This window comes from Prunus mume, linkage group LG7 (genome assembly GCF_029339155.1).
Source record: "Prunus mume cultivar Tortuosa linkage group LG7, ASM2933915v1, whole genome shotgun sequence".
Lineage (NCBI taxonomy): Eukaryota > Viridiplantae > Streptophyta > Magnoliopsida > Rosales > Rosaceae > Prunus > Prunus mume.
The window spans coordinates 16,020,745-16,304,300 of NC_142704.1; the positions used below are offsets into that span (position 1 = coordinate 16,020,745).

The 283,556-nt window shown below is 36.3% G+C and overlaps 27 protein-coding genes, 1 long non-coding RNA gene, 1 other non-coding gene and 7 pseudogenes across 53 annotated transcripts; 15 read left to right on the forward strand and 21 right to left on the reverse strand.

Moving 5' to 3' along the window:
- The first annotated feature begins 7,329 nt into the window (after positions 1–7,329).
- On the forward strand, positions 7,330–9,947 carry LOC103328896 (2-deoxyglucose-6-phosphatase-like). Its single transcript, XM_008231304.3, has 5 exons — positions 7,330–7,503; positions 8,499–8,613; positions 8,987–9,138; positions 9,217–9,478; positions 9,575–9,947. Exons 1-5 carry the CDS (start codon positions 7,469–7,471, stop codon positions 9,770–9,772), a joined length of 762 nt encoding a protein of 253 aa, XP_008229526.3. The 5' UTR covers positions 7,330–7,468; the 3' UTR covers positions 9,773–9,947.
- Positions 9,948–10,795: 848 nt separating this feature from the next.
- Positions 10,796–14,068, forward strand: LOC103328895 (2-deoxyglucose-6-phosphatase-like). 2 transcript variants are annotated; one of them, XM_008231303.3, is made up of 6 exons: positions 10,796–10,864; positions 10,988–11,073; positions 12,663–12,777; positions 13,097–13,248; positions 13,324–13,585; positions 13,676–14,068. In XM_008231303.3, exons 2-6 carry the CDS (start codon positions 11,039–11,041, stop codon positions 13,871–13,873), a joined length of 762 nt encoding a protein of 253 aa, XP_008229525.1. In that variant the 5' UTR covers positions 10,796–10,864; positions 10,988–11,038; the 3' UTR covers positions 13,874–14,068. The 2 variants fall into 2 exon arrangements, with proteins under 2 accessions (XP_008229525.1, XP_008229524.1); XM_008231302.2 differs by lacking the exon at positions 10,796–10,864 and having other exon boundaries at positions 10,890–11,073.
- A 3,277-nt stretch (positions 14,069–17,345) lies between these two features.
- LOC103329038 (adenylate isopentenyltransferase 5, chloroplastic pseudogene) lies at positions 17,346–18,336 on the reverse strand (annotated as a pseudogene).
- Positions 18,337–22,429: 4,093 nt separating this feature from the next.
- LOC103328894 (phragmoplastin DRP1E-like) lies at positions 22,430–28,160 on the reverse strand. The gene is made up of 15 exons (XM_008231301.2): positions 27,765–28,160; positions 27,604–27,667; positions 26,943–27,050; positions 26,362–26,463; positions 25,997–26,047; positions 25,828–25,889; positions 25,116–25,206; positions 24,928–24,992; positions 24,553–24,747; positions 24,320–24,439; positions 24,162–24,232; positions 23,604–23,829; positions 23,353–23,403; positions 22,891–23,262; positions 22,430–22,738 (listed from the first exon to the last, which is right to left on the reverse strand). The coding sequence occupies exons 1-15, from the start codon at positions 27,900–27,902 to the stop codon at positions 22,613–22,615; spliced, it is 1,842 nt and encodes a 613-aa protein (XP_008229523.2). The 5' UTR covers positions 27,903–28,160; the 3' UTR covers positions 22,430–22,612.
- A 2,207-nt stretch (positions 28,161–30,367) lies between these two features.
- LOC103329036 (uncharacterized) lies at positions 30,368–33,098 on the forward strand. Of its 4 annotated transcripts, none has more exons than XM_089041214.1 (6): positions 30,368–30,554; positions 30,914–31,058; positions 31,191–31,274; positions 31,470–31,556; positions 31,667–31,746; positions 32,537–33,098. In XM_089041214.1, the coding sequence occupies exons 2-6, from the start codon at positions 30,925–30,927 to the stop codon at positions 32,662–32,664; spliced, it is 513 nt and encodes a 170-aa protein (XP_088897340.1). In that variant the 5' UTR covers positions 30,368–30,554; positions 30,914–30,924; the 3' UTR covers positions 32,665–33,098. The 4 variants fall into 4 exon arrangements, 3 of the variants coding, with proteins under 3 accessions (XP_088897340.1, XP_088897339.1, XP_008229694.1); XM_089041213.1 differs by having other exon boundaries at positions 30,376–30,554; positions 30,911–31,058; XM_008231472.3 differs by having other exon boundaries at positions 30,392–30,554; positions 30,911–31,058; positions 31,667–31,783.
- Positions 33,099–33,276: 178 nt separating this feature from the next.
- Positions 33,277–35,297, reverse strand: LOC103328893 (putative purine permease 11). The gene is made up of 2 exons (XM_008231300.3): positions 34,848–35,297; positions 33,277–34,675 (listed from the first exon to the last, which is right to left on the reverse strand). The coding sequence occupies exons 1-2, from the start codon at positions 34,879–34,881 to the stop codon at positions 33,573–33,575; spliced, it is 1,137 nt and encodes a 378-aa protein (XP_008229522.2). The 5' UTR covers positions 34,882–35,297; the 3' UTR covers positions 33,277–33,572.
- A 6,333-nt stretch (positions 35,298–41,630) lies between these two features.
- On the reverse strand, positions 41,631–45,320 carry LOC103328892 (uncharacterized). Of its 5 annotated transcripts, XR_016122382.1 has the most exons (4): positions 44,926–45,308; positions 42,736–44,508; positions 42,522–42,617; positions 42,319–42,374 (listed from the first exon to the last, which is right to left on the reverse strand). XR_016122382.1 is itself a non-coding variant. In XM_089042104.1 (3 exons), exons 2-3 carry the CDS (start codon positions 44,330–44,332, stop codon positions 42,919–42,921), a joined length of 1,275 nt encoding a protein of 424 aa, XP_088898230.1. In that variant the 5' UTR covers positions 44,333–44,508; positions 44,926–45,320; the 3' UTR covers positions 42,319–42,918. The 5 variants fall into 5 exon arrangements, 2 of the variants coding, with proteins under 2 accessions (XP_088898230.1, XP_088898229.1); XR_016122380.1 differs by adding an exon at positions 41,631–41,893 and having other exon boundaries at positions 42,102–44,508; positions 44,926–45,305; XR_016122381.1 differs by having other exon boundaries at positions 42,522–44,508; positions 44,926–45,305.
- Positions 45,321–46,472: 1,152 nt separating this feature from the next.
- On the reverse strand, positions 46,473–48,334 carry LOC103329035 (deoxypodophyllotoxin synthase-like). Its single transcript, XM_008231471.2, has 3 exons — positions 47,961–48,334; positions 47,521–47,842; positions 46,473–46,792 (listed from the first exon to the last, which is right to left on the reverse strand). Exons 1-3 carry the CDS (start codon positions 48,332–48,334, stop codon positions 46,547–46,549), a joined length of 942 nt encoding a protein of 313 aa, XP_008229693.2. The 3' UTR covers positions 46,473–46,546.
- A 1,173-nt stretch (positions 48,335–49,507) lies between these two features.
- On the reverse strand, positions 49,508–49,579 carry TRNAE-UUC (transfer RNA glutamic acid (anticodon UUC)). The gene has a single exon. It is a non-coding gene; the product is annotated as a tRNA-Glu (tRNA).
- Positions 49,580–51,627: 2,048 nt separating this feature from the next.
- Positions 51,628–56,637, reverse strand: LOC103328891 (Presenilin-1). Of its 2 annotated transcripts, none has more exons than XR_016121917.1 (3): positions 53,578–53,719; positions 52,110–52,245; positions 51,628–51,949 (listed from the first exon to the last, which is right to left on the reverse strand). XR_016121917.1 is itself a non-coding variant. In XM_089041215.1 (3 exons), the coding sequence occupies exon 1, from the start codon at positions 56,470–56,472 to the stop codon at positions 55,090–55,092; it is 1,383 nt and encodes a 460-aa protein (XP_088897341.1). In that variant the 5' UTR covers positions 56,473–56,637; the 3' UTR covers positions 51,628–51,949; positions 52,110–52,245; positions 55,001–55,089. The 2 variants fall into 2 exon arrangements, 1 of the variants encoding a protein (XP_088897341.1); XM_089041215.1 differs by lacking the exon at positions 53,578–53,719 and adding an exon at positions 55,001–56,637.
- A 2,289-nt stretch (positions 56,638–58,926) lies between these two features.
- Positions 58,927–63,783, reverse strand: LOC103328890 (ras-related protein RABH1b-like). Its single transcript, XM_008231296.3, has 6 exons — positions 63,451–63,783; positions 61,846–61,916; positions 61,015–61,103; positions 60,593–60,704; positions 59,786–59,876; positions 58,927–59,332 (listed from the first exon to the last, which is right to left on the reverse strand). The coding sequence occupies exons 1-6, from the start codon at positions 63,565–63,567 to the stop codon at positions 59,189–59,191; spliced, it is 624 nt and encodes a 207-aa protein (XP_008229518.1). The 5' UTR covers positions 63,568–63,783; the 3' UTR covers positions 58,927–59,188.
- Positions 63,784–66,018: 2,235 nt separating this feature from the next.
- LOC103328889 (Intron maturase, type II family protein) lies at positions 66,019–68,534 on the forward strand. The gene has a single exon (XM_089041390.1). The coding sequence runs from the start codon at positions 66,259–66,261 to the stop codon at positions 68,461–68,463; it is 2,205 nt and encodes a 734-aa protein (XP_088897516.1). The 5' UTR covers positions 66,019–66,258; the 3' UTR covers positions 68,464–68,534.
- Positions 68,535–71,105: 2,571 nt separating this feature from the next.
- Positions 71,106–72,603, reverse strand: LOC103328888 (putative invertase inhibitor pseudogene; annotated as a pseudogene).
- Positions 72,604–72,872: 269 nt separating this feature from the next.
- LOC103329034 (septin and tuftelin-interacting protein 1 homolog 1-like) lies at positions 72,873–80,637 on the reverse strand (annotated as a pseudogene). Its single transcript, XR_016121986.1, has 4 exons — positions 80,418–80,637; positions 79,217–79,491; positions 78,054–78,963; positions 72,873–74,715 (listed from the first exon to the last, which is right to left on the reverse strand). The product of XR_016121986.1 is annotated as a septin and tuftelin-interacting protein 1 homolog 1-like (transcript).
- LOC107880718 (uncharacterized) lies at positions 74,969–77,167 on the reverse strand (annotated as a pseudogene). Its single transcript, XR_016121907.1, has 2 exons — positions 75,654–77,167; positions 74,969–75,561 (listed from the first exon to the last, which is right to left on the reverse strand). The product of XR_016121907.1 is annotated as an uncharacterized LOC107880718 (transcript).
- A 58-nt stretch (positions 80,638–80,695) lies between the features above and the next one.
- Positions 80,696–83,253, forward strand: LOC103328887 (uncharacterized). Of its 3 annotated transcripts, none has more exons than XM_089041393.1 (4): positions 80,696–80,999; positions 81,744–81,879; positions 82,424–82,825; positions 82,906–83,253. In XM_089041393.1, the coding sequence occupies exons 2-4, from the start codon at positions 81,773–81,775 to the stop codon at positions 83,042–83,044; spliced, it is 648 nt and encodes a 215-aa protein (XP_088897519.1). In that variant the 5' UTR covers positions 80,696–80,999; positions 81,744–81,772; the 3' UTR covers positions 83,045–83,253. The 3 variants fall into 3 exon arrangements, with proteins under 3 accessions (XP_088897519.1, XP_088897520.1, XP_088897518.1); XM_089041394.1 differs by lacking the exon at positions 80,696–80,999 and adding an exon at positions 81,020–81,660 and having other exon boundaries at positions 82,523–82,825; XM_089041392.1 differs by lacking the exon at positions 80,696–80,999 and adding an exon at positions 81,026–81,660.
- A 1,487-nt stretch (positions 83,254–84,740) lies between these two features.
- Positions 84,741–85,492, reverse strand: LOC103328886 (putative invertase inhibitor). The gene has a single exon (XM_008231291.2). The coding sequence runs from the start codon at positions 85,412–85,414 to the stop codon at positions 84,863–84,865; it is 552 nt and encodes a 183-aa protein (XP_008229513.1). The 5' UTR covers positions 85,415–85,492; the 3' UTR covers positions 84,741–84,862.
- Positions 85,493–89,149: 3,657 nt separating this feature from the next.
- LOC148915595 (uncharacterized) lies at positions 89,150–89,653 on the forward strand. The gene is made up of 2 exons (XR_016122238.1): positions 89,150–89,244; positions 89,424–89,653. It is a non-coding gene; the product is annotated as an uncharacterized LOC148915595 (long non-coding RNA).
- Positions 89,654–91,177: 1,524 nt separating this feature from the next.
- On the forward strand, positions 91,178–92,972 carry LOC103328885 (cytochrome c oxidase subunit 6b-2-like). The gene is made up of 4 exons (XM_008231290.2): positions 91,178–91,415; positions 91,737–91,792; positions 92,603–92,672; positions 92,788–92,972. The coding sequence occupies exons 1-4, from the start codon at positions 91,251–91,253 to the stop codon at positions 92,839–92,841; spliced, it is 345 nt and encodes a 114-aa protein (XP_008229512.2). The 5' UTR covers positions 91,178–91,250; the 3' UTR covers positions 92,842–92,972.
- Positions 92,973–93,623: 651 nt separating this feature from the next.
- On the reverse strand, positions 93,624–99,508 carry LOC103329033 (protein RAE1-like). Its single transcript, XM_089041956.1, has 13 exons — positions 99,333–99,508; positions 99,111–99,235; positions 98,944–99,030; positions 98,524–98,601; positions 97,847–98,034; positions 97,347–97,488; positions 96,932–97,012; positions 96,280–96,408; positions 95,516–95,593; positions 95,176–95,246; positions 94,847–94,853; positions 94,028–94,186; positions 93,624–93,938 (listed from the first exon to the last, which is right to left on the reverse strand). The coding sequence occupies exons 2-13, from the start codon at positions 99,183–99,185 to the stop codon at positions 93,888–93,890; spliced, it is 1,146 nt and encodes a 381-aa protein (XP_088898082.1). The 5' UTR covers positions 99,186–99,235; positions 99,333–99,508; the 3' UTR covers positions 93,624–93,887.
- Positions 99,509–101,365: 1,857 nt separating this feature from the next.
- LOC103328884 (SNF2 domain-containing protein CLASSY 3-like) lies at positions 101,366–106,810 on the reverse strand. Its single transcript, XM_008231289.2, is given in 5 exon segments — positions 101,366–103,447; positions 104,389–104,550; positions 104,634–105,973; positions 105,976–106,187; positions 106,499–106,810. Coding segments are annotated over 4 exon segments (3,600 nt in total). The 5' UTR covers positions 106,169–106,187; positions 106,499–106,810; the 3' UTR covers positions 101,366–101,542.
- Positions 106,811–111,491: 4,681 nt separating this feature from the next.
- LOC148915596 (regulator of nonsense transcripts 1 homolog pseudogene) lies at positions 111,492–113,623 on the forward strand (annotated as a pseudogene). The gene is made up of 2 exons (XR_016128573.1): positions 111,492–112,231; positions 113,482–113,623. The product of XR_016128573.1 is annotated as a regulator of nonsense transcripts 1 homolog pseudogene (transcript).
- On the forward strand, positions 113,600–124,512 carry LBA1 (RNA helicase). Its single transcript, XM_089055886.1, has 28 exons — positions 113,600–113,733; positions 113,834–114,004; positions 114,174–114,224; positions 114,339–114,431; positions 114,619–114,714; positions 114,798–114,848; positions 115,120–115,238; positions 115,762–115,870; positions 116,497–116,619; positions 116,732–116,803; positions 117,286–117,357; positions 117,465–117,531; positions 117,901–118,043; positions 118,127–118,198; positions 118,310–118,438; positions 119,127–119,282; positions 119,416–119,513; positions 119,603–119,711; positions 119,796–119,873; positions 120,224–120,358; positions 120,888–120,962; positions 121,116–121,233; positions 121,749–122,122; positions 122,224–122,283; positions 122,374–122,445; positions 123,082–123,213; positions 123,290–123,409; positions 123,741–124,512. The coding sequence occupies exons 1-28, from the start codon at positions 113,665–113,667 to the stop codon at positions 123,885–123,887; spliced, it is 3,111 nt and encodes a 1,036-aa protein (XP_088912012.1). The 5' UTR covers positions 113,600–113,664; the 3' UTR covers positions 123,888–124,512.
- Positions 124,513–127,954: 3,442 nt separating this feature from the next.
- On the forward strand, positions 127,955–159,368 carry LOC103328882 (MraZ). 7 transcript variants are annotated; one of them, XM_089041054.1, is made up of 23 exons: positions 127,957–128,124; positions 129,596–130,621; positions 131,361–131,476; positions 131,849–132,057; positions 134,106–134,225; positions 134,942–135,070; positions 135,181–135,306; positions 147,936–147,991; positions 148,103–148,202; positions 148,841–148,958; positions 149,034–149,243; positions 149,886–150,213; positions 151,586–151,679; positions 153,054–153,162; positions 153,312–153,574; positions 153,687–153,811; positions 154,244–154,478; positions 156,363–156,551; positions 156,640–156,917; positions 157,327–157,534; positions 157,621–157,860; positions 158,313–158,398; positions 159,079–159,368. In XM_089041054.1, exons 2-23 carry the CDS (start codon positions 129,780–129,782, stop codon positions 159,098–159,100), a joined length of 4,203 nt encoding a protein of 1,400 aa, XP_088897180.1. In that variant the 5' UTR covers positions 127,957–128,124; positions 129,596–129,779; the 3' UTR covers positions 159,101–159,368. The 7 variants fall into 7 exon arrangements, 6 of the variants coding, with proteins under 6 accessions (XP_088897180.1, XP_088897179.1, XP_088897176.1 ...); XM_089041053.1 differs by having other exon boundaries at positions 149,970–150,213; positions 158,857–159,368; XM_089041050.1 differs by having other exon boundaries at positions 127,958–128,124; positions 129,590–130,621; positions 158,857–159,368.
- LOC148915597 (uncharacterized) lies at positions 135,833–138,910 on the reverse strand. The gene is given in 5 exon segments (XM_089041170.1): positions 135,833–136,708; positions 136,711–137,101; positions 137,520–137,806; positions 137,923–138,335; positions 138,774–138,910. Coding segments are annotated over 5 exon segments (1,836 nt in total). The 3' UTR covers positions 135,833–136,100.
- LOC148915598 (uncharacterized) lies at positions 137,049–142,280 on the forward strand (annotated as a pseudogene).
- Positions 159,369–159,583: 215 nt separating the features above from the next.
- LOC148915599 (putative protein phosphatase 2C 55) lies at positions 159,584–160,869 on the reverse strand. The gene has a single exon (XM_089041957.1). The coding sequence runs from the start codon at positions 160,867–160,869 to the stop codon at positions 159,757–159,759; it is 1,113 nt and encodes a 370-aa protein (XP_088898083.1). The 3' UTR covers positions 159,584–159,756.
- A 1,598-nt stretch (positions 160,870–162,467) lies between these two features.
- Positions 162,468–163,423, reverse strand: LOC103329031 (uncharacterized). Its single transcript, XM_089041958.1, has 2 exons — positions 163,385–163,423; positions 162,468–162,887 (listed from the first exon to the last, which is right to left on the reverse strand). The coding sequence occupies exons 1-2, from the start codon at positions 163,421–163,423 to the stop codon at positions 162,468–162,470; spliced, it is 459 nt and encodes a 152-aa protein (XP_088898084.1).
- Positions 163,424–173,887: 10,464 nt separating this feature from the next.
- LOC103328881 (ATPase, F1 complex, delta/epsilon subunit) lies at positions 173,888–175,834 on the forward strand. The gene is made up of 2 exons (XM_008231284.3): positions 173,888–174,254; positions 175,336–175,834. Exons 1-2 carry the CDS (start codon positions 173,988–173,990, stop codon positions 175,678–175,680), a joined length of 612 nt encoding a protein of 203 aa, XP_008229506.2. The 5' UTR covers positions 173,888–173,987; the 3' UTR covers positions 175,681–175,834.
- A 12,614-nt stretch (positions 175,835–188,448) lies between these two features.
- On the forward strand, positions 188,449–194,222 carry LOC103328880 (uncharacterized). The gene is made up of 22 exons (XM_089055943.1): positions 188,449–188,718; positions 188,833–188,912; positions 189,071–189,157; positions 189,266–189,316; positions 189,427–189,544; positions 189,637–189,693; positions 190,102–190,166; positions 190,338–190,421; positions 190,662–190,712; positions 190,808–190,870; positions 190,972–191,018; positions 191,313–191,382; positions 191,478–191,540; positions 191,771–191,860; positions 191,944–191,982; positions 192,068–192,217; positions 192,299–192,376; positions 192,474–192,559; positions 192,958–193,006; positions 193,093–193,173; positions 193,331–193,424; positions 193,689–194,222. Exons 1-22 carry the CDS (start codon positions 188,601–188,603, stop codon positions 193,751–193,753), a joined length of 1,686 nt encoding a protein of 561 aa, XP_088912069.1. The 5' UTR covers positions 188,449–188,600; the 3' UTR covers positions 193,754–194,222.
- Positions 194,223–194,648: 426 nt separating this feature from the next.
- On the reverse strand, positions 194,649–195,909 carry LOC148915600 (uncharacterized). The gene is made up of 3 exons (XM_089041959.1): positions 195,864–195,909; positions 194,921–195,380; positions 194,649–194,874 (listed from the first exon to the last, which is right to left on the reverse strand). Exons 1-3 carry the CDS (start codon positions 195,907–195,909, stop codon positions 194,697–194,699), a joined length of 684 nt encoding a protein of 227 aa, XP_088898085.1. The 3' UTR covers positions 194,649–194,696.
- LOC103328878 (H/ACA ribonucleoprotein complex subunit 4 pseudogene) lies at positions 195,747–198,500 on the reverse strand (annotated as a pseudogene). The gene is made up of 2 exons (XR_016128607.1): positions 198,343–198,500; positions 195,747–197,760 (listed from the first exon to the last, which is right to left on the reverse strand). The product of XR_016128607.1 is annotated as an H/ACA ribonucleoprotein complex subunit 4 pseudogene (transcript).
- Positions 198,501–200,001: 1,501 nt separating this feature from the next.
- On the reverse strand, positions 200,002–211,837 carry LON2 (lon protease 2). Of its 2 annotated transcripts, XM_089041138.1 has the most exons (18): positions 211,599–211,837; positions 210,991–211,103; positions 210,784–210,892; positions 210,306–210,475; positions 209,457–209,548; positions 208,701–208,880; positions 208,519–208,602; positions 207,620–207,646; positions 207,373–207,500; positions 206,272–206,473; positions 205,977–206,183; positions 205,444–205,574; positions 204,950–205,163; positions 204,444–204,746; positions 203,960–204,154; positions 202,305–202,550; positions 200,761–200,862; positions 200,002–200,531 (listed from the first exon to the last, which is right to left on the reverse strand). In XM_089041138.1, the coding sequence occupies exons 1-18, from the start codon at positions 211,703–211,705 to the stop codon at positions 200,448–200,450; spliced, it is 2,694 nt and encodes an 897-aa protein (XP_088897264.1). In that variant the 5' UTR covers positions 211,706–211,837; the 3' UTR covers positions 200,002–200,447. The 2 variants fall into 2 exon arrangements, with proteins under 2 accessions (XP_088897264.1, XP_088897263.1); XM_089041137.1 differs by lacking the exon at positions 207,620–207,646 and having other exon boundaries at positions 211,599–211,822.
- Positions 211,838–228,198: 16,361 nt separating this feature from the next.
- On the reverse strand, positions 228,199–230,774 carry LOC148915601 (serine/threonine-protein kinase ATM-like). Its single transcript, XM_089041960.1, has 8 exons — positions 230,703–230,774; positions 230,463–230,602; positions 230,252–230,339; positions 229,665–229,768; positions 229,383–229,481; positions 228,656–228,712; positions 228,301–228,379; positions 228,199–228,204 (listed from the first exon to the last, which is right to left on the reverse strand). The coding sequence occupies exons 1-8, from the start codon at positions 230,772–230,774 to the stop codon at positions 228,199–228,201; spliced, it is 645 nt and encodes a 214-aa protein (XP_088898086.1).
- Positions 230,775–239,141: 8,367 nt separating this feature from the next.
- On the forward strand, positions 239,142–246,286 carry LOC103329028 (uncharacterized). Its single transcript, XM_089041680.1, is given in 6 exon segments — positions 239,142–239,559; positions 242,888–242,949; positions 244,582–244,672; positions 245,183–245,285; positions 245,369–246,011; positions 246,014–246,286. Coding segments are annotated over 6 exon segments (1,167 nt in total). The 5' UTR covers positions 239,142–239,353; the 3' UTR covers positions 246,076–246,286.
- A 19,137-nt stretch (positions 246,287–265,423) lies between these two features.
- LOC103328876 (BOI-related E3 ubiquitin-protein ligase 1) lies at positions 265,424–267,969 on the forward strand. Of its 3 annotated transcripts, XM_089041094.1 has the most exons (5): positions 265,440–265,564; positions 265,697–266,303; positions 266,421–266,512; positions 266,632–266,999; positions 267,100–267,969. In XM_089041094.1, exons 2-5 carry the CDS (start codon positions 266,257–266,259, stop codon positions 267,637–267,639), a joined length of 1,047 nt encoding a protein of 348 aa, XP_088897220.1. In that variant the 5' UTR covers positions 265,440–265,564; positions 265,697–266,256; the 3' UTR covers positions 267,640–267,969. The 3 variants fall into 3 exon arrangements, with proteins under 3 accessions (XP_008229502.2, XP_008229503.2, XP_088897220.1); XM_008231280.3 differs by having other exon boundaries at positions 265,424–266,303; XM_008231281.3 differs by having other exon boundaries at positions 265,435–266,303; positions 266,635–266,999.
- The last annotated feature ends 15,587 nt before the right edge of the window (positions 267,970–283,556 follow it).

Genomic DNA, 283,556 nt, shown 5'->3' on the forward strand with positions numbered 1-283,556 from the left:
AAACACCCTTCCTTCATATGTATTGAACAAAGATGGCCCAAGCTACAAAAGTTGTTTGCAATTACAGTTTAGTGTATAATAAGCACAGTGGATCACTATTTAATTGATGGTAATTATTAGATAGCAGTAATATATTTGCCAAAGTATAGTTTCTTAATTAAAGGTGTCTTTTTATCTTGAAGTTCACTTCAAGCATGCCGCTCCTTCCAAGTTGATCCTGAATATAATTTTCTATCAAGTTATTTTATGGCATGACAGTACGGAAGACGACATAGTTTAGAAGCGTACTCGGGAATTTTTTAACTGAGATGCAATTTTGGCAAGGATTTATAAAATAAAACAAAAAACAAAAAAACAAGCGCAACAACAAACTAACTTCGTCTAGGCTTTTCGTCGAACACTTAGAGTGCACCTTCCAGGCTGAGCAGAGGTGCAATATGCAGCACCTACAATGGTTTTTCCAATGAGGGTAGGTGCATATGCACCTCCTTGCTCCTTAATAGGTCCACCACTGGTTCAGATGTATATCTCCAAAGAGAATTGCGAGACAATCTAATATGTAAATCATTTGATATGTTGTGTTTTAAACTCTTGATCGAAATCTTATAATTTCTAATTTCTAATTTTAATATATAGTTCAAAGGCCAAAAGACATTTTTTTGTCCCTGTAGTTTGTCTATTTTTCACTTTTAGTCCCTACAGTTTCAATTTGGTCAATTATGCCCTTGTAGTTTCATAATTATAGCAATTTAAGGACAAGTGATGAATTTCTATCAATTTCTTTCATGCCGTCAGGTATATTTTCGTCCATTTCTGCCATTTAAATGTTATAACCAAGATGAAACTCTCCATTTCATCTATATATATAAAGCAAAAGGCAGAGAATTGTAAACATTCAAAATACCAGAAAATGCCCTTGGTTAATTCAAACATTAAGAATTGAAATTATTAATTAAATAAGGATAATATGATAAATTCTTTTTTTTATATTAAAAAAATTAAAATTAAAAACAAAATAAGATAATAGGTTCTACTTTTATGAAACATAACTACCCATATTATATTTTATTAATTCTAAAAATAAAATAAAAAGAAAAAAGAAAACCAATTGACACATGCGTGAGCATGTGCCAAGGGGCTAGTGTTCTTAATGTTTCTTTTTGTTAAGCTGCCAACAGTCAATTATACCAAGCATAATTCACGCATGTGCCAAGGGGCTAGTGTTCTTAATGTTTCTTTTTGTTAAGCTGCCAACAGTCAATTATACCAAGCATAATTCAGTTGTTTATCCAACAATGATATTGCAACAATGCTTATAACCATGCAAATTATATGGAAATAATGTAAATGAACGTTTGATCCAACAATTGTGTTTCCTAAGGCCATCTCCAACAATGAGGCCAAATTCCAAATATCTCAAATTTTAGTTCAAATTACCTCGCAACTCAAGAAAATTAAGAGGCTAAAATTTGCAAAAATCCAAATTTGGGGAAATACCAGTCCAGTTATTGCCTGGACTAGAATTTTTTTCAATGGAGCCCACTCAAGGCTGATGTAGCCCATGTGCAAGGAGGTGTGATTAGGCCCGTGCTGCTGCTACTGTAGATCTTGTCATGCCACGTGTCGCTCGCTGGTGAGGTTGCTATTGGAATCCAACGGCACAATTCAAATGGCAAAAATGGACAGAAATACCCCTAACAGCGTGAAAGAAATTAATTAATGGAACTGATGGCGGGGAGAGAGACTTGTAATTGTGAATATGCTCTACTTTACAGTATGCCGACGTAGACCGCCATTTAAATCAAGGAAAGAAACCCATCGAGCCCTATCAGCCATGACATGGAAACCATTTTGGGGGTTGGGCCCACCACGGGCATAAGTCTCACAATTTGATGAGCCAAGGATGGGAATAAAACGTTGCATCATGAGGAATTTTTCTGCAGCAATCCTAGGAATTCAAATGATAATTCTGGGTTTAACGAGTTTACATGAATGTAGAAAGGTGAGTGGTCCTTACAGATCTTTTTGTAAAATAGTAAACCTGTCGACAGACGTGACTTTAGAACACGTCGATGTGACGAGCATCACTGTGATCAAAATTGTTGATCAGGTTTTGTATGAAACGTTGGGACTTAATCATATCATCCAACAGAAACAGAGGTTTTGTATGAAACACTGGGAATGAGAATTCTTACTGAGTCGTGAATCTCGTGGTCTATATATATAACAGCTGGTGCTTTATATGTGACGAGTAAAGCATAAAGACAAGTTTATGGAGGGGTCTAGCTGTGCTTTGTTTATGTGTATGTGAGAAGAGTAAAGAAGATCGAATCCCCTTGTGGTTGCCTCCTTCCCTTAGAATAGACTATCCATCGAATCAAGAAAAAAAGAAAGAGTAAAGAAAAGAGGTAAAGTACTTTTTCTATATTATATATATACAGTGTTTGAGGAGTGCATGCAGCAGAACAAGAAGAAAAAACAAAACAAAAGATGAGTCACTCAGGAGGAGCAATGAAGCTGATGATGGTGATGATGGCCATGGCCCTGCTCACCACAAGCCATGCCATCGGCATCCACATCAACACCAGCGTCGTCACCGGTGGCCACTCTGCCTCCCGGTGCAACGGCCTTACCGACACGGCATGCCGGATTGCTCACTCGGAGTTGGACTTTGACTTGGAGTTCATATTGGACTCGGAATTCAGCATAAGGCTTCTCCAGACAAATGACCCTCATCTTTCTCAGGAGGCGTTAGTTTCAACGAATGCTGTGTCCTGTAACCAACCAGAGAATCCAAATGGCTGCCATGGCACGGCAAACAACACACCCATTCCAGACCACTGCAAGACGGAACCCACCAATAGGAGTTGCCACAAAATTCCCCCCCATTAATCGGCCGCTACTACTACTACTACTACTGGTGTCTATTGTTTTTTTCTGCTTCTTAATATTTAGTGCCCTACTCAATCAGCGTCAGTTTAATTTCTGTGTACGTTTGTGTGCTTTTGATTCTCCCTCTTCTTTTTTTCTTTTTTTTGTTTTATTAAGGAAGTGGATTCCAACTTGGGATGTTTTGTATCATTTAGAAGAACTAGTTGGTTGGTTCTTCAAATATTTGTGTGCTGTAATCGTGTTAACCAATTTCAATTTCAAGTCTATATGAATTACTCTTTCTTTTAAATGTCGGAAAAATAAAAACATTACAATTTTTTGTGTATCTGGTACAACCGTACAAACCGGGTTGGGAAGAAACTACATGCGAGAAGAGAGCATTTCGGTCACCAACTTAATTTTTTTTTTTTTTTCGAGGGAGGATTACCACCTTAATTAATAGTGAGCATTTGTTACATGAATTTGAAAAATTAAGTGAAATTTGATATTGATTAGTCTTTTTTTCATATATGATTTCTGGATTCGTTAGTTAAGTTGCTTTAGGATTCTACATTACTTTAGCATATTTCTCTTTTTCCTGTTTTTCACTTTGTCAGACAACAGCAACAAAAGAAAAAGCAAAAGCTATCATATTGAGAGTGACTCCTGTACAACAATGTAGAAATAAACCGCGTACTATAAAAAAAGGAAAAAATGTCTACCTACCATACTATTTACACTAGGGGTGTGCATCTTAAATCGAAATATCGAAATCGTACCCTAACCGCACCGTACCATACCAATTTTATACCGTTTCATTCGGCATCGATAGATATTCGACCGCATCGCATCGTATCAATCGAGTATGGTATGGTAACGATATCAAGATTTTAATACCGGTCAATACCGTCTGTACCGAATAGTACTCTATTGAAATATAATTTTTTTTTTCATTCTCTCGCTCTCTGTCTCTCGCTTGCCTTTCAATTTCTCAAACGCTTTTGTCATTTGTGTTTGGATTGTGTTTGTATTTTTGTAAGCCATAAAGCATAAGTTTAACTCTTTTGGTTTGTAAGCCATAATGCATGAGTTTTAACCATTTGGATTTGATGAATATGTTGATGGATAAATATTGATTTGGTTGATTTAGATATTAAATATGTTGATGGATATTGAATATGTTAATTAGGATTTGGATATTGAATATGTTGATGGATATTGAATAAGTTGATGCATATTGAATAAGTTGATGGATATTGAATATGTTGAATCTTTGAATTTGTAACTTAGGCATCACTTATTTTTGTGCTGAATATTGAATTAGTTCATTTTTTAGTTGTATCATTTTGGTACCAAAATGGTATTGATACCGTACCGATACCGATTTGGCACGGTACGGTACGGTACCAATTTTGGCAAACCATAATACCGTACCGTACCATACCGATTCAAATTTCCGGTATTGGTAGTAGTACGGGCTCAATACCGTACCGTTCTCACCCCTAATTTACACCACGTACTTCAAATATTTGAGTACTGTAGTTGTGTTAACCAATTTCAAGCCTATATGAATCACTTTTCTTTTCAATGTCGGAACTAAATCCTAAACAAGCAAGCAAAGCAACTAAAGATTAATAAGTTTACAACCCGGGAAAAAGGAAAGTAGAGAAAGTTAAAAAAGGAATTCCTACGGTGCGGTCTGTGGCAATGCATTGATATAGTGGTCTCGACTTTGGATATCTAGAACTTGGGGAGTGCAAAACAGAAAATGTGAGTAGATGAAAACAAAGCCTTAAACATAATTTATATTCAACATAAATAATCCCCTCCGTTTTAAAAATAATAATGCCCTAAACACCATGCAATAAATTTCTTCGGTAAACTTACGGAAATATCATCCAATATTAGAAAATATTTTAATTCAGTAAAATTTCATATCATGACATACGATAAGGAAAACCATTTAATTAATACTTCTCAAATTCTTGGAAAACGATGAAAACTTATTAATTTAATCATTATTGTAAAACAATGACCAAAGTAAACCCGTTAATATGAAATATAATCATCAAAACCCAAAATCCTTTTTCCCGCAACCATACTCTTGCAAAAATACAATATGCCAAGAAATTTCCAAATATCCAACCTCAATTTTGAACTTCATTTCAAATGTTCATACATGTGCAGAGTACTCTCATTGCGCATGCTCAAGAAACCTCAACCTATAAATAAATCCACACACACACACACACATACACACATATTCACCACACCATCGTCATGTACCGGGGAAAAACAATCCAACACGAGGACTATTTTTAACTAGACCACATGGCAGAATCTTCCATACTCATGTGACTAAGGACGAGCAGTCCAACCCGAGGACTATTGCTTCCCAAATAGACATGGCAAAATCTTCAATATACATGCGACTGAAAGTCTTACACGCGCAGACAGTCTCGTCAAGGGCTCTACGGTACACCCCATCAAGGGTGCCTGGGTCCTGACACACCTCCGAAGAATTACCACGTGTCGAATATCACCACAGTCCAAAAATCCAAAATCATATACTTTAATAATAATAATAATAATAATAATAATAAGTATTAGCCCAAAAAAAAAAAATAATTCTTATGTAGCCTTGTAAAAGCCAAGATAAACCAATATGAAATTTCATAACTTCAATAATCCAAGATATACTAGTTTCCAACCCAAACATAATTATGCAAGTAATTCCATATTTGAATAACAATGCACATTCAAAAATAAATGTTCACTCACAACAAGTCCAACGATGCTCAACTATGAAAGGGCTCTTCCTGTGAAATATGTGAAAAATGAATACCTATATCAAAGATTTTGGTCTTCGGAAAAGTTTGAAGCCTTTGGTGCTTTCAGAGCTCATCGCCGCTCAAGAAGGGGTTGGGCTCATCAGAGATTGGCCCAGATGAGATCGCTGGCTCCTCATGGTCATTTCCCGACCGGTTGCAAGGAGATCACCGAGGCAGGCCTGGTTTTCACGAAGGGAGAGAGATGCAAGAGTTGGGGAGAGGAGAGAGAGAAAGTGACGAGCGTTCCTTAAAAAAAAAAAAATCCGAGTTTGCAATAATTATGTCTTCGTTTCTACTCTGATTTAGGCCCACCATGTGTCTATGAAATCCTGAGCTCGAGCATTATGCAATGAAACCAAGAAAATTTTCAAAACTAGCCAAAAAAAGTCAACTCTAAACCACAAAGGAACCCTAAGGTCAAAGTCATCCTTTCAGTTTTCATACCTTTACGCATTCGTTACAACTCAGAATTGAGCGTGCCGTTCAATTCTTCAAAATCCTTTTTGAACAAAAAGTGACTAAAGTGTCCCTGCCCCCAAGGCAAGAATGTAATTGCACAATTAAATAATTATATAAAAAAAATTTGTTGGGTTGGGGTGCTACAGAAAAGGATCTTGACTTGCAGACAAGTGGTCCATGCTTCAATCTCCATAAGCATCTTGGTAGTGTGTGTATGTGAAACTCCTCCCTCTCCTTGTAGTTTTAGGCTATCGTTTGTGTTTTTTTTTTTTTTTATAAAGAAAAAAAAACTTGAAATAGTTAGTGTTGTGTGGTTCATGTATAAGATTGGGCAAGTCATGATGGTTCCATACAGGCCCATACAACTCTAGTCATAATTGAACTTTAGCAACTTAGCCCAATTGGGTACGTGATATACCCAATTTTAAGAATTCACACCAACTGGAGCAGGTGCAATTCGACCTAATCTGCATTCTCGCTGTCTTTCGCATTGACTCAATTTATGTTTACGAATAAAAGAAAAAGCAAATCAATCTCTTTGTTGTGGGTAGGTGGGCACCCTACACGTTACAGCAGCATAACTACAACATGAGATGACAATGATGTGGTAAAGTATGAGCCCCTTCAATATTTTAATACTGAGAGATCAAGAGGACGTGACCGACTTGGTTTGCTCTCATACTTTTATGAACACGTGACTACATACCTTTAGATTAGCCTAGAAACGTGTATGAACTGACTGCCAGCTGCTAAACTGAGCAGCTTCCTCCCGGCTTCCCCAAAATTTTGGAGAAGAAAAAAAGTGGAGAAGCCACTCAATCTGCCCGAGACTAAATATAGTAAATATGCCTTTCGAATAATAACCCATTGAGGGCCTCCACTCTTTGATTATTTGTTATATGCCCTTGACCTTTATGATTTGTATTCTATTCCATGGATAACAAATAATTAGAAACTTCGTAGCTGGAAACATAGTAACCAATCCTCATGGAAGAGTTTCTGAATCATTCTAATAAAGTTGGAAACATAGTAAAAGCATACGAAAACAGGGGAGTTTAGTAATATTGTCAAAACTGTGGCGCAATTTTCTAATTTAGTCATAGTAGGAATACTAAATAGTAAATACATAAAAAAAATTAAAACAACCGAAGAAGGAGAATAACAAGCCAATTCTCTCGTTTGCTCGTTTGATCACTTCTCTGTCTTCCTCTAATCAGTCTGCTCTCATATTCCCATTGCCTTCATCAAAACAAAACCCAAATTCCGCAGAGAAAGCCCTTGCAATATCGTCCACAGACGATCAAACTATGGCAGCTTCTTCTGGTGAAAATTCAGTGGAGAGGTACCCTGTGTACACGCTTTGTGCTCTCTTTGATTTTTCTTGCAAACATTGCCTGAAATTTTGATATGGGTAGTTCTTATATTTCACAATTTGTTTCCTGTTGAATGGCATTCTCACAAATTGGAGAAGATGATTTATAGGAGTTTACGTTGCAATGACAGTGTCAAACTTTTGTTATATCATGTTGGGTTGTGTTTTCATTTTTGTTGAGGTTTGTTGTTGTGAAATGTGAATTGTAATGGATTTATTTTTTTTGTGTCAAGTTTCCTTTTCATTGTTTAAATTTGAAGTGGCATGTTGAACCAATTTCTATTCTCTCATGTATGAGGAATTAACTATGTGGTCTGATTGCCATGTGCATCCATGTTTATGTGTATATATATATATATATATATGTCTGTATATTCAGCTTAGTTTGACTTGCATGTCATTGTTCTCTCCTCTAATATTTTAGTTTGCACAGATTGTGTATGTTGATTGTTCTTACTTTTTAGATTGCTAATTCCCCTGTATCTTCTACCAGTGCTTTTGCTTCTCTGCCATCATTTAGCTTTCACCATTTGGGGTTCTTTCTTCCCCATTTGATTTATAATCAACTTTGCAGTCAATACTGAATCAATAAGTCAGATAGCCCAGTTAATTTTGTTGCAAAAGAAAATAAAATGTTAAAGGACTATACCTTACCTGATCCAAACATAATGTTGTCATTAAATATTTTAAATCTATGTACTTTACACTAGTAGGCAGAGAGAGTAGAAACTTTTATATTCACAGAAAGATGGCAATGTGGACTAATTTAATTTTACAAGGCACTGGCACGTGGAAGAAATGATTCTGCGTGATCTTTTATTTTGTACAAGTATAAGATTTTTGGTGTGTAACTTCGTGTTCATTCGTTCTTTACTGCATGAAACAAAAACCTTTGTCTTTGACTTGTATTCTTTTGGTTCTGACGCCTTGTTAACTTTTCTTTTGTGGTGTGTGTGTGGAACCAGCAAAAGTTCACTCTCTGGAATTGCTCCACTTGAAGCAGTACTATTTGATATTGATGGAACTCTGTGTGATTCAGATCCCATTCATTGCCATGCCTTCCGTGAAATGCTTCAAGAGGTAGTGTTTCTTTTTCGTTTTCTCCAATACTCTGTTACAAAGATAAGATTTAGGATTTCTCTAGTCAAAATTTTACATTGTTTTTAACTGCATTCATATCACACCATGAAAACTGCAAAGGATGCTTCTACTATTTCATGGAAGTTGCTCATACTTTTTAGAAATTTTATAAATGTGAACCGTAATCATATATACCATGAGAAGGTGAACAGTAGGCATATTTATAATGAAGGGGTGAACTGTAATCATATTTACATGAAAAGTTACATAAGGAACACTAATTATTTACCCAAGGAAGCTTGTAATTCAGTAGAATTTTGAGAACCTTTGAACTGTATAGGTTGGTGATTAACTGAAGTGGTGAAATTAACAGATAGGTTTCAATGGAGGGGTTCCAATTACTGAAGAATACTACATTGATAATATTGGAGGCAGGCATAATGATGATATTGCCAGGATACTCTTTCCTGATGATTTCCAAAGAGGCTTAAAGTTCACAGATGACAAGGAAGTCATGTTTCGAAAGTAAAAGCTTCACCTTCTCCATACTTGAATTTTCATTCAGGTTCCCAGCAGCTTATATGATTTCTCTGATGGAAACAGATTGGCCCCAGGACAATTGAAGCCTGTGAAGGGCCTCCATAAATTGAGGAAATGGATTGAAGATCGCGGGTTGAAACGGGCTGCAGTTAGCAATGCTCCAAGACCAAACGCTGAACTAATGATCTCAATTCTTGGCCTATCAGATTTCTTTCATGCTGTTATTCTCGGGAGTGACTGTGAACATGTGAAGCCACATCCAGAGCCCTACTTAAAGGCACTTGAAACACTCAACGCATCAAAGGATCACACTTTTGTGTTTGAGGTCTGCCCCTTCTGCGGCCTCCTTTTAAGGTTTTTTTTTTTTTTTTTCCCAGGAACTTCTGAGATTTTAATATCTTTTCTGTTTTTGCTTTGGCAGGATTCTACTTCAGGGATTAAAGCTGGAGTGGCAGCTGGTATGCCGGTTGTCGGCTTAACCACCGGAAATCCAGCACATCTACTAATGGAAGCAAAACCTACCTTTCTTATAAAGGATTATGAGGATCCGAAGTTGTGGGCGGCATTAGAAGAGCTTGATAAGATGGGTGGTACTGCTATTTCTACGAGTGGAGCTTAAAACATCTATCATCTCAATCAAATGATTAGAAAAAAATCTGTGGTAAAATAAAGGAGTGATTTGAAAGGCTATTTATGCCATATATCTTGGTCCACTTATAGCTGTTAATTCTGGAAACAGTATAATTTTACTGATCATATAATCATAAAGTGTTAGTAGCTACAGAAATTGGAAATCCAGTCTTCTGTTTCACTCTAAGGAAGTGAGGGGCAGAAGCATGGATCTGATTGAAAAGGATGGATATGATTCATCATGGAAAATCATATTTTGAAGATTTCAAACTGTTAGATAATCGTAAATGAAACTTTCTCTTGTGATCATGTGGTAATGTGCATCTATAATTCTACTCTGAAAATGTCATTCTTGGTTGAAACAAGAAGCTATGTCCATGCTGTGGGTCAGGGGCATGAATTGGTTAGAATCTTGGAATTTATTCTAATTTCCACTTGCATTAGTGTTAGTAAATATTGACTTTACCTCAAGTTACTTCATAAGGGAAAAAGATGGCGTGCTGGTGGATTTTTCAGGTTCATACATGATTTTTCGATGTTTTACAAACCGGTATACAAGATCGAATAAACCTTACATATACACCCTTCTATTAGGCCGACATGCTATTGAAATCCGAACCTCTGCTAATAAGTGAAATACACTTAACCAAAACTATTTAGTACTTAAAAAAAAATCTTATTGTGCAATATGAAATGTTTGTAGGCATGATCCTTACAGAGATGCTAGTTTCAACAAAATTACAAAATTGAAAACTAATGGTGAAAATAAGATTTTATGGGACTTTGTAGCTAAAGTGATTAAAAGTATTTATGGTGTTTTGTGTTTGAGTCCCTGCTCCACCAATATGGCATGTATCAATAAAAAAGAAAAGTAGGGAAAAGTAGACGAAAATGGGGGAGTTTAGTAATATCATATAAGCTATGAGGGGGGATTTTGCAATTTGGTCATAGTACGAATACTAAATTATATATATAATAGTATAAAATATTAAAAAAAGAGATGAAAACGGCCAAAAGAGTTGAAATTTGTTGGAGAAAGAAAGCAACTCGCATATTTTCATTTGCTGAATTGATTCCGACGGTAGATTCCTCTCTCTCTCTCTCTCTCTCTCTCTCTCTCTCATTCCCCTTCATATTTATTAACTTCACCGTCTTCCTCTCATCACTCTGTTTTCGAATACCCTTCTCGTTAATTGAAAGCCAGACTTCGCAGAGAAGGCTCTTGAAATATCCTCCACAACCTATCCATCACACTATGACAGCTTCTTCTGGTGAAAACTCTGTGGACAGGTACCTTCCTGTCGCGTTTTGTGCTTTCTTTGATCTTTCTTGCTTACATTGACTGAAAACTTGATCTGGGTAGCTCTGAGATTTACAAATCTGTTTTCCTTTCAATGGCATTCACGTACATACTGGTATCGGGAACTGAAAACACTTGTTCTATCATATTGCATTCTATATTTTAAAATTTTGCAATTTTTTCTAGATGGGCCAATATTTGTTAATTGGTAATGTCTTTGTTTATTTATTTATTTTTGGTATCAATGTTTTGCTACTGTTGATTGGTGATTATCTCTCTAATGAGTTATTTGAAATTTCCATTGATCTGGGTGTTTAGTGTTGATATTTTGATTTTCAATGCAAGTTCATATTTTACTGCTTCTGCCTGTGAGTAAGTCATTTTACGGATATTCTTGGTAACATAATTCTTCTTCAAATCTTAACGTTTTCTGACATATTTGGTTTTTGTTAGTTAATAGTTTCGGATCGAATTTGATCTGATACTGTCAAGCTCATGTGTAAACCACTAGTGGTGGCCAAATTTACAGGCAGCAAACATGATTTGCCTTCTTTTAATTCATGTTTTGGGTTGATCTATAATGGCAGAGTACATGGAAAAAATTGTTATTTTTGGAAAATAATATAAAATATCAAAATAGTAGGGTAAAATGTAGGAGGCTGCAGAACATATTGACACATACAACCAAGTCATTCTGTTGTATTTTCTCTTGAGTACAAAAAAATAAATAAATAAATAAATAATTCGTAAATGAATGTGAGTAAACCCTCGTCATCACCCTTGCCTTTTTCTCAATCACAGAGTACATTCATGAGCTATTCAGAGCCAAATTGTTAAGGGTATTGAATAGATAATTTTAATGTTAAGTGGAATGTTGAGCTATTTTCTATTGTCCTATTCAGTAGTTTTAGCTGTAACAGGTCTATTTCTGTAATCATACAGACACACACACAGACATATATTCTGCATATTTTCACTTCCATGTCATTGTTCTCTCCACTAATTGTTAATTTTGCACAGATTGTACCCGCTTTTTATGCGTATTACCCTTTCTTATTATGCCTTTGTTTCTCTGGCATGATTTGGCTTGCGCAGCCAATTTTGGTTCTTTCTCTCCAAACCACTGAAGTTGCCATTGTCTTTTAGGTCCATTTTGATCTACTGTCAACTTTAGCGTTAATACTGAATCATTAAGTCTGATAGCCTGCTGATGTTTTTGCCAAAAGAAAACATGTTAAAAGACTATAGCTTACCGGATCAAAACAATAAATATTATGAAAATAAGAATTCTATTATCTCTTTACTCCATATATGGAGACAGTAGAGACTTTTATTTTCACAGAAAGTAGGTAATATCGACTAACCTAACTCAACCAGGCATTGTTACACTGAAGAAATTGCTGTGCACAACATTTTTGTATTGGTGTGAGAATTTTCGTGTGTAAATTAGTGTTTTGCTCATTATATACTACAGAAAACAGAAGGGATTGTCTAACATTTGTATTTTTTGGTTTCATTTTTTTATTGTATAAATGCCTTATTACCTTCTTTTTTTTCTGTGATGTGTCTGTGGAACCAGCAAAAGTTCACTCTCTGGACTTGCCCCACTTGAAGCAGTACTATTTGATATTGATGGAACTCTGTGTGATTCAGATCCCATTCATTTCTATGCCTTCCGTGAAATGCTTCCAGAGGTAAAGTGATTGTTTTGTTTCCTACTATTCTATCATAAGGAAAATATGTAGGATTTATCTGGTCATAATTTGACCTATTTTTAGCTATCCTCATATCACACCATAAAAATTGCAGAGGACTTCAACCACTTAATGAAAGTGCTCATTCTTTTTATAAAATTTATAACTCTGAACTGTAATTATACATACAATGAAAAGGTGAACTGTAATCATATTTACAATGAAAAGGTGCATGAAGGAAGTTTGTAATTTAGTACGAATTTAAAGAATCTCTGACCTGTGAAGGTTGATGATTAACTGAATTGCATAAAATTAACAGATAGGTTTCAATGGAGGGGTTCCAATCACTGAGGAGTACTATATTGAGAATTTTGCTGGGAAGCATAATGATGATGTTGCTAGGATACTCTTTCCTGATGACTTCGAAAGAGGCTTAAAGTTCACTGAGGACAAGGAAGCCATGTTTCGTAGGTAAAAACTTCACCTTCTCTAGACTTGGAATTCCTTTCTGGTTCCCACCTTATATCATTTCTCCGATGGAAACAGATTGGCCACAGAACAACTGAAGCCTGTGAATGGCATTTATAAAGTGAAGAAATGGGTTGAAGATCGTGGGCTGAAACGGGCTGCTGTTACTAATGCTCCAAGACCAAATGCTGAGCTAATGCTCTCAATACTTGGCCTCACAGATTTTTTTCAAGCTCTTATTATTGGGAACGAGTGCGAGCATGCCAAGCCACACCCAGAGCCCTACTTGAAGGCCCTTGAAATACTCAACGTATCAAAAGATCACACTTTTGTGTTTGAGGTCTGCCTCTTCTCATGTCACGTTTTGAGAAAAAATCATTTACTGGAACTTTGGGAACTTATTTTCTGTTCTTGTTTTTTGCTTTACTAGGATTCTGTCTCTGGGATTAAAGCTGGAGTTGCAGCCGGTATGCCAGTTATTGGTTTAACCACCGGAAATCCAGAACACATACTAATTGAAGCAAAACCGACCTTTCTCATAAAGGATTACAATGATTCAAAATTGTGGGCAGCATTAGAAGAGCTTGATAAGAAGAGTGGTATCAGTAGCGCTACAAGTGGAGCTTAAAACATCTATTATCTCAATCAAATTATTAGAAAATTAAGCTTATACTAAAGCAAATGATTTGCAAATGCAGTTGTAAACTCAAAGGGTTACTTTAAATAATTCTGTTGCTGGGGTATATTTTGGTCCAGCTATAGCTGCTAATTCTGGGATGTATAATTTCACTGCTCAATCAATGAATAAATTTGATTATGAAAATGAAGTGTTCTGTTTCACAGTAAGAAATTGAACGGCAAAGACATTGATCTGGTTAGAGGCTGGAGCATTCGAGATTTTATGGGACCTAACATTAGAATGATTTCTTTCTGATAATAAGCTTTGCGCCCTTGGGAATTATATCATGTCCAGTACTTTTGGCTTTGTTTACAATTCCAATGAAGTTTTGAAAGGGAGATTAACCAAACATTTCTTAGTTAGGCCCTTAAGTTTTGTTCTTTTTAGGAAATTATTTTATCATCTCTCAGTATTTTCATTGGATTGAAAAAAGAAGAACAAAGAATTCATGGTCCCGCCCTAGCTATGGACTGTGGCTTCATGGCAAATGGCCATAACATCTCCGTTCCACGAAGTTTATATGCAAAATGCATAAATGACATGATAGTAAACTTAATATCACTAAATATTTAGGTCGTCCATTATTTGGTTGACGTCTCCAAGATTGAAAACATTATAACCTTTCAGTCTTTTGGATGTTTTGTGAAGGATAAAAGTTAAGCAGATCATGGCCGACAAAATCATAACAGAGAATTCGGATCCTAGAATGTAATGACACATCATTAACGATATCATTATCATGATATACATGATTTACATACATTATAAAATTATACAAATTTATAAATAAACCCAATCCTAGACATGTATTTATAAAAAAACCCAAGCACTATTTAAACATAGAAACACACCCAAAATCAACCCCAAAGTCAACTTTTTGGGTGTGTTTATAAATGGGTTTTGAGTGTGTATAATGATGGGTTTTGGGTGTGTTTATAAAGTGTTTTGGGTGTAGGATTTTTTTATAATTTCAACCTCCATTTTGGGTGTTTTAGTGAAACTCCCAATTAATTATTGTTATTTAGTTTAGGTATATAAAAAAACAAAAACAAAAACAAAACTTGCGCAAAACAAACAATTTTAGTAATTGAAACTGTGTGCTTAAGCCTTAAACTTACAGTAGTCTTCCCTTGTGTAGGACAATTAACCTTGAAACCCACTTCAAAATTGGTGAAGGCCAACTTAAAAGTTCGTAGTTTGGGCCAAACTGGTGACAACAAAGCGCATTTATTTTTTTGATGGAAGCCCAGACAAATAATTGGGCTGAAATTTATTTGAATGATCACCTAGTACGTGGACAAATTGCCGAATCTCGTTACTGCTTGGTGCTTCTTTATTTTACAGTTTGGTTTATTATTTTATTGAGGTATTTATATAAACACCCCTTTAAGTTTTTGGTGTTTTCACAAAATCCATTGAGATTTTAAAACTTACATGAACACTCCATAAGGTTTCAATTTGCTTTTACAAAATCCCTTTTCATCGATTCTTCATCCAAAATCTGATGATTCCATACATAAAAACTTTTGCAAATAACAAAATTAACCTCAACAAATGTATGTGCAATTTAATCTCAAATACTAACTTTGTCATTTGAAGAATATTTTTATGTAAAATCATCAATCTTTGGACGAAAAATCAATGGAAATGGGTTTTGTGAAAACACTTAAAAACCTAAGGGGGTGTTTGTGTAATTTTCAAAACCTCAGAGAATTTTGTGAAAACACTGAAAACCTCAAGGAGTGTTAATATAAATAACTCTATTTGACACATATGGAAGCTTATTAATGGTGAATCCAATATCAAGTATCAATGCAATGCATGCACCCATGGCTATTTTTATCATGGATAATTTTATATTGCATAAAAGCAAAATATATGAGCATTAAACAAGAATCTGATTGCCAACATTAATATATTGCATAAAAAAAACTTTTTTTTGGTTCTTAATTTTTGAAGTTCAATGATCTTGCCATTATTTATGAGAAATTAAAACACTGAACACAGCAAAACTTCCTTATAAACCTCATGGTATAGAATATGTGTAAACATTTTTTTATCATCGTCAGGGGCAGAACCAAGTTAAAGGTTAACTTGGGCTGTAGCTCAGGGATGTTTTTGGATGGAAAAAAAATCAGACCCATATATTTGACTTGTTTAAAATATAGCCCAATATGTATTAATCTATTAAAATACAAAAAACACAAATTCTCTAAGAATTTAATTGCATGGAAATAATAAAAATACATAATAAAATAGGTATATTTTCAATTTTGTTGTTAACCACATTTACATTTTGATAATATCAGTTTTCTTGTTGAATTTAATATGTATTTGTTTTATGTTAAAATTTAATGGAAATCAGTCAATGGAGCTATGAATTAGTGTGTTTTATATGAAAAAATATATATTTTTATTTCTAAAAGGGTATAGAAAATGTAAGTACAAAAAATATATATATTAAATTTTACCGTAAAGACTTTAGCTAGCCCACCTATTAAAAAATTGGGAGTTTCACTAAAAAACCCAAAATGGGGGCTGAAATTATAAAAAAACTCAACACCCAAAACACTTTATAAACACACTCAAAACCTATCATTACACACACTCAAAACCCATTTATAAACACACCCAAAAAATATACAATTGTTGATTTTGGGGTTGATTTTGGGTGTGTTTCTATGTTTAAATAGTATTTATAAATACATGTCTAGGATTGGGTTTATTTATAAATTTGTATAAAAAATTCCTAGTTCGGCCCTTGATCATCGTATTCGACACTATTTTTTTCAACTTAATTAAGATAGCATCTATATATAAAGCAAAAAGCAGAGAATTTTGAAACATTCAAAATATCAGAAAATGTCATTAGTTAATCCAAACATTAAGAATTAAAATTATTAATTAAATGAGGATAATATGGTAAATTCACACTTTTTCCTATTAAAAAATTAAAATTAAAAGAAAAATCAGATAATGAATCTTATTTTTATGGAACACAACTACCCATTATATTTTTTAATTCTAAAATAAAATAAATTTTTTTAAAAAAAAAAAAAAAAAAACCTCTCTCAAGCGCGGAAAGGATAGTTTTTAGAATGTAATGGGGTTCTTTCGAGTAAACTGACATTTCAACAAAAAGGTAAAAACAAATTGTGGCATATAGAATGATTTTTTTTAATTTTTTTTTTTGTTGTCCAATGGCATATAGAATGATTAGGTGGATGAGATGAGCAATTACTAAAATATGGACTGAGCTGCTACTTAAATATATAGAGTGGAGGTGCTCTCAATCTCTACCCAATACTCATAGTTTTGATTAAACTAAAATAAAAGATCACTTGTATAAATTAAAACAAACAAAACAAAACAAAAGAAGAAAAAGCACTGCTAAAGCCGAAATAAATATTACCATATATGAAGTACTGGCTTAACCAATACGTTCCTCAAAATGATTAAAAAGAATTACACATAAAAAAATATATTTTCTATGTAGTAATTCGGTACGAGCAGGTCCTTGAATGCAAGCCAGAGAATCGGAAACCCTAATTTTCTGCTCCAACAATTTAGCCATCCATTTCCAAAAATTCACTCACAATGGAGAAGCTTGGCTTTAAAACCAAGTTTTCCCATGCAACCACAGCCTTCTTTCCACAGCTCTCATGCACGGCAGTCACATCAATCCGATGGATATCCCATTTGGTCCTGAGACGTTCAATTTTCTGCACCTGGCTCTCAGCAAGTTTCAAAGTATTGTCCTTAGTTTTTTGAATCCCATCTTTGAACAGAAATTCCTTTCTGGCCTCATCTGCTGAATGATCCATTTCAGCCATGAAATATGCATGCATCTCAGGAGCTCCAATAGCCCGACGAATGCCACGCTCATAATCCGCCCCGGGAACAAACATTTCCCGGAGCTCATCCACAAGCCCAGCATCCACCATTTCATCCACTCTTTCAGAGACACGATTATAGAGCACAGGCAAAGACACATCAAGCCATATGAAGCAGCAGTCATATTTATCTTGGAACCTGAGCGTTGGATCTTCGACAAGCGCCTCGATGTAAGTGTTGGATCCACCAGCAATGATTGGGACGCGGTTGCGCTTCGTGATATCATCCAGGGCTTTGGGCACTTGAAGACAAAAGTCCTGCACCGTGAAATCAGCTTCCGGGTCTTGGATGGACCCTAGCAGGTGATGGAGGATGCCTCTTTGCTCGGGCTTTGTAGCTTTGTTGGTCACAATGTCAAGGCCTTCGTAGACTTGGATTTTGTCGGAGTTGATTATTTCACCGTTGTAACGAGTGGCTAAGTCTATGGAGAGTTTTGTTTTTCCACACCCTGTCGAGCCCAATACAAAAATAACCTTGGTCTTGTTGTGGAAAGGACCATTGGCATGCACAAATTCCATAGCTGCTGCTGACACCAAATGCTTTTCCTAAAACGATAAAACAAAACAAACAAACAAAATTAGTATTTTTTACCGTGAAATGAACGCAATGGAATTTTATTTGGGTCTGATCAAACATTGCCGAGCCGCTTAATGGATCGTGTGAGGAGCTATGATGCTGAATTTACAGCAGCTGCAAGTTTACATTGTAGGAGTCCCTCCTTGTAAACTGATAGTATTCGATGGCAGCGACCTCCTGATGGATTCTACAAACTAAATGTTGACGGAGCTGTTAATGTGAAGGAAGGTTAGCGTGGTCTCAATCCTTGTCACATAACTATATGCACTGAAAAATGGTTTATTGTTTGCACTGGATGCGTCTTTTCTGCCTTGGATTATAGAATCCGATTGTCTGAACGCAGTCCTCATGATTAATGGTGGAGGAAATTTGAATGCTTTTGCAACAAAGGCCGCCAATTGTTATTGTTTGCTATATACCCCGCCAAGCTAATACAGTGGCTCATAGAATTGCAAACTATGGTCTTCGTGAACGGGATCTTCCATACTGGATAGAGTTGGATCTGCCATGGCTTTTAGATTGTGCACAGTGATTGTATTTATCTTTAGTTTTGTTGTCGCATTCTAATTGACATGTGTGGTACTCTTTCCTATCATAAAATTTTATCCCACGTATTTTTCTTCAGGAAGGTTTTAACAAGGCAACTCTGCTGTTATTCGTTTTATTGAGTTAATGAAATGACAATTTTTCTGGGAAAAAAAAAAAGGAATGCTAGAAACCCTATAAAAAAAACAAAAACAAAAACAAAAAAAGGTGCCAATGAGCTAAAAAAAACTTTGATTGTTCACAAGGCCCAAAGAAATTTCAAAATTTTCGCTCTCTGCATCCGCATATAATACATTCCAAAATACCCTAATTCTGTGGTGGATGAGATCTGACATGACAAGCTTCAAAATTTTGATGAGTGCAAGCAAAGAAGGATACTTATAGCTCGAGTGGTAAGAAGAAGAAATATGCTTCGTATAAGTAAAATACATTCTCTCTCTTTTTCGTAGCCTAAAGATTGAATAAATCGAAACAGAATAATCAAGGAACAAAAACAAAATAATAGTACACAAGTAGAAAATTGGAGTGTAAAAAACACTATACGTACCCAAAAATAATGGTGGCTGGCTCTGTCAAAGTAGAGCTCTACGTTATCAACCGTTCAAGGAGCTCACCTTGTTTGTCCTTCAAACAGCGACAAAATTTTGTTTTGTGTTCTGTGTTGGTTTGCTCTAGAGCTCAGGGATAGTTCAGTAATGAGCACAAGACAACCCAATAAAATGTTCATATAAATCTCTATATTTATATGTGTATATGTGGCAATATAATATGTTAACTTTTTCACAATTAAAAATAAATGGAAGCTTTGCTATAATAGGAGAAATCCAAAATTTAATATCAATACATTGTATTGTATACAGAAAAACATATCAAGGGGATTGAGCATGAACTTGATTACAGAAACGCATGATGTATCCTTTATTTGTTCTTAGGACGTTGATATCTTGCATTGAATGGGTACAAACAGAAGAACCAAACCCAACAAATGCTTACAAATATATTTGGACGTGTGTGGGTGTGTTTGTGATACGATTTTTGTCACCTTATTTGCCAAAAACATATGGACCGTATTCAAGTTCTATCATATAGATGATTATTCTTACCAAATATATCGACGAGCATACAAATTAATCTTATCAACCCAAGGAGAGGAAGAGCAACCATTTTTACCTACTAAGCGTTATTTCCTTGTACAATTTTGTGGTAGGTATGTGGGAAGAGTATATGGATAAGGTAATTCAGTTAGCAGTAGGGTTTCTTGCTCATTTCGCTCGTTTCGCAACCGCGTCACCCACATATATAATTTGTACATAAAAATATATTCTTATGTTAGATGTTTTCAATTGTGGAGATTAGAACCTAATCTCACTTAAGTGAACTCTCCTTTGATATAGTACTATTTCTTTGAAAGAAAATTAGACTAACAGCTAGTTGGTGATGTACCTCAATCCATGTTGTTAAAGAAAAACAAGTAAATAACTTTGAAATATCATAAGAAACGCCAAGGATAACATGGATGGGTAAAAATTGGATTTGTAATAAAAACTAAATGAATAATTTACCTTTACAAATACGTACATTCTTTGTTTTCCCTACAACAATGTGAAGACCCGTATTTTAAAACGAATAAAAGAATATATATTAATATTACCTTTCGGATTAACTTAAATGATCCTATCTTCTTGAAGATATTTTACCCATTGGACAAACTTGCATAATCTTACAAAATGACTCAACTATCATCAGGACAGTGTCCCAACGATAAGCAAACAAGAAGAGGTTATGGAACGCAACTCTTTGCTTATCTCCTTCCATGGAGATGCTCTCTCTGTCTCTAGCTAGCTCTCTACTTTGTTGTATTTATACTTTGGATAAATGGATGATCTTGTCTTCTTAAAATATTTATCCTTTACATAAATTTGAACGATCTTATCTTCTTATGAGCTATATATATATATATATATATATATATATTAATAAACTTGGATGTTCTTATCCTATCACTATAGCAACTATTAATAAGAGCATAACCTTCATGTTTCTGACATGAGGAATAAGAAAGAAAGTTAGAGACAGGAGGAGAAGAAAGAAAGCACTTGAGAGTCTTGGTGTTTGATGGTGGTGTTGAGATTGGTAGATGGGTTGTCTTATCAATTATTTCCAGGTTCTCGTTATCGAGGTGAGTGATTTATGTAATATGTTATAAAAGTTATTATTACAATAAATATGAAAACTATGAATTATCATGGATATGTTCTATTTATAAATATGTCTCTCTATTTCAAGTCAAGCATGTCTATTTTGGCACAGTGTTTCACACTATATATATTATTAGGACTATTTGTGAAGTATGCACCTGACAAGAACATAGGGTAGTGAGACCAACAGAGGTCACATTGTAGGTTACATGCTATAAAGGATAACCGAGGTATGAAGTAATGATGTAATATAATCTGGTTTGGTGTAGCTTTTCATGATATTTTTTGAAGTGTATAAAATAACATTGCTTGATTGGCACATGACATAATCTACTCACCGAGCGGTGGTTTACTCATCCCTCACTTTTTTTACTATGCAAAGGAATTAGTTGGCAAGACAAGGACTAAACTAAATGAGGTTGAACTAGATGATTGTGATAGATTTTTATCTATTTATGGTACACTTGTAAGCTTTTAAAGCTATTTTTATAAGAGAAGTTTATTTTAACCTCAGGTTGCAGTCTTTATTTTCACACATTGGGTTTAGGACTTTTACCATATCCCGTGTCCGAATCGTGACAAACAAGCTCTTACTAGAGTAGGATTGCTCAAGCACTAATTAATTAATACGTTCAATACAACACTAACTACTCATTTGGGGCCATTTTACCATGTCATCTCATGCTCTGAACTATTCATTACATAGGCCATCATACTGGTGTATATCAGTATGTTCAGCTAACCGGTTATATTGTGTTCAATTACTGTGCCCATGAGTTTGAAGGCTATCATCCTTGTTTCAGTTAATAGATGAAGCACCTACTTTCTTTCAAAAACAAATATTCTATGTGGAGTGTAGACCGAGCAACTTCAAGGCCCTATACTTTAATAAGAATAATTCTTATGATATCTATCGTTACATATATTATATATCCTACCTGTTTTCTTTTGTTAGCCTCCTAAGTTTACTTTTTAGGGTGAGTTAAGTACACCAAAGTACACTAAGTTTACCTTTTAGGGTGAGTGAAGTTCAAGAATCCTTGTACCCTACGAGCATCTACTGTAGGAGTGGTAATTCCCAATACGACCTTGTTACACGACTTGAAACCCGCACGGAAAAAAACATGACCCAAACCCAAACCCGCACGATTAATAAGTGGAGTCCACCATGGTGATAATGCCAAGGCCCTAGAGTGCCATTATTTTAAAAGGATCAAAATATAATTACTTTATTTTTAATCTCGGTAGAGGGACTTGAACAGGGCATTTCTGCTAAGAAAGTGGAGAGAAGTACCAGTAAGTAACCATTTTGTTCACCAGATCCCAAAACCTTGAGAATTACCTTCAAATTGCTTCTGTTTAATTGAATATATATATATATATATATATTGTACCAGAAACAACTATACTTGATTGTATTCATGATTACTTATCCTAAAAAAGAATACGAAAAATTCATTCGTGTTTAATTTCATCAGGACCATGAGACTGAGTCAATCTCATCCCTTGCAGACTTGTACAATTCAAGCCTCTTGGCACATTCTTGCCTCCTTTCCATCACTTCAGGATTCTCACCCAGCAATTGTGCAAGCTGCCTTCCCTACAGGAAATAACAAAACTCAATCAGCCAAACATCATCAATTTTTTTGTTCTGATTCATATACACATGTATGTCTATGCATCTGTGTGTATATGTAAATGTATTTGAGAGAGAGAGAGAGAGAGAGAGAGAGAGAGAGATTGTCAGATTACCTCCATTTTGCCCAATTGGATATAGAAGTTATCGAGCAAAGACCGCTTAGCCTCCCTCACTTGACAATGAACAACAGCCTTCGGGATAGAATTCTTAAGCGTCTCTGACACCATCCCTACATAGGAGGAAACATTGGATCCTATCCTGCGGAAGTGGCCCTCTGCATATCGATCATCGGAAGCAGCAGATGGATTTCCTCCCACCTTCTCCACTTCTTGAGGGAGTTTCCGAAAGAAATCCACAGTCAGATAAGAGGATTCCATGTCAACCAAACGCAAAGTCGTCTTCTTGCTGTCTTCACGAAACCTCTCCAACGCTTCATTGGCAGCTGCTGCCAATTCCGCTTGAAGAGTTGGAAAGCGTTTCAACTCCTGTTTCATTCCAAAATATAACCTATAACTTTCCCCATTATTAAGACCATTAATACTGTGAAATGAAGTGTATGGATAACAACTTTGAACCTGAGTTTCTGCAATTGACCTTCTTACAATTTCCTTCAAAATAAAGTGAACCTGCAGTATTGGATTACTGATTAAGAAAACAAAATTCTGCAGTTCAATAACTGGTTAATTATCCAAGTGCACAAAATTGAAATCAATTCTGTTTGTAATGGCTGCAGAAACAAAACCTACGCTATATAGCTAGTTAGGCACTAATAAACCCTAGGAAACTACCCCACCGAGGACAAGAAAACCGAATGGTGAACACTTACGGCATCTACAGAAGCTTCAGATGGGCCTCTGAAATAATTAAGTGAACTGTCAATGAGGCGCCGATAACCTTGCTCCGGTGCAATTAGATGAGGTTGGTATCCATCCGCCTCTGAAACCACCTTCCTTACATTTTGAAGTGAAAGATGACGGTCAAAAGGCAGCCTCTTCAGAGCAACAGGGAGCTGGTGGTCAAATACTGCAAATATCCGATCGCCACCAGGTCGTCTGCAGAAACAGTACAATTTTGTTATCTACTTTTTTCATGCAACATAATATTGCGAAACCAGGGTTATCATATTGAAATTTGCTGCTTCAATTTGACAGGCTTTCTAAGAGCCACCCAGCCATAAAGAACTCGTGAATTCAGAACTTTCAGTCTAATGAAAACATAACACAAAACCAAAAGAGCATTAGAATCAAAGAAAGAAATCCTTTGAACAGGTCCACATGTGTTCAATCACAAAGGGATTGTGAAGATTATATCATATTTGGCCACAAATAAAACATTAAACACGTCCTATTTATATTTGTTAAGTAAAGAAAAAAGGATGTCTTACCCTCCATCCAAATGCTCCTTGAATATCCGGTCAAACGCCCGGCACAACTCTAAGATAGTATATAACTGTGCCTGATACATATGTACAAATTAACTTCAGAGGATAAACCTAAACCAAATAACATCCCAATATGAATGAATAGATCATAAGTTCCTCACCCCTGCATCAATAGCAACAGGTCTACCAAGATAATCCAACTCGGCTTCAAGTTCACCAATGCTTTTGTTGACCAAAGATGCAATTCCTGGAATGCGAGCTTTAATTACAGACTCTAAATGCTGAAATCATATGAAAAACTATATATTAACCCACAATTTCTATTTAAAAACTAAGAAAATTAGATGTAGAAATTGAGCTATCATAACATTAATACATAGGTGAGAGGAAAAACCTTTGAGAGAAGTTTTGCAAGATATTCTGACCCCATTTTGCTTGCCAAATGTCCATAATCAGGACTGGAGGAAAAAAACTCGCGCTCCCTCCGCCTGGCAGCAATCATATCGACGTTTTTATTAATATCAACTTGTGAACGGTTCACAATTCCAACCCAAGGGTGTTGAAGCCGATAAGACCTTCCTTCAAGAACCTAACTCAAGGTATGTAAAGAAAACGTTACGGTGAAAGAGTAGTTTATCAGACTACTCTATGTACAAAATATGTTCTAACATACCCCTCTCCCAACACATTAATGACCACTATCTAGTGCTAAACACTCAGATATTCAATAATTCAAGCTGCTTAGCATAATAAAATCAAGAAGTCTTACATCCAAAGCATTTGTTCCCTTATCCATTAAATCAAGCTTTGTCAACACACCAAATGTCCTTTCACCTATGAAAGAAACGTAGAAGCTCAGTGCATAAATAGAAGCAGAAAATGGTATGTATAACACATGGACCATACAAGGTTATAGAGTTGAATGATAAAAATAGAAAAATTGTTCAGGAAGGATACCAGCAGGATCAACTTGTCTAGCGATCCTTATAGCATCAGATGTTGCTATGTCTTGATTGGCCGGAGTTATTGCCAGGATGATGCAGTTGGGCTGCAACCAAGAGCATATATTCATAAAAAATACAGAATAAAACAAAACTTAGCTTGTAAAGAACTTCAAGGTAAAAGTCTATCCAGAATTGTGATAAATGGTAAAAAATAACCTATGAAATTTATGAAATAAAATAATTGCTACAGCATAGACATGCAAGAAAAATCTAACCTATTGGTACAAATCACTACAGAATACATCTTGTTTTAATAAATGCAAAATAAAGGATTGGAGAGAAGAAAATTTTGGAAAATACAAATGCTCCATCACATCAAAATAAGGGACTCAATCGACAAGTTTGAGAAACGTTAACTTTGACAATGATCTGTTGTAAATTTGAGAATCTTAGAGGGAATATTCAAGTTTACTATAGGATAAATATATTTGCCACTCAAACCTGGACTTAACGAAGCTAAAAGATGGCACTGATTACATGCTTACTGTGCTAAGCAGGAATTATTATTAAATTACTCGACAGAAAAGACATGACAGCGGCTGACCCCGTTTCTGACTCTGAACTTTCCATTGTTCTAAGATAGTATTCTAATTGCATAAATAGCGAAATGTACAATGGAAAACTTCTAATCTATGAATTGAGGGGGAAAAGAAACTCTGCATTACCTTCTCAATAAAAGAACGAACCATGTTTTCAATGTCTTGAACAATACTCTCTGGCTGCCCCTCTGTCAATAACAAACATTTACAATTAGATATTCAATAAATGAAAAATATATAACATCAAAACCACCATTTTAATTTGGAATCAATGGCAATAAGTACAAAAGTATACCTACAGCAACCTTGGTTAAACCAGGCAAATCTATCAATGTTAGATTGACAACTGCCAAAAAGATAAGCTGTGATTGTCAGATAGCAGAATGAATTACAGAGCAATAATGAAACACTTTCATTTATCAAGGAAAATAAAAAAATTCTTCTTGGCCTTGCACAATTTAGGATATCAAAGTCACACTTTTCACCTAGTATAAGTCATACTCATCAAATAGAACGAAAATTCTGTTAATATATATAAAAAAAATACACTCTATATCTGTAATCTCAAATGATGCTGCCAATAGATAACATGCACCAAAACAGAACAAAGAATATAATAGTGCTTCATAATCACATATAATCAAATATATAACACGTTACCATTAGGGGAGTAGATACTGAGATGAATAGGAACATGAGAAATCTGTTTCGACCTCCCAGTGATTCTGTCAGTTTCATCCTGAATTTCCTTCCGAATCACAGCTGTTTAAGAAAATAAGAAATAAACAACTGAATATAATATCAACTTTTATTTCAAACCGTACGAAAAGGGCAAACAATTGCACAGTTTTTCTAAATTTGATAGCTCCATTAATTTTAGAATACGTGTTCAAGCATTAAGCGATTCAAATGCAAAATTAACCAAATAGAAAAGATAAAACATGATAAGAGGCTATTCAAAAGTACAAGTAATGTAACAAAATTGGTGATTGGCATGATGTTAGTATCTTCCTGTAGATAATCAAGTTCTTGTTTTATCACTCATACTGAGTTAACAAACACCCTTCTTCTTTTTCGATGACAATCTACTATTTGAATTACACGTAGGAAATGGTCCCAAAACGCTACTCAAACTAGGAGCCCAAATGTATGGTCATAACAGGAGCTCCATCCATAGCAAACAGAAATATAACATTAACAGGAGCTCCATCCATAGCATATCTGGACAACAAATAACATACAGAAATCAGTGAATCTTTTCTTTTCCAGGTGGAGGAACTCAGCATACTCCTGCATCCCCTGTTCTGTCTTATGCAGCTGCAAGACCAATGGTCTTCTCGTCACAATCCCTGCAAACCAAAGAACATAACAGCTTCATGTACTTGACAACGAAGAGGGAGCAAAGTAAAGCATAAATTAGTTTTGAAGCCTTTAGTGTGTCCTTGTGTATATTCTAACGAAAAAACAAATTCAAATATCAAACAAGTAATTTTAAATTCCTTAGTTTCACTTCGTTGACTTTTATTTTTTCTTATGTTGAGAAATACCTGACTTTTCTTTTAACATTTTATTTTTTGTTTCATTTTCTTGCCTCTGCTTTCTCAAGACCCAAAAAGCGCAAAATTGAAAATTAACAATCAGCAGAGCAAACCTTCAGAGTGGCCGTGTGATATTCTAATCAAAAGCTAAATTTAAACCATAATTTAAGCAATTTTAAATTGCTTACTTTGACTCAGTTGACTATTACTCCCCTAACTTGAAGAAAAGTAGTTGACTTGTTTTAATATTATTTTGTTTTCCTTTTCGTTTTCTTTCCTCCGCTTTCTCAAGAGCCAAACAGAGAAAAATTGAAAATCAATAATCAGAAAGCAAATATACGATTCACCAAGGCATAAACCTAACCTGATCCTCTCGGAAGAAAATCACGCCCAACAATGCTCTCTAACACCGACGATTTTCCAGAGCTCTGCATCCACAACCAAACACACCACTCCAACTTCACATAGCCAAACAACAACAAAAAAAAACGACTGAGCGAGTGCGTAGAGAGACGAGAGAGAGACCTGGCCTCCGACGACGGCAACGGAAGGAAGAGACTCCCAGAGAGTAGGCAAAGCAGAGTCCCCGCCATAGTCACCGAGGACCGTGCAGGCCCTCTGAATTCGATTGACGAGGCCTATCAAGCCCTCCATGGTTGCCATTTGAGGAAGCGCCGAAGCAGCGGCGGTTGGGGGAGCGAGAGAGACGACGAAAAAGCACGCAGCAAGAGTGAGAGAGAGGACGAGGTAGAAGAAGAAGGCGGTGGTGATGAAGAGGAAAGCTATTTTTGCTAATTTTGTTGGAAATAAATGAATTTATGCAAATTGGGAAATTTATTGATGGATTGATGATCTTCCGTTTTTGGAAGAGACAGTGAGTGAGTTGGTGGTGAGTGGTTTGTTCGTGTGTGGCAAGTTCTCTTTCCCTTGACTTATTTTGAATTCAGTCAATGCATTTTCTTTTTCTTTTCCCCGGTTCGCTGAGGTGTTTTATGCTTATTTTAGATTCGTTTTATCTTTTTGGTCTTTTTCCTAAAATTTGTCGTTTCCTTTTACGTCTATATCGTTGTAGAGGAATTCTATCGCTATCCTATCCAAGCGCGGTTTTTTAACACAAACCAAAAAAACTTAAGGTTTTTTAGGTTTTAGACATAAAAAAAATTTCACTTTTAGAAAAAGCAAAGTTTTTTCAAAAAGACAAAAAAACCACTCAACTTTCAAATCAAAGACATGCAAATGTATTGGATTCCTTAGAAATCTAAAAATAAATAAGGCATTTTTGTCCATTTTTGCTTCTTTTAAAATTTTTCTCTCTCCTTTTGCTTTTTCCAAAATGTCCCAAAAACTTACATGTAACAGGAATAGTATTGTTTGTTATTCCCAATCAACAACACAATGATACGTACAATCCCAATCTGCAATCTGCAAGCTATTATTCCCAATATTAGTTGACTAGCTTTTATCAGGTTCTAATTATTTACACAAATGGTGGTGTCATTATGTCGTGTCAAATATTGGTACTCTTTGCTTCAATCACTAGACGAGAGAGAGAGAGATAGAAAGAGGGGCAGTGACACCTGAGCAGTGAATCCTCCTTCAACCCAATTTGCGCGGGCAACCAAATCCAACCTCAGCCCTAAATCTGAACCATATTTTTATCTCCAACTTAATTATTCTCTATGTAAATTTCAAAGACCTAACCATTTTACAATCATTTCAGAATACTAAATTTTACAATCAATCTCTCTTCTCATAATACCCTTCTTCCTCAACCACAATATTAGAATCAACCACTAGATAATTAATGGATTTAATGTGTGTAATGTTTGGGCCATTACTTACGTAACGATAGTCATGGCATGTGATTAAGCCTGATTAGTTAGGTGTCTTTAACCCATGTGCAGACTATTGTGGAACTTTCTATTTGTGACATGATTGCTCTATTAGAGCACCTCCAGCGCTCTCAAATTGCCCGGGCAGGAGGGGGCATAGGGCCAGGGCTTGGTCTCGAGAGCGCAATGAAGACTAGGCAGCTTATGGGCTCCACAAGCCCGGGCAGACTCGAAGGAAAATCTTGACTGGGTTGTTGCTGAGTTTGCTGACGTCCAATGACGTCAGCAACAAAAAAAAAAAAAAAATCTTTTAAAATACCAAAAATTTCAGATTTGAAAAATAAATAAATATCTAGTCATATTCTTCACTTCCCACATCAAAATTAATGGTTTAAGTATTAAAAAAAATAGAAAATAAATTAAAGTGAATAGTAATTGCCCTTGCCTTTTGGCGTGGAAACAAAAAAGGCAAGGGCTGCCACTATTCACGTAAATAGTGACAAACATTGCCTTGCCTTTTAGGGTGGAGATGCTCTTATAATGGCAAATGCACCAAACATTGTTGTCCTTTCATAATCTATGCGTGTTTATGTTCAGATCCCTATCTCGCACATGTTTATGTTATTGTCCACATGTAATTATATCATTGTATGCGAAATCTTGCTTCCACACTGAACATACTAAAACTCAAGTTTGGCTTGTTTTATTAAACCGAGGACAACTTGACTTGTTTCTAATACGAGCCGAGAGCCAAATCCAAACCAAGTTCGAGCCCGATATTTGATCAAAACTCAAACTGAAAGAGATTCCAAAATCGAATGAAAGCTACTATAATAACATGGGAGTGGGTAGTTGCAAAGTTAATCTTAAATCAGGCCGACATTTTCTCCAGCCTGACCAGACCCAAAATTAAAATGGGGCTCCTTTTTTTTTATAGTCGAAATTGCAATTCATTGCAAACCCAAGGGGTAGAGAACAGTACAATCAAAGCCAAGCAAAAGCACCGGCCAGAAAACTAGAAAACAAACAGGAACAAATCTAACTAAAACCAATATAGTATATAGCATAAAGATCATGTTCCTGAGCCGAACCTAAAACGTCAAAAGCCGACAAAAAGGCATTTACACATTGAGTTATTTGCGGTTGCTCCAATTTACACATGCCTGAACCTGATACGACTAATTATCCACCTACATCCCAACAAATTGATCTTTATCCGTTTACAATTTGTTTGTCACACCAAACAGTACGAAACATGTGCAGCTACAAGAGCAAAAGCCAAAAAGGCATCGCCAGACACAAGTACGAAACATGTGATATGTGACTCTCGGTAATATCGCCTGTAGTCCTATAAATACCCATCTCATAGTAGCCCATCGACTCACCCTACAATACAAGCTGCCCGCCGCATCGGAGAAGTGGAGGCGTTGCGTTTGAGAGTCTCGACCTGTCGTCCCCTAGCACATCTTCTTCTGCGTGACAGGTAGTATCTTTGGCTCTCTGTGCTACCATCATTTCCCACCAAACCCTAGCTAGCTTCATATATCTCTCTCCCTTCCATCAAACCTTAGCTTCACATATCTCTCCCTGCTAGCAAACCCTAGCTAGCTTCATATATCTCTCCCTGGAATTAAGATGATTCATGTTTGTGTGTGTGTGTGTGTGTGTGTCAAAAAGTGTATGGCCAACAAAAATCTGACCTCATGATATATATCTTGAGCAGATCTGGTTGGATACTCTCATTTTCATCATAGTCTTCTCTCTTCTCTCTCATATATATATATATATATATATATATATTTATACCTTAATTAATTTGTAAATCCTTCTTCCTGAAAGGAGACTTTGCGAGCATGGAGGGGACTCCGAAAGACACCGTCAGTAGGTACAAGATCATGAACGGAAGAAAGTCCAAACAGAAATTGTTAGTTCAAGAGGCTGTATTAAGCATCAATGTTATCGAATTAGTGATTCACCAGATAATTAGGTATTACATAAACTGTTGATTAAGAAACTAGTGTCTATATACATGATCCTCTTAATCTTTTTCTCTCTAATCTATAACGTTGAATTCTTTTTCGATATACTTATGACCAATTGCTTATTTTTTTTCTTTTAGCTTTATCAGAACTAAGGTTTGGATAGAGACCAATATTGACAGAAACATTGGAATAAATGTGTGCTGTGTATTATACAACCTTGGGTGAGCAAAAAAATTCTTAGTTATTTTCTCTTTGTTCCTTTTTTTTTTTCCTAAAGTTACTGTGTTTCTTCTGTCTCCCGCCTGACACAGTTTGACACGCAGTGATACCTGATTGGCTCCAAATCTATAGTTGTAGAAATACCACCAAATTCAAGAGATTATGTGTTGAATGATTGTAAAATCTTTCGTTTTCAGGTCATGCTTCTCTCGGATAGATTTCAAAGGTAAAAATACTGCTATCCTAGAGAAGGACGATGAAATAATCTCTGCAGCATCTATAAGGTATTATTCGTCACGTGTTTGTCACAAACATGCATATATATTGGTATATATTTCATTATAAATAAGAAATGCTTCTTTTCCTGCTAACTACCTCTATTTTCAATGTACAGAATACATGAACAAGAATGGCGGAGATGCCATTTGTGGCAACCCAGCAGAAGTTTGGGAGAAAAGAATTGCTTCAAAAGTGGTAACTAGTTGCCATTGAATCTATTAACAATTTACATGTAAGTGTTTCTAAGCATGGACATTGGACTATAAAATAAAATTGAAAAGCATACTAATCTTTTCTGAAAAAATCTTATTATTTGTTTTATGAAACTTGCAATATTCTATATATGTTGGTATGTACTTAGCATTGCGAAAATAACATCTTCAGGTCTCCATATTTAATTATCTTCCTAATCTAAACCATATATACCAAACCATAAATTGCTGACCGCAAGCCCTAAAATAATGTCGGTTTAGCCTAAGCGTAGTCTAACCTCGAAAATTATGCATATGATCTTATTTCTCATTTTCACCTCTCATAATTATGTGTGTATACTTCATTGGCGTTCTAGTGAGAGGACCTAATTGAATGTTTTATCAGAACTTGCATCTCAACTCTTAGATTAAATATTTTCTTATTTATGTATCTTATTGGTTTCAAATATGTCCTTATCCATTGTATATCAGTAAGAGGTGGAAAGATGTCACATATACTATGGCGATATGTATCGAGATATTGATGCATTTAACCGTTAGTGTGTCGATATATAACATATATTATGGCGATATGTATCGCGATATACTATTTTTGCAATTTACATGTTTATCAATGCATTCTTATTAGTTAATTTTGTATTTCATAAAGTTTCAAATTAAGTTTTTATACTTATACTCATTGTTTTTGTTTCTATAAATTTTCTCGAAGTTCTTTGTTAAAAAATTTGCCAAAGTTTCTATCATATTGATATTTAATTTATTTATTTCGACAGAAGACAAGCTGATTTGTGAGTGTGACTCTAAAACTGAAAGCAAGGAAGAAATAGTTTTAATCAGAGTATACAAGCAGGCCCCCTGGAAGACAAGCGTATGCAATATTCATAAACGGGAACTTGGTTGAACCGAGCAAATGGCATAAGTGTTGGCAGCTGCAAGCTCAAGTAGGAAGCTCTCCTAAGAATGTGGCTAATGAAGACAGGCACATAACATCAGTATTTGTCTCAAGTAATCTATTCAATATTCCTGATTTACGTTGAGCAAATGACTCTACTTGGTGCGGCTGCAAACTCAAATGGATATTGATACGTTCGTCCCCTAAAAAGACAAGCGAACAAGAACAATGTTACCTTGATCGAATGGCTGAATGAAGTGGGGGCAGCAAGCTCAACTGGGAATTTGCAATTGGTAAGGCAAAAGGGGGTTATCCTCCTAAAAATATTTATGTAATTGTATAACAATTCCTTGCATGTAAATATTTCTAGGCGCGGACATGTTATTATAAAGTTAAAAAAAAATATTGGCCCCCGACATCTAAACTTTTATTTCTTTGAATTCTATGTTGGCGTTGTGGTTAACATGGTGAAAGTAGCGCCATTTCCAGTCTTCGTTAAATTTATCTTGCTAATCTAACCATAGGCACTAATCTAAACCCTAGATTATGAGGATCCCTAGATTATGAGGATCCATCAGTTATTCTGCATCTTCACACACGATCAATCGTCATGGTTCACTCTTATTTTTCTTTTCTTTCTGCAATTAGCAAATATTCTTTATCTTCTCAAATAAAAAAATACTTGTCCAAATCCAGTATAAAGCAGATGATTTTATAATGACAGAGAAACAGCATGCTTCAGAAGCTAACATCACATCAAACCCTTGGAGGGATGATGCATCAGGGCATCAATAAGTTCATGCACCTGAAATAGTCTGATGAATTCTCATTGAAAATCGGCTTCTAACTAAGTGTAGTTGACTATGAATTCTCATTGAAATCTCAAATCAATAAACCTCTAGGGCAGTCCCTGAAATTTAATTGTCATTACTTTCTTTTGCCTTCGATTCTGAGACATCTCGATAATTCTGATAGATATAGGAAAGAAAGCCCCAGATTGCCAACAACATCGCCATCACCTTCACCCCGTCCATCTTATCGTGGAAAAATATTACAGCAAGAATGGGAACAAGAGGCAGAGCCAAAGTACTGATGACATTGGAGAACAGAGAAGACACTTCAAAAATCAACCCCAACAAACCCACAGAGGAAATTTGCCATGTCACAGCAGTCCAAAACAGAGTCATTATATAAGAGACCCTTCCTTGCTTGTATTCCTTCATCTCACTTTCCAAACCCTTCCATTCCCCACTTGCAAAAAGTCCAACTACACAACCACATGTTGCAAAAAATGATGGGTATATTTGCATGTTCAAAACAGTCGAAAATGTCTCCGATTTCATAACCTTCTGGAACGAAAGTTGTACCAGGGAAAGGTACAATGAGTAAGTAGCAGAGGCACCAAGTGTGCATAGGAAACCAGTCACATACTTTCCTTTGGGGATATTATTTGTATTATTTTCGGAGTCTGCATTGATTGCGAGAAGCGATGCAGACATGGTAACGAGAACTAAAGAGTTGAGTATAAAAGGAGTGAACTTTTGGGAATTAAGAAAGAAGGAGAAAAATGCATTGAAGGCCAATTGAGTTGCACATAGTAAAGAGTAAGTGGAGACTGGGAGATACAGAAGGCCATATGAATACATCATGTTGTCTCCGGTCAAGAGTAGACCGAACGCGAGGTAGAGCAAGGCAAGAGTAGAGAGCTTTGGTATTTTGGTTGCAGAGGAAGTAGTGCTGTGAACTGGGTTTGTGGTTAACTTGGTTGATGATGGGAAAAAACAGAGGAGAGGAAGAAGAATTGGGAAGCCTGCTGATTGAACAAACGTTGCCATCCATTTGCTATGGCCACCTTTGTCATAGTATAGTCTTCCCAAGAGGGTGGCGGCAGATTGGCCCGTGAGAAGAAAGAGGATGTAGATGATCACCCGAAGCCACCACCTGTAATTGGGAAGCTTCTGCCCGTTGGGAGAAGAATGTAGGCTGGTTTCTCTAGGTGAATCTGGTCTCTGGTTCTCAACTGGTTAAAAGAACACATGTACATTATACATAGAAGTAGGTATTGGAAAACTATTTGAACACAATTTATCAAACACTTGATGAACATAGACAATATCATAATTACTGCAGAAAGCTCAATCAGCCTAGGCATGCGGACGAAAATCGAAAATCGTCTTTTTAAGCAAACTAACCTCTGGATTGCAGTTCCAGCTCTTGGGTGTTCATCTTCAAGATTCAAAGAATGAAAAACAATAATTTAGCTGATGAAGGTTGTTACACCGTGTAGGCATGGATTGGCTTGGCCAAGATTTTATCTCACGTTTGTTTCACCCGGTTCTAATTTTAAGTGACCAACCCCACCCATGCTCCCCACAACCACCGACCCCCAAAGCGGCAGCCACAACCAGCAGCCACAACCACCAGACACGACCACCAGACACGACCACCAGACACAACCACCCAAGAAGGAGAAGACAAAATAGAAGAGGAAGAGAAGAGAGAAGATAAAATTTTCGAAAAAAAAAAAAGAGGAGAAGGAGAAGACAGAATAGAAGAGGAAGTAGAGAAAATTTCTGAAAATAAATAAATAAAGAGAAAAGTAGACAGAAGAAGAGGAAAGAAGATGGAGAAGAAGAAGAAGAGAAGCAGAGATAAATAATAGGAAGAAGAGGAGGAAGAGGAAAGAGAGAGAAGAAAAGTCAAAAAATTTAGTTTTAGTCCAATCAAACATATAAACTAACGCAGCCAAACCAATTTAAGACAGTCGCAATATTTAGTCGGTACCAAACCACCCCATAAAGTCTTAGACCGTCATATGACATATCCATATATAACACTACTGTTAAAATGGTCAAAACTGGCTAGCTTTAAGTCTAAATTAGAAACTAAAGTCCAAATGGTGTAAGATTCGTGTAAGTAACAAAGTCTTACAGATCAAGAACAATGTGAATGGAGTTGTATTATACATTCTCTCATGTTTATGGTGTCAAGCGGGGACTTCCATGTCACGTGCATATATATCGACATCATTCATATGTAACACATGACATATTTTAACTCGACTCCAAATTATACAGAATTTCCGTTGTTTTATACAAATTAAATATCTATAATGTTTAAAGAAGCATGTGGATATACAAAAAGGTTTTAAGTTGCAATACTGGCTTGAATGTTATGTTTTAATTGACTTGCTGCTTATGTTGATGTTTTGGCTTTCGGATTTTACTGGTTTTTGCTTTTATTTTCTCATATTCATTGAAAGAATTTTTCTGATTGCTACCGAAGCTTCATGTAGATTTATTTCATCCTCTTTAATAAAAATGACAACAAAAAACAGTAATCTTCATAGAGGTTATCCTTGTCGGCATTTATTTTGTCCATTGAAAATAATTTCAGTGCCGGTAATCATAGTAATTAATTTTTGTATTAGAAATATAAATAAAATTGGCAGATAATATAGTGATTAATTTTGTAGCTAATCAAAGGAAAAATATATATATATAAGAGACAAATGAGCCAAAGTGTAGAAATTAGTAGAATAATCTAAAAAGATAATTCCGGTGCCAGGAGTTGAACCTGGGATCTCAACCTTAGATAATTTAATGAGCTACACCGGATGCTGTTGTTAATTTGGGTATACTAATCTATTTATATCCTAATCTTAGAAGCAAAAAAAAAATCAAAACTAGCGAACTACATAAATTAGTAAATTAATCTATTTATACATAGACTTTAGAGTGATGCATATTTCTTTGGCTGGCCACCTTCCCCAAAATTTGGTTCCAATTTTACTTGTGCATGCATATCCTTACACTCATGGACCAAACATCTTTTGCCTTCAAAATGTTTTCTTTCACAAACCTACTCCAACCCCTTGTGTACACAAAAGCTTTACTCACTCCTCCAACGGTAATGTCTATTTCACACCTTCATAAAGGGACACTTAGTCTTCAATGGTAACACCTTCATAAAGGGACACTTAGTCTTCAACGGTAATCTCGCTTTTAAACGATAATTTTTTTTTTTTTTCGATTTAGTGGCGGTTTATAGTATGGCTATGCTAAGGTTGGATTAAGCATTAGGTAATTTATTATCTTTGCATGATATAATATGGTTCCTTCCCTTGATCCAGGAAGTAGGTCAGATCCTTGGTAAGGAGTGATCAACAAAGTACTATAATCGATCATAATTGAGTGGTATAATGCACTAGGTGGGGAAGACGAGATAAATATTGACCTAGTACGTATATGATCTTCTTTTTAGCCTATAAGGTAAATGAGTATATAAAAATAAATAAAAGTAAAAAGACAAAGACATGTTGAAAATGGAAATAAGGTAATCCCTAACGTAATCCTTTAATAGCCGCCTCTGTGGGGAACGAGATAAATATTGACCTAGTACATAAATGATCTTCTCCTATAAGGTATGATATTATGGAAACCCTAACGTAATCCTTTAGCATACAAAATTTGAAGACATGGGCAAGGGCTTATAGCTCAAGTGATTAAGAACATTTACCCCTACATTCAAAGTCATAAGTTTGATTCATTTTTCCCAATATATCTCTTTTAAAAAAATTCATTTAAAAATAAAAAATGAAAAACCTTGAAGACATGGGGTATGTCCCAAACTTATACATATATTCTGACTGAAGGAATAATATAGTTTGAGATTTGGATAAATCACTCCACACAAAAATAGTAGTTAGAAAGCTCAAGTTCCAAGTTTAATTAACTACTTTCATTTTACAAAGTCTATGCACTTGTTATTGAAGAATAATTATGCTAAGCATTCAACCGATGAAAATCTCCATCTAGTTGAAGGTTCTTTTAATTCTACCAATAGCCTAGGTGTGCTCTAAAAAGGTCTTGAGTTCAAATCCCCATGATATCCGTGTGTGTAAGTTTCCTCTCTCTTTTTTCTAATTTTGGCAACAAAAAAATATTTAATTCTTAAAATTACTATATTTCATAAAAGAGTGATTAATGTAATTAAGCTTATTACGGCCAATGGCGACCATGTCATGTGTTGAACTCCTCACCTTTTACATTATTTCTTAACCTTATCACAGAAGATATTGTCAGCCAAAAATTCCTTGCATGTATGTAGCAAACTTCTTTTTCTCACCAATGCCCCAAATGACTGTTTGCTGGCACTGTTCAGTTCTTGGCAGCAAGTGAACTCTCAATTAATCCAGTTGAAAAGTTGGATCAAGCTTGAATGGGAGAAACAGCCCCATCTTGATGTTTTGCGTACGGATGCCACTATTGGAACTGAACTGTCTACAACCCAATAGAAATAATGGGTATTTGTGTTGTGTGATGAATTTGCACTGCTCTTTACTCATAATCAAGTCATTGAGCTCTGAAGGGTACTGGCTCATATAAGTTCTTTTCTTTGCCTCAACTAAGAGGATTTCAACATTCTTTTATTCACGTGTAAATGGTGTGGTAGATACATGAGTGCGTATATAGCCCAACATAAAAACAAAATTCGTGATCAATGAATCTTAGATTTGAGCTCAAAAACCTATTATCTCGAATTGAATTTGGGCCCGAAAATAAGTAGGAAAGAAAAACCATTGATTAGGCTTGAGAAAATCCTGTTTTTGGGTGAGACACCCTAATTCGACAATGCTCTTTATGATGAATATTATTGCTCTTAATTTATAATTCAAACCAAATATCAAAGTAAAGTGCTGATAATCGTAAATGACTTTAAATATAAAGAACATTAAATTTAAACACTCAAAACTAAAGATTTCTCAATTAAATTTTGGTACAATATAAAAGAAAGCAAGCTAAAGATTTCTCAATTCAGCCTGGAATAAACATGTTGAAATGAAATGAAGATTGGAGATTTCTCAATCCAGTCTAATACAAGTGTTTAGCTATTTGAAAGGTGCTGGCCTTTTTACTGTTAATTCATACCAAGAATTTTGCAGAGCAATAAAGAAGATGATTGCATGAGTTATCAACTAGATTATCTTCAGAGTGAGGGTAATTAAATTGACAGTTCAATTTGAGATCAATGGTTTCATTGAGTTTGAAGTCTGTTGTTGGAAAGAGAATCCCTTTCCTTGAACAATTCTGCCTCTATTTATAGACTTAGTGCACGGAGATGATGATGAATAGGTGGTGAGACTCTGGGCTCACGAACCTTCATTAAGAAGTTTGTCTTCTTACTAATTAATCTTAAGTGGGAAGAGAAAAGCACTGGTAGAGGATAGAGCACCACTGAATCTATTTAAACATTGTTTAAGCTCTTGATTGGCCTCAATTGTCTTGATTTTTAATTTGGCTCAAAGAGTTAGTTTGACATTGATGTGCTGTGAAAATAATCATTGTCAGATTTGATGTGAAGAAAGCAATTTGGTGTTTGGTAAACTTTTTATTAAAAGTGTTGCTCGTACTGATTCCCGTATAATCAAAAAATAATTGCCGCATAATCATTAAACCCAACGCCTCTTTGAAACTAATTCCTACATAATCGAAAATGAAAGCACCTCATTATGCTTTCCTTTATAGCTTTTTTTCATAACATTTTTTAACAATAAGTGATTTTCTCATAGTTTACCAAACGGACTGGACTTGCCAAATTTTTTTTAAAAATCACTTATCACCCCAAATAAACAATATCAAACGGGCACTAAACAAATAGCTTATTTTAGTCTTTCGCCCAATCAGCATGTGCCACCTGTAAGAAAGAGCGTTATCTTTTGACCTTGCAGTGGGTCAAAATCATATATTAATATGAAAAATGGGCTTAATAATTGGTCCAAGTTGTTACCCAATTATAGAATAAAAAGCCATGAAAATATAATAGGCCCAACTTATTATAGCCTATTATATTTTCATCAAATAGGGCTTTTTATTGATTAGGCCTTCCAGACCAAAAAATAATAATTGGTTGGGCCTAAGACCCTTGAGATAACAAAGCAAATCCTATTGTGGAAGTCAGCTTCCTTCTCAACATATTTGCAGTCTCCACCAAAATACAATCCAAAATTGTTGCAATCTTTTTAGGCCACCTCCAACAATATTGGGGCTAAGCTCAGATTTTTACTTTCTAAAATATAACTATTTATGTATTTTCAAGACTCAATTTTTTTTTTCCTCCAACCTTGTAAACTCATAATTTGAGTCCGCAACTTTATTAAATTATTTAAGAATAATTAACCCCTAAATTTTTTTTTTGTCGTTAATTTTTCTTGACATTATTTTTGTTTCAATATTCGTAATTTAATTTTCTAAACATTTTTATCTAAAAAAATTGAAATTCCATAACCATAACATTTTTTTCACTTAAAATGAAAATGAGAATGCCATTTGTAGAGTTTGAGAGTGGGATCTCATTTATAAATTAAAAATATTATTTTAACCATTTGATTTTAATTTCGACCATTGGATTTTCTTTTTCTCGTTAAAATCAAATAGAAAAAAATATGGGTCGTTTATATCTATTTGACAGAGCTTGAAAAATCACAAAAATTTGGTTCCCATTGCTTTTAAAGGCTCCAAAAGATTAGATAAAGAATTTAAAAAAAAACAAGAAGATGCATCATTGGTTTTCAAAGGGAGCCGTTGGATTCCAATGTCCCTTTGATGTGAGCCTTCCACGCGTCCAGCAAGTTGCCTTTGACTTGGGGCCTACAGAAATTTCATCCAAACTGGAAAGTTGGGCCAAATTCCGCCCAAGATTTCAGTCTGACCTAAATCACCACTCCTTTTTATACATGGTTGGAGAAAGTTTTTGAGGCTATAATCCTAAAATTTGGGTTTTGCCCTCATAATTGGAGATGGCCTTATGAGCTGCTTCTCCTCAGTTGGAATCACTAAAAATATTCCTAAATGTGAAAGCTTGGTCAACATTGAAGTTGAACCCAAATTTAGAATCAGTAAAAATTCTTTTCCTTTGTCATATTACTTTCCCTTGCGGGGACACTAGAGGCATGAAAACATCCGATTTGTTCTACCGATGAAGAATGAACCAGCTTCTCCCTACCTAGTACCAGGGTTGCCTGACGATGATGACTAGGAATTTGGAACCTTTTAGTTGTGGTCATGGACTCATGGGTTGTGCTTGTCTTGGTGAAGATGATGAGATTGAGAATATTAGGTTTTTATATGAGAGGTGGGTTCAGCCATCCCCAATTTGCAAAGCACCTTCAGTTTCTCCGTTGATGAGAAAGTGGAGAATTGAATTTGTGCTAGAAGTCGTTTTTTACCCTTAGCAGAACACCATGCTTAGAATTAACAAAAAAACACTTTAAGAACCGATGGCAGGACTAACATTGTAAACGGAAGTGGAGTTGGAGGATCACCATAATCATTTTGCGAATTGAGGGATGAAAATACAAATCGAGTGTAAATTTAGGGATCATTAGTCCTAAAAAGCCTTATTTGTAAATCTATCATGGGGATAGAGAGATTGATTTTTAAAGTTGTCAAGAATGACATGCAAGGTATGAAATATTCATATATTTAGTAGAAGCATGCCATTTGTAATATCTACAACTTTTATAATTATTTGCATTTGCTACATGAGGATACTGTGATTAGTAGAATAGTCCATTTGCCATATTCACATTCTTCCCCCGATTACGGATATATACATTTTCTTTTACACTTCGAGCAATACATTTCCCAAAATCTATAACTTCTAAATATAGGTAGCATTTATAAAGTTAGCTAGCTTAACTAGTAGATTACTTCAGACCTTTATACAGTACAGGTACAGCGTTATTATGCAAAGAACACTGGTTGTCTTTGAATTAGTATAGATGGAGGTGAACTCTAGCCTGTTGATGATTTACTAAAAACTAGTTAGAGATTTAGTATTGCAAGTTAGCATCTCAAGTTAGTTTTCTGGTAGATCATCGATTCGATTAGAGCTTGATATTCCTTTGAAAAGTTGATTTGTATGTAGAAAAATTGTTTAGTTTCCCAAGCATCCCATGCCATTACAAGAGAAGGTTTGCACTACATACTTCATCCTATTCCCCTCCTATTTTCTACTTTCATTGACTTTTATTTTTATTGGGCAACGTAACATTTGTTCTCATCAGTGTGTATCACCTTATCAAGGGGCAGCGCTTATAAGGTCATTTTCATATGGCTTTGAATGCTTTGGATTTCCTACCATGAAAAGATCCATCTTCATCTGCCTTGACCCGGCCAGATCTTCCCACATCAGGTAGCCAGAGCCAAGATCCATGTTATTCGATCTAGCCAAGATCCTATTTCATTAAAACAGGAGGCAAAATCCAGTTACACAAAGCAAGAACTCAAGAAAAGAGGCTCAACCAAATACAACAAGATAAGACAAAACAGTCATGAACCTTCAAAGAGTCAAAGAGCACCCCTACAGACAAAAGACACAAAACAACGTAAAAAGCAACATAAACTTAAACAGACTTAGGAAATCCGAAGGTAAGGGAAATAGACCTGCTGCATCACTCAAAACCAACCAGCTACGCCACCAGAACAGGACCATGACCACCGAAGAGAAACTGATAACCAAAGGGGCATACAGAAAATGGTGGTGGACAAGCCACCCAAACTACAAAGAGTGCTACCATAATCCAAGTAAGGAGTGCAAAAAAGCACTTTAAAAGCATCCACAACTCCGGAAGTGCCACCGAGAAAACCGACGGAAGAGGTAGAAAACAAAAAATCATAATATATGTTTCAAGCTCGAATTATGTCGTTTCTCCAAACCTAGGCCAAGTAATAAAACCACACAAATATGCCGGCTAAGATTTAATATGCACACAAACAATACAAAACAATATTGATAATTGAGATTAAAAAAGTATTAGTTCAGTTCAAATATCCTCTTCTCACTTAGAAAAATTAGCACTATACTTGTTTTGAATTTGTCGAAATGACAAATATTAGCCTCATTGGCAGGCGGACTATACTTTTCTTTGAGATGTTGATCTTTCTTGGAGTTCTTGAACGCTGTGAGGAAAATCAGCATGCGAAATATTGAAATCATAAGGTTACTGGTAAGCTTGGCTTAGGCCGGCTCGATTGTATTGTTAAGATTGACCATAAGGCGGACGAGTAGGATTCTGACCTCGATATGGCTGAGCTTAACCTTGAGGTTGATGATTTTGTTGATCGTATGGTTGAGTTGGCCCCTGTTGAACATTCTGGTTGTCGCTCCATCTGAAATTGGGATGGTTGTGCCACGCAGGGTTATATTCTGATATGGTCCTTTGATTGTTTTGATATGGTCCAACAACGTAGCCTTGCTCCATCATGAAATCATTAAAAGACTGTTGTTCTGCACCTTGAGGACAAGCTTCATTTACATGACTTGGTGTAGTGCAAATGGCACACACATTGGATGATACTTGCATCATTTGTTTCACCAAATTAGTCAAATTAGTAATTTGAGCCTCAAAATGTGAAGATGTACTTACCTCATAAACTTCAGATTTCTTAGGTGGAGACCTTCTATTGTTGAACTGTAGAGAATTATCAGAAACATTCTCAAACGTTTCTCTAGCTTGCTCAACAGTCTTGTCCATGAGACTGCCTCCTGAAGTTGCGTCAACAATCATACGGTCTAAATAGAGAAGGCCTCCATAAAAGGTGTGCATTAAGTGAAATTCTGGGATGTTATGATCTGGATAAGAATTTAGAAGTTTTTTGTATCTCTCCCAATACTCGTGGAAGGGTTCTCCATCTAATTGTTGAATCTCCAAAATCTCTTTCTTGATTTTTCTTTTTGAATCCCCACAATACTTGTGTAGAGAATTATTAGAAACATTCTCGAATGTTTCTCTAGCTTGCTCAACAGTCTTGTTCATGAGACTGCCTCCTGAAGTTGCGTCAACAATCATACGGTCTAAATAGAGAAGGCCTCCATAAAAGGTGTGCATTAAGTGCCATTCTGGGATGTTATGATCTGGATAAGAATTTAGAAGTTTTTTGTATCTCTCCCAATACTCATGAAAGGGTTCTCCATCTAATTGTTGAATCTCCAAAATCTCTTTCTTGATTTTTCTTTTTGAATCCCCACAATACTTGTGTAGAGAATTATTAGAAACATTCTCGAACGTTTCTCTAGCTTGCTCAACAGTCTTGTTCATGAGACTACCTCCTGAAGTTGCATCAACAATCATACGGTCTAAATCAAGAAGTCCTTCATAAAAGCAGTGCATTAAGAGCCATTCTGGGATGTTATGATTTGGACAAGAATTTAGGAGTTTTTTGTATCTCTCCCAATACTCGTGGAAGGGTTCTCCATCTAATTGTCGAATCTCCACAATCTCTTCCCTGATTTTTCTTGTTCTTTGAGCTGGAAAGAATTTCTGTAGAAATCTTGAAGCAAGGGTTGCCCAAGTTGTGATAGAGTTAGGTGGCAAGGAATAAAACCACGCCTTTGCGCTATCTTTCAAACTGAAAGGGAAAAGTCTCATTCTTATTTCCTCATCATTCATTACTCCAATTTTCATGATTGAGCAGACTTCAGAGAACTCTTTGATATGCATATGAGGATCATCTTCATGATTGCCGAAGAACTTGGGCAATAAGTGAATCATGTCTGATTTCAACTCAAAGTTGGCCAATGTATTTTCTGAATGAATTATGCATGATGGTTGGACAGTTGCTTGCGGTACAATAAAGTCCCTCAAAGAAGGTTCCAAATTAGCACGCTCAGCCATTATAGTAAAGGTAGAGGCCTCTCAACCTTTGATGAATTCGGTCTTGAAGATTTTGGTGATAATGACGGAGGAAGTGGATATGCAAAGCTTCTTAGAGTTGTCGCTTTTGTTCTTCTCTTAACAAATACTCTTGGATGTCAGATAGCCTTTCATCATCAGAAAAACTTGAGTTTGGACTGTACACAGGCGAATTAATCATTCAATAAGAAAAGAAATTACCCAAATTATAATTACTCGCAAGTACATGAATCCCTTAGGTATGGATTTATAAATATGATGTTGATCACATAAGGACTTGATAATTTAAATGCAATTCTAATTTGAACAAGTAAAAAATAATAAATAAAGAAGCAACAACAAACACAAAAAGGGGGTTCTGGTTTTAGGCTTCTGTAACTAAATTCGCAAGACGAGTATGAAAGGAAATGCAAATTAAGAAGGATTAATAAGCGCAAACAACGAGATGTAAATTAAGGTAACAAATACTAGGGCACTTGGAATCAACCCCTAACCATCCTAAGCCTTAGCTAAGAGGAATAGTTGCTCATACTAAATACAAATACAACTAGAAACATAATTAAGATAAAGCTTACAGATTTTGGATGACCAAGAAGGCATAAGGGCCTGCAATGGAGGAAGAGCTTCCTCCTTGCTTGCTTCTTCCCTTTCTCCCGTTTCTCAGTCTCTCCCCCTCTTATCTGGTTTCTCTACCCCTTCTCCTTGTTTCTTTCTTTAATAAAGTTCAGCTACTCTTGCCTTTTTTATGTTTTTTTGGATCAAAATCAGCTACTCTTGCCTCACGTGAGTGACTTCCCATTCAGCTGCTGCCTTCTGTTTATTCCCATCTTGCTTCATGATTGAGAGACTAAAATAGTATTTCTTTTACTATAGCAATAGCTGGCCATAGATTTTTCTTGTCTCCTTTTTGTCATGGGCTTTGTTTTATATTCATTAAGGAGCTCCCTCTTTTGACTCAGCTGGTATCTCCCTACCTATTTGTAGATCTTTGTTGTCAAGTGGTACAATATCAAATAGAACGTGGTGAGGACAATGATGACGAGACACAAAGGGGGGTTCACAAGCAGCGTAGTCAATAATTGTTGTTTCTAGGTCAACGGATCATATCCGGGGTTTTAGAATTAGAGAGGAATTTAGAAAAAATCTTGAATGACTTGTGTAGTCATGTATTTTATAGGCTCTTTTTATATTAGAGTTTTTAGAGAATAATTCTTATTTGGTTAGGATTATTCTTATCTAAAAAGATGATAGAAATTAACTAAAGAGATTTAGTGGGAATTGGTTCCTTGATTTAGAGAGATATTCCTTTATTAAATCAAAGATAATTTCCTAATTAAATAGGAATATTCCTTCATTTAATTAGGGCAATTAGTTGATTTAAAGAATATTCATTTTTCACATGTCATCTTCTTATCTGCCAACGAAATATGTGTTCCGACAAATGTGATATCATCCATTATAGTCCAGTACCCAAATGGAGATATTTTTTTTTTTTTGGTTAAGCATTTTTTTTTTCTCAGAAAATAGTTATTCAAAGATCCTCCTTAAACTTTCAGCAATTTGTTCTTTACAATAAAAATCTCAACAATCAACACATAAGACCAAGACAATAACAATAAAGCAACTACAGATAAAATCAATAATTTAACTCATGAAGAAAGAACATTAAAATATGAATTTTGAGCATTATTTTCAGTAGAGGAGGTTGAAATAAAAGTAGGTAATGCTAATTAATAAGCAGAAAGGCTCGAGTAATCAACCATATATATGTCTGGAATTAGATCAAAGTCGGTAGAGTACTGAAATTTTGATTCTATTGAAACTTCTTCATGATCTACAATAAACTTATACACCAATTTTATTTCTTTTAATTCTGTCATTAGTGTATGTTTGGTTTATCTAGTATATGATAGCAAGTAAACCACCATTCAAACACCCTGGGGAGAGCTTTACCAAACAGTTTCCGGCTCGGAGTGAGAGAATTTTACCAAACCAGAAATTGTCCCTAGGTCTTGGTAATAAGGAATCCAAAATATAATTCTCAACATTAACACAAATGAACTTCATATCTCAAACAAGAAATTAACGAAACAAATACTAAAAAAACAAAGAAAAATACATTGCAAATTAACAAAAACCAAAAACTAAGAGAGATAGATAAGTATTGGCTCGGAGAATTTGGAGCAGAGAAATATATCAAACGCCACAATATTCCTTGATGGAATACAAAGGCCCAAGGGTGGAGTAATTCTTTTTAAAATATTGTACATATTCGAACTGATGCAATGCCTTATACTGCAGGGGGTGGTCTTTGTCCACAAGCTCCTTGGGTACGTGTGTTTCTCCTTCTCTGTAGGAAAATAGTCCGAACGAGTATCTTACATCGTTCTCCCTCAAGGTCACTCGATGCTTACAAGCTCGCACTCTGTCGTTGCTCCAAACCTAGGCCAAGTCATCCGGCTAAGATTTAATATGCGCGTTACAATACAAAATTAACAATATTGATGATTGAGATTACAAAAAAGTATGAATTCAAAGCACTACTCGTTTTGAATTTATCATCAAAATGCCAAATATTGACCTCATTTGGTGGGCAGGAAGGCAGGATTATAGGACTCGGTCTAATTCCGTCCCATTTAGAGTCTTTCCCTTGACGGGGAGACTTGTTTTCTCTAATATGTGGAACAATTGACCTCATTTGGTGGGCAGGAAGGCAGGATTATAGGACTCGGTCTAATTCCGTCCCATTTAGAGTCTTTCCCTTGACCGGGAGACTTGTTTTCTCTAATATGTGGAACAATTATCCAATTTAATAACGAAACGGGGAGACTTGTTTTCTCTAATATGTGGAACAATTATCCAATTTAATAACGAGCACCAAACATGAGAAGAATATTCCATTTGTCCGGGATATCAAAGGAAGCCTTAATGTTAAATTTTATGTTGGCTGATTTTACGAAGCTAAATATTCAAGTTTCATATAATTTATTTTGAAATATCTGTTGCAATTGGAGAATTTAGCCTTTCTCATGTTAGCTTGATCGCTTGTCGAGCTTTGTAGGTCTATATTTCTGGCTCCAACACTGGACATGCGTAACATGTGATTCCAAAAAAAAATTAACTTATTAACATACTCAAGACACATTATATGTAGTTTTTTTGTGCCATACCTGGAATCCATCACCTGCTAGGAATATGAAGGATGAAGGTAGAGGATCAACGCTTATCCACTCATTGTCCTTTGAATATATTTCCAGACCTTTGACATGATTTTGATAGAGTGTAGTGTTAAAGGTCTTGTCTGTATGGGCGGGTAGACCCTCATCAATTCCAGTTTTGTCGAATCCTTTGTATTGATTAAATCGGTACGTGTGAACGATTGATTGGATGTGATCATCATGGTACTTCTCTACACCGTAGTTTTCGAACACCATTCTTGTCACAACTTGATCTAGCTCTTCCATCACTTTTGCAAACAAATCAGCACCCTCACTGCCCAACAAACAACAAATACTCTGAATGTTCAAAATTTAAGTCACACTGCAAAAGGTTGAGCTAAACATGATCATATTTTCAAATGTTTTATGTCAAATGTAGTACTAAATTATACCGAAATGAATCGTGTCCCTCAGGCCAAAAATGATGTGTGAATCTCCGAGTGTATTCAGGGTCTGTAGCATAGCCAATCCCCAAGCCTTCATTGGCGGCATTCGCTGTTATGTAGCCACTGGGGTAGGGCTTTTCAAAAGAACTTTGCACTTTGATTTCAGTGGGGAAATCAAACAACTCGCCCAACGTACCAAAGAAGGTGTAGTGAAGCTCCGGAGAAACTTTGCCGGGCAGTATTGCGACGAAACAGCCTAGCTCTTCGAGTGCATGGCAGATGCTTTTGCTAATAGAGAGCCAAGAACTCGTCCCCGGCTTTAAGCAGTCTTCGTTGGAGAAATCCACCACAGGAATTTTGGCCACTGTTTGGGTGCCCATGCTTATGTATATCTTTTGAGGGATGCATATACCAAGTGAACCAGAATGATATTTATAGAGTAGTTAAAGGCTATGTATTTTCAGATTTTTTTTCATAAATTATACATGTCTGATTTGCGTGGCTGATATGCATCGTCAATGAAGATTTTATAAAGAATAAATTTCGAAATTTAATATATATTATAACAATATGTCACTTGGGATCTTCTAAAACATGAACAAACAAAAAAAATCATCATCAAGAGTTTGCATTCATTATTTGATTTCTTTTAACTAGATGTCCTAATAGAAGAACAAGTCAATTGAACAGATGTTTATGATTTTATAGAAATTTATTCATGAAAACAACTAGCTATCTACTTTTCTTTGTATTATATACTTAGCTTAAAAGGTAGGTTCTTGTAATTTAGGGAAACAAGTCTCCATGAATCACAATTTTTTTTGTCAGACTCCATCAATCACATTCGTTGTGCCAAAAGCTTACATTATTACAAGTTTTTTAGTGAAATCTGACAAGCTCAAACAAGTCATCATTAATTTTTATGCATGATGAATATAACTAGTTAACTGCTTTCCTTGATTTATATTAATTCTTTGGCCTGACTTTCCTAGCTCTATTTCTGCTCACCCAAAATCCTTCGGCCAAGATGGAGTGAGGACAAGGCATGTTGTCCTTTTTTAAATACGTGAATGCGAGTGTGAGACGTCACCATTTGATGATCTTACGACACAATCTTCTAATTCAAATCTCATAAACAATATAGTTGTAAAGTGAACAAACGAATTTATTATCTAAAGATTGTTTGGCCGTGCAAGGGACTTTCTTGGCCAAGGGCTCTTTACCATGCCTTATTATAGGCAAAGACTTTGTACCTTCATAAATAAGTAAATGAAACGAACTCTGGTGAGCCCTGAAAACAGGGAAACAAATAACAATGAAAACAATTTGGAACTGCAAGGTAAAACCAATCTCAAAAGTTTCAAAATACAAGTTATAGTTTGGCTATATATGATGCTAAATTCAAATCCTTACAAGCTAAAGACATTGGTCCCTTTCCTTGCATTGTGCCTTGCTCATCTTATATAAGAAGCCTTCAAACATGAAGGTTTTTTATAATACTGTGGGTTGAAAACGAAGCCTACTGCAAAATTAAGGGCAAGAAATTCAAAAAGTTCCGTTGCCGGGAATCGAACCCGGGTCTCCTGGGTGAAAGCCAGATATCCTAACCGCTGGACGACAACGGATTCTTGTTAAGTAAATCCGCATTAAAAATATAAGTAAACCTAAACCGAAAATAATCAGAAAATCATATCGAAGTTTTAATAATGTTAGCTGCTGCTTTGCACTCAATAATTCTATAATGAGGGCTTATATGTGGCTATTAGGTGAAACTCTATCTCTTAATTGTTGGATCAAATTAGTATAAGCCCTCATTATAGAATGACTTGCTTCGCTTGCGTTACATAATGTGCCAACAACAAACCCATCCAAATACATGAATCAAACTTCCACTTCTATAACCCAATTTTTACATCCGGTGGCTGTGGCTGCTTGTCACACCCCAATTTTTTTTTTTTATTGGATTTTTTTTTATTGGGAGTGTGAGGTAAAAGAAAAACTAAAACTAAAAATTTAAACATTAAGAAACATGAGAACTGAACATAAACTTCTATTTAAACCAAAGTAATTTACATTGTAATTTTACAAACAAAATAACAGGAAAGCAACAGACTTTTAACTTTTTTTTTTTTTTTATTTACAACAAAACACCCAAAACTATTCACAACTCATTCTTCTTGTTTCCACGTCACAAACTAAACTTCATATCCAAAACCTGCAATAGATTTAATACGAGGTGAGCACTACATGCTGAGTAGGGGTCCTATGTCTTATGTGATTAGTGAGATTTATAATGTACAATTTATGCAATGCATGAATGAACTTCAATTTTACTCAACCCGTTAATCTATATAATAGAGCAAATAAATATGCATGTCCCATACCATGCATTTTATCACTGTGATTTCTAATACCCCAATATATAAACTAACACTCATCTCAATTATCCCATAATTCTCCTTTTGCTAGTTATCTTGTCTAAATCATTGACCTCCAAGCCCAAATAACCCAATCGACAATTATACAACCAATTTCCTAATCTACTGTGCACACAGGCTTGCCTGAACTTGGTCCCTACAATAGTCAGACTCAACTACACAAAAGATCCTTCTTATTACCCTCTTTTCCATAATTTCTTTATCAACCCAAGAATTCAATCACCACCGATAACATATGAACATGTCAACATTAATCAAATTATAATGATAATTGACAACATGTAAACACCCAATATCAAAGACAATAATCAAATAATTGTCGATTTATGTAAACACCCAACACTAAGTATAATATAGTGTTCACAATATTTAATTAAATCAATTTATGTAAAGCCTCCCCAAAAAAAACCCCTACCTCAAATCCAAAGCTATTGTATAACTCTCGATCACAAGTCCAAACACTTTGAGCTTCTCCAAAATCTCACCACACTTTAGTTCTCACTTTTTTTTCTTTTTCTACAAATTTTAGGAAACTAAAGCAATTTAAGTGAAGAACTTATGATACAAGAAGTATTAGGGAATGCTGTTTATAGGAAGCTAAAGTCGGCAAAGTCCAAGTAATAGGTATAGATGAAAGCTAATATTGTGCCACACGACTAGTCTATAGTTTCCTGTAGTACTTTGGTGGCTTGAAAGTAATCTGCCACACCAAATATAGCCCTATGCGTTGGCTTTGTAGGGTGCTTAGTAGCACTCTCAAATTAAGGCTGTATATAAGAATACATACTATGCTTACACCTCCTGCTTAAATATTCCTCTTCATGCTCTAACAAGATTTGAGAACCATATGCTTGCAACAGGTCAATTTTGAACAGAATGCTTAGTAAGCATAAGGGCCTTTCTAAATGCTTTTGTAAAGTGTAAAATATATAATATATATTACATAGGGCTGATATGAGTTAACATAGTGAAAGCTAGGCAACAAAATTTGATAAGGTAGGCTATACTAGTTTATAGCCAGACTCATATCACGTGCCTTGAAATAAATATATATTAGTAATTATATAGTATGCAAAGATTAAATATTAATATATACATATATATTCTTTTTTCTTTTTTCTTTTTAATACAGGGTTTCACACTGCTATAAAAATTTTGAATGTTGCGCTTGTGTTACACAAAGAACAGAACGGAGTTCCAGATCATAAGTAATTTCTGTGCACGGTGAACAGATCTAATTTTCAAAACAACAAAATGAGAACCTACAATTATATGATTGATTTTCAGTATAATACACAAACATGTTCAGAAAACCAAATTCATAATTAAATCAACATTTTACATCATGCATACAAAATTGGTAAGCATATCTTCAACTTAGTGTTAGACGCCTTGCTACCACTCAAAGCAATTAAGCAGCAAACTGTCAAATCTTTTATCCCCTGTTGCAAATCGGGGAAGCCAAAATAGCTTTATGTTACTACCACAAAAAAAAAAAAAAATCAGTCATTTTTTCGAAAATTTCTTTGATGCTTCATTGCTCCTCGCATTTAGTGACTGCAGAAAGATAAGGAGAAACAAAGAAGTTAACATAGATGATAGATGTTCATACGAATTACTCCACAATAAAATTTTTAAATCAGAAGGAATTGTCATAATGAAAGGACAGAGACATGAATAGCATATGAATTTATGAAGAAAAGCAGAAGCGGCATACCAGAAATTTTGAGTGTCACTGGATCAAAACTCAAATGAAAACTTCTGGATTTTGACAACACTTCTAACAGCCCCTTCAAGTAGTTGCCCTGTGTTCACGTACTATTTACCAGGGTCTGGTCTGACCTCCATATAACCTGATAAAAACCCAAACAGATAATCAAAATAAACCAGTTATTTATAATCGCACAAGGTAACGCTGAAGCACAGAAATGGTGAAAATAAATATCATTCTGAAACTTTTTTCAGAACCCGCAGCCCCTGAAAAACACATAGGTAGTTAACGGCAGAAGCATAGAAGAAAAGTGAAAACAAATATCTTCTGTCATCCTTGGGACATCATACGCAATATGGCACATCGTACCGCCCAATCAGTTTTGTTACCCTTAGAACCCCAGATGTGATATAACCCACTCGAAACATCAAATTATGATAAGGTAAACATCATAAACTTCATGAAATACAATGTCTGGCTTCAATACCACTGAGAAGAGAACTATTATTGAAATTGAATAACCAACTCTAGAAGAATGGTAACAACATTTATCTTAACTAAGGGCGCATAGTCGTAATTAATCCAAATTAAATTTTGAATTAAGATTTATACATTAGTTTTGGTCCCTTTTATCAAAATTAAATCATCATCAGAAGTGAGCTCCTCCACAACTATGTGTATCCAAGAAGTAGCAAATCAAATGTTTCCTCCACTTCCATATCAGTGGAAGTTGAAACTGACAGATCCAACAAACCGATAAAAAGTAATAAAAAAGAAGCTGATACTGGCCACACACTTTATTAGTGCAAACATACATAGCAATCATAGAATGAATGTATCTGCTAACACTGATCTTTCAACCTTCAATTTCAAATAATTTATATGACACCATATATGCTTCAACCTTCAAGTGACAATAATAAACAGTGCTAAACAGATGAAAGTGGTTTATGCATTGTAGGACAATTTGAAACAATGCATCCATTCTTTGTTACTAGAAACAATCTAATGTTTGAAGTGTAAATAATGACAGCTTCTGAGAACATGGGCCACAGACATCACAGTTTAATCAAACAAATTAATAAATTGAAGCAATTGGAAGATTAACATTACATTTGAGATTGGTCATTACTCTCCCTAAGAAAATTATTGCTGAGTGTATAACATATTCAATTAGCAATTCGCAGTTCCGACACAAGTAATGTTCTAAATTTTACTAAATTGGCTTTTAGTTTATGAAGAGTGACACTGACATGCTACAGATATGCTCAGATTCTCATTTAAAATTATCCAAACATAACACTGTCTTCTTTTCATTCCCTAATCCAATCCGAGTATAACCAAGCACCCCAAACTTAAACATAAACCTTCGTAGGAAAATAACAAAAGCACAGTTTTTATGCATAATCTAGTGCAGGAAACATCAAGAAATTGAACATTTATAGCAGGAAATTGCACAAAAATAAGCATTTACCTCTTCTCAAGATTTCTCAAATGCACACCGCACCACTAGTTTCGATTCCCAATCACTAGCCTCAAAATGCAAACAAGTGATAAAGAGGACTGGTTTGGCTGATCGTTAGGAATCAGAATAAAATCTACCTACCTCAAACAAGTGATAAAGAGGACTGGTTTGGCTGAACCCCCTCATAACTCCTATTTCATTGCAGAGAAAATCTAGAAGCAGAACGGAAAATTGTGGTTCATGATTCCGACTAGCCTTTCTCTGCTATCCCTAATTGAAACTGAAACAAAATGATGTATGAAAATCAGAGAGAGGGGGAGAGAGAGAGGCTAGCTCTCTCTGCAATGGAGAAGCTAGATCTACCTCCCAATATCTCTTGCTCTCTCTCACTCTAACTCTATGTGTCTTGATCTGCACCTTCTAGGATTAATTGAAAACAAACTAATGCATATGTCATTTAGTGAGAAAGGAAAATAGATAAAGATATTAAATGTTTAACAATAGATCGCTTGCTACAATCTCAGCCTTTTGGTTAGGAATCTAATTAGATCAAAAGTAATTAATATACAGAAGCTAGCCAATATGGTAGTTCAATCATGCATTGACTTTATAATCAAACATTACTCCCTTTCACTAAAAGGGGCACTTTTTGAAGCTAAGTTGAGCCTGATTATCTCAACACACATCTTTATTCCCTTGAAAATAAGCAAATAAGTAAATGGGAAAACAATATCTCAATAATCAGGAAAAAAAATGTGCTAATAGCAGATAAATAAATGTGCTATGATTATCAATTTGATTGTCATCCTTTTCTTTCTATTTCTTTTTTAGAGAAGATTCCTGTCCTACAAATACTGACCAGCAAATTTGTTTTTTCTTGACTTATTGCCAGCTTCTGAAACTTGACTCTTGGGACAATGTAGTGCATGGCTCACACATAGTACTTAATACAAGCTTCCGACTTATAAAAACTTCTGAACAACCTTTTTTCCTCAAATCTTGCAAATACAATGAATTGGGTTTTCCAGATAGTTAGTAGTTACACTGAATTCATTGTGATTTCAAACAATTTTTATGATGACATTTATCCACAATGACAATTCGAATGCAAATTTTTGGCTCCTTCGCTTTCACAACCATTGGAGTTTTTCTCTATATTTCTTGCCTATCATCATAAGAATGTGAAAAATATCAAACAAAATGAAAATGCCAATATGTCTAAACTGAACATGGTCGCAGTTAAACTAACTAATAGTCTCACATCTACCAGATAAGAAAGCCAGCCAGCTGATGGACATAACTTATAAAAGGGACTAAAAAACACAACAGTTCTTTTTGGTCTCAAAGTGACTGTATTACCCAATTTACTGATTCAGGATGGACCACGAGGAATTACATGTGAAGGATAGAGAGAAATTTCAGGGAACAATACCTTTTAATTTGTACACAGATCTCATGCCTACAAAAACATCAGCTTTTCTCTTGAATGTACATCTCTCTTCTCAATAAAGTAATTGACTATCAGAACATCACTAAATTTGTAGCTGTCCCAACAACAAAAGGCTCCATTAATAACCGAGTCAAGAAGTAAAAAACGACACCCAATGTAATCGATATAGGCAGAGCAGGCAAAGCTCGATGGCACACTGACAACAAAATAAGAGTGCACCCAAGTCCGGAAATAATGGCAAGATAACAGGCATACACAGTCATAAGGTCATACATTGCAGCTCTGCCCACAAGAACACTGTAGAACACGAAATCCCCAAGACCAAGTTTAATACCTTTACTGAACATTTCGCTACCATCCCTCCTCAACTGCTCTCTCTCATTCCCCAGTCCTGTCATTTCAACAAGAGGGGACATTTCCTCATTAATAATCTCAGATGCTCCACTGCTAAATTGCGTAGCTCTATCAGACTGAACAATCACAGTTGAATATCCCGAAGAATTACTGCTTAACGACTGCCTATCCTGTGCATTCTCCTCTGACAGTAACCTCTCCCCTTCATCTCTATTACTCTCATGTCCCTCACTCCCGAAACTTCCAAACTCAACCGCACTGTACTCTGAATTACCACGACTTTCATTCTCATTTCGATTCACATTGTCCCTTGTGACTGCCTGAAGCTCAACTGACCCTGAATCCGAAACCCCAGCAACCAAAAGTTCTAATCCGGACCCACGACGCTGAGTATTTCGTGGCACAGTGGGGCGAGCCTCGTAAACCAAAGCGGGGAGCTCCTCATCCCGGCTAGAGGCCAACTCCACCAACAGCTTAAGCGGCCCACCGGGTGCCAGCACAGCCACCAAATCATACACAGCCAGAGCCACAAGCAAAACCCAAGTGGTCCATTCGGGCAACTTGGTAAACCAAGCCGCCACAATAATCCCCAAACAAACCATATAAGCTTGGCGTAGAAAAATGGGTATCCCACCAGAGAACACAGACAACACACCCACAACAGTGAAATTGAAAAGCAGCAAAAAGCAAGTGATGGAGTCAATGGGTATCGAGAAATGCTGGATTATGGACAAGAAAATCGAACCTCCCATGGTGCCGAGGACGAAGAAGGCGGAGAAGCGCATGTAGTTCTTCAAGAAGTTGGTGAAATTGTAGTAGTAGAGAAGGACGAGGAGGAAGGTGACGATGGCGATCAGGACGACGAAAACCAAGGCGTTGAGGAGAGCGCCTTCGAGCTTTTGGGAGGCGGAGTCGGAGGGGCTCTCGAGGTAGACGAGGTTGGCGGCGGTGCGGATCGGGGGAGCGGAGGCGGCGGCGGAAAAGGGGTTGGAGGGAGAGAGAGCGTAGACTAAGAGAACTACGAGGAGCATGCAGATGGAGACCGGCGACATGACGCCGATAATCTCAACGCCGATCGACTCTAGGATGCTCGACTCCATGGTTTTGTTTCGTTGGGGACTTTCGTCGAGCAATTGGTGGTGTCTGTGTGCGGGGACGGCTACCGCATTTTCGTCTGTGCGAGGATTTTTGGGCACTTGGAGGATTTTAGTATCTGAGATTGCTGAAGGGAGAGGGTCAACCACTGTAGCTTTGCTAAATTGACATATTTTGTTATTGGTCTTAGGCTACGTTTGGTTCACCGAAAGTATTTGAGGAGAAATGCAAGATTCATTTCCCATGTTTGGTAATGCTTGAAAGTAATCAAAGATAATACTTTATTTCCTTTCCCATGTTTGTTTCGAGTATAAATAAAAAACAAAATTTGTACAAAATTTTCAATTATACCAATATTAAATTAAATAAAAAAATGCATTTAATGATATATTGTAATTCTAAATTGTTAATGGGAACAAAATAGTCATGAAAAATGTATATTTAATTTTGGTTCATTTCCCCAAACTTTCGCATGATGAGGAAAACAAAACTCAAGTTGAGAGGATGAGTTCACTTTCCCTTACTTTTCCATAGGCAAGCAATGATTTCCATGCCTGACTTACCAAACATGGGAAAGTAATTGATTTCTCATCCTCAAATCTCTTTTCCCATGAACCAAACGGGGCCTTAATGAATTAAAGATGAATCCTAGAACCTTCTCTCTAACATTCTCCTTTGGACCTTCTCCATCTTTTTGACATGTGTCATTCTCTTTACACTTAAAACAATATCATTAATATATTATACAAGCTAACTTTTGCTTTTTCAAGTTTACCCATATTAAATGTATTCAATTTATCCAAAAAAATTTCACAACTTTCTTACCATCTTATTAATTTTTTTTTAACGTCAATTTTTTATTTAAGAACAATGTCTGCATTTAAAAAAAAAAAAGAAAATGTCCTTTTTAAAAGAATTTTTTATTAATTAAAAAGACATTTCCTCTTTTTTTTTAAGCAAATATTTTCTTAAAAAAATAATTGACATTAAAAAAAAGGGAGTTTCACTAAAACACCCAAAATAGAGCTTAAATTATAAAAAAAACTCAAGCACTATTTAAACATATAAACGCACCCAAAACCCATCATTACACACACTCAAAATCTATTTATAAACACACCCAAAAAGTTGACTTTGTGGTTGATTTTGGGTGTGTTTCTATGTTAAAATTGTGCTTGAGTTTTTCTATAAATACATGTCTAGGATTCGGTTTATTTATAAATTTGTATAAAAAAAATTTAATAAGATGGTAAGAAAGTTTTGAAATTTTTTTGGATAAATTGAATACATTTATTAAGGGTAAACTTGGAAAGCAAAAGTTAGGTTGTATAATATATTAATGACATTGTTTTAAGTGTAAGGAAAATGACACATGTCAAGCAAAAAAGGGAGAAGGTCCAAAAGAGAAGGTTGCTAACATTCCCCATTAAAACGACAACTAATCCAACAAAAATTAGTGATTATTTACATTGTTTATTGAAATATTATGTTTAAGAACACAGTAAATTATAGTGATTATTTACATCGTTTAAAAATAAAAGTTGGTTGTGGAGGGCTTATAATTCAAGTCCTTAAAAGCAGTTATTCATAAGTCTTGGGTTCAATTCCCTCTTTCCCTAATATCGCATGTGTATATTATAGATAAAAAAATAATTAAAGTTGGTTGATAGAAGAGACTAGTGTGAAATTGCAGCTTTTATTTTTTTTTTTTTATTTCCTGTTATCATGCTCATGCTAAATTGCTATAAACTAGTAAATTACAACGAGTTAATCGAGATTTTGTGTTCAAATTATCTTTTCAACCACAAGGTGTTATGCGATTGCCAAACTGCCACCTTCAGTTAGCGAACTACCTAGTGTCTCAATGGTAGGGGGTTCGAAACTCTTGGAAAGCCCTTTGTGGCAAGGGGCAAGCCAAACCTAGAGGGGGAATTAACCCCACCCTTCGAGTGTGAAGACACCTCGTAGTATTTACCAAAAAAAAAAAAAAATCTTTCCTCAACATCGGTTATTAAAATAATAAAAATTAAACGAACTGCTGATAAGTACATATGAATGGTTTAATTTAATGTAGTCCATTATCTTGAACTTAAACTTATTTAAAACAGATACGAATAAGAACAAAGAAAGCACCTCTGGTATACTCTGCTCTTTAGGAAATTGATTACCAATGTTGTTTCGAAAAACATTTGAAACTCTCATTAGAGTGGTCGAGGGAAAAGGTAGCACAAACCAGTGTTATAGGCTAGTAGCATAACCAAAATGACAGCAGTCCATATCTAGTGTTTTCAATTTGCATGGTAACAAGTTTATAAGGTTCCCCTTTCAATAAGCCAAATGCTATGGGCAATCGCCCACTACTCCCACCATAATCCAAGGCATTCATGAACTTCTAGGGAATATTCTAGTCATTATACTTGGTCACTAAAACTCGTTCTACTGAATGTGCATCAACGAAATTCAGGTAGCAAAATTATTATGTAACTGAAACAACAAAATCCCCAATCACGTTCTTTTTACACCCCTAAAGTCTCTTCCAGCTACATGTGTACCTATGAGGGTTTTATGATTTTTGTCAAGCAAACCAGTAATATTTATACCTATGACAAATACTTCCAAATAAATGCGAAATTATAAATGAAACCTTTACAGATCAGGCTGCAAAATCAAAGAGCAAAGTACAAAGCATGAGCACGCAAAACATTCATGGCAAAGGCTGCATTAACAAGAGCATCCAGACTGAGCTTGCGACTGTGATGCACTGCCGCCTGTAGACTTCAGATTCACATCAACCATGTCTTCTTGCTTTGTTGATGACAGTGTTTCCATTCCTGGTAAAGCTGCAGCAATTTTCCTAAACAGTGCCTGAACAAAGATTCATGAAGAAATCATGCACTTATTAAGTACTGAAAAGTTCAACAGTGAAGACAACACCATCAGATTGGAGGCACCATGGCGATTGACATACTACATACTGAAAATAATCAGAACAGGATGATTTAACACCCAATTTAAGGAGAACTATCCAACTAGATGCTAAAAGGGTCGAATCCACCGCCCAAACATATTTCTACTTTAATAGAGGATGCCCAGTACCCACAAACAAGGATCATGCCTTAGCATCTGATCCTTTTATCCTCATCCAAGAAAATGTAATAAAAATAAAAAGAAAGGTGCATCAGTCATTTCACCCTTTTTTTTTTCAACAGCTACAACTCTAATGAGAAAGGTGTATCCCAGAACCCTCAAGTGCATTCCATACCTTTTTAATTTCTATTATAGAGATAGGAAATCCGAAAAAAAAATTCAAGTTCCTACCTTTATATTAAAACCAGCTTTTGCACTAGTTTCAATGAACATGACATTGAGGTCGCGACCCTTAGCTTCTCCTTCCTCTACAGAGACTTGCCTGTGGAAATTATACATCAAAATATAGTACTGTAAACTTAGTGATCGATACTTTTTAGGGCCTTATTGGGTGGCTCAAAATTAATAATTGAATTTGATACTTTTTAGGGCCTTATTAGAGCATACTGGGCGTCTAAGCATGCAACTAGAAGTTTGGATTAACTTATAATAGTTGGTGGCAAAGTGAATGGATTTGGAGAAACAGCTGGGTAGAGTAGAATCCGTCAAGAAAAGAAGCAAGTGAACATTGATTGAGTAGTGGGTAAGAAACGTGAATATTGGGAAGCATAATATTTTTCTGTTTATTATTCTACCATCTTAAAATGAATTTGTTTTTTTTGAAAAAAATTGTTTTACCAAATAATATTTTTGGATCACCAAAACTACAACTTCTCACATTACACAATAGTACAGATGATGCCAAAATCAGTAGTTTTTGAAATTGGTTTCATTCGGAATCAGAATTTCCAATCTGCCTTGCGCGGGTAAACTTATTACTAAAATTTATTGAAATTTTAATTATTTACCCATTTTCTTTGAATGCAATACTAAACTTTTTCATGAAAATGTTATCAGCCCTCATACCAAATATAGTACTCGTAATGTTAGCTAATACTCACTGTAAACAAACCATTGGAATGAGAATAGACAGAAAAATGAACAATAAACCAAGCTAGTCCAGAAATCAAATATAAAGAACCTATTGCTAACCGTTACCTCTTGTCAACGAGGTCGGTTTTGTTTCCAACCAGAACAATAATAACATCACTTCCCCTCTCAGTGCGCACCTCATCAATCCACTTTGAAGTGTTTAGGAAAGTTTGTCTGCCTACACAACAGGTTACCAGAATGGTCAAAAGACATTCCTCATGTTTGTAGCATGACAAGAATAAGGGAGTGAAACAAGATTTAAGTCAATAAGAAAAAAATTGCCAAAAGGTCAATAAGAATAAAAGTGCACATTTTCAACCAATCTAGATCACACGAGAAGCACATATAATAATGAAATTTACAAGCTTTAGTGGACCCATGCCGATGGATGATAAGCAGCTACATAAGCCAAGAATTATTCATCCTGGACTAAATAAGTGGATTCTAGGTAGATAATCAAGTGGAAGACAAATTACAAACTTGCATACTTGCAACATCGTATACAATTACTGCAACAGAAGAATCCCTAATGTAGCTTGGAATGAGACTTCTAAATCTTTCCTGTCCAGCTGTATCCCTGCCACCATATAAAATAAGAAAGGATCAACCTTCCAAACCAAACTAATGTCTGGGAAAATACTAGAAAGCCAAAATATGAAAACCAATTACGTGTCTGATAATAGCGATCATGGTCATTAGTGTCCAAAAAGTGAAGGAGACAGGAAAACTGATATATGCATAAGCCCGCAACTAATAGTACTACATGTATATTCCCCAACAGCAGCTACGTTTACTTTAAATCTCATGTCATATAGCTAACAGCGGCTATGTAACTCCTTCAAAATTTACAATAAGGTGAGGTCTACTTGAGAGTAAACATGCAAAACCAAGTGGACTCTTCTGATAAGATATGATACTTTCAGCCCTCCATGTGTATCATTATGGCAGTGGGAACCTCAATGTTACATTAAATTGCAACCATAACCCAACTGAAGGTACTAACTAACAGTTCAGACCTTGATGGAAAGTTTAAATAGCCAGAAAAGTATTTAGTCTGGGATAATTCATAGATACCTAGACACTAATATTTGTGCATTCAGCACTTCACGTTTGTTAAAAAAACCCACCAACAGACATATCAACAAGATCTATATAAGCATGTAATATATAATTTTAAAAACATAGTCAACCTCCTAGACGAAATTATGGACATAGTTGGAGTGAGATGCAAAGAAAGAACCAGATAACTAGAGACAGCATGAACTTCACTGTCATCCATGAATGGTTCAGTACAATAAACCATTGAGGTGCAGTCTTACCATAACTGCAGTCGAATAGTTCGATCTTCAAGATACATAGTTTTTGATAAAAAGTCAATACCAATTGTAGCCTGATCATCAAAAAACAAATTAGTATACATTAGACTACAAAGAAGACATTTGGAAACTCAGATAGGTTCAGCAGGTAGCTCATTAAATAAGATATAAAACCGGGAGAGTGGGTACAACAGGAACAAAAGAAATTCAAGATTTACCCCAAAAGAAAAAACTGATCTCTCTCTCCAGCTTCTGGAGTGGATTAAGAGAATGGGGTGCACTATATTACAAAAATTCTACTAGATCATGTTTAACAGCATTGTACAGGCTAATAGCCAAAACATATCTTGCTTAGGTCTCAACTAATGAAACAGCAGCTACATCATCAAATGGTGCAGGTTAATTTGAAAATTAGAAAAATTGGTTGGAAAACGATTTTGTGCTGGTGCCTATTCAAGAACCTTCACAAATGTTTCCCAAGAAGGAAAGTGGGCGACAAAGAATTAGGGCTCTAATGGTCTGTACAAGCAATTTAAACGACCAATTCCATTAAAGTAGTTATCCTCATCATCATCAACTTAACATCAACAAATTTAATCAATAATGGATTCTGTCACTGAAATCAATGTCATGCAACCATCCATAGCCCAAATCTCAAAACAAAAGCAGCAAGAAAAGGACAAAAAACCAGTATATCTTGTGACTGAGGTTATGCCCCTGGACTTGTGGATAATTTACTAATTAGCCATGGATCAGGAGTTATATTTTAGTTTGCGCCTAGCATGGGTCGATAGCTGCTTTCCTTTTTGTACATACATGGGTCATGATATTTATTGGCATATAGCAGATCTAATTAATATAAGTTATACATAAGGATTACAACAGATTTGAGAGCAAATAAAAAAGATTACTTTAATCGTGCTCTCAAAAATTCATTCCCTAGTTATTAAGCCATATTGAATTTCATTTCCTCATAGTGATCCATACAAACATCCTGAGTTCATTCGTTTTACAAGCACAATGCTTTTAACAATATCTTTTTTCTATGGATAACTGGATGAATTTCAAAAGCAAAAGGAAGGGAGTGCCTTAGTACAATGTACAAGAAGGTCCAAGGACCAAACCAAAGAGATCAAGAGCAATAGAGAATCATAACAAATAAAGCAAGCAACCATACAGAAACAAGACTCCCTAGACCGCTAGCCTAGTGGGATGTTCCAATCAGCAGCAATGGTGGAATTTGGTTTGAAACCAACGGAGCAAATCCTACTCCTAACAGTATTCAAAGCCAATTTAAGTGTGACAATAGGTGGGCAGGCAAGAGGTGCAACAACAAATGCAGTTTCTTTAACAATATCACCAAAAACAAGGGATGGGTAGTAGTGCAAAATCGCGTCAACAACCTAGCAAAACTTACTCTATTGCCTTTTAAATATTTCTTTTGTTTTTCTGAAAACAAAACCCAAAAAATAAATTAAAAATACCCAAAAATCAAAACAAGTAGATCAGCATTCAGCACTGAAGAAAAAGTCATTGGAATTGATCTGAGCTGCAAATTACAAAATTCACATTCAAATGAGCTGGGATTTGATAATATTGTGAAAGTACCTGATAGGTGTTGTCGAATTTGTCGTACATGAAGCGGGTGATGATGCTCGTTTTGCCCACTGACTGGTCCCCTAAGAAAACCAGCTTGTATTTTGCCAAAGCTGACACTGGTGCCATTTTTTCCCAGATCAGATACACAGAGATGGAGAGGGAAAAAAACTGAATGAATTGAAGGGTAACTCAGCTTAAGAGGGTTTCTGGTATTAAAATTTGGTATCGGAGAATTGGAGTGTGGCTTCGCCTGGGTTGTAACTTGTATGCTTGTAATTCTGTGCTTTCCGCATCAAATGTTCAAGGACGAAGAAACAACTAAAACCATGTAAACGGGTCGGGTTATGTGAAGCCTTTGTATAGTTTTTTTTAATTTTCGGTTATTCATCGAAATGTTCTCTCAACTATTACTCCAGTATGATTTTGGTCCATCAACTAAAATTTTCATTAAAATGATCCTTCAACTATTCATTTGGTATCAAAACGGTCTTACCATTCAAGTCTATCAATTTTATTGTTAAATTGAGGGGTAAAAATGTCTTTATAAAATAAAATAGTAATATATAATTAAAAATTAAAGAAAACCATTATAAAACTTAGAAAATTTTAAAAAATTGAATCTCACCAGCCACATGACTTTTTCTTTTCTTTTCTTTTTTTGTGAAATTGACCTAACAATTAAAAAAAAATTTCTTTATTGTTTAAATTAACTAAAAAAAATTAAAATCACATAAATATAAAAATAAAATAACAAATTGTTTAAAAGAGTAAACAATAATTAAAAATTAAAAGAAACTATTATAGGAATTTGTACTTAATTTTAAAATTGAAAATTTGAATCTCACCACCAACATGGCATTTTTTTGTTGACATGGACTTAAAAAGTAATAATTTTTTTCTCTATTGTTTAAATTAATTAAAAAAATTAAATCAGATAAATACAAAAATAAATAACAAAAAATTTTAAAAAAGTAACCCCAAAACAAACAAACAACCCAGCATTACCCAACTCCACCTCTCTAACCCCGCAATCTTCCCTCACCCCCATCTCCAACCTCGCAACATACCCCTCTTAGCCTCTACCCACCATCACCTCACCACTGCCTAGCCGCTCTCATCATGACCCGCACCCTCTCTCTCTCTCTCTCTGTACACCAACTCAAATCTGATATGGGGTTGTTTTTGTTGGGTATGGCTTATATTTGAATCGGGTTGGTCTGATTTGCGATGCTTCTTTGGGCACGAGAGATCAAAGGGGTTGGGGAAGGGGGGTTGGGTTAAGGATGGAGGAGGCTGAGATGCAGGTTAGAGTCGTAAGAGAGGTTGAGATATGGGTTGAAGTCGTGAGATGGGGAATGAGTTTGGTAATTGTATATAGACGGTTTTACCCCTCAATTTAACAATCAAATTGACAGACTTTGACGGTAGAACCATCTTGATACAAAACAAATAGTTGAAGGACGGTTCAAATAGTTGGGTGCAATAGAGGAGAGATGGGCTAGGAGAGTTAGATTCATATTCATACAATTAATTTAGATGCTCTTTGAATTGCTTGGTTAGATTCTCTGTGTTTCCTTTCGTTGTGTGCAATAGAGGAGAGAAGAGCTGGGATAGTTTCAGATAATGAAATTTTCAAGGGGAAAAATTGTGAATATTGAAGTATTTATATGGAGGGTACAATTTGGTATTTTTATGTTAGAAAGTGAGTATTTATGATTAAAAGTTTTATGGAGTGACTATTATTGATTAAGGTTTATGTTTAGTGAGTATTTAGGTCAATTTCCCTTTTTTTTTTTTTAAATCTGTTTAGAAACCCATTTAGACTCGTCTATACTCTCTCTATATGTATATATATTTCATATAATCATTATAGAAACTCATTCAAACTTGATCCTTCCCTGTATAGGCAAAAGATGAAAAAGTTAAGCATTCAACCTATAAAATGCCATGGTTAACAAAATTTCTAATAGATAAAAATTTAATATAAGAAACTAATATTTTAATTTAAAATTTTAAAAATAAACATATGGATTTGAAAATTAGACCTAAAAATATCGAGTTATTTACACTAACACTTCTTGAGATTTTTAGTGCTCTCATAATACTCCTAAGGTTTCAAAAATTACAAGAACACCTTTGAGGTTTCAAATTGTTTCTACAAAATCCCTTTCCGTTGATTATTTATCCAAAAATTGATAATTTTATAATATATAAAAATTATACAAATGAGAAAATTAATCCCAATAAATGTATGTGCAATCTAATCTCAAAGGTAGCTTTGTTATTTTGGATCATATAAAATCATCTTTCTTTGGATGAGAAATCAATAAAAATGAGTTTTGGGAAAACAATTTAAACCTCAAGCCATGTTTGTGAACCTCAAAGGGTTTTGTGAAAAAACTGAAAACCTAACGAGGATTTAACTCTAAAATATCCGACTTCCGCATGTTTGATAAGTTCGTAGGACAAATTATAAATACCAGAACTTAAAGGGTCACAATTCTGACCAAAAGAAAAAAAAGGGTCACAACTACAGTCGAAATAAAAGAAGAAACTGCAGGTCTGCACTGCACATAGACGGAGGGTTTAAGCCAAGGTTTTGGCTCCTAGTTGTCTTCAACCTCTGTTGCACTGCTCCTTGCCCCGAAACGACGACGTTAAGCTGTTGAAGTTCAGAATAAACTATTCAAGTGAGCTCTCAAATTTCTCTCTCTCTCTATCAGTATGTTTTATTCAATCACTGCTATTGCTCTGTAGTTAGTTGATGAAAATCAAACCCAGAAAATGACCTAAACCCTTTGAGCTCCCAATCCCAAAATGCATCGCCGCCTTTCCATTTTCACCCACAAACTTCTCAAAAATTCCAATTCTATCCTCAACACCACCACCACCTTCTTCCACTGCTCCCATTTCAACCCCTCAAATCCTAGGGCCGGTGGGTTCGCCTTTTTTCGCTTTCTTTCATACTCTCCGGTGAGCCGGCGGCCACCTGATCCTGAAGACCCCTCCAACTTGATTAAAGAAGATGGGGTTTCGGTTATATCCCAAATGTGGATTGAGAATTTTCGAGAACCTGATAGGATTGCGACCAATTTGTCCTCTTATCTTCGGCGGTTGGAGTTGTGGGTATTGGCGTACCAGAAGGTTTGTGCTGATGAGATGGGTGCGTATATGCCCCGCAGTGCAATACAGAGGGCAGCTCTTGAGGACTTGTTAGCACTTCGTAATGCTGTTCTTGACAATAGGTTTAGGTGGGGGGCCAGACTAGAATTCTATATAAAATCACCCAAGGATAAGACTGATTACCAGTCGTTGTCAAAGAGGAAAATTAAGGCCATCTTGACGACCACACAGCCAACCCCATTTCAAGATAGGTTAGTTCAGGAAGTGCTGCTTATGATTTTGGAGCCGATATATGAGTCTCGGTTCTCGCAAAAGTCATTTGCGTTTAGGCCTGGAAGAACCGCACATACTGTGTTGAGGGTGATTAGGAGGAGTTTTGCAGGGTACTTGTGGTATATAAAGGGCGATTTGAGTACCATCTTGGATGGGACGAAGGTGGGGTTGGTGATAAATGCTTTGATCAGGGATGTGAGGGATAAGAAGGTGATTGATTTGTTGAAGGCGGCCTTGGTTACACCGGTGATCACGACTAAGGATGATGGGGTGGAGAAGAAGAAAAAGAAGAGGAAATATCAGAAGAAGAGGGTGTTGGCAGAGGATGAACCCAAGCCAGACCCATATTGGTTGGAGACCTTTTTTGGGTTTGCACCTGAGGAGGCAGAGAAGCTTCCTTTTTGGGGTCATTGTGGGATACTTAGTCCCCTTTTGGCTAATGTTTGTCTAGATGAGTTGGACCGCTGGATGGAGGGGAAGATCAAGGAATTTTATCATCCGTCAAAGAGTGATGTCATATGGAATAGCCCGGAAGGTGAAGCAGAACAGGGAAATACGTCTTGGCCTGAATTTGTGCCAACAAGCGGCCCAGATAAGACCAGAAAGATGGATTACATACGATATGGTGGTCATATTTTGATTGGTGTCCGAGGACCTCGAGCAGATGCCGCTACATTGAGAAAACAGTTGATTGAGTTTTGTGATCAGAAGTACATGCTCAAGCTTGATAATGAGAGCCTCCCTATAGAACACATAACAAAGGGTATAATGTTTCTAGATCATGTGTTGTGTCGCAGAGTTGTGTACCCAACGCTTCGTTACACTGCTACTGGTGGGAAAATCATTAGTGAGAAGGGTGTTGGCACTCTTTTGTCAGTTACAGCAAGCTTGAAACAGTGCATCAAGCAATTTAGGAAGTTGAGCTTTCTGAAGGGGGATAGGGATCCAGACCCACAGCCTTGTTTCAGAATGTTTCATGCCACCCAAGCTCATACTAATGCACAAATGAACAAGTTTCTGTCCACAATGGTTGAGTGGTATAAGTATGCAGATAATCGGAAAAAGATTGTGAACTTTTGCTCTTACATATTAAGGGGTTCACTTGCAAAGCTCTATGCAGCAAAATACAAGCTCCGTTCGCGTGCAAAGGTGTACAAGATAGGTTCTAGGAATTTGAGTCGTCCTTTGAAGGAGAAGAAGGGGCAGTCATCTGAGTACCATAATTTGTTGAGGATGGGTCTTGTTGAGTCAATTGATGGGCTTCAGTATACCAGGATGTCTCTTGTACCTGAGACTGATTACAGCCCTTTCCCAAATAACTGGAGACCTGATCATGAGAAGGCATTGCTCGAATATATAAGGCTTGATGATCCAAAAACTATAGAGGAGCAGCGTAGTTGCATCATGGATCAAGGTCTTGTTTCACCTCAGGATTACATTTCAATGCTTGTTTGGAACTATAAAAGGAATGCTGTCATGATGGATCAACTTTCCTTGGTCAATAGTGGTAGCATTAATACTGAAAGAGATCAACTATTGCTGCTGGGGTCGAACCAGGATAAACTTGAACACAAGACTAAAGAAGAAGAGGAAAATGGTGAACGGTTTAGTGTATCACAAATGTAAAAATTTTACTGGCACAGTATTTTGCTGAAGTTATTCATTTGGCACGTCATTATGATGGCTTTTTACTGGCACACATGCGGGCAAGTTATAGAAATGTTAGCTGTATGTTGTCAACAAGGCAATGATATTTGGTTAGTTATATTCTTTCTGATCAATTTTTCTTTTGTGGACAGCAAATTTTTTTTAATTATCAAAAAAATTTCAATTTTCAATAATCTGTTGGACAAGCATGTTTCATATCTTCCAGTATTTTCCAATGTTGGAGTTGTAGTTATTTGCATAATGGACCAACAATCCACCGACCCAAAAAAAAAAGGACCTACAATCCTCACCTTGTTGTTAAGAAACGAAAGAGATAAAGTACAGATACGAACACCTTTTGAAACTGGAAGTACCCTGCTTGAATTTTTTTTAAAATATAATTACAAATCACCATTAATTGTAAAAATCTAGATTCCCATTTTCTTTTGTTAGTGTTTTCGTTTATAATCCTTTTGAGAACCAAATGAAATTGTCTTTTAAAGTTGTATTGCCTATAAAAAATTGCAAATATGTTTTATAGTTGTATATGCATATCATTGATGTTGTCGAGGAGCAAACTAGTTTAGGGTAGTTCCAAAATCTGGCAAAATCATGTTATTTTGTCCAGGAAGTTATGAGATATTTTTTAAATGACCTTTTGATTTCATGTAACAGCGCACGCAATCTTGTTTATACATCTCCTCTCACATGCTGAGTCACAGGCAGCGCCTTGGTAAGTGAAAGCACAGACGAGCCACATGCAGTTATTAGGAGTTTCATACTTTATAGACATTTAATCTGACTGGCGTCCACAGCAAAGGATGTTCTGCTTTGGGGGCTCATCTATTGTTTCGTGAATACCTAAATAAAGAAAAGGTTTTGAGATTTCTGTGCTTTGTTCCATTTTATCTTATCTTAAGAGACCTCTGGCTGAGGTTTTTTTTTTTTGGGTTCAATTTCTGGTTTGTTAGGTGACATCTGAATTTGTATAAAAACACTTAGCACGTTGCAGGATTGTATGTTCAGCAATCTTTTGGGGGTGAATATGTAGAAAGGTAGCATTTATATAATTTTTGTGAGTGAGTTAGAGGGGCTGTTGTTAGTCCAAAGCTGTAAGTTGTTGCTCAGATAATGCTGGTGTCATTGTATCTCCATGTACAGCTTAATCATGAAAAATAACGCTATCATTACTGTTTTTGAAATCTGTTTTCTGATTGAGCTATGCCCGAAATTGGCTTAACAATTCCAGGCCCCTTTTCAGCTTATCCAAGTAATGTTATTTTACTGATGTTTTGTTGGCCAAAGGTTATATGTTTCTCTGATCATCATAGTTTATCTTATCTTTGTTTGCACAAGAATTGTTCTCTTTGTCTTCACGATTCTTGGATTTCATTTCATCACTTGTCATTACTGAATTAATGATCTCTGCTCTGGTTACTGGAGTAGCTTTTGTTACCGGACCAATTGGTAAAGAGATGTGCTTACTTGTGGCCCATGACTTTGGGTGCTGCCAAAGCTATAGACTAAGTGTCGATGTCAGGGGCCTCTCTGTCTCTGTGTACTTGGTCATTTTAGGAATTGCAGGGTTTGCTCAAATAATATTACTTGCTGGATTGTTTCCTTGTTTAGGGCACACAAGTATTTGAGCTAGATTATCCTTTCATTATTTAGTTAAATACTCATTTATGTTGAATTTTGATTCCTCTCTGTCCTAGTCCAGATAGATAATGCCCTCTTTCTGCAATTGCTTTGGAGTTCACTGACTGTGATTAGGAATTGCAGTCTTTCCGATCCCACCATGCCTGCAATGGTTTGAGATAAAGACTGAAGCTCTGCTCACCCATTGCAGGCATGGTGGGATTGGAAAGACTGCCCTTAAATTTTATAAAATGATCTTAGAGTAAACTAGCATTTTGATGTATTTCTGAAGAACATCATAATTATACAAAAAAATTATGATTTCATCACTTCGCAAACTTGTGGTGTTGGGGAACTAGATTCACTTCTCGGAGGTATTTGGTTTGCGTGAAAATGATCCATCAAGGGAAATATTTATCACCCTTTTTTTTTCTTTCTGTGCACAAGTATGTATCAATGTGGAATTGGAACAGTGGATGGTGTTGTCTTGTGATGCCCTGTACTTGGGTACTTGGGAAGTCGCATGGATGCCATGCCACTGATCAAGCCATCTACTACTTTACAGGACAATTACAACATGGGAGCTTGACATTTGAACGGAAACTGCATTGAAGCTTCGCAGCACATAGGCCCTACTGGTATATATCTCTAGTAGAAAATTCGATTTGTCCCCATATAAATTAAATTACTCATATGATGAAGCGTAGGCCCTACTGGTCATGACCTTTCAGACAACCCTTTTTCATGTCAAAAAATTTGTCATGTGGCCATGTTAGTTTGCTGAATGATGAATGGTTAGATTCACAAATCTTGAAGGGAAAAGAAAAGTTACAGTTGATTTTGCAGAGAAATGTTGCTGTTAATTGGATCTCTAGGGTCATATCACAGAGTTACAAATTCTGTTCTTTTGGCACATTCTCCTTGTCCCTGTTATATTGACAGGGAAATTGGATCATATTTTTCTTCAGCTGCAAACAATCATATATGCAAAGAAAATTCAAATAGTTGCAGAGCAGCAGCTCTTATTCAACAAGGGACATTGATAATCAACACAAAGACTAATTAAGTTGCAGAGCATCTTGTCAAGAATGTAGACCCTGAGTACTTAAGCAAGTGGCTTACGCATAGTGCAATATCACATAATTGAAAAAGATTGTAATTCTCATTTTTCAATGGAGACACTTCACCTTCCTTCTCCTTAAACCCTTCTTCACATGTAGTTGGTGCTTCCATAACTGCACTCACCCAGATATTCGCCGTGTCGTAATCCCCCCTCAGAAATGCTCCAACAGCATCTCTCAGTGTTGTGATTGCATCCGAATATAGCTGCAAGCAGTCCTTCAAGCAAACCAGAGCAAAAGGATCGAAACTTTTGTTACTCGACAACTTCTCTATGGTGGACAGTGTGTTGGTTGCATTTTCTAGTGCTAGCTCCATTGCTATCAATGCTAGTCCTTGAAGATTAGTCACATGGCTGACAGGCACAGCTTGGAGAGAGGTTGCGCAAACCTTGTAGCTAATGACGTTGAATTCATCTGCGCATTTTTTGCAGGTTTGGTCGATTATATCAACAGATGTTGCAGCAATGGTGGACAATTTTGAATGAGGAATTACAAGGAAAAACAAGCAGCAGCAGATTAAAAAGAAAGAAATGTGATGCATTTTTCTTCCCTTTGGTTTTCTTGCTGGTAGATAGCAAGTGAGATAGGTCATGGTTCTAAATATGAATTTTGCTATGCAAGGGAATTTTAGAGGAAGCTTCCTAGAATGTAACATATATTGCCTTTTTTTAAAAAAAAAAAAATTCTTCTTGAGCTAAATTTTTCTGTACTATGGTTTGAGAAAAAAGACATGTTACGCAAGCATAAATCCGGGATGAGCCCAAATAAGATGGTTTCTTTTTATCTTTTATTTTTTATTTTTTCTAATTGGGCTGGCAAATTTGGTCATCGCTACTTTGAATAAAAACTCAAACACCACCCCACCCCCCAAATTACGTTGTAATAAAAAAATAAAAAAAATTTGGAGAACAAATTGACTCACTATCGCTTATAGGAATGGTATGCAATAATTTTACATGAAAAATTGAATCCCTCTTCTTCAATATCGCTTATATATATATGAACAAATTTCACGAATACAACATTAAAAATTCTGCCTATAAATAGACATCAGAAAATGCATTGAATGTGATATTGTGAAGAGTCCGAGAAATTAAAAGTGTACAAAAACATGAAAGACAATACATATCTTCACTACAAAGACACATCAACATACGACTCCTTAATTTTCTTCATTTGATCCCTTATTTCTAAAGGCAATCATTTGATATCACCCAGTAATTTCATTATACCCTTTTCTAACTATAATCAGATAACTGCAAGCCAACAAACACCTATATCTCTGGACCAATACGATTAGAATCTGAAATGAAGAAATATTCATACAATTCTAGGAACATCTAAAGTGTGCAACAGAGTTCATGCGCAGGTTTAACCTTAAATTTGAGTAGCCCTTCAACTATATACATCTGCTTAAAGCTCAGAAAGGCGATTCCGAGTTGTCACAGATGACACCCACCATGCAAGTAAACAAAGAAGAAAGTACAAACCACTTAGTATGCTGGACGTTACAAGTTCATCAATTAGCTTTTGGAAAGCAATATGAAGTCTTCATAAAATGTTTCTCAAGCTTCATCCAAAACCCAGTTACATTTTTTCTCATCAACAGCCAAGACGGAGCACTGCAAATGTCAAAATCCTAATTTGTACTGTAAAATAAATTTAGGAATCAAAGAGCAATACTTTTACAAGAAGCCCAAAATAATTGAAAGATGTATTTATACAATCTGGATACTGGAGTAAATTCAAATGCAAAACTAAGCTAATGAATGAAAAAGTTGGAGTTTGCAGTATCAATCCTTACAAAAGACATTCTGGCTGGCAAAGACAGGCTGAAAAATAATGACCAAGCTAATCTTTTAAGTCCTCGATCCATGACCAACGCCTACTGCACATACAACCTAATCCACCAGCTCCATTCTCAGCACAGAGGTCACCACACATCCCTTCAACTCTTAAATGCCTTTCTAAAACTCAGCGTCTTCTTGTAAGAGAACTATTGTGCATGTCAAGCAACCTTTCAAGGGATACAAGAGACCAGCTTTCCTCTGTTTGGGCATATACCTTTTGATTTAGAGAGTCAACTATTATGCTTACATTGCCAAAGCCATATATCTGGTGACCATTATGCATCCGCCCAGGTTTAGGCCTAAATAGCAGACCATGCTGCTGCGCATGGGCTTCGATAACATCTTTCAAGCTCATCTCATTACCAATGCCATCCATGTGAGCAGGACCACCCAAGTTTGCTTGTGCTGCTGCTGCTTTCTGTTGTACCTCAAATTGCCTTTGCTCAAGCACCCTAAGGTAGCTAATATTCTCCTTCAAACCAGGTTGGATCACCTCCATACCCTCAACAGCCCAATTCATCATATCAAGACCACAATTAAGCTGATACCGGATACTTTCATTTGCATGAAGCTCCTCAGGAATGAGTTCCTTCCAACCTTTATACCAATTCAAAACCTCTTCAAAATTAGGGTTCGAATATAACCAGTGATACAAAACCTGTAGCCACTTGGTGAAGAAAAACTTCGCCATTATATCTACCATTAGATGAATTGGAATAATAGAAGCCCAACTCATCACCCAATTAAATTGATCAAGTCTCTGATTTGCAGGGTTCACTTGGAAGTCTTGTAGGACAAGCTGCAACTTGGGTACTATAAATCTATGCATGAGCTATTCCCAACGGGCTGAATCAAACACCTTCTTCCACGGCGAGAGTATAGCATAGGCAGAGGTATCACTGGGGTCCCATGCACTGAGAACATTACTCAACTTGAAGTGTATTGTGCGATACAACTCCTCCAACTTGTGTCCCAAGAGTGGTAGCCATGGATGCACCCACACATGGATGGGAACAATGTCACGGTGAGGTTCCCACAAGTCAACTGCGTCCTTCAATTTGGGAAAGACTACCATATCCAATATGGCATGAAGGACGGAAGAGGGTATCAATTTCTCCTAATACTCCAAAAAGCGAAGCATGGGTTCAGGGTCCTTGGCTTGCCATGTATTGACGCCAGCAATCCTCACTATGGGTACCACAACCTCGGAAACCAACTGGGTATAAGGCGACATTGTATTATCAAAGATATCAAGGTACTGTTCTCTCTCCCCCTCTCCATGAAGCAAATGCTTCCATGAGGATACCACATTCAATCTACGCGTAAGGTTCCTAAGAGGATCCCAACCTTGAAACATCCTGATAAACAGAGGCAGAGCAAAAGAACATGCAATGCACGACAAGTTACATATTTTATAGTCGTCAGCGTATCTCTTTTGCAGGTCACCAAAGCCCTTTGCCTATGACTCCAGTGTCAATGTTCCCATGACATTCTCTTCTCCCAGTCGGTCTAACACACTCATAATATCCTCCAAGCTATCCAAGTGTTGCTTATGTCTGGACACCTCCGTTGCCAGCCTCTCTTTCCCCTGGTTCAAGCTGATCGTTGTGTCCCTCTCATTCCTCCTAAGAAGCACGGACACGGATACGGATACGGCGATACGATACGACACGACACGGGGATACGGCAAATCTCCAAAAACTAAGATACGATACGTCATGGATACGGCAATTAAAAATTTATATTAAAATATAATAATAACAATATATATAATTGAAAACATATTTTAATTAACATAAAAATTCAAATTCATCAACCAAATTCAAATTTAAACTCTAGAAAAATAAAAATAAACAAAACAAAAGTTTCAATCAACTACAATATTTGTAATGTCTTCTCCGGTAAATAAAGCAACCTCCAATGATGGTTCATCTAGAGAAAGGTTAGCAATTTCAAGCATCCCAACACCTTCTTCACCCAAGTTATCAAATCCATCTCCTCCAATATCCCACATTTGAGTAACACCTTCTTTGTAGCTTGGGCTCTTCCTTGATAAAAGACGAAGATTATTATGCACAAATACCAAGTCTTCAGCTCTTTGGGGTGTTAACTTATTTCTTCTTAAAGAGTGAATGAAACTATATGTACTCCAATTTCTTTCACAACAGGAGGAGGAACAAGGTTGTCCAAGTAGCTTCAAAGCTATGGATTGGAGATTTGGTGTTGAAGATCCATGAACAATCCACCACACCATTGGTTCCATGTGAAACCTATCATTCATAGCATCAATAGCTCCAAAGTCATCTAAGCACATTGAAAAAGAGGCATACTCCACATTGATATCTCTTCTAGCTCGGTCATCGGAAAAGTATTTCTCAAGACATTTTTTTCTTTCCCTTGTAATCTCAGCATCTTGGTGTGGAGCAACACGACTAGGATCCTCTTGCAGCCATTCTGGACTATAAAACCTAAAAGTAAAGTGTGGTATTATTTTATAAAATTATCACAGTATAAAAAGTAGATTAAATACTTTAAAAGGAAATAAGCACATAATATGTACTTAGGATTTAAAGAATGTGCCAAACAATGGAGTGGTGTGCTACTCTTAGTCCATCGCTCCAGTATAATTTGATACACCACATCAAAAAAGTCACTTTGTTCATGCAGTTGCTTGTGCTCTTTCCTATAGATAGCTGCCTTCACCTTTTCTATCATGGTATCCCACCACTCATAAACCAAATGAAGAGAAGGTTTATCTGTGTCAGCCATCCTAATCATCTCATATATAGAAGCTGTAAAGGAAAGTATATAATCAATCTCATCCCAAAAGTATTCATCCAATATCTTTTCCTTCACTGCTCTTGCTTTGCCAACATCATCCTCTTTATATAAAGACCAGTTTGGACTAATCACCATTTGTTCTAGACCTTCCTTTACTTCCTTAAATCTTCTAATCATCACAAGTGTAGACGCAAACCTTGTTTCAGCAATGGAGAGCAGCTTCAATTTGCAGTGGTCCTTATACATAGTCAATCTCATATTATGGTTCACAATAAAATTTTTATGAACCCAACATCAGCAGCAATCTCTGAAATCCAACTACATTTATCATACCAATCGTCATTTTGTTTTGGTGAACATATGCTCTTCAAAGCAAGATTAAGAGTGTGAACCACACATGGTGTCCAAAAGATATTGGGATATCTAGCCTCAACAAGTAATCCAGCAGCTCTACAAACTGGCGCATTGTCAGTGATTACTTGAACCACATTTTGATAACCAATTTCCTTAATGGCATCGATAAGAAAGTTGGCAATACAATGTTTATCCTTGTACTCTCCATCACAATTAATTCCCTTCAAGAACATAGGCCCGCTCTCACAAGTTGCCATAATGTTAATAAGTGGTCTTCTTTGTGAATCTGTCCACCCATCACTACACACACTTACACCTTTAGTGCTCCATGTACTCTTGATTGGTTGTAAACATCGCTCAACGTGCCTCTTCTCTTGTTGCAAAAGAGTAGTTCTTAGTGCATTGTAACTTGGTGGAACATATCCTGTAAGCGTAGAAGCACGAAAATATGAGTTTCGATAATGTGGATTCCTTGCCAGGTGGAAGGACAATCCACCTGTATAAAACATCCTTGCAACTTCAGCATCACATTGTTCTCTAGCCTCATTTTGAAAAGCTCTATCAAGGGGTCCATTCATTCCCTTTCTCTTCTTTTGCTCAACATTAGACATAGAAGAATAAAGTAAAGAATTAGTATTAGGCAAAGACACTTGTCTTGGAGCTGCACTTTTCAACCGGTGTTCACATTCTCTCATAAGTTTTTTCATTTCTGCAAAAACTTCATCAGTAATCTTTTTGCAAGGTGCAATCCCGTTGCCCGACATTTTCAACAAATGAAACTTGACTCTAGAGTAAGAGCCTTTGTGAGTATTATGACAATAATTGCATTCAAACATAGTATTTCCTCCTCCTTTTCTAACTTGTCAAGCCTTTTAACATACTTCCATAATGGCGCATGATCATCTATCTCGATTTCATTAGCACTTGCATTATTATCCGAATGACTCATGTTCCTGAATATAAAAAAAATTCAACATATTAAATATAATATTATTAAATTAACTAACCACAATTTTTCTTTTTTTATAACAATCAAATTGGTACAAAAGGAAATATAATAATATGAAATATAATAATGTGAACTTGCAAGTATATATATATATATATAATAAATGAATTTGTACAAAAGCAGTGGGTCGGCTGTGTTGAGAAGTGGTGGGTCACTTTAATAATAATAAATTAATTTGTACAAAACGACATGTTGGGTTGGGTTTCAATCAAAACGACTGTCACTTTATTCTTTGAACAACTCAAAATCAAAATCAAAGAACGAAACACTATCTATCAGAGAAGAACACTATCAGATAGAGAGAGAGAGAGAGAGAGAGAGAGAGAGGTGAACATACCAACAGCCTCCAAAAAACAGAGAGCAACTTGAGGAACTGACAGATGAATTGAAGAACCAAGCTTCTTTTATTTGGGTGGTGAAGAAGATGAAGAAGATTTAATGAAGAAGAAGAGGAAGAAGATGAATTGCTGGTATGGGTATGGTTTTCCTTCTTCTTTATTTATATAAAGAAGATGAAGATCTGTCTGTAGGAATTCAATTAGGAAAAGATCTTCAAAGTTCCTAAACAAAACAGGTATCCATGTTGTTCAAGACTTCCTAGTTCTCAAAATTCTAATTTTCATTTTTTCTGAAATTTTTCCTAAATCGTATCCTCAAATTGGGATACCCAGATCTGTCATGTCGATACGCGTATCCTTTGTGATTGACCAGATCTGTTGACTCGGATCGTATCCCGTGCGTATCTCGACGTATCCGCTGCGTATCGTATCTCCGCGTATCGACACGGGATACGCCGGTCTCCATGCGTATCCGTGCTTCATAGCATTCCTCATATCCCTATCAATCTTCTGGATATCGAGATCAACTAAGTCCAGAATCAACCTCAAGTTATGCTATAGCTCAGGCATGGGAACATCCTCTTCCCTTGCTTTCTCTTCGGCATTCAAATTCTCCAAATTGGTCAAGACTCGAACCTGGGGTCCACGCATATCAACTACCTTGTGCACAAAGACCTCAGTACTCTCTTCCTGCTTCTTGGCTAACAACTCCTTGGCAGAGACATACTGATCCTTGTTAGCCCTATTGGCCACGGCCTTTTTCCAGGAAAGCCTCTTTTGGTGGTGTTGGTGGCACCGGCAGTGGGCAAAGGCTTGTTTGGCTTTTCAGCTTCCAATTATTGCAAGCTAGACCGCTTGATTTTAGTCTCTTTGTAATCATTAAAACCCATACCCGTATTTTTTGGCCTCAACTTAGCTTCAATAGGAGCGAGAATCCCTTGCTCGTTCTTGCCAAGTCCACCTCCTTGGTAGCCCATGTTCTTAAGCATCTTCATCCCAATGCCCTTGGTGTGTTTCTCGAAGGCCCCCAGGTCCCCATCCTCGTATCCTCCCCTTGCTCCTCATAGTCCAAACTGAGATTCCTCAGAATCTCTAAGACTTCGAGATTGACTAGTAGTCTGCTTGAGCAATTTGAGCTTTTCCCTCTCCTTCTGTCTCCTCTCTGCTCCCTCCTTTATTTTCTTCCCAAATGCCGTTGGCAGAAAATTGGTGTCGTTTTCCTCATCCTCCTCCTCTCCACCAGTGGGATCTAAATTCGAATTATTCAAACCCAAACCGGAATTCAATTATTAAAACCCAAACCTGAACCCATAGCAGCACCAAAGCCAAGGCCACTAGTGCCAACGCCGCAAGCACCAAGGTCATCATTTTGCTGCTTTAAATTTTTACAAATTTATAAATAAACCCAATCCTAAACATGTATTTATAAAAAAATCCAAACACTATTTAAACATAGAAACACACCCAAAATCAACTCCAAAATCAACAATTGTATATTTTTTGGGTGTGTTTATAAATGGGTTTTGAGTGTGTGTAATGATGGATTTTGGGTGTGTTTATAAAGTGTTTTGGATATTGGATTTTTTTTTATAATTTCAGTCCCCATTTTGGGTGTTTTAGTGAAACTCCCTTAAATTTTTGTCCATCTCCTGGTTGGGCAAGACGATGCCGGTGGAGACAAAATTGACGGGGCTTGGTGAGGTCGACCTTTTGGTCTTTCCTGCGTTGGAGCCCTCATTGTCTTCATCATCGTCGGAATCAACAGAGAATATGCCATAGAGTACATCGTCTTTGGTCTGGATGCGCTTATCCTTGCGCTTGCGATAATAGAACTCGCCGCCAAGCCATTGATTGTCCTCATAATCCTTCTCCATGCCAAACCTTTCCATTTCCTGATAATCATCCATCAGGCTACCCTAAACAAACAAAACAAACAAAGGGAAAAACAAGATATTGTAAAAGAGCAACAATTACCCGCCCAATACACGCACACATTAACAAAAAAAATCATGAAACTCTGAATATTTGCCATATCATAGCGCTTAGAATTCCTGCACAAATTGATATGTGAAGGATTTCAGAAACACTTCAAGCACACTAATGCAAATATGTCTAATATGATAGGAGAGCAGTAAGATGCAACTCAGCCCCATGAGACAGAAAACATATGCAGATATACAAACTATATAAACTACTAACCATATGCAAATATGTCTCTATTGAATCCATTCCACTTTCTAGAAAAAACGAAAGATGAAAACTGTAAGATGCAATTCAAATTGTCCTTATGTACAAAGCTACATAATAAATCACTAATAAATGCATGTCTCTAATATATTTAGTTTATAGTATGATTGACAGTCAGAGTACTAAAACAATGCCAAATAACAATGGAGCTGATGCACATATGATTGAAATTCATATGTGCAGATGTGCCATCATTTACTGAACCTTCACATGCAGATAATGCAAGTACAGAGGAGATCAAGAGCCAAAAGACCAAACATTGAGCAAACAACCTTTTAGAATAATATTCTGTCTCAATACCAGACAAAGGTCCCCAATAGACGAGCAAACACAACCAGAAACTTCTAACAAAACCCTTGAAGAAGTTAAGGTTCTATAAATTTCTAAGTAACCAAAGCTACCAAAGATGTAAATCCCCTAAATTAACAGACCAGAATAAAAATAAATCTTATCATGGGCCATTCAGTGACTATGGAAACTACCCAATATAGAAAACCAACAGCAAAAACAATTGATAGTTAAAACCCTAGAAATTAAAGAGAACGAGGGAAGAACGAAATTGAAATGAAAAAAAAAACATAATATGCCCTCTTACCTGAGTCTTGTGGCTTCTCAGGAATCCGCTTCAATTGATCCAACAAGAAAAAAAAATTAAAGGAAGAATGGAAGACGAGGAGAAGAGCGAGCTCTGTGAAGAGATGGCGCGGGAAGTGGAATGGAGAGCGTGAAAGAAAACATATTGGGGTATTTTCGGAAGTTTGTAAATTTCATTGAAACCCCCAGAGCCCAGCGCCTCCTCAACGGCTATTGCCTATTTGCTCTCTCTCTCTCATAGCACTTATTCACAATAAATTTTTTTTTCTCTTACCAAACAGGCACTAAATAGTCTATCTCTGAAACGACGTCGCAGCCAAACATGGGCACCGACGACGACGCCTTCACCTTCCTCAAATTCAACACTCAAGGCGCCGAGGACGACCGTAGTGGAGGAGTCGGGTCGGGTCACCAGTCAGATGCGCCACACGTTTGGGCTGACCCAGGAAGCGGCCCGAATCCCCAGGCAGCTGGGGCGTGCGGCAGCCGCGGCGGTAATAATAATCAGGTGGTTGAGGCCCTAGCGGCTAGGATTAGTGTGCTTAACTCTGAGGATTTGAGGGAACAGGCGTGCAATTTTCTGGTAATTTTTCTGTGGTTTTTTTATATCTCCTTGTAGTTTTTGTAAGTGCGGGTTTAATGGTGAGTTGAAAATCATGGATGCCAATGCCATAGTAGGGAAATATATGTGTGTAATGCAGAATTTCGTATTGAGTCTCATTAGACTTTATTCATGAATTCATATATGGTTGGCAACTTGGCAACTTGTCCTTGTTCATGAAACAAATCATAATCTTTTCTGTTTGCTGAAAATCAAATCCTTCACTTCGGGCTTGTTTGGGAGTAATCACTTACGCATATAATCCCTTTAAAACCACTTAAATAGGAGAAGTGATCATCTATAAAAGTGATTTTGGCCTATCCAGAATCACTCCCAAACGAATACAACCAAATTCACTCAAGTTTAAAAATATATTAAAGGGAACATCTAATTGCGTCCAAATATGGGTTCCGTAAGTTTCAATCAAATAGGTTGAAACATGAAAACTGTTTCTGTGTAAAAAAAGGTTTTGTTTTGTTTTCTGGGTTTTTGGTTTTAACATCTTGTTTTCTCCGATATTCGTTTGGAACTCATACGGCTGTGTTTTAGATGGGGCAGGGGAGATATGTGCTTGTGGATCCTGTCTGACTCGGAATAGATTTGAGGCTGCTAATGATGAAAAGATTGTTGGTGATACTGATGAGTCTGCATCCAAGCTGCAAGTAAATAATGTTTCAGGATGTTTTCTATATAGGTCTTGAGTTGAACTTTTGGGCTCTTTTTTAGGTCTTGCATATCCAAAGCACATTGGAATCATGAAGATGGGCATGGCTGAGGTCATTGTTCTTGAGGGTACAAATTGGAAGAACACAGGAGTTATCCAGAGCGGCAACAAGCTCTATTGCTCTATTTATGAAGTTTTGTAAGTGAAACATATACTCAATTGTGATTCTTGCACTCGTAGTGTTTGTGATTTTAGATTGCAAAATTTTAAAATCTCAAACTTCTTGTAAGATATGGATAGACTTAACAGTAAAGAATTCGAATTAATAAATTTTGATTCACTTCATTTCACTATCTTACCATCCACACATCCAAGCTTTTTCCCCTCAATTAGCCTTAAGGTTTTGAATCTTCTGTTTGTAGCTGAAGGTTTGCTTTTCAAAGAATGCATGGCCTATTAGTTGTTCTATTTGTTGTTCATTACTTCATTATCAATAATTTAAATATAAAAATGTCTGGTACTTGCATGAACAAGTTTGTGTGGAGCTCCACAAAAACTCTATTATGAAGTCAATTTTAATGTGAGCTAAAATTGATGTGCACTATAAACAAAACTTGAATTGTAAAATAATTGATGTTTTGTATAAAAGCAAAGTCTGATAGTATTCATCATCATGAAATTTTCCTCCTTCTTATCAAGTGGAGATGAAATTGTTCATTAACCATTAACAATTGTATTGAAGGTTTTTAGTTGAAAAGGGACATTTGTGTCTCTTGGATGATAGTGGTACTAGCACTTCCTTGGAGGATATATTTATGAAGATTTCAGATGAAAATAATAGGTGGTATTGGGAGGAATTTCAAGCGTATAGGAAACTCAAATCCCTTGGGTACATTGTTGGGCAGTATGGTATCCCCTGGTCTACAATTGGCGTGAAGAGTAAGTGTGAATTTGTTTCTTCTCAAGGTTCTCCTAAAATTGATGAGGCGGTGGACTTCGAAACCAATGACACTAGTTCTTCCAATGGATTGTTCAATGAGATGCAGAGTAATGAAGCAAGACCGGTTTTTGATGTTTATGCCCCAAACAAAAACTTCAAGAAGTCTTCTCCTGGAGATCCATGTTTTGTGCTTTGTTTAACTAGGTATTTATATTTTGTGTTTTATTTGTAATTAGTTGTGATTGCTCTTTCCTTAATTATCAACTCTAAATTTTCTTGATTAGGTCTCGTCCGCCATCCAAACTAGACCTTGAAGCTCTTGAGAGACAATGTAGGAGCATTCCTTTAAAGTTTTGTCATGTGGATTATGGATCAGCAAGTTTCTTCTCCTTTGACAAGGTGGAAATTCCTACCCTACCTTGACATGTAGAGTTGATCTTTTGTATTTAGGTTTAGTTGCAACAAGAAGATATGAACGAGGCATGCTTTTGTAATTTCAAATTACTTGAAGCTAGATTTTTCACATTGCTGTCATGTGAAATTTGTTCAAAACAGAATCGCCATTTGGCGACACGAGCTATTTGTCTTCAATTTACATTGAGCCCGTTATGAACGGACAAGTTTCTCAACAATGGGTTACATGTCTCTTTCAACTTGTTCATCTGTCTAGGGTTGGAGTGATAATTCGATGGAGATGTGCATAAATTAGCCAAAAATGTTTGTTCAAACTGTTTATTTGAATCATTTCTGATATGAGGTGGTGGGAATATTTTGGCTAATTTAACATAAATGGACCGTATTGAACATCAATCTAAGCGTAGGAGTTACAAACAACGTTGGTTGGAAATTGGCAAATCTTTTGTTATGAGGAGGAGGATAAGGTACGGTGGATAGGGGAAGACTTTTGTGGCTTATTTCTTTTCTCCATAAGCTCATGATCTCATGTTCAGAATATTTTATCTTTTTCGATGAAAGAAAATCTACATATTCATCTATCGCCATACAGAGTTGTACTTTCCAGCGGATTGTGACATATTGCTTTAGCATGGCCATGGTGTGACTTGGCAGCCGATCCGCATGCATAATGCATTGGTTGGAATGTAAAAACAAAAAAGAAATTAGAACTCTTGTAGCCAACCGCATGAGATAATGAACAATAACATGTTCGACCTATTACATAACTTAATTAATTGAAAGATGGAATGTTAGAAGAGGTTCTAAGTTTGAATATCCCTTCACTAACGATTAAAAAAAGGGAGTTTTACTAAAACACCCAAAATGGGGGTTGAAATTATAAAAAAACCCAAACACTATTTAAACATATAAACACACCCAAAACTCATCATTACATACACTCAAAACCCATTTATAAACACACCCAAAAAGTTGACTTTGGGGTTGATTTTGGGTGTGTTTCTATGTTTAAATAGTGCTTGGGTTTTTTTATAAATACATGTCTAGAATTGGGTTTATTTATAAATTTGTATTAAAAAAAAGTAATCGGAACATGAAGAGCTTATTTAAGATCGGAAGAAAATCTGATGACACACTTTATCTTAAGCCACAAGCTCTTCTTGATCGTCAATTCGGAAGCGAAGGGAAGAAAGTTTTGGTCCATTGGAAATGGTTGTCTCCTGCTGAACCTGTGCTTTGGCAATTATTTAGGCTGTTAAGTTAATATTATTGTTGGGTTGTTGAGATATTTTAGCTTCATCTTGTTTATCTTCTTTGCAACTTGGACCAGCCATGATGATAAGGTTGTTCCTGTTTCAGTTTCAGTGAATTAAGCATTGAATTGTGAAGGTGAGAGTCTTCTCAATTAGCCTTGCTTAGTAATTATTTTCCTTAATTGAACAGATTTTATCAAACCTTCCGCTACTCACCATAGGTTCTAACAAACTAAAAGCCAAAGCTCCCCAGAACGTACCAAAATCACTAGATCAAGATTTGGTTGGTCTCTGAACTTTTGTTACCTAATCTAACCGGCGTTGCGTTTGATTTGCACACTACATCATTACGTTGAAAAATCCCGCTGATTCGATGATGTGCATACAATATCATGTTAGTTGGGAAAACAAATTGTCATTATCAAAAGCACTTACAATTTACAAACACAGCGTAAAAAATCAGATTATATATTAGCATACATATATATATACAAAGAACAATTACTGGCTGCCGAGCTTATTGGCTTATTTGTTGTGGAAATATATATACTGCTAAGTTAAGGCTAAAGAACGTTTATATTGAAGCCAAAGTGTTGATAAAAGCAAGAGAAATGGCGTTCAGTTGAAAGAAAACATCATTCTCCTTTCTCAATGGAGACACTTCACCTTTCTTCTCCTTGAAGCCATCTTCACATGTAGAAGAAGCATCCATTGCAGAACTCACTTCTATATTGGCCTTTGCAAAATCCTTGGACTGAAAAGCACAAAGAGCTTCTTGCAAGGTAGGAATGGCATCAGCGTAGAGCTCGGAGCAGCCTCGCAAGCATTCCTTTGCAAATTTGTCAAATGCTTTGTCCTTCAAAAGCTTTGAAATGGTGGAGTTGATGTTTGTGGCATTGGCTACGGTGAGGTTGAGTGAGATGACGACTAGTTCTTGAAGGTCTAAGCTATGTCCTTTGGCGTTGGCCTCAAGGCTTGAAACACAAAACTTGTAGCTCAAATTTGGATCTCCTTGTGAAGCCTTCTTGCAAGAGAGTTGGATGAGATCGTTAGAACCCATAATTGTGCTATGAAACAGAACCAGAAAAGTGATGATAATCTTGGAAAATGAAGAGAAACGCCTCATTTTTTCCTTCCTTCCTTTTCACAAAAAGGGCCTTTTGAGAAACTAGTGAATACGAGAGTAACTTTATAGAGGGAGCCTTGTTTATATATACATACATGCGAGCGCGCTACACCACAATTTATTTGAGCGTTCGGTTCAAATTTATAATTTGACAACATTACATGTTAAACAAAATCACATAATTCTTAATACTCAAGATTTGATAACATGTGAAGTAACATTTTCTTGCCAAATCAATGGTAAAGAAAATATATTCAATTTAAATTTCATAATTAACAGTTTAACAACGTAGCCGATAGAGTAGGAGATTTGTAACAGATTATTATTCTAGATATTAATTTGAATGGAATTTGTCGAGGAATCTTTATATGATGATGGGTCTTTATAGAAAGTGAAATGAGACTTGCTGTTCTTTTGTTTTCTGTTTTGATATGGTTTTTGGTTGTGAAGATACGTGACTTGACTGCTATATTATAATTAGCAAGTGAGCGTCGACACGCAAAGGATCGAGGATGGATGCATGTGAATTTATTTAGTGGGAAAAGCAAAGAAAAAGAAAAGAAGATGATCATAATGTGACTTTTGAAGATGATAAAGAGAGGTAGCGGTGTTTGTGATAATAATTCCAGGGGATTTTAATATTCAATAACAGGCTGGCTTCATCAAACTCGCTTTACCTGGTGGCACTAAATTATTATCTTTCCACTTAGAGAAAATTAATTATATATATGAAGTGATTACGGAACAAATTTTGGATTCTCCAATAAATATCGTATCAATCACATTCATAATTGATAAGGTCTTTATTATTGGTTAGAAGAAGGCCGTGCGTGACTAATGAATTATACTATTGACGACCTTATTGTAACCAATGCTTCATGTTAATTTTTAGATCAAAAAAAGTGAGCGGGGAGCCAAAAAGGCTAAGAAGTTCAAATTCTTTAATTGAGGTACCATTACATGAATGTTGGTTTCAAAATTGTCCAAAATATTACAAATACATTAGAAAAATATAGTTTGAGGGGCCAAGGCGATCATGCCTATATGTGGCTCCGTCCCTACTTGAAGTTTTCTCACGTGGTGTGTTTAGCCCTCCCTATCTATTACACTTTTGGCCATATGTAAAAAAATAAAATAAAAATTGCTCAATTTGTTTGAACTTTGGAATTTCTACACATATAAATAGAGACAAAACTTGAATTGCGACACCACTTAAGCACAAAAAATGCCAAACTTAAACTGAATTGAGTCATGCAGCACCACTTAAGCACAAAAGTGGTATTTTGTGTTGAACTTGAAGGGGAATGAAGAGTCTCACAAAGAAAAGTTTGAGCCAAACCAACCCAATATTGCAAAATGAGTGAAATTGATGGCCTTTTTTCCCTTCACTATTTGTCCAACTCTCCGACATTTAGGCTGGCCTGGTTTTGATCTGTCTTTGGAGTTTGGGCTGATGTTAAAAAGGTTGTGCACCCAAGACCCACCACCATGAGTTGGCTATGCTAATATATATTTTTTTTTTTACATTAATATTTTTGTTTATAACGTTTCACTATAAATAAGTATGGCTTGTTATGTTATAGTTATAGTTAATCAATAATTGTTATTTTTTTATAGAGAAAAGTTAAACATTATCAATTGTGTGGTTATGTTTATTACAAAATAAAAATCATAATTAATATTTAATAAAATTTTAATCATCTTTGGTAATAGTGATTAAAAAAATGTATTTTTGTTTTAGTTAGAATCAAATTTTGGCAAAATTATTGTCTTGAGAAAATCCTTTTGTCAAAGTTTGATTTCAATAATATCTCTTCATGATCGTGAACCAGCTAATGAACTGTGAATTTGGTTTTTATAAATATGCATTTAGGGCCCATTTGGTTTAAACCTGAGACCATTGATTTATAAATTAAGGTCATTTTTCATTAAACTAGACCCCGTTGACGCCTCATAATCTTCTAATTCTATTAAGTTACAATCCATCCCGAAATTTAGAAATGAATATCTTTGACATGTTTCTTGAGTGTTGGTGCTCAATTTCGCTCAATTAATATGGTCAAAAAGTCAACGCAAGTCCAAGTGTGTAGGTGTATTTGAGATCATTTCAGCCTTCCTTTTTTTTTCTTCCACCAAATCAAAGTGGCGGAGTTCGGCTTCTACTTAGGCCCAGTTTGGGATTGCTGTCACTTTAAAAAAAAAAGTTATTTTTGTTGTACTTTGAAAATAATTAGTTATAAAGTAAAGTAGCTTCATGTTTGGTAAACAATATTTTTAAAGTGTTGTTAGTACAAAAAGCAGTGTCAAAACCGTTTAGTAAATTTTAACATAAAACTATTGTAACTATAAATAATGACTAAAATAGACATGATGTTGAAGTGTTATGTGCTAATCATGTGGTGGTGAAAGAGGTGAAGGTGAAGGTGGTGATGGTGATGAAGGTGGAGTTGGTGGTGGTGGGGATGGCGGTTGTGGAGGTGGAGGTGGTGGTGGCAATGGTAGCATGGTGGTGGTAGTGGTGTTGGTTGTGGAGGTGGTGGTAGTGGTGGTAGTGGTAGTGGTGGTAGTGGTAGTGGTGGTAGTGGTGGTAGTGGTGGTGGTGGAGTTGGATGTGGAAGTGGAGGTGATGTCAAATTTTTTAAAGTGAATGATGGTATTTTGGGAATTAAAAAAAATTCATTAAAGACTCATCTATGCTTTTTTTGAAAGCAGCTTTGAAAAACAACCCATAGTCTACTACTTTAAAAGTCAAAAGGTCACTGCTTTTAAAATAATTAGAATATTTTATTTTTACCAAACACCTTAAACTATTTAACTTTAAAGTGAAGCAAGTTTTTGGCAAAAAAAAAAATCACAAACGGGGCCTTAGTGGGTACCCCACATAATAGAAATAAAAGGTCATCTGAAAATGGCATAGGTGTGATACCGGCCTACCACTCTCCGATATCTGATTCAAATTATTAGTTAAGAACTGAATAGTACAAGGGCTTTAAGTAGGTGAAGTTAGGGTTTCCCCAATTAAGGTCTCTAAAAAGGACTCAACCACCATGGGGCCTATATATAATCCCAATGCAAAAAAGGCAACACTAATGGGAAGCATTTGGGTCTTTAAATTCTAGAGCCCAACTGGAGCTTGCCCTATATATAAAGATCCTGATAGAGTCATAGAGACAAAGTGGGCCCCAATTGCTGCCAAATGTTGACCAATGTGATCCCCTTTTTTCTCTCCTCAATTAAATGTACGTGCGGCCCACTAATGCACAAAATGAATATATAAAAAACTTGATATCTATGCAATACAATACAATATATGCAATAAATAATACCTATAGAGCCCCTCATTTTGAGAAAGATATCTTTCGAGTCTAGAATATTCCATCGAAACTCTAAATGGGTCTCTATCCACCATTTTTAGTTTCGATTGTGGGAAATATACATTTAGTATACCTTTAAAGCACGAGTACAATAGTGCTTTTATATAGACCCAGCAATATCGGACACGATCCGTTAACACGACACAAATTCGCATGAAAATAACGATATTCGGGTTGAGCTTAATGGGTCGGGTTGAAAACGAGTGGACCCGTTAGCCACCCATTAAGCTAACGGATCGTGACAGTATCATTCACAAATCACCCGTTAACATGTTAAGAGCAAGGGCATTTTTGTAATTTTTCATTCTAAAATAACCTAGCTTTTGTTATTCCCTCTCCCTCACACCGCCACTCACTCTCTCTGTCTTTCTCTCAAGAGATTTGAACAATAGCTCTCTCTTTCTCTCTAGATCCAAACCAAACAATCCACGACCTTTCCTCTTCTCCAACCAAAAGGTATGAAAATCTCATATCATTTGGTATTTTGCTGAAGATCCATTCCATTTTGATTTTTCTCTTGATTTCTCTGTTGATTTGCTCAACTTGAAGGTCCAGATTTTCATGTGAAGATAACATTTGAACTTGTTTTTAGAAGTTTCTTAACCATGTTTGTTTGGTTTTTTTTTTCCTTATAGTGAGATTGCACAGTTGGTGAAAATTGCAATTTTGTGATTATGTTCATGGAGGATTGAAGTTTTGAGATTATGTTTATGGAGGAGGCGCTAGACTTATTCCTTTTCTCCTTAACATTTTATTTAAAACTTGTTTAAATTGAGATTAATTTGAAACTCACATTGTCTAAGAGTTTTTTTGTTTGCCAATGTGTAATGTGTAAAACTTATTTAAGGATTTCAACTTATTTTTATTATTTCTCTAATTTAAGGTGTTATTTTAATAATTTGTTAAAAAATATTGTTTATTTTTTAAGAGTAATCATTTTTAAAATGGGTGAAAGCAATAAATCATAAAAGGAAAACTTTAAATTAATTCAATTGTGAAAAACGAGTCATTAGCCATAACGGGTCGTGTCGTGTTGTTCGCAAATTTGTGCGGATCGTGTTTGAGTCTGGTATTTCTGACCCATTAACTTAACGGGTCGTGTTGGTGTCAGCCCGTTAAGAAAATGAGTTGATAGGAACACGACCCGTAACTCTCAAAAATGACCCGTTTGCTAGGTCTACTTTTATAGGGGTGATTCTTTCCTTTTTTTGGTTTCTTCGATGTAGGATTAGTGGCATATATTAGGGGTGGGTATGAGTTAGGTTGGGTCGGTTTTAGTCCCAACACATAACCCAACTCGATGTATAGCGGTTTATAATTTCTTGGACCCAAGACCTGTTCATTATTAGGCCAACCCAACCAAAACTTTTTGTGATCGAATTGGGCGATTTAGTTGGATTAACTTAAAATTAAGCATATTTTTAAGTTTTAGTTTCAACCCATAACTCAATCTATACATAGTAGGTTATGATTTTGAACCCAAGACTTGTTCATTTTTAGGCCAACCGAACCTTGAATTGGGTGGTTCTGTTGGGTTGACCTGAAATTATGCCCACCCCTAGTGTATATATGTTGACATGCTATTTCAAGGTGGGTGGCTAGTACTAGGTCACTAGGTTTATAGGGTTTGCTCTTTTCTTGGGCTATGCCCAAGTCGGTTAAGACCTTTGGTTGTTTGTTCCTTGGGCTTGTTAGCCTAGTATTTGTGCCGGTCCATCTTATGGGCTTTCTTTACTTAAATTTTATCCCTATTTTTGGGTTTTTTACTTTAAGAGGTTCTTGGACTCATTTAGTCGACCTAAAGAAAGTTAGGTATCATCATAAGGGATTTTTCATTTTAAATACTTAAAAGATGATCTCTTCTTCTTCTTTTCTGTCGAAAAAAGATAATCTCCTTAAGGTACAACAATATCAAATTTCAATGTCCAATATTTCAATGAAATGAATAAATAACAAAGAATTGAGCATTTAGGTTTTGGCTTTGGTCTTTACAATTGCACATTTTTAAGCTACAAGTGTGAAAACCTAAGCAACATAAAATGACAGAAAAAGAATTTACCTTTCATACTAAACCCTAACGTGGCTTGTAAGATCCATAGGAATTGTGCTAATGTGGCTATCACAAATTTAAAGTGATATAATTGAGTAATTATTCATTTATTTTGTACGTCATAAACACTTTAGTGTAGTCGTTTGGTCTAATTAAACAAGAAAAAGACAAATTATAAAAAATACGAGAATTGCATGGTCTACCACACAGGGACAGATCATTCCCTTGGCAATCAACAAGTGTCTTTTGTCGTTGCAACGTGGCTTTGCACAGGAAGATAGAATAAAAACACACAAACGTAGCTGCCTAGAATTAAACACATAAAAGCATATATATATATATAAATCCTTGTTCTTGGCAAATTCCAGAGCAGAGAATCATCAGAGAGAGAGAGAGAGAGAGAGAGAGAGAGATGTCGGCCGCTTCCCAAATAGATCCACATAACGAGATGAGAGCCAGAGATGTGAACAAGGTGGCAAGAGGAGAGCAAGCTCCTAGGCCTGCTCATGAATACGGCTCCATCAATTCAGCCCCTTCTAAACCCAAACCTAAGGACCCTGCTGCAGCCGAAATCAAGGTCTCTCTTTCTCCTCCTTAATTTCATCATATATTTATACATGTGCATGCATCCAGGTGATTATCTTCGATCGTCCGCGTAAGAGAATATATGAGAAAAATGATGTAATTAAGTAGCAAAACAGAAAAACTACAAGACATATATCATGAGTCATGACCGATCATGATTTTAAAAGATGCTTCCACGATTAGGTGCCTAAAATTTTTGTTATAATTTGTGCCTGAAGTTTCGTTTGGAGTGATAATTAATAGTGCTACACTATTGCGAATGTGACGACATATATTTCTTTAAAACATGTTTAAGGATGTTGATAATCTGCAGGTTGAAGATAACCCACCTGCGAGGCATTGCTATGCAAGTTACGTACAGTACTACAAGTGAGTAAAACAACCCTATCACTACATATCTTGATCATATTCACTCATGTTGTTCTTGTCCCAAGTTATTACTAGTAATTAACCTCTGCAAATGGCGCTAAATGATCGAATCTTCACTTGTCAATGGGTATAGCTCAGGTTGAGCTCTAGCTTCCCACTTATGTAGGCCGAGGTTCAATATGCCAGACACCCAATGAATATTTGTATAAACCCTCCCTAATTTCTCAAAATAAATAAATAAATCTTGACTTATGTCATCTACTAGTGGAATCTTGCAAATATGGTTACTAATAATTAAGTGATCATGTTGACCTCCAAAATCTCTTCGGGTCCATTATTTCGGTAGTCTAAACAGATCAATGAACAACTTGAAAAAGATGTGATTGGGATTGGGATCGCTTGCCCCTCGGTTCTTTGGCTGCTCATTTGGTGGCCGACTTTGCCTCTAAATCTTGTGTTTCATGTGTGATTGGGATTTACTTGCCTCCTCCTTGGCTGCTCCCAACACTTGAAGAAGATGTAAAACGTAATGAATTTCCATTACCATTCCAGGAAAAACAAATCATATAAATATATAAATATACATATATGTGTGTGTGTGTGTGAACAACTTATTTTAATTTATTTTAATTTAGTGGTTGCCAGGGCTTCTAGACTCAAGTAGTTAAGAGCATTTACTCTTACATGAGAGGTCCCAAGTTCGATTTCTCCCTCTCTCAATATCGCTTTTATTATATATAAAAAAATAAATGCAACGTGGTGGTAGCTACCCTTTCAGATCTCTAATGGTTTATAGAATGTCAAATTCAGGTGTATCAAGGAGGAGGGCAATTGCGAGAGGTTTGAAAAGAATTACAGGTTGTTATGTCCTGTTGAATGGGTAAATAATTCTAAACCTAAATTTACATATATATTGTCTTTTATTTTTCTGTGGGAATCTCTTTGCATTCTTACAATTTGATATTGCCTTGCCGTCTCGGTTGGTTGCATTGCAGATTGAGAGGTGGGATGAAGAGCAGAAGCTTGGAGTGTTTGCTGGCCCAATTTAGACTTAAGATCATAATTTTGGATATTGCATATGTACCCTACTCTTTGTAATTATATGAAAACTAACTTAAAACGCTATTAGGTCGATCAGAAAATAGTCAACTTTATTTATTTATTATTTATTATTTCTAAAGAGATTTAGACTATCTGCTACGATCTACTGAATTTTGAAGGGAAGGACCATCTATATCTCCGCAGAATGAGAAGAAAAAAACCATAATTGAACTAACTACATTTAAATATATATTGTCATCGATCTACTTCCCTTCAATATTAGCCTTATCGTCTTCAACCTATATCATTGAACTATCCAAGCCCTAATGACCCTAAACCCAAGCATAAGGCTTTTAGAGAAACGCTGCCACTATCTGAAGAGAACAAAATCTCGGACTAGCTGAACTCTCGGAAACAAGTGTAAATACTAAGAAAAACAGAGAGCTAGAGAACCAAACCAGGGGACAAATTCTGAAATTTCTTCCACAGAAAAGAATTCAAACAAATTATAAATAAATATATAAAAAAAACCGCTCACATATAGTCTTCTTCTCTCTACATAAAATCTGTAGGATATCCTCTTAAGAACATCCACAATAGGCTCCTAAAATCACCTCCTTAGACAAATTTTAGGGAGGAATTAGAAAAATACAACTCCAATCCAGCTTCTAAAATAGAGAGGCCTCTAGGAGCTCCTAAATATGAGGAGAGAGGTTAGTGAAATAGGCACAAACATCAAAGGTCAATGAAATTTAGCCAAAACTTTTTAAGGTTTTGAATTCTCAGAACAAAAGAACAAGATCCCGTCAGATCATTTTAGCTCCAGAAAAGGAATATTTGCAGCACAACCTGACCTAGTCTAAGAACAAAGTGATGGGAGCAGCTTCACAGGGAATGGAAACTCAAAAAAGGACTAGGGGAATCTTCCTCTCTGGCCCCCAAAAAAAAAACTTCCTAAATGTCTGTCAGAGGGGCTCGACTTGATCAAACGTCAGTAACTAAAAACTTCCACATACAGAAATAGCTCATAACCGCCGTGGCTGGTCGACCAGCTTCACCTTTTTCCACCAGTGTTGACTCGTGGTTTCCTTTTAACCTCGGCTTCCTGCAACCAAAGAAACATATAAACGTGCAGTCTTGAGTATTTTCAGGCCATCATGAACAAAATTGTTGAAATGTGTTGTCTGAATATACCTGTGGCACATGGAGGAAAATGTAGTTCTTTGCGGTAGCTGGATTATGTTTTTCTGCACCCTTGCCCCAATCATAGCAAACCTGCAAACACAAGTTTGGAAAAGATCTGCAATTTAAAATTATGAGAAGAAAATATGCGGAGAGAGAGTTTGTTTGAGTCTTGTGCAATCAGTTTTCAAGTCATATTGGCTTGTACAGAAAGCATAACCATCAATTTAAAGGTGCAATGCTAGGCATTTAGTTACTCTACCACTTAGTCACTTGTGTACAGAAATAAACATCATTGTACAATGGCACACAACAAGAGAAAAAAAAAACACATTAATCAAAGGCGAGAGCTAAGGTTTATTGGAGGTACAAATTGAGATTGCAGAAAGGTTGATCATCATCGCAAGAACTAATATAAAAATGCATCCACAAAAAGCATTGCCTGAAATTTTGGTACAACGGCAATCTAAATATTCAAGGATGGTTTACTATAAAGTCATAATATAGTCGTGGGGGGTTGTAGCTCCAGTGGCAGTGGACATTTACCCCCAGAATCAAGCAAAAAGTTTGAACCTCCTGGTCTCCTTTGTACCCAAATAATAAAAGCATGCCATAATAGTGTACGGTTGAATGACCTCTCCTCATAAAGGTTTAGCTGGCCGTACTCTGTTTCCCAAAATGTATTCTAACATAACTACTTTTACCACCTTAAACCAGTTGAAGAACATGAATTGTACACATGTGCACAAGAAGTCATTCCCGACCCCAGATTTGAAAGAGGAAACCCAAAAACGTTAGGATGGTATTTCCCTTTTTCTAAATTTACATTACACAATGACTGAGTCACATGAATCAATGATATTAACAGTCGAGAATGATCTTAAGTAGAGCATGATACTAATTTAGTGGAAATTTAAGCAACAAGTATATAAGAGAACCCTCAGAATATTACTATAGATCAATGAAGTCATGACACAAGGTGGTGTGTGTGAGAGTATTGTGAATTTATGCGTTAGTGTTGTGAAAACACTGCTATAGATTAGTCTGCTTTGGTATGTGTGAGTGCTGTGAATTTATGTGCGCAGGTGGTGTGTGTGAGTACACAGAGAGAGAGAGAGAGTCTTCATATTGGTTGTGCAATCATGAAGAAAGAGAATTACCCATATGCAAATATGGAACCATCATTGTTGAACGTACTGCAAGGTATAGGTTGATTGCACCTTGACATTACCTGAAAAATCAGGGGGAAAAAAAACTGTATCAGACACCCATACGCATATAAATACAGAGGATCAGTCATAGACTGAACATATAAAAAAAAGGAGAGAGTAGGAGAATTGGCAAGGACATGCCAGAAAAAGAATATGGATTCTGCAGAATTAAAGACAACAAAGTAAGCCTGCCAGATTAGCAGCAACTTTTACTTATCAGAACACAACCAACAGTTAAGAAGCGCATAATACAAAGAGAAAAGAAATAGAAAATAGATGCGGGAGAAACCTTTAGTCTCTGTTTGCTATCCTTGTCCCAAAAAGTGAAAGAACCATCAGAACCAGCAGTAGTAAATGTGTGATGCACCTGAGACAAGGGACACAAATAAGCTTTAAAATTACAAATAATAGTAACAGAACATGAAAACACAAATTTATCCATCATTTCTTTGAACAACCTAACAAGAACCATAATGAATGCTACAAAAAAGAGTTCGGACTGATCATAGAAAATATAATTAGGCATTCCCAGTCATAATTCTGAAGTAAAACAAAGTACACTGATCCAAACGCACTTAAAGTAGGGGTGGCAATTTCCGACACAACTCATTACCTCATATAATAGAACAAAATCATCTGAAATATATTTAAAGGAAACTCTAAAATTCGTGCATATGCCAATAAATCCACTGATATCAAAAATTTGAAACCTGAACGATAGATAGCATAAATCTGAAACCTGAACTAGATAGAATAATATCCAAATCGTGTAATTTTAAGGTGAGGACTGTACCAATGATACTAATACCATACTTCTACAAAAACATCACAGTCTATGGATGACAAGGTTGAAAACAATCTCAGTGATTTTTTCTTAATAAGGATACTGAAACATGAGAACACTAAATTAACGAAGAGATTTCTTAAGTTTAAGGTAAGCCACCATAAGAAATACAAACATTATTTAGCCCCTTAGTGCTTTATCCAGAAAAAGAAAAAGAAAAAATATATATATATAATATGAAAAAGGAAAAAGATACAGGAAAATCATACTGGATGGAAGTTCAGAGAGTTGACTGAGTATATCCTGGTGCCCTCTCTATGGCACTTAAAGGTAAAGTTTTTATCATTTTGTTTTTCATCCAGATGATGTACGCCAACCCTCCCTTCAATACAGCCAACCTGGTTACATCATAATGTCAGAATCATAATTAGTTAACTATTCAGAGAATATAATAATTATGAAGCAAAGACTGAGTATGCATGATCTTACATCATGATCAACAATCACATAAGTCAAGAAAAGAAAGTACAGTGGCAAATGGAAGAACTGATGACAAAGAGGCATATCAACTATCAACAAACATCTGTTTAAATTTCTCCTCTCTTTTTTTCTTCTAAATCTCATTTTGAGAAATTACAATAATCTCTATGTCAAAGTCCAAGATGTTTTAAAAACTGGTCACCACTTCGTATTCTTTATATCCCCTAGATAACTAAGATTAACTTGTGTCTCCACTCTCCAGAAATTATCACATTAATCAATTGATAGTCATAAACAAGAAAGCACACCATGAATTCATGTTTGGTGGAAATAATTATGCAGAATACCATATTATAGTTTGTCATTCTAAGCAAGCTATTTAAAAAAAGGAGAACTATATTTTCAGAACAGAAAACTACGAGCACAAGAGAAAATACTTACCAAGAATCCTTGCTGATCAGGAAATGCAGCAACACACCTTGTTTGATACTTTAGGGGCGAAAGAATTCTCTTGAATTCAGTCTGTTGGTGATTGGAAATAATTAAATTTAGAGGCAAAACAGAGAACGCTCATGGAGGTGATCAAATCACACAGATAATACATCCCAGCACCGTTGCAATTTATTGTGGAAAAGTTCACTGGAATTGAAAACTTAAAAACTAGAGAAGCTTATCATCATAGTACTGCCAAATTTTTTATTTAAAAAAAAAAACAGCCTATATAAATGTTAATTTTTGAAACTAGGAGTGAACAAAGTTACTAAATAAGTAAGCCTGATTTACTTTTTAATGTGATTTTCTTGCATGAAATTGATAAAATAAATCTAATCTGATAACTCCTAAAAATAAAATTTACCTGAGGGTTCTGCAAGTTAAAAACAATCAGATTTCTGTCTGCAGTGCCAACAACCATTAGAGGGTATCTCACTGATAGAGCATAACAGCGCTCAGGTAGTTGTTGTGTATGCACTGGATTTGGCTGCCTCACGTCCCAATACCTGAAGATAGGCAGAGAAGATCTCATATAAAAAAATCAGAAAACTTGGTATCAAGGCAAGATGACAAAGCTTTAGTAATTTATGAAATAAGTTAAGGTAGAAAAACAATACAGCACGTCAACAACTACAAGAAACTTAGTTCTCAGATGAATGAGAACATTCTGTAACAAAGAAGAAAATATATGAGCAAAAAGGGTGCCAAAATGGCAAGAGCAAAGCACAACATTCTCAGCGGCACTACCTCCCATAACCTTAAATGAATTATTAAGTTATTTTAGAAAGAATACCCCCCAAATTTCTGGTGTATAAATTTCAGATAGCTCAAAATACACAAGAACAAAGGCTATGTTTTACTTACTTCATAGTCTTGTCCAAGCTTCCTGTGACTAAGAGGCTCATCTCAGGGATCCAAGCAATCTCTTTAATGGGTGCATCATGCACGGCAACCGTTACTGGCTGGCCACCCAAAGGCCACATCTTCACTTGCTTGTCGCAACCTCCAGAGAACACAGTTGTTCCATCCTCTTTCCAAGTTGAGCACAAAACCTATATAGATGGAGTATATTACTATGTGTATACAAAGTCATGAATCATATTATAAACTTCTGACCAGCTTACAAGAAAGAAAGAAAGAAAGAAAGAAAAAGTTGCAAGTTATATCACAGAATTTCCTTGAAAAGGACATACATTGCATAAAAATACTATTAAATTTACTCGTTTTGAAATCAGCACCATATAACAATTGCACATGCAATTGTCCTTGACATCTTCATTGGAAACCTAAGATCTTGCAAACAGGTCGCACACCTACCATAATTACTATTATATTCTGTCCTTCTAACAGTAAAGGCAGGCGATCTAGAATTTAAATTCTGAACAGGGATTTCTAACTTGCACCATCGCTGTGATAGGAACTTATAATTGATTCATTTTAAGCCAGTATGTGCATATATATCCATAATTATACAAGAGGTTCAAAATCAAGTGTGAAACGAAAACAAAGCAAGTTGGCCTAAACAATGTGCAATATGTTACCGGATGGTCATGGGATATCGCTGCCTTGGGCTGACTGACAAGATTTGTTCCGCTCTGTTGTATCTCCCAGCATCGCACCTAAACAAGGGGACACCACCAGTCATTAGTAAATCCTAACAATACACTGTTTGGTTGCGAAAGAAAGAAAACGGAAAAGAAAATAAATTATAAATGCCTCATGTTTATCTTATTCCAGTTAACATAAATTACATAAGCAGATTATACCAAAAAAATTTACATTAACCTCATAGCATATTGTCTTATATTCTGGGTTGTCCATAAACCACAAGTTAAATAAGATGGTCACAGAAATTCAATCAAAATCTCTACAAATAAATTTTTTAGCAAACAAACAAAACCTAAGGTTTTATAACTGACCAAACCAAAAAAAAAAACGAAGAAAAGAAAAAGAACATGAACCTGGTTGTCCCAGGAGGTGGCGACCAGAATGTTGCTCTTGGGACTGAAACTTAGGCTTGATATGGAGTCGTTTGGAGGTTGAGTGACCTAAAAAACACGTAAAATCAAATTAAATTAACTCAGAAAATAAATACATGAAAGCAAAGAAAAATCAACAATGAATTTACCTCAAAGGAGTTGTTTGGATTTGGATTTGAAGTTGAATTTGCATTTGCATTTGGAGCAGCCATGAACTTCGACATTGAAGTTGCACTCAAGCAAGCGTGGTATAGTGACAATGGCTCGTGGTCGACTTTCAAATTTCAAAAGATAAAGAAACAGTGAGTTCATCATACAAGTAAAATCCGAAACACAGAGAGAGAGAGAGAGAGAGAGAGAGAGAGAGTTACCTGAGCAGAAGGAAGGAGAAGAAACTGAACGAAAAGTAGGAGGAGCTGATTGCTTGAAGAAACGGAGAGGAGCAAATAAATAGAGGAGGGGGATGCGTGAGGAAGGGCATGTTTTCTCTTCCCTGTCGTAGCTCTAACGCAGAGTTGCTCAGTTCCCGCTCGTAGGTCTTACGCACGAGATGAAAACAAACAATTTCTTGCAAGAAAACGCAGAGTGCTTATTATAACTATTCCGTTTTAATCTGGATAAAGCCCATGGAATAGAAATGGGCCATAAAATTATTTTCAGAAATTGGTATGTTTCAGTTTTTGGGCTTTCACTTTTGGACCAATTGGTACCTTTACCATTACATGCACGCATATTACCCAAAAAAATAATTATTAGGGTTAAATCCATTTTCCTCCATAAATATTTAAAGGCTTAATTATCGATGTGTTCTTTGTGCTTCACCAAAAATCATACTTTACCCCTATATTTCAAACTGAGTCAATATACCCTGTGTTTTATTTCTGCGCCCCCCGTTCCCCTATTCCGTCAAATTGGTCAATAAAACTATTAACTCGATGACATGACATTGGTATTTTAGTAATTTTAACTATTAAAAAATTTCAAAATCAAAATTATTTATAAAAAATATTTTAAAATATTTTAATAATAAGATAAAACTCATTTACATTTAAGACCCTTCCTAACATCACATAAAATAGCACTTACGTCCTTAAGGATAAGCAGAAGAATATCTCAATGATATCTCCATAATAATATAAGTGCTATATATAAGTCGCACAGTATGGATTGTTTCTACCATATTAAACTTTCTTCATGGAATCTCCAATCACAAAAGTTGATTTACCTCCTTAATGACTCCTTTATAGACTTGAGCACATTCCCCTCTACATTTTTTATTTAGCCTCACAAGGCATACACATATATAACTAGTCCTTTACGTTATTTAGCCTTCACAAGGCATATAGATTATAGACCATATCATTGTTCACATTTTAGAACGTTTTTAATATGCATATCATATTTAATTGCAAGCTAAAACGTTAGTCATAACAAGTTAGCATTTCTCGTTTAATACTCGAATTATACTCATACATACTTATATTTTTAAAATATTGTTGTTTTCTGTACACGTCTTAAAGACTCAATAAAATACACGTTTTAAAAATCAAACATACAATACAACGTATTATACATGTACATATGTATTCTTCACGTTTAATACAAGTATTTTTTACAAAATTTTCGATAATACATACAGAATTCACTTATTTTTCACATATTATTGAATAAAAAAATGAAAAAAAATTATTATATTAGTGGCCGAACTTTTCATTTGCATTTTGTCAAAATTTTGCTGAATCATACGTACTTATTTTGTTCGTACTTTTCCGGTTACTTATTTTACTAACTCATCACAAATTAAAGGAAAATCAAGCCTCATAAATTCCATGACCGAAAACTTTTGTTATATTAAGTTTTGTATATGATAATTTTCAGCTACACAGACATAAATATTAGCAAGAATGTTGGAAAAAAATATACATTAGCAAGAATAATTGAATACAGCCCCCACTTATGCTGTGCCATCCATCCAGATGTGTAAATTCTTTCACAAATCTCAAATCAGTATAATAAATGACAGCCCTCACATTGCAAATATGATACCAAACTCATATAATTTGTCACTTGGGTGTTTAACTCAGTGGTTGAGGTCCTCCCCTTAATTTGTGTAAAGCCCAGTAAGAGAAATGCTCAGCATAGTAATTGTCATTCGGCATTATGCTATTCATGCATGGATGATGGATCAACATCAATAAAACACTGAATGCACACATGCACATCACTCGTATTTCTTATATCAACATAAATATTAGTTAATTATAATTCAACATGCATCTCATACGCATAATTAGGCATAGTCTGTATAGAATAGATAAGATCATCGTCTCTAAGACTGATCAGGAAATGTATTCTATAACTATACTCCAAGACGGTATAAAATCGATAGATAGGAAACAAAATATTCATTCTGAAAAAATCCCTGTAAAGAAAAATTCAACCTCTCTAGAGATCCAAAACAATAATTTGGAGGCAAGGCAATGCATAAATATATTTTGGAGCTAAGAAACCATAAAGTGCGCAAAATATGTTTGAACCAAGAGTTGAAAACAGTCATTGGGTTACAATGTGTGCCTGTGTCTTAACCAAAAGTTGACAGGCCTAGCTGCTCAAAGTATATGTCTTCATGCAGTAAAGCTATGCTTTTAAATAGGTGCTTCAGTTTCCCGTGCTGAGCCATCTCTTGCAAGATTTTATCCTCAGAAACCGTGGCTCGGATTTCCTTCTCAAGAACCTTCTTCTTGTCTGAATCAGAAAACACCAACTCAGACAAACGACTCTTGTCAACTTGGCGACTGTATTTATGCTCCTCGTTAGTTCTGTCCATGAGGAGATGGTAGACAAACACAACCTTCTTCTGTCCCAGCCTGTAGGCACGGGATATTGCTTGCCTCTCCACAGATGGATTCCATGTGACATCCAGCAACACAACCCTGGAAGCTCCAACAAGGCTTATGCCTTCAGAACATGCTTTAGTTGAAGCTAGTAATACCTTGGCTTTGCTAGATGGGTCATTGAAAACCTTCATTGAGGATTGACGCTGCTTCATATCACTTTTTCCATCCATATACAGCACCTCTTCCCCTTCAGTCCACTGAAATTGAGATTTCAGAAGATCCCTTGTAAGGTTTAAGGGATCAATGTACTGACTGAAAACAAGAACCTTTTCTTTCAAAGCATCACTGAGCCTGATGAGTTCCATCACAAATTTTGCCTTCACTCCAGCATCAGGATTTAATTTAAGCTCTTGTAACCTACCCTGGTCAGCAGAAAATGCATCTTCCTTAAGCAAGAGGGAAGGATGAAAAGATATTAAAGCCTCTAGGTTTTCATATCGAAACAGTTCCTTCACCACTTGAATTCTCTTATGAAACCTCTCCTGTAGCTGGGTTGGGTGTAGAACAACAACTGAGTTCCTTAACCCGGGAAGACTGTCTTGCAGCACAGAACCTTTATAGACGTGGACAAACGGTGCAATCTGAGCTTTGACCTCTGTAGCATGTTTTTCTTTGTCATCAACAACTTTTCCACTACTGCTGGCCAGAGAAGTCCATTTCCATTTCTCTCCATTGCTTTTCCGGCCTCGTTTTCTGGGAAGATCTCTACTGAATTTAGTAGACTCAATCGAGGCTGCAAAAGCTGGCCTCACGAGGCAGATTGTATTGAAGAGCTCCTGAAAATTATTCTGAAACGGAGTTCCAGAGAGAAGAATGCGCCTTTTTGTTTTGATTTCTGACAAAGCCTTCCACATATGACTTTGATCATTCCGAGGAGTGTGTCCTTCATCAAACACTACAAGACCAGGAAACTCGAGAAGGATTTTCCCCATTTCGTCAACTGAGCCAGTTTTCTGTGCTCCAGAAAGCTGCTCAAACAGCCGGTAACTAATCCCCAGGATGCTTCTCTTCTTTCTCCAGGAATACAACTTCAGCATTCGTCCGCTTTCTATGTTGACACTTTTCCTGCCTTGAGCTTGCATCACATAATTTACAGCTGTTTGATTTTCTTTGCCAGATAACTCCCAGTTGTTAAGATTGTGAAACGGAAATTCAAGCTTCCATTTTTTAAACTCCTCTTCCCACGTAAGGAGCATGCTACGAGGAGCAATCAAAAGCGGCCTGCATTCTGGGAATAACTTCATGTATGTCTGGAGAAAGACAATGGTCAGGCGAGTTTTGCCTGTTCCAGGAGCATGTGATATGATGCATCCATTGCCACCAACAACACTGCTTGGCTTTTTCAACTTGTCAAGATGAATGCCACCCGCTATATGCTTCCAGATAAACTCAAAACCTTCACGCTGATGGGGATACATACTACTTTTAACACCAGGAATTAAGTCCCACACTGTGCCATCAACATGAGGATGAGAATTATAGCCAGAATGGCGATCAGAATCAGAAGCATGAGATTGAAGCTCATCAAAGATAGACCGGTTGTCTGTTTCAGAGCCCCTTGTGCCAAATCTTCCATAAGGGCAGTCAAGCTGGAATATGCACACACAAGGGAAAATTCACATATCTGATATAATAAAGCATGACAATTAAGTTGATAAGCGCAGAGTATCAGAAAGCAGACAAGGAAAGTAAAAGAAGGGAAAATCAGACCCTATATACTAAATCATTCAAAGCAATATATTTGACGAGACTCAAGAAATCCTTAACAAAAAATTGAGATTGGCCACAAACATAACAAGGACATTCACCATAACTAACTTGATAATTCTGATTTGAAAGACTAAAATCAACAAGTTGCAGCTTTAGAAGTAAATATGGCCCACCAATGAGATCATTAAATAACCCCGTCCGAGGATGAAGGATCCACTCAATATCAAAGAAAGAAAGCATTGTCAAGTTACATACACCAAAAAATTATTACTGTCAAGTTAAAGTCACCAGAAGCTTTGAGTAACCAAATGAACTAAACCAATGATCAAGTCCGAGCATATGCAAAAGCTGTTAAAAAATACAATAAAAATCTAATAATAACAAACAACAGTTGAAATACGTCAATTTGGTCAACAGCTTGAACAGTGAGTTTGCTCTCAGATCCAATCAAACTTGGCCAACTCAAGTTACAGGGAAAGGAAGTCAACACGTCATAGTTTCATTCCAAATAACGGACCCAAACCAGAACAATATATATATATATATATATACATATATATATAAATATATACATATATATATAATATTGGATCTCAGCTAGGTAAGCAAGCCCTTGCTCTAAGTCTCTAAATCTAAAACTTATATGGATAAAATTGCCAACAAAGGATGCATCCTAAAGCATGTTCCAAACAACACAGAATGCTCTACATTCAGTGTTATCATAATAATAACTAGAGTCTAAGCTTTAGTGCAATCGAAAAATGCTAACATAATCAATCTTAACTGAAAGGAAGATTCATAAGACAATTGCAGGACTTACGAAGTCTGGTAAAATATACTTGATCTCCTGATCTAAATAAGAGCAAAACTTGCATCTGAGTCCAATCTCTTCATCAAGTATAAGCTGATGAACCCCTCGCCTACAGAGGCTAGCTACTGTTTCAACTTCATCAGCAATAGGGAGTGAATCTTGACTTTCAACCTGCAAATCAAACATTCACTTACAATAAAAGATCTTGTGCAAGAAACAAAAATGTACTTTCCAAGATCAGGAGAACCAACTACCACATTAGAATCAGAGGAATCAATCTCAGAAGCTCTGAGAGCAAATTCAAGGTCGTCCCATAGTTCTTTTTCTTCTGGATCACACTCTGACTTCTTTGGTACAGTTGACTGCTCTCCAAAACTGAACTTAAGTGGAAGAGTAGATTCTGGTGGATTTCTTTCATCTTTACGGCCTTCATCTCCAAAGGAAATTGACCCTTTCAGTGTCCCTTCTCCCTTTTCATAAATGGAATCTACAAGAATCTTTAAAACATTGCAATCCTTCTTTGCCCACATGGACCTTCTGTTAGTAAGATTCCCGATATCCCTTTTATTCTTCTTGCACACTCCGTGGACATCGTTCCATTTACTACGCTCAGTTTCTGGACTACCACCATAGGTCTTGTCACATTCATCATTTCTTCTATCATCATCAGACCCTGTTTTCTTTTCGTGGCGCCTAGTTCTCGGACAACTGCAATTGGCGTCATCAACATCTTCATTGTCATTATCATGCCCAGAAGAAGAATCCTCATTATCATTTACAGTTCCACATTTTCTTCTCTTCTTTTCACTTCTTCTCTTCTCTTGAGCAGAATGAATAGGATCATCTTTGTTGCTATCAAAGTCATCATCTGCACCAACTGACATATCCAACCCAACCCTTCTCTCTCTCCTCACACCAATCTCAACACTTTTCCCCTTTTCTGCTTTCCCACTTCCTTTTGCAATCTCACTAGCATCAATGTCCTGCCCCTTCTTCACCTCAACATCACCCTCAACAGTTTTCCTCTTTCTTGGTTTCCCACTTCTCTTGGTAACCTCTCTTTCATCATCATGCCCCTCTTCACCGCATGAATTCAACGACTTAGAAAATACAGAACTTTCTGAGTTTTCTGGTTCAAAAGCCTCATCATCTGATTCATCTGAGGCATGAGAAATAGAATCCTCACTGGAACTACTCTTCCAAGATTCATCTGAGCCATCAGAAGCAGCATCCTCAGTGGTGCCATCAGAAGCAGCATCCTCACAGGCATCACTCCTCTCTGAACTCAAACAACCAAAACCTCCTACTTTCTCTTCACCCAAATACACCACCCCATCATCACTATCCTCCACTTCAACTGGAAAAAAATTCTCCATGTCCACAGCACCAGAGTTAGACTTCTTTCCATTTGATCCTGCACTCTCAACACTATCAAAACCCACAGAATCATTGTCTTGCTTTCCAAATGAACTTTCACTGATGATTTCAACACTGGGATCGTCACCCTCATCAGAATCATCACAACCAGACCTCTGTTTCTTAGACCCCTCAGCAGATTTTCTTTTCCCACCCTTTTTCTTGTCCTTGCCTCCCTGGATGGACTCACAGTGGCTTCCTCATAGTCATCCACAGATACACAATCCCGTACATTGGACCCCTTACGTGATTTCCCTTTCTTATCAGACCCATCACGGAGTTCTCGTTTCCCAGCCTTTTTCTCCCATAACTCTCTCCAGTATTTCTCTTCACTTAGCCGTGTCCTCTTCGCTACAGGCGCGTTATAGTCCATGAGCACCAAAAGATTGAACCTTTTCCACCAAAATCACAAAAATATCAAAAAGTCAGCTCTTTTACATCAAAATCACACACACAAATCAGCTCTAACACATGCATATGTGTGTGTGTGTGTGTATATATATATACACATACACACGCAACCGCAAGGAGAGAAGCCTATCACAATAACCCCAAAATACAATTTTTCTCACCAAAGAAAACTCATCACAAAGCCAGCTCTTTTCCCTCAAATCGCACACCCACATACACAAAAATATACAACACACGCATATACACACCATAAAACAGCAAAACAGAGTGGTAGGGAGACAGAGAGACTTACAAGCAGCAAAAAGGGCGAACTTGCAGAGAGAGAAGAGCACAATGAGAGCTTCGTGACCGTGACCAGGACTAGAGGAAGGCAAAAGGGCGCGAAAAGAGAGAGCTTCAGAGCATGCACGCCACGCCAAGCGAAGAGAGAGAGCTTCAGGCAAAAGGACGCTTTTCTTTCTTTGAGTCTTTGCGAGTGAATCAGGAGGTCAAATAATTGGGGTCTGTAAGTGAGAAACTCTTTTCGGACAAAGCTACCCTTTCTTGGCGTAGAAGTAGTAAGGACGCGAGGGGTGTAACAGTAAAATCGACAGACAGCCGAGAGGTTTGTGCTTGCTAACTAGAGCGGTGATTGGTGGAACAATCAAGGGTCTGGATGGCGTCCACGTCAGGAGAGGACGAGCAGATGAACGGTTAAGATTTCGTTATGTACTCTCTGAGTCTTTCTTTTTGTTTCAGTTCTTTCTTGTATTTGGCTTCTTTACGCTAATTTTTATTTATTTTTTAAATCAAGAGGTTTGGGTTTGTATTTATTATGTCGAATGGTAAATTTTTATCTTTTTACTATATTAAGGGCTTGATTTGAACTTGGTTTGTGAATCAATAAATTAAGAGCTGGCTTTATTGAAATTTGATGATAAAGAAAGTAACAACGCCAAACCGGATCGTGCTCACTCCTACTAAATTATAGGATAATTTCTTGTTGATTAATTTAAATTTACTAAAACAACTAAAATTGAAATTGTTGATATGTTTAAATAGTGTTTGGATTTTTTTATAAATACATATCTAGGATTTAGTTTATTTATAAATTTGTATTTAATTTATCTATTTTGGTAATCTCTTTGGGTTTTATCCTCTACATTATTTTAGTGGCTCTGATGATAATTTATGATGATAAATAAAAAAAGAACTTCATGTCAACTAATAAAAAAGAAAAAGACTAAATATTTCTCAACCAATGAGGATAAGACACGAACTTTGACCACCCAATATATTACTGTTTTTTAAATCTCCAGGGTAGAGACCTCTATACAGCTGTCTGTCAGCCTGCCGAGCATAATTTGGGAAGGCTTCAACTTTCCTCTCTTTTTCTCATTTTCCTTTTGGGTTTTTTTATTATTAATTTTTTTTTTGGAGCATGGATTTTTGTTTTTATAGAGAATAAAACGTACAAGAGGGTTTTGGGGGGGTCTTTATTCTTTTGCTTGTTTGGGTTTGGGTATTGAATTGCAAAGGTCACTTCAAAGCCAAAACATATGGCATTAAAGATAAGAATAATTAAATTTGGAGTTAATTGAAAATGTACAATAAACACCTCTTATTTATTGATTTTCTGACATGGTGAGTTGGATGGGTTACTCAAAATATTTGCATAATAATGATATTTCTTATTTTAGGATAGGTCTGAAAACCATCTAGTTTTAAAAATAAAATTTAAAAGGGTAAATTCCAAATCCATTTGTATGATAGATAGGTGATGGGGAATGGAATATATTTGAATATTTCTCTTCAAATATTGTGCGTGTAAAAAATATGCAAAATGAAAAATGGATAAGTCATCTAATTAAAATCAAATACATAGATGAACAAATTAAATTTCATAAAAACGCATGAATTGTCGGTTCATGAAAATTGGAATGCAAAATTTAAAGTTTTTTCCATGAAGAGGCAATTAACGTCTTCCCGAAATCTGGTTCTTACGATCTGTTGAAAGAAGCCTTCGTACAAACCGACATGCCTCCCTATTCATTTTTGAAAACATTGGGCTATTTAATTTATTCATTCAAACAAAAGCTAAATAGTGACATGCTCATCCAATTTCATGCCAATTTAAAGTTTATTTATTCTGTAATTGCAATCTTCAATCTCATTACTTGTGTGAATTTGTATCTTTTTGTTTACTTATTGGCCTTGTATCTTGTATATGGACTGTCATGGGTTTCTTAGTTGCACACAAAATTAAATGAACTTGGCCATATAGATGAGCTATCAAGCGGTACAATATTGTGTAGCTTTTCATCTAACCAAAGTAACTTTGTGCAGTCTGCCGACTCATGTTTGACAATGTATTGTTGAGTAACATTATAGGTATGTATATAGACACATGCTAATTAGAATTCTCATTTTGTTGCTATGCTATTATTACCTTGTAGGTGACAGGTTTACGAATGTGTTTGGGCCTAAAAATTGACACGCCCAACAAAATGAGGCCCATAATAAAGCTGCAAAAATCAAAGAAAGATGGAAGCCCAAAAATCAGAAGAGCCCAACCCAAAACTTATCAAAGCAAATAAGGCTAATCTAGGCCTCACAGGCCCGATATGATAAGACGGGGGAGCCCAGAAACAGGAACAATCCCACATGACATCTCTGGGATAAAGAAAAGTCAGCAATGACAATTGTCATAGAAGAAGTGATTGAAATGTTTATGACATCAAGTTGTTCTGAAAAACCTAAAAACCCTGAAGATCAAATCCTTCTTACATATATATATTCAGAGATTTTTTATTCTATGTTTACAGAGAAGGTAATTCTCCCAAGGAGATAAGCAAGTTACAATCTCAGAGAAGGATAAGCAAGAAAGCAGGGAGCTGTCCAAAAAAGAAGTCAAACTAACAATCACGGGTGAAATCTTACAAGGGGCAGTTGAAATTGGGAAAGAGATTAGGTTCTTTTTCAAGAAAAACATGGAAGTGATTGCCTATTTGAGAGCCTATCTGCCAAAACTGATGAAATCCTATTTTCTTTCTTTCCATTAAAGAATAAAAAAGGGGGAGATATCTTTTTGCCGCCCAATATTAAACAGAATCACCCTACTCCAGAAAAACATTTTTACTATAAATACAAGAAGGAGTGAACAGGGTAAAGGACACACAAAAAAACTCATCATCCAATCAAACAAAAATCTTACACAAGGAAACCATCAATCAAATAGACAACTCAAAATCAACCAACTAGCCCACTTGAATCTCAAGAAAAACCAGCTTCAGATCAGAATTCCCAAAGCTCAGACTTAAGAAATAAGTCATTCAAAACGAGATTTCTCTCGTTACAAATTTGGTTCAAAAAAAACCAAAACAGGTAGAGCTTGAGTTCTCTCCAAATATGGAAAACCTCAACAAAATTCACAGTGCAGTCTCTAGCCCATTATGTCCTCAAAAGCATCACTTACGCCTGCATACTGAGGAAACAGCATTCGCCACTCGAAGCTTCACAAAAGCTTAAGGAACATTGAAGCTCTACGAATCAACCTTTGGTATCGATTTCTAGTTGAAACACAGCGATCAAAGTTGTCAACGGTCCATCCAGCATTTCCGAATCAGTAACCTTCCATCCGACAGAAATGAAGTTCAATTGCATTTTCATCTCTCTAGCATGAGTATTTATTATTATAGTTTTTGTAAAAGGCGATTCGCCTAAAAGCAGTTTAAATTCCATCAACCATTTGGCCAGAACAACCTCTTTATACTGAGATAAATTGTTAAAGTCATCACCAGTCTGAGGCAAGAAAAGAACTTACTTGGGAGATATTCCTCATCCAAATTCACAATCGTTTGTTTGCAGAAATCAGTAACTTGGGGCGCAAGTTATCCATTCTAAACTAAATCTGCTAGAATTATTATTACTAGTAGTGGCACGCTCACACCAAAGAAAGCTGACTTGTTGACCAGTCTATGGTTCTCAAGGCAGTGGGGAACTTTGCCCTTCCATCATAGGAGTAAACGCAAAACGGGTGAATAGAATGGTGAGTGGTTTCTTGTGCCATATAGAGGAACAAGATATCATCTGACTAAGTGGAGGGATGGAAATAAACCTACAAATCATTAAGAATATTTTAATATGAAGCATTTGTCCTCTAGAAATGTAATAGAGCGTTGCTTTGGCTTGATAAAAGCTAGATGAGTTATATTAAGGAGCCCATCCTTTTATCCCATAAAGACACAATACCAAATAATTATGACTTGTTGTAACCTTATTCGGAGGGAGATGTGGACGAATCCGATGGAGCATGCACTACATGATAATGAAATTACTCAAAATATGGTAAAGGGCGCTATGCTTGAGACCGTTGGAGTCTCGGATTAATAAAGTACATGTAGAGATTTTATGGCCATGCAAATGTACAATGAGTGAACAAGAAACCAATGATTGTCTTAAGTTTATATTTACACTTGTATTTCATTAGGAATACCCAACTTCATTATCTTAAATTTGTTGTATGTGAATCATAAATTTCTAATTTTGTAATTTTTTTTATAATCTATATTTAAGAATAGAAAAAAATATTTAATGTTTAAAATAATTAATTTTATAATTTAGAAATATAGTCATACCTTGGAATCCTTTAGTTAAGTACTCCACCATAGGACATGACTAAGTCCAAGACAATCCAAGTCGGTCCTTAAATTTGGTCCAGTCCAATCCAATCCTACGTATCAAACGAGGCCTAAGTGACAATCACAATAGAACAAAAGAGAAGATATTCATTCATCACCAAATTTTCTATGTTGAACATGATGTACAAAAAATATAGCATTCATCACTAATTATATTTACGCAGAGTCTACAAAAATATAGTGCACCTAATTTTTCCGTTACGATAACCAAGAAAATGTAACAAAATCTACTGGTTCTGTAAAAGTGAAAAAAATAATAAGGAAAAGCAATTTTGACAATTAAAAAAGAGAGGATTTGTAGTTGAGGCATGATAGATGGGAAGCATTGTCCATCCATCTACACCAATTTCCCAAACATGACTTTTTTTTTTTTTCTCGGTCTGAATTTCCCAAACATGGCTACACGTGCCTCACAACAACACACAAGCCTTTTAAAGTTGACATCGCACACTTCTCTCACGTGCCATGCAGTCCAAAAGGCCTCCGTCACGTGCGTATTGTAAAGCACTCCTTGGACCCGCTGCTGCCCAATCACAGTGGCGCGTCTCAAATATTGCAAAAACAGTTTCGCAAAAACAAAACTTACAAAACCCCCTATCTCTCTCCTCTCTCTCCATGACGTCTACGCACACACCCCCTACACTCTCTCCTCCTCTTCCCAAACCTCTTTCTCTCTTCTCATTCATTTCGTTCACCAAACACTAACCCTAACCCTAACCCCTTTCACTCTCGTTATTTCTGTCTCTTGAATCTGAACAACCCCAACCACCTAAAACCCTTGGCCCCAAAAAATTTCAATTTCACAGGGCGACCAATGGATTCGCAGCCAAACAACCTCTTTGAAACGGCGTCGCAGCCGGATACGGGTAACGACGCCTACACCTTCCTCGAATTCAACACCCAGGGCGAGGACTTTGACTACCCGGAGTTTCGTGACCCGATTCGGTCACCTGTGGCCTGGCCCACACCGTCTGATTCTTTATCAGACCCTACAGACCGCGACCGTGGCGGTGGAGGAGTCGGGTCGGACCACCAGTCTGATGCGTCACCGGTTTCAGCTGCCCCGGGCAGCGCCACGAAGGCCAGGGCAGGTGGGTCGGGTAGTAGCGGCGGCAATAATCAGGTGGTTGACGTGCTAGCGGGTGGGATGAGTGTCCTCAACTTTGAGGACACTGGGGATGATGATAACTACGAGTACGGCAAAGGGGATTTCACAGAACATGCGTTGCCGGTACTGCGGGGTGTCGAACCCGGCGTGCGTTGTGAGGTGTAACGTGCCTTCATGTCGAAAATGGTTCTGTAATTCGAGGGGGAACACGTCCGGCTCTCATATTGTGAATCACCTGGTAAGGAACTGGGTTCAGAGTATAAATTTCTGCCAGTTTTCATTTTCATTTTGGGTTATTTTCTTTTAAATTTTCAGGTATGGGTCTAATGGGAAATTGGGTAAGAACTGGAAATTACGAGTGAGGAGTGAGTCAAAACATGGATGCAATAGTGGGAAGTTTAGTAGTTAGATAATATACGTAAATAAGTGTTTATTGTTTTCAAGGGGTGAGCTTCTTGTTCAGTATTAGTTTGGCATTTGGGGTTAAAAACATAGAAGAAAGAGGTATGACATTCACATGTTGACATAACAAAACTCAGTAAACCAGAAGATCACCATCAAAATTATACAGCCCCAAAAACAAATCCAAAACACCCCTCCATTATAAACAACTAAAAAAACTATGCTATGGCAGCTCCCCAATCTAGTATATTACAGAAAGTGAAAGATCTCTAAAATGTTATATCATACAATCTAATAAAATTTGAAAAGAAATTTCATATAGTACACGTTCTGTTAAGTTGGTCCATTGACCCTTGTGTGCTGTTGAAGATTAATTTGGCTCATGTTGATGTTATGTGAATTTGTAGAGATCGTATTTGTTGCCAATAAAATTCGAAAGTTCTAGTTCCTAACCCACATAATTTTCTATTATAAAGTTCCATTAAAGATAGGGCACTTAAAAAGCTTTTATGAGTCAAATATTGCTCTGATTTGTTTGAGTGGATGGTTTATATTGGATCACTTATGTACCAATGGAGTTACCGAGGACATATGTTTAATGCAGTTTTAAGCAACCTGCATTATGTATCATATTGTGGTGTTGTACAGTACTACATGGAGTTAGTTGTATGATAATACTTTTCTCATGACATTCATGTGGCTATTATATTGTAAGATTTGAGATGAAGTGTTAAATCATTCTTTTTCATATCCTCTTTCAATTGATCTTAGCAGAAGTTGTGGACCATAACAGTTGGGGAGTCAGTTTCACTCATATCGTTTATTTATTTTTTACCTATTTTTAAATTTATTTTGCTAAGCTTTTCGACTTGGAATTATGAGCTAAAGTTTAGGTCATCGTTTTTATTGTGGAGTTTGATTAAATTGAAGGTTTCAATCTCAAGGTGATGATTAAATATTTTGTATAATCATTATACACTGTCTTCTCTCTAATGTAAGGGATTGTAAGATACCCTTCTTTCCAATAGGTTAGGCATTGTAGTCTGATAACTATTCTTAAGTGGTCTGTCATGTTGGGTTTTGTAGGTTCGAGCAAAACACAAGGAAGTCTGTCTTCATAAAGATAGTCCATTGGGAGAAACGATCCTAGAATGCTACAATTGTGGATGTCGTAATGTATTCCTTCTTGGATTTATTTCAGCCAAGACAGAGAGTGTTGTTGTTCTTCTTTGTAGGGAACCCTGTTTAAGTGTTAATGCATTGAAGGATATGAACTGGGATCTGAGCCAGTGGTGTCCCCTGATTGATGATAGGTGTTTCTTGCAGTGGCTTGTTAAGGTTTGGTGTTTTCTTCCCCTACCAACAGCTTCATGATTATTTTCATTTCACATAATGTACCCTTTTCAGTTTAGAAGATCTAAGATGTTGTGCTTTGCAGGTCCCATCTGAACAGGAACAGTTAAGGGCGCGCCAGATTAGTGCTCAACAAATAAATAAGGTAGAAGAACTATGGAAGACCAATCCTGATGCTTCCCTAGAAGATCTTGAGAAGCCTGGTGTGGACGATGAACCCCAACCTGTGGTCTTGAAGTATGAGGATGCTTACCAGGTGATTTTATTTATTTATTTATTACTTTTTTTGCACCGACTGTATATGCTTTGAAACTTGAGAATGCTTAAATCGTGTTCATTTTATAACATGAGAAGCCTTTGTAGATTATGCATTTTTTATATAGATGTCTGCTGGTATGCTGACAGTTTTCTTGTTATTGATGCAGTATCAAAATGTGTTTGCACCACTTATTAAACTTGAAGCTGACTATGATAAGGTATGGGCGCTAACCTCCCCTCTTTTCCTTTTTCTTTTCTATTTATAGAATCTACGATCATTTGGCTAGTGATTAAACAATTGTCCAATGCTTATGATCTTCATTTTGTTGTAGATGATGAAAGAATCTCAAAGCAAAGACAATGTCACGATTCGGTGGGACATTGGTCTAAACAAGAAGCGTATTGCATATTTTGTTTTTCCAAAGGTATTTTCTTGCAAAATTCCATATAATTTCTTTGTTAGGTTGACCATTTGGTTTTTAGAAGTATTGCACACCCTTTTTTGTTCTGTCAGTATGTATCCATTTTTAACATTCTTTTTTGTGTTACCCTTTTCAGTTCTGTCAGTATTTATCTTTTTTAAACATTCTTTTTTGTGTTGGGTTGTTGCAGGAAGATAATGAGTTGAGGCTTGTACCTGGTGATGAGCTGCGGCTTCGTTATTCTGGAGATGCAGCTCATCCAGCATGGCAGTCAGTAGGACATGTGGTATGCCTCTTTTCCATAGTTTATAATTTATTTGTGTTTTAGTTTTGTAGCACTTATCATATAGTACTCATTTACTGTTTCAGATCAAGTTAACTGCACAAGAGGAGGTCGCACTTGAACTTCGTGCCAGTCAGGTAGTTTGAATAGTGGTGCAGCTAATTTTTCTTATTATTTATTTTGGTGAACTTGGCAGTTATTAATCTTTATTTTACTTTTACTTTATTTAATTTTTGGCAACTGGGCTTTTCGTTTTGTTATTTCGGGTTGGGCTTTTTGTTGCTAGAGTGCCATGGGCCTTCCATTTTGAAATCTATCTCTACCCTTGTAATTTTTTTTAAAATTCCAAGTTTATCCTAGCAGCCGTCGCTTTCCTTCCTCCTTATGTATTGTTCATGGTGTATGCAGGGAGTTCCAGTTGATGTGAACCATGGCTTCAGTGTTGACTTCGTTTGGAAGAGTACAAGTTTTGATCGGATGCAGGGAGCCATGAAGGCTTTTGCAGTGGATGAGACAAGTGTTAGTGGGTAGGTTGGCTGGTGCTTTTGCTTTTAAGAAAAGTATATGCTAACATGTTCATCATTAGTCTTATCAAAGGACATGTTCATCATGACGGGACTTGATGTTGATTCTGTGTTCATAATTCTTGTATTGCTAAACATTGTCTTGAAATGTCAAGCATCAGATGCTTTGATCAGAGGGTACGTTAGTTAGTTCAGGTTCAGTTAATGGCTTTAATATCTCCAGATGATATGCTTTGTGTCCCTAATGAACTGATTTGAATATCTTTGTAGATAGTTGTATATCATATGATACTTTGATTTTGAGTTGGGTAATGGAGTGTTATTGAATATGTTTTGATTGAACTTCCCTATGCAGACATAGAACACTTAAAATTTGAAATTAAACCAAGTTCTGTACATAGTGGTGGTTCTGCCTGCTCATATTTCCAAATCAGTATTTTGCTCTAATTAGTTTTAGGTTAGCTCTCGAGGTTACGATATTGTATGTTTGCATCTAACTTTTTGCTCTTTAATACTCTCTGTGCAGATATATTTACCATCATTTATTAGGCCATGAAGTAGAGGTCCAGATGGTCCGTAATACATTGCCTCGTCGTTTTGGTGCGCCTGGTCTTCCGGAGCTCAATGCATCTCAAGTATGATATCTTGATTATACACTAGTTCTGATTTGATTGATATGCTTGTTTAACCAAAGATTACTTTTCTTTGATTCATGGAAATATGCCACCTATTTTGATTTTTGAGATGGTCATATTTGTCGGAATCCTTGGTCGAAAGGTTTAGGTTTTGAAAATTTTCATAAGTTGCATAGTTATTTTGTTTGGTGTTCATTAGCAACATTATAGATGTATTACCTATTAGAATCACACGTCTTATGTTATATCTGAATTGCGGTGTTTCACTAAAATGGTCCTTTCTATGTCCTGGTTTTGCATTCCTCCTCTCAGTCCAATTGGTAGCAATTTGTGTGTGTAGCTTTGTGTATAGAGAAATTTTGGGTCTCATTGACTTTCACTTTTATGTTGATTATTTTTTAGTCTGAGATCCTCTAGGACTTGTCAATACTATGTTGTGTAGCATGCTTGATACATTGACAGACTTTACTGTAGGGTTCTGTACATTGCTTTTATACATTATTTTTCTCATCATAAATGTCTCCTTCCTAAATATCGCATAATATCAATTTGTAGGACCTTTTCAGGAATCTTTGTTGTACATGTACTTGGTCTTTTCCAAGTGTCTTACATATCTTTATTGATAGGTTTTTGCTGTGAAGAGTGTCCTCCAGAAGCCTATAAGTTTGATTCAGGGTCCACCTGGCACAGGAAAAACTGTTACTTCTGCAGCAATTGTGTATCACATGGCTAAACAAGGCCAGGGACAGGTAAATTTCCTAACATCCTTCATTTCCTCTCTCTTTCTCACCCACACACAAACACATACTCATCTCTCTCTCTGTTTTTTGTTTTTTTTTTCAACATAATTTCTTCTTCTAGGTTTTGGTTTGTGCTCCTAGTAATGTGGCTGTAGACCAACTAGCTGAGAAGATAAGTGCAACTGGGTTGAAGGTAGAGGACCAGTTCTTTGCCTGCTAATATACCAACTCTACCCCCTTTGTTTTTGTGGCTCTTCTTGTATTAATTATCGTTTCTGGTTGTGTACTTATGTAGACATATAGTTGGATTCTTTTCTCTGATAATTTGTTGGATTAGAGAATTTCTGTGTCTTTATTTTTCTTGTTTACCTGGGTTAGATGTTGGTTTGGTTGCTGGGTTGTACAGTTGTTTTCTTTTTAGAATCCTAGATGGCTCTTTTAGGTGCCTTTGGCACTCTATAATGGATCCCGTGTCCACTGTTTATGCCATGGTTGCTTTCATATTTTAATAAAATCTGTGTCAAAGATTACCAGTCACAGGAAATCTGAGAATGAGTGCCTAAACTCCCTTTCCTGCATCAAATATTGCACCATATGATTTATAATATTATATCTTTATGGTTGAAATGTGTTTTATGAATTTTCTAATATATTTTTCTTTCCCTTGGATTTAAGGTTGTTAGACTTTGTGCGAAATCAAGGGAAGCTGTAAGTTCTCCTGTTGAGCATTTAACCCTCCACTACCAGGTTTGTTTTGACTTGTTGGCTTCATAATAATTTGTCACATTTTGTTTTTTATTATTATTTTTTATGTTTGTTTTTTTAACAAGATGCTTACTGACTGATAATTGCAGGTTCGTCATCTTGACACTTCAGAAAAGAGTGAACTTCACAAGTTACAACAATTGAAGGATGAGCAAGGTCTCTCTCTCTCTCTCTCCCCATCCCCAATTGCTCCGGCTTTTTAAATGCCTTTTTGTGTGTTATTTGTTAGTCCAAGCATGACTTAGAAAGATGTGTATTCTGTTACACAACTACCCTTGCGTGTAGGCAAAAATGAATTTGATTTTATCGATTGACATCTTTTATTATTCTTGCTATGATTATCACATTGAATCAATTTACTGCATGAAACTATCCGTTTGTTGCCTTGAAATGCTGGTCTTGATTGTTCTGTATTTGTCCCAGTATTACTTGCAATTAGTTTTTAAGTAAATTTGTTATAGTTCTATGAACTTATATGTATGTTTATTCAACTTGATGCTAATTACTTCCTTGAAATTTTTACAGGAGAATTGTCTAGTAGTGATGAGAAGAAATATAAGGCACTGAAGCGGGCAACCGAGAGGGAGATTTCTCAGAGCGCTGATGTCATTTGTTGCACATGTGTTGGCGCTGGCGATCCTCGATTGGCAAATTTTAGGTTCCGTCAGGTTGAAATACGTCTTGCATAGACAGTTTGTTACTATCATTCACAATTAAAATAAGCTTACACAATTCTATCCTTTGCTTTTAGGTACTGATTGATGAGTCTACTCAGGCAACAGAACCTGAATGCCTTATTCCTTTGGTTCTTGGGGCAAAGCAGGTACTTTGAGATAATTTTTTTTTTCCTTCATGTAAATGAATTTTAATTGAGAGCTTGATCTTTTAACAATTTGGTGCATGGTCAGCAATCTTATGAGAATTTCCATATTAGGTTGTTCTTGTTGGTGATCACTGCCAGCTTGGTCCAGTCATTATGTGCAAGAAAGCAGCTCGTGCTGGGCTTGCCCAGTCTCTTTTTGAACGCCTCGTTTTACTTGGTGTGAAACCAATTAGATTGCAGGTTTGTCACCTTTTATTCCAGCCTCGATACCCGTGTAGCTGTGTATAGTACCAGTGATAGTCTACATGTACTTGGTCTTTTATTTTATGAGCATCTATTGGTTGGTAATGCATGAAATTTGAGTTCTTTATAACCATTCAGCAACGGAGAAGATATTGCTCATTTCTCTTAAAATCACAACTCTGAACATTCAATTTAGTATTAGGTTTAGTTGACAAAGTTGCACATATTTTCTCGGTATTGGAAAGATTATTGTGGTTCTGTAGTTGCCCTTGACTCATATTCTTCAAGGTTTTGGAAGCTTAGTTACCAGTATTTTTCTTCTTTTTTTTTTTTACACATTATTTTCATTACTTCTGTAAGCAAATCACAAACTCTCTCTCATCCGGTGCATTAGACTGGCACTCTCCTTTTAAATTTTATCATATATAAAAATGTTATTTAAAAAAAATAATTCCTATCAATCTTGCATTTGAGTCAAAAGCAAAGTTACTTAGCTCAACTATGTGTGTACCGTTAAGATGGTGTAAAATCAGTCTTCCAAAAAGAATAGTTTTTAAATTATAATAATATATTTCCCGTTGTCTGCTTTATGAAATTTCTTGTATTTCATCCCGCAGTGAAATTGTTAGTGCATGTATGACTCTGGGAGGACTGACATGTTAAGTTTTGTGATTTCAAATTTTAGGTTCAATACAGAATGCATCCAGCCTTGTCAGAGTTTCCATCTAACAGCTTCTACGAGGGCACACTTCAAAATGGAGTGACCATCAATGAAAGGCAATCATCAGGCATTGATTTTCCTTGGCCAGTTCCCAATCGTCCTATGTTCTTTTATGTACAGGTACAGTATATTGGAACATTAGAAAAATTGTGTTAGCAAAGTTAAGTTTTGTTTTCGGCTGCTTTTTTTTCAACTCTTTAAAAAATTTAGTTTCTCTGGTGACTTGTTTTGGACTCATACACGTGTGTTATAGATGGGGCAAGAGGAGATAAGTGCTAGTGGAACATCCTATCTGAACAGAACTGAGGCTGCTAACGTTGAAAAGATTGTCACAACATTCTTGAGAGTGGTGTAGTCCCTAGTCAGGTGAATCTATGATAGTCCTTTTGATTTTAGCATTTATATCTGGAGTCCATGTTGCTTTAATCTAATAATGTCAGCATTTCACAGATTGGGGTGATAACACCATATGAGGGACAACGAGCTTATATTGTGAACTATATGTCAAGAAATGGTGCTCTCAGACAGCAACTTTATAAGGAAATTGAGGTAATCTATCTGACTCATCAAATGTAGAATTCTGTTGCAGTTATCTGTGTTTTGTCGATGTTGTTTCATTGTTTATTGTCACAGGTTGCAAGTGTGGATTCATTTCAAGGAAGAGAAAAAGATTATATCATCCTTTCATGTGTTAGGAGTAATGAGCATCAGGTGAGTTCATGAAATCACTTAATGTGGAAAGTATTAATTATGAAATTAGCAGAAAGTAAAGTGTCATTATACACGTTTTCTCAACTCCGTTGCATGTAATTATTGTATAGCACAATTAAACAGAGTGCTAGAGAAGTTAATATGAAAGATGCTTCTCTGTTCAAGTTTTGTGGGACAAACAATAGTTCTTTTGAGATTATTATTATTATTATTATTAATTTTATACAAAACAAAGATTTCCAGATTTTGGTTCTGAGATAATTTGTAATAGCTGTTTCTCATTTGAAAAAGAAAAAAGCGAAAAAATTATGATAGCTTTTTGGTTCCTAGCTAATACACCCCTCTTTCAGGGTATCGGATTCCTTAATGATCCTCGCCGTCTCAATGTTGCTCTAACACGTGCTCGATATGGTATTGTCATTCTTGGAAACCCTAAAGTTTTAAGCAAGCAGCCACTGTGGAATAGCCTACTGACACACTACAAGGTATTTCCTGATCTCTGTAATTATGCTATTTGTGGTTTGTGTTATCCTGTTTCTTTGTTTTTTTTCCACTGCCAGTTAATAGAATAAGAGTAAAAGGTTATTCTTCTTTTTTGAGTAAAAGCCTTTTCTGTTCTCATCTTCTCTAGAGTCTTTTTAGGTTGATCTCTGGTTCAATGTATTTGTATTCTTTCAACTTTTCTTGATTAAGTTCTGGTTCCTGTATAAAAAATAAAATGAATAAAAAAGGGAACAAGGAAAAAGATTGAGGAACAGAATATGTTTTCCACAAACCAGAACTCGGCTTTGGAATGTTGATGGCAGGTGACTAACACTTGTGCAGCTCTGGGGAGCATATTTGTTAATGATATTTCGCAAATTTTGTTTAGGCTTTCCTCTCATTGTTGATTCACCTTTTTTTTTTCTTTTCCCTTTTTGTGGCTTTGTCATGTTGGCTCATCAAAATGATTGTGTTATATGGGTTGATGATCACAGCATTGCATAGTATTTATGACATTTTATACATCAATAGGAACACGAGTGCTTGGTTGAGGGGCCTCTAAATAACCTGAAGCAGAGTATGGTTCAATTTCCAAAGCCCAAAAAGGTATGTCATTTAGCAAGAGCAGGCACATTATTTTTACAGAATTGTTTTTTTTCTGTACATACATATGTTCAATTTGTGGTGGAGTTTGATCTTAATTTATGAAATCACTAATTGATGTGGAATCATGTTACACTTGTACTAATGTTGACACAGATCTATAATGACCGGCGGCTTTTCTTTGGTGGTGGTCCTGGAGTTATCCCAAATGATAGTTATGGGTCTATTGCTTCATCTGGCCAAAGTGCGGACAGAAGAAGTACTCGTGGTAGGGGTATGTTAATGCCAGTATCTTTCCCTTTTTCCTTCTTTCTCCCGGAATTCCAGGAATTGATACTTTTCATACTTTTGCTGTTCCACTATACATGACTGATGTAGTAGGGATGAAAGAGACAAGAAAACTGAACAAGAAATTGAAGACAATGTTCAACTTAGTTCTTATATTATGGATTTGTTTAGTATAAAAACTTGGGGTTAGTTTGATATGGTAGGAACTTCTACAGCACATCCTTGGACAATACTCAAAGGCTATAGGTTGAGTAGCAGGAGCAATTTTTAATTAATTATGAGCCCAAAAGACGGGTTCTCTAAGTTGTTGCTTGTTTCATGTGAATGAAGAATTATTAAAATAATTAAATCCCACAATGAGAATGAAATAAATAATTAGCCTTTAAATTCAAATGATAGTAAATAAGTAAATAAAATAAACCCATTTGATAAACATCTCCTATCCCTAAAATAACTTATTTTTTTCTTGCATCCTTAATTTATCATTTATGCCAAATGCAGGTTCTTACTTACCTCCTGGCCCACCCAATGGTGCACATAAGCCTGGGGTGCATCCTGCTGGATATCCAATGCCTCGGGCACCTCTTTCACCGTTTCATGGTGGTCCCCTTTCTCAACCATATGCTATTCCAACTCGTGGAGCTGTGCATGGACCAGTTGGAGCTGTTCCTCATGTCCCTCAACCTGGAAGTCGAGGTTTTGGGGCTGGGCGTGGAAATGCAGGTGCTCCAATTGGCAGTCACCTCCCTCACCAACAAGGCACACAGCAGAACGTTGGAAATCTGGGGTCTACATTCAACTTTCCTGCCCTTGAAAATCCAAATAGCCAGCCTTCTGTGGGTGGCCCATTATCTCAACCTGGATTTGTCAATAATGTTCGTATTGTTCTTTCTTTTTTCTATGTATCCATGTCTCCCCAATTCTTGTACTTTCATCTACTTGATGCATGTATTCTTATCCTTATTGTATGCAACAGATGCCACAAGGGCCAAGCCAATCATTTCGTGATGGATTTTCCATGGCGGGCATGTCTCAGGTTTTTCTCGTGCTAAACATATAAATCTTTTGATTAAGTTGTGACTTTGGTATTGACTTCTTAATTTCATCTTTCATCGTCTGTTACCAGGAATTCTTGGGTGATGACTTTAAAAGTCAGGGATCACATGTTCCTTATAATGTTGCTGACTTCTCCACTCAGGTATGAAGTTGGGGTGCTTTTTTCCTTTTTTGTGGTTTTATTGTATGCTGGGCCATATATTATTTGTATGCCAACAGGGTGTCTTGATTTTGGAAACTTCAGGATTTAGTTGTTTACTATCATGGTTTGGTTTAGATATCTTTTCGACTTATTTTAAACATCTTTCCATAAGACTGTTAGGCTGTCCGTCAAGTGGTTTGTGACTTTTTTTTTATTGAAGACTTATTTTGTTTTCATTTTCTATGAATTGTTTTTACTTGGAACAAGTTCCACCATCGTGATAAAAAACATAACAAAAAGGTTATTTCACTTGATGAGATTATGTATAGAAACGGAACTTCCCTTACCCCATTTGTATCAACACTTTTCTCTTTCCAAAATGTGCCCAGCTTCTACATTAACAGCCCTTATTATAGAGTTTCACGTTTAATAGAGTTAATGGGGGAAAACAGGACATACTGTTGCACGTTTTTAATTAAACCTCTACTTGCAATTACAGGACTAGCGTTGTCTTGAAAAAACTATAACTGAATGAATTACAGGAATAGGAAAGCAATCTTAATGTATGAGTCGCCAGAAGCTTAGTTTTCACTTGTATTGCTTTTTATATTGATGTAATGCTAGCTTGCTCTACAGGCTTCTCAAAGTGGATATGCTGTTGATTACGTTACTCAAGGCGCACAAGGTGGGTTTCCAGGGAACTTTATGAACCAGAATTCTCAAGCTGGATATTCTCGATTTGGTACTGGGAATGACTTCATGTCTCAGGTTTGCTAGTTTCCCTTATTTTGTGTCTTTTATTTTTTATCATCCTTTAGGCAATTCTGAACTGCTTTTCTAACAGGACTACATGCCTCACGGATCACAAGGTCTATTTACTCAAGTGGGCTTTAATGACCCATCTCAGGATGATGCATCACAGAACCACTATGGCGTGGCCAATGCCAATCAACTTCAGTCTCAGGTTTATTCTTCATTCTGTTTGATAGAGAATTATCACTCCAAAATAAACAAAATGGCATGTAGAAACATTTGGCTACTCTGCAGTTAGGTTTCTTCTTCATTCTGTTTGATAGAGAATTATCACTCCAAAATAAACAAAATGGCATGTAGAAACATTTGGCTACTCTGCAGTTAGCAAGCCCTTTTACTTTTTTCTTTGACTGAGTTTGGTGGGTTGGGTATATGGTCAAGTGTTTACTGCATGCTTCCTCTGTTTCATTTTCAAGTCATATCTTGGCTTAGTGGTGGTTGTCCTCGCCATATAGTTGACAAGTTGGTCAACGTATTTGCAGGGATTTATGAATTCTCTGTACTCTCAGCCTTTTGCCCATTACAACACACAGCCAATGAACTTGCAGGCCCCACAACAGCAGCAGCAGCAGCAGCCACCTCAGCAGGGTCAGAGCACCCAAAATCAGAAAATCCACTACAATGGTTAAGAGACAGTAGGGAATAATGGCTGTGATGGGTTATAGTCTTTGCATTCAGCGACTCGGTTTGTGCTCTCTTGTGTGCCCAAAGATATCTACCCTAAGTGCAGAAGATTTGCCGGTTGAGATCAGTGTGGTTATCTCCATAACCCGTAATTGATGTTCTGGATATTTGGAATAATATCATAGAGTGGGCAAATGAACATGCATGGGGTCTGAGCAAACAAGAGCGGCACATCCAGGGCTGGGAAAGAAAAGGATAACCCCGAGTACCTGATTGGAGTTTTGTATTGTTCTGAAGAAAGGTAAAAAATGTTCAGTGAAATGAGAGCATTACATGGCATGGTTTTTGCCGAAAGGGTTGGGACAACGATGAAAGAGGCGGGGCGCTATATATGTGACTGACAGGGAAAATGACCCATTATTCATACAGAAGAAGCAGTTTACCACAATTTTTGTACAGCGTGCTGGGGAAAGTCGCCTAACCCTTTCAGCTCCTGACATGTAATTATACTCTACATTATTATTGAAATAGCGATGATGAAATCTTAAGCAAGTGTTATTCAGTGCTTGTACTGCTTGCAGAAAGAACCCTGGTGGTATATAATAGTGTGACATTGGTTTTCTTGTGTAATTGGCTTTATTTAAGTTCTGTAGTGGTTTATATATTTGGCATGCTATGCTTGAGGTTTTTCTCCAATATCTTTTCCTTTATTTATTTACCCTTATTCTTTTGTAAGAGCAATTTACCATTCAAGGTTAAAATAGAATGGGAGCCTTGATCAATGAGGACGAGCAATTGTGGATTAAAATTTGATAGATGGTATGGTAGTAGTATTTAGATGTCAAATATTTGTTGTCCCAATATTCTCTCGTTGAACGTGAAAAAACGCCAAATTACAATTTTGGTCCTTGTATTTCATTTTAATTTTAGAAAATAGACGAAATTGACTATGTTTTGGGTTGATTGCGAATGTTTTGGAGAGACAAAGGTCTCTTTGCATGTTGTAATTGCATATTGCTGCATTGGATTTCATCAATTAATTTGACGAAGTTTTGGACTCGAACTTAATTTCGAGTGACCTTTTCTTCTATCCTTTTCTGACCTGTTCTTTGGTGTAGTTTTTAGAAAGTGGGATTGCGGGTGACCATCTCTAGTGGGCCGTTATTGGACTTGCCCAATCCTTGTTTGCTATCATGTAGATGAGCGAAAAGGCTATAATGAGGGCTTAAAGTGAGGAGGTTATTTGAGGAGGTCAAATTTCACCATCAATAAATGTAAAGAAATCATGGGACTTAAATATTTTAAATGTTTTGACGGTCGGATCGGTCTCCTCAAATAACCTCCTCACTTTAACTCTTCATTGTAGAAGCTCCCTGTGGATGAGGGAGTCATTCTATAGTAAGGGCCTGGGGGGAATCAAACATGTCCTTGGGTAATTGCTTTTAATTGTTTGGAGGTTGTTTGTTGACAATTGAATAAATTGTAGCAATGGTATATGGACTAAGACCAAACTTTACTTTTTGTCTCTTATATTGCTAAATTGTTATGATAGCACTTTAATTATGCCTCCATTTTCAGAAATCATCCTTTCCGTTAGCTCAGTCAACTTTTCTGTTAAAAATGATGACATGGACAAGTCCTACTTGGTATGGATAAAAATGTTTTTTTCACACAAATTTAAAAAATAAATCTCATCTCTCTCTCCCCATCCCAATTTCTTCTCCCACCCGATAACCCACATCAGACCACCAATTTCTCCTTTAAATGTGGAATCTTGGCTCCAAGTCTCTCTCCCCCACACCCATCTATTTGATGAGATAACACACATCAAACCCAAATCCTCCAACAAAACCAAACAAAGGAAAGAAAAGAAATATAAAAAAAAAAGCCTCAGTGTGATGAAATTTTTTTCTCTTTCCTGTAGTTGCTGGGGTTCTGTAGTTGTTTGGGTTCTAGGTTCATGGGGGAGGGTAGTGGTCATGGGGAATAGGGGGAGAAGAATTCAGTAGGGAGAGAATTTTTTTATTTTAACATTTTAATCAATTTAAAATTAATGTAAAGACAAATATGCCCTCATTTTTAACGGAAAAGTTGACTGAGATGACAAAAAGGACGATTTTTGAAAGTGGAGGCATAATTAAAGTACCACCATAACAATTTAGCAATATGAGGGACGAAAAGTAAATTTTGGTTTTAGTTCAGGAACCATTGCTACAATTTTGCCAATTTTGCACTTTCCAAACTTAGAAGATGCATTTAGTTCGAATCTCCCTTACCGTATTGATATGGTTAGAAATGTGTCTCTTCACCATTTAGGCTCAATAATATGGTCTCGAGTCTCTATATTTACCCACCATGCATTTACTTGCATTTCGCAAGACCTTAACCATTTTAATAATTTAACGACTCAAGATATGACATGTCAATTTTCAACTTTTGACACCTATTTATTTAATTATCTCCAACTTAATATATATATTGAGTAAATACCACAAAATGTTCCCACACCCGAAAGGTGAGATTAATCCCACTCAGTGGTTCACTTTCCCCGCCACAAAGTGCTTTCAACGGGTTTCAAACTCTTGCCATTAAGGCACCATGTAGCTCGTCAGTTCGAGGTGGCAGTTTGCCAACCGCGCCACACCTTGTGGTTGAGAAAGAAATATATTGAAAACAATGAAGGTTGTATGTGAGGAGGGAAGGGGTGAGTGGGGTGGGGTGGGGTGTGTCATTAGTGGCTGTTGATAAGTTTATGGTTTGTTCTTTATTTTTATTATTATTTTTAATTTATTTAGTGTCAAAAGTTAAAAATTGACATGTCATATCTTGAGTCGTTAGATCATTAGAATGGTTAAGATCTTGTGAAATGCGGGTAAATGCATAGTAGCTAAATGTAGAGGCTTGAGATCCTAAATAATATATATATATGTATATATATAAAGCTAAAGGCAGAGAATGGTGAAACATTCAAAATACCAGAAAATATCATTGGCTAATGCAAACATTAAGAATTAAAATTATTAATTAAATGAGGATAATATGGTAAATTCACACTTTTTCATTTAAAAAAAAATTAAAATTAAAAGAAAAATAAGATAATGAATCCTATTTTTATAGAACACAACACCCATTATCTTTTCTAATTCTAAAATAAATTTTAAATTCGCGTGTGGAGAGGCTAGTATGTAATTATACAAAAAAACAAACAAAAAATTGAAAATTAGGTTTTTCATTTTACTTTTTAGTACATGCGATTGGAGTAGGAGGTTTACACAAATATTAATTGGGTGTCTGAGGGTTTCAAACCTCTACCCACATGGGTGAAGGTGGAAGAGCTCAACCAATTGAGCTATTGACACATGAAAATTAGTTTAATTTTGGGGAAATAACATGTCTTTTCATTTACATAATATCATTCTCTAAATTTTCGTCAGTGATTTAAATCGCGTAAAAGATTGTGATGGGTTTGAAAGAAAGGAGAGGATTAGAACTTTTTAGGAGTGTTTTTCTGTTTGAAATCAATACAATTTCACCAATCTGCACCCGATCATATATAAATTGGATTATGAATTTTCCAATTAAATCCGATCACATTAAAAGTTAAAAAACAATTGAGAGGTAGTGAGAGTAATTTTCTATTTTGTGTTTTTTAATCACTTACTTTCTTGTTAAGAAACAAAAAAAGACAAACCAATGGACATCTCCCTCTACAAAACCTACCCCCATTGAACTTAAGCCCAAAGATCAAAATTGACAAACGATTGAACCAAATTAAATATTGGAAATCAGACAAAGGGATAAATTCAAAATTAGCTTGGTGGAAGAATCTTGTCTTTTCAAGAGAATTACTATTTAAGTTTTAATTAAGTTACTATCAAATCAATTGTAGCAAAAGGGATAAATTACTATTTAAGTTTTAATTAAAAATTAAAGCAGAGATAAGCATGATCTCCCTGAAAAGACGCCTAAATCTGTTACGAAGTACAGCTCATCGAAAACGACGTAGCTTCGAGAGACTTGGACTCGTCAGAGACTTTTCTCTCACTCACTCACTCACTCACTCACTCACTCTGCCACTCAAGAACGAAAAGTTAAAGCAAAGAATTTAATAGTAAAAGCGAAGCAAGGAGACAAAGCACATACCATTTTCTGATTCGCACAGATAGACAGAGAAAAAGCGGAAGCTTCCTTTTGAATTGATTCAGTGGAATTTTCCTCTGCTGCTTTCTCTCTTGCCAAACGGTACACTTTCCATGCCATTAGCTTAATGATTGTGTTGAATTTGGAATTTTAATTTTGCAGTGGCAGTTCCGTTTGATGGAATTTTTTTTTTGTGAATTTTGGCGTGCTGGTATTTGGCAATAGTGACGAAGAGTTTGTTGATTGTTTATGGATTTTCTTTTTAGAAATGCGACTTCAGAAACCGAAACGACGGATCGTCGAAAGCCTTTCTGTTTTCAGTTGCTTTGAATGCTTGTGTGTGTGTGTGCGCGCTTCTTGCATAAGTGAGTGATTGTTGAGCACCATGATAGTTTTATTTTAGTTTAAGAAATGCTTTTTTGGGCAATGAAATTGAAGTTTGTAATTGTGGTGCGGGATTAATTGGAAAGACTGGTATCTGGATATTGAATTTGGGTTGATATCTTGGAAAAGATGGGATTCGGAAAATGCTTAAAAAGAAGCATTGAATGTAGTGGCAGTATAACATTCTAGGATTCTTCTCTTATAGTATGACTATGCAAAGTGTTTATCCAGTGCGGTTGAACATAACCAACGTGGTGAAATGTGCTGTAACTGTAACTAATGCATTTGTACGTAATTAAAACTATATATGTGTTTTAGGAAAGATGTAAATTTAGTCAAGAATTACTCTCAGTCATTGCATTAAGCAGTAGTGTTTTTTATGCGAAGCACTTTGGACTTTAATCAATAGTCAAAGAGTCTTCTTAGTTTTTTTTTTAAATATTTATTTTTTAGTATCTATTATGTACCAAGTAGGGAGTTGGGATACTGAAGGATTACTTAGAAATAACAGAAAAGACAGAAATGGTTTATTTTTTGGGTAAATAAATTCAATGTTTTATAGAAACACTAAAATTAGTTTGTGATTAATGTATGTTGAGAGTCACTGATAGTGTATTGTAAAAGAGACTGGCCAACCATGATCAATATAATTTGAGATATCAATTTCTAAACTATAATCCTATAGGCTTTCTGTTGGTTTGCCCTTAAAAATCTAGACTACAATGGTGACTGGAGTATCATCAGTCCCTTACTTACTCTGCAAGAAGAGTATCCAGTTTCCTATTTACATCAGTTCTTTAGGCTTCAGGGATGGCTCTCTATGGACAAAATAACACACGTCTAGTGTTGTTAGGGGATTCTGCCGAACAGAATTGCTTGTTTCAAACAATGCAATGGCGTGGCAGGTAGATCAGACACAGTGATGCTGTGATTCTGTAGCAGTAAAATATGAAAATACAGATAACAAAGAATAATGATGAGTTACGCAGTAGGGGGGTGAGTGGAAATATAGGTTTCAACATGACAATTGCAATGTAGGTCATATGCACTTTGACCAACTCGGTTTGGACTGGATTATTATCCAATAAACGAGGGAAAAATATATATTTGAAGTTCCCCTCTTTATTTTATTCAATTTTTACATTCCTTGATTCCAAGGTCATATTTAACTTAATGGTCATAGTTGCAGGACAATAGTCAATGTTAATGCACAGTAGAAGTGGCAATGTTCCTGAAGATGATGTGATGAACCTGATGTTCCAGTCAAAAGTGTGCGACTTTACTGCCTCCTGAGGCTGGCTTGAAAAGTTAGATTTATATTCAATCCAGATGCATATGACAGAAACGTTAGTATTCTGTCACTCTGAGTGGTAATGTCTCCTTCACAAATGAAATGGTACCTTTGGTGTTGCATTCTGGCGGGGCATGTTTGGATATCTGCCCTTTCTCTTACTTCAGGGCAGTACAGAAGCACAGCCAATGGTTCAGAAGATTGGTTGCACAATGTCAGCTCAGTTATAATAGAAGGTTTTCAGAGAAGTACCTCAACTTATAAGGTCGCAAAGTTATCATCCCCGTTAAATGATTCTGTATCTTGTGAGGACCTGGAAGGTGTTGGATCATTCAATACTACATGCTTGTTAAACTCAAACTTGAATTTCAGTTCTGATCTTTACATATATGGTACTGGAAACCTGGAGATTCTCCCTCATGTATCAATTGTCTGTCCAATTGAAGGCTGCATGATTACATTTAATATGTCAGGAAATGTTAAAATTGGTCAATTTGCTGCAATAGTTGCTGGTTCTGTAGTTTTTTCTGCTGCCAATCTGACTATGGAATATAATTCTTCTATAAATACAACTTCTTTGGGTGGATTACCGCCTTCTCAAACTAGTGGAACTCCAGTGGGCTATGATGGAGGTGGTGGAGGGCATGGTGGCCGAGGTGCTTCCTGCTTGAAAAATAATCAGTCAAGTTTTTGGGGTGGTGATGTTTATACATGGTCAACATTGTCCGAGCCGTGGAGTTATGGGAGTAAGGGTAGGGGCTTATCTACTAAAATTCCATTTGGAGGGAATGGTGGAGGACGTGTCAAGCTTCAAGTGAAGGATATGCTGTATATGAATGGGTCTGTAACTGCAGAAGGGGGGGATGGTGGGACAACTGGCGGAGGAGGATCTGGTGGAAGTATTTCTGTACATGCTGTAAAGTTGTGAGTACATTCTTTTTAATTTGATATTATGCTTATACTTTCTTTAGGGAGTGGGTGATGTACAAACCAGTTCAGGCGCTTGGTGCCTTTTTTTCCTCAGTGGGAAATGAAAGTTCATATGAAAAATAACACAATGCCAAAAGGAGGACAATAGTTGACCTAGGAAAGAGAAACCAAGAAGCATAAAACAAAGCCACACTCAATAAAAAAATCCAGCCCAATCAAGGTGAATTATACTAAGGGGAACATCATAAAGTGCTTAGAAAAAGACCATAAGTATGACCACATCTCTTCCACCTCTGCCTTCAAAAGTTGTTCTGTTCCCTTACATCCAAATCACCAAATTTGAAAACTCCTCAGCCCCATAATACCTTAGCCCTCTTCCCACCTCCAAAGCCTGCATATCTTTCACTCAACAGGTTGAACACAGCTGAAAATGCTAATCGATTGGCATTCATATAGAGCTACATTAATGCTGAAGAAATTGTTTGTCATATTTATCATACACTTCACCTTCAGTTTAAAGTTATATCAGTTTCCAAATCAATGAGCAGTTCATCAGTAGCTTATGGGATTAACATTCTTTTTCTTATGGTGAATCTTGCTTTTTTTTTCCTTGAGAAAATTGGTGGATAAATAATTGAAACTTTTATGCATTTAATTACTTTGAAGATTGTATTCAAACTAAAAGAACTTCTCTGAGTTTCTTCAATTGCTTGCATTTTGTCCTGTGACATAGGAAGGGATATGGTACCATAAGTGCTGCGGGTGGAAGAGGATGGGGTGGAGGTGGCGGTGGAAGGTTATCACTTGATTGTTACAGCATACAAGAAGATGTAAAAGTCACTGTGCATGGTTTGTACTGATTACACATCTGTATCTAGTAGTTGTAGCAACACTTTTTGAATTTGATATATATTTGGTTCTTATGTTAGAGTCTTAAATATATTTATCTAATGGTTCTTATGTTACATCTGTGTTATGCTGATTATTGCTATATATCTTTTTGAGTCTAATATTATCAGTTCCCATGCACGTAGTATATACACTTATAAATGCAGGTTTACGTTTACATTTTCAACTTATCGATTAATTTTTTTTTTTGTCTGCAGTCTTGTACTATATTTCTTGGAATATGTTTCTTTCTGTTAGAAACATGCCTGTAATTTTACAAAGCTATTCTAGAAAAATGGAGCTTTGAAATTTAATATGGTTTTATTATGTCAGGTGGTTTGAGTATCGGTTGTCCTGGGAATGCTGGAGCTGCTGGCACGTACTTTAATGCAGATTTACTTAGTTTAAGGGTTGGAAATGACAATATCACAACAGAAACTGAAACCCCTTTGCTCGACTTTCCTACCAGCCCGTTATGGTCACATGTTTTTGTGGAGAATAATGCAAAAGTGTTGGTTCCACTTCTTTGGACCCGAGTTCAGGTTGGCAAATTTAGTCTTCTCAAGTAATTAATTATTTTTAATGAGTTGATTTCTATACTTCTGCAAAGAATCTTTTTGCCATGGTTGGACAAATATATTTTGCAAAAAATGTGGCTTCATAACATTTAATTGTGGGATCTCCCCTGTTGTATGGACTTGATTATGGCACCTGTTTTGTCATCTTAAATGCCAATCAGGACACTACTGCATTTCAAATGAAGTTTTCCATTTGTTTCTTTTTTCTTTCCTAGGCATCCTGTGGGAAACTATTTTCTGCATTTCATGTAGCCTTGCTGTTGATAATTTATGAATGTTGAATAGTAATATTCTCTAGGTTTTCAAGGAAGAAAGTAGAGGGAAAAAAATGGATATGTAGAAGAATTTAATGAAATATATTATTGATCAACCAAAGAAGAATCTAACCGCATTCCCGTTACATTGTACTTTTCTGGGAACTTGTTTAGGTATACAAAATGGTGCTGCAATTTTACAGCATCTTTGCAACAACTTAACTAATCGTAAGAATGGCTCCATTCCCTTAACTATGTTACTGTTGACTTCAATGGCCTTTGGGCCTAATATCACCTCTATCTGGATAACAGAGATGAATGGTGAGTTTTAAGGTTTAATATGTATGTGTTGTATGTTTCAGTTATACGAATATGAAAACAAGATATGATAGCATATGGCTGTATGAAAAATCTCTAAATGATAGTGTACAGATACAAAAAGGATACAAGAATTAATTAATGCATTGAAAAGATAACAGTAATATCTATTGATTCCATTCCATTGTTCATGCATCATGCTCACTCTATAGTGTGAGCCCTTGTACATTTATTGATAATAATGCACTTGAATGAAGTTTTTGCCCCAGCTCTTATTTATATTTATGTTTTTTTCCTTGTACCGACCCTTAATTATTGTTGTTATTATTATATTTAAATTACAGACCCTTATTTCTTTAATAATTTTCCAAAAATACTCCTACCTTGTATCCTAGGCGTATCCACATTGTATCAGTCGCATATCGTTACTGTATCCCAAAGTCAAAACTTTCCAAGAAGCCAGCGGATATGTATTTGGAATATCAGGTGTGTATCCAGCCATATCGGGGGTGTATTTGTACCTGATACTCCATATCTAACTTTTTTGGAATATCCGTCCTTCGTAGGTGAGTGTCTAGCTATTGTTGATCAAGTTTGCAAGTAGGAATGAAGTTAGGAAATATTTTCCATTGCTATTATTGACCTTCAATGGCTTTTGGGGCCTAATGTACTTCATCTCAAGATTAAGGATGAAGGGGGAGTTCCGAGGTTCAATCCTACTTAAATGGAAAGGTTGCCTATCTTTTGCACTTGTAGATATTTTACACAAGTTTTAACTTATATTGTAGGAAAATGGTACTTGATCTAAAGTTGAAAGATACTTTTAGGGAGATGGTATAATTTAGGTACCTTTGTGTTTTTCTGGGGACCTCTTTGTGGAGTTGTAGACTTATAGTATTTCCTAAAGCTGCTAGTTGGGTCCATTATCTAAGGCTAAGCTCCTAGCACAGCAGTGCTTCCATGGATGCATAGAGAACTTAAAACTATGGGGAACATTGCTTAATGTGGCCTTGGGGAACTAAAACTATAGGTGTTGATTGAAATTATGCGAAGGGGACAATGGACCTGATTCAATGAAGTCGGACACAGGGTGTGGGGTGTTTAAGACCAAGTTGCAATAGGTATTGAAGAGGTTTTGAAAACACTCGTATTTTGGTGATCTTATACATTGTCCTTTCTAAACATAAAAGTGCTTCATTTTGTAGACATTTAAAATTTGGAACTAAGAACTTGAAAAACAGTCCTTTCTTACTATGGGATATGTTTCTGTCATGTTAGAAGTACTGTGGCACTACCATAGAATTGGTCAAGAAGTAATGGATTTACAAGTATTACATGTTTTATCTTTTTTATTTCTTTAAGTGAATTCCTTCATTTTGTATGCTCTATCCAGAAGATACATGCACTTATTTTTGGTGTGCATCCCCTTTGATTGTGAAGGTGAGAGGCCAAATTAGTCTATACCGTGGGGGCAGCATCATCTTTGGATTGTCCGAGTATCCAATTTCAGAATTTGAGCTTGTTGCTGAAGAACTTCTGATGAGTGATTCCATCATAAAGGCAAGCAGCTATTGGAGCATTTCATTTTCCTTTCTATTTATCAATGTTCTTAGTACAAGCAATTGTCTAGACCCTTGATGCAATCAAGCCAAGGAAGGTGAGACAGAGTCATTGTCTAACTTGTTTGAGCTTGGTTTCATCAAATCTCAATCAAGCTTGAACTGAATAATTATGGATGCGTTTGAACCAAAGCTCAAGTGTCCTGGGAAAGATGAGGATCACACACATACATTTCAAGGCTGAACTCAAGTTCAAACTTTTTTGTGGTTCTTCAAAATTTCACCAACATAAACTTTTTTATGGTACCTAACCAAGAAAGTCAAAAGCAATAGGATTACCCTAGGGATTTCCTCGATGAAGGATCCAACTTCCTCTTGCTAGTCGTAGGTTAAACCCGTTATAGGTGGTTGTTCTACGTTGTTTCATTAGATTTTTCTGTTTGAAATCGGCATATCTTCCTGGAGCTATTGAATAATCATGTTTGCCTGTGGTATAAGCTTACTCAAGAGTGCTATTCATGAACTAATTGAGAGTTTACCATTTGTTCGTTGCTTTTCTTTTTGTTCAAGAATTTAGAACGTATGAGGTGCTACTTTGATATAAAATAACTTGGTGGGTTGGTGCTGTGGGATCTTTGTAGAATTCTAATTCCAGGCTCTGAAGTTTCTGTTGTTTTCTGTAAAGAGTCTAAAAAAGGTATCTTAATATAAATGAAGGTTTTTGGTGCATTTAGAGTTGCTGTCAAGATGTTACTCATGTGGAACTCCAAAATTCAAATAGATGGTGGTGGAAATCCCATTGTTACTGCTTCAGTCCTTGAAGTCAGGAATCTGATTGTTCTGAGGGTATGATGGTCTGAACCTCATCCTTATTTATATTTAGTACTCATTGTATTTTAAACCTTTCGCCTGTTCTTGGTAGTTGAAAAGCGGAGTTGATACATTGTGTTTTGCAGCAAAACTCTGTCATTAGTTCCAATACAAACTTGGGTGTATATGGCCAGGGACTACTGAAGTTGACTGGTCATGGTGATGCAATAAAAGCCCAGAGGCTCTCCTTGTCTCTTTTTTATAACATCACTGTAAGCCTTTGTCTCTCTTGTAGTGTTAGATGTTTTAGCTGTTTTGTTCTGTCATCTTCTTGGCCACTTCTGCTGTATCCTTTTAGTTTTCTTCAATAAAAATTCGTTTCTTTTGAAAAAGAAAATTTATTTCTAATTGCCTCAATGCTGATTTGAAAATAGCAAAAGCTCATAGATTTGAAAAATAAATCCTGTTTGCCCACGGGTTTTTGACAACTACGAAAAAATTATACTTACACATTATTTCTTTGTTGTCATCATTTCATCATCACATCTTATCTACATTATTTCTTTGTTGTCTTCATTTCATCATCACATCTTATCGTTTGTTTTCTGATAGCATTGCATGCCATTTTCAGAACATACAACTACCATAGTGACTCATTCCACTAATGCGTTTAAATTTTTATACAATTCTAAACTACCCGAGAAGTTTTTGTTTATATGTTTTTCTTTTTTTATGAATGGAAACATTTTTATTCAAATTTGTAAGGATCAAAACAAGGGCATTTAGAACACAGATAAAAAGAAAAAACACTAGCCGGTGAAACAGACACAAGACCACTCAACACAGAACTAAACAACCAAACATAAAACAACCCCTTAAGATACTACAGCCAGCAGATTGCGTATAATTGTAGGATAGGGTATATCCTTAAAAGCAAGGGAAGTTGATGCCCAAAGGGCAGCCCAAAACTTCACTCTATCCCATAACTCTACCACTCCCACTCCCTTATAATCCTCGAAGATTCTCCTGTTATGTTCCAGCCATAGGTTCCAAACCACTACCTGCATCAGACTACCCCAGAGAATTTAGCTTTCTTTCCCCTTCCCAAAGCATCAAATCTGATGGAAAAAAGTTCAAATGAGCCTTCCGGTATTACCCACACTGTGTTAACTTCCTTCAGTAGTGTCTCCCACAACTTTAGAGAGAAAGGGCAGTGAAGAAGGAGATAGTCCACGCTCTCCCCTGCCTTATTACATAGAGCACACCAGTGAGGGCTAAGGCACAAATAAGGGCAACGTCTCTGTAGTGTATCACCTGCATTTAGTTTTCCCAACACCGCTTGCCACACAAAAATCTTAACTTTCGAAGGAGTCTTGGCCCTCCAAATTTGAGTGTACGGGGAGAAGATCCCCCCCTCACCATTAATATGAGAACAGAGAGAATGACAGGAGAATAGACAGGAGGGGTCAAGCTTCCATCTTCTCTTATCCAATCTGGAAGTGATCAACCTCACACCCTCCAATAAATCCAACAATCTAGCCGCCTCCGCTATCTCCAATTCATTGAGATTCCTCCTGCAACCAAAATCCCAGCTGAGAGGGAACCCATCTGAGCCCGTAAAAGAGGAAATATTGTGGTTTTGCTTCCTGGACAAATTGAAAAGTCTTGGAAACCAAAAACACCGCCCCGGCTCCAGTCATCCTCCCAAAATCTGACCCTAACTCCACAACCTACCACGAAAACACAGCCTTGAAGAAACAAATTATAGCCACTAGAAATGTCTCTCCAAGGGCTGTGACAAGATCCCCGGGTCGCAGGTTTAGCATCCCACCCATTTGTATCCATTCCATAAATACTTCTGATCACTTTATGCCAAAGAGCACGAGGTTCGTTAGGAAACCGCCACACCCATTTGGCCTGCAAAGCCGCACTGCTAGCCCTCAACGAACCCACCCCTAACCCTCCACAGAATTTTGCCTTACCCACAACCTCCCAACTCACAACGTGGTTTTTTTTTTTTTCCCATCCAAACCTTCCTACAAGAAATCCCTCATAAGCTTCTTGATTCTATTGGCTACTCCAATGGGAATCCTGAAAAGCGACATGTAGTAAATCGAAATACTACACAACACTGCCTGAATCATTGTGAGTCTTCCCCCTTTGGATAAGCAAGCTCTCTTCCATTTTTGTAATCTATTCTCCACCTTTTCCACAACGGGATCCCAAAACTTGATTGCCATGGGGTTCTCGCCTAGGGGAAGACCCAAATACGACATAGGTCAAGCCCCCACTTTGCATCCCCAAGCCCCTGCCAGCTCATTCAACAGCCCATCGTCAAGATTAATGCCAACTAGAGAACATTTCGATTTGTTGATTTGCATACTCAACACAAAACAGAACAATTCCAGAATCTGAAGGAGATTATTCCAATACTCCTTTATCCTCTGAAAAAAATGGTATCGTCAGCGAACTGAAGGTGGGATACCTCCACCATCTCGTGCCCCGGAGAAAGTCCATGAAACTGATTAGCATCTTGAGCTTTCTCCATAATTCTGCTTAACACATCTATCACCAAAGTGAACAGGAAAGGGGAGAGCGGGTCTCCTTGTCTCAAACCCCTTGAGGCACTAAAGTTACCCCTTGGTCTTCCATTAATCATCACAGAAAAATTAGCCGTCTCGAGGCATCCACGAATCCAGCTTCTCCACCTGTCCCCAAAGCCTTTCCTAATCATAACCTCATCAACAAATCTCCATTCCACATGATCGTAGGCTTTCTCAACGTCAATTTTGAACACATTCCAGACTTGTTAAGCCTTTGACTTTCCTCCTCCACCTCATTGGCAATCAAGGCCGCATCCAAAATTTGCCTACCCTACACAAAAGCACCTTGATAACTAGATATAGTGCTGCCCAAAACTTCCCGCAATCTAGAAGCCAAAACTTTCGACACCATTTTGTACAAACTTGTCACCAGGCTGATAGGCCAGAAATCACTAACTTTAATGGATTCCTTCTTTTTGGGAATGAGGCAAATAAACGTCTCATTTGTGATTGCATTGATTATGCCACAATTGAGGAAGTCCACCACGACTTTCATAAGATCATCCTTCACAATATCCCAGCAAAACTGAAAAAGAAGCATGGAAAACCCATATGGACCTAGCGATTTATCTGCCCCACAGTCAAAAACCGCCCTTTTAACCTCCTCTTCAAAGGGTCTTTCTAGCCATTCAGCCTCCTCAACACTAATTGCATTCCAATTCAGACCTTCCAAGCACCATCCCGCCTCTGCGTTATTGCTATATAGATTTTTTGAAGAAGTTATTGATCTCCAGTTCTATTTCCCCTTCACTGACAACCACACCAGAGTCCTCTACTTCCAGCTTCTAAATAAAATTCCTTTTCCTTCTGCTGCTTGCTATACGATGAAAAACTTGGTGTTGCTATCCCCATCTCTTGCCCACTGAATTTTCTCCCTTTGTCTCCACTTCACCTCTTCTTTGTGAACTAAATCACTCACCATAAGGTATAAATCTTCCCTTTCTTTTCTCAGAATATTATCTAACCCACCCTGCCCTTCCATCAAATCAAGAGCAACAATTCTAGCCTCTGCCTCTTTCTTTGCAGAGACCAAATCCCCAAATACTTCTTTATTCTAGTCCTTCATTTTCTGTTTGAGTCCTCAGCCTTCTAGAGAACTTGTAGCCCTCCCCCTGTTAATCTAATCTTCCCCCCACCATTGTTTGAATTTCTTCTTAAATTCCGGGTGTTCTAGCCACATATTTTCAAAATGAACAGGGCCAGGACCCCATTTCAAATTAGTGGTGTCCAACTGAATGGGACAGTGCTCAGAAGTAACTCTTACCAACGCCATATGTTTAACATGGGGGAAAGAATCTTCCCAAGCTTCAGAAAAAGAGGAATCTATCAAGTCTTTTGCACACTGCGTTTTCTCTAAAATTAGACCATGTAAAGGAAGCATTCAAGAGATTTGGGTCTCGCATATTTGTATCATCGATAAAATCATTGAAATTCTTCATACTACTTGTCATCCTATGATGCAGAATGCATATTATTAGTTTTCCTTATTCTACTTGGATTAGTTTTCCTATTATTAGTTCTCCTAACTCTTAAAAGGTTCCTTCTTGGTAAAGGATTTCTTATTAGCTAATTTGCTTTCCTATTTCTTAAAGATTCCTTCTTGTTAAAGGATCTCTTATTAGTTCATTTGCTTTCCTATTTCTTAAAGATTACTTTTCCTTGTCCTAGGCTAAAAAGGGTTTTGTCTCTATAAATAGAGCTGTTTGTAATCTTTTAAGGCAGACTTGATTAATGATAAACTTCCTTACTTTAAACTCTCTGATTCCTTCCCTTTCCCTTCGTCTCTTCGATCTCTAATTCTTCTCTTCGATCCCTTATTTCTTCCCTGCTCTCTTGCTCTAGTGTTTACTCTAAACCTAAAGGCTATTTACTCTAAACCCACGGGCTGTTCTACATCAATTGGTAATCAGAGCCTTCCCTCACTTTCGTTTGCGTTTTCTCTCTACCATGGCACCCCAAACCGTGGCCAGCCTTGCAGAACAATTTCATGCGTTCCGCGACAAAGTTTCTGACGATATCGCTGGCATGGAAACCCAACTCTCCAAACTCAGCGTTGACTTCAAAGACGAGTTGGTACAGGCTCACACACATCGTGCGCAGACGGACCTTGCCATCACCAAACTCCAAGACTCCGTTCAGTTGCTTATCAATCACTTTCGGGCTGGACGTGCTGACCCTTCTACCTCCGCAGTGCTCTCAAGTTCATCTACGCCAACACCAACGAGTGGCCTTCTGCCCAATCCACCGGTGGATCAAAAACTCAAAGCTGTGCCATACGGCATGTCGCATGGCTCACCTGGGCTCGCTTGATGCGCCCAAGGCTCAATTGGAGCCCTCTTTTCTTCTCGGGTCTCGCCACCGCCCCATTATACCCAACATACAACGGGCCCTCCTCCCGTGACTACTCAGGCTCATACCATGCCGCCCGTTCCACATGATCAAGCCACTCATCGCCATTTTGACAACGATGTCATCCGCCACATCAAGCCTACCGCTCCTACTTTTGATGGTCGTGGGGATCCTACGATGTTTCTTGATTGGGTTCAAGCCATGGAAGATTACTTTGCCTGGTACGACTTGACAGATGCTCATAAACTTCGCATTGGTAAGATGACGCTACAAGGAGCCGCTAGACAATATTGGAATTCTGTGGAAGCAAAACTCTACCAATTTGGACAGCCACCTGTGACTCTTTGGGACGAGATGAAATTAAAGCTTCGCGAACAATATCTTCCCACCTTTTATCGCCATCAATTGTATGACCAATTATGGACCCTTTCACAAGGAAGTTTGACCGTTACTGAATTCCATGCTCGTTTTGTTGAACACCAGATACGTGCGGGGATTCGTGAAGAACCCGACATCACTGTGTCTCGCTTTATCCATGGTCTTCGTGATGATATCAAACGTGAAGTTCGGCGGTTCCGTCCGCATACTTTGGAAGATGCATATTGCCACGCATTGGAAGCTGAAACCTTTTTGCGTCCCACAACGTAGATATACAGGCATCTTGGGCACTCTTCCACTCCTACTCCAAACCGTAGTACTCCTAGCTCTAAATATGGCGTCTCCGCCCACTCCGCTCCTACGATACCCGCAATGTAAAAAGGACCATCCCATCCACGGCCGCTCACATCGAATGTTATCGTTGCCATGCTAAGGGCCACATCGCCTCTCGTTGTCCCCACAGAACTTTAACCCTTGGCTCCCTCAATGAGGACTCTTGTGAGGACGAATATGTGGAGCCCCTTGAACCTGTTTATGACCCGAACTTGACAATTGTTATGAGGAGGAGGCGTTTCACCAACTGAGTGTTATGCGTTGTATTTATTCAGCACCTACATCTCCACCTCCTGATTCATGGAAGCGCACAAGTATCTTTCAAACTTATGTCCCTTGCGGTAACAGTAGATGCCAACTAGTTATTGATGGGAAGTACGTTGAATGTTATTTCTAAAACTGCGATCGCCTTCAACTTTTGGTCGAGCCACACCCCATCCTTTTCATGTTGGCTGGGTAGATAAAACCAGGTTACCTGTTACCGAAAGATGTCTTGTTCCTCTCCAATTGGGTACTTGTCATGAGCAACTTTATTGTGATATCCTACCCATGAGTGTTGCACATGTGCTACTAGGCCGGCCTTGGCTTTATGACCACCATGTGAAAAGTTGCGGCAGGGAGAACACCTATACTTTTCAACATGAGGGAAAGAACATAACACTAAAGCCTTCCAATCCGGCCATCAAACCAACTAAAGATGTTCAACCAACACTGTCACCTAAAGAGAAGGCTTATAAGCATCGGTTGAGTATTTTATCACCTGTAGACTTTGCCCATGAACTGCAAGACACTGGCGTGGTCTTTGCTCTCTTGCTTAAACCGGCATCCGATTGCACCCCCACTCCACTTGTCGAAACCATACAACAACTCCTCACCAAATTCTCTGATATCATACCCGATGACTTACTGGATGACTTACCGCCAGAAGAGAGATTCAATGCCATTGACCTTGTTCCTGGTTCGCAAATTCCTAATCTTCCCCATTATCGTATGAATCCACCCGAACGAGCGAATTGAATCGACAAATTCGGGATTGCTGCTAAGGGCTTCATTCGTCATAGTTTAAGTCCTTGTGCTGTTCCAGTTCTCCTTACCCCTAAAAAGATGGCTCCTGCGAATGTGTGTGGATAGTCGTGCCGTAAATAAAATTACAGCTTAAGTATCGTTTCTCCATACCGCGACTTGAGGATATGTTGGATGACTTGGCTGGTTCCCAATGGTTTTCTAAGATAGATCTTCGCAGTGGCTACCATCAGATCCGCATTCGGGAAGGAGATGAGTGGAAAACCGCGTTTAAAACCCCTGATGGCTTATATGAGTGGCTTGTTATGCCCTTTGGCATGTCCAATGCACCCAGCACGTTCATGAGGGTGATGACTCATGTGTTACGACCTTATATTGGTAAATTTCTGGTAGTTTATTTCGATGACATACTTATATACAGCCACTCTCATGAGGAACATCTTCAACATCTTAGGACGATATTCCTTACTTTACGAAAGGAAAAACTTTATGCCAACTTAAAAAAATGTTCGTTTCTTCAACCACAAGTTTTATTCTTGGGGTTCAATATTTCGGGTTAGTACAGATCCCGCCAAGGTGGAGGCTATTACATCGGTTGGCCAACACCCACGACTACAGAGGCACGCAGCTTTTCATGGTCTTGCCTCTTTTTATCGACGCTTTATTCCGTGGTTCAGACTATTATGGCACCAATAACTCGATTGTATGAAACAAGGTGCTTTTCTTTGGACCTCTGCGGCTGCCAAGGCCTTTACAATTTTGAAGCAGAAGATGACGCAAGCACCTGTTCTTCGACATCCTGATTTGACTAAAGTCTTTGAAGTCGCATGTGACGCTTCCGGAGTTGGGATTGGTGGTGTGCTTAGCCAAGAAGGACATCCCATAGCATACTTTAGTGAGAAACTTAATGAAGCAAAGCAGCGTTATTCTACTTATGATAAGGAGTTTTATGCTGTGGTACAAGCACTTCGGTATTGGCAATATTACCTACTGCCGAACGAATTTGTGTTGTATTCAGATCATCAAGCTTTGAAATATCTGCACTCTCAACGCACCATTAGCAGTCGACATGTTAAGTGGTCCGAATATCTCCAGATCTTTACATTTGTTTTACGACACCGTCCAGGCATTGACAATAAGGCAGCCGATGCCCTTAGTCGCATGGCTAGTATTTTGCACACAATGACAGTTCAGGTAACCGGGTTTGATCGTATTAAGACTGAGTATTCGTCTTGTCCAGATTTTGGGATTATTTTTCATGAAGTTTCCAATGGTAACCGTCGCGAATATGTGGACTTTATTATGAGGGATGGGTTCCTATTTCGAGGAACACAATTATGTATTCCCCGTACATCTCTCCGTGAATTCCTTGTTTGGGAACTACATGGTGGCGGCCTCGCAGGACATTTTGGCAAAGACAAGACTATTGCCTTGGTGGAAGATCGTTTCTATTGGCCGTCGTTAAAACGTGATGTTGCTCATCTCATTTCCCAATGTCGTACATGCCAGCTAGCTAAAGCTCGCAAACGTAACACAGGTTTATATACCCCTTTGCCGATACCTCATGCCCCATGGAAGGATCTTAGTATGGATTTCGTGCTTGGCTTACCTAAGACTAGTCGTGGCTATGACTCTATTTTTGTCGTAGTTGATCGTTTCTCCAAAATGGCACATTTTCTGCCTTGTGCTAAAAATACTGATGCTTCTTATGTGGCCAAGTTATTCTTTAAGGAAGTAGTCCGTTTGCATGGGCTCCCCGTCTCCATTATTTCTGATCGCGACGTCAAATTTGTTAGTTATTTTTGGAAGACTTTGTGGAAGCTCTTCGGTACTACTTTGAAGTTTTCTTCTGCTTTCCATCCCCAAACAGATGGTCAAACTGAGGTGGTTAATCGCAGTCTTGGTGATTTACTCCGCTGTTTAGTTGGGGATAAACCTGGTAATTGGGATCTTTTATTGCCTGTGGCTGAGTTTGCTTATAACAACTCGCTTAATCAAGTACCGTAAGAGTCCTTTTGAGGTTGTTCATGGGTTTTCTCCCCGATCACCTGTTGATTTAGTTGCTCTTCCTGTGGCTGCCCGCGCATCAGATTCTGCTACGTCATTTGCTGAACATATTAGGCAACTACATGATGATGTCCGTAGGCAGATATCCATGCACACCGACACTTATAAACTAGCAGCCAATGTTCATCGTCGTCAACAAGAGTTTCAGGAAGGGGATTTTGTTATGGTGCGTATTTGTCCTGAGCGTTTTCCTAAGCAATCTTTTAAGAAGCTTCATGCTCGTTCGATGGGTCCTTATCGTATCATTAGAAAGCTTGGCTCCAACGCTTACTTGCTTGAGTTGCCTGCAGATATGCATATAAGTCCCATTTTCAATGTTTCTGATTTAACTCCTTATCGGGGAACCTTTTCTCCACCTATTTCTATGGATGCTGCTCAGGGTTCCGCTCCTTCTATGGTGCCGCGCTTCCTGCTACTAGTTCTGCCATTACAGATCAGATTGAGGACGCTTGGATCATGAAGTTGTGGCCTCGCTCTATCGGAGGTTCTACCTTATCTGGTTCGTTGGGTTGGAAGACCTGCATCGAGGATACTTGGATTACTGAAGCTGAATTTCGCCGTTGGATCCCACTCTTCTGCACAATTATCAGGATGCTCTTCATGATCTTGATTTGGCTGCATCCCGTCCTCCCATCATCCATACTTACAAACGTCGTCGTCATCCTTAGTCTTGGTTTACTCGCCGGTGTCGAGTTCTTTTTCGATGGGGGAGAATGATGCAGAATGCATATTATTAGTTTTCCTTATTCTACTTGGATTAGTTTTCCTATTATTAGTTCTCCTAACTCTTAAAAGGTTCCTTCTTGGTAAAGGATTTCTTATTAGCTAATTTGCTTTCCTATTTCTTAAAGATTCCTTCTTGTTAAAGGATCTCTTATTAGTTCATTTGCTTTCCTATTTCTTAAAGATTACTTTTCCTTGTCCTAGGCTAAAAAGGGTTTTGTCTCTATAAATAGAGCTGTTTGTAATCTTTTAAGGCAGACTTGATTAATGATAAACTTCCTTACTTTAAACTCTCTGATTCCTTCCCTTTCCCTTCGTCTCTTCGATCTCTAATTCTTCTCTTCGATCCCTTATTTCTTCCCTGCTCTCTTGCTCTAGTGTTTACTCTAAACCTAAAGGCTATTTACTCTAAACCCACGGGCTGTTCTACATCATCCTACCTCCGTTAGATTTCTCAAATACAAATCTAACCACGTTAAAATCCCCCCCCAATACACCATTTGTTATCACACAAGCTGAACAACCCAGCTAATTCCTTTCAAAATCTACTTCTATCCCTAGGATGACAAGGGCCATAAATACCTGATAGCCACCAATCCCCCCTAGAAACATCCAGAATTCTTATAGAAACAGAGAATCCCCCAATTTCATAGTCAGAAATGGAGGTAGTTTGAGAATTCCACATCACCACAATCCCACCAGACCTACCCCTTGAAGGGGCATACACCCACTCTTTGAATCTAGACCCCCAAACACAAGCTGCAAGTCTTCTATCAAAAACTTCTTTCTTAGTCTCTTGCAAAATAACAATATTTGAATTTACACGTAACAACTGCTCCTTCACCACCACCCTTTTCCTTTTGCTCCCGAGACCTCTCACATTCCAAGATATGATCTTCAGTAATTTGGCCTCCCTCTTAAGCAAAGTAGACTGCACACTATCCACTTCCGATTCGACCCTAGTCAAACTCTGTTTCCCCTTCTTGCCAAATTCACCATTTGATCGGCTAGATTTCGAGAGGCACCCAAGTGATAACTGCTTCCTAATGGGAACCATCGTGAGATTCAGCTTGGCCATAATCCGGGAATGTTTCTCCTCACCCAACCTTTTTCTTCTGCTGTAACTCACTAATTTAGTTTCTTTAGTTGTCTCTCCCACCATCCCCTCACCGTCGTCCCCCTCAATGTCTTGTGAATTCAAAGGCACAGCATCGCCGCCCCCTTCCTTACCTGGCAGCCTATCGTTGCCGTCATCGTTGCCTCCTGCACAATTTTTATTCTCCAGCCCACCATGACCTTGAAAACAATCCCATCAGTCCACCCAGTGAGAATTCTAGTGACAGACCCGTCGTCGCATTCAATTACATCAATTGTCTCCTCCACCTCAGATGGGAGGTCGTCCTCAGTCCCAACTGAAGCGATTGATCTGCCATCCACAGAAAGGCATGGTTAATCCCTCTGTCTCGCTTCAGCCACATTAGCAAACTCCCCTCCGTGTCCAGGTCGCACATCCTGAGTGAAGGAGATGCACTGTTTTCTAGATGGAGTCCTCCTTCCACATAAAGAATAGAACTTGGATCTAAATCTGGTTTCATGTTGAGCAGGTCCAGCCCAACTCCGATTACCCTGAAAGTTTGGTATTGGGTCACGATTACCTCCAGGCCCAGAGTTAGATAAGGGTTGAATTGCAGGATTGGGCTTAGAAATAGTTTCCGAAACAGGCCCAATTTTTGGGTCTGATTTAATAGCCCATGCGCAGGATTTTTTAACAACCAACTTGGTTGACCTTCTGACGAAATCTTCTGGAAATTGACGAAGCTCTGTACTTGGCTCCAGCTGTGGAGCCTGCGACCCAGATAATCTTCCGATCCCACAAATCCCACTTCCGCATTCCAATGTTTTAGCTGCCAAACTACAGAGATCCTTCTCGGTACCTTCGAAGTTCCGCTTCTCAATGTGATTGCCCCTTTCCCCCTCCACGTGGGGTGAAAAAATATCCCCAGACAGTCACTGTCACTTGGTTCCACTGGTTTCCAGCCGCCCGCTATTTTAGGTGGAGGAAGCCGAGAGTTGGTGGGCCTAATCGCAGGAGATAAAGGTCTGATCTTCACAAAATAGCTCTCTGATTCTTCATTGATAATCACAATCTCGGGAAGAAATTCGACGTGATTTTTCCTGGTTTTGATTCTTGCTTCGAACATATACTTGAAGTTTTCTGTCCTCCCCCCCACATTCATTCCCTATACGTTCGAAGAAGTATTTTCTCCGCCAGTGCATAGGGAGACCAGAGACCCCAATCCAGCCTCCATAGCTAACAATTTTAGGGATATTATTTTCCAGACCACGTTCCCAACTATATAAAAGTATGTCTGTTTGTCCCTCCATCGCCAGCTTACCAGTGCTTCTAACTCTCATAGCCTCCGCTTTACTTTAACAGACGAAGAAGGCCCTGTTAATCTGGTATGGAAATAGTTCAACATCTTTATCTAACCAGCTTGTTAGGGCCATCCTGATATCACTCCAAGATTGATGTAGAACTTGCCTCTGACAGGCCACTACCCAACTCCAGTTCGAATTCCCAACCGTAGTGTTGTTCTTAGTAACCGTCCTTTCTGGCCCATTCTCACTTTCTACCGCCTCCTTGTAAGTTTTGCCCATTCTCACTTTCTACCTCTGCCACTCGAAGCAGGACAATCAGCTTCGGCCGATGGGTTGACCCTGTTCGAGTTGATTCTCCCTGTCAATATGACCTCTAAGTTTTCTTTCATTAAAGCCCATCCAAAGTTGTTTCAACCCTGAGGAACAACCATAGACCTAACTACTCCATGTACGCACTTCGTCAGTCGCATATGAAGACCCTTTCCATTATTAAGCTTTTCCACCCACACTTGATAAGAATCTCCCTTGTACTGTCGGAAAAATCTCTGTTCTTAATTTTCCAAAAGCTTCTGCAGCTCTCTGACCAGCCAGTTCACACATCTAAGCTCAAGAGAAACATGGAACACACGTGCTCTAACCTTCTCTGTAATCAGGATTGATCCTCCATAGGAGAGGTCATCAACCTTGATTCTGAATTCCTTTGCTTCAATATTAAAAAACCTGGGCAAATGTCTCACACTCACCGCTCCCCCTCCTCTCTCTCTCTCTCTCTCTCTCTCTCATGGTTTGAACGACACCCCCTATCCTATGTTCAAGCTGTTTGTTTGTTTATATTATATTTTTTGGAATGTGACATTTCGGCTATCAGTAACTATTGTATGTTTCTTTCTGGTGGCTCAGTTTTTTTCCTTTAATTCTGGCCAAAATGGATCTATTTGTAACCTATTCTGCTGTTACTTTGCTCTGCATTTCCTTTTTATGGTAGTGAAACTGTAGAATTCCATTTGGACAAACTGCTTTACAAGTTTTCATACTTCTTACAACAGGTTGGTGCTGGTTCTTTACTTCAGGCTCCGTTGGATGATGATGCTAGCAGAAACGTGTGAGTATGAAGTTTAGGGTCTTGTTCCTCTGTGCATGTGTTTTCTTCCCTGAGAATTTTTTTTGACTTTTTTGACTTTTTTTTTTTTTTTGTGTGAATTCAATTTTGTAGGGTAACAAAATCCCTTTGTGAGAGTCAAGCATGTCCATTGGATTTGATTACTCCACCGGATGATTGCCATGTTAATTATACACTCTCCTTTTCACTTCAAGTAAGATTAAGAATTTTATTAGAGATTTATGGAGAGATGCTAAAGCATATTGGAACAGAATACCTGCTTTATTGTAATTTTAATTATTTTCTTAAGCATGATTTATTTTTAATGTGTAAGGTACGAAGTCTTTATTTTATGTATGCTGTAGACTTCTAGTAAATTTTGTTTTTGTTTTTCTCTTTTGTCAAATTAGACTTCTAGTCAATTAGATAGCAATCATAGAAAATTAGTTTCTACTTGGAATCTAACCTTCCTGTTGGCTTATTTTATTAGTATGTTAAGTTTCATGGGTTCATAATCTAAATTATAAGGTTATCTTGTGTGGCTTTTCCAAATTGTATACAGTTGGATAACCTGCAAGAGCTATTCCATTTCAATTTTTCTTTTTTCTTTTGATAATGAGAAAGCAGGAGACTGGTCCAAGTTTGCCTGGACTTCCATTTCTGGTCTGGATGCTGATCATGAGTTTTACCACTACCAAAACTTTCTTTTATGTTGGTTTCTTTCTTCAATTTGTGGCTTCAACTCTTGATTGAAATCAACTCTTTCTGACCGGTTGATTACCCATAGAAGTATCAACTTGTGGGTTCACCGTTTTTGTTGTTCAAAGTATATTTGTGTTTCACATTTTGCAGATTTGTCGTGTTGAGGACCTTCTTGTTGATGGTGTCGTGAAGGGAAGTGTAATTCACATCCACAGGGCGAGGACTATTATTGTAGATAATAATGGCCTGATCACTGCATCAGAACTAGGTAAAGGAGGTTATTCTAGAGCTAAGATGTGAAATGTTTTACGCATTTGATTAAATCAAAACCATCTATTTTCAGGTTGCAGTAAAGGTATTGGAAGTGGAAACTTTTCAAATGGAGCTGGTAGTGGTGCTGGACACGGGGGAAGAGGGGGCTCTGGATACTTTAATGGAAGGGTGTGCAATGGTGGTAATGAATATGGCAATGCTGATCTCCCATGTGAATTGGGGAGTGGAGCTGAGGGTCCCAGTCCGTCATATGGGAATGTGGTTGGAGGGGGAATGATTGGTAAGTTTTCGAACATATGAAAAATTGTTGGCACACATCTATGGCTTAAATTTTGAGAATAGTGGTAAACCAGCAAACTTTTTCATAGTGTCATGAAATCTTGACTTCAACTCACTGCTATTGCAACCTCCCAACACAGGCCGAACTTCACATGTTGGGCTCAGGTGTTGTGGAAAGATGCCTATATGTGAGGGGAGTGTTAGAATATAAAATTATTGTTGGCCCACAATGCAGCACTTAAGTTTTTGGCAATAGTAGTAAACCAGCAAACTTTGAAACTCAGCAATTTCAAAACCACCCTTTATTCTTGCACTGGAAAAAGAAAAAGGAAGACAGTTGTTTTAGAAACCAGTAACTACGGGAAATATTCAACTCCAATAATAAAAGTCTTGTACAGGTAAGCATAACCTTATTAAACTTTCTAAGTTGCTTAATATAAAAACGTCAAATTTATGCTCTTCCAGAACCCCCCTTTAGTGGGAACAATGTTTTCTAGTGACATGCAATTGGGTGTTGTACTGCTGATGAACAAAAACCAAGTGCTGATGACAAAAACCAAGTGGCTGCAACTATGAATTACTAATTTAAATATATTTGACATTATACTTGGGTCATACTTACACCCAATTTCATGCTGGTTAGTGATGGGATCCATCCAGTGGCCACTCTTAAAGCTTGATGTCTTTGGAACATTGAGTGCTGAGGGTCAAAGCTTTCATAAAGCAGCTAGAAATGGTATTGGTACTTTGATTGGCGGACTTGGTGGAGGTTCAGGTGGGACAATCCTTATTTTCCTTCAAGAGCTTGGATTACTTGCACAGAATTCATCTTTATCTGTTGCTGGGGGCAAAGGCGGTCCTCTTGGCGGAGGTGGGGGTGGGGGTGGAAGAGTTCATTTTCATTGGTCTAAGATAGATTTTGAGGATGAATATGTTCCGGTTGCTAGTATAAGTGGCTCCATTAACAGCAGGTATGATTTGGTGTCTTTATAATTTTCATAAATCTAAGATTGTGCTGCTATCAGTTCTTTGAATATCCTTTTTGGATATGGGGGAATCAACACATTAAAGATGCGTTTTCCAGCTTTTTGGTCAAATATATTTGTAAAACATTTTCTTGATACACTGTCACTTCCTTACCCAATTGTTGTGCATGATTTTGAATGCCAGATGCTCTGGGGACTTTCATAAAATGCAGAAACTCCTTATACAATTGCAATAAAGAGAATACTTTCCTCAGAGAGGCTTATTCAACCATTCAATCACGTTACTGATTTTCATAATAATTAAACGTAAAAAAGTTTGTCTGATATTGTAGTTTCTCAGTTTTTTATTTCCATCATTACCCTTGGTCATGGGAATTAAATGGCCAAGAGTATGCATTGAATTTGACATGTACCTGGTTTTCTGTTCTGAAGAATATCACTAGCACCTTAGCTATTACTATCAATTTGATTAGGTTGCTAATTACTAATGGTAACAGTCTGAGTTTACCAAAACAAATAGAGTGCCCTTTCTACCACTGCTTTGACACGAACTTGCTAGCATAAAAGAAGAGTTTACATTACCTATTTGACCAAGGAACTTTCCCTGGTGGGGGCATGATGATACAAGATAGAACACGAGTATCAAATAGAGTGACAATCTTTCTCCCAAGCAGAAAATAAAAGTAAATTACCGAATTTATTATAAATTAAAAATAAAAAATAAAAAGAAGAAAATAATTCTGATCAAACATAGTATTTTAGTTGATTAAGCATTTATAGAATGATAGTCTTTATGATGAAAGAGAAGATCATGTTGACATCTGCTTTTAGGTTTCAATCGGATATTCTGTCTACATGATTCTGATGGGGTTATTGCACATGATAGTTCATGCCTTCCATTTCTTATGAAATTGGCATATCATACCTCATCCCCATATTTGCTAACAAGTTGTTTCTAGATTTGAATTGTTTTCTTAGCAAATCCTTTACCTCGAGAGCTTGAAATTGTCACAAAAGTATGGATATTCTCATTATCCCATCTTCAGAAGAATAACTTATTATAAATAATCAAAAACTTTTTACCGAAAAACCCATCATTTGGTTGTCCTCTTAATCTATACTAAAAATATCTGCAAACTTGCTTTTATTTTTTAATTTTCAAATGTTATCTTTTAAGTTTTTGTCAGACTACATACAGACTGTTCTTTTAAGCCTACTGGGATAAGTATGGTTGAGTGTAGAATTTTCATCTTGCAACAAATGTTACTTGAATAGTTTTTTCTTTTATTTTCTTAATAAGCCATAGTATGAAAAGAACTCAATAATGGAAATTTAATTTCTTGCTGATCTCTGTTAGTGGAGGTGCTGGGGATGATGGAGGTCGTCATGGAAGCGATGGAACTATCACTGGGAAAAAATGCCCAAAGGGCCTTTATGGAACCTTCTGCAAGGTAATTTTCATTTGGTATTTCATAGTGGAATATGTCTCTTTTCTAGTATAAATGGTTGTGGTATCAAACATAGAAACCTGTGCACGTTCACGCTACCCTTTATTTCAATATATGCATCAGTTTGTGGTGTAAAATGGTTGTGTCAGCCATTTAAGTTAGGCCCAATATGCTTGTTTCATGCCATGCTTCAATTGGTCTCACTGTGCTTTGAAACCACCTCTGTGAGTTTCTGTTTTTGTTGCTTAATTCCGGTTTAGTATAAAGTTTTCTTTATGGAGGGAATTTTGCTTTCCAACCTCACTAAACTGGCCTGAGCCGAACCGGTCAGATTGGACCAGCGTGCTACCTTTGTGTGGGTTTGATGGAGTCAATATCTGTTTAACTCATCAAAGTTGGTTGGCATTGTCAATATCTGAACCAATAGGACTCACTTAAAGAATATTTGGGTTTTGCATTTCTCCTATCTTGAACCTTGGACCTCAAAAAACACCCACATCCTATGTGCCACTATGTCTGTGTGTACAAAGAAATTCAAAGAAACCACTACTGACAGACAGGACAAACAGAGGGGTCTTTTTCTTGACTTCAGGCTTGACTTCTTCTTGGACTCCTTTCCTATACTATTGGCTCTGACAGACAGGACAAACAGAGGGGTCTTTTTCTTGACTTCAGGCTTGACTTCTTCTTGGACTCCTTTCCTATACTATTGGCCCCTGCCCTTCCAGTTTGAAGTCAGTCAAGACATCATTAAGGAATTGATTGAACCCTTGGATGGAGTTGGGCCGGGCGCCCATGTTACTGAACATTTCTTATATCCAAGAATTTCATTATTGATTGAATTGGGTTCCATGCAAGTCTAAATCCTTCTTCCTATCTTTCCGTCCACCAAAGTGGTGCTGGCCAAAACACTTGAGGGGAAGCCACTTAGAGTCTTTGCAACATAAACAGCAGGGTCTTTTTCTTGACCTCAGGCTTGCCCTTCTTCTTGGACTCCTTTCCTATACTATTGGCCCCTGCCCTTCCAGTTTGAAGTCAGTCAAGACATCATTAAGGAATTGATTGAACCCTTGGACGGAGTTGGGCTGGGCGTCCATGTTGCAGAACATTTCTTATATCCAAGAATTTCATTATTGATTGAATTGGGTTCCATGCAAGTCTAAATCCTTCTTCCTATCTTTCCATCCACCAAAGTGGTGCTGGCCAAAACACTTGAGGGGAAGCCACTTAGAGTCTTTGCAACATGAACAGATTCTCATTTTAAAAGGTTATCCTGTTATTATTAATATCCTGTTTGATCATTGTGAGGTATATCTGCTATATCTGTTTTCGTTTTCTCTCTTTTTTAAGTTTTTTGAGAATTGCGTTCTGTTACAGGAATGCCCTGTTGGCACATTCAAAAATGTTGATGGTTCTGATGCGCATCTTTGTATTCCTTGTTCTGTTGATCTTCTTCCAAGTCGTGCTGAGTTCATCTATGTGCGAGGTATTTTGATGAACATATTTTAGCTTTTATGTTTGATTCTCTCTCTCTCTCTCTCTCTCTCTCTCTCTCTCTCTGTGTTCCCAAATTTAGTTTTTTGTTTTATTTTAATATTTGCTCTCATCTCACGAAAAGGTGCACACTTGCTGTAGGCGGGGTGACTCAGCCATCATGTCCCTATAAATGTGTATCTGACAATTATAGGATGCCAAAATGCTACACACCTCTCGAGGAGCTTTTGTATACTTTCGGGGGCCCCTGGCCTTTTGCAATTTTATTGTCATGCGTTTTGGTGGTTCTGGCTTTGTTACTAAGGACTTTGAGAATCAAATTGGTTGGTTCATGTTCATATCACAGGGCTGGTTCAATTGAACAGCACAGTCATCAATTCCCGTGTCTTCTTTCCCTATCTGAGGTATACAACAAGTATTCCTTTATTTCAAATTATGCTTCCACAGCTATGATTTGATTGCCTTCCAGAATTTTTGACATGTTTATTTTTTATTTTGTAAATAATAATAACATAGGTACGGGGAACCAGAGTTGAAGAAACTCAAAGCCATGTTCATCGAATGTACTTCATGGGTCCTAATACTTTCAGAGAACCATGGCATCTTCCTTACTCTCCTCCTAATGCAATCATTGAAATTGTGTAAGAAAATTACTGAACTTAGAAGTCTCTGCGATATTACAATTGGATGCTAATATGACAATGATATTTTTTTTAAGGAATATGAATGATATTTTTTTAAAGGAATATGAGTGATATTTTTTTTTAAGGAATATGACAGTGATATTTTGGATTAGTATATGTGATTAGGTATTGGCCATTGATATCAGTGCACCTGAAACCTAGAAAACTTATCTAACCCGTTGGTTCTAATAATTTGGTTTGAAAGTTTTTCTTCCAAGATACTTTTTGCCTTAAAAAAGAATGCATGTTCTCTTAGAACTAATATAATTAGTTAATTGTTAGTCCAAGATAATGGTTTAATGGAAAGCACCACTTAGGTTTGCATCTGCTTGTTCTGTCTAATATGTAACAATATTTATTTGTTTTTGCAACCCCTTTTTTGGGTTACAGATATGAAGATGCATTTAACAGATTTATTGATGAGATCAATTCTGTTGCTGCATATGATTGGTGGGAAGGGTCTGTGCATAGTATACTTTCAGTTCTCGCATACCCTTGTTCCTGGTCCTGGAAACAGTGGCGGCAAAGAAATAAAGTTCATCGCCTTCAGGAATATGTGAAGTCTGAATATGACCATTCATGTCTTCGCTCTTGCAGATCTCGAGCCTTGTACAAAGGGATGAAGGTTTTACTCTTTCTACTAAATTTCTTTCCCAGTATTTCAATTTTGTAATTACACTTATTATCGCAATCAATCATTGTCAAGCTTCATATTCATACTTGGTAGGTTTCTGAGGTTCTATTTGGAGTCGACAATTTACATATGGTGGCATCTTAAAATAGATGAATTTATAAAATGCAGTTTAATACCATCAACTAAGTGTGGACCTTTTACTATCTTGCTTTATACATCCATCTCTAATGTGGACAGTTTCAATGTATTCCTGTTTCTCTAATTGCAAGACACATGCACGTTCCACTTTTATGCTATATGTGTGACATATCCCAATAATGGGTGACGCAGACATCAATTTCATGCCACTCTTGCCAAGAACTCATTCCTTTCACCACTTCTTGCCAATCAAGCATTGGCAAAAGTTTCATTCACTGGTGAAAAAAAAAAATTGGTACAAGGTCTGAAAATGAAAATAAATTATACAGAAGTTTATTTGTTGTGAAAGTTTTGCCAAAAAGAAAAAGATGAAAGAAGATAATGTGTTCAGTTGGCAGGTTATTATTCTGGCCAAATAGAAAAGGTTAACAGGTGATTATAACACAGTTTACATGTCATAAAGTGTTGTTATTAACCCAGCATGATTACCAAGCCACATAAATGATATCCTTGGTAGTGAACAACGGAGCAAGTACTGTTGTGTTAGGCTACCACAAAAATAATTATTAAAATTCAGTTGCCAATGACTGTTTGGTCTAGTGGCATCAATGTTTTCGAAGGAGTGGGCACGCCTCATAGCAAGGTGCAATGGAAACAACCCAGAAGCTCCATTGTTTCACAAAAGTACTGAAAGGCATAAGCCTTTTGGGCTTTATAAATGAAAAAAAAAAAATTTCCGACACCAAAACGATACCATTTGGAAGGGGTAACTTAAAAAATAAAAAGCAATGTGGAAAAAAGAAGCATTCTGCATCCTGATAATGGACAATTACCATCCCACGTTGATTCCTTAGATAAAGATGATAGTGATATTAGCTTGAATGAGGTCTTGTTGATGAGGATTTGGATAGATAAGTGTATTTTCTCTTTTGGAGCTGCTTTTATGTTTTTGTTAATGATCTTATTGGATGATCATTATCATTGTTGGGATTCTTATTTAAGTTGGATGATCTTAAATATCATATGTTTTATGAATGACTATTAATATGTTTTTTTTCCTTCATATATATTATTGTGTAGAAGTTTAAAAAAAATAATAATAATTTGAAAGTCTTATGCCGCAAGGCTTACATCTCATCTTGCAAGACCCAAAATGCCTCGCATTAGGTGCATTCACCTCTGAACACATTGAGTGGCATTAATCTCCACTTTGCTGGAGGTTTTGAGTTCAAACCTCATAGGCCGCAATTGTTGAACAGAAAATGTTTGGAGTTCACATGGCTATGCCTTAGTCTGTAATTGCTTTCTCGTTGGACTGGGTGGGCTGGTGGAATACTGAAGTAGGAGGTTTGAAAGGTTATGCCTCTTTTGTTATGTAGATTGTTTGGAAGAGGGGAGGAAAAGAGATGAACGTTTTACGGTGTAAAAACAAACATTGAATCAATGAACTGTTGCTGTCAAGGTCTCTTTTTGAATGGATGAGAGGGTTGCATTTCCTTTTCTACTTTGTCAAATTTCCTTTGGAAGGTTTAGGGTTTTTTGTTTTTTTTTTCAATTTTTCCTGTTTTGGGTACTTTGGACACTTACTGCATACCATAGTATCCTTTTCTTGACGTAAATTTTACTTACCAAAAAATAATAGTTTCTAGTAATTCATTTATGTTGAGTTCTTCACGGGTATTGAATGATACGTTAATTTTCTTCTCTGTCTCATCTTCATAATTGAAATTGATGCAGGTTGGAGCAACACCAGACTTAATGTTGGCATATATTGATTTTTTCCTTGGTGGTGATGAGAAGCGTCTGGATATGGTATCAATCATACAGAAGAGGTTCCCCATGTGCATAATTTTTGGTGGTGATGGCAGCTATATGTCACCTTATAATCTTCACAATGATACGTTGTTGACCAACCTCCTTGGCCAGGTCTGTAGTTTCACGTGATACTTAAGTAACCTACTGATTATTATTTTGTTATACATATCCAATGTAAATCATGTCGTTCTATTCTCAGCATGTCCCAGAAACTGTTTGGAATCATTTGGTTGCTGGTTTGAATGCTCAGTTGAGGATGGTGAGGCATGGATCTATCCGTTCTCACCTAATTCCTGTGATTAATTGGATAAATAGCCATGCAAACCCTCAACTTGTGTTTCATGGAGTTAGAGTTGAGCTTGGGTGGTTTCAAGCAACAGCCTCTGGTTATTATCAGCTGGGAATATTGGTAGTGGTTGGGGATTATCCACTTCAAAGTCTGCACCAGTCTGATATGGGGGATAACGAGCTACCAAGGTAACTTTGATTATTTGCACTTACATTTCTTTTTTAAGAGCATCCGTTGATTGTTCATACACACCCTGGACCTCCAATTTTTGCATGCTTCAAAACAAGTGTGATGGGCTTATCCATTTATCCATTTTAACATAGTGTTTCTACAACCAATTAAGAATGTTTTCAAACTTGTAAGACTTGCATGGCATGGATAAAAACAGAGAAGTTTTTTATTTTTTCCTTTTCTGTTCCCTTCTTTTTTCGTTATTGTTGTAGGCATAAACGTCTGACTGCACTGATATCCTTTTGGGGCTAGAAAATATAGCAGCTTGAACCCTTAGAATGCACAAGTGATTGATTCCTGAACCCTGCATGTATTGTTTAGCATAATGATTATCGACTAATTTATTAATTCTTTATCTAAAATCAGGTCCAATGCTGCGTGCACAAGAAAATGTTCAAAGCAGATGCAGCAAAATTGGCCATTTGTAGGCCATGCATTATCTGTTAAAAGGATAACTGGAGGAATTAATGGGGGTCTTATAAATCATACTACCTTGAGATCTTTGGATTATAAAAGGGATTTCCTCTTTCCACTCTCTCTCTTACTGCACAATACAAGACCTGTTGGTCGTCAGGTAGTTAAATTAGATTTTTTTTTATTGTATTTAACATGGGCACAATTCCGATGTCATTCAAGATATAATATAAATGTATGTTTCAGGACACCTTGCTGCTGCTGATAAGTTTCATGCTGTTAGCAGATCTTTCTGTCACCATTCTTATGTTACTTGAATTCTATTGGATATCTCTTGGGGCTTTCCTTGCTGTCTTGCTTATACTTCCTTTATCCCTTCTCTCTCCCTTCCTTGCTGGATTGAATGCCTTATTCAGTAAGGAACTTAGAAGAGCTTCGCTTGCTCGTGTATATGCATTGTGGAATGCTACATCGCTTTCTAATATTGTAAGTTATACAGCGCTTGAAATATGGTTTAGCATAATTGCTTTTTGAAATTTCTATTACAAGTTAGGAACAACTTATGGATATGCATGAGACTTAGAGCGATTTCTATGTTCATAGTTGCCCATAACCAATAATCTCTAAGCGGGGAGTTGGGTTGAACTCACCATGCTTTTTGCGGTCATTACTCACCATGCTTATTTTCTAGCACTAGTATGTGGTGGAGGGGGTAGGGTAGTGACTCATTCTAAAATTGTGAGTGTACGTGTTGAGCATCGAAAAATAAGACGGTTCGGACCTTTGAACTATAGTGCAAGGTGGGCCCCACAAACTGTCCCAATTTCTTGAAAAGAAAAATTGGGATCCTCTCCTGAAGCAGCTCAAATGTTTCGACATCTAGATCTCCCCACTCAACTATTACTGTCGAGTTATGTAATTAATTTTGAACTCTGCAGGTGGTCGCTTTCATGTGCGGCATTTTACATTATGGATTTTCATTTTTCCAGCCACCTCACAAGTCAAATACATGGAACACTAGAAGGTGAGGCCTCCATTCTACCTTGAAGCAAATAATAAGATTCTTTGGATGGAACTAACTGCTGCTTGTTAGTCATGTTAATGTGCCTGTAAAAATACATGCATAGAGTGGCAAACATGAGGTGAAAACCAGTTTTTGCAGGGAGCCAAACCAATGTAGAGTTCTTTAGAGTGTGTTGGAGTGACCTTTACCTGTACATGCTGATTGAACTATTTTTGGTTCTAGGTTTTTGAATTTTAGTCTCTTGTCAGTATTTGTTATTAAGCTGTTCTGTAATATGTTTAAAAAAGGCTAATCCCTTTTATATTTACTGAAAAAGGATCCTTCTCCTTTTTGTTGCTGTTAATTAAGGGCTAAAAAGAAATTAATCCTCTCTTAAAACTAATTATGAAATTATTCTGTACATGTGACATTGCATCTTTCGTACACGTTATATGCTTCTGAACTGTACGTGCTCTCAGGGATGACGATAAGTGGTGGCTTTTACCATCCATTCTTCTGCTATTCAAGTTAATGCAGGCGCTGTTTGTGGACTGGCACATAGCAAATTTAGAAATCCAAGATCATTCTCTATTTTTCCCAGATCCGGATGCGTTTTGGGCACACGAGTCTGGAACGTAAGAAAAAGGAAACGAAATATAAATGACAACGATTCTAAAGCTTTCGTCCTCTTGTTGTGTCAGGAAAGAGGCCTTTATGTTCTGATTTGGCACCGGAGTGGCTGCTTTGCCTTTATGTTTTGCTTTGGCATCGGTGTGGCGGATGTTTTTGTAAATATGTTCAAAGTCGTATACATGCATTGGTTATAGGTGCAGCTGTCCTCCATTGTACTCAGAGAGGCAAGTGGATTGTAAAACTTTAGAGCACAGTAAGGAAGATAGAGATTAGATTCAATCATTTTTCACCAGAAATTATTGTAATGCGAACATTTTCATTATTTCTAATATATAAAGGATAGATCTGTCTTTTTATCTGTGTCATGCCTTCATCCACAAAAGCTCATGCATGTACACACGTACAAGTGTAATTTTCTCTTGTGCATTCAAATTACAGAGCCTTCTGCATTGGAACAAATCAATAGCTAATGTTTGTAATCTGAAAAAACCAAAAAAACAAAACAAAAACCAAAAAAAGGGTTAACTACATAGAAGTACCCAATCTTCGGGGTCGTTTTAAATTAGTACCCAACCAATGTTAGTGTTATAAATCTTGAGAGGATAAAATATGTTGAATAGGGAACCACTTTTAGTTAATGTAGCTTTCTTTTCTTCCTACTCATCCGTTTTGAACTTCATGATTGAAAATCTTGTTTCGGTTTCAATGAAAAACCTTCTCTTTATCCCGCTTATTTTGTGTAATCTCTAGGTTGCACATTCTAGAAAGCGCTTAGCTAAGTTCGCTGAGTTGCGAAAGCAGCTAAACGTGTATCGTAGAAACGCATTTTGACGAGGAACGTCAAAAGCTTTCTGTCTCACCAATGTGAAACTGAAACTGTAAGCTGTAGGCTCTAGTGGTGGTTCCAGTGTTCCTTTCAATTGATAACTTTTTGCGTATATATTTTTATTTTTATTTTTATTTTTTAAGGTAGTAGAAGCCAACACACGTGCGACGACAACAGTGATATCGTCGATCTTGCCTCCCACGTGCTCTCGTCCAGCCTTCTGTGCCTCCATTTGGAAGGGGCTAACGTTGTACTTGTCCAACGAGTTATACAGCGCAAGGTTGGCTATGTACGAAGCCAACTCCTCACAATCCTGACCGCTTACTTCATGCGCCGCAATAACCTCTTCAATCTCGCTCGCGAAAATGTTGTCCAGCAACCCGTCTGTCCCAAGTACTATTATGTCCCCCGGCCTCAATTCCTCAATCTCAAACTCCTCCGCCGCCTCGGGACAGTCGCCGCCCACGCAGTTACCCAACTGATACGGACGGTTAAAGCTCCGCTGCTGAGTTGATGATTTGAAGAAACACATGTTGTCCCTGAACACCATGAACCCGCTGTCCCCGACATTCACGGCGTGTAGGGTCCCACGCTCCTTGTCGAGGCTGAGGATGCAAGCCGTCGACGACCCTTGTACTCCAGCATTGTTCACGTAGGCTTCGTTCAACACCTTTCTTGGATCGACGGCGGCGGCGGAGGATCTGGTTATGTCCGTGGCTGTTTTCTTGGCGTGGTCCATGAGTCCCCTAGCGTACTCGCCGGCGTCGACGCCTTTCCTGGCCCAGCCGCCGACGCCGTCCGCCACTCCGATGGTCTGGGCATCATGGCAGATGAAGTGGGCGTCTTCGCCCAGGGGTTTTTCCTGGTTCTCTTTGGGTAAATAGCACGACCCACAAATCAGATTAAGTTGACGATCAGTACGGCTATTCAACTTCCTCTTTTGATACGGGCCGCGGCCATAGCCACAGCAGCCACAGCAATTATTGATCGCCCCAAAACCAAACGCAGGCTGCTTGTTGGCGGCGATCATCATCTTTGACAATACTGAGAGCAAGAGAGTGAGAGCAAGAGAGAGTGTGAAAGCAAGAGAGAGACATGAGAGTGATTAGGAGACCGATGCGTATTTATAGATTTCGACATGTCCTTGTCGGCCAAGTTTCCCAATAGGATACGGAAAAATATTAGAGACATTTAGTTATAGGAAATTCTATATGAACCCGTTAATTGCTCTTTACACTCCATAATTTTTTACGCCCACTAAATTTTAATAAAATTTCAAATTACTCATTATATCCCTTTTTTTTTTCCTAAATTGCCCTCATGATCCCCATTTCCTAACTCACGGTGTAAATCCCATCCCATATCATACACCACCCACCGAAAACCCCCTTCCCTTTCAGACACACTCCATCTGAAATCAAACCCCACCCCATCGATATCAAGCCCCACCCCATCGAAAATTCTCTTCTCTTGCAGACACACCCCGATTTACAACAACCTCCACCGCACACCCCATCCCTTTGCCATCACAGAACCCATCTTTGCTCACCACCGAACCCCCATCTCTGCAAACCACCAAACCCCATTGCACAACCCATCTCTGCAAACCCGAACTCATCTCTGTCAAGTTTTCACAAGTCCTTCGAAGAGCCAAGGTTTGATTTCAATTTTGATTTCTATATTTACGTTTCTAAGTGTTGATTAAGCCTACGTTTGATTTCACTTTTGAAAAGCCAAAGTCTGATTTTGATTTTTTATTTCAACGTTGTGGGTTGTATAGTTCAAACCTGGTTTTACGAAACTGGATTTTAGTGGTTACATTGCTTCAGTGGTAGTCCACCGAATTTAAACCTGAGTTGTACTAAAATTGATTTTACTTTCGGTGGGTTACCACCGAAATTGTTACCTTATTTCGGTGGTAGTCCACCGAATTTGTTTCTATTTTTCAGGAGATTCCCACCGAATGTATTTTGGTTTTTCGGTGGTACTCCACCGAATGTGTTCTTTTGAATCCATTATGTCCGTTTTTTAGTGATCATCTACCGAATACATTACTGAGTGTGTACTAAATATTGTTTGTTTTTAGATATGAAGAGGACTCGCAGAGGTACTACTGAGGTTTCATCACCCCGACCTAATATACAGTGTCCCACGGCCTCAACGAGGAGACAGAGAGCGGCTCCCCAAGATCACTTTGAGGATACTTTAGAGGTTGAAGATGTAGTTCCTACTCATGATAGTAATGTTGACGCAGAGGTTGAAGATGTAGCTGCTACTCAAGATAGTAATGTTGAGGTACATGCCGAGTAGATGTCACCCCAACAATTTGCAATAGTGGGAAACGATATCTATTAGTCTTATAGGTGCAATCCATGATAAGTACATGTGGAAATGCACGCAAAATATCAATATTAATGGGGTGTGTCCAAAACAGGTCAGTTACAATATCACCAGATGTCCTATGCCACTCAATATAATTGTGTTCAGATAACTTAGTAAGCAATTGTTGCATTTGGGTTCTCCTAGCAAATTCTTTGGTTATATTTCGAATCCTAGCATTGTATATTGTCTTCATAGTTGAAACATTCATTGCATCTCTATCTTTAATGATGATCAAAATATCTCTGGAGTTCACAAACTCTTAGACATGTCCACCAACAAGGCATTCTCTTCTTCAGAAAGTCGCCCCACAAATGAATGACCTTGAAGATACTCTGAAATAGGATGATTGTGTACTCCACAAACCACCACCAACTTCCAATCATCCCCATCACCAATATTAACACCTTTTAACAAGAATGGGCATCCACATTTCTTGGTACCAGTGTCCTTAGCACATTTTTTCATATCATTATTTGCATCCGACCTTATATCAGTTGTCTCATTATACTTGCAAGACTTATAGTTACTGTTCCTCTCACAAGCAAGTATTACATGAGGTCTCCTCTTGCCTTCATCTCCATAATCAAACCTTTTAATTACAATGAAAATATTATTCATTTTTCCTTGTGCACGAGTCCATCTAAGTAATGCATCTTTACCATTGAATATCTACACATAAAAATCATATTATTTAAACATAAAATTTGAAAATTAATGCCACGTTAATGATACTAAAAAGGATTTCAGACAAATAATTACCGAATAATTTTGAATTGATTACTATAGTCCATTACACATTCTGTTCCCACATTGTTGCCTTCAGTATGGGTGTCACATTTTTTTTGTTCCTTCAATGGGAGTAAGATCAAAATAGCTTGCATTAAATTTGTGGTCGGCAATAAGTTACTAAAAAATAAATAAATTTCGATTGGATGCCACTGAAACGCAGGTAAAAGTTCGGTAGTGAACAATTGAACTACATTCCATGTTATGGTGGATCTCCACCGAATATTAAGTTCATGACCGGTCAAACCCAACTGAAAATGGTGCAATGTTTCGGTGGCATCCCACCGAATTTACTGTCGCGTTCGATCGATGTCTTTGAATGCAACCAATGACCATTATGAAATACTAAACTTGCAAAACGCCAAAAAATAAACTCATACCTCATTCGAAGCCTCTCTAACTTCGATCTTACCCTTCATGAATAAATACAAGATATTTTTTCACCAATATAAACGTATAAATTTTGGGTTTAGGGTTTAGGAACATGATAGTTTGAGAAAAAATAGTCAAACTAGGGTTGCAGGAATATATGTGGGGTGTAGTGAGTAATTTAATTTTAAATTTTAAATTTTTTTGTCCTTAACGATAATTGTATATAATGGTAAAATAGGTTATTCATATTTAAAATTAGTATGAGGTGTAAAGAGCAAATAATGGGGTGCCAATAAAATCACCTTTAGTTATACCCATTCTTAGCACCAAAACTACACCATTTAATTTCTATAAACAAACCCAAAAAATGACAGCTGACCCTATTGAATTTAATTTTGATTATTAAATTACTTTGATATACTATTGAGTGTTTTGGGCTTTTTTTATGAGGTTTTGGGATTGAGTTGTTTTAAGAAATCAATGGCAGTTTTGTAATTTAAAAGAAATTAAAAGCCTTTTTGTTATGTTATAAATGGGCTTTAGGGTGTGTTTCTAAAGTCTATTTCATATAAGGTTTTTATTTATTTATTTATAACATAAAGGTATATCACATTATGTATTTTTAGCAAAATATTAGGTATATCACATTATGTATTTTCTACCTCTATTAGAGATGTGATACACAATGTGGTAAGCTAGTATTACTCATATTTTTTAATAACATAAAGGTTATTATTTTGCATGTTGTTATTGATATTCATTAGAAATCATATAGTTAATGACATCCTGATGCTTATCTATATCTTCTATCTATTCTATATAAAGGCATGAAACTTTCGTAAACCCCGAAATTGCCCTTTGCTAAAGTAAAAAGTAAAACCATGCAATTTTAATTAAAATGTGGTAAAATTGTAAAACACCGCTGAATTAAGAGGGGGGTTTTCAGAATTGGCAGTTCCTTTTATGTATTATATTTCAAGATTGAACTTGTTTGTTTTATTTTCAAACATTTGTATTTTGCTTTATTTATCAATTTTATTTAGATAAATTGTGAAGTCCTCACTAGTCAGAGGCATAAGAAAGGACTTTCTTGGGAGGTGTCCCCAACCCAAAATCACAATTGTCTGTTTGATTAAGTCAATTACTTGGAGTGCAAGTATATTACATCTTTCAAGTTTTTTAAGATTTTTAACTGCTAATAATGGCACGTCTACATAAAAGAGAGTTGATCTCAAGACCATTAATAGTTAACAAGTCAATGGGGGAACCTAGCCTCCAATAGACACAAAAATTTAAAAGGGTAAACATGACTAAAATCCAATTTGTTGTTTGATGAGTTTAAAGGCACTTGTGACCGGTTTGGATAGAGATAATTACGTCATCCCACCAAATGGGACCTTAGGAACATCAAATTTGTGAGCCAAGTTTACTGGGATAAATGCTCTTAAAACCCACCCACTTAAATACAAATGTCAAAGATTTTTTTTTTTGTTGGGGGGAAGAGAAAAAAAACAGATACAAAGGGCTTGTAGCGGAAGCCCTAAAGTAGTTAAGAACATTTATCCCTACATTCGAGGTCCTAAGTTTAATTCCCCTTCCCAGCAATATCGCTTGTATAAAAAAATTAAAATATAAACAGAGAAGCTTTTGCATTTTCGGTATGAAGAAGACTAGATGAGTGTAACCTAAAAGAAAAATGGCCAGGCCAGTCACAGAGAGCTCTCTTGATCAGTTGGACGGTAGATTCGGAATTCTAATAAGGGCTTGTCCAATATAGATCCCTACATTTTCTATTTCCTAGACATATACCCATCACTTTATAAATCTATGTGTAAAACCCAATTTCAAATTTAAATGACTAGTAGGATATAAGAGGTCGTAGTATTTTTATGTTTTACATCATTGCCACCAAACTTCATATTTTATTTATAATTTATTTCAAGTATTTCATTAACTGCCATAATTGTAATTAATATACTCCCTATTAATAACATATCAATCACCCCATTTCTTTTAGTTGTCATTCCCTCTCACATCTCGCCCCTTAAAATTACAACAACCAAAAAAAAATCTGTAAATTACATATCCAATAATGTACCTATGAAAAATATAATATAAATATATACATATAAAATATAGGTATATTATTTACCAAAAAAAAAAAAAACAAAGTCAGTTACTTTGTAATTGAGTATATTTTTCATAATTAAAAATAGGTACACAATAATTTATATAAAATATAGGTGCATTATTTACACACAGGTAAATTATTTTACAATATACCTGTAAATGTGTATAAGTACATTATTTGGAATAGATAATTATGTACACTTTTCATACTAGGTAAATTATGTTTTTCATAAAACAAACAAGTAATAGGTACATTATTTTTTCAACATAATTAGTATGTACAGTTTTATTCATAAATAATTATAAAGTGGATTATTAGTCATGTATAATTCATAAAAAGAAAATAACATAAACATTTTATTAAACAAACCGATTACCTAAATTTGAATTTATTGTTAAATTTTTTTAAAATGTTTCAAAATTAATTCCTACATCTATTACAACCATTTGGAGATCTTTTCAAATTCAACATCTGTCATTATATACAATCCAATTAAAAACTGTTTCCATATTGATTCCTACATTAATATACAAAATGCAATAATGACTTAGTTTGGGGTATTTTTGGAATCTGAAAAGTACAATAAATCAGATTTTATGCTTAATTAGGTAACTTGCTGAGTTGGATCCTTAGTTATGGGTTTTTACTTATACAAATTGGGCATTATTTATAGGAACAAAAAGCGAAGGGTTTTAGGTAAGGAAATTGAATTTGAAGGGTGTAAGCCAAATTTATTATTCTAATAATCACAAGATAGAAAAGAAATTAAAAAAGAGGGGGTGCATGCAGCATGAGGAGAAAATTAGAGTGTGAAAATGACTTCGACAGATTTATTGCATTTCCGAATTTTAAAAGAAAACATTTGTTATCTAAGCTACTTTCCTAAAGGTAAAACTAGAACACCTAAAGGGATACTCTCCGTTTCCACTAAGAATATAGAAAGCCTGAAAACATGTTATATAAAAGTTGCACTTCAACTTAACTTGTATCTTCACTTCTGTTGCAGACTTGCAGTTAACACAAGTATGATCAGAGTTCCCCGAACACAGCAGCTGATAGCTCAATCCCCAGACTGTTTCCTTTACATTGATACTTTCGGATACACCTGAATACAACAACTCAAATGCCAATTCTGAAAAGCACAGAAATATCATGAGCTGAGTGTCCCAGTCAAAGGAACTTCTTCAGGTACATGTGGATCTGTATCTGTCTTGATAGAATTTAGCAGCTGGATCTTCTTCTGTTCCTGCGCTCTCCTCCTATCAGATTCAAGGATAATGAGGAAGGCGGTGACACCCCACCAACTCTGCTTGCTTGACCAATGGTTTGCGGCCTCACCTGAGAAGTTGGTATTTCGATTAAACCTGATTTTTCAGACAAAAGCAATATACAATACAAGTGCTATAATTAAGAGGCATAATGAGAGCAACAGCTTGGTAACAGAGGAAAGATCACTTTCAGAAGCAAGCCTGAAGACAAAGCCTGTTACCCGAGTATGACAATGAGGTCACTTTGCTCCGAAGAGAAATGCCCATGGTAGTATAAGAGTTCAATGCCAAGAGTTAGTGAGACTCAATGTATTTGGTATCAAACAGATCAATCTCTTCTAACTTGTCTCTATCTTCTACGTACTTTTTAACCGTTTGTTTTCCTACATCAGTGCATCTTCCTAGTCATCATCAACAATCATAATTTCATCCACCTAGTCGTTACATTAGGGGTCTATGTATATACAATGACCCCAAAAAAAGGGAAGACTGTCTTATTAGAGATTCTAATTCAGTAACTTCAATAGAACAAGTCAGTCACTGCACTTGTACCACAATGCTCCATGAGTTATTTCCCACATCTCAGTTGAGTTTCTTCCCATCTTGAAACTTTCTCCACAAGTTGCTTTAAAGTTTCAATTTGAACAACAGCAACCACATAATTTCCATCTTGTGCTTATTTGGTCCCTCCTTTTACGTTTAAACAATGTCAACACACAGTGCATCTTCTTAGGTCCCTCAAAGTTCTATTAATCCAGTTGGACAAAAAACGACTTTGGGTGTCTCCAATAACATGGCCATATTGCTTTTGTGCCCAAATAACAGATTCGAGAACCATGTTCCTGAAGAGTACGTACGCGGTTACTATCCCACCACTTTCTGCTGTAACCAAGCCCTAAGTTTTGGCAAGTTGGGATGCCTATCTTGATAAATATTTCAAGATTTTTGTTTAGAATCTGAAAATATTTCGAAATCAGAAGGGATACATTCAATAAATTTTCTTATACAAATCTCTTTGAATTTATACACCCATAATAGATCAGAGGGTGGGTTACGGACCACATGATGCTCACATGAAAAGAGAATGAATTATATGCCACCTGGCTACTTGGACTTCGGATCTGAATGAAATTGCATGGATGTTTCTTCCTTCTAGTTAAGACAATTAAATGGAAGGAAAACATTGACAAACTGAAAACTTCAGGGTTGGCATCATTTTTCATATTGAAACCAAAGAGATAACATCGATGCACAAACCGTAAATCAGATCAAAATTGACCGAAAATTGAGCCCCCTTTTCCCACTTAGTAAAAACCCTAAATCGTCTTTTCTAATCCTCCACGTTATGTTAATTGCGAGAGAAATGAGATTCTGATAATGACTGGGGTGAAGGTTTAATAATTCCCCAGTACGTATGCAGCTGTCTTTGAGCCTAACCCAAGCAACCAAAAATATTTTTTACCCTAAGGGCCCGTTTGGTATTAGGAGCTTCGGAATGGGTTTCAAATTGCATTCCGATGTTTGGCATGTGCTCTCTTGGGAATGCAATTCTGGACTCATGGGTACCTCTCATGTATGGAGGAATTTCATACCCTTGGTTCACTTTGGGAAACTTTTCCCCCCCACTTGGGAGGCATTTATTGCAGTTTTTTTTTTCGGACTAACTTACACCTGTTATAATTTTGAATTACACTTTTGACCCTTAAAAGACTCTTCATATTAATAACTTTTAATAATAAAAAATTAAGTGTATTGTTGGAAAACTAAACAACTTTTATTCCTAATAATGCATAAACCAAACATGGGAATGATAGAAAATAGTATTTCCTAGTCCTTATTTCCTAGCGTCCCCAAACATGGGAATGAACTTCCTCCATTCCTATCTCATGAGATTAGACATGGGAAGTTCAATCCACAAACCAAATGGACCCCTTAAGTGGAAAAGTACTCTTTAGTGGAAAACTCTAAAATGGATCAGGTGGTAGTGATTAAACAAGTGGTGCCACGTGTGTTGCTAACCCTTTCTTACATATATTCACAACTTTTTCTTTTTCTTTTCTTCTTTTGTAAAATCGTTTTCAACTTAATTAATTTTGAAAATAATCCTATAAATAACTTTAATATTTTATTTCTAGAATTTATAAAAGTAGCATTATTCGGACTTGAAGAAGCAAAAATAGACTCAATATGTGAAACAAAATCTCATATTGGACTCACATTATTTATATTTTTATTAGAGTTTCTAATAGTTCTCACATTAGGTCACACTATTTCTATTTTCTTCATATAAGATTTTCTAATAGTTCTTTGTTGATTTTTTATTATAAGATTTTCTAATATTTATACATAAACAAGTCTTTTTACTATGAATTTAGGATATGATAGTGGTATTGTTTAATTTTTTAAGTTATTTTTCGTCGAAATTTTTTTTTGATAACTTTTACATGTTAACACCTTGGGATAAAAATTCTGCTGGATCCGCCATTGTTGTTGGGACATCATCGTCTTGTCATAGGCTTAAATTGGTGTACACCATGTAATATAGATTTTCCTTCAATATTGTAAACAAAATATTTTATGCATATGCAACATTAAATTTATGGCCACAATTTACAAGAAAAAATAAACGGTGGTTGTAATATCCAGATTTTGCCATGGCCGCAACATGGCATGCAAGCAAAGTCATTCCTTCCATGGGACAACTGCCCATTAAATAGCATCGTTGATTCATTTGGACAATATGAAGATGAGAGGCAACACCTACAACAAGAGCAACCTTCCATAAGAAAATTCAAATCAAATCAAATAGTGAAGGAAAGAGATGAATTATGTACTGGAAATCTCTTCATGGTTAAATTGTAGCTTCATGTAAAACTGAGCTCTAATTGAATCAGCAATTTACCAGGAAACTAAAGGAGACGTATTGCTCCAATATTATCGCTAATCAACTAGAGCTCATCTTCAACACTAGCCCTTTGGACATGAAAAAACAATTTTTCAATGGAATCAAGCTCTAATCGAATCCTTGATTTACCAGAAATCTAACTTGAGATGCTAACTCTCTAACTAGTTTTTGGTAAATCAAAGACCGACTAGAGTTTACCTCCAACTATAGCGAATCCAAAGAAAACAATGTCAATTTTATGCAAAATCTGAATTTTATGCACCAACAAGCAGGGTATATATAGTGATCCAGAAAGGCTCCGCATTTAATGTTTACCAATGGAGGAAAGATTTTGAAAAAAAAAAAAAAAAATGGAGGAAAGATTAAAATTTTAATAATAATATAATAATTAAGGTGATAATTATTGCAGCATATTGGTATATCCTCAAAATTTCTATGTTGTCTCTAGAAATTCTGAACAATCAACTCCAATGAATCACGTGACTGTCTAGATTAAACTAATACACTATGTGCCGAACACCTAATTAGCTTAAATATGGCCGCTCTTAACATGGTCAAGTTCAATACCTAATATACATATTTATACATATCAGCCAAGTTCAATACCTAATATGTTCATTCTATCTTGACAACCTCAAAAATCAATCTCATTATCCGAGAAATTGTACACGGTGCTTGAAATTTATTTTCTAAAAGTTTAATGAAGACATAAACTTTGTTACAGAAGAAGGTTTAACAATGACAGAGTGCCACATAAATTAATAAACAATGTAAATTCCAAGCTTCGAAACTAATATGTTCACTGATGGCAGCCATAAAATCAATTACTTTATTCTCATTTGTGGAATATAAATAATTGAGAATACTGAAAATTTTAAAATTCAAAGAAAAATTTACCATACGAAGATTTACATTAGTGGAATGATTTGGCTTAAGATTTCTTTGGTTAAAAAGTTAATAATAAAGTGGCCAGCAAGGTCTAGACTAGTGAAAAAAGGCCTTAACTTGTAGAGTAGTGGTTTCAGGTTTGAACCCATGATACCTTATTAAAAAGGGTGCTTCCAAGTGAGTAGCATTAGAAGATTAAGTTAGGGCTTCGAAAATCAGACATACCTTATATGACGAAGCCTTAGTTTAAGTTAGGGTCAAAAACAGAAATCAGACATACCAAATTTGGAAACAGAAACAATTAGTCCTAAGCCATTTCCAAATTTAACTTTGTTAGCTGTACGATCTTTAATATTATTGTGCATATTTTGATGATAACAAATTGTTCCTTATTTATCTAATGTATTTCAGGTGTGATAAGTTGTAAGGAGCAGGTATTCTCAAATGGATCAAAAATACTATACACACTGGAAGACTTTTGGAACATTGAAGCAAGAAGCCGATACTCAAGCATATATTTCTTCAATATAGAAGAGTTAAGTTATTCTTGTAAAACTCTTTGTGAATTGAACATCTAAGGCTCTTTACCTAGATTGACTTTAGGTTTGTTCATACATTCATATCATACATGCAAAATTGTTTTATCAAAATTTTGGCTAAGTATGAAAAATGCTTTTTCAGAATAATCATCTTTTCAAGATAATTTTTGGTGGCTTTTATTCCCTACATATCAAATAAAAAAACCTAATTTTATGAGATTATTGACTTAATAAGCCTTCAATTTTAGTCCAAATCGCATGTTGAACTAGAACCGATTTTTCATATTTTGATTTGGTGGGAATTTGATTTTATAGTATTTTTATTTGAACCAAATGGGGGGTACCTCATTTTTACATTGTAAACTTAAGTAAATAGAGTAATATAAAAATAAATGAAAGTAAAAGGACAAAGACATTTACTTAAATGTTGGAAATGGAAATAAGGTTAGCTTAACACTGTTCCAATGGATTTGTTTTCTAACAGCTATATTTTTAACGGCTATACTTCCCAACAACTATATTTTCAATGGCTATATTTCCCAATAGCTATATTCCTAATGGCTCTATCTTTCCAACAGCTATATTTCTATACTTATAAATATGTATTCATATTTTTGGTGAAGACAACAACTCAACATATTCATCCAAGTTTACAATCATTCATCATACTTTGAATATCTTTTTCTCTTGAGCCATTCATTGTTCAAATTCATACAAGAGTTATAGTGTCCAAAATTACGTCTGTAATCATCTACTCAGAAAGGAGAGTTATCTTTGTGTGAGGTTCAATTGTATATCCCTCTCAAATAGGAGAGATTTTTGTTCCGAGAGTTATTTCATTCAAACTTGTAAAAAGGGTTGGTTTGACCCTGTGCGGTGAGAAGGGCGTCTTCCATCTTGTATTAGAGTGGTGTGCTCTAGTTGTGAAGAGTGGTGTGCTCTGACAGTGTAAAGGTTTCAACTCCACCTGCAAGGGGTTTTTCCAAGATAGTGGATCGAACTCTCAAGTGGTGTGCTTGAGGACTAGATGTAGGTTAGGTGGACTGAACCAGTATAAATCTCTGAGTTTGAATCTATCTTTCCAATTTCTTTATTATTGTGCTTGTCAAATTCAATTATCTGTGTTTAAATTTAAATTTGCAATTAACCTTATTCACCCCCACCCCCTTGATTCTTTGGGCAACAATCTTGTTACCTAATTATCTTGCTCAAGTGATTAAGATAATTTATCTGTGCACTCGATGTCCTAAATTTGATTCCCAACTTCCCTAATATCACGTGTATTAAAAAAAATACTAATCAATCAAATAACCCAACTAATAAACTATTAATTGATTTTTTTTTCCCCGCCTCTATTTGTGGCACATTTGAGGTTCTAGTTAACCATAATAGAAATATGAACAATAACTTTTGACTTTTTCTATTTAAACCCCACACTTTTCTTTGTTTACCCTAATACTTAAATCATTAAGCTATTAAGTTTTATTATTGTGGAAAAAGATAAAAAAAGGTCATCCTTCTTAATACTTAACCCTTGTACATCTATACACACCCAACCATTCTTCATATTAAGTTTTAGAAAAACACAAACTTCTTTACACCATATTTCCAGATTACTCTTCTCTCTCAATCCAAGAAATCCTATTACACTCTCATCTTCTCTTCACAAACCCTAAATACGGTATGCAAATAGTGGCTTGTGGGTTGCCATTGAGGTATGTAATGTGAGATTATTTCTTGGTTTGGGAACTCTTCCTAGAATTATTGAGGATGATGTGATTAAAGACTTGTTGTAATTCTGTTTGTTATCAATACATCATTATTAATACAACTATTTTTAATTTAGTTCACAAGTTATTTGGTCATAAAAGACCAAAAAAAAGGGGGAAAAAATCATCATCAATATAGAGTGAAATATTTTCTAGATTGGGTTGGGAGTGTATTAACTTTTCAACGAGTTGAAAGAGTTCAATAATTTTATGCACTAGAGTTTGAAGTTTCTCTCGCTGAATTTGACCTTTGTTCAACTGTTCAAGGCAAAGCCAAAAGACTCAAGCACAAATTGTAAGGCGTGTGTTGTTGATGCAAGCAAAGAGCTTGATCAGTGCTGCCCTTGTTTGGGCAAAGTGAGTGATAACAAAAACAAGTTCTATTTATGGAATGATCAAGTAGATGAACCCAAACCAGACACAAATAAATGAAGGTTACGATAGTGGGGTGTGAGGTTGATGAGGTTTTTGTTGTTGTTGTTGTTGTTGTTGCTAGGTGTGTATTTAGGGGCAGTTTAGGAAGATAGTGGGGCTTTCTTAGAAATTGTGAAAATTTGAATTAGAAATAAGGGTGAACTTAGAATATGGGGTGAACAGAGGAAAGTGCGGGGTTTAAATAGAAAAACTCTTAACTTTTTTTTTTTTTTTTTTATAAATTAGAACTCATTCTACTTATCTCTCTTGGATGTAAAACTATCATTTTATCACCGAAGCTTCCAATATATATGATCAGATTGCACATGTGCAAATGTTCTGTGCCCTATTGATATTTCCTATTTCCATTTGATATAATTTTGTATAGTGGGGTGGGGTGATATTTGGGTTTGTCATGTTAGGAGTATTATTATTCACTTCCTTTTGGAACGTTGATAAAGATTCATAGCATTTAAACCATATCAATATGTTTCCTTTTTCTTATATTTAAAAAAGATTGGAGTGTAACAACTTCACCAAAATCCATTCATTTTCAGTTCACAATTCGCATAAAAATGAGGAAAATGGTTGGGAAAACGAAACACAAACTTGACACCAACACCACCATTTTCGACATCTCACTGCACTCCGATTTCCTTGCCAACAAAAACAACCCGGGAAAGCCACCAAAACCACCATGTTCATGTTTCGTCAAGCCTCACGCCTCTTGGGTCGACCCCCTTGCCCGAGCAGGATCCGAGCCTTGTGCACAGAGGTCCCGGCGGCCAATCCCAACGCCGACTCAGCCTTCATCGAGTCATGGAAGAAAGTGATACCAATCATGGACCCACCCAAAACTCCATCAACCTATATGGAGCCCCGCCCTCCCACCCCTTCTTCTCTCCCTTCCAAACTCACCATCAACTTTGTCCTCCCCTACTCCTCTGAGCTCTCTGGCAAAGAGGTCTGCGCATATATGCCCTTCTGGCTTTTTCCTTCTTTTCTTTTGTTCTTGGCTTTTGTTTGGATTCGGTTATTAATTTGCTTTCCTTTCGTTTTTCAAATTTTTAATGCCTGATTATTTACTTTATGTTTTGTATTTTCCCATATTGTTTGGATTGGATTTGCTGATTGGGTGTTAAATCTTGTCATTATTTGGATTTGTGGGCTAATGTGACTGAAATTTTGGTATAATATGTGTGTACCGTCTGGATTAGTTGATCAATATTTGTGACTGATTTGTGAATTTATTTGAAGGAGGACAGATTAATTTAATGGAGATGAACTAATTAATCATTAAATTTTGTACTGTTAGTTTTTTATGCTCCATTCTTTAACACGATGGTTGAGGACAAATGTTATATGAGATAGGGTTATTAAATTCATGCTTTATGGCCAATGGAGTCTAGCCCAGTGGAAAAGGACCTTGGCGACTTGCAGACTAGAGGTCTCATGTTCGAATCCTCATGGCATCATAGTTATGTATGTGTGTGTGAGAGAAATCTTCCTTCCTTGTAATTTAGACTATCGTTTGTACTAAAAAAAAATTCATATTTTATGTTTTATCTTAATTTTTTATTCTTTCATGATATTTGAGTTGTGGGAATTTTACATTAGACGGCTTCTCGTGGTTTAGAAGGTGTGTTTACTCTTCTAAATGGTCGTTCATCTTTATCTGGGATATATATATATTTTTTTTTGGTAGCTATGTCGTTCATCGTTCATCTTTACCTGATATTCAGTAATTTCAAGGCAGCTTGATAGCTGCGAAAAGGTTTGATATTCAGTTTGGCGGCCATTCATAAATGGCTTATTCATATGCTTTTCTGTTACAGCATCCTGAGTTCATATCCCAAACCAAGTTTACTTGTTGTACAAGAATCAGTTATCTTTATTTTTAATTTTTGAACACTGTTGATAGTGCTTCTATAAGCGCACTTTTATTACAATAACGCCGATACTTTTGTTGAAAATTCAAGTGCTTCTTGGACACCATTCTGTTTACTTTTCTGATGCCTATTAAGAACTTCAATGACATGTTTCAGGTTGACATGGTTATGGTACCAGCAACAACTGGACAAATGGGTGTTTTGCCTGGCCATGTAGCAACAATCGCAGAGCTTAAGCCCGGTATCCTCTCGGTGCACGAAGGGAGCGAAGTGACCAAGTATTTTGTGAGCAGTGGGTTTGCTTTTATTCATGCAAATTCTGTTGCTGATATAGTTGCTGTGGTGGCTGTTCCAATTGACCAGATTGATGCAAGCTTAGTGCAAAAGGGACTTGCAGAGTTCACCCAGAAGCTCAGTTCAGCCACAACTGATTTGGAGAAAGCTGAAGCGCAGATTGGGGTTGATGTTCATAGTGCTCTCAACTCTGCTCTCACTGGTTGATCATTTTGCCATGCTTCATCCATTAGTTTTTCCTCCTCCTCCTCCTTCACGCCAGTGGCTATTCGATCTTATTCCTTGAGCAGTAATCTTGCTTGAACGATTTTGTCTACATCATTTTCAGAGAAATAAAGTATTTCAGAACCCATGATTTTTATTTTTATGTTTTGCCCAACTTAAGGGGGAGGGGGTTTTTTCACACACACTGTCAAGGTGTCATGGAAATTTTAACCTGAAACCCAAGTAAGGACCCGTGGTTTTTTTTAATCTTTGTTCAAAATGTGTGTCTCAAGTTGGGAGCTTATTAGGTTGTGACTTGTGTGATACCACATAATTGGAAGAACACAATAAATAAATAAAAGCTCGTTACCACAAGTTCACAACCACAGGTCCACAGGCATCAATTTGGTTGTAGAACCGACCCCCCGTTCACCAGAAAAGCATCAGTTGATTTCCCTTCCATTTTTCTCGGTCAGTTTTTTTTGTGTTTCTGGGAATTTTTTCCCAGACCTAAGTGAAAGGATTAATTCTAGGTAGAAAAAATAAATATATAAAATATAAAAAAAAACTAGTTCAAGACACTCAAAAGCTTCCCCGACATCCTCATCTTGGTTCACCCACATAGAACCACCTGATACCCGCCACTGGGAGATTGAGTATGAGTTACTAGGAGGGAGCAGGTTTGAGGCAATACGGCACAAGTATGAGGGGTACGGGGATGATGTGTTGCCACACATTCTGTTTTGGGTTGGTTCTGATCCTGAGTCCTCGTCTTATTTCTGGATTTGTCCAATATCTGCTCTGCCTTCACTTTGTCTCTGTTGAAATTAATGCACATTTGTGCTAAAGAAATGTGTGGAAAAATCTAGAAGCTTTGAGATGAGCCTAAACTATTGGAGAATTATCTAGAGAAAGCCACACACTTGTGGCTGGAGTAAAGTCGGCAACTACATGCAACTATGAAGATTATTCTAGAAAGCCACACACTTGTGGCTGGAGTTAGACAAAGTCGGTGGAGAATGTCTATGTCGGTTACTCTCATCTATAAAAGGACTTGTAGCCTTCCAAAGCGGAGTGGAGTCATCCACCAACTCCCAATCTATAGGGAGTCTAACAAAAGAACTCCCAAACTATAAGGAAGCCAAGAGCTACCCAAAGCTAGCTATGTTAGGGAGCCAATAAGCTAACCAATCAAAGTGTAAGGGCCAAATAGCCTAAACAAATTTCAACCAAGTGTGGTAGCCAAAATAAGCCAATATGCTAAGGAGATTAATTAGCTTACATCAAGCCATGTACTATTCTCCTCCAAATCTAATGAAATCACTTTGTTTCAACTATTGTCTATTCTCTATTGTCCTAAACCCCTAAATTTCTAACAAGTGGTATCAAAGCTGGTTCGATCGCATATTGGACGTCAGAGCTAGTTCGGTCTCTTTGGGCATAAGGGTCAACTCAAGTTCTCTATCAGAGCCCTGTTCGATCAAATATGAGTGCATGGGCGCATGGGACGATTCTAAGGAAGCAAGGTATGTGTTATCAATACTAAATTCAAGGTTTCAAGAAATCTAGAGAAGGGGTAGGAGATTCTAGAATGTTCTAGAGGAGGATATAGTGAAAATAAAAGAGATGGCATGAGAGGAAAAACTTTCCTCCATGTGGGGTGTGCTAAAAAGAAGCCTGTATGTTGAAACTAAAAAATTTGGGCGTTGAGAAGAGAAAAATATTGTCGGCAAAGAATTATCAAGGTAATTATGATCAAACAAAGTGCCACAAGAGCACGGAGTTGCAACATCAACTAGAGCTTCATCAATGCTATCTTCAGGAGGAGCATAATGTGAACAAGACTCTTCCGTGATTAAGGATACAAAACATGCTCGGAGAAATACAAATGTGCATTAAGGAGGAGTGTTGAAATTAATGAACATTTGTGCTAAAGAAATGTGTGGACAAATCTAGAAGCTTTGAGATGAGCCTAAACTATTGGAGAATTATCTAGAGAAAGCCACACACTCTTGTGGCTGGAGTAAAGTCGGCAACTACTGCAACTATGAAGATTATTCTAGAAAGCCACACACTTGTTGCTGGAGTTAATGGACAAAGTTGGTGGAGAATGTCTATGTCGGTTACTCTCATCTATAAAAGGACTTGTAGCCTTCCAAAGCGGAGTGGAGTCATCCACCAACTCCCAATCTATGGGGAGTCTAACAAAAGAACTCCCAAACTATAAGGAAGCCAAGAGCTACCCAAAGCTTGCTACGTTAGAGAGCCAATAAGCTAACCAATCAAAGTGTAAGGGCCAAATAGCCTAAACAAATTTCAACCAAGTGTGGTAGCCAAAATAAGCCAATATGCTAAGGAGACCAATTAGCTTACATCAAGCCATGTACTATTCTCCTCCAAATCTAATAAAATCACTTTGTTTCAACTATTGTCTATTGTCTATTGTCCTAAACCCCTAAATTTCTAGCAGTCTCATCCCCATGCCCTTTGTCCTTATATTTGCTCTGCCTTCAAATTCGCATTCATACTCACCTCCAAAATCACATCAAACACCTCCAGAATGACGGAGCTTGTGGATTCCCACAAGCCATATTTCTGTTAGATTTTGGAGAGAGAGAAAGAGAGAGAGAGCTTGAGGAAGGAGCAAAATGAATTCTGTTACTTCACTCACGCACACTGTGCACATAATCTAACCATCCATTCTTCCATATTCTAAGATTACATCTTTGCTGTCCACTTGGACTATGATCCAAGGGCTCACATTTAAAACTGTAACTTTAATTTCAAACTAATATCAACTAAATCACTTATACTTCAACAGTCCCTTCTAAGTGTTTAGCTAAGATTACTCCAAGCTTTTCCTCAGGTATTCAAAACGATCCTTGGCCAAAGCCTTGGTAAAAATATATGCAGTTTGCTCCACAATCTCGCAGTATAACATATCAATCTCCCCATTTTGCAAAGCATCTCGAATGAAATGAAATCTCCTGTTTATATGCCTTGTCTTGTGATGATGCACAGGATTCTTGGTTATAGCTATAGCTGAAGTATTATCGCATAGAATTTGAGCAACACCAAACTGTTCTTCACCAAAATCTGTGAGAACAAATCTCAACCAGATTGCCTATGTAGTGGCTTCTACTGCACTAACATATTCAGCTTCTGCAATGGATAATGCAACACTGCTCTGCTTGATGGATGCCTAAGAAAATACACCTAATCCAAGACTAAATGCTTATTTAGATGTGCTTTTCATGTCATCCTCACTCCTTGACCAATCACTATCACAGTACCCAAAAAGCATTACTTCTTTTCCTTTCTCATATGCTATGCCATAATCAAGTGTGCCTTGGATGTACCTAAGTACTATCTTGGCAGTTCCTATATGTTTTCTAGTAGAACCATGCATAAATCTAGCCAAAAGACTTGCTGCAAACATGATATCTGATCTTGTTGCAGTCAAGTATAGCAGACTTCCAACTATCTACTATACACACTTTCATCAGCTTGTTCACTCTCATCCACCTTAGATAATTTTTCATTCACTGCAAGAGGAGTAGCAACTTATTTGCAATCTTTGAACCCAAATTTGTCCAGCAATGTCCTTGCATATATCTTCTGATGCAAGAAGATGTAGGACTTTGTTTGTATCACACCTAAACCCAAGAAATGATGCAATAACCCAAGGTCAGTCATCTCATATTATTTCATCATTTCAATTTTGAACTCCATCATCAATTCTCCTGAGCTTCCAGTTTAAATAATGTCATCCACATATAGAGAAACAATGAGTATTCCACTGTCTGCAGTCTTCACATACAATGCCTCACTAGGACTTTTTTGAAAGCCAGCCTTTGTGAAGTATGAGTTGATTTCTTCATACCAAGCTCTTGGAGCTTGCTTAAGGCCATATAATGCCTTCTTGAGTCTGTAAACTCTATCCTCTTTGTTCTTAAGCATGAATCCAGGAGGTTGATCCACATATACCTCCTAATGTAATACTCCATTCAAAAATGCTGATTTCACATCTAGCCGAAACAACTTCCATCCTTTATGTGCAGCCAAAGCAATCAATGTCCTGATTGTGCCTAGCAACATGTGTAAAGGTCTCATTAAAGTCTATCCCAGGCTTTTGAGAGTAACCCTTTGCAATAAGCCTTGCTTTATTTTTCTGAACAGAGTCATCAAGATTCAGCTTGGTTTAATAAACCCATTTGACACTGATTACTGGCTTATCAGCTGGTCTATTAACCAACTCCCAAGTGTTGTTCTTTTCTGTCATTGCAATCTCATTTTCCATTGCTTTCTGCCATGACTCATCTTTGACAGCTTCTTCAAAAGTTTCAAGCTCAATGATGCACATATTGCATCTTTCATATATTTCTGCAATGCTTTTATATCTCAGATGAGTGTGATCAATCTCTTGTGGTTCTGGACCAATTTCAACATGTTCTTCTTCTGGAATCTCTGCTTAAGTCAGGCTAGCTTCACTAGTTTCCTTTTCTTTCTCAGTGAGCATATCTGTGATTGGAACTGAAACACTGCATTCCTTTTGTATATTTCAATCCCAGCCTGTTTCCTCATTGAATACCACATCTCTAGAAATAACCACTCTTCCAGATGCAATGTTATAAAGCTTGTAGCCTTTTTCACAGCTTCCATACCCTAGAAACACACATCTTGTGCTAGCCAGATCAAGCTTTTGTCTCTGTTGATTTGGGACATGTGCATAGCACAAAGAACCAAACACCCTTAAGTGTTTAATTCCTGGCTTTCTGCCACTATAGGCTTCAAATTGAGTCTTTTTGTCCAAAGCCTTAGTTGGACACCTATTTAGGATATATACTGCAGTGTTGACAGTTTCAGCCCAAAACTCTAATGGCATCTTTTTCTCAAACATCATACACTTAGCCATCTCCACAATAGTCCTACTCTTTCCTTCAGCCACTCCGTTCTGTTGTGGTGAATATGCCACAATGAGTTACCTTTCCATTCCCATTTCCTCACAGAATATTTGTTGAATTCAATGGATGTGTACTCTCCTCCCCTGTCACTTCTCAATTTCCTCAACTTATATCCACTTTGTAGTAGTTGCCCTTGGAAATATCTCCTTACATTGTTTACCTAGAACACAACCCTCACATACTTCTTTAACTGCTTTGATTTCTAGTAAGCCTACCACCATTTCTTGTTCCTGCAATAGCTTTAAACTGCTCATGTTCAAATGTCCCAACCTCCTATGCCACATAGTTGTAGAGTGACACACACTTACCTTGTAGGCAGTGTGTATTCCAGATTGCAATTTCATTGGAAAGCTTCGATTTCCTCTCATTTGCACCTTTGCAACCATGTTAGAGTATGAACTGTCATCATAAATTTCCACCTTATGATCTCCAAAGACCAAGTAGTACTCATGCTCCATGATTTGACCCACACTGAGTAAGTTTTCCTTCAGTCCAGGCACCAGCATAACTCCTTGATGTATCTCTTGCTATTTTGGTTTCAACCACCAGATTTCCTTTCCCAGTCACTTCAACAAGCTGCCCAGTACCCATTTCAACCTTTGCAGTCACATTCTTGTTAATATCAACAAGTAGATCATCATTATCTATCATATGGTTACTACATCCACTATCTATATACCATACATCCTTATATCCTTTTACACTAGCATTGCTTGATTCTTCTTCTTTTTTCTTCTTTGCATCAACTCTTTTCGAATCTGAGCATTCTACTCCATTCTCAACAAATTCCCATAACCCATGAGATTTGAGGATGATTTTCATTTGTATGCTCTAGAATTCATAGTTCTTGCCGTTGAAAATCAGCACTCTCAGCTCACCTCCTCCAGACCCAGCCATGTTAGACATAGATCTCACAAGCAATTTCTTCAATCTCAGCTCGTTTCTTTCACAGACTCAAACTCCCAGAATTAAGTGATCGAACCTGGCTCTAAGGCCATGTTAGATTTTGGAGAGAGAGTAAAAAAAAAAAAAAAAAGCTTGACGAATGAGCAAAATGAATCTGTTACTTCACTCACGCACACATTGTGCACATATAACCGTTGGGAACATGATATTTCCAAATTACATCATCCAAATCTAACCATCCATTCTTCTATCCTAAGATTACATCTTAGCTGTCCACTTGGACTATGATCCAAGGGCTCACATTTAAAACTGTAACTTTAAACGAATTTCAACTAATATCAGCTAAATCACTTATACTTCATCAATTTCTTGTTGTTTGTGTTTATGTATCTCCTCTTAATAAATTCCAACTTGGACTTAAGATCATGGTCTTGTATCGAGTCTAGTTGATATTTTTCACCACTGTATTTTATCATCTTTCCTTTCCATGGCTCTTCACTCACTCCAGACACCAAAGTTCTAAACCCGCCTCTGAAGACATCTCATTTGAATAGTCCACATTTGAATTACCCACCACCAAGCAATTTTTCAGTTTGCCCTCCCCTTGCTTTTGATTTATGTCCTCCACCATTGCCTTTCACAGAAGCTCAGCCGCTTCCCCATCATCCTCATCTTGTACATATTTTATAATCTCATGTGGAAACAAAGCATCCGGCTTTATTATGCCAATGCCGCCTCTTAAATTGCCTCATCATCCTGCTGCTGCTGTTGCTTTCACCTCCTCTAAGTCCTTCTTAACTACACAGCCCCCTCTGATTTTTAAGAAGTATTAATGTTGGTGTAACTGGCCAAGGGCACTAAAAACTCCTTCCTTAGCCGTTCCCACTCTTCTGATACATCTGATTCTGGAGGCAAAAGCCTTCTTTCAATGCTTTCATGCTGAAAAATGGATCTGTAGAGGCCGCAGTCTATGGTGCAACACTCTACAACTCGGGATACCAAAAGATCAGCATCAATTTTGTGGTGGCTATCACCTTTGCGGCGGCATTCGTCGTACTCTTTATCTCAATCAAATAATCATATGGCTTCATCTTGAGCTTGAGATGCTTCATTTTTTTTTATAGCAGAGTTCAACAGCTCCACAAATATATCTACAACTCGTGTAACAATCTGTAATGTGGGTCACTGTCGTATACCTATCAGGATAAAGATGAAGATGAAGATGAAGATACCCAGCAGCAGCATCAACGTCGTTGTCTAGAACAAGAATGTGATGCACAATCATATCGACAAGTGTATCCAAACCCGCAGTCCGAGGCAAGTCGGTAATAGCTTGGAGAATTGCGGACTTGAATTGCATAATGATATATTTAAAGATGTTACTCTAGGGAAAGAAAGAACCGGTCACACTGGAGAAAGCGACCGGTCGCCACAACTTGGAACTGAATATGGTGCTTTCGTGAAGAAACAACAGGTCACACTCGAGAAAGCGACTAGTCGCCACAGCCTGGCGATGATGAAATCGGTCTATGTGAAGAAGCCACCAGTAGTGTCACATCCCGGGATCAGCTCCGCCGTAGCATAATTTTGTCCGCTTTAGGCCCCCTCTCTGCCCTCACGGTTTTGTTTCTGGGAAATCATGAGCAACTTCTCAGTGGGTCACCCATCCTGGGATTGCTCTAGCCCCAACTCGCTTAACTCGGAGTTCCCATGACTCGAAGCCGTGAGCTCCCAGAAGGCCTCGAGCTAGATGGAGGTGGGCATGTACATATAATGCACATCACCCCCTCTTCGTTGGTCGATGTGGGATGTTACAAGTAGCACTGGAGAAAGCGACCGATTGCCATAGCCTGAAAAGTGTGATAGTGACCTTTGTGATCCGTGTGCAGCTGAGTTCGATGCAAGACCCACCCTCTCCCTTCCATTGCTTCAATCAAGTAGTGATAGTGAGATAATCTCTGATGATCTATCTATGCCAAGCTATGAGTTGTGTTGCCCATGGAATCAACCTTAGAGGGGGTGAATAAGGTTAATTGCTATTTTGAATTTAAACACGGATAAGTAAATTGACATGCACAATAATAAACAAATAGGGAAAGAGAGATTCAAATTCAGAGATTTATACTGGTTCAATCCACCTAACCTACATCTAGTCCTCAAGCACACCACTTGAGAGTTTGATCCACTGTTGAAAAACTCCTTGCAGGTGGAGTTGAAACCTTGACATTGTCAGAGTACACCACTTCTTTACAGCTAGAGCACACCACTCTAAGATACAAGATGGAAGACACCCTTCTCACCTCACAGTGGCGGACTCAGAAAATTTTCAGAGAAGGGGCAATTTTTAAAAGACTAAAAATTTGAAAACAAAATTTAGACAACTATTATCTTTAGAATTTAAACAATACTAATGTCACTCATAATTGATGAAAAAAATAACAGTACAAACAAAACATGGAAACCTCTTTGAGACATTTAGTTGAATACATAGCAGGCGCTAGCTAAAATTTTAAACGGTGAGGAGTATGTTTTTTGAGGCATCAATTGTTTTGACAAGAAAAATTTATAAATTTACTAATTAATATTGACCCATAATAATGAGTATAATGTAATTAGATATACGCACTTATTCATCTAAGCAGAATAAGCAATCCCAAAATATAAAAGTGAGAAATAATAACCTGTAAAAGCAACAAGAAATATTACCTCATAAAATATATCTTCAAGACTAACCCATCAGCACTTAAATTTGCACTGAAGAAATCTTCGAGAGATTTGGGTTGTGGGTTTTCTAGATGGAAGGGAATCCTAATTTGCTCACATGGTTAATTGATTATGGGATAATTAAAACGTTTTTTCAGCTGGAGGATAATAAGATGGTTACAGTGGTAATTTGCCAAAAGTCAGAATTGCATCAATCAATACTCCCCATTTCATTAAACACCTTTTGAGCTGGAGGATAACAAAGACGACGTCATTTGTGCTGCAAAAAATTGAAAACATAAAGCCCAAGTCATCTTCCTCGTTTTGAAACCCCCTGCAACACACCTCAGATGCAGAACCTTGGGACCAGCAGAGGTGCATAATCCAGCCTTTTCACAGGATTTACGGCAAGGGGAGGTGCAACTGCTCCTCCTTGCGCCTCTGTAGGTCCGCCGCTCACAGAGTGAAATCATCCCTTTTTACAAGTTCGAATCGGAACAAAAATCTCTCTTATTTGAGAGAGATATACAATTGAACCTCACACAAAGATAACCCTCCTTTCTGAGTAGGTGATTACAAACGTAATTTTGGACACTATAACTCTCGTATGAATTTGAACAAGGAATAGCTCAAGAGAAAATGATATTCATAGTAAGATGAATGCTTGTAAGCTTGAATGAATATGTTGAGTTGTTGTCTTCACCAAAAATCTGAATACATATTTATAAGTATGGAAATATAGATGTTGGAAAGATAGAGCCGTTAAGAATATAGCTGTTTGGAAATATAGTTGTTGGAAAACAAATGTCTTTGTATTTTCACTTTCATTTATTTTTATAATACTCCATTACTTAAGTTTACAATGTAAATAAGGAAGTACCCCCATTTGGATTCAAATAAAAATACTAGATAATCAAATTCCCACCAAATCAAAATATAAAAAATCGGTTTTAGTTCAACATGCGATTTGGAATAAAAATGAAGGCTTATAAAGTCAGTATATACTTCATATAAAAATCTCATAAAATCATGTGTTCTTATTTGATATGTAGGGAACAAAAGCCGCCAAAAATTATCTTTAGAAAATGATAATTCTGAAAAAGTATTTTTCATACTTAGCCAAAATTAGATAAAACAATTTTGCATGTATGATATGAATGCATGAAGGAACCTAAGGTCAATCTAGGTAAAGAGCCTTAGATGTTCAATTTACAAAGAGTTTTACAAGAATAACCTAACTCTTCCGTATTGAAGAAATATCTGCTTGAGTATCGGCTTCTTGCTTCAATGTTCCAAAAGTCTTCCAGTGTGTACAGTGTTTTTGATCCATTTGAGAATACCTGCTCCTTACAACTTATCACACTTGAAATACATTAGATAAATAAGGAAAAAAAAAATTATCATCAAAATATGCACAATAATATTAAAGATCGTACAGCTAACAAGTTGTCCCCAGGTACCACTCGTAAAAAACCTAATGCAAGTCTAAATATCTTATTAGCCACTATGTGTCAACTTATTGTTTATCTAAGTCATATGAATCTTATTTGTGTCAATTATCTAGTGTATGTGTGCCAACTAAGCTACCAGATGCTTTATCTAACCCTAAATTGATGGATGCCTTGAACAAGAATAAAACATAAGATTTAGTTATTTTGCAATGCAGATGGGTGTTTACTTTGAAGCATAAGGCTGATGATTCCATTGACCATTACAAGGCTAGATTGGTGGCAAAAGGTTATACTCAGACCTATGAAGTAGATTATTTGGAGACTTTTGCTCCAGTAGCAAAGCTCAATACTGTGCGTGTACTCTTGTCCCTGACTGCTAATCGTGACTGGGCTTGTTACAGTTTGATGCAAAAAATGTGTTCCAACATGGTGAGCTCAAGGAAGAAATATATATGGATCTTCCCCCTTGTATTCTTGTGACCTCCAAGGAGGGTGTTGTGTGTAAGTTGCGAAAATTCTTATATGGATTAAAGTAGTCTCCAAGAGCATGGTTTGGGAGGTTTGCAGTATCTATTAAGAAAGTTGGGTATATGCAGAGTAACTCAGACCATATTTTATTTCTAAGTGTCATAAAGGTAAATTGACGACTTTAATTACTTATGTTGATGATATGATTGTGATTGAAGTTGATCAGGCAGAAATGCAAAATCTTCAGAAGTATATGGCTTCCGAGTTTTAGATGAAGTCATTGGGTGATTTGAAGTGCTTTCTTGAGATTGAAGTTGCCATATCTAAATATGGTATCTTTCTGTCCCAAAGAAAGTATGTTTTGGATTTACTTGCAGAGACTGGAATGTTGGATTGTAAACCAATTGATACTCCTAGTGAACATTATCATAAGTTAGGGTTGTATCCTAATCAAGTCCCTACATACAAGCTCTTAAATATCGATAGTTCCGGAATCATCGGTGGTTCAAAAACACAAAAATATCCGGAAAATATCGATATAGATAAAAATTGGATAAAAACCACGGAAATTGTGATAAATACATGGAAATTTTTAATGAAACTTTAGAACAAGTCCATTTAGTCAATCATCTATTATTTTGACACAAAAAATTGGAAGGAAATGCATTGCATAGTGGGTTTAAGTGATTTAAGTTGATTATATTGCGAGCTGACAAACTCTGTGACTTAGAAAATCTAGAGTAATTATGAAAGAGAATTGAACACCGCCTAGTAATTTATTTATCATTTTTCAGTACAATATTTTACACTTTATAAATTGCATGGTAAGATAACCTTATTTCACGTTATTCAATGAACATAGTACACATTCTTATATTTATTATTTTATCAAAAATTGAAACATAATTAAAGATGTAAACCAACTTGATTTGTCATGAAAATTAGGCACTTTTCCATGCTTAAAAAATAATAGTGAAGATTGAAAATTAACTAAGAACATAAATAAATTTATCCAAGGAAGAATTAAATAGGAAATAAAGAAAATGATTATAGAGATTTAAGTAATTAAGCAACAATTTATTTCACGTTATTCACTGGAAATGGTACACGTTCTTATATTTATTATTTATCAAAAATTGAACAATAATTAAAGATGTAAACTAATTTGATTTTTTATGAAAATTAGGCACTTTACCGTGCTTAAAAAATAATAGTGAATATTGAAAATTAACTAAGAACATAAATAAATTTATGCAAGGAATAATTAAATAGTAAATAATGAAAATGATTAAAGAGATTTAAGTAATAAGCAACAATTTGAAGGAGAATTTGGTAATGTAAGTACTTATAATGAATAATAAAATAATCAATAACATTAAATAGATTAAATAGAAAAGAAATAAATTATATTAAGTAATTAAGTAACTGATCAACAATATAAAACAATAAGTAATTATGTTAATTTCTATTTCGAGAAACAGCTCGCAAGTATTATAAATACGAGATTCCATAGTTTATAATCATAAAGTGATGACTAGCATGGTGGTTAAGTGGCTACAGATCTTGGAGAAGCAATTTTTTTTTAAAGGACAGCAATACCAAACTAAGGGCCCGTTTGAGAGTTCTTTTGGAACAGTTAAACAAGATCATAATTTAATTAAGAGATTTATGTCTTTAGGACTATAATTAGGATTTTATCTTATTTCCTAATTTAACTATACTGGGGTTACACCCTTATATTATGGGAGTTTCACTAAAACACCCCAAATGGAGGATGAAATTATAAAAAAACCCAACACCCAAAACACTTTATTTAAACACACCCAAAACCACATCATAAAATTACAAATACACACATTCAAACTATTCCATCTTCTAGTCAAAACCCATCTTCCCCTTGTTCTTTCCCCTTGGCAACACGCATTTATAAACACACCCAAAAAGTTGAAAATTTAAAATTACAACATTCGATTTGGGAATTCTTGGTGATCAGTGAGCAATAATGCAAAGAATAGAACAAGATTTTAGGATCAATAGTGGTATGAGATCGTGATTATCTATGTTTTCAATAATAGTTTAGCTCAAACATGGGTTTTTTTATACAACTGTTACTTATGTCTAGGTCTGGGTATTATCTTATGAAATTTGTGGAAGAAGAAAGAGACAAAATATGAGAGAAGTAAAGATATGGCTTTAGGGTTAATGGGCTTTATTCCTTTTGGAGAATGACTCGTATAACGTTTCCCGCTCAGACATAAACACAAAACAAAACGTTTACAACTCCAAATTCAATTCTGCAGCCAGAGAAGCACACAGACTGTGAGAGAGAGAGGGAGCGTGTTTGTGTGTGTGTGTGTGTGTGTGTGTGTGTGTGTGAGAGAGAGAGAGAGAGAGAGAGAGAGAGAGTGTGAGGCAGGAAGAGTAGGATAGAATGAAGTACGTTTTGGTAACAGGTGGTGTGGTGAGTGGGCTGGGCAAAGGCGTCACTGCCAGCAGTATAGGCGTCATCCTCAAAGCCTGTGGCCTTCGCGTCACCTCCATCAAAATCGGTTTTCTTCTTCTTCTTCTTCTTCTTCTTTTTTTCTCTTTCTTTCTTACTATCTCTACTATAAATGCTTCAATTTTTTTCTTTATTAATTTGATTTTGGTTCAACAATTTGCAGATCCATACTTGAACCTAGATGCTGGCACCATGTCTCCCTTTGAACATGGGGAGGTTTTTGTTCTCGATGATGGTGGAGAGGTATTTCGCTTTGGACTTGTTTTCCTTTTTTTGGTTTAATATTTATGATACACTTAAGCGGTGCCAAGACAGTACGTAATACTTCACCTTGCCTTTGAAATACTATCTTTATGTTTTATGCTGCTGCTGTGCCTGAGTTTAAACTTTAATCGTAATAGGTTGATTTAGACCTCGGCAACTATGAACGATTCCTAGATGTCACTCTTACTAGGCACAACAACATTACCACTGGGAAGATATATCAGGTGTGGGCTTATATTTTCCTAGTAGGGATGTGTCTCCATGTATCCCCTTCATGAAATGTTGATTTTTTTATTTTAATATGGGTTCCTCATATTTATTTTTGAAATCAGTCTGTCCTGGATAAGGAGCGGAGAGGCGATTACCTTGGAAAGACTATTCAGGTGATGATACAAAATTACGAATGTTAATGAGTCATAACTTTATTTTTTTTATTTTTTTTATCAATTGCACTACTGATGCTTGGCTTCCTGCCATGTTTGAGTCAATTTAGGTTGTTCCACACATCACTGATGCCATTAAGACCTGGGTCGAATCAGTTTCTCTCATTCCCGTTCATGGAAATGAGGGCCCTGCAGATGTTTGTGTTATAGAGTTGGGTGGGACTGTGGGTAAGCGATAGTTAAAACATAGATACTTTACATGACTCATTGTTCTTTCTCTGTGTTTATGTGCAAGAGCTAACTATTTTCTTTCTTCTTAGGTGACATGGAATCCGGGCCATTCATTGAGGCTCTGCGCCAATTGTCTTTTTCAGTTGGTAAGGCAGTGGTGTATGCTGTTTTTTGAGGAATTTTAATGGTTCTATTTATGAGATCATTTCTTCGCCCACATGCTTGATTTAGATTGGTGATTATGTTTTTATGTTGTTTTGTCAAAATATATCATCCAATTACTGCTGTAGGAATATGCAGTGAGATCTGATAAGGACATGTTTAGATTGTTGGTCCAATATGTTATGAGCGCTAATAAACTTGATATACTTCCACTGTTTAAACTTCATCGAGAGCTTGCTGCTCTGCTTTTTCTGGTGTATAGATGTAATGGAATGTGGGATATCCAGAACTAAATGTAACCAATTATTTCCATATGGAGTTGATATCCACTTGGATTTGAATTTTCATTGTGTTAATGATAACTGCTTATGTGGATTTAATTCTTTCCTCAGGGCAAGAAAACTTCTGTCTTATTCATGTGAGCCTGATCCCGGTACTGGGTGTTGTTGGAGAGCAAGTAAGACTTTGTGCTTAGTTGTTGAATGTTATGTTTCTTCATTAGTTCCTCATAGTAGTTTGTAATCTTAGATAATAAAGTTGACTGTATCTTTTGAAGAATTTGATTCATCTTTTTTTCTGGGTGACTGACTCTTACTCTCTGTGTATGTGTCTCTGTGCGTTCATGTAGAAAACAAAGCCTACCCAACATAGTGTGCAGGTTCTAAGAGGATTAGGATTGACTCCTCATCTATTAGCATGTCGCTCTGCGCAGGTACTTCTTTTCATCCATCTTGTTCTTACACTCACACAAGTCAAATAAGCAGATAAATTTAGCCTGAGAACTTTCATTCGGTCCCATTTAAGTCTTGCTTCGACACCCCATATTGGCGCAGTGTGGCCACCTGACTCCCTTTCTATTTTATTCTATCATTATTTCGTCAAGATTAAATTTGGTGGAGATGATTTTTTTGTTTGTTTTTGTTTTTGTTTTTTGTGTGTGACTATATTGCAGCCATTATTGGAAAATACGAAGGAGAAACTTTCACAATTGTGTCATGTTGCAGTAAGTTGCTGAATTAATACTATTTGGGTTTTTTTCTCATCAAACTTTGTTTTCTTGATTACAAGTTTTATATTTTCTTTTTTGTCTTCTTACAGGCTGGTAATATTCTCAATATCCATGATGTACCAAACATTTGGCACATTCCTCTCTTACTTAGGGTGGGTTAAGTAACAATTCTGTCTCCTTGGAGGCTTAAATACTTATTTTACATTTTGTCTAAAGTTTTCTTCTAACTATTGTTTGACACGTTGCTGTTCAGAACCAAAATGCTCATCATTCAATTCTTCAACAACTAAATTTACTAAGGTAAGTTTCACCGTTTACTTCAGATTTAAGGCTTCAATTTTGGTGCTGGACTGATAATTAGCATCAGCCTGTTTAAAATTCTTCCTGTGTAATGAGAACAAAGCAATCTCTACGTAGAATTATGCCTGACTTGGACTCCTTTAGTTGATATTTGTGCTCTCTCTCCCTCCCTAATGATTGCAATTGTGATTATAGACTACATTTGTGATTCATTATGATGCTCGAAATGCTACATATATAGATTACAGGAAGGTTGGCTATGTTAACTTACTGGTGTTTAATGTTCTGTTTCAGCATTGCTATGCCTCCTGATCTAAGAGATTGGACCAAGATGGCAGAGACTTACGATAATCTCACAAATTCTGTGAGTGTTATTAGATAAATGTGCAATGCTCTATGTTGGAACATTATCTCTTTTCTTTTTCGATTCATCCGATGATAATCTGTTGATATTTGCAGGTGAGGATTGCCATGGTGGGGAAGTACGTTGGCTTTACAGATTCATATCTATCTGTAGTGAAGGTGTGATGCTAACTTCTGTTCTATTTTTTCGTTGGCTGGATAGATGGTTTATATTATCTCTAGTTTAGACCTTAGAATTTAGTTATTCATATAACATTCAGTTAATATATGAGTTAGTGCTATTATGTCTCCCTGTTGCTTTGTGCCGTACATGCTTGTTAGATTATTTTGTTGTTAATAAATCGCCAACTTTACGTCTGTCGTATTATGACGGCTAAACTTTCTTGCAGGCCCTTTTACATGCTTGCGTCGCATGTTCTTTAAAGCCATCAATTGACTGGATTGCCGCTTCTGACCTTGAAGATGACAGTGCCAGACTGGTATTGAACCACATCATTTGTGCTGATTTGCTTTAATATCATGTCCATACTATCTTTACTTTAGATTTGTCTCTCTCCTACAGACACCAGAAGCACATGCTGCTGCATGGGAGACTCTAAAGGTACGCTTTAAGCTAAATTATCATCCCCTCGCCAGTACAGTTGAGGGTCTGGGTAATTATGTTTCGATCTATTCTACATTTGCAGAATTCTGCATGCGTCTTGGTTCCCGGCGGATTTGGAGATCGTGGAGTGAAAGGTATGATATTAGCTGCGAAGTATGCCAGAGAGAACAATGTTCCTTATCTTGGGATTTGTTTGGGCATGCAGATTTCCGTGATTGAGTTCACAAGATCCGTAAGCGACATTTCTTTCACTAACATGTTTTCTTCTAATTTTAAGATCATATATCACCCGTAATTTAATTACTTGTTTTAGGTTTTGAGTTTAGAAAGGGCGGACAGCAAAGAGTTCGATGAACATACACCAAATCCTGTTGTAGTTTTTATGCCCGAGGTACAAATTTATGGTGATGCTTTCCTATTCAGTTATGAAATACATATGGCTGCAACATTCTTCCCGTGATAGTTCGTTCTTTTATGTCTGCATATAGGGTTCAAGAACACATATGGGAAGAACAATGAGACTGGGATGCAGAAGAACACTTTTCCAGACTCCTGATTGCATTACTTCAAAGCTGTATGTTCATTATCTATTACTACGTTCAACTTGAGATATACAAGAGATAACCTGTCTGTTACTGAAAATTCAAATTATAAGTTCAGTTACCTTGTTGCATTTATACAGTAAAGTCGATGCAGGTGCCATGTGTTCAAACACTTTCGGTCTGGAAGAACCCATGGCACACGCAATTGAACTTTTACCTTTACTGCATTTATGCTGTAAAACTCTTGAACTTTGTTGGCTAGTTTATTATTTTGCAGGAAGTCTTTCCTGACATCTCAACTATATGTTGTATCTGTGACTGCTTATATCAAAACTAATCCCAGAAGACTGCCACTTTGAAACTTCTTAGTTTTCCACTATTAGCATCCACTTTTTAACATTGGTAATCTGTTATTGCTATCAATTTCTAGGTACCATAACTCGGAGTATGTGGATGAACGGCATCGGCATAGATATGAGGTTGGTTGTAATTTAGTTCAGGTGAAACATGATCTTTCACAAGTGCCTTTATGTGGTGGACATGGTATGATTCCGTCATGATGCAGGTGAACCCAGATGTTATTGGAATTCTTGAAGAAGCGGGCCTAAAATTTGTAGGGAAGGATGAGAGTGGAAGACGAATGGAGGTGGGTTTTCTTCTGGTCTTATGCTCACTTGTAGTGAGCATTTGTCAGAATTTACTTGGTTATAGTTGCACACAATCCTTTCTTACCATTTACTGAAAAGAATTGAATTTGAAAATTTGACATTTTACATGATTTGTGTTACTTTTCTGTTCTGCAGATTTTAGAGCTTCCAAGCCATCCATTCTATGTAGGAGTGCAATTTCATCCAGAATTTAAATCACGGCCTGGGAAGCCCTCAGCTCTCTTTTTAGGTACTAATACAAACAAGTGATCAGCTTTAGATGTCATGTACTCACATTTCTTGTTATTACTGGGAGACATGTATAGCTGCAACATGCATCTTCGAATTACTATGTTTCTCTTGCTGTATCTCTAGTGTTTGATATAGAACTTGGGCCATGTTTCGAAGTACATTACGGATTGTCTCTTTACAATTCCCATTTACATTCAGTGAAGCTCTATCAAGTCATTAAGTCTCTGTACTTCATTTGACATCTGTGACCTTGCAATTCTAGGTCTTATCTTGGCAGCAACAGGGCAGTTGGAAACATATCTTGACCAGCATCCAAATACAAGTTGACAGCATTGAGTCGCTGTCTCAATATTCCCAGATAATTTTTTCAAGGTAGATTTGAATGTGGATGTGGATGGGGCCTAGTGTAGTAAAAGCTAATGTCTTATCTAATTTTGTTACTTTGATCGGTGCACTTGCATAACTTCAAACTTGAACATGGATCGCCATATGACGGAAGTTTACGATGAAAGTGGATCCTGATTGCGGAGCTAGCATCTTATCTTACTGTGGTACACGATTTATCGTGCTGCTCAGTTCAAAGCTTATTCAAATTCTTATTTTTCGGAAGGATTTCTGTAACTCTTGGAATTTTCTTTTCATCATTTATTCACACTTAAAATATGCAGGCATTTGATTCAACCCTAAACAAATGACAGATTATTGTTTCAAAATATTTTTATTTTGTTTTTAATTTATCAAATAGAAAATGTACTTGTAACGTTGTTTACTTTAGTAAGGCCAAATGATTGTACAATATTGCAGTTGATGCCGCAGACTCACACTATACTCTGTATGCGCGAAAGGAAGACCGATACATTAGGATAGGAGCTCTAGTCTGTTAGCACCTCATGGTCATGAATCATGATCATATGGGCGTTCAATTTCCTTCCATCCTAAGATTCTGAACCATGTTCAAAATGAAAAGACGAATTAAGAGACTCGGTAGTTCTCAAGTGGTTAAGAGTAGTTTTTAAAAAATTTGCATCTATCCAATGTTATGTGTTTGAATTTGCCCTCCTCCAATATCGTTTGTGTCAAGAAAACAAAACAAAGAAGAGAAGAGACTCTAATTAACCTGTCAAATCTACAAAAATGCCGCAATAATATATTGCCTCTTTTACAAAATATAATGAAAGCAAGAAATAATGGGAAAAGAAAAGAGAGAGATTTGGGATTTGGGATTTGGGATGGATGGAGGAGATGTAGCTTGTGGTGGGTGTATTGTATATTAATTAAGCATGCGTCTGAGTGTAGTAATACTAGAGGAGTAGTGTGAGTATGTAATCTGTCTTTGGAGCTTAATTTGCTGATAGAATTTAGCTATGAACTGATCCGCCTTTATATCAACCAATTCATCCTCATAATCTGCACATTCCGTTTCTTCATGCACATTATAATAGTAATATCTTCAGTTATCATTCCCTCCTCATCATCATCATAATCTAATTAATCATGTTGATTTCATGGTGATCATCAAAATCCAGTACTAATGGTGGGTTTAAGCAAGGGATATTAATGAAGTGCATGGAGGAGGATGTTCGACGGTTCAATTTGAGGGTGGGGAAAATGGAAATCTTATCGAAGGACAGCTGACGCTCAAAGTAATATTGATTATCATTGCGATGATGATGATGACGAGCAAGGCTCTTGAGGAAGTTGGGGATGAACCGCAGTTCCATCATGAGGCGTCGTCTGAAGACACCGCCTTTTCTTGCCCAAGGCAATGCCAGACGCAGCTTCAGACCGCCTTTTCTTGCCCAGGGCAATGCCAGACGCAGCAGCTTCCATGCTCTACGACCCACATCAGGATGATGATGATGATGATCACCATTAATAGTTTCTTGGACATCTTCATCATTATATCGATCATCAACAATTGAGTATGATGATTTGGTGCAAAAAGAAGGTGCCGCTTAATTAGGTAGCTGATGATACAAAAATGTGTGTGGGAAGAAAGAGACAAATGAGAAAAGCTGATTTGATTTTCTATCTAGTGCTGAATAATGAATATGTCTTGTGTTTGGAATAGACTAAGTGATGAGGACTCGCAGGACAGGAGGTACCTCTCTATAACCAATGCCTGTATACAACTTTGAACATATTTACGAGAACATCAGCCACACCAATGCCAAAGCAAAACAAAAAGGCAAAGCAGAACATAAAGGCCTCTTTCCTGACACCAGAAGAGCACAAAAGCTTAGAACATTTACCCAAAAAACCCTACAGCATATGAAGTGGATGTTCATTCATGCGTTTCAGGGAAGAAAACAAAGGAACAAAAGGGAAAAATTATGAATTGAAATTACTCAGACAGAGAAGAAAACAGCTTGCAATACAGGAGGGCTAAACTACAAAAAAACTAGTTCTGCGGAAAAACAAGTTCATTAAAACTTACATATATGAGATAGGAAAATTTCAAAGTCAGATACGAAAATTCTCATTGTAGATGGAGGCATACATTCAAAAGTTCGGCCATTTAAAGTTCCTAATCCTAAATCCTTCCCCTAATCCTCTTCTGCATCTGCTTTATCCTTTTTCTTCTTCTTCTTCTTTTTCTCACTCTTATCAGCCTCGCCATCACCCTTCAAGTCATCAGCGCCAGCGGGAGTCGCAGCACCATTTTCCTCAGCCTCTTTGTTTTTCTTCTTCTTTTTCTTCTCAGACTTTTCGGTTTCAGGTGAACCAGCTTCAACTTTATCTTTGTGTTCCTTCTTCACCTTCTTCTCTGACTTCTCCACATCTGAAGCCTCCAAAACACCATTCTCTTTGTCCTTTTTCTTCTTCTTTTTCTTTTCTGACTTGTCAACTTCTTCACCTTTGCTTTTCTTAGCAGGAACAGGAACAGGGCTCTCGGCCCTTTCCTCTAGTTTGCGCTTACGACTCTCCTTAGATTCCTCTTCATCCTTGTGTTTGTCCTTCTTTTTCTTCTCCTTCTTCTCCTCTACAAGAGTGGTCTCCTTCTCTGCCGGAGCAGGTTCAGTGGCAAGCGCAGCAGCAGTGCCTGCAACAATAGAATCCCCACCTGTAGGTAAAACCACATTCCTCATCCATTCTTGAGGGGTACTCTCAGTAGGCTTCCCATGCTTATCTAATTTCCCTTCTGAAATTAACTTCTTCTTCATGGACGCCCTTGGTCCCAATCCCCACTTCCTTGGATAAGTATCCCGATCCATCACCACCCTCTTAATCTTTGCCACCACACCATGATCACAAGTTGCCATCACAGCAGTGGTCATCTCAGCAATTCCCAATGCAATTGCTTCTCCTTTGGTAGTCATAAGCACAACTTCCTCTCCAACCTCAATATCATTCTCAAACCTGAGCAGCCCTGGAATCATTAACTTGGCACCATAGCAAATGGCATTCACTGCTGAGTCCTTGACAACCAATCTCTTATAACTGGTCAACAGCACCTCAAGAGGCATGATGATCCTCCTCAAATAACTCTCATCCCTATGATTATCGTACACCCATTGAGCATCCATGACATCGTGCATGGTAACCATGTTGTCTTTCTCACCCATAATTCCAGACCTGACCCTCCTCAGCTCCTGCATATGCCCTCCCACTCCAAGAAGCAGACCCAAATGCACACACAGGGTACGCACATAGGTTCCTGCCTCGCATGAAATCCAGAAAACAACCAAATGTTTATCTGCGTCAAACTCAAGTAGCTTGCTTTCATATATAGTCCTAATCCTAAGCTGCCTCTTGACTGCTGATATCAAAGGTGGCCTCTGAAAGACAGCCCCAGTAAGGGCTTCAAGGGCCCGAGCCACCTTGGCAACATCCTGCACGGCCGAATGCAAGCGTGCAACACAGACATACTCTTTCCCTGCACCCTGCTGAGACTTCACAAGTCGCGTAGCTCGGTCAATACAGACAATGAGATTACCTGTAACCTTGGGATCCAGAGTACCACTGTGGCCAGTTTTCTCTACACGAAGGATGCGTTTAATCCAAGCAACAACCTCGTGTGAGGAGGGGTTGGCAGGCTTGTCAAGATTGATAACACCATATCGGATGTACTCGGCAAGAGGGCGCTTAAGTGGGGAATACCCTGAGGGAAGAGGGGTGTAGTGTCCAGTTCGAACATTGAGGCGGTCGTAGTTTTTGAGAAGGATAGGCCACTGGGAGGTGTCCATGGAGGGAGTCGAGCTCTGGGGCTTAATCATGAAGTCTTTGTCTAAATCATCGTCTTTGTCTCTATGCTTCTTCTTCTTCTTCTCTGTATCTGTCACTTTCGCCACAGCCTTCACTGGGGTTCGTTCATCATCAGACGAAGCCATTTCCTGCACATTAAACAGAACAAAAATGAACAAATAAATAGAACAATAGGTAAAACCCAACATAATATTCAAAATTTCTTCTGGGCAATATTTACAAGAAAACAATAGCTCTGATTTTTCATTTGTTAAAAAAAAAAAACTTCATTAATCATATTACTCATAACAGAGGTACATAGTGACTTTCCTATACAAAGCATTATCATTAAGATCCCAGTCCAGAGATTAACACAATATCAGGGGGTTTTACAAGTAAACAATGACGTGTTTGGCTAGAATATGAACAAAGCTTCTAAAGACAGAAGAAGAGACTTGTACATAAAAAAAACAACTTGAAGTACGGCCAAATAAGACCCTTCATAACAGAAAAACCCAAAAGAGGTTCTGGGTTTCTAACTTGTTTTTCAAAAAGATTACTCTTCGCATCTATCAAACTCTCCGCTTACATAGAAATGAGGAAACCATATATAAATAACTTTAAAGGGTTCAGAAGCTCTTATATGAACAAAGTTTAGTTCTGGTTTACCACAATACGATAAGTTCCAATATGATCAAAGCTCTTCCAAACGTCAAGTAGAAAACCAATACCTTTGATTTTGATTTCTGCTCTGAGCAAACCCTTGGATTGGAAAGGTTGAGAGAGCGGCCACCCTGTGGTTCTCACTTCACTTCACTCGCTTCGCTTTTGTCTCTAAACCCTAGTCGAGGGTTTAAAAGCACCTTTTACTGATGTGTCGTCGGGCAAACCCAAATTGGTCTTCAATGATTTGGGCTCACTGTTGTTTTTAGAAAGAAAAAAAAATTATTTTTGCCCTTTGGGCCTTGATTTGGACTTAAAAGACAATGGCCCCAAAGATTAAAGTGCTCCTTTGCGACATTATCTCAAACCCTACAAAAAAAACATTATTTACATACGTTTTCCCTCTCACCCTACTACAAGTTGTAGTAACTTCCAATTCCTGTGTGGGTTCGGTAGCGGCCTAGGCTTGGTTCAGTAATCGAATCGAGACGGCCAAATCGACAATCGATCAACGACTGTTAGAATGTCACAATTCAAAATCGTTATTGAACTGACTATCGTTGGTTTACTAAAGGTCGATTGAACCGATAAAGTTGGTCGGACCAGTTCGGTACTGAGCCTATCGACTAGGTGTTATGGGGCTTTTTGGGCCATAAATTGAATATTTTTTTCACCAAGAATGAATATTTATGGGCAATTTTTTAGCCCAGGTGATTGTGGACAAATTTGTGGTCAACTTTTTCGGAAAGTTTTGTGTCCTGATGCACATCATTGATCATTCAAGTTATGGAAAGCCGCTCGATTCTTGCGTTCGGCCTAAGGACCTTCATATTCAAAATTCACAACAACAAAAAATAATTTTAATTCCAAAAATTTGATCGAAAAATACTACAAAGTCTTTGTAATATGCACTGAATAATGAAATCAATTACCAAACAACTTTTGTTCACTTTTTACTTTTTTTAAAAAAAAAAATTAGGTATTGAACATGTTCATTTTTCAGAAAATGAAAACGAAAAATTTGAAACTGAAAACTAAAAACTGAAAATAGTTATCAAACAAGCCTTAAAAATGCATGTAAACCAACTTGTAGTTGTTTAATTGTTTAGAACCCTAAGCTTAAATGTTGTTAGTTATTATAAGATTGTCTTTTTCCCTTTGATCCAAGTTTATATCTCACTACAAGCATCTCCAAAAGATGTCAAATTGCCACGTGGACATGAAACGGCAAAAATCAAAGGTTAAAGTTACTCCAACCGAGTAGTCAAAACCAACGTGAATCTAAAAGCTAAGATATATGTCAAAAATAACATATCAAAAAGCTTGATGTCAAATATTATCTTAATACCTTTTACTCTCTTTTAAAACTTTATGATCATATAAATCTCATTTGCTTTTAAAAATATAATATTAAAAAAATCCATGATATTGGCATTTTGGGTAAAGTTAAATTTTTTTCGTAGGTGTCAAATTGACACATAAGTCATCAAATTCAAATTTAACATTTTGCATTAGACATCTCCCTTGAATAAGCAATAATCTCAGCTAATAGTAGTACATCCAGATGTCCACCTGAATTTTGGGCATTTTTTCATAGAATATCACAACAGTAAATGAATGCATCGATGTCACAACTACGTATGAATTAATGCATGCTAGAGCTACAAAAGTATAGTCCAATTGCACCAAAACTGTATATACTTTCAAGACTCGTACACCAGGGAATATAAAGCAGAAAACCATGTATCCTTGGATCATGCAGAACATTCTCATTTCACAAAATATTAGCACCGTTTTAAATCAGTTTGTACAGGGAAGAGAGAAATGGGCTTGTATTCCCTGCTCAATTAAACGATAATACTTTACACGGAACAGAGGATTAATTATAATTACAGATTTATTGGGAAAGAAATTGACATTGAACGGAACAGAGGGGGCGCAAGGCGAATTTAGCAGTTGATCAGAAATCTCAAAATGAAATCAATGATTTGTGATCATGTCCCTATATGACTGGTTTCCGGCGCCACGACTGGTTCAAGTGATTGACAATTTCCTCAGTCTTTGCAGCCAAGGCAGCTGTTGAACAAATAGGGGGGCTGCAAGCCATGTGCCAATGGCAATTCAATCACTGGAATTTGTTTGTACATAACAAAATCATCCATCAAGGGCCCTGTCATAACTTTGAGTGCTGTCTCCAGGGGCATCCACCATCAAAAGCCTGCTCTAACACATCTTCCATTCGCTTTGCTACTATTATCTGTTACAAAAGGATTTTTCCAAATGAAAAATACGTAGTGGTCACAATCATATCTCATACGATAAAAAACCTAACAGGGTTACAGGGGTATCTACAGCTGACAATGCAATCAAAACACCTAACAGGCTATGCAGGTGGCAAAGGTAATCATCTGGCCTTAATACAATTTATGTCCTACAAGCACCTGCATAAGTGAGAAACACCTTGCTGCAAATAAAACCAAAATTACCTCAAGACCGGAAAGCACAGCTGATGGTACTTCGATTAAGTCCTTCAGATTTCTTTCTGGAAGAATGACTCTTTTAATACCACAACGGTGGGCCGCTAATACCTGCAATAATGTAGATTCAGATAATCAATCCAAGAAAATCTATGCAATAATGTACCAGAATATTATACACCGAGAAATTTGCTGCCAACTGGGACCCAAATTTCTTGTAAAATGCTTGAAAATTCCTCAAATCCATACTGAATAGTGTAATCATCAAACAACCATGTGTCTAAAAACAAGCCTAGCAGTGACAGCACAAATTAGAAATGAGCACGGAGATGCATTGGACACCTGTGTAGTGTGTACCAAAAAGCTATTTTACTTTTATCAATCTAGCAAAGCAACATGTTGTGACATATATCTAGGTTCAATGGCTAGAGAAAGCCAACAGACATCAACAATAATAGTTACAGATGTTTGAGAAAAACAAAATCCATGTGGTCTGCATTCACAGGTATCAAAAAATTAAATTACATATGGATATTAGGTAGCTCACTCTAATTGACGAACCTAACCTCCAGTACATCTAACTCTCTTCTAAACACATTCCTTGGTAATGGAAAACTCAAAGACAGCCCTTAAATTAATTGGGTTACACAAAATAAATCCAGATTGACCTTTAAATTGGTGTAAATGCAATTGAACCAGATAAGCGGTAAAACCAATACACGAACACACACACATGTATGTTGATTGATTTTCAAAATTATACCAGAAGTGCGGATCAAGCTAGCAAAAGCGTAGCACGGGCTCCATGAGCTTAAAACAGACCTGGCAGGATATCTAATAGTCGTGCAGAACTTGGCAACATTGTGAGCCATACCAAACACGAACACACGCCAGGTACAACTCATATCACAACAAGGATTAAAAACATTTAAATCTAGCATGAATATGTCAATGCTTTGTGTTTGTGCCATGCTTGAAGAAGGAAAGGACAGAATTTAATGGGTGATGCTGGCATCACAAAACCTATTTTACATTTATAATTTAGGACTTAAGGCATCTTAAAATTTTAATAAACGTGCATCTCACACAAAATTCTTATCATAAAGGAAATTAAAACTACTTAGATACTAATTCCTTGAAAATAAACCCACTCAATTATGCATCAAGCATCAATTTGGCTAGATGATGGTTATGGAAAATAGAAAAGAAGCTAAAATGGAATGACTGTTGAGTAGTAGCCTGGCGATTATAAAAATGAAAGTACTACTAAAAGTGAAATCTCTATGCCAGACAAGTATGATGTACAATATTTGTCCATAAAAGGTTAAAACCAAGGTCGCATCTATGGTCATGTTAACATGCCCAACATGCACACAAGCCAAAGCACTTGACAAGGCAGTGACTGCAAACTGCAAACTAAGAACATGACTAGATACAAAAGCCATCATTTCATTTTGTAAGCCACATATAACATGTTTTATACATGGAAACCGACTTATGTACAAAGTCACAGCTATATACTTCTCATAAGAATAGTAGGACATAAGGTGTACCTTATCCTTGATACCACCAACAGGTAGTACAAGACCTCTCAATGTCATTTCTCCAGTCATAGCTGTATCTGCTCTTACTCTTTTCTGACTGAACAACGAAACCAGTGCAGTTACCAGAGTCACACCTGCTGAGGGTCCATCCTTAGGTACAGCCCCGGCAGGAAAATGTATATGAACATCCCGACCCTCCAAAAGATTGGTTTCGTCAGCTGTTGCCAACAGAAGATCTCTTGCCCTGGCTCTTACCTGAGAGATAATTAGTCTTCAAAACTAACTTTTACATGAGCAGCAATTATGACATTATGATTCATGACTATATTTAGTGCACACAGGACTAACATTTCTCTCTATCATTCAATCCCAGAAACAGAAGTAAATATGACTAGGATCTCAACAGAAATGCCTCCATCAGTAAAAAGCAACACTTTGTACTTTTAAAAATTGAGAATAAAAAATTGGGAGTTTCACTAAAACACCCAAAATGGGGGTTGAAATTATAAAAAGACCCAAGCACTATTTAAACATATAAACACACCCAAAACCCATCATTACACACACTCAAAACCCATTTATAAACACACCCAAAAAGTTGACTTTGGGGTTTATTTTGGATGTGTTTCTATGTTTAAATAGTGCTTGGGTTTTTTTATAAATACATGTCTAGGATTGGGTTTATTTATAAATTTGTATAAAAAATTATCATATTAGCCATTCTAACCCTAAGCCTTGCATCTCAATAAAATACTAGGTCTCTCCACCTATTTCCAATTGGTTTGGATTGGATGCTCCAACTTTCACATGGTATCAGAGCCTGTAATCCATCCACAAGGTATGGCCAATTTGGCCACACATGCTCCAGGCCACAAATATAATTGATCTGCATCTGGCTCAGTCACTACACGTGAGTGGACGTGCTGAGAACAAAAAAATTCTCACAACGGGTATTCAAAGCCCAAGCCTTGTATCTCAACACACAAAATACTGGGGTCAGGGAGGGGGGGTCGTGGATCGTCTTTACCATTGCCAATTACTTTTTAGCTGGATGCTCCAATTTTAATCTCACTATTTATGGGAAAGCAACGAGGCATGCAAACTTCAATATCACATATCCCCAAATTGAAACTGACAAGTATCGAACTTCTGTGTTCCTCTTCTTTTTCATTAAAACAGGATTACACTCTCTTTTCTTTGATAATTACAGATATCAAGTGGCTGAGACTAACAGTAAGTCCCATTAGAATCTCTTAGTTGTCTTAAAAATCAATTTGAGAATCCCAGCATGCATGAATTAAATTTTGGGCATCTCTTTGGGCTTCGGTTTCGGGGCAGTTCAAGGACTATCACTACTCTACCATCATGAGAGACATGATGGCAGTCTTAAGATGATTTTACTGAAGTTTTGTGTTTTTTGTGTTTTTTAATTACAGAATTATTTTCAGTCTTAGTAGGTCAGACACTCTATTTTAGGTCTTGTTCGTTTGATCGAGGATTTTTCCTCTTGATTATCAATACAATGTTTCTATTCACAAAAAATAAAAAATAAAAAACAATTCAAAAGTGTGATAATTGAGGCACCCCAAGAAATGTCTGACTCGTGACCAAGCGGCAGGTATTAGTACTTCAAGAAAATAAAGATAATTAAAAGAAAAAATTACCCATGTCAATGCTATTTGTGCTGATTCTTTTATAACATCTCCAAGTTGACCAGTGAGATGTAATTCACCCTTTCCCCCCATTGCTGTAGCCTCCACAAATTGGACCTCTCCACCAACAGAAGTCCAAACAAGCCCAACAGATACACCAGGTGTTGCAACCCGTTCTGCAGCTTCTTTGTCATCAAACCTTGGAGGCTGCATTACAACACACACAGACAACCTCAGAATCTCTTAAGCAACATGACAGGTCAACCTCCAAGATTTAATGCATGAGAAATCCAAGATGCATTGGTTATAAAAGAAAGTATTCCAGTTTCTGGAATGTTGAGCCTAAAACTCACTTGAAAGCACTCCTAAACATTCATTTACATATAATCATCTAGATAAGAGCCTTGAAGTTGCTATTCTTCATTACAAAGGACTACCTAACAATAAGCGGAAGCAACCTATCCTAATTATTAAAGAAAAAAACAAGAATAATTACCCCTAATACTTTTTCCAGCATATCCTCATCCACAGTCAATGGCGAAGCGATCTTGAAAGTGCTTGATATATCATGATTATTCACACCCATTGGAATAACCTCCATTTCCACTTCAGCTCCATCAGCAAGTCTGTTTTCAAGAAGTGGTGAAGCAAGCGAGTGCACATCTTTGATCGGAGAGACAGCTGGTTCTTGCTCTGCAACTCTTACAGCTGCTGCACGAGCTAAAGCAGCCAAGTTTCTCTCCAGATTCCGCACACCAGCTTCTCTAGTGTACCCCTGAATGACAAGTTTCACCATGGCCTACCACAACAGAGAGACATTTATGATATTTTTGTATATACTTTGGTCATGAATCAAGAGAGTCATCTAAAGGTTGGCATAAAAATTTGATTTTGAAAGCTAGAAATTTGGTGCCTATTTTTTGGATCCACAGCAATTATCGGAATACCACAATTTTAACACCATTACTACTTGATAATAGTACAATGGAATGAACTTCTTACCTCCGGAATTTTGAGAAACTCAGAAGTCAAACCATGCTGATCAAGAACTCGTGGAATTAAATGGTGCATAGCTATCTTCAGCTTTTCTTCAGGTGTATATCCAGGCAGCTCGATAACTTCCATCCTGTCCAAGAGTGGTGGAGGAATAGGCTGCACCCTATTTGCAGTTGCCACAAAAATCACCTTTGAAAGGTCAAAAGGAACATTCAAATAGCTATAGGCCTTGCATTAAGGAATCACTTGAATATACTCACATTCAAGAGATAGTGATTCATTCATATAATTTATGCCATGCGATATTAAGTGAAACCATCTGATCACAGACCATATTGATAGTTACTCTCTTCATTTTATGCAAAGAAAATTTTCTCCAAAGTTAACTGTAGATATACTCATAGGTCAAACTCGAGATTCATACTACAAGATGACATTTCAAATTATTTAAATATAAAAAATCAGACTGAAATAAGGGATAGAGCCAGAGAGCAGGATACTGATCATTGAATGTTTTATTTTGTTCTGGATCAAGAACCTCCAGTAGAGCTGAAGCTGGATCACCACGTACATCAGAACCTGTCTTATCAATTTCATCCAGTAGCATGACTGGATTGCAAACAGCAACTCTCTGAAATAAAACATAATTAAGCAAAACGTTAGCCTAAGTCCTATAGCATAAATTCCATACGCAGGTGGGTGGGTGTGGATATGCATGTGTAGTTGTTGTTGTGTCTACTAAGCCACATATGAGCGTCCAACAATCTTCATTCGACCCATGAATGAAAAGCTAAGAGGCTTCTTCAATCAGAAAGTTTTTCTAAAGGCAGGTTATGGATCCAATGACAAACACTATGCCTTATCAACAACAAAATAGCTAGTGTATTCTTGTTTTTCTTGGTTCGTTCAACACCCTTAGACCATAGCATTTTCAATTATGACTAACCACTGAACCCATCACATCAAAGCAAGCTAAGCAGGTGAATACCACACCATAAGTCCATACAAATGTTTAATTTGAATAAAAATATACCTTTACTCCATCAATGAGTCTCCCCGGCATGCTTCCAATGTATGTCCTCCTATGCCCTCGAATATCAGCCTCATCCTTAACGCCACCAAGGGATATGCGTATAAATTTTCTGCCCAAAGCAGCAGCAATAGATGATGCCAAAGATGTTTTCCCAACACCTGGTGGGCCAACAAAGCACAACACAGGGCCTCTGGCATCTGGTTTAAGCTGCAACCCAAAAGTAACAATATGAGCATCAAATTCTGCACACAAAACATTCAAATAATCAGGGAACAAGTGCTGCAGAATTGGCCACCTTGCGAACAGCCAGATATTCAATAATCCGCTGCTTGACCTTAGCTAATCCATAGTGATCACTGTCCAGACGTTCTTTTGCAACCCTTAAATCTAATTCATACTCTTCACTGGCCTTCTGCCAGGGAAGATCAGCAAGAAGCTCTAGGTAAACACGTGAACTATTATATCCAGGTTGCTGGGGTTGCATCTTTTTCAGCCTCCTGAGGCATGAGGAGAAAATAAATTAAATAAATGATATGACACCTGCTTAATTCTAAAACTTGAAGTACAAGAATTGTGTACTCGAACAAAACAACAAGGGCGAGTGGATACGATTTGAAATCTAAGGAAGAATAAATAAGTCTTCACTTCGGTTATTTTCCTTTTCATATTTGTCTTTATCATCATAATTTTGCAGAAAACATTATAGACATTACAATCATCAATGGACAGATTTACAAACCCCCATCAACTACAGTTCACCAATCACCAGCAGGTCTGGAAAATGCATGTTGAATATGGTCAGAGCAGCACAAAATTTAAAGCACCAGATTGTATAAAGAATCACCAGCGTCAAGCTTAAAATTCAGGATAACAAAATCTAGAGAACATGACTGTGATCCCTTTTGCTACATAACTATATCTGGACCAAACTTAACAATGCCCAAATTTTGTAATGTTACTACACCCAAGAGTTAGAAATCCCAGTGACCTTTTGTGTAAAGCTCCATAAATCAATGTGGCTTCAGATTAAAAAATCAATAATATATATGGGTAACAACTTTAATCTTCTTCTCTTACGAATATCTCAAAAGCAATATAATCGAATCAACTTTAACATGCCATCATTAGGAAAAAATCCAAGATAATACAATGTCGGGCACTACTAACAGTGTCGTCATTCTCTTTACTCCGACTAAGACTTTAATGTCAGACACTTCTTTGTTTGAGGAACCATAACTGTATCTTACTCAGCGCCAAAATTTAAAATTTGGAATGGAATTACATCAAAGTTTCACTAATACCCACAGTATGAAATATTTACTAAGAAAGAAGAACCTAGTTTACTTGCACACTGAGATGCAGTAACCCTTATTCCTTTCTTCTAACCAAATCATACCTCAACTCCCTCTGTGCATGCTTCCAGATGTTTGAAGGCATTCCTGAACTTTGCATCTTTCTTTCCAGGGCAACTACATCGTCTTCATCATCATCATTGTCCCCAAGCTCCTCTTTTATAGCTCTCATCTGCAAGTGTATTTCATAAAGCAGGAAAGGAAACAACAATAAGGATTTATGCAGCTAAAGAATAGGAAATAACAGTATATCTGTGTCAAATTTAGAAGTTCGTTAAGATATTTCCAAACCATCAACACGTGAATCCACCTGAAGTCCTGAATAGTATTTATAAGTTTCATGAAAATCCAAATCAACTAAAATCCAACATATAATCAGAAATGAGTACAAACAAAATAATTGCACACCTAAGACAAAAACATGCCTATAAATAAAAGTTATTAGTAAATTTTATCAACCAAAGCAGCCTGCTGTATCCTTCACAACCTTTCCCTAGTTATGCACACGAAAAATGCATATAGGTTTTTTTTTTCTTATATATATTTGATATCTTAGTCCTCCAGCACTACAACAAATTATGTCAATCCTAAATATTAAACTTATGGCATGTCTGGGACTGCTTTCGAAATGGCTAAAAGCGCTTCTGGAATGGTTTGGCAAAAAAACTTAAAATTGCTTCTAGGTCATAAAATGTTTTCTGGAGAAGCGTTTAATAAAAATCCAACATGTTTCTAACAAAAGCACGTATGAGCATAAGTGCTTCCTACAGAAGCAGTCCCAAACCGACCCTTAATTAACCTAACCAACAAATAAATTATTACATGTCAATCAATAAATAAATTCTTACATGTAGAACTTGTATAAAACCTTGCAAGAATACAGCAATCTAGAAAGCTTTGTAGTCTCCATTCCTTTATTTTGTCAAAAATATCCTTCATTTAACTTAAATACATTTAAAAAAATTAACAAATAAGATATTTTCTATTGCTTCAGAAAATATGAACAAATTACCAGAAAAATTAAATTAATATAAACATAAAAAAAAAATTAAACTGATGAGCACAATACTTGTTTATAGGATAACAAAACATGAACTGGATGAAAACAAATAATGATTTTATCATTAAAAAAACATAACTATAACTTTTCACTTCCTCAACAAATCAAAAGCTGATATGAGAGTGCCAACCTGCTGACGCAAAAGAAATTCCTTTTGCGATTTCGATAATTGACCCTCAACTTTTTGAGTAATCTTCTCTGCTACATGTATGGACTGTCACAAGGTAACACCAACATGACTTTTAAAAAACTATAGGAAGTACTAAGATCAACTGAGTAAAAAAACATCACCACCAGTGAATCAACATTTACCTGCAAATGCCTGTCAACCAACTCAGTGGCTTTCGAAAGTCTCACTTTCAGATCAACTGAGTCCAGCATACACAGTTGCTCCTCAAAAGTTATCTCAAAGCTGGCAACAAAGATATCTGCCAACTTGTGAACTGGAACTGTCTCCAGAAGAACTTTTGTTCTTCCTCCAGTTTTTTGTTTCTGCAAGCACAAAATGAAATGAGAGTTAATGATTTAAAATATGAACAACAAATATAAATTTAGAAAACACCAAGCGTTTCACGTAATAAGGGCTCAGAAAATTTTTATCAGCAGAGTATACTATCAACACCATAAATATATATATACACACACACACAAGTCTACAGTATCTGTATAGAATTCATAACATAAAGAAGCTTAGTTGATACTCCCCAACCAAATCAAGGCATCTCGAGCAAATGGCATTTCCTAAACATCTTAACAATCAAGCACAGTCAAACCATTTGAAACCCCATTTGTTAAGAAAAGAAGGCGCTCAGCCTCACAGCTTCAAAAGGAGCTTACACATACTTTAGAATGGATATAGAACATATACATGCATAATATTTGTGTGGTCTTGAATTTGTATTTCATTATTGATGCTATATGATACACCTGAGAAAACTTGTAACCAAAGATTCTGATAACACCAAAAAATAAAAATAAAAATAAATAAGGTCTCTTGGTGTCTGTGATTCTATTCACGAGAAAGTTTTCAAAGAAGTGATAAAAATATGCTAATATCACAAATATCACCTGCTCAAGAACAGAAATCAGCTCTGTAGCAGTTGCCTTGAACTGGCGAGACAATGTTATGAACTCGGGATCTTGCTCCACTTGCTCCATCTCTAATTAAGATAATAAATATGAAAGCAACTCAACATATAGGTAGATAAGGGCACAAAACTCATCATCTGAATATAATCTGATCATGATACATTGAATACAAGCACATAAGCCACATTATAAACTCAGGTAAGCACATTTAAAGCAACTTGGAAGTCTTCATATTGTAAGGTAAAACATGGACAAAATTTGTTAATTGCTTAGAGAGGAAACATACAGTAAGCCGTGACACACACAAGCAATGATACAGTGATACCTAACCAGCTTCTTCCTAAAGAACAGTGATTTAAAAATTCCTCATTTCATGTTAGGGCCTTTCAATAACATATGACAGATGAGCAAAAGAGCATACATTATCCATTCAGGCTGACAGGAATAATGTCTCTGTGGTTTGCATGTCACTGTGTTTATGTGAGTGTGTGTGTGTGTGTGTGAGAGAGAGAGAGAGAGAGAGAGAGAGAGAGAGAGAGAGAGAGAGAACTTTCAAAACACCCCTAGTCATAAATAGCAGATTTCTATTCAACTAATGAACCAGGGCCACACACATAACCAAACGTAGTATAAATGTTAGCGGGTACATAAAACATACACTTAGCATTTGAAGTATGAAGACAATTTCTTCTTACTGAATCAGAAAAGAAAAAACAAATCAAAGAAACAACAACATGCGGTATGTTTCAAACCACAACTAGCAAATCAACCAATAAACCCTAATATCTTCTACCAAAAACAAATCCACTTACTAAATTGACAACATACCAGACTTTGTCATTTCAAGAGGAGATATCCGTGCAGTATAATATGTTCCTCTTGTGCTAAGTTCCTGGACACTGAATCTACACAAACCTTCAAGGACGACTACATATGTAACCCTCCCACTCGGCTTCTCAACTCCTCTTGAGAGATGTAAAGCACGTGCAGCAACTCCCCTAATAATATAAATATCAAATTTTAGCAACAAAATTAGTATATAACTACAAAGTGCAAAAACTCCAAATGAAAAACATATGAATAAGATGGAGATATACACAGAAAACAGAAAGTCAGTGAAATGTAGGCTGAGTCAAAAATTTTGGCAGCCCATTGAAGAATTAAAGGGCAGTTAAACTGATTAAAGAAAATTACAACGCATAACATAAATAGATGGACCACCCTGATAGCTGTAATTTTAAGTAGTAGCACCAAAAAAGCCAAACACTTTCCACTACGCAACAAAAGACAATTTTGATTTATGTACCTGGTATGCCAATGAATAACTTCCTGCTGATTTTTTCCATCTAGCTTGTGAGAATCAGATGTACCAACTTGAACTCTCGAGCCTCGTTCTCCAGATTCACTTCCCACACCTAAAATTAGACAAATTACAAGAGGCACCCTCTCAGATTTGCCATTAAATACAGGCACCCCTTCTTCCTAGTCAAGTAGAAAAATCAGCATAAATCACCTTGAGACAACACAGGACCCACTGATGCCGCCTCAGCAGCATCTCGAACGGGAAGAATACCAATTAATCCCTTCTCTTCACGCTGCCATAACTCTTGCTCCACCAATTTGACACTACATTAATCAAAATCACCACTTCCATCAATTCCATAATCCAGCACTCACGAATTCACAATTCCACACCTACATAATGATCAATTACCTGAAATGACACAAACCCAAACTCTACGAGAAAAAGGAAGTTCGCATTTGAAATTACTAGTAACAAAATTGCAAAACAAAATATCTTGAGTTTCCACACCAACAAAATATGCACAACATTTGATCACAGAAATAGGTGGAAAATACCATCAAAAGGAAAAAAAACTAGACCAGACAATCTTTCACGACGAAGAACATGAAAGGTATTCCTCCATTTTGTTCCTATCGAGAATGAAGGAAACATAATTTCCAAACAAGCAGAAGAATTGCATAGCTATAAGGTTCAGCTGAATTCAAACAAACAGCTACCCACTTCAGTATGCACAAATTTTCTCAGAAACCCAACAAGAAAAACAATTTAAAGGAACAGAAAGCAATCAAAAGGAGAAATTCTACGTTTAAAGGTACCTGCTGGGTGAAGTGCAGCGAATTCGAATGATGGCGCCTGGTAAGAGGACCTTGTTTTTGAAAGGAAGGATACCGAGTCGACTCGGAAGCTCCACCGATTCCGCCATGTTTGCAACTGAAGAGAAACAAACAGTGGTTTTGCAGAGAGAGAGAGAGAAAGAGACGAATAGACAGAGGAGGAGGAAGGGAAGGTGGTAAATGCAATGTGTGGGTTTGGTTTTATTTGGTTTTGGCTTGGTTGGAAGGATTTTGGTTCCGTCAGATTTTTTTTTATTTTTTTTTTCAAAACGGCGACGGCTTGTTTTTCGTTATAAATACTTTTGCGTCTTTTTTTTCTTTTTCTTTTATACAATAGATATTGGGTGCTATCTAAAGGACTTTAAAATTGGGATTTTATTAAATTTTGAAGGACTTTAATCTAGATATATTCAAAATGTTATTGTCGAGAGCAGACACTACAATGATGGCCTCCCCCTTTACCCTGCTTGACACTCAAGTTCGAGAAAAAAAAATGTCGTTGATTTGAAGAATATTCTAAAAGTGGTAGATTTTGATGGTGTTTACTTCAAACTTATCAGCCTCTAAAATTAGCCAAAAGATTATATTAATTACGAACATGTCACTATTAGCAGTATAAGATGAATATCTTATGCGCCAATAATATCTTATATTAATAGAGATTAAATTGAGAAAATAATACATTATGTGCGTCGAAAAATTTACTTTCATTCAACAATAATAATTGGGTGAGGTGCTTAAAATGTGTCGAAAAAATATGAATTATGGAAGAATTGGGCCATGAATTTTAACAACTTTTTCTCAATTCTTGCACGTGATCAATTAAGCCATTACTGATGACACAACCTTAGCCTTCACCTTCACTGTCGCCACTACCCTCACTATCAAGAATGGCCACTACCCTTCCTCAAAATTTTTTTCTATGAACAATTTTCAGTACATGTTAAAACTTCTTTCTTTAGGGGAAAGAGAAATCTCATTAAAAATTAAATAAACATCTACATAATACAAAGAAAATATTACCACATAAGGTATTGTAATAGTCACAAAATACAAAAGATGTGTCTTATGGCCATTGGGCAGTGCATGCTAGTATTACTTTTTCTTTTTAATTTGCAACATGAGAAGGTACGTACCTAGCCGACAAAACAAGAACTCTTCTATTCTTTTTTCCCTTATTTTACATGTATGATTGACAATTTTAAAAGAATTATAAATTGTTGCGATGTTCACGGATTTCAAATGTATTCTTTTTTCTGAATCTAAAAAAGCCATCTTGAATTCTTTATAATCACTTGGAACAACTAGAGCCGTCTTAGCTGCTTTTCGTTAACGAGGGTTGCCCTCAGCTCCGGTTTACCTCCCCTGAGAGATAAGGGAGCCTAAAAAATCTAAAGTGAATGGAGATTTCTCACACACACACTAGTAAGGTGTTATGAGAGTTTGAATCTGAGACCACTATAAGGAAATGCCATTTTTCATTGGACTAAAACCCGTTGACACAAATGTATTCTTTTTTTAATACAAATGATAGTCTAAACTACAAGAGAAAATGTAGTTTTTCACACACACCACCAAAGTGCCATGAGAATTTAAATCTAAGACCACTGATCCATTGGTGCTATAGTTGTCTCAGGATAGTTGTTTCAATGATAATTATTGAATAGAGATCTAAAAATTAGATAGTTGGGATCATTAGATAACATTGTGGATGAAACCAACAATAGAATACCTTTTGGTTCTCTTCATAAAGGAGTTGTATTATTATTATTATTATTTTATCAAAGAGTAACTTCATTAGATAAACTTTATAAAAAAAAATTAGTAAATAAGAAAATCCAATTAGATAGTAAAATATGAATAATAAAATTAAAGATATTGAACCAATGACAACGGCGTGTTAATTGGATTGGCACAAGTTTTTAGGTGTGCTTCTAAGTAACATATCCGTGTGTGTGAGTTTCCTTCTCTCCTTCTTAACTTCGATAAAAAAAAAAAAGATATTGAAATATGAGAATATACATATTGAAACTCTAATGCAAAAAATGGAGTAGTGGTCCTACCCTAAAGGGTAAAAATATAAATAAACAGGACAGGAAATCACCTTTATATTTTATTTATTTAGGGTTTTTTTTTTTCACGACAAAAGAAGTTGTGCATTCATTTTCTTCAGATCCCAATTTTTGTTATACGACCAAAAGATGTTCGACCATTTTCGGTAGGCAGGCTGGCTGTCCACCAACACTTACTTACCCTGCTGGGGTGTGCCCCACAAGGAACAGTTGGTTAACATTATTTATCAACTTGTTCCCACAAAGGTTCCTTTGGACCATCGACTTTGATGCCATATTTTAACATTAGATCATTAATAAATATACAAGAGATTAAAGTTTACTTAAGCAACAAGTCATGAGGAGGACTTTGGTTTTGGAGTTTTGGAAGACTTGAAGTTTCCGTGTGCTCGAATTTAAGCAACGAGTATAAACAAAATTAAAGAGGATTGGATGGGAGACACAAATTTGAATCTTTGATGAGATGATTGAGATGTGTTTTAATTGGGAAATATCAATTAATTAATTAATTAATTTCGATTTCGACTTGATTAGTGTCTTGTTGAAGTGGTAAATAATATTTAAGTAGTTTCTCTAGCATTGTTTGAAGCATCAAAACAATGCCATGATGCATGCTAGCTCATTAAACATCTATAGAAATGTTGATTAAGAAAGGAATATAGTACTTTAAATTATAAACAATAATCCTTCCAACAATACAAACTATACCCCTTTGAATTGACAACTTGCCAAACACTTGGAGAAATTTCTTATGGATAAGTAAAGTAAGACTTGTATTCTTGCATATTTTGTTCAATGTCTTATTGAGGTGGTGGTGGTGGTAGTGGCAGAGCTAGGATTTAAATATTGGGGGACCAATAGCTGAAAAAGATATGAAATTACATACCAATTTCCAAGTTTTATATAAAACTTCAATGAAGTTAATGAGAATTTTGAGGCCACAGCCACCTCTGGTCTTTGCCATGAGTGCCTCTCCAAACCAAATTAGATATGATTAAATTATAAATATTTAGCTCTATAATGTAACTCTTAAATACTTATGTATTTGATATACTTATATTTTCTATTTCAATCCACTCGTGCATAGAGAATCGAAACTCTCTATTATCACTCCATACAAACAATCCTATATAGAAGTGCAAATATCGCTATCACAATGGTATTTGCAATATTTTTGTACACGAGGTGGGAGTCAACAATAAAACGCGAATAACATTAATATTTAACTCATCATTGAAATATCAACATTTCTAAACAAACTTTTAAAATCTTAAGTCTTAGACATGAAAATGTTGTCGGGCCACCAAAAAAAAAAAAGTATAAGTTAAATAAATTTTAGCTCACTAGGACACTAATTAGTGCTTTGGCATCATCATGTGCGTCATATTATCAAATCATCATCATGCACATCACATCACCAAGGCCCATTTTTTCCACAAAATGTATTACAATATTTTTTTCATGACTTTTCACTATTATAAAGTTCAAAATCATTTAAAAATAATAATGACACGTTTTGAAAACAAAAAATAAAATAAAAAACATTTTGGGGTGGGTCGGGTCCATGAACCCCTAGGCCCTAATGTAACGTGGATAATGGGCATTGGTAAATTGGTAATTAATTTGTTCCCATCCCTTCATGATTGATTTTCCATCCGATCTGATCTCAAGCGGATAAGGGGTGGGTGGAGAGGAGGGCTTATGCGTCGACAGCTGGTGGATAGTTGCGTCAACAACAGGACGTCAGCTGCGGGCAAGAGGCCTAGTCGGCACGTCGACGGCAGAGGGACCCACCGTGGACTGACTGACGTGGATTTTGGTTCTTGAGATAGATGTACTTGAGAGAGAGTTGACGCAGTAGCTCACTTGTCCACACAAGTTGGCCATCCGTACTGCAGAGTCTAATGAGAAAAGTGCGTTGCTTTTCCTTCTTTTTTCTAGATTTTTCACACATAACATGTCTGTTTATTGTGTTTTGCGGAAAAAACATTGGAGTAATGTTTTGCATGACGGTGATAGCGCATGGTATTAATAATTCACTCATATTACTAATAATATTACAGGCGTAACTATTTGGACTATATTTTCTGATCACTTCTATAATATAGGTAAATCATATATACACTAATAGAGCCTACCTTTATTAAAGAGGTGGTAATAATGTAGTCATTAAATATGATCCAAATAACATTATTGTAATATTATACTCTGTGGGCACATTTGGTAGACCATACTACAACAGAATTTGGCTATTTAGCACTAACCACATCTATAACATAAACGAATCATGTCATCCACCCAGTTATAACAATTGTTTTTAGTTTAAACAATAGGGAAAGAGGATTTCTCTTACACACATATACATACAATTAAAAAGTTATAAGAGTTTGAACCTGAAACCTCTTGTTCGCAAATTAAGACCATTTTCTATTGGTGTAGGCCTGTTGGCCTAACCAATTATAACATTTGATTTGGTGTTTTTATTAACCAAACAATCTTTTTATACACTGGAAAAATGAAAATGATAGGAAGCATAAGTAAATTAATGGGTGGGGGAATTGGGAATGGTCCACCTCTTTAGTGCGAGCATGGCATATTGCTGCTTCAAAATAAAGTATTAAATACAATGCAATAGCTAACTAGTGCCAAAATAAATTGTTTATTAAGTCTCAAATATCATCCATATCAACAACACGTTTGGATGGATTGTGCGCCTCTGCAAGTAGCCATTCAAATGGACGTATTAGGTGGTGGAGTTCCTAAAGGCTCCTTTTTCTTTGTCTGTTTTTCTTACCATTTTTTTTAATCCAAAAAAAAAAAAAAAACAAGAGTTGTGAATTTTTGTTGTCGCCAATCAGTCCACACATGTTCACATATTGATATGACCTAATAATATACAAACATTACGTAATAATATGCCAATCAGTCCACACATGTTCACATACATGTTCACATATTGATATGGACCTAATAATATACAAACATTACGTAATAATATGCCAATCAGTCCACACATGTTCACATATTAATGTGCGAATCAGTCCACCATGTCAACCAGTTTACATACATACCTTGCACCGCTGTTGTAAATCATTTGCTTTGGGATATATTTTGCAAAAAAACATCAGAGTTGTTTTGTATTTGCAACCTATCACATACGATTTTGTGTTTATCTTTCTTATCACATAATTTGACTGAAATTTTTATAACTGGAATGCAATCGATATTTCAGAGCAAACTAAGTTTTATAATATATATTATCTGTATATATAAAGCAAAAGGCAGATAATAATGAAATATCAAAATGCCAAAAAATGCCATTAGTTAATGCAAATATTAAGAATTGAAATTATTAATTAAAGAAGGATAATATGGTAAATTTATACTTTTTCATATTAAATTTTTTTTTAAAAGAAAAATCAGATAATGGATTCTATTTTTATGAAACACAACTATCCATTATCTTTGTTAATTCTAAAATAATTTTAAATTTTTTAAAAAAAGCTTCTCATATTTACAAAAAACCGTGCAAAAAGACTAATATATATATATATATGGTGATAAGTTTTGTGTTCACTAAATTTCTTGGTGTAGACTTGCCAGACTAAAATTGTTTGACTATCCAATTAAAGTTCAACTTAAAACGGCTCATATAAAAGTTTAGCCATCAGAGTTTAAAAGTGAATAATGCTTATTAATATTGTGCTTTAGTCAATAGACATCGCAATATAAATAAAAAATACGAATCATATGTTTCATGTCGTTGATTGTGAAAGCGAGGCCAATCAAAACCAATTTTGTTTTGTTGCCCATAAAAAACGACAAAACAAAAATAACGAATCTAATAATACGACGGAAAGTTGGATTTGGGAGATTAGCATTATTTATCGGACGTAAAATGTTATGGCGCGATATCCACTATCCACTCCAGTCAACGCATATCCTCTGTTTTCGTCAACGGTTCCACTGCTGCCACTGAAAATGCAAGTGTGGTTTGGTGTGTTAGCGTTCAACGATGTATAAAGACCTGGGAACATTGCGCACAATTCGTTAACACGATACGAATTTGTAAAAAAAATTCAGTATTTAGATCCAAATTATCGTGTTGTGTTAATATCGTGTTGATCCATTAATTACTCATTGCTAGCACAATTCGTTAACACGATACGAATTTGTAAAAAAAATTCAGTATTTAGATCCAAATTATCGTGTTGTGTTAATATCGTGTTGATCCGTTAATTACTCATTAAGCTAACAGATCGATTCTGTGTTTATTCGCGAATACACGAACCTACCTGTTAAGTGGGGGTAATTTTGTACCCATCCATCCCACAGCCACAACAACCCTGTCCGCAAATCCAATCGGAGCAACACCCTCATTGGCCAAATCCAATCGCACCACCACCCCATCACCAACCTTAATTTGAAAAATCCCTTCATACTATTCTTCTTTTTGTCTTTTTAATCGAAACTTTAAAAAAAAAAATTGCAGCTTGGGATTTGAATATGGAACTTTGAAAATAGGATGAATGTTAGTCGTGCTTATGATAGTTTTGGGGGGAGAGAGAGAGAGAGAGAGAGAGAGAGAGAGAGATGTGTGATTGGTGAAGAAGGTTGGGATGGGGCGAAGCTATTGAGTTTGGGGGTGGGGTTGGTGATGGCTGGAGGGTGGTCAAGATTAATGGTGTGGGTTGGGCATTTTTTATTGATTGAGTAGCCACATCTTCTTCTTCATGATTGATTGAGTAATTAGGATTAGGGGAGAATGAGAGAAAGGGGAGAGGGACTGCGCAGTGGTTTTGTGCTTGGTTTCAATTTTTTTTTTTTTCAGTTTTAATATATTTTTTATTTCTTAACAGTTGAAATGGGTCGTGTTGTGTGATTCGCAAATTGTAATGGATCATGTTTGTGTTTGATATTTTCCACCCATTTTCTTAACGGGTCGTGTCGTGTCAACTCGTTAAGAAAAGCGGGTTGACACGAACACTACTAACACGACACGAATGTCAGGTCTAGATGTACATATCATCCTCTCCTTATTTCTTCTACATTTGTCTCCCTTGCGTAATAAGTGATATAAGAAGAAGACTTATTTACTGTAGTACTCCCTGAAACTTTGGTCCACTTAACCTCTTTGACCAAGGTTTTGTGTTCCACTTTGCCCCATGTTGTTATCTTCATTCATAACTCCGTCAATTTTGATGACGTGGTAGGGCTATTTTAGTCTTTTACTACAAGTAATGATGTGTCATGTGCAGACTCCATTTTTTTTCCCCTTAAAGTGGACTAAAATATTAATTAAAAAATTACTTTTTTAATTAAAAAATTATTATAAAAAAATTATCTTCTTCTTCATCTCTCTCTTTTCCCCAGCAACCACCACACACAAACCCCTCCTACTCCCCACTACCACCTCTTATATCCATCCACCATATAAACCACCAGCACCACCATACCCACATATCCAAACATCAAAACCTACCATCTAAATCACCATACTCACTATAGAGATTGAAGAATTTAAGGAATTGTTTTGAAGATCAAGGTACTGGAACTCCCTGAGTTGGCCTATAGAGGATGAAAATTTTCCTTCAAGTGGATTTTGAAGTAGTTGAAGACCATATATCAAACCAATATCTTCAGGAATTGGGCCACTAAAGTGGTTCACTGTTAAATGGAGGCATTTAAGATTGGGAAAGTTTTATGGCAGTGGTCCTTGGAAATGTTTAATTGAGAGATTGAGATATTCAAGATGGCCTAAATTGGCAAATGCATGTCTTGGTATTTGGCTAGCAAAAAAATTCCAGACAAGTCCAGGAACATCAAGTTCCCACATTCATATATAATGAAACGACCTGACCCAATTTCAACTTTGGAATCCAATAAACTGCTTAAAACGACACTGATAACGTGGGTCGTAAATGACCAAATTGTCCTAAAAAAGAATACAACCGAGAGACTTTGATTCGTGGCTGCACTTGATAATTGTAGGTCGCCTACGCACTTTCTCGAAAGATCAAGCCACACGTAGTTCTTTCTTCTGCTCGACCAGAATCGAACTATTTATCAGAAACCAAGTTCTAGAGTTGGCATTCCCGAGTATCCGGGACTCCGTTTTACGATCCATCAAATAGTATACGATCCTGGAATTACCTAGATCAACATACCGAACATGACTACGATCCAACAGTTCAAACCTCAACCCAGTAAATCACACACTAGGCGAGATCCGTTCGGGGTCCAAACGTTATCCGAATTAAGATCCGCGAAATCCTATGCGCTCGTGGGGACTAGAAGATTATTCTAGGGCTGACTCGGTCCCCACCGCTGCCCACGCCGCCACACGCTGGCAGTGGTGCCCAAAGCGATAACACTACCGGAAAAACTCTAAACCACGGCTCAAGACTCTATCCTAGGTATAACACTCTATTTGGAGCCACTTTTGTTCTTGGACCTACCCCAAAAACTGGCCGGAAGTGGCCAAAATCTCAACCCGAAATTCGACTAAACTTTGGATCCAAGATCGAGTTATCTATGCTAGAAATTCTGAAATCCTACCCAACCAGCGGCTAGGGCTCAAGAAATAAATGAGTTTCCATACTGGATCACCGGAAATGGTGGCGGATGACGGAGAACGAGCCGCAAAAGTTTACAAAAATCGCCGAACACCGCTGCTTTATTGGTGCTTTCCAACTACCACAGAGGCGGATCGGGGCAGCAAAAGGCTGGGACCGGAAGAGAGAAGTGTGGTGGTTCTAACGAAACTGGTCTTGCTCGAATCGGGGTCGGTTGAGAGAAAACACCTCCAGAAATCGCCGCCCTCCTCAAATGCACTGGTTTATAAAATCTAAACTTCGAAATATTTATGGTTATGCCACTGAACTTCTTTTGATCGTAACTCCTTCGTTACAACTCCAATTCCCGAGTCCACTACATGTCTACGGACTCATTTCGCGCGCTCTACGCAACTGAAATCCCTAAATTCCTTCCCGGTCAAAAAGTCAACTTTGAAACTAATAAAATATTCTAGGGGTATAAGTGTCTTTTATCTTTTACCAGAATAAATTAATAATTAAATATTAATTAAGGATCCGGGTTGTTACATATAAATTTTGGCCAATCCAAATCCGTCGTTGATGGAGGTTGTGTTTTTAGGAGTAGACTAAGGGTTTGGGCTGATGGGTTGTGCTGGAAAAAAAGGTAGGTCTGAATAAAGGGCTAGGGAAGGGGGAGGTAGTGGTAGAGTGGGTGACTATGTGGATGTCGGAACTAAGCTTGAGAGAAGAGAAAGGAACAAAGAGACAGGTGGGGCTGTCTTGAAGTTATGTGGTGGGAGGGTGGTAAGGGTTGGTTGCTAGGTAGGTGATGTTGGGTAGGGTTAGAGTGGTGGTGGTGAGGGTGGCTTTAGGGTGGTGGTGGTGAGGGTGGCTTTGGGTTGGGTAGGGGTTGTGGTCTGATGGTGTAAAGTTAGGGGAAGGGGAAGGGACGACAAAGAGAGAGATGGAGAAGAATAGATTTTTTTAATATTAATTTTTTTACATTTTTGAATTTTTTTTTATATTAACAAGTAATTACATTATTTAATTATTTAATTTTAATTATTTATTAATATTTAAGTCTACTTAAGCAGAAAAAGTGGGGACTGCATTTGACACATCATCACTTATGGTAAAAAGACTAAAATAGTCATGCCACATCATCAAAATTAACGGAGTTATTAATGGAGATAACGGTAGAGGGCAAACTATAACACCAAACCTTGGTCAAGGGGTTTAAGTGGGCCATTTTAACTTTTGGGGGGTAAAATGAGATTTAACCAAAGTTTCAGGGGGTATTACAGTAAATAAGCCTAAGAACAATGATAAGAAAAAAATGACATATGCATCCGGTGCACCAATGGCGAACTTATAAATTTTTTAGCGGATGTGCAATTTTGAAAGGCTAAAAGCTTTATTAAAAAAAAATGAATAAAATAAACAAATTATAATTGATCATACCTCTAGTCGTGTTGAATTTCCTACTGAATACCAATCATAAGAGCCAAATTTAAAAAGAAAAAGAAAAAAGAGGCACAACCAATTATAATTTGGTCTTTCAAAAAAAGAGGCACAAAAAAAGGGGAACAAAAACAAAGTGAAAAAAAAACCAAGCACAGTAAACTTACTTTTGGTGAAGAAGGAAAAGAAACACAACAATAGCAACCCAATTGATTTCATTCTTTTTAAAATCTTTTTGTAATTCTTGTTTAAATAAGAACGAAAAACATGTTTAAAGACTTTTTAAAGCCCACGAAATGTAGGCCTAAGCATGTTGTTGAAAGCCCATGAATTGCAGTCTGCCTCATCTTAAGTTCTTTTTTTGTCCGCCCAAAACAACGCTGCTTTGGCCAGAACTTAAAAAAAAAAATATATATTAGGTGTACACCACTGCAGTAGCAAAGTAATGCAAGAAACATAATTTGGCTAAATCATTTTGTTGAACACCTGGAGTGCACAACCACCAGCTGAGCAGAGGTGCAATTTGAACCACCTACAATGGTTTTTCCGTCAAGGGGAGGTTCAATTGCACATCCTTGTGCCTTAATAGGTCTCCCACTGCGGTGCACGTAAATTTTTCACAACATGTAGCATATATGGCAGTTTTTCTTGAAAATTGTATATGTAGTGTTTTCAAAGTAATTAGAGTTATTTGAACTCATGTTGAATTTGTTGTAACACAAAGCATGACGGCAAAATCTATCTTCTATGAGCATTTATGAATGACAAAAAAGAACATAACCGGCTGAACATTTGAAACAAATTACAAGAGGCGAATCTAGAATTATGAGGTTGGAGGCCAATATGTAAAATACTAATATAAAAGATACATACATATTCATATATTAATGTGAAATCTGTTGAAGTCAAATATTTTAAAGTTATTAATACAAATTTGTTGGATGGAGGCCATTTACTCAAAACTAACAAGATTTCTTTAATTTCTATCTTATAACTATAACATGTGATATTTTTCTTTGATACAAACGATATTAGAAAATGGGGACACGAACACATTGCCTCAAGTATTTATCTTCTACCCATTTCTATCTTATAACAAATTGCTATCTTTAAATTTTCCTCTATTGTCACTCCTTAATATCTTGATTTTCCTTCCCGTAAAGTTCTCTACTTCCGCTTTCCACTCTGTGAATTTAATGAAGACCTCAGATTTCTCCATCATGAAATAGACCCAAACCTTCATAGAAAAATCATCTAATAACGTGACGTAGTAGCGAGCTCCACCCAATGATTTGATTGGTGCAGGCCCCCACACATCCAAGTGAATATAATCAAGTACTCCCATGCTCATATTATCTTTGTCTTGCTGCTTGAATGCCACCTTTGATTGCTTCCCTATGGTACAATATTTACAGAACTCAAGTTTACAATTGTGCACTCCCTTCAAAAGCTTCCGCACTCTTACATGACTCGCTCACTAATATGCACTAGCCTCTAATACCAGAAATAAGTCTCATCTTCTAGTCATTCTTGGTAGATATAGCTACTCCACTACTCACCGTTATACCACATAGTCATGGGCGGAACTACCCAGTGGGCTACACTAAGCTGTAGCCCAAGTAGCTTTTTGGAAAAGAAAATATTAAACCTATATAACCCATTGGCTGATGCTATCATCTTATGGCTTCTTGGCAGTTTCTCACTTAAAGAAGTATGCAAGTTTGAAGTCCCACATGTTGAAGAATATAAGTCCCACATCAAAAACTTGACTAAATAAAATACCATATATAATGAATGATTCCACTACTAATATCACCGATGTCTTTTGTAATAAAACCACACACCTACTGGGCTTTGTAAGTGGTTAAGTTGGGAACAATATTGGTGTTGTTGGTAGTGAGCCGATGGCCCATCTCTCTGAATTTAACATCACATAAAGAAATAAATACCCTACTATCCTAATTGGTCCCACATAATGAAGTATCCTTGATTATAATAAACTATGTCAAAATAAAAAATATACATGTGAAACTTAGCCTAGCAGCGGTCCTAAAAAAATACATGCTCCTTTTTGTATTCTTTGTTACGAAAGTCTCATTGGTAAAATTTTTATCCCTAACTCTCCAATTTTAATATTTTCATTGATTTGTCTTCATAAGAGAAAGATTTATCTCAATGAAATTGACCTTTATACTAATAAGATGAAACAAAAATGTCACAAATATATCATTTGATAGATAGTTTGATTCGCAACAAGATGGATTCATATGACAATAACAAAACATTTCAATTCTCTCAAGGATCTCAGGGCACAACTTCAATAGGTACACTTTCAATTATGTTGTTAAACATATATTCATTTTGATAATATGTATTTTTTTTATTGCATCTAATATGTATTTTATTTATGTTAAATCTTGTTGGAAATTAGTCAATGTAGCTATAAATTGCATGATTTATATGATTTAATGTATATTTTTGTTTTAGCCTAAAAATTTAGCTAGCCCACCCTTCGAAAAATTCCTTGTTCCGCCCTTGCATATAGTTGATATAGGCAGTTAGGTTGAATCTACCACTTCATAACTACAAGTGAACCCTTTGAGATTATGAGCTTTCCTTCCAGGGCCTTATAGGAATAGCCATTCTTGTCGTAAGTACCAAGGAAGATGAGATTCTTCTTCAATTTTGGTATGTACCTAACTATGCTGTCGTACATCTTCACCTTCATAGTACTCTTGCCTTCGACTCTACAAATCGAGTCGTTCCCCATCACAACTTTGCCGTAGTTGTCAACCTCATACGTGTCAAACCAAAATTTATTTGAACACATATGATATGAGCATATGGAATCCAAAATTCAATCAGAAGATAAAAACCTAGAAGAAATAGAAAGTTTTTAAGTATTAACAATGGTATCAATAAATAAAAGCTCACCGTTGCCATCCTCAGAGACCTCGACATCATCCGACTTCTTCTCTTTGTTTATCTCTATATGTAGGACAATTCTTCTTCCAATGATATTTTTGACCCATACTTAAAACAATCGTCTTTCGCCCTAAGTTTTGATCTTCCCCTATTGCTCAAAACGACATTGTCATCCGACTTATAAACTTCATCCAACCTTTGCAAGTCTGCAATACACCTATTAAAAGTGCTAACGTGCTCCATCATGTTTGCGCCGTCCTTCATCTTTAGAGAGTGAAGCTCTTTCTTCAAGAAAAGCTTGTTGGACAACGATCTTGATGCAAACATCTCTTCAAGTTTCTCCCATGTCTGCTTTGCGGTGTCTTCCATTACATTACACAACACGTCGTCAGTGAGATGTTGTTTGATGAATCCTTTAGCAAGCTCGTCTAGGTCTTCCCACTCTGTATTCGTCATGATTTTAGACTTTTTTACCTTGCTTACCAAGACTACGCCTACCTTGCTGCTTAAGGACATACCTTATCCTCTTTTGCCAAAGCATAAAGTTCTCCTTATCGATGAACAGCTTCAACTCGACCTTCACTTTCACCACTTGTGGTGTCTTCTTCTAGGAGTTCTCTCCCCTCATTGTCATTTGCAATCGTCAACACACTGCTGCTTTTAAAGTTGGAAGAGCACTTAGGCATAAACTTATACTCGCCGTAATTGAGGCTCTAGTACCACTTGTTGTGTGAAAACACTTCAACACCTTGTCGTTGATAGAATACGCAACTACCACATATAAGCCACACAAAGATAAAGCACACACACACCAATTGAAAAGTAAACACACGCACATAGAACAGAAGAATTTATAGAGGTTCAACATTTTGCCTACATCCTTTTCAGTTATCCTCAAGAAATTCATTAGTAAGAAAGAACTCCTTTGGTTACAATGAAGAACCCCCTTTGTTCTCTCACAAACCCTAATTCACTTTTCTCTCCCCTTAGTTCAAATCCAGTGCTAAAGTGCTTATTTATAGTTCATAGGACTTAAGTACAAACCTACTAGGAATAGAAGACTTAACCAAGCCTAAGTAGGCTAGAAAAAAAAAAAAATCCCAAAATGCATGTAAAATACCAAAACATGTTGAGCAAAAAAATACACACCGCGACCGGTCGCTACAGAACCTCTAAGTTTGGTCCAATTGCGACCTCTGCTATCGGGACTATGGGACTGGTCGGTTCTGAAACCAGACAAGGCCCCCTACACAAGATGAGCTAAACATGATTACATGAAGAAAGAAAAACAGACGTGCGAAATTCAAGGAAAAAAACAAAGAACACATGCTTCAATAATTGTAACCTACTTGACTTAATCAGTATAGAATGGGGAAGCTACTGCCACATGTAAATTAGAGGTGTCAAATAGGACGGGCAAGCCCAACATGATAAAAGTTCGGCCTGTTTAAATGGGAAACGGCACGAGCACGAATATTAGTGGGCCGTGCTTGGCACGACACGAGAGCTTGGGCCGTGTTGAGATCAAAAAATTAGGTCCAATGGATCGGGCTGCCCTGCAACCACACATAGGCGATACTTGGCCCAAACCCGAGCCCGCTTCAAGCACGGCCCGAGCCCATCACGAATCTCTACCTCCTTATCTTTTTTTCATTATTTTATTATTACCTTACACTATTTAATAATAAAATCACTGACTTGGTTTATATATATATATATATATATATTATGTTATATTATATAGTAACGTATAGATGCCAATGGCATCTCCAAGCCCCTTCTTCGTGTTTAGTTTCTTTGTTGTTGGGCCTTAGCCCTCTTGTTACCAAAAACTATTAATAGTAATGTATACTATATATATTGCACATATCTTTCTTTATATTTTACTAATTGTTGTAAATGCATGAGTTGGTGGATGACCACCATACCTCTTAGCATTCACCATTTCTAATTCTATATAACCTATGCACTAAATACCATAGTTATGGGCTTGTAACTTATGAGTTGTTAATGTGTTCTTACCATTGTAAGCCTATAAATAAGAGGGCTTATCCAAGATGAGATATACAAGTTGATTAAATAATTTCTATTGTCTTTCTCTACTTTCCAATTCTCTATACAATTTTTCCTTAGTTATATAACACGTTATCAGCACGAATTCTCTTTCAAAATCCAGTTGAGTGCCTCGATCAAATCCCTTTGCTTTACTCATCCTCTACTTGAGGTTTTCTGGGCAATTGTGTTTTCATGATTTCCTTGTGTGTAAATACAAACTCCCTTTGGTAGCATACTATGTTTACAGAAAACAAACCAACCAGAGAAGAAAATTGAAAATCATTCTAAGATACACAAATCCGAAACAAGGACCAGTCTTGCAAAAGAAACCAGCTGAGGTGTTGAGCTTCTTGGCGTTCAGAGTGAGATATGAACACCCACGAAACAAAGAGATAAGCCTTTTGACTTTTCAATTTATTATTATCACCATCATATCTATACTCATGCTAACATCTAAAGCAAGTATATATGTGCTAGAACTTGTTCTTGTGTGGCAGGTGCAAAAGTAGGAGCATATGGTCAATCCTCCACAAGTAGACCATTTTAATATATTAATCATGGTTTTTGTCGGTTTCACGTTCACATGACGTCATTTTATATCAGTACATATAATATTAATATGGAAAGTTGATGGTAATACAATATGATATATATATATATATGCGGTTTTACTTTATGTATATATACCTATATATATATATGTATAAGTAAATAAAATTATGACTGCCAGAAGCAATTTATGTCCATTTATTATATATTCATGGTTCACATTTATATGAGAACATGATAGTGGTTACACTTCATGTTTGTTACGATGGAGTTGAGAAAAATAAAGGAATTAAGACTCGAAGATCTTGATCCTCAATTATAAAAGGCTTGAAGACCCTAAATTTTATACAATTAAAGGAAAAAACCTGAAGATCCTAAATTCCTATATATCTAAAAGGGTATGAAGATCTCAATTCATGTATAATAAAATATAAGGTTGAAAAATCTACAGCTTTATATAAATATATGTGACCCTGAAGTTCACATCTTAATGAGCTAAACCTGGAGTTTAACATTGAGCAAGTGTAATAATTATAAAACCAGAAGTTCTAAATGATTTTAGTGGAGCGTACTATCATATTACAGTTTTGAGGGTTATAAGTTCCTCAATTCATTTTCAATTAATTAGGACTACAATATCCTAAATTTTCAACCCTTGTAATGTACTTGTATGTGGACATGAAGTTCCTCATTTTTCTCAAAAGCATAGAAGACCAGAAGTTCTTCAATCTCTCTTATTGAAACTATAAGTTTCAACCTATCAGAACCAATTCCATACATACTACTGATATTTGCAGAGTCCCTGAAGAAAGCACTAACAAACTTACGATAGTACAAACCCAGGGTTCATTCAGTTGGACAAAGGATGGATAATCAGATTTCCACTCATCTCAGTTTATGTTACTTTTTCACAATGATTAACTGTAGCTTAAATACTGTAGTTAAAAACAATCTTTCAATTGAACCTCTTGAAAGATGACAGGCTTAAATCTGGAAAGGGGTAACACAAAAAAGAATGAAAAGCTGTAAAAAGAAAACATTGATATGCAAAAAAAAAAAATTTGAAAGAAGAAGAAGAAGAAGCACCTCATTCAAGCACGAGGAGCTTGATGGCTTCTTCAGCTTCGGATCTGAAAGCAACACAGAAGAGAGTTCCTGCAAGCTCCTTCACATGCAAGTAAGTATATAAATATGAGTGTACATGAAGCAAGGGATAAAGAAGTAGAGAGAAGAACGTAAAGGTGTCATCCATATCTTATTTTCCGGTAGATGTTTGTGCAGACATAACAATATTAAACTTAGATTAGAACCATATATGGCACAGTCATATTGAAATGGACCACAGGTGTCACACTATTATCAAACTTATACACACTGGCTATACACTTTAACAAAATTCAACTGAATAGTAGATGTCTTATGGGAAATAAGAGCAGTATACCTCAGGGTCCAGAGCAAACCATCATAAGCATGCACCATATTTGCATCATTCAAAATTCTGCAATATGTTCAATTCCATCAGTACAATAGTGATCAAAACATAAGCAGCTTCACCATTTTATTCAGTGTGCTAACAAGTATACCACAGGTATGGGCCAGAAGTGAAACATTTTACACTTGAGTCAACTCACTGTCCAATAGTAATTGCCTACACAAGCATGCAGGAATACTCAAACTTAAGAAGATATCTAGTCAAGAAACACTTAACTACACAAATGTGCATAGACACTCAACCCAAAAGTGTAATTTGAATTGCATATACACGCAACAACGGCAATTGTTGCCACATAGAGACGCAACTTTCATTCTAGAGGCAAACAGGATCAAACCTTGATCCAACACAGCCACACATTTCAAGGAGTTTGTATCTTTTTTCCCTAAATAATGTGCATATATAGTATACATATATATACTGGATAACAAATATATGGCACAGGATCTAACTTAGAACAAACCAGGTACAAGACTCCAAAGTAGTATACCAACAATTAAAGAGGAGCATTCCAGGTTCCAAATTCATATGTCAAAATTATAAGAACTTGGTTTTCAGTAAAGTTATATTAAAAGAAGTTAAGAGAGAGAGAGAGAAAGAGATCAGAATAAACATTAGTTTGATTAACACTAGATAATGAGACAATTATAACTAACTATAACATGGCATGATGTACCTTTGAAAGCTTGTGCATATGCCCTCGAACCAGTAGATGAAAATATCCTTACTAATATGTGTGTGGTATTTACGAGTCAGAAAACAAAATGAAGCATTCCTGAAATCATTAAACCAGCCCATCATAAGCATCAGTGCCAAACAATAGTTTATCATCCACATTACATTATAGAAAATTATTTTACACTGAAGGAAGTGCAGTATCATTCACAAATAGAGCCTGTGCACAAAATACTACACAAAGAAACTAAACTACAAACATAAACAGTCAGCCTAAACTTACCACAACCATTTTCCTTTCATGAGAGCCTCTCTTAAATGGGCAGCAGCATGCTCTCTCTTGACCCGCTTTTCAGTTGATGGTGCTTTAGTCATGTTAGTACAAGCCTGAAGAGTGAAATCGCCTTTTTTATGTTTTTTTTTATAGGAAACAAGAACTTCATTGAAAAGGAAAAATATGAGATGCCAAAAAGGAGATCAGCCATAAACCAGGATCATCAGTCTCAAGAAAGCAAAGGAGAAAAAGTGCAACAAATTTTCTGCTTCTCCAAGTGTTTAAATCAGTTGTTTGAGAAACAAAACTTGCACTCAAGACCTACTCCAACCTCACTCCACCTTAAACCACTTTTTCCAAAATTGAAGCAACATATACAAGAGTGTGGAATTCATAATTTCATACATATTAAGAATTGGAATATTGCCTTAAGGCAAACCGACAAAAACTAGCAGAACTTTGGCAATGTCGACATAAGCTTTGAAGGATGGAACCCAAAAATAAAAATCCAAATCATTGTAAAGAAATTTGCGACACCACAGTGAAGATATTAAGATTAGGCAAGTTCCACTATGAGATGAAAGTGGAGTAGTTACCCGATAAAGTACAGCGGCTGCAAGCTCAACCAGACCACAATGTGAGCTACTCAAAGTACCAAACTTGTCATCTTTAGTTGCATCAGTCCTGCACATAGTTGAAACCACAAACGTAAGCTTCTATCAGGAATACCATAAGAGGAAAAGTAAAAAAAAAAGTTTATAATAACAAGGAAAAAAAAGAGTGGAAAGGAAAAAGGAAAAAACCCACCTAGGCACATTAGCATTGGATATATAGCTTTGATTTAGCTCCTTGTAAACTATGTCTAGAAGTTGATGTACCAAAATGCTCCCATCAGTAGCACCTCTAGTAATATTCAGCTGTAACCTTGCATAAAGAATAAGTACATCCTGCAAAAGAAAAAAATACAAATGCAAACACAGATAGCAATCAGGATACTCAAATACATACAAATAAACTGCCGAAATTTCTTTGAAATGCATTAAAAACCTTAAGGGCTCGATCATGGGTTGTCAGCCAACACCGGAACACAAATTGCTGCACGGCATTATGGATCTCCATCCAGATATATGTAAATATATATCCAAAGTTCATCATTTTTATTGAGATTAATATTAATATGAACCTTAAGTTCATACCTTATCAAGAACCTGCAGTTCTTGCATAACATATATGATATTTTAATTTGAACCTGAAGTTCATAATCAATTTTTTTTGAAAAATGATATATTTATCATGTTTTCCACAATGGAATCAAAATATTGTAACCAAATTCTAATTGGAACTTTCGAGTTCCTTGGTTCTTAATTTTAATTATTTTTATATGTAATTTGAACCAGTAGTTCAAAGCACAAAATAAGAAGATAAGACCATTCGGAAGAATGGCATGTAAGCAATCGTTCCATAAGAACAACATGTTTTATGTACAAAAGAGTATTCCAGAAGAACGACTTGCATTATGTACAAAATATCATTCTAGAAGAATGACTTGGATTACATACAAAAGACCATTCTAAAGGAAAGACTTGAATCATTCTGATATGTATCTATTTCTAAATGATTAAATACAGTGCAAATTCTGAAGATTGCAAGTTGAATACATTGATAATACATTGCATAAATTAAAGTCCCAGAATGACAACCCATTAACATGTCAATATTAATATAATGCACGCCGAATGCATTAAGGTTCTTGAAGGACAATACTTATGACATGAATTAAGGTCCCCGAAGGACAATACTTATGACATTCTTGGTATTATTTTGATGAGACCAAAATTCCCGTCGTTAGGGAGATTTAGTTGTTCCTGAAAGAACAAATGACGCCGTGAATGATTATGAAATGTATTTATTATTGTCTCATCAAACAAATTGGTATAAAAGATAAATGCCAGAAGCATATTCAAACACAAAAAGGATTGTAAGTCAAATGACAAGAAGCATATACAGACACAAAGTAAGTGACTACTAATAGCCAATTTGTTGCATACCTGAAGCTTGACAAATTTATAGATTGCAAAAACTGAACTCCCATAAAGTGTTAGATGCCTGAAGCATCACAGATCTATAGGTTCAAAAGACTTAACTCCTCAGAAGATGAGATTAATTGCAAAATTTAAGCCTTATTCAAAATAACGCTCTAGAAGAGGTTATGATCCACATTATATAAATTATATATCTTAGAAGAGATATTTGTCCATGAAGTGACAATGAAAGCCTCTGAAGTGGCACTGGTACCAGAAAATAATGAAAGCAATGAGATACTTATAAATTATGCATGCACATGCACATGAGAATCATGGGATCATGAATTGATGATATATTGGTTTGTTGTACGTACTAACGTTATTAAGGGCTACACATGATGATATTGCACCACTTGTTATAATTGTCGACAAATGTAAATAAAGATTGGCCAACTGGAAGAGGCAGTCGAGTAAAGTTGGATATTTCCGGAAAAAGTGCAATGATTGAACCTATAGTTAAAACACCAAAAGGATATAAAAATGTATATGTTACAAATTGGTGTTTGAGATGAAGTGAAATAAATCACTTAATGATATGGCACAACATTTCCCAGTAAAGATACGAGATTATGATGGTAAACATATGCAGCTATGTTATGCATATTTATGGAAAATTCATGTGTATAAAAATTCCTGAAGGATTTAGAATGCCTGAAGTAAATGATTAAAATATGATGGCTTGTAATGATCCTTGTGTGGATTAAAGTATTGTGGAAGAATATGATATAATCATCTTAATGAATATCTATTACAAAAGGAATATATAAATAATTTGGAAATGAGTTTACCATCATTGCAGTATATATATATATATGAAGAATTTTGTTAGAACTCTTGAAGAGTTTACAAAGGATTCCCCTGATTTAATAAATGAATTGGAGATGAAAAATCTAAAGAGATTATGAAGTTAAGCATATTGCCAGAAGCGATCTTTTGAAGAATACATTAGAATAAATTCTAAGAGATGTAAAATGTCATACATTATATAAATTATTGAAAGTAAATCTTTAAGAAGTTAAGGAGCCTGAAGCTCAATGTCTATACTTAATTTTCATGAAATGAAAAATGATCTAATTGCCTCAAGTGAGGGTATTGACTGAGTTATGAATTCGAATTCAAGTTCAAAATTGTTGCAACGTGTTCAAATTTTTAAAAGAAGTTATCAGAATATTTAGGTCTTTTGAAGAGCCTATGACAAGGTAGCATAGTATACAAAAATTTATATGAATAGCATCTTACATCATGCAATTTTATACTTTTATCCCCGTAACAGTAACGTATGAATTTGCTTATATTATTATTTTGATGATATTATAGAATATGATGTTATTTTAAGAATTGTTAATGTAAAAGGATTTGTGAAAATAGTCTAGATACTTTTGGTATTACTCTAACCTCAACAGGGATTCAAAGGAATGACACACATACATCCTCCAATGATGATATTGAAGAAATTTGTATACAAGGATTACCAAAGTTCACCCAGCAAGAGGAAATTGAGATATCAATATCATTTGTATTGCATCTTCAAATAATTCAAGTTTGTCGTCATCATGGGGAGTAATTCATCAGGGGGAGCATTATATGCGCGCTGTACTATTTTCCCTTGGACTAGGGTTTTGTCCTACTGGGTTTTTCCTAGCAAGGTTTTAATGAGGCAGCATAAGCGTGTCCAACACCATATCAATGATCCAGAAGAATGTTGCATTTTTTTCCCTTTGCTTAGGTTTTGTCCCACTGGGTTTTCTGAGCATGGTTTTTAATGAGGCAACTATGTCAATTGTATGTTGGACATCCAAGGGGGAGTGTTGTAAATGCATGAGTTGGTGGATGACCACCATACCTCTTAGCATTCACCCTTTCTAATTCTATGTAACCTATGCACTAAATACCATAGTTATGGGCTTGTAACTTATGAGTTGTTAATGTGTTCTTACCATTGTAAGCCTATAAATAAGAGAGCTTATCAAGATGAGATATACAAGTTGATTGAACAATTTCTATTGTCTTTCTCTACTTTCCAATTCTCTCTACAATTTTCCCTTAGTTATATAACACTAATAATCTCTTTTGAACATTAGTGTTTTTTTTATGTGCATGTTTGCTCAATGCCACTAAGTTCTTCGTGTCGTGCCATTTAATTAAGCAGGTTGTGCCATGTTGATCTGCTATCCCAGTATGTCCCATGCCTTGTGTGATAACACCTATCCCTAGACTATAGACTAAATTAATTTCTTTCCCACAACTTCTAGTGTCTTCTTCACTCGGGCAGCCGCTTACCTCATGTTTCTCTCAAGCGGCCACCTCTCTCTTTTCTTAGCATACACTAACTCTCTCTATACAACCCATCAATCTACACTTTGATAAGAAGCAACTCTTGCTTGATCATACTCAGGAATTACATCTGCATTTGAAGTGTCATCTAATTCATCCCAGTTGTATTGCTGAGCAAAGTCAGCAAGATGATACAGATCTTGCGAGCTCTATATAAATATTTCCTTCATATTAAGGAGCTCTTCCATATTCTCAACCACATTCTTCTTAGCTCTCTCGCTCTTCTTCTTACCTTTATTCTTGTCATCTAGTTTAACAACTATTTTCAATTGTTCAACATAATGTAGATTAATATGGCGGTAAAATGTAAAAAATATAGAAAACTAAATTCCATGCATTATGTATTTGATCATAAGATACGACATCAATGGATAAACATCAGTCTGCATGCCCACTTACCTTACTAGAATTAAGATCAATGATTTTTTTTTTGTAGTGTAAATGAATTTTTTTTTGGGTTATTGTGAGGAGGACCCCATGTGGCTTATTTAAAATGTTTTAATAGTAAAAGTTGAGAGCTTTGCATATAGGTGGTTGAATAGGAGGTGGATCTTGAAAACATCATGAATATCTCCTACAAAAAAGAAAAAGAAATTAGAGTTAATAAATACATGTCTTTTTTCGTGAGGAGGAGTCCCATATGCATGTCGTGTCCTTAAATCCCAATAAAAAAAATCCTTCTTGTTTTTTTTTTTTTTTTTTTTTTTTTTTTTTTTTTTTTTTTGTGGGGTGAAAAGGTGTATAATAAATAAAAGAAAATTTTTCAAAATAATTAATAAGCAAATGCATAAACCTTTGGGCTCTTGAATAGGAGGCGGAGGGAGAGAACTCATTTTCAAGGTTTAGGTCTAAGTCTACTCTTATATAGGGGTTGGGCAATGCACTTCATATTGTATATAGTAGTTGTCCTATATGGGGAGTAGAGGGGCCACATGAAAACAAAAAAGTTGAACACATTTGTCCATGATTGCATAAATTATATAATTCTTGTCAAACCAAAAGAAAATGAGTTATTAAGCCACCTACGAAAATACCTTATTTTCTAGCCTTTGGATTTGATTAAAGACTGTTGGAATAATTTTGAAAAATAAATAAAATATTGAAAACAAAGTAAAACATTATGACCTTTTATTTTAAGAGTATCCCCTGCTATATTTCAGAAGGAAAGTTTTGAATCATGAGAGAAAAGCAAGATTAACTTTCATTAATAATGCCTTGAAAGAATACAAAGAGAGCTCACGCACACGCTATTACAACCTCTAGCTGTTGTCCTTGTCCTTTAGACATTTCATATATGCAATATATAATGACCTAAGTGTAATGAAAGGGAATAAAGACTCATCCTTTGCTTAATATGCTCTATAAGTGCTAAGTTGTCTTGGGTGTTTTGCGTGTAAGTGATTATGAGTCATTGATGCGTTGTAGAAAGCTCACATGCATAGGTGCATTCTTTGGTCGGATCGGCAGGCTGTGTTGCCGAAGGCTCACCCTGTTGATGATTTGTGTAAGGTAGGGTTGTCGAAGGCTCTCTCTACCGATGATCGTTTTATCGGCCTCAGTACTTTGTCTGGTCTTTGTGGATTCCTTTGTAGGTCTCAAGTTCCATGTGTCATGGGATGATTGGCTGGTCAACTATGGTATAAATAGAAGTCCTTCAAGTTCCTAATAGAGAAAAAACTTCTTTGTTAGGGACTTACTTTTGTCTTCTACATTTTGAACGGTATTAAGTTTGCAAGATGGTGAGATTGTCCTTTCCTTTTCTTTTCTTGCCGATGGCAATCCCTTAGTTTCTCAAGTCTTCGATCAAGGAGACGGTTGGAATAAGAGATAAGCATAAGCATCCCGAATGGTATGGGGAGTGCTTTCCCTTGGGGTGTCGATGTAAAATCTTGCTGAATGGTAAGCGTAGTAGGCCTGTCTGGTATGTGCGAGTGCTTACAGTTCGGTAGGTGGACGACAAAATGTGCCTTACCGTTAGGCATGGAATGGTGTGAGAGTTCCCAAAATTCATCTTATTGTTCGGTAAGTTAGCATGTCATGGGGTAAGGGTTACAAAAATTCATCTTACCATTCGGCAAGTTATCATGGTGTGATACCATGGTTCTCAAAATTCATCTTACCGTTAGGTAAGCCATGAAGGTGTGGCACTTGATGTTTCCAAAATGCAAGTTACCATTTGGCAGCTAGGCTAGGTAGCCTTGTGGTATATGAAAGGTATTTGCCGAATAATCGTGACTTTATAAATTTCTTAAATTTTGTGAGCCCTAGGGTTAATAATTGAATGGTTGGACAACTTGATGCTTAGTCTTTTGCACTTGCATGGGTGGCTATTTATTGTAGCCAAGTGCTGCACGGCGAGAATTGTAATGCATGCTGGTTCATCATAATGACGCTCTATAGCGAACCATGGTGAACTTGAGGAGCCATCAATTTATAAGAGATTACTCATGTTTGAAAAAATACTTTACGTTTTTTGCGAAAAAAATTTGATAGAGTGAGGGGATATCCGGCGATCCAATTTCTAGTGAAGGCCATTTTTGTACGACAGTGTGAGTGACGATGTGATTTTCGGTGACCTTCTCAACCAAATCGAACAAGGTTTTTAAGCTTTCTTCTTACTTTTTTTCAATCAAAGTTCTTAATTTTCGATGAACTCGTATGAATTCACATGATCGGATATAAACACAAGGAGCTTGTTGTAAGACAGGAAACTTAGGATATGAGAAAAGCCTAGGATCATAGTTTGATCCAAGCATGACCCTTAGTTTCCCTTAGTTTCTGTTTGTGTCAGATGATGACACTCTGAATATGAATAAAGTCCCCATGCATTCGATAGAGAATCATTAGATGATGATTAGGGTACCAAATATGAGCAAGGTACCAATTGTGATGACACTAGTTTCGGGCATGTCGGCTAGAGAAGGCACGATAACAGAAGAAATAGTGATTGTAGGTGCCGATTTTGGCGTGCATGATGAGAAGAGAATGGTAGTCGAAAACAGTCTTGATGAGGGTGTCTGTAGACGGGGAGCCTATAAGTTTTAAGCCATATGGGGCCCATATTGTGAAAATATGTCAGTATCTTAATTTTTTGATGACTCATACGTGCCTTCCCAAATGGCATGCAAGCTATCAAACTTTGACCTCTGGCCGTTGGAGGTTGTCGAATCATTATATGTGGCGGCAGGGCCTTCATATGTCATTTTTGTTATAATGGGGAGCGAGAAGGATACTGTTTGCTTGCCCAACCTAACCTTAACTCGGTGTGATAACCTTGGGAGGAATTATCAAATGGTAGCAAGCATGGCTAAACTAAGGCAGAAGCATCGTATCCCTGATTTGGTGGGGTTGAGGTTGAAATTGGATGTCAAACTCACCCAACTAGATTGCCCATTTGATCAATTGGTCAAAAGTCTCCAGCTTTTGTAGTACTTGCCGTATAGGCTAATTAGTGAGTACAATGATGGCATGAGCTCGGAAATATAGTCGAAGCTTACATGTCGAAACGATCAAGGCAAAATCGAGCAGTTCCAGCCCTGGGTATCGAATCTCAACATTTTAGAGGGCACGTCTGACACATTGGGAGTTCGACTCCTTCTAGTTTTCGAATTAATACGGAGCTAATGACGATTTGTGAAACACATAAATAGATGGAAAGGATTTCACCAGGAATGGGCTTGGATAATAATGGTGCTCTGCTCATATAGTTCTTCAGATATTTGAATGCGAGGTCACATTTGGCAGTCCAAGTAATGTGTCGTTTGTTGCCTTTGATAGCCTTGAAGAATGCGGAACACCAATTGGTAGCCTTAGAAATGAACCTTATTAAGGCTGCAACGCCGCCGATATGGCTTTGAATGTCTTTTTGCATCTTCGACACTTGTATGTTGATAAGAGCTTTGATTTTCTCGTGATTCACTTCAATGTCACGTTGGCTGATCATGATGTAAGATCCCACATCGACCAACGGAGAGGAGTTGATGTGCCTTATATGTGCACACCCGCATCCATCTAGCACGAGGCCTTTTGGGAGCTCACTGGCTTCGGAGTCATGGGAACTCCGAGTTAAGCGAATTGGGGGCTAGAGCAATCCGGGATAGGTGACCCAGGGAAGTTGCTCGTGAGTTCCCGTAAACAAAACTGTGAGGGTAGAGAGGAGGGCCCAAAGCGGACAATATCTTGCTACGGCGGAGCCTATCCCGAGATGTGACACATGAAGCCAAGGAAATTGCCCAAAGATATGCCGAAAATACATTTTGTCAAATTCAACAGCATTCGGTACTTCTTCAAGATGTTAAACATGATTGAGAGGTTGTGGAGATGTCGTTCAATAGTTTTGCTTTTGACCAACATGTCATCCACATAAACCTCCATGGTGTTACCAATAGGGTTTAGGGTTTAGGGTTAAGTAGCTGAATGAAACATTTACCTCATTTTGGGGATTTGCACTCCTATTTATAGATCTTGTGAGGTGTGCACCTTAAGTGAGATTTCAATATGGGACTGTGGGCATTGCCTGGGAAGGTGTAACGCGTCTTTTATCTACATTTTGTCTATCCTGGTAAAACAGACGTCTTCTTTGGTTGGATTGATGATTATATTGCAGAAGGCTCATCGTGTCGATGATGTGTGTAAGGTAGGTTGCTCAAAGCTCTCCCTATCGATGATCATTTTATGGGCCTCAGTGCTTTATCTGGGTTCCTTTGTAAATTTCATATTTCACATGTCATGAGATGATTCCCCAATCAGATATGATATACATATGAGTCATTTTGAATCTTACCCAACCAAGAGCCAATACATTGGGTGAATGATCCAAGATATAAAAGTCCGACTCCAATCGGTTGGATTTTGAAAATTTAGGGCTGTGAGTCTGACTTGTGAGTAGAAGAGAATTCCTTTTGAATCTTACAAAAAAATAAAATAAAAAAACTAGTGAAGAATTAGATCCTTAAATTAAATTGGGCCAGATCCGAGGACCTCTTTTAAAACCCGGCCCATTGAGACTCCTGCATGCCACCTCACCCCCACCAGCCCTAAAAACCCACACCGATCCCTAAATAAACACAATCTCCGCTGCACCTATCCCTCCGACAGTGAAACCAAAAGAAAAGAACCCCCTTCATTTTAACTTCTTTTTAAAACTAAATTATTTTTATCAAAATCCAAAACAAAAATTAAAATGCCAACAAATCACTCTTCTAATTCCTCAACTTCACCTCTCTAATTTGAATTCATAAACCACCGCTTCAAATAATACAAAACCAATTTGGCGCTCTTATGGCAGCAACAGCGCCTTCGCCCTCGCCAGCCCTAAGCAGCACCAGCTCCGGCGCCAATCCTTCCACCGCTGCGACCACCGCCACCGCCGCCGTGCCTGCCGTCGCTCCGTTCCAGACGGTTCACCGTACGGACACGCCACCCAAGACCCTTCGCGGGCTTAACAAGCCCAAGTGTAAACAGTGCGGCAATGTCGCTCGTTCCCGGTAAATCTCCTTTATATATATATATATATATATATATATATATATTTTAATGACTGTTGAATTCTATTTCTGCACAATTAATTTTGGAGCCCTAGCCTGGCCGCATGGTTATCTGATTTTTGTTTTTGTTTTTGAAGAACTGCCTTGTTTCTGTTGGTTCATTTGCGGTTTTGGTGATTAAATGAGTGAATTGAAATCTTTGGGATAGAAATTGATGTGATTTTGTCCGTCGTTTACTTTAGTGAAATAGGACTTTGGTTCAGCTAGATATAAGATTGATGCTGTAAAACGCGCGAATTTAACTATGGCTGAAGGTGGTGTGCATATATGCACACACGCACATGTATATAAACCTTGGAGAAGCTGGAATGAGGAGGTGTCTTGGAGTTCTGGTCTCAATTTCACATTATGATCAGTATTGTTTTGTTAATGAATAGGGAAACAATATTCGGTCTGCATCCTAATAGCTTTAACTTTTAGGAAGAGTTGTAAACCAAGTAACCATACGAAATTTATTATGGTATCAGAGCTGAAGATGCTGAATTCAGATCCATGCAACTGCAAGCTTTCAGTTTATGTTAAATTAGTTCGACGTGATTGGCTCTCTAGTGGCAGAGAGGCTCACACTTTAGGGTAGTATTATTTGTTTTTGTGGTCAAGATTGCACAACTGTCTTGAATTTTGAAAAATCAAAGAGTACGATCTACAATTTTTTGAAGAACTGCCATGTTTGTGGTTGTCTGGTTTGGTAATTAATTTGAGGGAATTTAATTCCTGCCCAGAAATTGATGTTGTTTATGGTTTTGAAGGCAAGTAATTAGCATTCAAAATGTTAATGTAACTATGCCTCACGGTGTAATGAGGAGGCGTCTTGGAGTTGTGGTTTCAATTTCACATGATGATTAGTAGAATATGCAAATTATAGTCGGTCTATGTCCTGTTAGCTTAGACTTTAGGAAGAGTAGTTAACCAATGTAACTTATTATTGTATTAGAGCTGAAGATGCTGAATTCAGATCCATGCATCTGGAAACTTTCAATGTATGTTGAATTAATTCTATGTGTTTGGTTCTCTAGCGGTGGAAAGGCTCAGATGTTAGGGGACTGTTAGAATGTAAAAAACAACAGATGTTCCACATCTGAACGGCATCTTTGTGAGAAGAATTAGACCTCTTTGCTAGTTTGGAATGTGAAGATCTTGGTAGAATCTGTTGCCATGCTATTCTTGTGCCTACAAGATTAACTTGATGGGAGTTCACAACTTTTTCTGGTTCAATTATGACATGATTGAAATGAGTAGGGCTTTGATGAAGCTGATAATTGACAGAATAACCCCTTCTTCTCAATGAAGTAGGGGAGGTCTAGGGAAGATAAGCGAGTTACAATATTCATTTATGGGTCTGAAAACTAGGTAGTTGGGGTAAACTTTCATGAGCTGTGCAAATGCCATGAAATAAAAATGCTTCTGAATGTTATTTGGAATCCTGTGATAATAATAAAAAGAAATTTTTTTGGAATTTTTTGGTGAAATCATAATATTATCAATATTGCTAGACACACCACAATCTTATGCCATATTTTAAGACCACCTTATGTGGCAGCTGACTTGGAGATGCCACGGTAGTTAAGTACTTAATGAGTTAGCTAGGTATTAATTTTTATTCCTTTTAACTGAAAAGACCAAATAAAATTTTCAGGCCTACTTCTAGTGTCTTTCTATCCATCCCCTCTCTCATACCCCCCACTGGTCAGACGTCCATCAACGGTATCAGTTAATGGTGAAAACAAATATAAAAAGTGGTAAAGAACAAGAGGATTCTACCTCTGGATTCTGTGTCTGATCTGTATACACATTCTTTCAGTGCTGTACATTTGAAGATCTGATTTTGCAGATCATATCTCATTTTCACTGATGAATTGCCATATCGGAACTCATGCTTTCTTGATGGCGAGTATGGTTGCTTCTGGAAGTTCATGACTAGTCTCTTCACACAGAATTAGATCTATTCACGTATGTTTATTAGACATCTGATCTCTTTTCCTTTTGCAGATCCAAGTCTCAACCTTTTCTCACATTAGATCTCTTTTCCTTTTATCCATCTTTTTTTATACCATGAAATTAGTTCTCACTAATCTGTCTCATGCTCGTTTGGTGCCTATGATTGGATTGGATTAGATTACTCACTAGATTTAAGGTATATTGAAGGAGGAAATGAAGGTAGAGGTGAATGATTTTTTATTTTGTGGGCATTAAAAGGGATGAGTTATGACATGTTGATATCTACCATTTTGTGGGGATTCAATGGGATAAGTTTCCTTCATGAGTGATCCATCTTCTACCTTCAACGTAGACAAAATTTATTCATTTCTTCATTCAACATGCCTTAAATCTAGTGAGTTATCTAATCCAATCCAATCCTATCCCAGGCACCAAATGAGCCCTTAATTGATGTGGCATGCATAACTTAGCTGCCACATAAGCTGGTTATGGTATAAAATTGTGGTGCGTCAAGCATTATTGTAATATAGTTGATGCAGTAACCATTACATACTAAATAAGTTCTGCAATTAGAAAGTTATCTATCACGCGTGCAAAGAATGCTGCTGTAGTTATTGTTAGACAAGATTCGGGATCTTTCACTAGAATGCATCCTAAACAGACTTGAAGAAACGTTCAGAAAGTTATTACATATGAAGTTATTTGTTTGGACCGAAAGAACAAGAAATACCCTTAGATATGGAAGATGAAAGGAGGTGTACCCTCTTCTAGCAAATTACTTGGAGTTCATCAGAGTGTCGTTATCTTCTGTATCTGGCATTCTTGGGTCCATGTTGTTTCCTTGGGATGGTGGACCTCTGATTCACTGCGTCTTGTATTGTGTTTTGAGCTCTTTAATAAAATTTAGTTTCATAAAAAAAAACATTATTATTTTTTTCTTTTAATTTTCAGCCATTCCTGAAATTTGTTCAATCACCATCTGAAGCACTTTTAAAAACTTGAGATAATCCATCTTCATTACCATCTGCAAGAAAGAATCAAGTTACTATGTGAGGGTATTGTTCACAGCTCTCACTAAGGCAAATCCTAATATGGTTTTGTTTGTTAGAATCAGTTATGATCCTTCTCCTTTGTGCCCCATTAGGAGATAGGCCGTAGTGGATTAATTTGTACCTTGATATTGTTGAAGATGTTTTAGGAAGTTTTGTTTTTTGCTTCAGACACACTGTTATATTTTTCACTCACCTTTATTGTTGAAAATATTTATTGTTTTTAGAATAATATCCTTTTCTTTCTGTGATCATTTTGTTGAGCTGAATTGAATGTCCAGGTGTCCATACGAGTCATGCAAGAGTTGCTGCTCAAAAGCTCAAAATCCATGTCATATTCACGGTATGTTAATTCTAGTCTCTATACCTTATCAAAACATCTCTACCTTCAAGTGTGTGGGTATTTGGAACATTGGATAATTATATATATATATATATATATATATTTTGTTGTTGTTTGCTATTGTTTGTATGGTTTCCAACACTAATGTGAAGATTCAAAGCATATTGGCAAGTAACCTAGTTTTCCCTTTTTTAGTTGGGAAGCTCATCCATTGTCCCATAAATTCTTGTCCACTTATACTGCCCTACTTATTTTTTATGCTAGCCTGGATATGTCTTACTGACTATATAATGCTTTAGAATTAATTCTAGCAATGCATGCTGGTAATTTTCTACATTTATTTGGTTGCTATCTATTCTTTTATTCTCTGGCAGTGTAGTAAAATGCTTAAGAAATGGTTGATGTAGAGAGACTTTGGTATGGATGGTAATAAATTTCATGTCGGGAAGAGTGATGATAACTACTGCAGCTTTTTGAGGGGTTCAATTTTGCCAGCTAGGTTAGGTAGTAAAATGTCATGGTTCAAAAAGGGTGATGAGCTGATGGCTATGTCAAAGACTGCGCGGCCATCTAGTAAAAATGTCGCGACTGTTGTGGTGAGTGGTAATGGGGAAAAATTGACAATTGCCAATTTACGTATTTCAATTATTATTTTCCAAAATGGTTACTCTAATGTTTCCTTCAAGGAAGAAGGCTGATAGCTTAAAAAACTCTCATAAGGGTGCGTAGTACTCTTTTCCATCACCCATGCAGTCACTTGTGTTGTGTGCACTGAGTAAGATACCTGTGGCAATGTTGGAATCTTAGAGTGGACTGTGCAATAATGAGAGGAGCTTAGTGTCTCTCGAATGCTGGAAGCATAATGGACAGTGTCGGCAATACAGGATTGCTAGCACTAAGACCTTCTGTGTAACGCAATGTTTGGATGAAACATTAGATATTTGTGGGGCCTCTGGCGACCACCAGAGTAGGCTGGAGCCAGTGTGGTATTGGTTTGGTTTTGGCCATGCTAGTGGGTAACAATATGCTTATAGGCATGAAGGGTAATCTGTGTTGTCAATGGACAAGATTGGTTATGTAACATTTGGATTATAGTTGCTCACTTAGGAAGCTTGCCTATGCATACAGTAAGTGTGAATTAGCTTGTGCATGTCAGAATCATCAATGGCTCATTTACGCTACACAAAAGACAGTGATGGTGTATTGATAAGGGTAGGATGTTGAGTTCATTTGGGCATTTTCTTGCACGATTTCTTTCGGGTTTTCTTGCACGATTTCTTTCGGGTTGTCTGTTACTTATGATGCACTGTAAGGGATTTAATTATACGTTTAAGCTTTTGATCCTATGGACTTCTTGCCATCTTATTCTATTCTTTGCTTTTCTCTTTTCAATATAATTCTTGTTTTGTTATAAAAAGACAACGCTCATCAGTTTTGTCCAATTTTTTGATGATATAACCAAGCGTGCAAACTTCGTTTGTTGCTTACTCAAATATATGAACTGATCTACATTGAGTCACCATATGGTTTGGGTTGGCATAGGTAGTTCTAGCGTTTAGGGTGGGTGTTTCATCCTTTCTGGAGCATGACCTTGTTTTTGGTTTCTCTTTTCTGACTGTATTACCACTGCAGTTTTGAAATCAAATGCAACATTTCCAGACAAGGCACCAACCTCAAGCTCTCCTCTATTTGACCATCAATCAATTGAGGCATCACCATCAGGGTGAGTTCTTAACATCAGTCTCCCGTTGTTATATCTGGTTATATTTCTGATAATTGTAATCTATGCTTTTTTTTCTCTAAAATTCTGGTCATTAAATTGTTTTCCTTAGAAAATTGCATTGTTCTTCTACCATGTATATACTATGGTCAGATTTCTTAAAAATTGTTGGAATCTCAGCCAATTTATAGTGTAATTCACCAAGTACCTAAATTGAACATGAGTTCGTAATACTTGCTGATTTAATGAGTCAAATCTTTCTATGCAAGGAAATTGGCTCAAAGATTTCTACAGATTATGTTCTGTGGTCAAACTTTGATGTTTTTTTGGGGAAAAAAAATCCCCTTACCCTTTAATAATTGCTTTATGAACTTTCCATGTTTCAAATTTATTTTTGTCTTGTTTAACTTGGCTGTCCTGAACATTTCAGATACTAATTCTTTGGGGGTCTTCAAAGCAAACTCTGTTTTTGTTCTGGATGTAGATTTTCTTAAATTGTTAGCTGTGTTTCAGGAATTCACATCGAGTTGCATCACTCCGGCAACTTTCGAACAATTTTGCTCAATTCAATAATGTGCATCTTCCCCTTCGTTCTAGGAAGCCTTTGACCAAAAAGGTGCATGTCCTTGGCACTATCTATTTGTTCTTGTACTATTTGCAGTGAGAATGGCCTGTTCTAATTATAGGAATTAATTTCAGGATGCTGTAGCTATTAATGAGTGGAGATTTTCCAAGCTAAAGGAATACAAGGACAGAAACATCGAAGTGGAAAATGAAGCTTTTGATCGATACATGCAGAATGTCACCCTATTAGAGGAAGTGTTTTCTGTGAAATCTATCATGGAGGAGTCCATTGGGGATGAAGCTGAACTCAAATCCATATCAACCGATAATAGTACTACTGCTACTACAGAAGAAGACACTGAGGCTATGGTCTCAGGGTTGAAGTTGAAATTGAGATCAAATCCAATGAGAACCAATAACTTCAGAAAGAGAATACAGCAAGTTGTTGATGAGGGATTAAAGAAACTTAAAAAACGTGAGTTAGATGATGGGGAGAAGGAACCAATTGTGGGAACTGGATTGGATCAGGGGCCCAAAGAAGAGGAAAAATGGCGGGCCGAAAGGGCTTCTGCTCTAGGCGATCTCATTGATAAGCTGAACAAGGCCCGAAATGAGGAGGATCTGAAGTTGTGCTTGGAGATGAAATCTCAGCTCTTTAAGGAACATAAATTGACTAGTACATCAGAATCTGAAGAGAAACAGGCTACAAAGAATGATTTGGAACCCCAAAAAGAGTCGAATTATTCATTTCCTAAAGTCGTTAGCGCCACCGAAATCGATCAGAAACTCTCAATATTGTCTACACTCACTTCACTTCCCTTGAGCATATACAAGGTTTATGATTAAAGACTTAGAGGTAAGATTTTGCGTAGGATTTGGACTTATTAGTCAATTTAGAGGATCTATGATTTGAGGGAGGTGCCATAGATTAATGTAGTTTTTTCCTAGAGTTTCCTTTCTAGTCAATAATAAATCAAGGGATGCTTAGAAGTTGCTTCAAATTTACATTTTCAATTTGGATCCAACAATGGTAACTGATTTTTCTTGTTTTAATGTAGCAATGCAAATTGCATGAAACCAATGACCCTTTGGGTAGGCTAATGATTCTTCATCTTGATAGCTGTTTTCTGTAACATATTGAGTGTAGGCAAAAGCATTTTTCTTTTTCAAACAAATAAACTAATGCTTATTGTTGTGATGCTTTGGTTCTGCCTGCTTCCTCCTTTTAGCCTTACTAAATAATTAGAAGATTGGGAGATGTGGGTTAGGCCAGTTGGCTAATCGCAACGCGTCCACCCGTTGCACTCGAGTTTCATCTCTTCTCCATACATTAGGGTAGTTAGAATATCGTTTTGGGGTGACATTGGTGATTCACTAAGCTTCCCCAGCCTGTCTCCTGTGATAATGGGATGAAAAACAGCCTTAAATTTAGAGAATACAACCAGGGTTTAGTTGTGTGCTCATGTAATCAAGAAAACTTAAAACAAAAAACGAAAAAGTGGTGTTATTATTCTTGAGAAAATTTGTGGTCAAATACCCAGATGGCTTCTTTTTCGGTCGACTTTCACAAATTTGACTTTACATAGGCAACTGAAGGATTCTTCCACCCAAACATTTCAACACAATTAAATAAAGAAAACCTGTATGGGCTAAGAAAGTGGGTCAAATAGGCAGAGAGATTTTCTTGTGATCTCCATACTATCAAACTTTCAAGAAACCCCCAATTTGGAATACTGGTTTCAAATGATATCTTGTGCCATCTCCCAATTCCCAAATGCCGACTTCATACAATATTTTTCTTTTTCTTGTTTTCTTTTCTCAAAGTCACAATTTAGGGTTGCTTTGCTTTCTTGTGTGTCACTTGGACAAAAGAGGATTATATATTATTTGGTAAAGCAATACTAAAAGTGTGAATTGTTAGGAATTAGCATAAAACGAGCATCCAAAGTGGGATCAAATCACAAAACACATGAAAGACACACTAAATTTGATTTGATGTTGGCCAGTTGTGTCTAGAAGCAAGAAAGTTAAATTGGGAAGATGCAAGAGTACGAACAACCAATCTAATTCCTTTAATTTGAGCTTTGGTTTGAAACTACCCATGATTTTATTCAAAAGTGATCCCCACATGGTGTTATGTGAATACTCTGCACATTACAGCGGCCCGTGCATGAAAAAGTCTCATAGATGACAATTGTTGATTTTATGTAAGAATCATTATATGAAATAAGTTTTACATCTCTCGCCTAAATTTTAGGTAGCTAATTTCTCATTTGGTAATGGATATAATTCATTAATTATTGAAATATAAACATTGTTATTACTAGTAGTATCCTTTTCTCATTGTTTGTCTTTGAATCAAAGTCTGATTAGTTTGGGTGGTTTGCTGGTGCCCTCATGAAAAGAATCGCAAATGGGTTCTAAAGGCACATACCATTATGACAAAGAAATCCCATCTTCTGTGAATTTTTGCACATAAAACTTTTGTTGATGAGGCATTTTAGCTTTGTAGGTTTCTCATCAATACCTAGTGCTTTTTTTTTCTTCTTGCTTTATTCTTCTTCATATACTTCTCAACCAACAACTACTTTCTTGGTGGACATCAAACTTTCTAGCCTATCTTCCCTTGAAACAAGGCTGTCAATGCTTTCAATTTCAATGGCTCTACTCATCTCAACATCACCTTTTCATTTTTATCAACCCCATTATCATGGCCGGTGCTCTTCATCCTGTTCATCTCTCTTAATAATAATCATGATTCCTTCTCTCATTGATCTAGATTCACTATAGACTAAATTATTAGCCACCTGAAAAAGAAAACAGATGACTATCATGTTATTAAAAGAATAAAATGAGAGGTGAGATGATGCCAAGGGGGATCTTGACAATAAAAGCAGAAATCATTCAAGTTTTTAAATGCTTGTATTGATAATCAAAGCAACCCAACTTTTAAAAATGTTTATTTGTGATCTTGGTGAGGCAAAAACATATATGATTTGCCCCCCGAATAGTCAAACTTTGCTTGACGATATCCCTTTCAAGTTTCAACATGTCTCTTATTTAAGATATTGATTCTTTCAACAAGCAATATCACTCTCCCTTAAACTCTCATTCACACATGCTTTCCATCTGGAGCCCTTTTGTGATTCTAATCAAATTGATTTGTTTAATTTAGGCCACGCACGGTGAGGAACCATAATTATGTTGGTGATAAAGATTTACAAGCAAAAAAAATTAAAGAAAAAAAAAACCCAGCTGAGAATCTCACCCTGGTAATGCTGATATATATATATATATATATATATATTCTGAGTGACTATCAACAAAGGCTATGTCAAGAAGGAAGCATCTTTCCTGTAATGTTTGGCATCCATATTCCTCTTTTCATAAAGTCCTCTTCATGTGTGTATATGTGCAGCCAGGAATCATGGTTTCTCTCTATAATTGTGTACTTGTACTGTTGACCTTTGATTGATGCCATTCCAATGCCACTGATTTATGTTCTAAACTGTTCAGACCAAAAAAAATGCTTTCACTTATGATCATGTTTGCCTTGTCAAGTCACACTGCAGCACATGGGTTATTTTAAGTTTGCTTAACTTAGAAACTTACTTGGAAATAAATGGTGATGAGAAAAATATCAGGTGCCAGTGTAAGAGATAGGATTTAGTTATATTTAAATCTCAAAAGAGAGAAAGAAAGAAAAAAAAAAAAAAAAAAGGCAGGAAGGCAAGGGGATAAGAGAGTAGATATTCGAACATGAGACATCTTTTAACATTGTAGAGAAAATGATCTTTTAAAATGATATAACTTTAATAATTGGTTGTTTTATTCCATGGAAAGGACGTCATAAATATCTTGCACTATTGATTTTAAGTAAATTTAAGTTTTAGCTGACATCTTTCAAATCAAAGAATATAAAATATACCATTTTAGACTGTATATATACCATACAAGATTCAGAAGTGTCACACATTATTATGGCTTTAGAACTTGGTTGGAGTTTTTTTTATTGTATGGCATGAAATCAAGGAGATTAAACTAATTAGGTGCACAGCAGAGTCCAAGAACCAAAATGTGTTATGTCTTGGACCAAATGTTTCCATATACACCGTCATTTTATTCACATGGACAGATAATATGACAAAACATTGGTTGTATTTTGAGCATGCAATTGACCCATACAATGACACATTTGGGTTAGTTAGGCAAACCAGTGGGTTAATAATAATAATAATAATTATTATTATTATTATTATTCAAGATTGGTGCCTGCCTGCCCTGCCTTCACATGGTCCCTACAAATGCAATTGCAGATTTTGTCCTCGCCCAAACCAATTAAGCAAACGTGTTCCAATCACCTTCTTATACCCAAGTTTAAGAAATGTGCAATTGATTAATGCTTCACTGGATTGAATTGAATGGTGGTGCTATTTCTACGGGATTGGATTGGATTAGATTGGGTCAAAAGAAGCAGGTGGCTTGGCTTGGTTCCACAGACCATTGCATATTTTGTAACAACCGTGTTGTGCAAGGGATATGATCAGCAGATAAATCCAAGTGAAAAGTTCCAAACCCAAGTTAAGGTTTTCCAAAATGTTACGTTTTAGTCGATGTGCATGCACTGCACAAATCACAATATAGTAATTAGTGAAAAGCTAGAAGAAGAAAACAAAGATTAATTATATATAATAATCTATGATTACTGTAGATTAATTATTTCCAAGTTTTATTAGTAGTGGGTTCATAGCAACTGTTGGGATAGAGATTTGATCTCAACTTTTGGAAAAGTTCAACATTGAACCACCCAAAACTAGTAGGGCATGCTCAATTTAAGGTATATAAGACAAAGGAATTGGAAACTTTCTTTTCTGAAATGAAGCAGTCTACCTCCCAAAACCAACCTTCCCTATTTCCCTAGCTAGCTAGTCGTGCAAAAGCTAAACACTATATGCGTATCCAATAATTCGAAATTTCTCTTTCGTTTGTTGCTTTCAAATAGTTCCTTGTGCTTGAAGCTTGTTCTTATCACCAGTTCTAAAGTCTACAATAGACAATATAAGAACAAGGTAATCTATCAAAAAATAGTTCAATAAAAATGAAATATTTCACTTGTGATGGTTCGCAAACCTGCTCTAATATCATTAAGGAGGTTGAGGTTCCACCTCAAAACTAATTAGCATTTACGGCAATAGCTCAATTCTTTATAAATACGCGTGCAAAGTCCATTAACTTTTCAATATGAACAACTTCACTTCACAGTCCCCTTAACTGATTTACTCTTTAATTTGGTCTCTCAATTTTTTTTCGTGTTATTTGTCAAGTGTTTAGTAGACTAAAAGTAATTTGAGGACCTAAATTTCAAATACATGTCATGTTCTTATCTGTTTTGCTAAACAATGGTTTATCATCTCATATTATCTTGATTCTCAATTGAAGTTATCCTTTCAATCAATTGGGATGTAGTTTCTCACTTTTTTTTTTTTTTTTAAACACTGGATTGAGATTGAAATCATAACCTATTTGAATCTGAACCGTTTTCTCATCTTCTCATGATTTGGGCTCCTCTTGGTTCGAGTGCACATTTCACCCCACGGACTCCTCTTGACCTTTTCTCTTTCACACGACAAAAGTGAACCAAAATTAAAGACAAGGGCTCCACATGCATGGCATAGTCTCAAAAAATTTAAGAATTCAAGGCGCGGTGTGTGTGCATGTTTAAATCTCATCCCATCATCTGTGGTATCAAAAGGGATGGAGAAAATGGCCTAAACCAAACATTTTAGTCTTACGTACCCCATTTTGATAAAGACTTTAGCAATTTGAACCAGCTTACACGTACTCTAATCAAGCCAAAAGACCTTGGAAAAGAAGCCTATCCGTAAAAGAAGAAAGAATCATGGAAAACAAACAAGAGAAAGAAAGAAAGATAACCCATTTGTTAAATTATTAATATTCCACCCAACACCAACCTAAAAAATCTATTGTATTTAGTGTGTGTGTGTGTGTCTGTGTCAGAGAGTTCTTACTTTGCAAAAACGTTTTGGTACTTTTCACATGCAATGCAACTTCCCAAAGAAAAAAAGAAAGGAAAGAAGCCAAAGATTCTTATTTTGCAGGTACCAATCTTGAGTGATTATTGTTTGTTTGCAAGCATTGTTGGATTGGAGAGAGAGAGAGAGAGAGAGAGAGAGAGAGAGAGAGAGAAGAGGCATCTTAGGCCAACCATTATTATTGTTATTATCATGGAGGTTGCGGTTGCAGATGATGTTCCATTGACACATTTCTGCCATTTCCAAGAGGCAGATGGGAATTTAAATCCAGGAATTAATTCGTTTTTACACTCTTTAACAGTTTTTATTTATTTAATTTGATGTAAGTGGAAAAAGAAGATGATAATGATTATTTCTTCTTTGTTTTTTTTGTCGAAACCACAACTTCCCAATTGATCCCTTCATCATTTGTTTAGATTTATTAACTCAAAAACTGTGGGAGTCTTTTGTAAATTATTTAAATCCTGCCCAACTCTCGAGCATGCATACCAAAATATCATTAACTACAACATGAAGGATTAAACTTTAAAACCCAAATATTAGTCTTAGTGGAATCTACAATGAATATGAGAGACTCAACCTCATGTACGTCAGTTTTGATTTTCAGGCATCCATTTCTTGTACTATCTAAATAGATAAGTATAATTACACACGTATTCATAAAAACTAGGCAAAGTTGGACCAGTTGTATGTAGTTCTCAAATTATCAGTTTCATCCTTGTACTTTATTTTTTACAGTTTCGTACCATGTAGTTTCATATTCCACTTTAGTACCATGTAGTTTCATATTCCACTTTAGTACAATCTGTCAACCAAGTTGATCTTCCATCCATTTTTGTGCACGTCTTCTCATTTGAAAGATTCAATTTTGATTTTTTTTTGTTTTTATTTAAATGAGATTGGGTTTTTGAAGAACAGTTTTTGTGAATTCTAAATGCACTTTCAAATTTGATTCATGCTCATATGATGAAGTAATGGGGCTTCAAAATTTTCCTAGTTCGATATTGACATTTCGGGAATTGTTTGATTCAAGATTTAAAAACCAAACTTAGTGTCACCGATTCATCATGCATGCTTTTTCTTGGCTCTTTGTTACTAAAACTCATAAACATAAACAAGTTATTTGAATGGATTTGCAGAATTTTATAGGAAAACCCACTGATGCATCTTCCTATGTTCACCTATGTTCAAATGGTCAATTTAGCTTCAATTTCTCTCAGTATAGGTGATCAATCCTCAACTATATGTTATATGATTTAAAAGCTAATGTTATTGTCAAACAATAAGAATATGGGGTAATTTTCTATATATGTAGGGTTATATATAAAATACAAAATCCTAAAAGAGTACAATAGGAAAAGAAAAAAATTATCCTAATTGATTAAGGAATACACAATTCATATAAACAGTTTCAAGTTTTGAAATCCCTGTAATTGTACGATAAAACATAGTTTTTACGAGTCATCATGAAATTTGCATGAAAAATCCAAATTTTCTGCAACTTGGAAGTTATTGACTCATTTGACGGATTGGACTAATGGTGCAAACAAAATGAAATTGCAAGGATGAAACTGGAAAAAAAAAAGGCACAAGGATGAGAAGTAAAAATCCAAAAAAACTACATGGACCATTAGTGCAATTTGGCCAATTTGAACTAGAACTACCATCCCTCCCTACTTATTATGGCGTTGCTTACTTACTAGCAATGAGCATAGGAAGAAAGGGAATGATTTCAATTCCTGACTTCCCTACGTTTACCGACACATAAGGAATGAAAAAGCATGTGCGTCCCACCTTAAAATCCATAATCACATTACTTCAAAATCATGAATTAGATCAACTAGTGGGGGTTGTTGATCCGATTCTCATTAATGTTCTCTAAAAAATAACCTTAGAATTTTAGAATTCCCATTCATGTGTTGATTTCATATGGTTAGTAAACAACCTATTAATGGGAATGACTTCTTCCCATACCAATTTCTTATTTCCCCCATTCCTAAATTCCTTGACTCCTTACTTCACCCATTCCTAGTAAGTAAAAATATACACTTGAGCTAGATATTGGTAGACAAATAAAACGAAATTAACAAATTTAGTATTAAGTTCTCGTTAATAGATGGTATGATAGTAAAGTGAGATATAAAGTTTCAAAAAAGATTTTTGTTTTGTTATGGAAAGTTGAACAATCCAAAATAGCTGGTCATTACATATCTTGGAAATTAGGGTGTGAAAGGGACAATACAGCTCTCTCGCTCCCCTTACGAGAGAAGTGGCTAAGCATTCCATACAAAGAGCTAAAAAGGGGGGAAAGCAAGCTAGTTGAAGTAATTATATTCCATTGGCACCTTTGAAAAGGAAAGAGAGGCTTCTCTTGTTTGCATCTATGGTCAATATAGATGGTGCCTATTAACACAACCCATTAATTTTCAAAAAATGCCACTCATCATGGCCTCACATATTCCCTCTCATGATCAATCCTTGCCCACCTAGCTAGCTATCTCCATGGTCCCCACGAAAGTGATGAAATTATAATTCAGAGAAGAATCTAAACACATAGCTATAAACATTAATTGTGATTAATTAGTGTGACATATGATTTTGCTTCTTAGTGTGGACAAGGCCAATTCAAAAAGAGGAGATGCGGGGTTCATGGGTCATGGGTCGTCCCTCGTGCTTGATAGTGGTTAGAAAAAAAAAATGAAAAAGGCAAGCTACAACCCCATGAGTCATGGCTTTCTTGTAAATAGTTTGGTTAACCATCCTAGTCTTGTTAGCTCATCATCACACATTTTATTACCACCAAATCACTTTCTTTATACGTGTTGCTCATGGCATAAGTATTTTCTTTTGTTTTATCATATAATTATCACATGTAAACATTTTGTAGCTGAAATAATTAAGAGTATTTATTTATGTACTTAAAATTTTGTGTCCGAACCTCCTTCCTCAAGATCGCTTGCATTAAAATAAAATAAAACAAAAACAAAAAGCACGCATCACGTACAATTCATTATTTGCTTGCCAAGAAACCACTTAGAAAAGTAGACAACGTATTCAGATTGATAACTTCTAGCTGCTCATCCATAATTCTATGCATCTTTAATTAATTAAAGGCTGAAAGCCTTGGCGTTGGCCGACAATATATCTAATTACTAATCAGATCAATTTTATAAGATGGAATCATATCACTACTAATTATGCATTAGTTTAATGATAAATTTGGAGATAACATTGCATACATATTATGTTTGCTATGACTTCTGATCAATTAAAATTTTCATTTTCTTTTGTAGATCTGAGAATTCGTCGTGTTCTTCCAAATTCTAATATTATATGTCACAGCAAGTAAAAGTAGGTTGAAGATTATCTTCTTCATATTTTTATATATTTTTTCTGTTTGTACTCTCTTTTTCTCTTATTTTTGCTTCTGTAAGCACAGTTTTCATTTATTATTTATTGATTTTTCTTTTTAAATTAGGCAAAGTTGGGAAACAGAGACAGGTTCAAATCTTAGCCACATCCATGACATAAGGTGTTCGTTCGGCATTCCAACTGTGGCGTGATCAAGGCCACAGCAGCTCGGATAGGAGTACAAATTTATGTTTTCCTATGCTTCCATAAAAATTAAAAATTAAAATAAAATCTTACAAATTAAATATATATATTGTTAAAATGCTCTACCAGACACATGCCAATGTATAAACTTCCTCCACCTGGACTGATCTTTATAAAACCTCCTCAGCAATCCTCCATCTGTTTACTGAAAATTTTCATTTTGTTTGAGTTGATCTCAGATTCTAAATTACATGATCAAGGAAACTCTGATTCTTATTTTTAATTTATTTACGAAAAGTTGTTTATGACAAATCAGATGCAATGTTCGGATCAAGACTTATTTGCAATATCCCTTAATTCTGATTCTTTTGTTGTAATGTACCACCTATAGTCTAACTTTCTCGATTTTTTCGTCTAAAAAGTTGTATATAATTTACCCTTCACCTAATTTAAAGATATTTCGACATCCAAAATAAACACATTTTTTTAAAGAATTTTTGAAAAAATAAAAACAAAGAGTTAGATGTGTAGGTTAAAAGAACAATGCAGAACAATTGATTGATTATGATAATTCATCAAGATGTGGACCGATGCAGGTTTTTAACTTATAATTAAACTTCTTTCATACCCGACTCACCTGGATTCACCTACAATATTAAACTCCCATGTTAAGTTACACCGGGTGAAGGCTATATTTTTTATACATATGTGGTGCAACTTGCAAGAGAGAGGTGACAATTGCCGACATGTGTCCCCCTTAACTCTATATATGAGAGAGAGAGAGAGAGAGATAGAGAGAGAGAGAGAGATATTAAGTGGAGCAGGGGATCCAGGAATCAAAGCATATATATATGCATGGGATGGGTGGGATGGATGGGATGGGACTTAATTTTCCCTGTGCTGTGGCCCTCAAATACGACCCTCAGAAACAAAGCCATTGAACCACTTACATTCGATAGAGGCCATCTGTGCATGAATTGATCTCCTCCCTCGTAAATGTGGATACCCTAATAATAACCTAAAGAATCATTCAAATGGAAAATTAGGTCAAGGTCGGTACTACACTACTATATATGTTTGACCTATATGCATGTATAATAAATGTTTTTTCCCCCTCTTTTTATCATGTGTGGTACATCATGTGACTTGTAATCAACTAACAGTATAAATTTTAGAGATTCTACAAATAAGTTTATTTGAGAGACACTTTTGTAGAGTCCACTTCGTATTGTATTTAACTAATCCAAACAGTCTATTTTGTAGATACTCATTCAAGGATTATCTCTACAAAAAAATCACTTGAATCCGATATCATTTGACCATTCAATTGAATTATTGAAATTTAAGTACTTTCTTGAAGCACCCACCGTGTTCATTGATTTTGTAGGACACAACTGGATATCAAAATGATTTCTGATTTGTCTAATTTTTTGCAAGGATGATTTATGAATATAGACTTAAAAAATCGATGGTTTGGATCGTTAAAAAAAATTCGTACAGACCCTTAATATATCTTTATTTGAGGGATCCCTCAATAGAAGGGGATTGTATATATATTAACTTTAGGTTTTATATTTGAAGTAGTGAATACATGAAGTAATTAAATTCTTTTCTTGACAAAAATAAAAATTTCTTACAATTTTGTCACTACTATTTTCTTTGAAATTTTAGTGAAAAAACTGATAATTGCTTGAGCATCCTTCGATCTAATAACCTTGTTGGAAATATTTCCTAAATCCCTAAACTGAAGATTATAACTAGGCCAAAAGATGGGTAAGAAGTTACAATCTATTCACTTCTAAATTCCATGGAAAACTTTTTGCAGGAAGAATTCATATATATATATATATATATATATGAGATATTCCCGGAATTCTCCTTGAGATATTTCGTTTGTTAAATCTTGTCTTGTTTTCAGTAACAAGAACAATCGTCTATCTTTATCAGCCACTCCTTTATGGAGTAAGAATCTGGTAAATCTGATAAATCACTGATCTAGTTACGTTGCCATTGTCAACCCAATAATTCAAAAGAACAAGAAAAAAAAAAGAAAGGGGATGCTCATTTCCAATACACAAAACAACAAAGAGTCCTTACACAATGCCAAAATAAATTTTTACCACAAGCATTGCAAATAAATTAATTACTCCCTCCTCCTCCTCCACCAAAATGGGCCAATCAAAACAATAATTTTTTGTACTGCTAAAAGAAATCATAATTTCCCGAAGTTGGTCCCCGAGAGATGCACCCTAATTAGGGATGTGTGTCAGATTAGGCAGCAAAACAGTGAGTCCCTTCGACTGGAAGCTCTTACATTTATATGGAAATCTGTGAGATCTACCAATTTCATATCAGTTTTCAGTACAGACTGCACGCATGATGATGTACATAGGTTCAGTAACATTTTACTACCCTGATACCTTGCCTCTCATCCGTTGGATCAGGGGACCACTGATTTTGCCTATTTATTACTTTTCTGTTCTTTAACCAAAAATTTCTCCACATTCATTATAGTCATATGGTCTGCAACTTGAGGCTTCTTTCTTTCCTATTTTTTCTAATAAAAAGATTGTTCAATTTTATAAGAACATGGATGTCTTAATTAGAATCCAATGGATAATGGACCACCTCAATTCACATTGAAAATATGCTTTTCATCATTTAATTCCTTTTTTTAAGTCACAACGGATGATACAAAATGATCAAAAAGTTTATTTTTAGTGATTTATGTTTGAAGAAATTTTCGTTTAATCACAATAATAATATCATGTGATGTTACTAATCAATGTGTTATAACATATGTATAGACGACACAAATTTATATTTTCAAATACATTACTAGATATATGAGTGTTATATTGTAGTTGGTTTTTATGATATAAGCGATAGTAGAGGTGGGGGGAATCACATCTAAAACCTTAGGTGCATGAATAAATACTCTTGATCACTTGAAATACAAACTTCTTACTATATTGTAGTTGGTTTAGTAACAATTTCTATCTTCCAACTCTCCATTAATCCATGATAATAACAACAAAGATATGAGTAATTAATAAACTAACTCCACTCATACTGAAATGGAATGTGGACAAACTATATACACAAGACATTATTTATTAAAACTATAGAATAGCAGAATTTTTTGCATGGGGCCATGGGCCCCATAGATGGCTCTTAAGTTGTGCCCACAATCAATAAGGAGGGAGGGGGGGGTTGGGTTTGGCAGTGTTGTGTTAGAGATTTGATTCTCTTGCAGCAAATGCAAAAAAAGACCCACCACCACACCCACTCTCCACACTCTGTCTGCTTTGCCTCCCCATTACCCTCCATTCCCATGACCATGACCATGACCAGAAATATGACCTCTCTCTCTCTCCTTTTTAATTTTTCTTTCTCCTCTGTTGCTTCTTGTGACTGCCATTATATCATCACCAGAAAACAGTGGCTCCAAGGTACTTGTTGCCACAGAAACCCTCAAATTATAATAGCACCACCAATATATACCAAAACCTCTCTCCCACTGACATATCCATTTATATATATATATATATATACATCATACCGGCCTTTGAATCTTCACCCTTTAAATTATTTGTGCACATTGCTATTCATTTCTGTGGTTTTGTTGTTTTTTTTTTTTTTTTGGTTGCCTTTTTCAATGTTTGTAATTTAGCTTGGAAAAAGAAGTGGAAAGTTGTATAGAAAATTTCAAGTGTTTGTTATATTGATTGTTGGGTAGCAGTCGTGGACGGCACCCATGTGCTTGTATGTACTAAATGCCATGAAAGAAAGGAAGAAACACAAGCATAGAAAGTGGGTCAAATATATGCATTGAAATGTAACTCCCTCTCTTCTGTTTGCACGAATAATTATACAAAGAAAAAGAAAAGTATTGGTTGGTTTGAAAGACTTTGCTGTTGTTGTTGTTCAATCAGCAATGATGCAATAATTCTGCACAAGCATTATAAGATTTACCCTCATCATGGTTGGTACACTTTCAATCACATTTACTATGTATGAAGATATATGTTAATATGATAATATAAAATAAACTTTGAATATTGAGTTCAGATAAAGTTACTATAAGAGTTATTTATACTAACACCTTCTAAGATTTTTGGTCTTTTTATAAGATACCCTAAGGTTTCAAAAATTACATGAACACTCCTTGATGTTTTAAATTATTTTCACAAAACCCCATTTTGTTTATTTTTCGTCCATATATTAAAGATTATATATATATATATATATATAATTCCTCCAAATGACAAAGTTAGCCTATGAGATTAGATTGCACATGCGTTTGTTGAGGCTAACTTTGTAATTGGAGGAAATATTTTATATAATCTTCAATATATAGACAAAAAATCAACAAAAAATGGGTTTTATGATCAAACAATTTAAAACCAAAAGGGATGTTTAAACCTCAGGGAGTTCTGTGAAAAACCCAAATTAGTGTAAATAACTCTTACTATAAAGTAAAATTTGTTGCACAATTTAGCTTGTGTAATGAGGATTCATTTAGTTGGTTTGAGGTGCCCTCTGATGCAATTCAGGACACCCTATTTTGTGATTTTATGGATCGGAGTCAAGCTTTGTGCCCCCCATTAAAAATCAAAAAAGATTACAAAAAAGATTACAATAAAATAAAATTTGTTACAAGTCTTATATATACAAAAATTGATAACAAACAGAAGGTTTTATAACCAAAAATCAGAACAAAAACTTATATATAGATGCAAGTATTAATTTCTTAATTTCCATACAATAAAGAGCACCAATAATTGATTTTTTAAAATATAAAATAAGGTACGTACACATGATCAATTACCAAATCCACTCCTGAATTTCCATTCCCTATCTAATCCAAAAACAAATAAACAAAGAAGCTAGACGACTACAAAAGGACTAAGTGATCGTCCACTAAATGCAAAATGGCAAAACTATGTGGTAATAGTGATGCTTGGTTTGATTTAGGTAAATGCTTTGTCCTTGAACAAGTGTACATCACTAGTTCCTCCATTATGTGCTTTTGTTAGCTCACCTTTATGTTAATGAAAGAGGGAATAAAATATAGAATGGTTGGAAGCACAAGTTCCATATTTGCTTCCACTATTTCCAACTAAACTAGCATTTCATGGGAAGTGTATTAGTGAAAAAAGAAACAAGGAGAGGTTCTTGCATCAGACAACAAGTGAACATTTGCATGTGTTGCAGGCTGAAACTTTGTAGTAAACAATAATTTTTTTTTTGTTTTTTTTTGCCCAATGAACAATAAACAAGATTTTGTGCTACGTTTGTGGCTTGTGATTAGAGATATGGGTAGGAGTGTTTTGGTGTGATAAAGGCTTGGGTAGTGGGTGGACTGTAGAGGAGTGGTGGAAGCAGTGCAAAGGATGAGAATTTATGGTTCTATATAAATGTGTGTGTATGTGTAAAACTAAAACAAAGTATAATGGAAATTAAGTGTAAAGAAAGAAAAAGAAAGGTAAAGGTAAGGAAAAACCTAGAAAATGAAAAAGAGTTGTAGGAGGGTACATGTGGGTCAAAGAAAAATAAATGGGGAATGGAATTGTTGGATTAAGATTAAAGAAATGTACACGTAAAGTTGGTGTGTCTTCAACACAAGGAAAAATAATGCGCCTCGTTTCATAACACACATCTTGGAAATGCTTTAGATATTGATCAACTAATTTGAGTACATATTGGCTTAATTTTATGGAAGATAATATCTAAGATTCCATTCATAATTGGTTTTGTAGGAAGTTCTTCTGCTTATAAGACTCATAAATATCTTTAAATTTTCTGTCAAATACTTTTCAAAGCGGATTTTTGTTGTCAAAAAATGCTTTTAGCTATTTCGGAAGCAATCCTAAACAAACCCTATCAAAGGTTTATATCTCAACGAGATATATAGAATCCAATACTCACCATTTCACTCTAATTAGCTCATTTGCCTAGTTAAGGTGTCTTCTTTGCATTTTCAAATTTGCACATTTTACAGCTTCATTTTACTAAAATAAGCCATTATTAATTTATTTAAATATATATTGAAGGGGAACTATCAACCGAAAGTTTTCGAGTGCTTTTTTAGATATTAAAATCACAACTTCCTAAATAAAAACTCTTGATTTTGGTTGCTTTAGGGTAGGTAGAGTATTATATATATGAAGTAACAATTTGAACCAAAATATTTTTTACATTGAATTTTTTTTTTTTTTTTTGGGTGTAGTTAATTTGGTCCAACTGACTAGCTAGGAGGCTATTAATGAGTTCCCAGTACATTCCCGAAAGCTCTTGACTTTGTTTGATGCCCCCTTACCCAAAGCACAATTCAAATATTGCTTGCAGTAGACAATGCTAAAAGCATATTCAAGCTGGACGCATAAGAAAAATAGCTCACCATTCAAAGTTTCCACAGTTTACTATTAGGACTTGGAAAAAAGGAATACAACACCATGGTTGACTTGCCCACAGTTTGTGTATTGACTCGATGAAATTATTGTGTACACCAACGTTAATCATACATTCATTCTAATATCTGTAAATATATGATCCATTAAATCTGGACCAACTCATTTACTTATAACCTAAATTATTTTTTTGCTAGGGCTTGTAGTTCAAACGATTACGAGTATTATTCATGTACTCGAGGTCTTATGATCGATTCTCCTTTCTCAGTGTCACTTGTATTAAATAAAATAAATAAAAAAGCTTATATATTTTTTTTTATTTCTTTTTTATTTCTTTTGGCTACGTAATAGCTAAAGGTATTGTCACATAGTATAGCAGAACAAAATGACAGGAACTACATTATTCAAGGTTTGCTTTAACTGGTGTAGCTAGCAGGGTTGAACGTACGCACCCACCACCTGCCACTGAAACTGGGGATAAGGTCAATCAATTCAGCCTGTTGAGTGTTGATCCGATCTTGATTGATTCTTTTAAACTTAATTTGGTTCACATAGTTCCACCAAATTAATGATAAAACCATAGACTTTAGAAATCTGGAAAGACCCATGTGAGTCCTGCCTTTGCATTTTTTTAATGGTAATTATCTTCAAAATTGACAATAGTATTGGATTTGAATGATATAAATATAATATAATTGATCCACAGGACAGGTTTGGTTATGCTCATCATGCATTAGCAAACCGAGTTAAACGGCAGGTTTGGTTATGCTTTCACATTAGGAAATCGAGTAAAACAAACGACTCGATTCCCTTCTAAACCGAGATAAGTATTTTATCACTAAAACCCTTTTTTCAAGAATACGGAAAAACTCGAGTTCAAACATATTTATTGATCAAATCTCTCACACAAATTAGGTTTTACGAAAGATGTGATCAATAATCTGATTAGCACTCATAGTAAAAATAATTTCCATTCAATAAAAGCCATCTTGTTAAGAAGTAGAAGAAAGATTGTCATATTGCCGTGCAGGGCTGTTATACCATCAAGAAGTTAGAGGACCCATTTGTGGGGTCTAAGCAAAGACAAATTGCGTGATGCCATTCCGAGCACTCTCTTTCACAATTCACATTTCCTCTCTTGCTTCCCTTTCTCTTTTTTGGTGGCTTCTCTCTTTCTTTATCACCCTCTCTCCATTAATTAAAGCTAGAAATCCTTCTTGGTTTTTGGGGAAGATCACCATTACCAACTTGAACTTTTCTTGCGAGATTCACTCTGTTTTTTCTTTTAAAATTTGTATTGCCAAGAAACTATTTTTCCTCAGTACTCGTATTAGGTATAGTGGTACATTGTCCATGTCCACTTGCATTACCAAAATACCCTTGATCTCCTCCATCAGTTAAAGGAAATAATAAAAACGATATTAAACTACTATAATTTACAGCGGACGGTAATCTGACTCAAATGAAAAAGGGAAACACATTGCTTGATTAACTGATCTTATTCACATTTGCTTATCTCGTCAAATAATTATCTCCTCTTGAAAATTCTAAAATTAGTTAAGCTACTAAAATAACATAATAGGAAAATTATTGGCTATTGATTGCAAGAGAAGTCTCATTGAACTCAGTATGAATAAGCGACAGAATATTATTAATGTGAAAGGCTAATACAAATGTTATGTATTTCACTCAAACTTCTCCATCAAAATTTAACCTTCAGCCGAAGGCATTGAACCCTTGACCATCTTATTTTACCAAAAGTCATTGGCTCATTGCCATGTTTTCCAATATCCACCATAATTCAAGACAAATTAGTGCCACACAATGATTTTTATTTTCTGGTCAATAGGTCTAGTACTCTAATGACCATTACAAGCATTAATTTAGTTTCCCTTAGTATATATATATATATATATATATATATTTCTTTTTAAAAGTTTTGCAACCATTTCTCTTATATTTATTAAAACTAGTTGTCTTATTTTTTTCATTTGAAAATTTTAAACTAGTTGTCAATCCATGCAATGTGGAGGGAAATAGTTGTTAAATTAAAAATTGTACATAATTTTAAATAAATATTTGGGCCTTATTTTTGTATTCTATTATTTTTTTTAATTAATTATAGTTTTTCTTAATTTCAAAGGCTATATTTCACTTAAACAAAGGCTATATTTCACTTAAACACTAATTCATACCAGAGAAAATGTGTTCTGCTATAATTACCCAACTTCTATAAATAAATAAATAAATAACGGAAAACGTGATAAAATCAAAGCGATCAATGAATACTTAAATTAAGGATTTAAGTATTTACTGAGCATGTTACTCATTATGCATCTTTTGACCCAAAAAACAAGGTTCACTTTGTGCATTTCATCCGTACATATCTAATTGGATGGGTAGAATGCAAGTAATCTTCAATCTGCTTTTTCTTTTTTCGGCCAAAAAAAATATATGTTTTCCTTTTAATTTGTTTTTTTATTATTATAAAGATAGATATTTATCAACTAGTATGTATAACTCACCTTGAATAGAAAGGGGCTTGTATTTAAAATAAATATTTTTAAAAAACTCACCTTGAATAAAGTCACGCCACCGCTCTCTCAAAAATAAAAAGTCACACCCAATATCGTAGATCTTATTAGATTCAAATTACCCCTCCCTTAATTAAATGGAGATAGTTAATATCTTTTATGATAAAATTTCATATGTTGGACGACGCCCTAAGTTTGAACTCCTCTCGGGCACCTTCCTTTTGCCAATATTATAAATACCCAAATTTTAATAAGGTTTTTTAGGTTTTAGACATAAAAAAATTTCACTTTTGGAAAAAGCCAAAGCTTTTTCAAAAAAGACAAAAAAATCACTCAACTTTCAAATCAAAGACATGCAAATGTATTGGATTCCTTAGGAAATCTAAAAATAAATAAGGGCATTTTTGTCCATTTTTGCTTCTTTTAAAATTTTCTCTCTCCTTTTAATATTTGGTTGTAAATTGCAATGCATGAATTCCATGTAAACTTGGTGCCAAATTCAACGTTATACTTCATATACAAATTGTCTAAATTTAGATATAGGCGCGTTTTTTGGTGTTTAATTTGTAATGACATAGGATTCGTTTTTTGGATCTTGTAAAATTAGAAGAAGAAAAAAACTTACAAAAGTCCATCCACTACCTAAAGAAAGATTGGGTAGTTTATGCCCTTGTGGCTGATGGACTTGGTGTCTAAGTTATGAATATAATCAATTACTCTTTAAAAAAAAAAAATTAGGAACTTAAAGGTTCCTATCTTAATCATTTGGAGACGTTTGATCGAGACTAAACTAAGGGTTACTCAAACACTTTGTATCAGAGATAATAGTGACTCCAAAACGCACCTTAAAGATAATCAATCGTTACAACTAATGAATAATCAAGACCGTGTGATCTAGAGATTTCCCTTTTTTTTCTTTTACTTCGCCCTAAATTAGTGGTTAAAACGAAGGGCTAAGTTAGTCATTTGGCGTATATAGTGAGTCATATATATATATATATATATATATATATACTTGAAATCTTAATCAAACAATAATAAGAAAGTTTTTTGTGAAAGGAAAAAAGAGAAGAAAACCAACAACCATGCAATTTGGTCGGAGGTATTATTGTTGTGTGATCTTTTCTCTCTTTTCTAAGATAAGAAAGGCAAACAAGAGGAAACATAGCTGTTGAGAGTTTGAATCTTCACAGCCAAGTAAAAATCTAATTACCTCTTTTGCTTTTTTTTTTTTTTTAAAAAAAGACCTAATTTACTAATAAATAATACGAAGAATCCAGAAAAATTAATAATTTCTTTTAAAGCGTTGGAATTATGCAAAAGAAAAATAAATAAATAAATAAATAAAGAGAGAGGTAGGGAAAGCTGGCGAGAGATGCATGGGCCATATAAAAACAATCCCAGCGGCAGCGGTAGCGGCAGAGAGACCTGCACGCTCAACAACAACAACTACTCTACATCTACATCATCACTCTTTCACAAGCACCTTCATTTTTCTCTCTCTTATTTATTAATTTTTTTTATTATTATTTAATATTTTGGTGAAAAAACCAAAACCCTTTTGTCAAAATAAAATAATAGTAAATGGGTTATTTTTTGTTTTTACAAATATGGGGTTGTTTTTATTTAATTAATGGTGTGATGTTGTTGGTGTTGGAAATTACAAGCACGAGACTCCCTCTCAAGAAAGGCCAAACCCCACGCGAAGAAGAAGAGAAGAAGCAAAGGAAGGAAAAAAGAGAAAGAAAGCAAAGAGCAAAGAAAGAGCAGAATAAGGTGTCTCTCTCTTGGACTGATTCGTTTCAATCGCATCTATCTCTTCAATTCCAAGCTCCTATTCTCTCTCTCTTTCTTTCTATTCTCTCTCTCTCTCTTTCTCTCTCCATCTCTATATTAACAAAGCTATAGCATCCTAGCAAACAAAGGAAGGCCAACAACAAAAACAACAAGAAGGAGAAAGAAAAAGTAGGTGAAAACAAAGTGCCCCAAGTAAATAAAAGAGAGACAAAGATGGGAAGAAGGGTAAGAGAATGGTGCTGATGCTGAAGAAGGTGGAGGTGGTGGTGGTGCCCTCTCTCAATACACATAATTCATCTGATTCCTTCTCTTTCTTTCTCTGAAAAGTACATATCTTTCTGTTTTTTTTGTTTTGTTTTTTTTGTTTTTGGGTTTTTTAAAATCCTTCTACTTCTCTATCTATCTATCTATTTCCCTTTGAATAGTCCGCCTATTGCTTGGTAGGGAGGCATCTTTCATGCTTGTTATGTGCTAGCGTTTATTGTTCTTCTCCATTCCCCTTATTAAGTTCCTCTGTCATCTTTTGGACTTTTTACCAATTGCCAATACCAAACCTCTCTTTCTCTCTCTTCCCTACCTATTCTTTCATTTCCAATACATTATACATTTATTCCTGTCACAATCTTCTCTTCTATATCATCATCATCAGCATCACCAATCTACAATCAACAATGGCAGTTCAAGCTCAATACCCTTCAAATATCCTCTTTCTAAACAGGTTTGCATTCTCTCCTCTGCTTCCTTGGTTTTGGATTTTTATCAGCAAACCATATCTTCAATCTATATATCTCTCTTATCTAATTAATCCCTGCTTTGGTTTCCACTGATTCTGCAGAAACTCACAAGAAGGGCATGATTATTCCCTACAAGCACAGCCAGGAGGATATCTTGATCAATCCCACATGCTATTCAACAATGGAGGAGGAGGTGAGTCTCTTCAAATTCATATCTTTTGATCACCCAATTCTGCTTTTGGGCCATAAACACCAATTCAATCAATAAAAGATTGGTTTTTTTGAATTTGGTTTTGATTGATTTGATCACAGCAGTCAATAATACTTCCAATCAGCGCAAAAGAGGAAGAGAAACTTCAGCTGCCACTGAAATCTCACCTTCAATCCTTCCTTTCTCTCTGCAACAACAATCCCAACCTCCTCCTCCTCAGCTCATCGACCTCTCCCAACTCCACAGCCACAACCACAACCACAACAATCCCAATGTGGTCTCCACCGGCCTCCGTTTATCCTTTGGAGACCAACAACAACAACAGCAACAGCAGCAGCAATTTCAACAGCATCACAATCAACAACAACAACAACACCACTCTTCAGCTTTGTTCTCTGTTTTAACAGAGGACTTTGCTACCCAAATCAAACACCAGCGGGACGAATTAGACCAATTCCTTCAAGCCCAGGTAATAATTTTAACTTTCCTCAAATGGTTTATTAGCGTTTTTTTAATTTGTCGAGAAAAAGCAATTGAATTGAATTTATGGTTTTTCGTAATTTTAATAGGGGGAGCAACTACAGCGTACATTAGCAGAGAAACGGCAGAGGCACTACCGTGCGCTACTGAGCGCAGCGGAGGAATCAATAGCTCGTAGGTTGAGAGAGAAAGAGGTGGAGGTTGAGAAGGCCACGCGTAGAAATGCCGAGTTGGAAGCACGCGCTGCGCAACTTAGCGTGGACGCCCAGGTTTGGCAGGCTAAGGCCCGGGCACAACAGGCCACTGCTGCGACTCTACAGGCCCAACTACAGCAGGCTATGATGAGCGGCGGGTTTGTGGCGGCTCAGGATAGCAGGAGAGGGGACGATGGAGTAGCATCCTCGGCGGGCGTAGAGGGCCAAGCTGAGGACGCCGAGTCGGCATACATTGACCCGGAACGAGTGACCATGTCTGCCCCGAGTTGTAAAGCGTGTCGAAAACGGGTCGCCTCGGTGGTTATACTGCCGTGCCGGCACTTATGCCTCTGTACAGAGTGTGACCAAATGGTTCAGGCCTGCCCATTGTGCCTCTGCATGAGAAATTCAAGTGTAGAAGTCTTTCTCTCTTAGGGCCCAAGCCCAATGACGGAAGCCCAGGCCCAGAAGAGGCGAGACGGCATGAGAGCAAGGGTATTAAAAAAGAAGTATAAAAAAAAAACAAAAAAAGGAAAATCAAATAATATTTGGGGTATAATAAAATTATTATTTGTTCTTTTTTGGGGAAAATATTCTGATATCCCACTCAAATTTTTTTTTTTTCATGTTCTCTTTTTGGTTCCCCCTCTTGGAGTGATTTACCTAGAGGTAATGTACATGGCCACATGGGTAGTGGCATTGGGTTTTTATTTTTATTTTATTTTGGTGAATTCTATTCATATATAAATTCTTTAATTTGACAAATCTTTGCAAATGTGTGTCTTTTATTAGCATAATAGAAAGGTGATGTCAATATATATATATATATATATATGTTCACCATATTTACCTCATAGTGTAAATGATGATGTCTTTTATTATCATGCATAAAGCTTCTTTCTACCACTTTACCACATTTCACTCAAATTTTTATTTTAAATACCTTTTTTTTTTGGGGTTGGTGCTGTCTTTCCACCATATCATAATGTGACATGCAGTAATGTTCAACATTATAAGTTTTTCTGTCTGTCACCACTGCGAAGCTGATCGAAAGGAGACAAAATCAAGAGTTCAAATTTGAAATTAGGTTTTTGGGATACATGAAGAAAGCAGGCATGAGGTATGTCTTTTAGTGTCGAGGAAGCATGTCTAGTAAGGCTGCTCATTTCTTCACATCAAAGAGGTTTTGGTCCTCTTTTAACTCTCTACTTTCCCATCACCTATTTTCACTTTCTATTTACTCATCGAAGAAGGAAAAAAATTGAAAAGATAAAAACATGTCTTGTTTTTTTGCGCCAAATTTAGGAAGGAGGGGGAGAAAACTCAGACACACGGCTATCTAAGCCAATCCAACTAACATCCCGTTAGTCATGTCTTTTAGTGTTAAAAATATATAAAAGTACATGAATGAATGAATATAATTCATAAATTAGCCTGATAAGTTGAAAATTCATAATAACTTTAACAATTTTTTTTTGCTGGGTACAAAAGTACTTTCACAGCTCTGGTTTCGCTAATTTTATAATTACCATCGATTGGTTTATAGCAGGAATCGGACTCCATTTGATGATTTGCTTCCTTCCTTAGCTTGGTAAATGCCTATGGCAAAAAGGTTGGCTAGAGGAATTTGATATTCAGAGGGCTAATATATTCTTTTCTTTTTCTGGAATATGTTTTAATACTTACAACTTGATAGGGAGTAACCTTGAAGGAGTTTTAACTTGCCATGTACGTGGCTTGTAGATCATATTGTTTTGACCCAAATTTTGGGTTAGGGTTTGAGCTAGGTTTGGTTGCCAACTCAAAGTCAGTGTGTGAGTAAAGTCTATGGAATGGGCTTGAGTGAACGGCCCCAAATGACAGAATATTACAGAAACCAGCTCATTGCCCGAGAGCTCATGATCGAACGGTCATTTCAGTATACTTGACAAACGGGTCATTTCATATTGTTTATGTTGTGTTCGTGTTAATTTGCCACTTGTTTAATGAGTTGACATAAATTCGACCTGTTAAATTAACAGGATCAGAAACAAACACGACCCGTTAAAATAACGAATGATACAACACGATCCGTTTCATCTGTTTTAGCTACATGCGAATCGCATTTAAGTCATGACATTACAATAACCTTTTTACGAATTTAAGAACCAAAATGCGAATCCAGTACAAATTCATAGACTAACTCCTAAAAACCCTAATTCATATAATCTTGTTACAAAAAACCCTGGATTGCGGAGAAAATCATTTCAGTATCAATAATGAGGAAGTTGAACAAAACCAAAGGAAGACTTGATCCCTTGTGGCATTATAATGAGTAGCTTCATGTGTGGCAAGTCAATCATAATAGGTGCTCTCCCACTCAAGATAACAGTGGTAGATCAGCCACATGCGACTTCTAATGTTTCGAGTACAATGAGAATTGTGACCGAAGTCGAAGTTCTTGAAGATGATTAGGACAACCGAGCCTTGTTTTGTAGGAGGGGGAACCGACAACCGAGAAGTGTTCCTTCATCAACCACAACCATATGAAGAAGTCCAAAACTAGCACATTATTATCAACATCAATTTGTAGGTTTGGTCTTTGGCTCCATACCGGCATGTCCACAACGTCACACTCACACACCCGAAAGAGGTTTTTGTTCCTTGTTTTCCAGCTCATGCTAATTGAAGGAAAAAAATTGTTCCAGCCGAGCATTTGAAGGCACAACGTCAAAATTGATATCTCATAAATCTTGACGTCAAATATTATTTTAATATTTTTTTTATCCTTATACCTTATTATTATTTATTATTATTAAAATTTTATGAATCATATAAACTCCATTTATTTTTAATTTCAAATATAAGTAAATAATGTGATATTTAAAATTTTAAAAAATGTCAAATTATCATTATCAAATTCAATATTGTAGATTTTGCATCTATTGGGACCATAGGAATGTGATTAGTCACAATGGCGGCATCTACATAGTAGCGCACCATGCTCTAGGACTTTATCAAAGACCAATCACTTTTCCTTTTTTCCTTTCTATTGTTTAACAATAATTGAAGAGAGGGACGACCTTAGCCCAAGTGAATTTTATTATTTTATAAAATAAAAAAAATTTATACTTACTATATAATTTTTAAGGTTTAATCCAGAACCAAAACTAACAGTTTACAGTTCACTAATAAAGTAAATTTAATCGATATCATTTTGAAATCCTGAATCCGTCTCTTTAAGAAACAGAAATTTATTTAACAAGAGATTGGTTGAAAGGTGCCTGCATTTGGTGAGAATGGCCTCCTCCACATATTCCACGATGGCTATTTATAAAAGAAGGTCAAGTTGAATGTTAAATGCTATAAATTATTGTAGTGTAGGAATACTTCTCTCATTTTAGTGGTGCTCACATTTTGGAATGCTTCTTTCATTAAGTATATGCGAATATTATGTAACAATCATCATACTGATAATACAAATCAAAGTTAACATGACATTAATTGACTGGTTAAGATTGACCATTAATTATTTCATTCGAATTTGTAAGTAATGTAACTTTCTAATTCTAACACGAATAATATATAGGTTGGATAGTATTTTATGAATCCTTGTAGAACTATTAGATTTTTTTTATTGGTTTGTTAGAAATAAGGCAAATTATTTTTTTATTCTATAAAGAAAAGTAATAGATTGCATTCATAATTCAGGCTTAAAGACTGTTAGCTACAAAGGCCAATACAAATACAAATAAGCACATAAAGTTTATACAAATACGGAAGTACTATGTAAATGAAATTTTAATTGAAGGACAATTGTATGAGTTACAAATTTTGTTTACCAAATTGTACGTTTTTGGTTCATACAAGATATCTCAAGCTAAATTGTAAATACAAACAGGTCAGAGTTGTCTTGTATAAAATAATCCGATAGGATTAATTAAAAATCTTAAATTAAGGTTCACAACTATTTCAGAGAGACTCGAAATAATATGACTCAAATACGAAACAATTCAGCCCTTGCATTTAACACCTACCTATCTTTCCAACAACCTTCAACTACTGCAAGTTCTAATTAGTTAAGAGCATTTACCCCAACTCGAGATTCTATTTTCGATTTTCCCCTCTTGCAATATCGCTTGTATTAAAGAAAGAAAAAACAAACTTCAAATAGTAATACTTATGAAAGAACATAAAGAAAATTATCGAGATAAAAGAATAGTTAGTAAATTATCAAATCCAAGAAATTCTAACAAGAAGCTAGAGTAAAATACAATAAAAATGATATAATAATTTTCCCATTGTTAAATCATTATTGTTGTTGTTGGATTTGAGTTCATAACTGCCTCCATAATGGTTTCATAGTAGCATGTGACATGATCTTATTAATGCTCAGCAGTCAGTACAGCACGGGCCAGATATGAGTACATGAATTGGAAAATAATGCCAGGCCTATGTGAGGCCAGGCTACTATACCCCTGTTTCACTTTTGAAGAGATTGTATAGTCGTTGTTGCTTAAGTAGGTGGTTTTCAGTTGTTGATGCATTTAGGTGCTTCAAACGTATCAACAACTGCGAGACGCCTCATTCAAATGCAAGCAACTAATCAAAACATTCTAGATCATAATTTTTAGCCGAATTCATATTGAGATCATTGAGCTTCTTCTTTTTTTTTTGGCACAAACAGATATATGTTTATCTGTTCTATACACCTTCTATTTAGAATTTGTATTTCTACGGAAAGCATAACTTTTAAAATCAAATAAAAATTCAAAATTGGCAAAGATTCGATACATCTTTTTAACCTATCTCTAATCAAGATCATGATAAGCATGAATAACTTGTGCTGCGCCAAACTCTAATAAAGACTATTTGATTTGTACTTACTATATAGAGTGTGACACAGAAGTACCTAGCCTACGTAAAATTCTCTTCAGCTTTCAAAGGAGGGGGAATTTCTCTCCTAAATACAGCTCATATATAAATTGGTTGAATTTGGTAGAAGCATGGGAAATTCTCTACCTCCACAGAGCCTCCATTATTGTTGCCGCATGCTTTCTTGTAAAATCAACCACTCTAATTGAAGCAATTTTTCAAATGCATGGACACGTTTTTAATCCTTTTTGGATCTTTGAAATGAAACAACTGGCCACAACCAACAGATATATATTGGAATGATTTCAATTATGGACTTCTCCTTAAATTTGAAATCACGTACCTTCAAAAACGGGTGAGATCAATTAAAGAGGAGGAGTTGATTCAAATTCAAATTTCTTGATTTCCCTATCTAAATTCTCGAGTCATAACTTTCTATATTCCTAAAAATAAGTAAACATGCATATATCTAGTAAGTAGTGATATTATTTTTTCTATAGTCCACAGACATGCATGATTTCCACTGATTACTGATCTTATTGTCTGAAATATATAATTAACTCCCAAATGTGGCTATACCTTGCAGATTGTGATCACGTGGCCATCACACTACTGTCCAACATTGCTTCATGAATGAAGGGATTATGTGATAAAAAGCTGTTAATTAATGTAAACTTAGAGAGCTGTCATGTTAAAATTTGAGGACAAACAAGAGGTTCGTTGCACTTGATCAGGTGCAGAGCTAGAGCTAGCTTGGCTCATCACTCATTTTGCTTATTAAATTCCATTCTTCTTTTCAGATTAGACACCTTCCATGATGAATTGGTGTAGAATATAAGCTAAGATTGATCCATATTCCAACCATTTACATGCCTAGATAAGTTCAACAAAGATGACTCATTAACAAAATGATCGTCACTAACCAAACAATTGTTTAACAAACATGCAACTATATGCTTAAGAATATTTAACAAGTACTAATACAATAATCTGGCCGGATTTTTATCATATCACTTTGTACCCACGCACTAACACTAATACGAATCGTGACAGGCTTCTGTCTCTAGTGATAGAGCACATATTTGTTGACATTCTCGATAAAACTTCGATTTACCTTATCTTTCTCTTAAATAAATAATTAAAAAAATGAAAAAAACTACGGGGAATATCCATAGAAAGATGAAATCTATATGACAACTACTTGATGTACTAATTACCTTGGCTGCAAGCCAAGGAGAAAGAGAAGTGTCAACTGCCATACATATACAAGCATTTGCATTTCCTTTGTTCTTTTGACGCTTTGTGGTCAATGTGGGGAAGGTGGAAGACAGATGTATCGTCCTGTCTTCTTGTAGCCAGCTAGTTTGATCTCAAATTCTTGATCACTCTAGGACACACTTACTATGCATTGAACTTTTTTTCAAATTTTAAAACTGCGGATCGTGAATCTGCATCACACGTTCGAACAAAAATCAATCCGTTTAAATGATTTCATTTTAAAATCTTTCAAAACACATCGCAACAAAACAGTGTAAGGTAGATATGATCTAGAATTGGTTTCTTGTTATCAACTTGTATCAAATCTCAATTACCATAATAAATCCAAGTACCTATTTCCAGCTGCATACCCAAAAAATAATTAAGTGATAAAAGCATTTGTACATATGGACGACTATGGAAGGGACCCCTTGATATGATGTGCAATGGATAACACTTGGACAACGCACAGAGACATAAATCTGCTGCACAACTTTGGTATCATCCTTTATTACAACATGCATGTTCTTTGGTACTTATATTTTTTCCTTTCTTTTGGTATTTTCTTCTATTTATGTGAGTTGGATGTTTCCTTTTCTCTTGTATTGATACTTGTCATCCAAAAAAATGATAATGAAACACTGATTGATGACATTTCTTTTCAGGGCACAATGCAGCATGTAAATGATGATACTATTTTTTTCTATTCTACGTTAGTACACAGTGTCTAATCTGAAATCACCAGGGCAACGTCCTATATTGCATTATTGTTGAAACAAATACATGTGCATATTGTATTTTGCTTCGCCATGATTCTCCCAGTGCATAATTGTCGTCCGTGAGATTTTGAACTCAATACTTGTTATGATAAAGTGAGACTGAGTGCGACCATATGAAATGGTCACATTTTTCATTTTTCTCAATCAAAAATTCCTCAACTCAGTAAATTACATATACCAAAAGTAAATTTTGAGCTTCGTTTTGTTCTCTTTCATGCTTGGATGGGTCACGAGGCATGACTTATTATTTTTACACAAGGCAAACTCTAGCAGGAGCTTAGGGTCTATGTCAAGGGAGTGTGTTGAGGGTTCAATCTTGTCGTCTAATAATAATTCTGCAATTGGTCTTATGGATACTAAAGACGAGAAAACCTAGAATGGCTAGACTGAGGGGTTATAGTATCTCCTCATTGTAGTCTCTCGTTATAACCTCTCATAACACTCTCTGAACTCTATTTTACGTTAATGGGCCAGAGTAAGTAGGAAAATTAAACACACCCAACCTCTTTTCCAATGGTCTGATTGAAATGTATGACCTCTACCACAACCACTTCCACTTGTTTGTAAGGTCCACTGGTGGATTCAAGCATCTAATTCCTTTGCAAATCTGGCATGCAACTATCTTGGTTGAGGAGGGGACCCCATATTGGATTTTTCTTTTTTGGTCTGACCCCATATTGGATGTTATGGACTCTGCAAATTTAAAAGTTGGGACTATCAGATGATCATGACACACCCTTTAAATCTGCAAACATACTGAACTGGACCAAAAACAGGTTTTAACTTTCACCCACTTTCAAGAAATAAACAAATTTTCATATTCACAATTGAAAATAAACAAATTTACAAAAATGTGGTATTAATTGTTTTTGTAACTCACTGCATTTTCCATAAACTTGTGCTTAGAATTAGTGCTGTAAGGATTGTGACCCATGCTGAATACACCAAAGCAAAAAACAAACCACCGCTACTGATTGCCTGGTTGTCCCATTAAGAGGATGAATGAATTTAAGAGCCATCACAGGGATATTTACGTACTTTAATTTTGTTTTTATTCATAATATCTATGACACCAACCACGTGGTATACTCGGAGCACTCCTAGTGAAGAGGTAAAATATCATTAATTTAAACTATCGCAAAAAAACACTAAAATATGTATTAATGTGCCCTCCATTACCCAAACAAAATAGGTACTCACAAAAAGGAAATGCTCAGAACCAACAAAACTTTGGCACCAAAATATTTGCAGATGAGTTGGGCCCTGTAAAGGTTCATGTGGAAAGGTTCATGCCCATATCTGCTACGCTATCTAAAATCGCAGACTCATTTTGGGTTGGGCCTTGAGCTAATGCAACATCCATGCATGGCCTTTCCAGCTGCAACATAATCTTCTTTCAGCCCACTTCTAAGTACCAACGCAACTTTTCCATAACGAAAAAATATGTGTATTTTGGCTGGCGAGTTCCAACAGGTCTTACATGTGCAACGTGGGGATGTCGTTGTAATGGTATCCAACTTAATCATACAGTGACATTCTAGAAAATTAAAACAATGACAGTACTACTGATTGACTTGAGATAGTGCCACAATAGCATTCTCGGCACATGTAACTTTCTCTCTGTAGATGGAGCCGATGATGCATATGCATTCCTAAAAGAGTTGCTTTTCAAATTTGGTTGTCAGCAATACAGGTATACGACATAGCAAATCATACATCGATTTGTTCACTGTTATCTTCCATCTTTTTTCCCTGTATTTTGTTCAATCACTCCTACCTATCCACTGCCTACCTACCATATGTCTTGGATCTGATTGATTACAATTGTTTTGGTTCATGAACTCTTTTCTTGGGGTATGTCGTCTAGCTAGCATGCGAATTAAAAGGTTGATTAGTTTATTGTAACTTTACCCTTTAGTGGATTTGTGAAAAACAAGAAGCTGGTAGCTATGGAGGTGATAACAAGATTGATTGTGATTTTACTTTTGGTTAATGCAATTTGTAATTAAAAAGTACAAAGCTAAACAAAGTAGTCAAAGAGCCTTGTTGGCTTACAGTCAATAGGTACTATGTGGTGACTGAAATTAGGTTCTAAAGGTGGTGTTTGGGTATGGGATTGGAATAATGAGGATGGGAATCAAATATAAATAGAATCAATTATATTGTTTGGTTGAAAATAATTGCAATCAAATGGGCTTGGGTCCAATGTTTGGGTCTCTCGAGTCTAGATGGCTTTGGTTTGTAATGAAGGAGTCCTTAATACCCATTCGATTAATGAAAATGTTTAAATCAGTAATTTCTTTATTATAAGAAATTATTGATGTTGTTTGATAATCATAAAAGCCAACTGACCCCAAAAGATATAATTGAGTATATTATAAGATTCTGTGTTTCGTCAAATTGTTTTTCCAAAAAAATGGTACATGATGAATAGTACCAACTGTTCAATTGCTTTGAATTAGCACTCTGAATGATCACTGGTTTTTTTGACGAGTGATTCAACAAAAGAGAGCGCCAAAGATGACTTGGTGGATTTAGATTGTACATAGAAATGATGTCAATACCTTAACAAACAATCTTTATTTAAAATTGTCACTTTCTCTTCTCTCCCAACTCAATATCACTTGACATAAGCTCATAGACTATACTAAGGAGCAGTTATTGACACTTTAAAATATTTATCTTACACAAACGCGTGAGTGTGTGTCAATTTGAGATACTGTCACACTGACATCCCTGAGATGTGGCCAATGATGCATGCGTATTCCCTAGTTGCTTTTCAAATTGGGTTACCAGCAATACAGTTATACAACATAGTAAATCATGCTACAAAGATGCATCGATTTGTTTACTTTTATGTTCCATCTTTTTTCCCTGTATTTGTGCATTCTCTCCTACCTATCCACTCCCTAACTACCATATATCTTGGATCTCATTGATTACAATTTGCTTTGGTATATGAACACTTTTCTTGGGGTAGTCGTCTAGCATGTAAATTAAAGGGTAAAAAGCAAAATGGGAAGGAGAGAACAAAATTCATACGGTTGGTTAGTCTATTGTAACTTTACCCTTTTGTGGATTTGTAAAAACAAGAAGCTGGTAAGCTATGGAGGTGATAACAAGATTGATTGTGATTTTACTTTTGGTTAATGCAATTTTTAATTTTAAAGTATAAAAGCTAAGCAAAGTAGACAGAGAACCTTGTTCTCTTACAGTGAGCAGGTGCTCTGTGGTAAGTTATAGGTTCTAAGGCTGTGTTCGGGTGTGGGATTGGAATAACAGAAAGGTCAATACACTACATCAGAACACATCATTCACGGCGTGCTTTGTACACTGTAAAGTGTCATTCACAGCGAAAGACTGCAAGCAATAAAAGTCCTCGTTGTAAATGATGTTCCTCAATTACAACGTGCTTTTCCAGTCGCAAATAATTCAACGAAAAACACACCGTAATCTTAGTAGTAATCACATTATTAAAAAAAAATTCCTAGAACTTACTTAGTAATCTTCTTCGATAATCATGAAGCGAACTGACCGAAAAAGAAATATAAATCCAGCTCGGTTACTTTAGTCCTCATAGTGATTTGAGCTTGATATGTATGAATTGTCCCTGGACAATGTTTAGTACGTGCTGATTTTTATTCATCAAAACTTGGAACCTTTTCAACGCTCAGTAAAGGAAATTATTGCGACCTCCAACAATGACTTCGGAACCTCCCCTTTTTTCTTTCATTCATAAAGAAGTTGCCACCCGCTTGAATTCGAGAAGGTGTCTATAAATAAGATTCCTCTAAGACGTAACTTTCATCTTTCACCTTCATTCTCTTTTTTCTCCTTTTCCTTTTCCAAACACTGACGCATAATTTCTTAGTTTTTGTGTTTCTTCCATGATAGGCACAAGGAGTGGCAGATCCATGAACAACACCCAATAAGATCATAATGTAAATGTGCCAAAACAAAAAATTCCTTATTTTTCTTATATGTTGTTTTATCTTCCAAATTTTATTCCTTTTTCTTGGACAAATATATTTAAATGATTTCAATTTGTCAAATTTTTATTTTTATGCTTCTTTTTTAAAGAGAAAAGAATTTTATTCCAAAAAAAATGAACAAACAAACAGTTGATAAGCAATCCAATCCAAATATAAATTGAAATTAGGAAAAGCGGCGGCAAGAGGTGGATTTGGCGCGGGCAGGATGGTGGTGTGGGTTAATGGGTTAGGGCTTAAGGTTTGAGAAAGGGATAGGGAGAGTTTGAATCTAATTTTAAAGGATTTTGGGGTCTCGAGAAAGGTCTGCAATCGAGTAAATAAGGGGGGAGGTTTTGTTGGCGAGACTTGTGGGTCATTGACTTTCTTTCCTTACACACTAAGGATTCTCATTATAATTGTATTTGATTTACTTTAATTCATGATTTCGTACTGTAAATAAAAATATGAATTTATTATTTACTTGGTCACTAAGGCTCCGTTGTATTATAAATATACCTCCTACAAGGAGAGGAATATATATAAAATTTCCACAAACAAATACTCTCATATTAAGTTTCATATTTTAGCATGGTATCATAGCAGCGATCTTGGAATTGCTGACTCTAGTTTCAAAACCCCACCACCGCCATGGAGGTAGCACCACCAACTCCTTCTCTCCTTCTTAACCAACCATAGTTGAGTTGAGTGCCTAGGTGGCTCAACTCCTACAATGCTGACTTCGACCCCAAACCTGATCCTGAATCAGGATCCTATTTTAACAACCGTGACCCCTACCACAACGATGACCCAACCCCAACCCCAACCTCGACTTCGATGACGACTTTGACCCCAAATTTGTCTCTAATTCAGACCCAGATCCCGACTTCGACTCTGACTCCGACCCTAACTCAAGCTCAAATCTCGATCGAGATTCCTACTAAACTTGTATCCTATGCATATTCCGCTGCACAGATTATGACTTCCCAACTAACGACCTCGACACATGGACAAGATTGAGCATACTGTGGTGATCCAAGACACACTCATAAGACTTGTTTTAAATTTCATAGCTACCTCGAATGGTGGGCTAATCTCAAAAATTGAACACAACGTGATACGGCCAATAATGGTATTAGTTATGGATTACAAACTTCGGGTAAGAGTGATTCCACGAGCTGGATAATTGATTTCGATGCAATTGATCATATGACGTTTGATCCTGATGGTTTTTTGAATAGTTCCCAACCCCGACAAACTTTTATTTGCTGAAGAATAAAAATGAAGTGTTTTCTCATTTTCAGTTCATCCACAAACAAATGACAGCTTAGTTCAATACTCAAATACATATTCTTTGCTTAGACAATGATGGAGAATTTATTAATCATAACTTTCAGGCTTACTTCTAACAACATGGAATTATCCATGAGAAGACGTGTCCTCAAACACCACAACAAAATGGTGTTGCTAAACAAAAGAATTGATATCTTTTTGAAACATCCCAAGCACTTCTGATTGGTGCTCATGTTCCTCGCTCATCACTGGGATGATGCTATTGTCACCGTAATTCACCGAAATCATTTATGCATCGGAGTTTACCAAATATCCAATGTAGTAAGTGATAAACAACGATGGAGAATATCCGTTGCCTATTACATAGTAATAGGCAACATGCTTGAATACCACGGTATTTATGTGTAATAGGCAATGAATTTTATCCGTTGCTAAAGCCCTTTTTTGACATAGTGGTCGTTAGTCAATTTATGCATTCTCCAAGTGAAGACAACATGAATGCAGTTCTTTAGATACTTAGATATTTAAATATGCACCCAGAAAATGACTTATGTTCTCAAAACATGGTCATCTAAATATTGATAGTTATTCATATGCAAATTGGGCAAGCAGTGTAAAATTTAGAAGATCCACATAGCGTTACTTCACATTCGTAAGAGGTAATTTGGTGATATGGAGGAGCAAGAAACAAAAGGTAGTAGCTTTATCTCGTGCAGAAGCCGTGTTCTGAGGCATGACTAAAGGAATGTGTGAGCTTCTTTGGTTAAGGAAGTTGCTTACTAAACTTGGGTATAAACCCATGTCCACAATGAATCTTTTTTGTGACAACAAGGCTGTTATAGCTATTGCATAGAATTCTGTTCAACATGATCGCACTAAACATGTTGAGGTGAATCAACACCTCATCAAACAGAAGTCGAAGCTAAAGTGATTCAATTTCATTTCGTGAAGTCTGAGGATCAATTGGCAGATATTTTAACAAAAACGATTTCCAATAGAGCATTCCATAATTCACTAGGATCTGTTAGGTATTAGTGACATCTATGCACTAACGTCAGGAGGAGTGTTGGCGTGACTTATGGACCATTGACTGTCTTTCTTTACACGCCAAGGATTCCCATTATAATTGTGTTTGCTTTATATTAATTCATGATTTCCTATTATAAATAGAAATAGCAATTTATTATTTACTTGACCACCAAGGCTCTGTTGTATTATAATATGACCTTATACAAAGAGAAGAATATATCAAAAATTCCCACAAACAAATATTCTCATATTAGGTTTCATATTTTAGCAGGTTTCTGTTCTTTTTTTTTTAAAACTTGGCTCAAAATAATGTCGTTTTGATGCTAGGTCATTTAAAAAAAATTTGAATGCGCCTAGACCAAAATGATGCCATTTTGGCCATGCGTTTTAGGGAAGAAAAAAAAAAGCAAGGCTACGCATAGACCTTTCATCAAGCACCTTGTGAGCATGATAGGGTCGCTTATCTGCTGCCATAAGGTTGCCACAAGGACTCCACAACCATTTTTCAGCATCTATAGGGTCGTCTGACCCCATTTGTCCCTCTCGTCTGCCCCTAGACAATGGTAAATGCTCTTAACCATTTGAGCTGCAAGCCCCCTTTGCAACAAATTTTTGTTTGATAATGGCATTATTGTTAGGTTTTAAAGATTAACTCTGCGATTATAATGATTTTCTTGTTTTTAAAATTTGGGATGAAACCACCATCTTTTTTTTTTCTTTTTCTTTTTCTTTGAGAAAAAGTGATATTAATTATTGATAAAACATAGCATAGTACAAACAAAGCCACAAAAGAGCCAAAATGAGTACAATATCTCTAGTGGCCAAACACAACAACATGTTGATTTGATCTGGAGAGAAGTACACCTAAACTAACAAATACTCAACCCCATGATTCAGCACACTGTATGTGCAAAGGTCTTGCGTTCGAGTCCTAGCATCCATGTAGTGTGTATGAGTGTAGTATGCTATCGCCCCTCTTAATAGGAAATGTCTTTTAAAAAAAGGCACACTAAATGCATTATGGTACAAGTAGAAAGGATTACGAGCCTCTGCATTTAGCATCGATGCATTTGTCTGCATTTACTAAAATCTTTACCATTTGATTAATCTAATGAGGTTAATTAATCCACATCGGCATAGTTATATTACCTTTAAAAATCACATGTTGTATCGTATCACCCCTTTCACAACCTCTCTCTATCATGTCTCCCTTTTCCTAGACTCCTAGATTCCCATGGATGTCATCCCTCAACGGTCCAGCCCAAAGAGCACTTCCATCGCGCAAAGCCAGCCCATGCAAGAGGGGGCCCAAGGCCCGTTTTGCGGTTCCAGCGGCCAAATGCAGCCTGGGCAAGGCGTGGGGCCTACCGACCAGGGCAAGCCTGTAGGAAAATCCAACTTGTGATGCTGTCTGGGCAAATGGCGTAATGTTGATGTCATAATGACATCATCAACCAATTAAAATAATTAAAAAATGGAAAAAAAAAATTATCTAGCCATATTGTTTACTTCCTAAACCAAAACCCTAAACCCTATCAAAATTAATCTTTTATGTATAAAAAATAAAAATAATTTAAAGTAAATAGTAATCACCCTTTGTCATGACAATGGGTGGAAACACACTTTCCCTTTTGTAAGGGCTAGCACTATTTATCTGAATAGTAATAGCTCTTACCTCCTTTTGCCTTTTACCATGGCAAATAGGTGGAAGTGCTCTAATGATAAAGTTGTATTAAATTTTCTTTATTACTGTTAATTTCGCCAGCCATAGAATAATCAATACTTGGGTATAACCATACTTGTGTTTTGAACAAGTTAGTCCTGTGTTGATAAAAGGGAATTCTGACAACAAATTCAATTCTACGCACTTTTCAATTTCTCCTCAACTTCCATAGAGAGCATGTTCAATATAAAGATTAGAAAAAACAATATTAATAATTATTTATTTAATTAATCTTGAATCTACATGTATGTATCAAGTCCAGTATTATGTATGTATAATCCATTATTGATGGTTACCAATTCTCTAGCTTTTTTTAATTTGATTTCTTCGATTTGTTGATTGGTTTTACTTTTATTTGCCTTAAAATACATTAGGTATGTGGTTTGTTTCTTGTTTGCAGCTGGGACTCAGATAAGGAGGGGTTGGGATTAGACCACTAGAGAGATGATAACCATAGAAATAAAAGTCTGGGAAGAGGGTTTCTCATAAGAGCACTTCCACCTATTTGCTATAGAGTTTTGGTGTGGGAAGTGAATAATATAACTAAGTAATTATTTTTTAAAAAATTATGAAATTCTTAGTATTTTTTTGATTTTTTTTTTTTGTTGCTGACATCATCGTTAACGTCAACAAACCTAGGTTAGAGGTCAGACTAGTTTGGCTCTGGGCTGGCCCAATTTCATGGGTCTCACACCTGCAAGCAAGGCCCGGAAGCACTTCCTGGACTTGAGCCTTGTCCTTCTCAGGCTGCAATCCATTGCTGGAAGTGCTCTAAGAGGCATGGGTTGGGGAGGGTGTGAAAGGGAAAGGGGAAGATTGCGCTCATTAAAGATGGGGAAGGGTAATTGATATAGTACAACATGTGATTTTTAAGATAATATAACTATACTGATATGGATTAATTAACTTCGACATGTAGATTAAAACATCAAAAAATCAGTCAACTTTTTGGGTGTGTTTATTTCAGTAGTGAAACTCCCTACGCTACACAAATTTCAGTAAATACACCAAATGATGCTAAATGCAGAGACTCGGGATCCCAAGTAGAGAATTCCTAACGTACTATTATTCTAGAAATTATTGATTTCGTATAAAACTTTTAACTGAGCAAACTAATTGATTAAACTAACATTATTGTAGGTGATAATTTAATTTATGAACTTGGATGCTAATTGATGTAACGACATTTCAATTATTCAAATTAATTATCTCATCCCATTGTTTGTTGTCATGTGAATCATTAAACCATAGTTAATTTTTTTTAATACACATTACATACCAAATAGTGTCTACAAGTTAATGAATTGGTCTTCAATGCTTATAGAGCTGCTGAATTAATTAACAAGTTTGGTGACTATCAGAGCAAGCAATGTGACGTTTCTCAAGACCCGAGAAAGATTCAATAACATTATTAAAAATAATTCCTCCAAATAAATTAACCAGTGAAAA

What these genes read in the sequence shown, in the direction of transcription:
- LOC103328885 (XM_008231290.2), top strand. Translation starts at nt 91,251, where the DNA reads ATGTCGGCCGCTTCCCAAATAGATCCACATAACGAGATGAGAGCCAGA. An exon ending in CTGCTGCAGCCGAAATCAAG is followed by an intron (nt 91,416 to 91,736) that starts GTCTCTCTTTCT and finishes GATAATCTGCAG; the next exon opens with GTTGAAGATAACCCACCTGC. An exon ending in AGTTACGTACAGTACTACAA is followed by an intron (nt 91,793 to 92,602) that starts GTGAGTAAAACA and finishes TGTCAAATTCAG; the next exon opens with GTGTATCAAGGAGGAGGGCA.
- LOC103328892 (XM_089042103.1), bottom strand. Translation starts at nt 44,332, where the DNA reads ATGGCTGAGCGTGCTAATTTGGAACCTTCTTTGAGGGACTTTATTGTA.
- LOC148915600 (XM_089041959.1), bottom strand. Translation starts at nt 195,909, where the DNA reads ATGAGAATTTTCGTATCTGACTTTGAAATTTTCCTATCTCATATAT. An exon ending in AATTTTCCTATCTCATATAT is followed by an intron (nt 195,381 to 195,863) that starts GTAAGTTTTAAT and finishes TACCTAATTAAG; the next exon opens with CGGCACCTTCTTTTTGCACC. An exon ending in GATCACCATGAAATCAACAT is followed by an intron (nt 194,875 to 194,920) that starts GATTAATTAGAT and finishes TGATAACTGAAG; the next exon opens with ATATTACTATTATAATGTGC.
- LOC103329035 (XM_008231471.2), bottom strand. Translation starts at nt 48,334, where the DNA reads ATGGGCACCCAAACAGTGGCCAAAATTCCTGTGGTGGATTTCTCCAAC. An exon ending in GAGGGACACGATTCATTTCG is followed by an intron (nt 47,843 to 47,960) that starts GTATAATTTAGT and finishes TTTGTTGGGCAG; the next exon opens with TGAGGGTGCTGATTTGTTTG. An exon ending in TAGCAGGTGATGGATTCCAG is followed by an intron (nt 46,793 to 47,520) that starts GTATGGCACAAA and finishes GACTTGGCCTAG; the next exon opens with GTTTGGAGCAACGACAGAGT.
- LOC103328876 (XM_008231280.3), top strand. Translation starts at nt 266,257, where the DNA reads ATGGCAGTTCAAGCTCAATACCCTTCAAATATCCTCTTTCTAAACAG. An exon ending in ATTCAACAATGGAGGAGGAG is followed by an intron (nt 266,513 to 266,631) that starts GTGAGTCTCTTC and finishes ATTTGATCACAG; the next exon opens with CAGTCAATAATACTTCCAAT. An exon ending in ACCAATTCCTTCAAGCCCAG is followed by an intron (nt 267,000 to 267,099) that starts GTAATAATTTTA and finishes TAATTTTAATAG; the next exon opens with GGGGAGCAACTACAGCGTAC.
- LOC103328895 (XM_008231303.3), top strand. Translation starts at nt 11,039, where the DNA reads ATGACAGCTTCTTCTGGTGAAAACTCTGTGGACAG. An exon ending in TCCGTGAAATGCTTCCAGAG is followed by an intron (nt 12,778 to 13,096) that starts GTAAAGTGATTG and finishes TAAAATTAACAG; the next exon opens with ATAGGTTTCAATGGAGGGGT. An exon ending in AAGGAAGCCATGTTTCGTAG is followed by an intron (nt 13,249 to 13,323) that starts GTAAAAACTTCA and finishes CGATGGAAACAG; the next exon opens with ATTGGCCACAGAACAACTGA.
- LOC103328880 (XM_089055943.1), top strand. Translation starts at nt 188,601, where the DNA reads ATGAAGTACGTTTTGGTAACAGGTGGTGTGGTGAGTGGGCTGGGCAAA. An exon ending in ACATTCCTCTCTTACTTAGG is followed by an intron (nt 190,871 to 190,971) that starts GTGGGTTAAGTA and finishes GTTGCTGTTCAG; the next exon opens with AACCAAAATGCTCATCATTC. An exon ending in GCCCTCAGCTCTCTTTTTAG is followed by an intron (nt 193,425 to 193,688) that starts GTACTAATACAA and finishes TTGCAATTCTAG; the next exon opens with GTCTTATCTTGGCAGCAACA.
- LOC103328889 (XM_089041390.1), top strand. Translation starts at nt 66,259, where the DNA reads ATGCATCGCCGCCTTTCCATTTTCACCCACAAACTTCTCAAAAATTCC.
- LOC148915599 (XM_089041957.1), bottom strand. Translation starts at nt 160,869, where the DNA reads ATGATGATCGCCGCCAACAAGCAGCCTGCGTTTGGTTTTGGGGCGATC.
- LOC103328896 (XM_008231304.3), top strand. Translation starts at nt 7,469, where the DNA reads ATGGCAGCTTCTTCTGGTGAAAATTCAGTGGAGAG. An exon ending in GGTGAAAATTCAGTGGAGAG is followed by an intron (nt 7,504 to 8,498) that starts GTACCCTGTGTA and finishes GTGTGGAACCAG; the next exon opens with CAAAAGTTCACTCTCTGGAA. An exon ending in AAGGAAGTCATGTTTCGAAA is followed by an intron (nt 9,139 to 9,216) that starts GTAAAAGCTTCA and finishes TGATGGAAACAG; the next exon opens with ATTGGCCCCAGGACAATTGA.
- LOC103328881 (XM_008231284.3), top strand. Translation starts at nt 173,988, where the DNA reads ATGTTCATGTTTCGTCAAGCCTCACGCCTCTTGGGTCGACCCCCTTGC. An exon ending in CTGAGCTCTCTGGCAAAGAG is followed by an intron (nt 174,255 to 175,335) that starts GTCTGCGCATAT and finishes GACATGTTTCAG; the next exon opens with GTTGACATGGTTATGGTACC.
- LOC103328894 (XM_008231301.2), bottom strand. Translation starts at nt 27,902, where the DNA reads ATGGCAACCATGGAGGGCTTGATAGGCCTCGTCAATCGAATTCAGAGG. An exon ending in TTTTCTTCCGAGAGGATCAG is followed by an intron (nt 27,051 to 27,603) that starts GTTAGGTTTATG and finishes TTTGGTTTGCAG; the next exon opens with GGATTGTGACGAGAAGACCA. An exon ending in AAGGAGCATTTGGATGGAGG is followed by an intron (nt 23,830 to 24,161) that starts GTAAGACATCCT and finishes CTGTTTCTGCAG; the next exon opens with ACGACCTGGTGGCGATCGGA.
- LOC103328890 (XM_008231296.3), bottom strand. Translation starts at nt 63,567, where the DNA reads ATGGCACCAGTGTCAGCTTTGGCAAAATACAAGCTGGTTTTCTTAGGG. An exon ending in AATTGTATACGATGTTGCAA is followed by an intron (nt 60,705 to 61,014) that starts GTATGCAAGTTT and finishes CCTGTTGTGTAG; the next exon opens with GCAGACAAACTTTCCTAAAC. An exon ending in ACCGACCTCGTTGACAAGAG is followed by an intron (nt 59,877 to 60,592) that starts GTAACGGTTAGC and finishes TAATTTCCACAG; the next exon opens with GCAAGTCTCTGTAGAGGAAG.
- LOC103329036 (XM_089041214.1), top strand. Translation starts at nt 30,925, where the DNA reads ATGGAGGGGACTCCGAAAGACACCGTCAGTAGGTACAAGATCATGAAC. An exon ending in TGTGTATTATACAACCTTGG is followed by an intron (nt 31,275 to 31,469) that starts GTGAGCAAAAAA and finishes TTTCGTTTTCAG; the next exon opens with GTCATGCTTCTCTCGGATAG. An exon ending in AAAGAATTGCTTCAAAAGTG is followed by an intron (nt 31,747 to 32,536) that starts GTAACTAGTTGC and finishes TTATTTCGACAG; the next exon opens with AAGACAAGCTGATTTGTGAG.
- LBA1 (XM_089055886.1), top strand. Translation starts at nt 113,665, where the DNA reads ATGAACTGGGATCTGAGCCAGTGGTGTCCCCTGATTGATGATAGGTGT. An exon ending in TTGAAGCTGACTATGATAAG is followed by an intron (nt 114,225 to 114,338) that starts GTATGGGCGCTA and finishes ATTTTGTTGTAG; the next exon opens with ATGATGAAAGAATCTCAAAG. An exon ending in TTAGGAGTAATGAGCATCAG is followed by an intron (nt 119,874 to 120,223) that starts GTGAGTTCATGA and finishes CCCCTCTTTCAG; the next exon opens with GGTATCGGATTCCTTAATGA.
- LON2 (XM_089041138.1), bottom strand. Translation starts at nt 211,705, where the DNA reads ATGGCGGAATCGGTGGAGCTTCCGAGTCGACTCGGTATCCTTCCTTTC. An exon ending in AATTTCTTTTGCGTCAGCAG is followed by an intron (nt 207,647 to 208,518) that starts GTTGGCACTCTC and finishes AATACTATTCAG; the next exon opens with GACTTCAGGTGGATTCACGT. An exon ending in TGCTGGAAAAAGTATTAGGG is followed by an intron (nt 204,155 to 204,443) that starts GTAATTATTCTT and finishes GTTGTAATGCAG; the next exon opens with CCTCCAAGGTTTGATGACAA.
- LOC103328882 (XM_089041050.1), top strand. Translation starts at nt 129,780, where the DNA reads ATGTCTCCTTCACAAATGAAATGGTACCTTTGGTGTTGCATTCTGGCG. An exon ending in AATGCAATCATTGAAATTGT is followed by an intron (nt 153,812 to 154,243) that starts GTAAGAAAATTA and finishes TTTGGGTTACAG; the next exon opens with ATATGAAGATGCATTTAACA. An exon ending in CAAGACCTGTTGGTCGTCAG is followed by an intron (nt 157,535 to 157,620) that starts GTAGTTAAATTA and finishes TGTATGTTTCAG; the next exon opens with GACACCTTGCTGCTGCTGAT.
- LOC103328887 (XM_089041392.1), top strand. Translation starts at nt 81,630, where the DNA reads ATGATGAAAAGATTGTTGGTGATACTGATGA. An exon ending in TGCTCTATTTATGAAGTTTT is followed by an intron (nt 81,880 to 82,423) that starts GTAAGTGAAACA and finishes ATTGTATTGAAG; the next exon opens with GTTTTTAGTTGAAAAGGGAC. An exon ending in TTTGTGCTTTGTTTAACTAG is followed by an intron (nt 82,826 to 82,905) that starts GTATTTATATTT and finishes TTTCTTGATTAG; the next exon opens with GTCTCGTCCGCCATCCAAAC.
- LOC103328893 (XM_008231300.3), bottom strand. Translation starts at nt 34,881, where the DNA reads ATGAACACCCAAGAGCTGGAACTGCAATCCAGAG. An exon ending in GCTGGAACTGCAATCCAGAG is followed by an intron (nt 34,676 to 34,847) that starts GTTAGTTTGCTT and finishes TCTTTTAACCAG; the next exon opens with TTGAGAACCAGAGACCAGAT.
- LOC103328886 (XM_008231291.2), bottom strand. Translation starts at nt 85,414, where the DNA reads ATGAGGCGTTTCTCTTCATTTTCCAAGATTATCATCACTTTTCTGGTT.
- LOC103329033 (XM_089041956.1), bottom strand. Translation starts at nt 99,185, where the DNA reads ATGTCGAAGTTCATGGCTGCTCCAAATGCAAATGCAAATTCAACTTCA. An exon ending in AGCTTGGACAAGACTATGAA is followed by an intron (nt 97,489 to 97,846) that starts GTAAGTAAAACA and finishes GCCTATCTTCAG; the next exon opens with GTATTGGGACGTGAGGCAGC. An exon ending in CTGATCAGCAAGGATTCTTG is followed by an intron (nt 96,409 to 96,931) that starts GTAAGTATTTTC and finishes TGATGTAACCAG; the next exon opens with GTTGGCTGTATTGAAGGGAG.
- LOC103328891 (XM_089041215.1), bottom strand. Translation starts at nt 56,472, where the DNA reads ATGGAGTCGAGCATCCTAGAGTCGATCGGCGTTGAGATTATCGGCGTC.
- LOC148915601 (XM_089041960.1), bottom strand. Translation starts at nt 230,774, where the DNA reads ATGGAGATCCATAATGCCGTGCAGCAATTTGTGTTCCGGTGTTGGCTG. An exon ending in CCCATGATCGAGCCCTTAAG is followed by an intron (nt 230,603 to 230,702) that starts GTTTTTAATGCA and finishes TTTCTTTTGCAG; the next exon opens with GATGTACTTATTCTTTATGC. An exon ending in CAGCCGCTGTACTTTATCGG is followed by an intron (nt 229,769 to 230,251) that starts GTAACTACTCCA and finishes TTCACTCTTCAG; the next exon opens with GCTTGTACTAACATGACTAA.
- LOC103329031 (XM_089041958.1), bottom strand. Translation starts at nt 163,423, where the DNA reads ATGAAGGGTAAGATCGAAGTTAGAGAGGCTTCGAATGAG. An exon ending in TTAGAGAGGCTTCGAATGAG is followed by an intron (nt 162,888 to 163,384) that starts GTATGAGTTTAT and finishes TTTTATGTGTAG; the next exon opens with ATATTCAATGGTAAAGATGC.